This window comes from Microcaecilia unicolor, unplaced genomic scaffold (genome assembly GCF_901765095.1).
Source record: "Microcaecilia unicolor unplaced genomic scaffold, aMicUni1.1, whole genome shotgun sequence".
Lineage (NCBI taxonomy): Eukaryota > Metazoa > Chordata > Amphibia > Gymnophiona > Siphonopidae > Microcaecilia > Microcaecilia unicolor.
The window spans coordinates 1-279,865 of NW_021963049.1; the positions used below are offsets into that span (position 1 = coordinate 1).

The window sequence follows — 279,865 nt, forward strand, 5'->3', positions numbered from 1 at the left end:
TGTGGTGTGGGGGGGGGGGGGGGGGGGGGAAATGAAGGGGATTTGTCTTTCGGTATCTAAAACCTCTTGGATGACATGTAGGCTCTCCTCTTGGGGTATGTTGGTATAAAGTGTTCCAGTGTCTGCTGTAACCAATAGACATTGTTTTCCTTCAGTGTCACAAGCACTTAATTGAACCATAAAATCAGTGGAATCCTTCAAATAAGATGGAGCCTGACATACTAAAGGTCATAAAAAAGTGTCTACATAAAAGTTCTAGAAGGAGACCCTTTGGAAGAAATGATGGGATGACCTGGAGGGTTCTGAAGATCCTCATGTATTTTAGGTAAGACGTACATAACTGGCATTACTGGATGCGAAACTCGCAAATATTGACCACCTCTGAATAGGCACATTCACTAGCTTCTTGACATCGTCCGTGGGGTCACGATCCATTTGTTGGTAAAAAAAAATCTTTGGTGGTATAGTTTTCCTGCCTTTCCTATTAATTGACAAAATGTCATTACTTTCGAATGTGGGATTTAAAGGTCCTCACAGCTGCGGGTGGTTGGTGTCCTTTTGAAAGTAGAGCTGTCACTCTTTAGCAACTTTGAATGTAAGTACATTTTCATGTGTCATATATTTCTATGTTAGTGCAGCTCCAAGTGATATTCAAACCTTTTTTCCTCATTCTTTGTTTTATTTTAGTTTATGGCGACTGCTTGTTTATAACCCCAGATACAGGTCTTTTACTAACCGAAACGCCATCCTTCTGAGTGGGCGTCGGGTGCTTAAGTTTTCGGTTGCTAGCATATAGTGTAGACAGCACTTTTTTGATTTTGTTTACACTGTTGCTGATATTTTATAAACTTTGATGTTTGACAAGATTTTGATATTGAATAAATAATAAGTTAATCATAGGGACTTCTTGGCAAATGATTGATGTCACAATATAAGCTTTGACCTGAAATAGCTGGGCGCTGTAGGAGATCTTATAGCTTTTTCTCATATAGATCTGATGCTATTTTGTCCTTTTTGCTCTGTTGTTACAAAGAGTAATACGTAAAAAAATAAAGAAAAATACTGTATCTTATGAAAGTCTTCTAGGATCTGCCATGTTGTACACTTCTATTTCTATTTTTTTATTTTTGCCATTTTTTACCTGCCTGAGAAAGTACACTTTTTTCGTTCATGACTTTTTTTTTAATTTACTGTTAATCTTAACCAGTTTTTAATAACTGGTTATCAAAACTGGTTTTAGATGATTTAATACATTTATTCATGATCAGTTTTTTTTAGTAGTGCTGGTATAGCTAATCATTATGAGCTGTTTTTAGTGGTGGTTTGTTTCATGCTTTACATCAGTCATCAGTGTGAACTATATCCCCACATTTGTCTCACAGTATATCCAGTGCAGTCTTTTATCGTGGAATCTACATTAATCTATTGCACCAGGTTCAAATTGTGTTACATAGACATTAAGGTAGGAGTGCATTTTGATATCCCCTGTATAGTGCATGTTTGTTTTTATCCATATCCCTTGTATAAGGGCAAGTGTGTCATTAGCATATTTTTAACATATTTGTTCACAAACGTTTTGTTTAATATAATGTTTTTACTTTGCATTTCCATCTCTTAGTTGTTAGCCGTATCTACTGTTTTTATGATGCATGTTTTCATGTCACAAGTTTTTATGACAAGTTATTTGTTTTGATTTTGTATTTTTAACATACTGTATTTTTAACGTTTGGTACATTGTTTTATACAGTATACTTTAATTTATATTCATTATATTTGTTTTATATACTTTTTTATATGGTGTGACAATGTATTTTATTTTCTGTACACAGTGTCTCTTGCAACCCCTGAGGCAGGTGAGTGCATCTGCTGAAACATGGACCTGTGTCGGGTCATTTCTCTGGTGCTTTTAAACGAAGATCTTTGAACATTCCTCTCCGAGGCTGGAAGTCAGTTTGTCGCCCTCTGCTCCTGTGTGGCTTTCCTAAAAATAACCCAAATCATAGTTACCTGATGCTAGTCTCCAACTTGGGAGTCAGCATCCAAGAAAAAGATCTAGGCGTTGTGGTAGACAATACACTGAAATCTGCCCAGTGTGCAGTGGCAGCCAAAAAAGCAAACAGAATGCTAGAAATTATAGGAAAGAGATGGTAAATAAAACCATAAATTTATCTGTATCGCTGTATGGTGGTATCTCACTTTGAGAACTGCATTCAGCTCTGGTCATCGTATGTCAAAAAATATATATTAGTTGAATTAGAAAAGGTTCAAAGAGCGACCAAACTGTGATGGAACTCCTGAGGAAATGCTAAAGAGGTTATGGCTCTTCAGTTTGGAAAAGATATGGCTGAAGGGAGATATGATTGAGGTCTATAAAATCCTAAGTGATGTAGAAGTGAATTGATTTTTTTTTTACTCTTTCAAAAAGTACAAAGACTAGGGGACACTCAAGGAAGTTACAAGGAAATACTTTTAAAACTAATAGGAGGAAATATTTTTTGACCAATAAATAGTTAAACTGGAACTTGTTGCTGGAGAATGTGGTAACAGGTATCATATCTGGGTTTAAAAAAGGTTTGGGCACGTTCCTAGAGCAAAAGTCCATGGGGAAGCCACTGCTTGCCCTGGGACTGGGTAGCATGGAATGTTGCTACTATTTGGTTTTCTGCCAAGTACTTGTGACCTGAGTTGCCCACTGTAGGAAACAGGATACTGGGTTAGATGGACCAGTGGTCTGACCTTGGATGGCTATATGTTCTTGTGATAAAACATATCTATAATAAAATCAATGTCAACAAAGAGAAAATGAACTGCAATAACTCTTGGCAATTTTTATGCTGTACTCTCATGGAATCATGAACATTGTTGTGCTTAATCTGCTGCTTGAATGTTGATCCTAAAGCAGGTGCTTTTGCGCCGAAACACAGATCTGTGTTGTCTATTAATTTTATTTGAAGGATTTACTAAAAGTTTATCTGAAAGAAGCTGTATTTTAAGGACCTGTCAATAAATTCTCTTTTTTGCCTAACCCTTGTGCGGAATTAGATTGGTCCTCCTCCACTTTTTTTTCTTTGCTGTGGTTTTGCGTTGGGGGGATTACCACCTTCTTTTGTGTATTTGCATTTATTTTTTTCTGCATATAAAACATTTTTACTTTCAGGAAGCGACTTTTATAAAATTGCATGGCTGTATACTTGTATATAAATATGGTACGCTGACAACCATGTTGCATTGGTGTTTCCAGTATGTAGCTTGGGGATGGCAGGCGTAGAGTTGGATGAATACACTTATTTTATGAAATATGCACATACATAGCTAGGTTACACGTGCATTTACATCCTTGAAGAGGATGTGAATTAGGTGCGTGAGATTTGTCCACTGTTATGGATGGGTCTGGGTGGCTATTTAATAAGGAAACCGCCATTGGTTTTTGCCGGATAAGGGAAACTAATGGCGGCCATCTCAACCCGGCCAAATCCAATGCATTTGGTCATGGGAGGAGCCAGCATTATAGTGCAGTGGTCCCCCTCACATGCCAGGACACCAACCGGGCAACCTGGGGGGGCACTGCGTGGACTTCACAAATTGCTCACAGGTGCATAGCTCCCTTTCCTTGGGTGCTGAGCCCCCCCCCCCCCAAACCCCCAACACCCACTACTCACAACTGTACAACACTACCATAGCCCTTATGGGTGAAGGGGGGCACCTACATGTGGGTACAGTGGGTTTCGGTGGGTTTTGAGGGCTCCCATTTACCACCACAAGTGTAATAGGTAAGGGGGGATGGGCCTGGGTCCGCCTGCCTGAAGTGCACTGCAGCACTCACTAAAACTGCTCCAGGGACCTACATACTGCTGTCATGGAGCTGGGTATGACATTTGAGGCTGGCACAAAAATGTTTATAATTTTTTTTTTGGGTGGGAGGGGATTGGTGACCACTGGAGGAGTAAGGGGAGGTGATCCCCGATTCCCTCCGGTGGTCATCTGGTCAGTTGGGGCACTTTTTTGAGGCTTGGTCCTAAAAATAAATGGACCAAGTGAAGCCGGCCAAGTGGTCGTCAGGGCCAGCCTTCTTTTTTCCATTATCGCCAAAGCTGGCCAGCTCGTAACCACGCCCCCCGTGCCGCCTTTCGTACCCTGCCGAAACGCCCTCTTTAACTTTGGCCGGCCCATGCGACTGAAAGCAGTTGAAGCCGGCCAAAATCGGCTTTCGATTATACCGATTTGGCCTGGTTAGAAGATGGCCGGCCTTCTCCTTCGAAAATAAGCAGGCAAAAAGACCTGTGACAATTGATGAAACTGCTCATATTTATTTGGAATATTTGATTTAAAGGAGAAAAGTTAGATTCTAGCTGAATTTGATTGTTGTATTGAACTGTCTGCCCCTCCTAGATGGAGGACTTGGCCAACTCACGTGCACAGCAGGAGGGGGCTTGTCTCTGATACTGAACACAGACTGCTTTGAAGCATTCTATGTGGATCTGAACCATAATACTGCTAAGTGCTTTCCAATATTTTATTCTTAATTTCTCAACTTCCTGGCTACAGGTTTAGATACCTGATATATTTATTCTCTAGACTTTATTGCTTGTTGCTGCTTAGTTAATTTGTGCTGTGAATCTATATTGTGGTATAGTTTTCTGTCTTCTAACCTAGACCCCCAAAAAAGACAAAAGTTACAAAAAAAAAAATTCTCAAAGGACAAGCCAGCTTCTATATTCTCACATGGGTGAGGCCGTTCCACTTTGCCCGGTCCCGGCTTTTTCTTCAAAGCTAAAAAGAGATCTTTGTGGACCGCGAGCCATGCATGCGTGAGTACCTTCCCACCTGTTGCACGAATTCAGTCTCCTCTTTTTTTCCGAGTGAGAAAAAGGTGCTGTTTTTGTCTTCTCAAACGTCCAGTCCGAGAGCTTTCTTTTTTGTGCCTTCCTGCTGTTTTTTTGTTGATTTCTTTTTGACTCTTCTCATAGGAATAATTTTCTTCCCTTCCTTTATTTCTTAGTACGTTTTGCCTGGTTTTAAGTTTCTTAATTCCCGGATTTAAGTTTTCTTAATTTTTCATTGTCGCCAGGCTGGTTTTAGGTCTGTCTTCGGCTGGGTTCTTTCTTTGGGTTTTTCTCTGTGTCTTGTTCCTTTTTTCAGGCATCATTGAGTCATTTGATTTAGCCAGTGAAGTTTTCCCATCCATGTCCATGAAGATTCCCTGTGGCTTAAAGTGCTGTACCTGGTGCAGTCGGACTATCTTGGGGAAGGATGCAGTGTCCTTCGACCTGACCATAACCCTGCTCATTGTGTTCTCTGTTTTCGTATGAAGAAGAAGACCTTCTTTCCTGAGCGGCTCAACGAGAAAAGATTTTTGCAGCCAAGTCCGGTTCTTCAACGTCGGCATCGTTGTCGAGCACTGCACCTGTATTGGAAGCGTCGGTAAGCATGGTTGCTTCGAGACCCTTAGACACTGGGAGCAGTGAGGCATCGAGTGGGTCTCCACCTGTCTCGAGTCCTCCTTGTGCAGGACCCCCAGGACTGTCCATCCTTGGACCTAACCACAAGGCGATGTGAGGATTCGACATCGTCCTCGTCGGCACGCTTCGGGTGAAGGCCACGAAACATTGACACCAGTTACCCTCGATACATGGTGCCGGGAGCTCCGGGGCATCAAAGAGTTTGCTCTCCCTAAGTACAAGAGGTGCCGATGCGCCTGTCTCCAAGCAGCAGAGGTCTTGCTTCTGCGTCGACCCCAGCAGTTCTGCAACCTGCGCATCAACTGGCATCTCAGCTTTTCTTGGTGTCGCCCCTCGATGAACGCATCCAGGCCTTACTTCCAGAGCTGCTGGATGGCCTCATGCAGCGGTGTGCATCGGTAGCAGGGGTGCTTGCACCTGCCATACCTCCCGTTGTGGCCCTGTCTGGCCCTCAGCTTGAGGTGTAGCCTCCGACACCGCGCTGCTTGTGGCCCAGTGTTATCTACCATTCAAGCAGACATCCCTTCGATGTCGGTGGAGGAAACTTTGCCGGAGTCAAGACGGGAGTCAACTTCTTGACGCTGTTCTTGAGGGCACTGTTCCTCAGCATCGAGGCAGGTTCGGTCTCGGCAATCCCATAGGAAGATACTGTCCAACACCGAGGAAGAGCGCTCATGGGATTCAGAGGAGAATCTCGGATACTTCTCAGATGATTCTTAAGGAATCCCCTCTGAACCCTCCCCTCCACCTGAAAGGAGACAGTCTCCGCCGTACAGCCTTTCATTTTCCATCTTTTATTAAGGAAATGGCTGATGCCATTCATTTCCTTTGGAATTGGAGTATGAGCCCAGGACCAAGATGCTCAAGGTCCTGGACTACACATCTACTCCTAAGGAGCTTGTGACGGTTCCTCTCCTCTCCACAAGGTATTCAAGGAAGTCCTCGTCAGGAACTGGGAGTCCCGACCTCTGTTGGTCCCTGTTCGTACTCAAGAAGATTGACACCCAGTATTGGATCCACAGTGAAACCTGGTTTTGTTAGGCTTCAGTTACTTCACAATTCCATGGTGGTAGAGTCCGCTCTCAAAAGAGCCAGGAGTAGGGACTATACTTCGGTGCCCCCAGGCAGAGAAGCTAGAAATCTGAATTATTTTGGGAGAAAGATTTACCAGGCTTCAATGCTCATCTCCCTCATACAATTCTACCAGCTCTTCACAAGCATCTACTTGCGAAACTTGGTGAGACAGCTGTCAGACTTGGTTTATGCACTACCTCCAGAACATGCCGAGCCTTTTCAACCAGTTGGTCAAGCAGCAGAAGGCGTGTTGAAAGTTCTTGGCCAGGGGCACTTACGACACTTTTAATGTGGCATCCTGGATCGCTGCTCAAAGTATAGCAATGCGCAGACTCATGGCAGTGTGTTTCTGACTTGGAACATTCTGTTCAGCAGAGGTTGGCAGGTGCCCCTTGCCAGGGGGATAACATTTTTGGAGAGAAGGTTGATGAGGTTTCTGACCAAATCAAGAAACACACTGATACAATCTCTTCTTTCTCCTGCCGGGCACCTTCTGCATCCACCTCCTCAGCTAGGAGGACGTTTGGCAAGCTCAGGAGCAGTTCTTATTATAATCGTAGGTGTAGATACAATCGTGCGGCTCGCCAGCCTACTCAGGCTCAGCACCAGCGTGCTCGTTCACAGTCAACAAGCGTGCGCCTAAGACCCCTATTTTCCCCAGGCAAAGCAAGGGACGGGCTTTTGACTGGCTCCAGCAGAGCATAGCTACAGTAAAAGTATCCATCCTGGACAACTTGCTTGTCAGGAGGAGGTTTAACATTTTTTTTCACCAAAGGTGGCCTCGTAAAACCTCCGACCCGTGGGTTCTTCAAATAGTCCTGTCTCAGGTACAACCCTCAATTGGCATCTCAAACCTCCAAGTTGCCCACTGAGAGCTCATTCATTCAGCTCTCAGCACAGACAGGTACTTGCAGAGGACTCTCTGCCCTTCTGAAGGCCCATGTGGTCAATCCCGTTCCAACAGGGGAAGAAGGGCAGGGATTCCATTCCAGGTACTTCCTTGTGCAGAAGAAAATGGGGGGGGGGGGGAGGAAATGGGGGATGCGTCCCATTCTAGACCTAAGGGCCATGAACAAATTCCTAGTTCGAGAAAAGTTCAGGATGGTTTTCCTGTTCACACCTTTCCCAGTGATTCAGAAGGACAATTGGCTATGCTCTCTGGACTTAAGGATGCATATACTTACATCCCTATACTTCCAGTCCACTGGAAGTATCTTTGGCCTTGCGTCAGCTCCCAGGGTTTTCACCAAATGTTTAGTGGTAGTTGCAGCATCGCTATGCAGACTGGGAACCATGTGTTCCCATATCTAGACGATTGGCTGGTGAAGAGCACCTCTCCGGACAGAGCTCAGGAGTCCATGCAGGTGACTATTTGGGTGCTCGAGCTACTAGGGTTTGTTTTAAACTACCCCAAGTCCAATCTTTGCGCTGTTCAGAGATTGAGTTCATCGGAGCCCTGCTCGATACTCAGATGGTTCGAGCCTTCCTCCTGGACATGAGAGCGGACAATCTAGTTGCAGTTGCGTCCAAGGTTCGAGCCTCTTAGCAGGTCACAGCTTGGCAGATATTGAGATTGTTGGTTTACATGACTTCCACAGTGTATGTTATACCCATGACACTTCTTCACATGAGATCAGCTCAATGAACCTTAACTTCTCAGTGGTATCAAGCTATGGGAAGTCTGGAAGATGTCATCGAAGTGTCCCCGGAGCTTGTATGCTCCCTTCAGTGGTGGACCATCTGATCCAGTTTGACTCTGGGACTTCCATTTTGAATTCCTCCGCCACAAAAAGTGCTGATGACGGATGCATCTCTCCGAGGATGGGGAGCTCATGTAGATGGGCTTCACACTTGAGGAGCTTGGTCCTCTCATGAAACTAATCTACAGATCAATCTCCTGGAGCTCCGGGCGATCTGGAATGCACTAAATGCTTTCAGAGATCGGCTATCTCACAAAGTTGTTCTCATCCAAACAGACAACCAGGTTGCAATGTATTATACGAACAAGCAGGGGGGCACTGGATCTCGCCCCCTGTGTCAGGAGGCTGTCTGGATGTGGCATTGGGCTCTCTATCAAAGCATATTTCTTCGAGCCACCTATCTGGCGGGCTCAAATAAACACCCTGGCTGAGCAGATTAGTGCAAACCTCACAAGTGGTCTCTCAACATGGGCATAGCCCGCAAGATCTTCCTAGCATGGGGCACCCCCTCGGGGATCTTTTGCCACTCAGCTGAACCACAAGGTCCTTTAGTTCTGTTGCAGGCTTCAGGCCCATGACAGACTAGCATCAGATGCCTTCCTCCTCAATTAGGGGACAAGTCTTCTGTATGTGTAGCCTCTAATACCTCTAGTGGGAAAAACTTTGTTGAAACTCAAGACCGTGGAACTATGATTCTGATCGCACCATACTGGCAGTGGTAGATATGGTTTCCTCTTCTTCTGGAGTTATCTTCCGAAGAACTGTGGAGTGTTTTCCAAACCTCATCACGCAGAACGAAGGGTCACTTCTGCAGCCCAACCTCCAGTCTCTGGCTTTCACGGCTTGGATGTTGAGAGCCTAGAATTTGCTTCCTTAGGTCTTTTGGAGGGTGTCTCCCAAGTCTTGCTGGCTTCCAGGAAAGATTCCACTAAGAGGTGTTACTCTTTTAAATAGAAGAGGTTTGCTGTCTGGTGTGAGAGCAAGGCCCTAGGTCCCTTTACTTGCCCTACACATGCACTGCTTGAATACCTTCTACACCTATCAGAGTCTGGTCTCAAGACCAACTCCTGTAAGGGTTCACCTTAGTGCAATTAGTGCTTATCACTGTGTAGAAAGTAAGCCCATCTCTGGACAGCCTCTGATTTGCTTCATGAGTGGTTTGTTTTTGTCAAAGCCCCTTGTCAGACTTCCACCAGTGTCATGGAATCTCAACGTCTTTCTCACCTAGCTGATGAAAGCTCCTTTTGAGCCACTAAATTCCTGCCATTTGAAGTACTTGACCTGGATGGACATTTTCTTGGTGGCTGTTACCTCAGCTGGTAGGGTCAGTGAGCTTCAGGCCTTAGTGGTGGAAGCACCTTATACTATGCTTCATCACAACAGAGTAGTCCTCCGCATGCACCCAAAGTTCCTGTCGAAAATGGTGTTGGAGTTCCATCTGAACCAGTCGATTGTCTTGTCAGCATTCTTTCCTCGACCTCATGCCCATCCTGGTGAAAGCAGCTTGCACATCTTGGATTGCAAGAGACCATTGGCCTACTATATGGAGCAGACATGGCCCCACAGATGGTCCACCGAGCTTTTTATTGCTTTTGATCCCAACAGGATGGGGGGGTCAGCATCGGGAACACACTATTTCAATTTCGCTGGCAGATTGCATTTTCTTCACTCATGCCCAGGTTGGGCTGGCCCTAGAGGGTCATGTCATGCCTCACAATGTCAGAGCCAAGGTTGCATCAGTAGCCCACTTGAGGTCAGCCTCCATTGAAGAAATTTGCAAGGCTGTGATGTGGTCTTCAGTTCACACATTCAGATCACACTATTTATGCATGATACCAGATGCGACAGTTGGTTTGGGCAGACAGTGTTGCAGAATCTGTTTGGGGTGTAGAATCCAACTACACCCTCCTAGGCCCGTTTTATTCTGTTCCAGGTTGCACTCTCATTCAGATTATATATAGTTTCAGGTTAATCTACATGATGTTCTCACAATTGTGAAGCCCAATTGACCAATGTTTTTTTTTTTGGTGAGCCTGGATGCTAGGGATTCCCCACTTGTGAGACTATGGAATCCTGCTTATCCTTGGAGAAAACGAAGATACTTACCTGTAGCAGGTATTCTCTGAGAACAGCAGGCTTCATATTCTCACAATCCCTCCACTTCCCTTTGGGAGTTGTCTCCTTTGTTACTTTTACTTTATTTTTTGCTGTAGTGTTAAACTGAGGAGACCGCATTCGTGCGACAGTGGGAAAGCACTCGCGCATGCGTGGTGGAGCATGGGCTCATGCTCCACAAAGCTCTCTTTTTAACTTTGGCACAATGCCAGACTGGGCAGTGTGGATCGGTGTCCCCCACTTGTGAGAATATGAAGTCTGCTGATCTCAGAGAATCCCTGCTGCATGTAAGTATCTTCGCTTTCTCTCCCTTTCTAACTCAGATAGTAGAGAGAATAGGCTTTCAAAACTATTTTTGTCCTTCACCCTGCTAACTCTTGCTGTAGTATTCTAATTTTGACTACTATACTGTGGAAAAGCTCTTCAAAGTTTTATATTCTATTGCCAGCCTTAGGTAAGAAAGCAGCTTTTGTCTTAATAGCTGGTTTAATTTGCATTTACATTGAAGAAACTGCTATATGTATTGGGGATATTTGGGTTTAAAGGAGAAAAGTTATCTGGCTGAATTTAATTATTGTATCAAACTGTGTCATTGTTTGCCCCTCCTACAGAACTTTTTTGATAGAGGACTTGGCTGACTTGTAGAACAGAGAGCTTTTCAAGAACTGTGGGGGAAGGGTTAAAACCTTTGTTACAAACAGTAGCTTTTTCTGAAGTACTAGTTATTTTTGGAAAGGGAGAGAAAAGTTTACAAAATACCAAGAATTTCAATAGGTGGCTCAAAGCCTGGTGTCATCAAGAAGGTTTTAAGTACATAGGAGGATGGGGCAATACATGGAAAAACAAAAGACTAGATTGTAACGATGAGCTGCATCTCACTGTAGAAGGAAAAAGAATCTTTGGTGAGAAATTGACAATGTTTCTAGACATTTAAACTAGAAGGTGGTGGGGGTGGCATATGGAGGCAGGTCACTCTAGTGGTCACCCTCAGCTAAAGACAAGATGCGACAGTAGTAATGAAAGCAACAAAAACAAGTGTCTTAGCAAATCACTTCTTACCAAAACACAGAAAGTGAGACTAAACAAAAAAAACTAAACTGAAGATGAGACTGCCACTGAAATGTAGCTGGAAAGCAATGACCACGAATGCTTGCAGTCTAAGCAACAAAGTTCATGATCTGCAAGCCCTTATGTTAGAGGCAGACTTAGATTGTTGCTATCACGGAGGCATGGTTCAGTGATCCCATGAATGGGAGGCTTAATGTAGCTCACCTTGAGCTACTGCTGAAAAAGGTGTGAGCGATATCCAAAAATTATATTCACACATGCCATATTTTGACACCTAATTGGCACACCTCTCTATGTGCGAGCTTGTAGAATTGCCTTTTACATGCCTGAAGAAATAATTTTTTTTGTTAAGGAAACTGGAATCAGTTATTTGAATGTTTAGAAATAAGTTTAGCATGTAGGTGTAGTATTATTTCAACTATTTCAACTTTTCACATTCAGGATATGTGATTTAATCATGTGATTAAAACTTTTAATCAGGGGAGGGGGGAGTCGTGTGATGGTAGAAGCTTGAGCAGATGGTTTCCCTGGGCACCCGACTCCCTTAATTCAGGAAGAGGACTGGCTATGCTCTCTGGATGCTGATACCCACATGTAGATACATCTGACTCACAAAATGTATCATAGTTTTTGAGTAGGGAAACACCACAACCAGTACTGCAGCTTGTCATTTGGTGTCGCATCTGCCCCTAGGGTTTTCACCACATGTCTCGCAGTAGTTGCATCATAGGTATGCAGGCTAGGGGTTCACGTGTTTCCCTACTTGATTGATTGGCTGCTAAAGAGCACCTCAAACAAAGGGGTTCAACAATCAATGCAGAGAATTATTCAGGTGTTTGAGTTAGTAGGATTCCTTACAACCTACCTCAAGTCCCATCTCCTTCCTTCACAGCAATTGAAGGTCATTGCACAAAAACCTGATTCAGATTTTTGAGAAAAGCTGTTCTTGTATTTAGACTTTTTTCTGTGAAAACCATCATTCATAAGTTTACTGTTAACTTTGTTACATGTCATCAAAACAATGTCAGAATAACAAAAATAATGTGAAGACTACTGTATAAATCAGGGGTGGGCATCCCTGGTCCTCGAGAGCTGCAACACAGTCAAGTTTTTAGTATTTTCCCAATGAATATGCATGCGATCTGTTTGTATGCACTGCCTCTATTGTATGCAAATAGATCTTATGCATATTCATTGGGAAATCCTGAAAACCCAACTGGGTTGTGGCCCTCAAGGACCGAGATTGCCTTCCCTGGGCTACAGCTTAACATATTTTTGTCTAAATATTGTCTGATTAATAATGTAATAGTCACGCTAATAAAAGAAGCATGGTTTATATCCTTATCATTCACAATCCTCTTTCATTTCATCTGCTGAACTGTCTTTAGATATGATGGTTGCAGTCTATGTGAGCTTCAGGAATGTATTTCTCGACTAAACTCTGGATGACTTTCACCTTTCCGCCTTTAATGAAACAGGTCCAGAATACACAGGAATTGTTGGGTTTGATGGCTGCTGTATTCCTTTCATCAAAGCATGAAAACATAATGCCAAAAGCACCTGTCATTGATGTTCTCGCTTGTCATGCCTATTGCATTTCACAAAAGTAGTACTTGATACAACTCATTTGTGCAAGAACCTGTTAAATCCACTCATCTTAAACAAGCAGCTTCTTGGTTCCCATTTTCTTTCAGAGTTGAACGCCATTTGACATCTAGTTTGTCACCATTCCTCTCAGATACAGATTGCGGGCAGCATGATCTCTGATTTTGTTGAAAGTTAAGAGGATTTCTTACTTCGGTCATTGAAATCACAGCAGAGCTTGCATCCATAATCAGGGGCAATAGATTGCTGCAGTATTCTCTCTCTTTCCATTCAGAAATTCCTCTCTATTTTTGTTTGTTTTCAGCTGCTATCATCATACTTTGGCTCTTTTTTTAGTATTTTGGCAGTATAATTCAACATTTTCACTTATGACCCCTGTGCTCTAAAACATAAATGATTGCTTTGCAGTGCTGAATGATCAGCTAGGCTAGTATACGCATGGGCCCAAACACATACTGCAATACTATCACTTCAAATTAATTAAATTGACCTAAATTAGGACTTTAAAATTATAGCACTAGTTAGTAGATACAAAATATTGTTCATTTGAAGTGATTAATATATTTGGAAATTAGCCTTTATTTCATTTCCTGTTGGATTTCTTCTTGTGAACTTAACAGGATTTTACACAAAGCTGAAGACACAATAAAATTTTGCAATGGCTAATTCGAGGACTTGGTATGTTTTTTCAGCAAAAATAAGTAAATAGATAATGAACTGTTCTATGAAAGAATACATCAGTAAGAAAAGTTTTGTCCCCAAAGTGAACTTATCAGGTTTTGCTGACACCCTTCAATTGGAGTTCATAGGAGCCCTGCTAGACATAGCTCAGGCCTGAGCTTTTCTTCTGGCCCAGCAAGTGGACACATTAGTTTCTGTAGCACTGTAAGGTTAACAGAGCCAGCAAGTATCAGGTCGGCAAATGTTGAGATTGGTAGGCCATATGGCCTTGACTGTGGATGTCACACTCATGGCACACCCCCATATGAGGCCAGCCCAGTGGGTCCTACCTTCCCAATGGCTTCAAACCATGGGAACCTAGCAGATAATATTGCTTTTGTTCCTTTTTCTCAAAAGGTGGATAATTTGATCTAATTTGACCGTGGGACTCCAGATGCCCAGGTCTACACCCAAGGTTGGTGATCCTCCCTGGAGGCTCAATATCACATCAACCTCCTGGAATTTTGGGCCATTTGGGGTGCTCTAAAGGCTTTCAGAGATCAGCTTGAGAATCAAATTATTCTCATTCAAACAGACCATCAGGTCAACAAGCAGGGAGGCATGGGATCGTACCTTCTGTGTTAGGAAGCAGTTAGGATGTTGCAGTGAGCAGCTAGGAATGGCATGGTGATCAGAGCCACTTACCTAGCGGGGAAGAGCAATTGTCTGGCAGACAAGCTGAGCAGAATAATTCAACCGAATGAGTGGTTTCAACATGGGCATAGCTAAAAAGATTGTTCAAGAGTGGGGAACTCCTTTGATAGATCTTTGCCACTAATCTCAAAAATAAAGACCCTCAGTATTGTGCCATGTGATCTCAGTCTGGAAAATAGCCTTGGATACTTTTCTCCTCAATTGGGGGATGGGTCTTCTGTATGTGTTATCCTTCTATCCTGCTCATAGGGAAAGCACTCCTGAAACTCAGGCAGGACAAGGGAATCATAATCCTCACCCCCCCCCCCCCCTCATTTGCCAAGGCATATTTTGGTTCCCTTTACTCCTGGGATTGTCTGTCTGGAACCCTTGAAGGGTAGAGTGCTTTCCTAATCTCAGAATGAGAGATCCCTTCTTAGAACCCAAGCTTTAGTCCGTAACCCTCATGACTTGGATGTTGAGAGGTTAGAAGTAGACGAGGGTGTCTCCTACATCTTGTCTAATTTATCTATTCATTGCTTATGATATACCGCATTGGGCCTATATAGGCATCTAAGCGGTTAACAATTATAAAATAAAGGTGAAGGAAAGAGTGGATGGAGGGGATGGGGGAAGCAAGAGAGGTCAGATAGTGAGAGAGATTCCACTAAGAGTTGTAATAATTTCAAATGGAAGAAGTTTGATTTGAGGGCAGGCCTTTAGATCCATTTTTGTGGGAATTCAGTTGCTAACAACGTTTCTAAACTTTACCTGCTATACTACCCAACTCACCCATCAGAATGATCATATTTTGGATGGCGCTAAAACTGCCAATGGCCTATATTGCTCCTCATATACTCAATCCCGTTGTCTGGCTTCTGACCATCACTTACTACAGTTAACTTTAACAACGTGTCACACTACACTGCCTGTTGTCACTCCCATCACCCGAAATCTCATGATTTACAAAATCTGGTCACCGAAGTTCTTTAGACCTCAATCAGTATTGATGACGCTACCTTTTATCAGATGCATGTAGACATGCAGGCTGAGACCTTGACCGCTACCCTTCAACAGGCATTTGATGCTGTAGCACCTACTAGAGGGTCTCATTCAAGTACAATTAGGAGACATAAGTGATACTCGACTTACGCTTGATGTGTACGTAACGCCATCATTGTGAACATAGGAAGTAGAAATGTGTCACTACAAATTGCAATTTCTTATAAACAGAAAACAAATGAGTATAAGAAATGCATCTATATGACTAAGAAACGCTATTACTCCCAATGCTCTAGCCCCTAACTCTAGAGCCCTTTATAGTTAGATCCTACACTACTGAACATTCTCCTCTTTCGGATGCTATCTCTGCCTATACCTTGGCTATAGATTTTCATGAAAACATTAACTGATTTGTTCCACACTTCCATTTGCACCCACACTTTTATATTCTAGTGGGACTCTTTTTCTGACTCCTAAACAGGATCCTGACGATATATCAGCATCTACACAGGCTTCTCAGGTGCTCTCATCTTTTGATCCACTCTCTATTTTCAATTATGACTGCTATTACATCGGTCTGGCGTACTACTGCTCCCCAGGAAACTTGCCCTTCCAGTCAGTTAGCCTGACCCTTCCCCATCCTTTAGTCATTACTACAGATGATCTTGACTAACAGTTTTACATTGGGTCACTTTCCTTCCTCCTGGAAAGCGGCCGTTATTTGTCCTAAAAAAAAAAAAGACACTAAAGTGCCTTCTGGCGATATTGCTAATTATCACCCAATAACTAAGTTGCCCCTTTTCTCAAAAATAGCACAGTTTTTGGTCTTACTTCAACTGACAGCACATGTTGAAGACATTTCAGCCTTACATCCCAATCAGGTAGGATTCCGGACGTCCTATAGTACCGAATCAGCATTAGTAGCTCTCCTTACCCACTATACAGTTGGCATTATCTAACAAACAGGCTGTTCTCCCTATCTATTGATCTTTCTTCAGCATTTGAATCTAGTAGATCATGCTATACTCTACACAGACTGCTGCAAATACGCATCACCAGAGCTTATCATCAATCTTTTCCCATAACGTGTGGAGTGCCACAGGGTTCGTTGTTGGCCCCAATACGTTCAACATATTCTTAGCTGCCTTGTCGCTGCTTAATAGCTGACCTTTGCTTTACCCCTTTTCTATGCAGATGACATAGAGGTATTGGCTCCGTTTAGTCCTAATGATCCTTTTATCGCAGGCTTCTCTTACCGCCAAGTTAGAAATAATACTATTATGGATTGAGTCAAACAGGACAAAACTAAATTTATCGAAATTTAAAATTGTTGTTCTCTTGTAGCCCCTTCCCTCCAGAATTATCTCCACTTCGATACCCTTAGGATCCTAGGGGTAACTTTTGACACTGGTCTCTTTCTCAACTCATGTCTCAACTGTAATTTCCAATTGTTTTTACCAGCTATGTCAGATCAGATCCTTATGTCCATTTCTTGAGCCAGGCATGCTTAGAATTTTAACACATGCTCAAGTCCTTACTAGTATTGACTGTTATAATGCTCTATTTCAGGGGATTAACCAACGAGAACTCAGACATCTGCAATTGATACAAAATACTGCAGTGAAATTAGTATTAGGAGGGCAGAAATATGACCATGTTACCCTCTTACTACTGCCTCCCTGTGCAATATTGTGTCCAATTTAAAATTCTCATTTATTTCATAAGACTCTTCTATCTGGCCAACCTCTGATTTTGTTGCTATGACTTTATCTTCCCTGAATGTCCCTTTTGCCCCTTGGTCATTTAATGCAGCGTTTCTTAACCCAATCCTCCATTTAGTGCAGTGGTTCTCAACTCAGTCTTCAGGGCAAACCCAGCCAGTCAGGTTTTAGGATTGTCTACAATGAATATGCTTGAGAGAGATTTACATACCAAGGAGGCAGTGCATGCAGATCTCTCTCATGCATATTCATTATGGATATCCATAAAACCTGACTGGCTGGGTATGCCTTGAGGAGTGGGCTGAGAGCTACTGCTCTAGTGATCCAACACTCTTATTGGCTTCTTGTATCTAATGTACCTAAAAAACTATGGAGCCCTCTTACAAAGGCGCGCTGAAAAATGGCCTGTGGTAGTGTAGGCGCAGGTTTTGGTCATGCGCAGAATCATTTTTCAGCGCACCTGTAAAAAAAGGCCCCTTTTTTGCCAAAAATGGACGTGCGGCAAAATCAAAATTGCCATGTATCCATTTTGGGTCTGAGAACTTACCGCTAGCCATAGACCTAATGGTAAAGAATTTGGGCAGTGATGACCTATGCGCATCAAGTGCCACTTGGCGCGCGTCCGCTACGTGCACCAGAAAATAAAAAATATTTTTCAGATGTGCATAGCGGATGCTCACCAAAATTGAAATTACTGCAAGGGCCACACGGTAACCGGGCGGTAACTCAAATTGGCGCATGTAGGCGCCTATGCGGCTTAGTAAAAGGGACCCTATGTGTGTGTGCTTCCAAGGCAGTCTTCTTTTCAAAGTCTCTTTTTGCCTTCCTTATGAGCAATTTACATTTGACTTGCTATTCCTTATACCGGTTTCTATTATCCTCAGTTGGATCCTTCTGCCGTTTTTTTTGAAAGCTGTTTTTAGCTCTAATGCCCTTCTTTACTTTTTAACTATGCTGGCTGTTGTTTGACCTTCCTTCTGCCTTTTTTAATATGTGGAATATATCTGGTTTGGGCTTCCAGGATGTTACTTTTGAACATCCACACCTGATACAAATTTTTTTTTTTTTACCTTTGCAGCTGTTCCTGTAAGTTTGGTTGTGTTTTTTTTTAACCATTGTCATTATTTTATCAGTCTCCTTTTTGAAAGTTAAATACTGATGGTATTAGAATTCCTGTGTGTACTTACTCCAGTTATGAAATCAATATGATCATTGTTAAGTGGTCCCAGAACCATTACCTCTCGTACCAGATCATGAGCTCTAGTAAAGACTAGATCTAAAATTGCTTCCCCTTTTGTTGGACCCTGAACCAGCTGCTCCATAAAGCAGTCCTTGATTTCATTTAGGAACTTTACCTCCCTAGCCCACTCCAATGTTACATTTATATAGTCAATATCAGGGTAATTGAAATCACCTGCTATTATTGTATTATCCAGTTTGTTAGCCTCTCTAATTTATGCTAATATGTCTATAACAGTCTAATCATTCTGGCCAGGTGGATGGTTATGTACTCCTATCATTATCCTGTGCCCCTTTATACATGGAATTTCTATCCATAATTAATCTTAATACACTGTAGTAACTTTCTTCTTCGAGAGGTTTCTACCCATTGATGGAGTGTGTTAGATTGTAACTGGCCATCAGTGGTTTATTATTTAGTTCTTATTTGTACTACTCTGCTCTTACTTGATATTTTGTTTATGGTTTTGTAAACCTGCTCGTTTTATTTATTGTAAGCCACAAAAAATAGAATAAATAAATAGTACTTTATTTCCTTGTTTTAATTGTATACTTCTCCTTTTGTTTTTATTCACTTTAATAAAGATGTAAAAACATGTATGATAAACTCAGAGAATGCCTTTAGAGAATGATGAGGGAATTAAAGCAAACATTTAATGACCTTCACACTTAAGCAAGGCACAGAGTGGTTTAACTTGCACAGAGCGACATCTAGTCTGCCCAATAAGACTCTAACCGTTTTATTGGGCAGACTAGATGAACAATATAGGTTTTTGTCGAGATTTACTATGTTCCTCTGATTGCAGATAAAGACTATATGGTATATGCCGTTTACTTATCCATACTAACTACTAAGCTCTATAATCCCATCTTCTGTTTTAGAGATCCTCTCTGCTTTTATCACACTTTCTGGAATTCAAATAATCTTAATCTCCACCCCTTCTGCTGGGAGGCCAGTCTATTCTATTCTATCAAGATCTTTTATACCACAATAATCCAGTTGAATTCAAAGCAGTTAACATATTTAATAGAACTTCAAAATTAATGAAGGAATAATATATATAGATACATAATCAGAAATAATTAAGAGCTTCTTTTGAACAAATATGTTTTTACCATTTTCCTAAAAAGAAAATAAGAAGATGCTTGCCTTATGTTCGGAGGAAGCTTAGTCTATAATCTTAACTCCTGAAAAAATAAAAGAAGTTTTCAAAAAAAGATTTAAAATGGATATTTCGTAAAGAAGGAAAGCCAAGATTCAATGTCCTAAGAAAACCTAGTGTCCGATTCGTTGAGGAGAAAAAGCAGTAACTGTCAAAACTTCAGAATTCAAGCCAAATATTGATTTGAAAATAAGACAAAGCACATTAAAATTGCTACGATTACTCATTACTAACCAATGGAAAGTACAATCTATATAAGAAATGCTATCAAATCATGAAGTCCTACTAATTAATCTAATAGCTGTATTCTGCATTAGTGTCAACTGTCTCATTTAGTTAGCTGAAATACACATATATAGAGAGTTACAATATTTGTTTAATCCCACTAAGGCAAATTGGTAAAAAGAGATTCAAATCCCAGGAGTAGGTAGGTAGCATGAACTTGGAATCAAACATCTGATCTAAGTTCACTCTAAAGCAAATAGACCTGAGATCTTGGCAGAATTACAGCTCCTGGACTCTCAGCCAACTTGAAAGAGCATTAAACATTAGGTAAGAAAAAGTATTGATTTTTTACTATTTTGACATTATTTTACTATTTAGAAATTGTTTTCTGAGGGTATATTTTTCTTATCTTTTTATAACTATTTCTAGACATTTGTAAAAGAAATAAGTTGATTTACTTGCTGTATTTCCTTCTCAATTTTCTGTTAAATTAACTTCAGTTGATTGCATAATTTAAATATTGCGATTAACTAAACTTTGACCATTAATTAGTGCTGAATAAAACTCGTAATTTATTCCAAAGTAAAGTTTCAGTAGGATTGACTATCTCTTACACCCAGATATCTTAAATACTAGCTTAACACTGAAAGTTATTTAAGGGTATCACTCAGATGCAACACACAATTCTTTTAACATAGCAAATAGATTGTGGGTTCAGAAGACCAGCATGAATAGATGGAGGAGGAGCTGTAGCTGAAAGAGAAGAAGGTATAGGAATATGAGTCCAGAGCTTACTTTTGTGTGGAGAAGATGATAAATGGTGGGAGTAGGTCTGTGGCCTGACAATACAAGGATAGAAATGTGGTAATGGGGAGTAAGGGATGAAGGGAATAAGAGGTGTGGGAAGGAGTGTGACTGGAAATTGGAGATCTAGGAGGTTGAGAGGAAGAGATGGGAGAGTTGATATGTAGGTGATGGGTAAAAAGGAAATGGAGGGTGAAATTTGGGCAGAGGCATAAAAGAAAGAAAAAGGGAGGAGAGATCTAAAAGGGAAAGATCAGTATGTTAGAGACAGATGCAGTAAAGGATTGGAACAAGACAGGAGGAGAGAGGAGAACTGACAAATGGATGGCAGAAGATACAGGGAAACAGAAAATAGAAACTGGCATCAGCATAGTGGAGAAATAAAATGTCTAGACAATAAAGGTAGAAAAAGGTATTTTATTTTGAATTTATTAACTGGAATATGTTAGCTTTGGGAATCATGTATCATGGATGTCTTTCTATTATGTGTTCTACAAGAGGAAATTTTCTGTTTGTATTTCTCCAGTGTTGCAGCATATGCTGAGTTTGTCAACTTGGGGTTCCCGGTTCAGTTTTTATCTTCATATTTTTATTTCTGATGTGTGGTCCCTTGTTTTTTTATTTGTTGAGGGCCTGTGTGTGTTTTGCGTGTTGACTGAGTTAGGATCATCTGTGTGTATGTAGTTTCCATGTAGAGATCTATAGTAGTCCTACTTATTTGGTTTACCTGTAGTAGGTGTACTGGTGTTTGAGGGCCCAGTGTAATTTTGGCAGTACTGGCTATTAATTTGCAGTTTGAATCATGGAATTAATGCTGCTGTTGGATGGCATGTTTGCTGCAAGTATTTAGAGAGGATTATTTTTTTCAGGTTTTGTCTTTCAGAATGTGCTTGGTACTAGAGAGTTTTGTTTCTATTGCTCATTAAATATTTTTTGTTTTGTGATTTAGGGCCTCTTTTACCAAGCCACTCTAGCGGCAATGCCGACAAAGCCCATTCATTTTGAATGAGCTCCATCTGTATTGCCGCATGGGAACCGCTAGTGTGGCTTGATATGAAGCCCTTAGTTCTGATGTGTATCTGTTGGGTAGAGGTTGAGTTTTTTTTTTTTTTTAGATGCAGAGAATACTTACATTTAACTCATAAGAACCCCCTTACTCCCAGATTGTAGTTATGAGGAGCAGCCACCCTGCCATTCCTGGTGCATTGGGGAAGAGGTACAGGGATGGGGCAAATGGGAAAAATGTAGAGGCAGGGTGCTGGGGGCTCCATATCATTCTTCTTCTCAGGCAGCAGATTGTCTTGAGCTGCTCCTGGTTCTTAGGCTACAGATATCTTTTGAAATGTGTGTCCTTGTATTCTCTTCATCTGTCATATTCCCTTCTGATTACCTAGAAAGGGCATAATCGAACGGGGCACCCAAGTTTTCATGAGGGCATCCTCGCAGGATGGCCCCGCAAAGGGGCGGGGAAACCCATATTATCGAAACAAGATGGGCGTCCATCTTTCGTTTCGATAATACGGTTGGGGACGCCCAAATCTTAACATTTAGTTCTTGGATTTATATTAACTGAAACCTGGAGTAAATCCTCATGTATAAATTAGGCACAGATCCCCCAAATTGTACATCTTTAATGAATGACCATGCCCTTCCAATGACCATGACCATGCTCCCTGATGCAGTAAAAGATTTGTGCGTGCATCTTTATAAAATAGTGTATACCAAGATGTACGTGCAAATAAACTGGGCTTGCCGCCAAACTTGCACGCATCTATAGAATCCAGGGGACAGTGTATAAAGGTCCCTTCTGAAGAACCACATTTAAATGACAACTTCCTGATGGTTTTTGTCACACTTTATTACCCCATTTAGGATGCATATAGAGGCGTTGTAAAACTTTGCAAAGTACTTCATGTAACTGTACACTTTCCAACCGTGAATCCCCCTCCTCTAGTACCTTCTCAAAAGTCTATCTCTGTATAATCCTTCCTAGTCACTTCAGCCTATTTTTGTATTTGGAATGGAGAGAATCCGTACACAAAAATGTGATAATAGCCTATCAGTCTTTTATCAGTGCCATCCTGGGGTCATATCTTGTCAAATGCAGATGGTTCTAGGTCTCTTACACTGTGTTAACCCTTGAATACAATAGGATATTTGTTTATAATGAAAGAGATGCCATAGCAGGCTTATAAAATCTGAAAAGAATATAACCTTGTTGTGTCAGGTTCCAGTAACTGTTACACTTTGATAAGCCCTCTATCCTGCCTTTGACAGAACCCCATCCCCTCCATCCCCATGGCAAACCATTCCATTGTCAATTATTGAGGGGATTTTAATGTGTGCACAATACGAGAAATGTATTGCAAGGTCCGATGTAGCCTAGAAGGGGTATTTGAGAGGATTTTATGCCAGTTTAGGGGATTTCTTTTTCCTGTGATGAAAGCAAGTACCTTGAATTTTAAAAGGCAGAATGGAAGTAACAGTTGTGCACAGAGATAAAGAGTGGCTTCACTGTGTGCTTGTTTGAAGAAAACAAAAGTACCAGCACACATCTGTACATATTCTGCACATAAATATCGCCTTCATGAAACTTTTATTTGCAAGAATTTTTGCAAGGCTAATACTTAATGCGTAGGATAACATGCACAGATGTGCTGGCACTTATGCTTTCTTTGAACATGCACACAGTAAGGCGCCTTTACCAAAGAACCTTTGTGCTCATGTGCTCAGCAGGCTTCCCCTGATTAGCATGCAAGTTCTCTGCATCGCTGCGGAATATCTTATATTTGTGGTAAAAGCCAGATACTTGGCCATCTACGTGTGACTCTACAGTATGTTTTTCTGCATTGGCCCCCTAGTCTTTAGAGAAGCCCACATAGCCAATGCTAGAGAAGAGTTGGGAGAGAATAGGACAAGGACAGAGTCAGCGGGGACAGAGCTTGAGGGGGCGAGGATATGGACAGAGCCCATGGGGACGGGGACATACTTTGTCTCCTTGTCATTCTCTACTTTGAAACCTGTTAATAAACTGGACTGTTATTTATGTTTGAGTGATGCAGATAACGACATTTTGATTTTTTTTTTGGAAAAACAAAGCAAACATGCTGACCACAAATGGCAAAATTTGCATGGGGGATCCTGTACATTCCTGGTAACAGTACATCTTCTGAGTACACATCTTCTATTGCAGGAAGGACTGTGGAAGACAGGAGAGCTAGACTGAATCCGGAGACTGTTGATGACTTATTCATCCACAGATTAAAAAATCATAACAGTGCTTTATAGGGCATATTTCTCCCTCGCTAGGGCATACAGAGTGGGTTGTATTTTGTACCCCTGGACATTTTCACAGAGTGGATTAGGATTCCTTGGGTAGTAGAAGTCAGCTATTGTTGGGGTTGGAAGGGTAGAGGGTTGTGTTGGTGGGTGGGTTACTTTGCTTGTTGTTGTTGTTTTCTATTTGTGATTTATAAATAATAGTTGCACTGCATATTGTTTCTTTTTATACTTTAATAAAAATATTTAAATATAAAATCATAAGCAATTAGAGGCTTCTGCAGATGAGGACAGAGCCCGTGGGGACGGGACGGGGACAGAGATAGAGCCTGCAGGGATGGAGACAGAATGCATGGGGACGGAGCGGGAATGGGGACAAACTTTGTCCCCTTGTCATTCTTTAGGAGTAGGCTCATAAGCACAGATTGGCCAGCAGCTCTTGATCCAAAGCACTGCCTTTGCTGAGCTTTGGTCCTTTTCAAGCAGTAGGCATAGCCTATTTATAGACTAGACTATGGAGGGCCTTTTTGTGAGATTTGAATGGGGATTTGGACAGAAATTGGGGAACTATTGGGAGCATTATTCAGCTAGCAGTGGTCAGCATTTCTTTAAACATTGGCTCCTGCCTGCTAAGTTAGACCTGGATATTTGGTACTAGCATTTCAGAGATCTCCAATGGTGGTACCCAGATAGGTACTCAGTTAACCTAGGACAGCCTTTTTTCTATGTCCTAAGTTAACCATATAGTTATTCAGATACTGTTGCTGAACATCAGTAGTGCATGGTGCACAGCCCAGCACTAACCGAATAGTACTGCGGCTGTCACAGCTGATATTTAGCAGTTCGATCTGTTTTAAGTGCCACTCAGTATCAGCAGTTGGCCTGGTCTATGCTAGTGAACTGGGTATGAGTCTTTCCTAGCCCTCTACTATTTCTTCATTTAGGTGAAAAGATTTTGCCACTTTAGGCAAGAACTTGAGATGCATCCAGGAACTACCTTTTGATGATGGAATTACATGTAGGATTCATATGTTATTAATGCCTGAAGTTCACTTATTCTCCTGTGGAAGCATATTTTCCAGGGAAGAAACCTAAAAAAAGCAACTTTAAAGGAATACTTCATATGAAAGCAGCAAATTTAAGTCCTGCAGATCAATGTGCTTTTGTAATGAAAGTTTTATATGAAGCAGATCTTTCATGAAACAATCAACAATGTTTGATTATGGTGCACAGATTTGTACTCTAATAGAGAGGGTTTCAAGGCTAAGACATTATTAGGTACTGTAACATAGTAGAAATGTGACGTGGTCTTGACTGTTAATAAACATTAGATTGGAAATATCTCCCACTTGAGAACGTACATTCATCTAGTGGAAGGTTTCCGGGCAGCTAAAAGAATGCTCTGAATATGCTGCAGAATACTGAAAGTAGACATTAGAGACTGCTCAATTTCCAGGCTGTGATATCTAGGGACTTCAAGTCTAGATGAAGAAGACACCCCTGTTGTGCTGGGAATTGTGTACCTTATATCAGGTTTAAGACGATTACCCCTGCTCTGAAGTGAGCAAGCTTAGAGGGTCTTTTACTAAGGCGCGCTCATGTTTTTGGCGCACTTTAAAATTGTGGGCGCTAAACGTTAGAGACACCAATGCATTCCTATGGGCGTCTCTAACGTTTAACACAACTACAAGTTTAGCGTGCGCTAAAAACGTGAGCGCGTCTTAGTAAAAGATGCCCTGAGTCTTCATACCACAACGTCTTCACAGCATCACAGATCTTTATGCAAAATCATTATAAATATCCTAATACCTAATAGTATTGTGCTGCTTGAGAACAAAGTTGACAACTGTAGTTTCTCATAATAAATGTTCAGAAATATGCAGACAGGTACTGTTTGTTGATTTTTGTATAATTCCTATATACTACCTTCCCAGGTAACGTTGTATAACTGGTTTATGATTTAAAATTCATACAAGATTTCCTTTTGAGGCTCCAGGATTTTAGTTTTTCTGGAGATAGCAAGAGCTAAGTAGCTTGGAAGAAAGGCTTTTATTTTTTTTAAGCCCCGGGATTTTTTGCCCCTATAATTTCTGCATAAATATTTGCTTTCTCATCAGGAAACTGTCTTTTGGGATTCTTTGCAGTTTAAAAACTTTTTGAAAGCGCATGAGAGTTAATCGTATGCAGATGCAGAATTTGGGAGGGTTTAGTTAATGTGCTGCTGTATGGGTTGGGTTTTTCTTTTTACCCTGATTGTGGTTTCTGTTTTCTTTTTGAATTATATGCTAGGTTTTTTTTTTTGTTACATTTGTACCCCGCGCTTTCCCACTCATGGCAGGCTCAATGCGGCTTACATGGGGCAATGGAAGGTTAAGTGACTTGCCCTGAGTCACAAGGAGCTGCCTGTGCCTGAAGTGGGAATCGAACTCAGTTCCTCAGGACCAAAGTCCACCACCCTAACCACTAGGCCACTCCTCCACTTTTGGCACCCTTCTTAACAAAAATTTTACTCAGTTAAGAAACCCCTTCCTATATAGATTATGCCATTGCAGCAGAAATCTGCAATAAATGCCTCTCCCAAGATATGTGGACTTACTTGATATGTTAAAATTTCTTTGTTAGTTTCTTGCCAATTACTTTGCTTTCTTAGGGCTTCTTTTTTTCAAGCCGCGCTAGCGGTTCCTGCGCAGCAATGCCAATGGAGCTCATTCAGAGTGAATGGGCTTTGTCAGCATTACTTCACCGGGAGTCGCTTGCATGGCTTGATAAGAGGCCCTTAGAATTGTAAAATTCAAAATTTCTAATAAAAAGGGAAAGAAAAATTAGACAACTCCTAGAAAATTAGACCAACATCAGAATACATTATCATCCTATAGATGAAATATATCACAGCTAACTATCCCCCTCCCAACTTCCTTTCGACAGATTGATGAGCTTCATAAGGCAGCAGGAGTAACTTTTTGTGGTACAGTGCCCTGCTTTTGTGTATTGACACCATTTAAACAGATAACAGCAAGATTTATGATTGATTTATTTATTTACAACACTTTTATACCCCAGTATCTACTATTCTGTGCAGTGTACAAACTGACATACAAATTGACTTAACTTTAATGATACAAGAGCAGCACCAGAGGGTTCTCCAGTCTAATACCAGCAAATAATTTAAGTTATCAAGTCATCCTGTTTTGGAAAATGAGGAAAAAAGATTTCAGCCTGCCTTTAGACACAAGAGGATCAAAAAATGAGGGATGTTTTACTTTGTGTTTGAAGTGTAAGAGTTTATTTTCATCAGTTTTGAACTTGTTAAATTGGAAATTCTGTCCTTCCAGTTTTGTAGTGGTACAAATGACCCAGAAGCAGATTTAATTGTTTCGCAGACTTTATTAAATCTGACTGTTGTTCAAAATGCATAAAATGTACAGATGGAAAGCTTTGAAGCAATATTTAGAGGAGTGCATGCATACAACTGAAGGCATAATATATTCAGTCAGAGGGAGAACAAATTTTTATTCATGTCACACAAGACCTTTACCAATTTAATTTTTGTTTTATTTGCAGAATGCTCTTTTTAATTGCATTAACAGAAATGAAAGTAAGTATGCCATGTTAATATAAAAAGATTTTAAAGTAATTTAACAAACATTACATTCTTGTTAGCGTTAAGTTAGAATCCTTAAGGAGGTAATTTTATAAAGCATTTCCCCATATAAAATGGCTATTATAAAATTGCAGGGGCATACATACATACATACAGTATACATGCCAACAAGAGCATGTGTACTTTCATGCCATCTTTGTAAAGGCACTGTTGGGGATATAGTTTATATGAACTGGAATAGATTGTTCACAAGTTTACATCTTCTTTGGAGCAGGTATAAATTTGTACATGGGCATTTGAGCATTATTGGTACTGTTTCTGATATCCTATTTTATAAAGGCACATAGAAGGCGAGCACCTTTCACTTAGGTGTTCTGCTATAATAATACACCCCCAAAATTGCAAGATAGAACAAAATTTGTATTACACAGATTGATTCAGTAAAACGATCAGAAAATGTAAGACAAAAAATAGTTTTTCCCCCCAGTGTGCAGTTGCCACTTCCGCCTGATATTCAGACCATAGGAGATAGCTGGGCTGTCTCCTGCGGCCCCCTCTAAACCTGGATATTCAATGCTGGATTGCTTCCAGTCTCTGGCATTGAATATCCGGTTTAGCACTGGCCGGTTAAAGTCAGACCGGCCAAAGTTATTCTGCCTATTGTGTTGGCCGCCAAACTTGGCTGGTCCGCTTTTAAAAATCAGGGGATAGCCAGTTATATTGCGCCACATAACCGACTATCTTTAAGCTGCTAACCAGTGATATTCAGTGTTGGATAGCTGCCTAAGTTCCATTTAATGGCTATTTTGTTTTAAATATTGGGCGGTGTCTTGTTCCATGTCTGGCAATGCATATCAGGAATGGCTGACTTTTGTTATCCTAGAAGTTGTTTTGTAAATTTTTTTCAATGGATGCAGCTAATTCCTGTACTGAATGTTGAGAGACTTGAGGCATATTTTCAAAGCACTTAGCCTTCCAAAGTTCTATAGAAACCTATGGAACTTTGGAAGGCTAAGTGCTTTGAAAATATGCAAAATAAGACAAAACCTAATATTCCCAAAAGATATTTGTAGCTTATATTTAGATATAGGACAAATACTTTTATTTATTTATTTCTATTTATTTGTTACATATGTATCCCACATTTTCCCACATATTTGTAGGCTCAATGTGGCTTACATAGTACCGTAGAGGCAATCGCCAATAAGTCCTTTGCAGCTTAGGTGATGGAGATTTAGATATGATCATGTTGATCTTGATGTGTTTCTGGTTGGTAGGTCTATGAAATTTGTCATGTATCCCGGGGCTTCGCCGTGGATGATTTTATGAACCAGGGTGCAGATTTTGAGCACAATGCGTTTTGATTGGGAGCCAGTGCAATTTTTCTCGTAGGGGTTTGGCACTTTTGAATCCCGTTTTTCCAAATATAAGACTGGCTGCTGTGTTTTGAGCAGTTTGGAGTTTCTTTATGATTTGTTCTTTGCATCCTGCATAGATTCCATTGCAGTAGTCTAGGTGGCTTAGTACCATAGATTGTACCAAGTTGTGGAATATTTCCCTCGGGAAAAAAGGTTTCACTCGTTTGAGCTTCCACATTGAGTGGAACATTTTCTTTGTTGTAGCTTTCATCTGGCTCTCTAGTGTGAGGTTTCGGTCGATTGTAACTCCGAGAATTTTCAGGCTGTCTGAAATAGGGAGGGTGTAACCTGGGGTAGTTATGTTGGTGGGTTTGTTCTTGTTGTATTGGGATGAGAGGGGGTGTAACCTGGGGTAGTTATGTTGGTGGGTTTGTTCGTGTTGTATTGGGATGAGAGGGGGTGTAACCTGGGGTAGTTATGTTGGTGGGTTTGTTCATGTTGTATTGGGATGAGAGGATGAGACTGTGTTTTTTCTGTGTTAAGTTTTAGTTGGAATGCATTCGCCCATGAGTTCATGATGTTCAAGCTGAGTTTGATTTCTTTGGTGATTTCTGTAAGATCATGTTTGTAAGGGATGTATATTGTGACATTGCCTACGTATGTGAACGGGTTAAGGCCTTGATTGGATAATGACTTGGCTAGTGGGGTCAACATTAGGTTGAAAAGGAGCAGTGATAGTGGAGATCCTTGAGGTACTCCGCAGTCTGCTTTCCATGGTGATGATATGTTCGAATTTGATTTCACTTTATGTTCTAGTAGTTAGGAAACCCTTAATCCAGCTAAGTACATTTCCACCAATCCCGAAGTATTTTAGGATGCTTAGTAGTATATTATGGTTTACCATATCGAACGCACTAGACATATCGACTTGTAGGAGAAGTACGCTTTTGCGTGATGCAATTTCTTGTTTGAATTTGGACAAGAGAGTAATCAGTACTGATTCGGTGCTGTGCTTGGAGCGAAGTCCTGATTGTGATTCAAGTAGTATTGTGAATTTGTTTATGTAGTCATTAAGTTGTTTGGTTACCATGCTTTCCATCAGTTTGACCACCAGTGGGATTGATGCTACTGGGCGGTAGTTGGTGATGTCGTTTGTTTTTTTCTTCGAATCTTTTGGTATTGGGGTGAGTAGGATGTTGCCGTTTTCCTTAGGGAAGAGGCCATGTTGATGCATGTAGTTTAGGTGGGATGTGAGATGCGGTGGGGAGCGGATTTTAATAGGTAATTGGGGCAGGTATCCAATTTACAGTGAGTCTTGGGGAACCTATTAATTGCTTGGTTGACTGTTTCAGTGGTGAGGGGAGCGAAGCTTGTCCAGAATCTGTCGGCTGGGTATTCACAGAGGATTGGGTCCATACAGTCAATGAAGTCTCCGATGTCGGTGATGTTCTGAGGTAACGTGTTGCGTAGGTTTATAATTTTTTCATTGAAGTATTTGTCAAGTTTGTCTGCAGATGAGATATCTGTGTTGGTTGCGGCGACTGCGGTGGAGTCAAGTAGTTTGTTCACGAGTTGGTATAATTTATTTGTGTTTTTGTAGTCAGGCCCTATTTTGGTTTTGTAATATAACCTTTTGGCTTTTCTTATTGCGTATTTGTATTTTCTTTGAGTTTGTTTCCATGTGTCGAGTGTTTGTACATCTTTTATTTTTTTCCATGCTCGTTCGAGTTTCCTGGATTGCATTTTTAGTTTTTTCAGTTCTTCGTTGTACCATGGTATCGAGTTATGCCTACGCGAGGTTCTTGTTTGTATGGGTGCTATTTCGTCTAATATGTTTTTGCATCTTTTATCCCAATCTGAGAGGTAGTATGTAGAGTCCGTATGTGCTGTCCAGGCAAACAAGATTGTACTGGGTTTGCCAAGTTTAGCTTTATTCCCTAGCATAGGGAATGCAGCAAAGTAAAAACACATTTTAAAAAAAGGCATGCCAGCAGGACAGTATACTTGTTAGATTACTCACAGTTCAAACAACATGGATATCCTAACATATAAACATAAGGAAATACAATGAATCATGTGCTAAACAATACTACATATTGCACCCCACATCCATATGCAAATGACAAAATAATACATACGGTTCTATACAGGTTTAACAATGAAGTCTTTAATTTCATGATGCTTTAAAGCTAAACATTTATACAATAGCTTTGTTCCATAGAAGAACACTGTAATGTCATTTTATGTTGTTTTTTTCCTATCCTGTTAACATTTTCTGTTTTAAAGTGGGATCAGTTTGCTGCAGCTATGCCGGCCGACATACAAATTGCCGAGAATACTGTCAGGCAATTTTTCGAACAGATTCTTCGCCTGGCCCTTCGCAGATTAAAGCTGTTGAAAATTACTGTGCCTCTGTTAGCCCTCAACTAATACACTGTGTTCACAATTATACTCAATCCTATCCAATGAGAAACCCAATTGATAGTAAGTAAAAACCTCAAACTTAAAACATTTCTATATGCATGTGGAATCTTGCAGATTTTATTTATTCTAATTTATGCTTCTGTTGCTACTAATGGCCACAGTCTCTAGTTCTAAAATGTTAGCGATAAAATGACGTTTATTTCTGTGATGTTAATATAGCAATAAAGAAGCCAATGAAATGTCTTAAAGCTAGATTATAAGTATTTTAAGGCATATGCAGTATACCAAAATTATTTGATTTTGATTTTAAAACAATGGTGATTTATTGAATTGGAGTTTTAAACAGTAGTGGCTTTTGTAAATGTTCTCAGATGATGAAAATATAAAGCATTAACTAGATACATCATGAAGGCAAATTTCACATTGCCCTTATTTATGCAAAGTTCACTGGTATGTTTTACCCAAGGTCTTTGCATCACCTCTGAAACTGAAGGTATATGTGTGTGCTTTCATTTAGATAATTACTAAACAGTGAAGTACCCAGGAGACACTTACCTGCTTTTGCTGTGGGTACTTTCTTGGGAAAAAAATGTGCATTTTGTTTTTCAAAAGGTCATGGTAGCAAACAGTATTCCAATATTTAAAGAAAAACAATAAAAGAGACTTCAAATATGCACACTACAAGTGTCTACTGTGGTTTGGGGTTTGTAGTTCTGCTCCAAGGAGATCATTGGTGGAGACTTTATAATAGCACTCTGACAGAGGAATGTTGTTTGGAGATATTCTTATTCTTACCTTATTCTGCCAGGTTTGTTTTCCATTGTCAGTCCTAGGTAAAAAAGCAGATTTAGTCTTACAACTGGTTTGATTTGCATTGATGAAACTGCTATAATTCTTGGGAATACTTAGATTTAAAGGAGAAAAGCTAGTTTCTAGCTGAATTTGATTGTTGTATCAAACGGAATATAATTGTTTTTATCAAACTGTCATTGCTTGCCCCTCCCATAGAATTTTTTGATAGAGGATTTGGCTAACTCACTGAGCCTTATAGCCCTACCCCACCCTTCCCAGGGTTTTCTACTGGTGTATATATATAACCCTAAAATCATTAACATTACTCCCCAGTCATACACAGGCAATCTTGCAGACTTTTAACCCTTTCATAGTAACACCTGTTCATACTCATTCCAACCAATCAGGATGACTTTTATTCTGTTTTCAGCTTGCTACTCTAAAACAGGAGCTCTGCAAACTAAAGCAGGAATTGGATGCAATTAAAGCAGTTTCTATCACTGTATAAAATCATACCAATTTTTCACCACTGCCTCAAAGACTAAACCACCTAAACATAAATGGATCACAGTAGGCTCAGGGAGACTACGACGTGGCACGGAAGCATCCACCCTCACAATTGTTGCCCCTGCAGAATTCCTTTGCTCCATTATAGCACTGTGATGCTCCAGAAAATAGAACTGAGGTGGAACAAGAAGTAATGAAGGTGTCCCAAGAAAAGACACCTCCAAAGCACCAATAAAGAATCTCATACCAGAAAACAGTTGCTGCTAGGGGTTCCATTATCATAGGCATTAACTTTGGAACACAGTTCAAGGGGCCCAGGAAAGTGAATGCCTTCCATGATCCTCAGCTACCTGGAGCACTAAGCAAATACTGACTATAATCAGAGCAGAAACTAAGGAGTCTAACACTGATGTTATCTACCTGGGAACAAATGATCTGGCCACAAATACCCCACTTAAAGCGTAGAGAGCTTTTCAGGAGCTGAAGGAGAGGTTAAAACCTTTGGTACAATCAGTAGCTTTTTCTGAAGTACTACCTACTTTTGGAAAGGGAGAGAAGTTTTACAAGATACTGAGAATTTCAACAGGTGGCTCAAGGCCTGGTGTTATCAAGAAGGTTTTAGGTACACAGGAGGCTGGGGCAATACATGAAAAAACAAAAGGCTACATTGTAACGATGAGGTGTGGTAGGAAAAAATATCCTTGGTGAAAAAAATTCTGACAATATATTTCTAGGTATTTAAACTAGAAGGTGGGGTGGCATATGGAGGCAGGTAATTTCCAGTGGACACCCCAGCTCAAGACAAAATGTGACAGTAGTAAAGAAAGCAATGACCACAAATGCTCGCAGTCTAAGCAGCAATGTTCTTGATTTGCAAGCCCTGATGTTAGAGGCAGACTTAGACATTGTTGCTATCATAGAGATATGGTTCAATGATTCACGTGAATGGATTGCAAACATACCAGGCTACAATCTATTTAGGAAGGATAGAGCTGGTTGTAAAGGTGGAAGAGTAGCTCTGTATGTGAGAAACGATATCGCAGTGACTGAAATGCCAGGGGCCTGGGGAAAGGAAGAAGCGATCTGGATCACCTTGAAAAGAGGTGATGGAACCTCTGTCCACATGGGTGTTGTCTACAGACCTCTGACATAATTGGAGGAACTAGATAAAGATCTTGTTACAGATATCCAAAAGTTGGGAAAGAAAAGAGAGGTGCTGTTGCTGTGAGATTTCAACCTGCCAGATGTGGATTGGGAAGTTCCATTTGCAGAATTGAAAAGAAGTAGAGAGATCGTGGGTGCCTTTCATAATTCTGTGCTTAGACAAATGGTGATGGAACCCACCAGGGAGGGAGGGAGCGATGCTGGACATTGGAGCCTGCCTCAGGACTCTGAGAATGTAGTGTACAATATTGTATATTGTTCAACCATTGTTAACACACAGGAAAATATGAAATGATGCTGAGTAATTATCTACTCCAGCAAAACACAGCTCAAGGTCCAAATCTAAAAAGCATACAATTCCAGAAAAAAATCGCACAGAGGGACCATAATCTTAAACCATTTATTGAACATCTAGTTGTACTCCAATGAGACACCAAAGGTGCCGATTCTATGTTCCTGTTAAGACAACTACGATGTTCAATTATCCATGTCTTCATGAATTGGTTGTGCCAATGTACAAGAGAGGGCATTGTCATTGTATGATGTAGATGATGTGAGAGGAATTACAATCAGATGTGTGAAACAATTTGTATTCATGGCCAGTACTTGGAGTCTTAAATAAGAAATTTCTATAACGTGGGCACACGCTTCAAGATTGGCATCTACAGTGATCTAATGGAGTATCTGCTTGATGTTCAGGTGGATACTCAGGGAGGCAAGATGGGACAAGACTTTCTTTCAAGCTTTTCTCTCAAGAATATGCAATTAATATAATTTATTAATATAATTTATACAACAGTGGAATGATACATGTAAAGAAGTTCTAGATGAGTTGGCTTCATTAAAAGTAAAAACTAGACCCAAAAAGAAATTATCCTCCTGGTTTGATGACTCTTTTAGAAATGAAGAAGTGGCAATATTACCCCAACTCCCATCCCAAAAAAGTCCCAAGCAAGCCAAAGCATTGTTTCAACTACAGACCTGTAGCCTCCATCCCATTATTTGTCAAGGAAGGACTGATCTTGCAACAACTAATGGAATATCTCCAACTCCATTCTATTCTGCACAAATCGCAATCAGGATTTAGACTTTCCTTATTCACCGTAACTGTTCTTACCACTCTGTTAGCCAGCTTCAGATAGGAGCTCAGTGTTGGTAATAAAATTATAGTACTCCAATTGGATATGTCTAGCACATTTGATATTGTCGACCACAATATTCTCTTAAATATTCTTGACCATTATGTTATTTGTGGTGCTGTCCATGATTGGTTCTCAGGCTTTTTGAAATATAGATTATAAAAAATAAATTGGGCACTATTTCTTCATCCTGGTTTTCTAGTTGAGTACTGCAGGGTTCTCCCTTGTCTCCCATCTTATTTAACATCATGATGATTCATCTTGGTAATCTACTTGAGAGCAACGGTCTTTCTACTTTTGTTTATGCTGATGACATCACTATTTACATTCCATTTTCCAAAACAGTTTATGATATAATTAACAAAATCAGATTAGATATCACATTAACTGAATTTGGGGCTTCTAAATTGAAACTTAATACTGAAAAGACTAAATTTTTATTAATAACAAATCCTTATCATCCAACTATTCTCAAAGATTTTATAATTGGTAATATAACATACTCTCTTGTATCCTCAATGAAAATCTTAGGGGTTACAGTTGATCAGTTTTTATCCTTAGAAAGGCAAGTCTCGAATGTTATCTCTAGTTTCTTACATATGCTTTGGAAACTAAAGGGATTGTGATCATTTTTCACAAGACCAGTCTTCCGTACCTTAACCCAATCTCTTGTTCTAACAAAAATTCACGGTTGTAGTTTCTGTCTATGCTGTAATTAAATGCGGCTTTCTTAAAAAAAAATACAATCTGTTCAAAACACAGCTGACCGTCTAATTTGTAAATCATGCTTTGCTAAAGCTACCCCACTCCTTCATAATCTACGCTGGATACTTATAAAGAGAAGAATTTTGTTTGTTCCCAATCCACACTGTGCTCTGGGCAGGGATGGCAACGCTCACTCCATGATGTGGTAGAGGGGAAGGCTCTGGGGCCTGTTGGAGGCAGCTGGTTTTCATAGCTGCAGCTGCTTCTAGCTGACCCACAAACAAAAAGAAGGAGATGGACCATAGCAATCAGAGACTGGAGGGACATATTAATATTTATTAATGAACAGTATTTACTCAAATTTATGTCCCTCCAGTCACTGATTGCTGTGGTACATCTCCTACTAATTCTTTTGTTTTGGACTGCTCCATGGGAAGTTTGAGCTCCTCATGTTTGCGGATTCTCTAGCTGACCCACGGCAAGTTTGGAAGACATAAGTGGAGAGAGGGGCTGAGATGCTGGACCTGTGAGGAGGGAGAGAGAAATGGCAGACGTAAAATGGGAGGAGAGAGAGAGAGGTGCCAGACCACAGGAGCAGGGAACAGGACATTTTGTTTCAAAGACAGGCAGCCCATACCAGTGGGCAGGCCCAGGCGTTTTGCTGGGCTTATTCAGTGGGAGCTACACCCCAGTTACTGCAATCTGCTCCTCACAGGTCTCTTATTGAGTCATGTCCCTCCTCTTCATTCCATTCAAAATTCTGCTGCAAAACATTTCTGCCATTCCACTTCAGTGGTTCCCCTATCCCTTTCTACTTAACAGTTAAAACTTCTCTTAAAAGTACATCCATTATCTCTCCTCTTATCTTGCTCTATACTCCTGCCTGGGAATTCAGTTGATTGGGTAAGTCATCTTATCTGTGCCCTTCTCTTCCGCCAGCTGTAAATTCTGTTCTGTTTTGCTGTGCCTTGTATCTGGAATAGACTTCCTGAGGCATTATAGTGCATTATATTTGCATTCAAATCTAAGGTCAAAGCCCATCTTTTTGAGGCTGCTTTTAAATTTTAACTGCTTGTTTGTCTTCTTTTTAACCGTGTTTTAATTATTCCCTTAATTTAACATATTCTAATCTGTTATTTGTTCTATGTGTCTGAATAGATTGTTAAACTTTGTCAAGCAGGGATTCTCTGTGTAAAATGCTGCACACATCTAGTTGCACTATATAAGTTGTTGTATTAGTATAGGTATTATGATTTAAAAAAGAATAAAGGGAAACAAATATAAGGTACCCAAGAGAGAAATATAGTTTGAGACCATTTATATGGTTTGTTTGCTGAGACAGACTAATTTTGTGTGTTTGTATATCACATTAAACTGTAAAGAACAGGTTTTCATTTTCTCTTATATTGTTATTTTTAAAAAATCTATGATGGTCAGGCATATGCTTCCTCTGCAACTTTTGGCAGCATAGTGTTTTTATTATGCAACCTTATAAAATTTATATATTTTTTTTTTAATATTTAGGTTTGCATTGTTGTGAAAGAGCAGAAGATTATGCTTGCCAGAATACTTGTAAAAGGATTCTGATGTCGATGAAAACAGAGCATGAAATAGTTGATGGACTTATTGATGGTTGCAAAACATTACCCCTGCCTCAGGATCCTCTGTGGCAATGTTTTCTTGAAAGTTCAAGGACATTTCATCCTGGAATTACAGTGCATCCTCCACCTTCTACAGGGCTTGATGGTGCTAAACTTCATTGCTGTTCTAAAGCTAACTCATCTACATGTCGGTCAGTATCTTTTTTTTTTTTTTTTTTTTTTTCCCCATGTAGGACTCTCCAAAGGTGTTCTGTTTTTCTATTCCTTACAATTTAATCCAAGTTCTTTAGAGTAGGGATGGGACCTATGTGTTTTCACAGAATGAAGGACCAAAGGTGGCATGCAAAAAGTCTTTATTAGAAAAACAATTCATACAGTCAATGCTGAATAAAATCCAAGGTGAATGTCCTCCAGGAAAAAAACACAATGAAGCCCAAAAACCCAACACAGATTTGTGTTTGTGTCTGCTTCAGAGGTCACTACATCTATATGTAACAAACAATTATATATCGAGTATAATAATGTGACAAATTTAAAATGTTATGTACAGAAAGACTAAATAAATACAAGTGAATAAAAACAGATAATGAACAGGTGTAAAAGAAAAGATATTTAAAAAGGGGGTATACTAGAAATACATCAAAACTAAGCATGCATTACATATTGTCCAAGCCAATAAATAAGAATCTACTGATAAGCTTTCTCTGTAATCTGGTTATCCTATATAATAATTCTCACCTCCAACGTTCTGAGGCTGCCTGGGACCCTGGCTTCCACCAGGTGGTCTGCTTCATGGAGTAGATAAAACTGACGTCATGCCACCAAGACAGCTGAGGGGAGGAGCCGTGAGTGTCCAATGTGGAGGGGGAGGAGTTAGTCCTCCCCCTGCTCAGGAATCCGAGACGGCGATCGACATCGACCCTCCCGCGCACACTAACCGCCCTCACAAAAACAAAGCAGCCTACTACACTGCCACCCTCACGGAGCGCCGTCCCGAACCTGCCGTACTCCTCAAAAAAAAAAAAAAAAAAAAACGCTGACCTCCTGTTCCGCGAGCTGCGGGACACGGCGCTGGTCCGCCGCTGGATGACCAAGAAGATCAAGGTGTGGAGCTGGAGGAGCTGCTGCAGATGCGCACGGCCGGCCGCCTGCTGGAGGGCCTGAGCCTGTGCGACGTGACACTGGGCGAGGTGCTGCCCGTCTTCCGCTCCGTCCGCACGCTGCTGGCCCCCGCCCCCCGAGGAGCTGGCCTTCGAGCTGGAGGTGGAGTACAACGGTGGCTTTCACCTGGCCATCGACATGGAGCTGGTCTTCGGGAAGTCGGCCTACCTGTTCGTGCGCCTGTCGCGGGTGTTGGGCCGCCTAGATAAGTAGTAGTAGGAGGGAGCCTGAAGGATGGAGGGGGAGGGCTCAACAACATCTTCATGTGGCAGAACCTGAAGTTTTTCTTGCTGCATCTGGCATTTCTTCATTACATACAAATATTCAACAATAGACAGATCAACAGGTTGTTGCTGTTTTGCTAACACAATTGACTCTTTTGGCATTAACAAAATATTTTTCAGTTTCTGGCAACTTTCTCTTTTCAAATTAAGGGTATAGCCATGAGAGCTATAATGGCCCAAAATGTTGACAACCTATATGTTGACTTCTGAAAATTGTTGACTCTACAATTCATATCATCTGGCTTTTATATTGTTTTGGAAGCGGTGTATAGACAATGTGCTTTTATTGTGGTCTGGCAGTTATATGCAGCTGATTTGATTTATGACCATCTTACTATAATAAAAAGCACCTGGGGGGAGGGACCATGGAACTGGGAGGGAGGGGGGACCCTGGCACATACTCTCATTCTCACACACACACACACATTCACACCCAGTCTCACTCTCTCTCTGTCACACACTCGCACATTCACTCTCTCTCACACAGTCACTCTCACACACACTCTCTCAAACATACACACTCTGAGGAAAACCTTGCTAGCGCCCGTTTCCTTTAAAACAGAAACGGGCCTTTTTGACTAGTTCACTTATATTTTTCTATAGTTAATAGATCAAACATAACCAGATTTGTGACTAACAAAGTATTTGTGTAATCTGTAGAATACTCTGACATATTGCCTTGTTTAGAATCTTAATTGTCAATTTGTTTATTTTTCAGAAATCTTTGCACAAAACTTTATAGCACAAGCTGGGGCAATACACAGAGTTGGCAAGAATTTGATCACGTCTGTGAATACAACCCAGTAGAAGCTTCCATGATGACTTGCTTAGCAGATGTGCGTGAACCTTGCCAGCTGGGATGTAGAAATCTTAGTTACTGCACTAATTTTAATAATAGGTGGGTTATATGTTCAAAGATTTTTTTATTATTATGCTTCATTTAATAAGACGTACATTTATTTTACACTTCAGATTTTGTGTTCAGCCTACAAAAAGAATCCTATATAATAATTCTCACCTCCAACATTCTAAGGTGCCTGGTACCGTGGCTCCCTCGGAGGTGGTCTGCAAGGCAGTTTAGAATGTACTGACGTCAGTGATGTCATTGACAGCTGATTCCAAGGCAAGGGGAGGAGTAGGGAAACACATGGAGCGTGTTTCCCTACTCCTCCCCCTGCCTTGGAATCAGCTGTCAGTGACATCACTGACGTCAGTACATTCTAAACTGCCTAGCAGACCACCCGCGTGTTTCCCTACTCCTCCCCCTGCCTACCAATCAGCTCTCAGTGCCCCCCCCTCAGCGCAGCACCCAAGCCCCTACCCCCTCTCGACACATCAACCAAGACCCTCCCCCCCCCCCGGCGCATAACCAAAGCCCCTACCCCCCCACCCGGGCACATCAACTCCCTCGCCACCCGCAGCTGCCAATACTAACGCTGTCCGGCCGCCGCTGCTGCTTCTCCTGTGGACCAGCAGCGGCCGGTACAAAAAGAAAAAAGCCAAAAAGATATTTTTAACCTGAAATGCGGCTCCGTAGACAGCCATCTGGCATTGGCTGTCGTCACTGCAGCCGCTCCTCCTCTCCCCTCCACGTCACTGCCCCTGCAGGAAGACCCCGGAGGAGCGCAGCGACGTCAGAGGGGAGAGGAGGAGTGTCTGCAGAGATGACAGCCAATGCGAGATGGCTGTCTACGGAGCCGTGTTTCAGGTTTAAAATCTTTTTTTGGCTTTTTTTCTTTTTGTACCGGCCGCTGCTGCTCAACAGGAGACGCAGCAGCGGCCGGACAGCGTTAGTATTGGCGGCTGCAGGTGGCGAGGGGGTTGATGTGCCCGAGGGGGGGGGTTAGGTGCTTGGGTGATGCGCCGAGGGGGAGGGGAGGGTCACTGGACATGGGTGGCTGGAGGGGGGCAGGGGGAGGGGAGGGTCGCTGGACATGGGTGGCTGCAGGGGGAGAGGAGGGTCGCTGGACATGGATGGCTGTGGGGGGGGGCAGGGAAGAGGGAGATGGGGAGGGGGTCCTGAGATCAGATGGGTGGCTGCAGGGGAGGGCAGGGGAGACAGAAGGGACGCTGCAGGGGGGGCAGGGGGAGAGGAGGGTCACTGAACATGGGTGGCTGCAGGGGGGGCAGGGGAGAGAGGTGGGTCGCTGGACATGGGTGGCTACAGGGGGGGCAAGGGGAAAGGAGAGGAGGGTCGTTGGACATGGGTGGCTGCAGGGGGCAGGGGAGAGGAGGGTCGCTGGACATGGGTAGCTGCAGGGGGAGAGGAGGGTGGCTGCAGAGGGGGCAGGGGGAGAGGAGGGCCACTGCACATGCATGGCTGCAGGGGCAGAGGAGGGTTGGTGGGGAAGGGGGTCCTGAGACCAGATGGGTGGCTGCAGGGGGGGCAGGGGAGACAGGAAGGATGCTGCAGGGGGCGGATTACCTTGCTAGCGCCCGTTTCATTGCCTACCGAAACGGGCCTTTTATACTAGTGTTACAATAATCTAACTGACTCAAGATAAGAGTCTGAACAATTAATCTGAATTGCAAAGGTTCAAAGTAACATCTAATCCTTCTTATTAATCTCTTTAAAGTACAAAAGACGTTTTTTGCTAGTTGTCATATATTTCTCAAAAGATAACTTCGTATCTAATACTACTCCTAATATTTTAATGTCCGTTCCAATTGGGAAACTGGTCTTATCTATAATAATCATAGTAACATAGTAAATGACGACAAAGACCTGTACGGTCCATCCAGTCTGCCCAACAAGATAAACTCATTTTACATGGTATGCAGTATTTTATATGTATACCCGAGTTTGATTTGTCCTTGCCATTTTCAGGGCACAGACCATAGAAATCTGCCCAGCACTCTTCTTGTACTAAAAGTTCTGAAGCTAACATTGAAGCCCCTTAAAATTTACACTCAAGCCCAGCCATACAATGTAAAGTCTCCGGTTGAGGATTCACAGCAATAAAACATTTAGTTTTGTCTAAATTCAATTTTAATTTATGTATATTAGCCCAATCTTCAACTAGCTTAACACAAAAAGTAGCTTTAGCATCAATGTTTGAATCCAATGGGATAAGTAAAGTGATAAAGTAAAGGACTTAAATACAAAACAACTTACGCATCTAGCTTCTCCTACATAAGAGCACAACTATGGAATGAACTCCCAAAAGCTGTGAAAACAATCTATGACCACTTAACTTCAGGAAAGCACTAAAAACCCACCTCTTCAAGAAGGCCTATCCCACCTATCCAACTTAAATTCCCACACCCAGCAACACAGCATAACCAGTGATCGTACCGGACAATCTACAATCTTCATTCCCTTCGACCCTCATGACGCTTGATTCACACCTACCTCATTTGACCACAATACAACCTTGTATTTGTTATCAACCGAATTGGCAAATGCCTTTATGGTACCATGTATGCCACATTGAGCCTGCAAATAGGTGGGAAAATGTGGGGTACAAATGTAACAAATAAATAAAAATAAATAAATCATCATCAGATAAAATTTTTCACTGCATAATTATCATTTTCCCAAAAGATGACACTACTATATTAAAAACAATGGGCAATAAGAGTGAACCCTGAGGAACACCACATAATGGGGACAGTTAATTCCTCACTTTAACCTGATGTGTTCTTATTGTTAAAAAGCCCTTAAGCCAGTCAAAAACTGTACCTGCTATACCAATCTTATCTAATATCTATAAGCGAATCTCATGGTCAGTCATATCGAACACTGCTGTGAGATCGAATTGGATCCCTATTAAGCAAGACAAAACTCTGTTCTGCTCTAAATACTCTACAATTTGCTGAATAACTATTGCTTCTTATGTTTTTGCAAATAAAGGAATGATTGCTACTGGTCTATACTAATCTGTGAAACAGGCGCAGATCGGTTCTTTATAATCAGTTTTAAAATAATGTGCTCCAGATCTATTCCATTTACTCCTTGTTCATTTGTCCTATCACATACCTCCTTTTGTTGATTCTGATACTACAGATTGTATTCTCTTGTTACTCTTTAAGCCGCATTGAGCCTGCGATGAGCGGGAAAGCGCGGGGTACAAATGTAATACGTAAATAAATAAATAAGCAGGGTATTGCCCCTGTTCCAAGCACAAATTCAACCATGCTGTAAACCATTTTAGAAAAGCCATTGAAGGAAATCTAAAAAGCTAAGTAGGGCAAATATCTAGGCTACAAGGTGAAGAAGAATATTTTAACAACAATCTTTTAGTCTGTTCTAAATTAATAAGATTAAAAGAGGCCCATGTCTTATCCTCAGGGATACCTGGTTCCGCTTGTTGCAAGCAAGCAGAGTAATTTGTCTATTTTTCTAAGGAAACAGTTGGCAATGATGTACGTATTTTGTCAATCTTAGATTTAAAGAGCTCTGCTAATTCCTGAGCTATTTAAAGTAATACTTCTTATTAGTAGATTGCAATAATTCTTTATAAGTACTGTTTAATTTTCTCCATTTACGCCTGTCCTATGATACCTTACTCTTAAGCCAAATATGTTCTAATCTATGACAAGATCTTTTTAGAGAAAGCAGTTATTCATTAAACCAGGGGCATAGAGTTACTTTGCTGTAGTTCTTTAAATTGGATATTGGCAATTGAGCTGCATACAGAGCCTATTTTAAGCAGGAATAATACCTCTTTAAAGCTGTTCTCTGTCTCCATCTGCTGGCAGGGTGACATAAACCCCCTGTCTCTGGACTGGTCTAACAGGATTCAAAGAAAAGAAATTAACAGGTAGTGTCGTAGAATATAAGATTACATTTCTCCTGATCCTATGAATCTTCAGACCTCTAGGAATAATCCCATGATTCAGTCTATGATGCGACTTACCACCAGTTGTGGAGTAAGAATTCGTAGCAGTCTACAAGTTTTATATCTATGGAAAGGCTTTCAGATGACTGGGATAGCCTGCAATCCAATGTACTACAGAGTGACAGTGAAGCTTACTTTCTTAATGTGTCAAGTATGTAGTTATAATCTTTTATTGAAGACTTTCTGGTCAGATACTTCAACCGATCTGAATACTGCCTAGTACTCTGACGGTTTAGACTGCTGGTTGCTCGTCCATCAACCCTATGCTGAGGCATCAGAGCAAGTTATTTGGAGAGTAGTCATCTTACAAATTCTTTTACTTATTTTTTTCTTTAAGGCAGCTGATTTTGTGCAGATTGAGTTTTCAGCTAATTTTTCTTGTGGCCATCTTCAGTCATTACCCCTTTTGTTGTTGTTAAAGTTTTATATGGCCTTGTTTGACAAAATGTCTACTAATCCTATTAGAACTCCAAAATGTTCTGGTGCTTTCTTCATTTTTTATGACTACAAGCCTAAGTATTAATAATCTGAGGGCATTGTTGGCATTTGGTTGGATTTTATAATGTTTAAGAATTTCATTATGATTTTGCTTAAGTAAATTTGTTTTCTGATATAAAAAAGCATGCTGTTAGTTTCAGAAAATGGGCTTCCTTGTGGTCCATGCCATACCAGTCTAGATGAGTTAGTTATGTCACTCTACCAATAGATATAGTGAGAGAGAAAAAAGTTTAGAGCTGACTTAACACCCCTTATAGTGGGCTGTTTCTGCCTTCACAATCTCAGTATGTCTCTTGCTCCCTGAGATGGTGGTCCTATACAGCAACTACAAATAGGCTGCTTTCAGGAAGGATTTAGTCGTAGGTTTCCAGTGGTTCAGAAGATGCTGTAGGCAGCAGTCCTTTGGGGTTGACTTGTCCATTACCTGGTGGTGCCTGGTAATTTTTCATCCTGACAGCAAGAGCTGCTAATAGTACACCTTCTTACTAGATTGTCTCCCGCTCTGCTATAATGCTGTGTCGGATTTGGACTCATTTGGGGGTCTGAAGCGATCACCTCCCCCCTCTCTTCCTCCATATGCTTCCAGTATATTAGGGGGGGGCAGGGAATTGATGCACTGCAGGTTAGCCATGGCAATTTAGCATGCCATTTTGTTACATTTGGCCTGTCTCGGTAGTAAACAGGCAACAGGTTAGCAAGTGCAATCCATCCTCTTGCTTTCAGTATACCTATAAAAAAAAGAGGTAATGTGCTGCAAGTAAGTCTTGGCAATTTAGTGTGTCAGATTGTGCTTTTGGTTTGTTTTGGGACCAGGTTTAGCAAGTAGCTATAAGTTGAAGCTAGTGGAGTTCCCCAGATTGAGCTGTGGCCTGTGCTTGTTGAAGAAGACCTGGTTAGTGTTTTTTTATTGGTGAAATTTGCAGCCATTTTATTACCACTTTGTGCCCAAAAATACATAATTAAATCATGCTGATCCCTTTAATATCTTTCCTTCTGGTTGTCGACTGGAGATGTTCATGAAGGCTACATTTCTACCCTCAGGCGTGGCAGAGCTCCAGTTCTCTACTGAGTTTATTTCAAAAGGCAATCTTGCACATATTGGAACTTATTGGAGCTCTCCTCCCCACCCCTCCCAGATAGGGGAGTAATGATGGGAACAGATTGCAGAACTGGCTATCTGTCCCTCTACACAAGTGGAGCTGTCTCATATGCCTTTAACAGCTGATTAGGCTTATAAAGCATGAATTGTTTCAGTGAGAATAATTAAAAAAAAATAATTCTTGGGTGGCCCACCTTTGGCAGTACCTTCAAGTACCAAGTTGAGTGCTTTCCAGCTCTGGATTGTATCCCTGCTTGGAAGGAACTATAGGTTTATTTATTTATTTTATTTATTTAGTTGCATTTGTATCCCACATTTTCCCACCTATTTGCGGGCTCAGTGTGGCTTACAATACATTGTAAATAATGGAAATACAGTTTGTTGCATTACGATTAAGGTTACATTGTGAATAGTTAAGGAAGACAGAGTTATATTGGTCACCTTTGGGGCGTAGAAACTATAGGATATGTCGTTGGGGAATTACTACGGTGATCGAATAGTAACAAGAGAGTGATGGGTAGAGAGTTTTTATCTGTGGGTAGATTGTTGAGTGGGAGAGAGTACGGGGAAGTGGAGTACGTGAGGTGATGCTGGCAGTGTTATGGGCGCTAGAACATTCCAGTGAATGGGGAAAGAGGAAGAGGAGAGAAGCAAATTTGGCAGACAGAGATTGCCTCCTAGTGACACTTATTTTCAAAGGCTTGATATCCAAGTAGTTTTCAGATGTGTCTTGTGAGGCAGGGGGATGCTATAATCTATAGGGGGGATGCTATATTCCTGGGTGGTTGTAGACTTTCACTCAGTGGCATACCAAGGGGGGGCGGTGGGGGCGGTCCGTCCCGGGTGCACGCCGCTGGGGGGGGGGGGGGGGGGATGCCGCGCGCCAGTCAGTGTCGTCGGTTTCCATGCTCCCTCTGCCCCGGAACAGGAAGTAACCTGTTCTGGGGCAGAGGGAGCATGGAAACCAACAACGCTGACCGGCGCGCAGCATCCCCCCTCCAGCGGCGTGCACCCGGGGAGGTTCTTTCGCCGGGGTGGGGGGGTGTCTCTTCGCCGGGGGGTGGGTGGGCGCGCTGCACGGGGGGGGGGGGGGGGCGGGGCACATCGGCGATCCGCCCTGGGTGTCAGCACCCCTCGGAACGCCACTGCTTTCACTCCATCCCCCAAATACTTCCTCCTATATCTGATTACTGGAGATGAGATCTCAGGTTGAGATGCTTGAATCTTGCCTTAGTTTTTATTTTATTTTTTTATCTAAGCATTACTTAAGGTACTGCTGTTAACTGACATGCAGGGCACAGCAGTTTACAGGCTAATATATACAAATAGAAAGGAACTTCAATTGTAAAACAGGAGATATGCATTCCAAACAAAACCATAGTCAAAAGCAGTAAAGCAATAAAGAAAGAGCTGCCAAAATACAGACCCCCCCCCCCAAAACCAACTCAAGCTTCAAAAGCTTGAACAGCCATGTTTGAGAGAGCGTTTATCTAGAATCTGGAACAGCAACGAATTCCATAGGTGAGGAGTAGCAAAATAAAAAGCACATTTTCTAGTGCTCCCTAATTGAGCAGAGCAAGGACTAGGAAGAACTATCCCATGGTCATTTATTGAATAGCGAGCACAAGGAGGGAATGTGAAATAGAAAGGGAAGAGAGATAGGACATACAAAAAGCCAGAAGCAGGAGTTTGAACTTGACACAATACATTGGACTGTTCCTGCTGGTTATTTGTACGGCGAAACATGGCCATGTTGGGCGATTAAAGGAAATTGTTTGCTGTTTTGATGACTTGGAAATAAATATCATTTTACTTTTTACATGGTCTGCTCTTTTTTCTGATGATCTGATGTTCTGGAACTTGCAGATTGTTTGCCTGTTTGTTTTTTGGGACCTTCTTTGAAGGAGATATTACATTCTTTATTTGGAAGGGGAAGCCCCCCCCCCCCCCCCCAATCTGGCGCTCCATCTACTCTGTGAGCATCAATTGGAAGGAGGCTTAGCTGTTCCTGACTTGAAGGCCTATTTTCAGGGTGCACCAATTCGCCACATATGGGATTGGCAAGTGGGGATGGGACAGAAATGTTATGTATGCATGGAGCAAGCATTACTAAGCATTACCATTTACTCTGGGCCAGGAAAAAAAATTATTAGGTCGGGGGAGGGGGGAGTAGAGAACACTAACCTGTACACTAAGCATATCTTAATTATGTGGTGGAGGGTGTGGGATAGAGATGTGGGTATCCAGAGAGAAGCCAAGTTGCCATTTATTCCTTTTAACTGGGAGTTAAGTGTATTGGAGGGGGGCAGGGCCAGGTGTAGAGGTGGGATGGGATAAATATGGAGTAGATTTTTGCAATCAATTAATAGACCAAGGACATATAAAATATTTTATGTAACTATAAGCAGAATTTGGAATACCATGCAGGGTCTTCTGTATGGAGCAGGCCATTGAATAAGTGGGAGGAGTTATGGTTATTACACCTGGGAGCTCGGGGCCCCCTCCCTCTATTTATGCTGTATGAGTTTCCTCAGGTTTTATAAAGCTCCCCTGTATGTTAGCCTGGGAGCAGGATCTGGGGGGTGGACTACTCTGATTCCCAATGAAAAGATATTATAATGCTTGCTCAAAAGTTCTCAGTAGCTATTACCATTAAATAAACTAATGTTAAAATTCTCATGCAATGGCACATTTCTACAGCCGAACTATACAAGTTGAAGTTGGTCTCTGACAAATGCTGGAGAGGCTGTGAGGGTATAGGTTTTCTATTTCATCTCTGATGGACCTGCCTGGTTACTCAAGAGCTGTGGGAGATGGTGGCACATGAGATGTCCTTAATTTTCAAGCAACATTTTACTCTAGATCCTGCCTCTTGTTTACTGAAAAGATCTTCTGTGCTATTATGAGATTCACATGACCAGGTCTGTAAGGTTTGTTCCACTTTTCTCATCAGAGAACACCTGCTGTTTGTAAAGGGAAAAGGGGGGAGGATAGGGGATAGGATTTGATATACTGCATTTTTGTGATTACAATCAAAGTGGTTTACATATTTATACACACACACGTACTTATTTTTGATCTGGGGTAATGGAGAATTATTCTTCCTTTAGGTGATATGTTTTGTTTGCTATTAAGACCCACAGAACTTTTTAGAAGCTGCACTATCCAGTCAGACCAAGGAGCATTGAACGATATGAAGCTTTGGGAAAAAGGAAGCATTAAGATGCCATTCATGAATATCCCTGTATTAGATATTAAAAAATGTCAACCTGAAACTTGGAAGGCAATTGCTTGCTCACTGCAAATTAAACCCTGTCACAGTAAATCAAGAGGAAGTATAATTTGCAAGTAAGTGCTTATATGATTATTCTGATATGGGACTAGAAAAAATAAAACTATATATCATAAATATATCTAAGTATCTAAACTACCATACCTCTATTTTTTGTGTAAGAGGTATGATGTTATGGAACACGCTCCCAATAGAAATCAGAAAAATCGGTTCTGTTGTGCAGTCCAGAAAATAATGGAAAGCGTATTTTTTTCCAAAGCTTATGAATCCTGTTGAGATTTTTGTGAATTAAACAATCAGCGTGTTATTTTATTTTTGTCTAGTATGATATTGTTTTATGTGATATTGTTGTGTATGTTATTTCTGTAATCTGCCCAAAATTATTGGATAGAGCGGGATAAAACTTTTTGAATAAATATGTAAAATAAATATGTGTCAGGGCAAAAAAGCTCTATCAGGCTTAAGGAAGCAAAAATGAGAATGACATTTTGTACTTGCCAGAAGTACAGTGGCCTTATGTAGGACAACACTTAATACGAAATCCTAACCTATTTCTTCCTAGGATTCTAATTCTTTGTATAAGAAAGTCTGTATTTTTATAGGACAGCATGTAAACGTTATTGATGAATCCTGCAATGGTCATATCTGTTATCTATATTTGTGTATATCTATATCTCCATATCTGTCCCCATCTCCGTCTATTCAGTCTCCCCATATCCATATCAGGAGCATTTCGGTATTGTTGATGCCTAATTTATTAGCTTATCTTTGAGTAGGGAGGAAAGCAGGGAATATGGAGGACCAAAGGATAATGAAAATCAGGTGGGTAACAAGTTTTTGAGTAGGGGGAAGAAAATTAAGCTGTTGGGAATTGGAGGGGTCTTGTGATTATTTCTGTCATTTTATGATAGGGCAAATCGATCCACAAATATTCTGGCAACAAATATACGACAACGAATGGACAACACGCACTGATTCCATACTTTATCTTAACCACTGGGATGGCAGATGCAATAGCGTACTAAACAAAATAGCACCCTTAAAGACAAAACACTATACCTTGGTTCAATGACGAACTAAAAAAACTCAAAACACAATCTCGAAAACTTGAACGAGTATGGAGAAAGACAAAAGATTAACACACATTCAACGCATGGAAACAAATACATAGAAAATACAAATATGCAATAAAACAAACCAAAAGATCCTACTACAAAACAAAATTAGGACAGGACTACAAAGATATGAAGAAACTATTTCAACTTGTAAATAAGTTACTAGACACTATCACCACAACCAACACAGACATCCCACTCGCAGACAAACTTGCTAACTACTTTAACGAAAAAATAATAAAACTATGCAGCACACTTCCTCATCACAATACTGACATCGAAATCTTCTTCAACGATTTGGACCCATCCTCCGAAGGATACCCAGCTGACCGCATTTGGACAACATTTAATCTCCTCAGCACCGAATCAGTTACACAAGCGACTCACAGGTTCGCCAAGACCCACTGCAAACTGGATACATGTCCCAGTCATCTACTCAAGTCTGCCCCAGACCACTTCATAGCAGACCTTACATCCCATCTAAACTTCATGTTACAACAAGGTTTCTTCCCTGAGGAACATGGCAACATCTTACTCACCCCAATACCAAAAGACACCAAGAAAAGCATAAACGATATCACCAGGTACTGCCCAATTGCGTCTATCCCATTAGTATTAAAAATGATGGAGAGCTTCGTGACTAAACAGCTTACAGAATACCTGGACAAGTTCTTAATACTACATAATTCACAATCAGGATTCCGATCCCACCATAGCACCGAAACTGTCCTAGTCACCCTCCTGGCCAAATTCAAGCAGGAGATTGCCACAGGCAAAAGCATACTCCTCCAGTTCGACATATCGAGCGCATTCGACATGGTAAACCACAACATACTACTATGAATACTAGGCCACTTTGGGATTGAAGGAAACGTACTTAACTAGATCACCACCGTGGAAAGCAGTCTGCGGAGTACCTCAAGGATCACCATTATCACCAATACTCTTCAACATGATGATGATTCCACTGGCACAGTCCTTATCCAACCGAGGCCTTAACCCATTCATTTACGCAGATGATGTTACACTATACATCCCCTTCAGACATGATCTGACAGAAATAACCAACAAAATCAACGATAGTCTGAACATCATCGTCTCCTGGGCAAACTCATTCCAACTGAAACTGAACACCGAAAAAACACATTGCCTCATCCTTTCCTCTCCATATAACAAATACAAACCCACAGCCATAAATACTCCAGGTCATACCCTCCCTACCTCGGACAGTTTGAAAATACTCGGTGTCACACTCGATCACAGCCTTACCCTCGAGAGCCAAGTAAACTCTGTACCAAAGAAAATGTGTTATTCAATGTTGAAGCTCAAACGATTAAAACCTTTCTTCCCAAGAGCAACTTTTCGAAACCTAATACAATCAATGGTCCTAAGCCATGCAGATTATTGCAACGGAATCTACGCGGGCTGCAAAGAACAACTCAAAAAAAACTCCAGACCGCCCAAAATACAGCAGCCAGGCTGATATTCAGCAAAACACGCTTTGAAAGTGCCAAACCCCTCTGAGAAAAGTTGCATTGGCTCCCAATTAAAGAATGGATCATCTTCAAAATCTGCACCTTAGTCCACAAAATCATGTACGGCGTAGTCCCAGGATACATGGCAGACCTTATAGACTTACCAATAAGAAAAAAAAGTCAGATCGTCAAGATCCTACCTAAACCTACACTAAAAGGACTGAAATACAAAACAACTTACGCAGCCGGCTTCTCCTACATAAGCGCACAACTATGGAATGGGCTCCCAAAAGCTGTGAAAACAATCCACGACCAATTGAACTTCAGGAAATTACTAAAAACCTACCTCTTCAAAAAGGCCTACCCCAACGACCCCACGTAACCCTCTTCACCTACCAACACAGCATGACTATGATCGAGCAGGACATCACGCAATCTTCATCCATTCCGACCCTCCACTTATACCTCATACAATCACTATACAACTTTGTATTTGTTATCCACTGACTGGGCAAATGCCCTTGACGGTACTATGTAAGCCACATTGAGCCTGCAAATAGGTGGGAAAATGTGGGGTACAAATGCAACAAATAAAGTTTCGTACTATTGAATAGTTTTCAGTAAATATGATTCCTTAGCCTCTGCAGCAGATTAATCCAGAAACTGATGGGTTGTGTCCATTTACCAGCAGGTGGAGATAGAGTATTGAACTGAAGCAGTGTTACCGGATGGCCAGTCCCTCAGTCTGTCAGTATATCTCTAAAGCAGGTGGTGAACGGCTTCTCACCAGCTCCTGGATTCTTCATTTGTGAGGCCGCTCCTGTGCTAGCATTAGCCAGTTGAACTAGGGGATGTTTGGCGAAGCGGTGCCAAAGAATACAGTAGGATAGTGTCACTGCTGATAAACCAGGGGAAAAAAAAAGGAAACAAAACAAGGAGTTCAGTCAGTATGTGTCACATCACAAAGCAGAAACAGGCAGAAAGCAATCCGAAAGCCTTCCTCACCAACGGAGAACTACAGTAAACCAAGCAGTAGTAGAAAGAAGATCCCCGCGGCTGCCTTTTGCAAAATGGCTGCTGTAACCTCTCGCAGCAGCTCATGGTACTTGTACCACAAGCAACCGATTTTCTTGAACATTATAATATTTTACATGTATCTAGATCTGGTTTTAGATTTGCGCACAGTATGGAAACTGTAGTAGGTTCTCTTTTGGACAAAACACATCAAATAAAAATGTTACAAGAAATGATTTATCTTGGGGGAAAGAGCTCTAGAACACTCGCTACTGTTTATAATTTAAGGGCAGGCGCTGTATTTATAAGTTTTAGGATATTGATTTCTCCACCAATCACCAAAGGTGATAATTGTAATAAATTAAATAAATTAAGTATATATACTCAGAACACAAAGAGACCGTATTTTTAGCTTCAAAAAGGTTGATTTAATATACAATTGCACACGAGAGGTAGGTTTTATAAGAGATCTTTACAGATAATCTGTGCTTAAGTAAGGTAAAGTAGCAGGTCTAGATCAAAAGTTATGTTACTTACAAGTCCTTGTTACATAGTATGAACAGCATGAGGTAAGCACATGTTTGCAGAAGAGGTCCTCATAGCAGGCAGGTGGGCTACAGGTCCCAGGAAGAGAAGAATCTGTGTTGCAGTTGAAGGGAAGCATCTGCTTGTCTGGAACAGCTTCTATCTTTTATACTCTTGCAAGCTGCAGGAAGACATGTCATGTGTATCTCTGGGCGGAGGAGTGGCCTAGTGGTTAGGGTGGTGGACTTTGGTCCTGGGGAACTGAGGAAGTGAGTTCGATTCCCGGCACAGGCAGCTCCTTGTGACTCTGGGCAAGTCACTTAACCCTCCATTGCCTGCCGCATTGAGCCTGCCATGAGTGGGAAAGTGTGGGGTACAAATGTAACAAAAAAAATCCTTAGGGTAAAATCAGCTGTTGTCCTTCAATTTGATCTAAGGTAAACTTGAGCGATCTGACTTGGCAATTATTAAAGGAATGCCTATTGCAAAGAAGCTGGAAAACATGGAAAATCGTTCTTGAGACAGAAATCTCCGATTCTTAATTTCCCAAGAGTGGCTGCTAAGCAGCCTAAGGCTATTTTTGATAAATATACGAAAGAAGTGTTGAAATTAGCTGAAGAGGACTTTCCTCAAGTTTCAAAATGTTTTTACTTTCCAATGCACTGGTTTCTGTGGATAGTTTGTAATGTTGTCCTAAGAAATCATTTGAAAATCCAAGAACTTGATTGTTTCATTCCTTCTGGGAGTTAGAGATTGAATCTTGACTCTGTTCTTTAAGTTTAGAGCATCTAGGTTCTCAGATCTGGGTATTTCCCTGTTTAGCTAATTTTTATTACTGCAAGTTAGGGTGCCACAGATAGGAGTATTCTTCTTGCTAAAATATCCTATAGATGTACAATATATTATGAGAATGTGAAATTACCCTTTTTTTGTCAGATAAATCTTCTGTGGATAGAGCAGAGGGTGGCTCTTTTGATGAGGTGCTCTTAAATGCCTTGAAGCCTTATTGATAAAGAATTCATCTGTTTTTGTAGTGCTGCCTAAAGCCTTTTCCTTTAGTATCTTTTCTGTATAGAAAAGTGTTTCTTTTTATTTCTCTTGCATTATGTTTCCACCTCCAGTGCTTTGACTTTAGTTTCAGAGGAATATGTAATAAGCTTTCCATAGTCTTTTGAGATTAATTTTCCTGATATTGTTCTGAATTACATAATCAAGTTTTATGCTTTTAATTTTGTTTTAAATTGAAAAAAATAAAGTACCAAAAAAAAACGGGTTCCAAAAAGGGCAACAAAATGATTAAGGGATGAAACTACTAAAGCTCTTCTGCTGGGAAAAGATGGGGGGGGGGGGGGGGGGAAGGAGAAAATATTTTTTCACTCAATGAATAGGTAAACTGTGGAACTCATTGCCACAGGATTTGGTAACAGCATTTAGTGTATCTGGGTTTAAAATATGTTTGTACAGGTTTCTGGAAGATAAGTCCATAAGTTTGCTGTTAAAATAGACATAGGGAAAGCCACTACTTATCCCTTGGATAGGTAGCATGGAATCTTGCTACTCTTTGGGAGTCTTCCAGGTATATGTGACTTGGATTGGCCACTGTTGGAAACAGAATACAGGGCTAGATTGATCATTAGTCTGACCCAGTATGGATATTCTTATGTTCTTAAATAGGCTTTTAGCAAAATGTTAGGTAAATATGAAAATGTATACTATTTTGTGTGTGTGTGTATTTTTTTTACATTGTAATAGTTTTGTAACCTGTTGTTGAGATTGGGAATATCTCCAAATGTTGATTGGGAATCCCTACAATTTGCTCTTGAAGAGATTCTTTTAGGATATCCAGTGAATGAGGATTTCTTCCTTCTTGCATAAGAACTTCCATATTTGGTCAGACTTTAAGATCCATCAATCCAGGTCACAATTAGAAAGATCCCAAAGAGTGGAAAAATTTCATGCCCAGGGATAACCAGTTGCTTTTCCAAAGTCTGCCCATCTTACAAACATTGGGGGTAGAATTTTCTGCTTGGAACTTGTCAAAACCTTTTTTTTTTTTTTTTTTTTAACTTATAACATATTTTCAATAACAAAGAAACAACTTGAACCAAGTTAATAATTAAAGGAAAGCTTCCAATTTATTAAAAAAAATTATTAATCTTCCATTGGCAAAAGTCCTCCATATATGGGAAAGCCAAGATACTAAGGGAGAAAAAGATGAGAGGTTATAGATAGATATCTCAAGCAAAAGAAAGCTCACAAAATTTCAACTCGCAGCACAAGCATAGTTGAAAAAGAGAGCAAACCCTTAGCTAGTAAGTTTCAGAAGCATCTGCATTCAATCTCCCAGAAGCCAAGAAAGTGGCTAAATGACCTGACTCAAACAAAATGCATTTCAGAAATTGAAAATTAATTATACATGTCTATGGAAATTGTAGAGAAAAAAAAAGCTACACCCAAGTAGAGCACACAAGCTGCAGGAGACTAAACTGCCACTGTGTCTTTTGTCTTGCTCTAGATAAATCTGGAGGCATACCAATTTTGAAATTGAAGAATAGTTTACCCCAGTTTCGAAAAAACAAAATTATGCCGCCATTTATCAAATATTAGAACAGCTACTACCAAGGCGGCTGTTGCCTGATTGGTATTGCAAGTTTCTATTAAAGCACTCGCATTTAATGAATCCATTTCAATACTGTTCCTTCCTTGATCAAGCTGGTTTCTCCTCTTAAAAGTTAGGTAGTAGGCTCTTAAAAGGGGAGGAAGATTACTTTCATGAATGTTACAAACTTCCAGTAAATATCTCTTGAGCATTTCTTTAGCAGATACCATTGTTAAATGGGGAAAATTCAGTAGCTGAAGGTTAGAACTTCTGATTGATTTCTGTATTAATTCCATCTTTAATCTAAATGCTGAAATATATTTTGTCAATGCAATCCTTAAGTAGTACAAATGATTATTCTCCAGCATCTAGTCAAGAATTAACAAAAGTTATCTCTTCAGGGTAATGAGGAACTTTATCCTCCAAGACTTGTACTTCTGCACTAAGAACAGAGTTCTATAAATAGAGCTAAAAAAATCAGTGCACCTTTATAAAATAGCTTTATAAAATATAACTTTGTGCGCCAGACTGCTGAAACCTGGTGTAAATCCTGACATCCAAGTTAGCATGCAGCCAGATGCGCTTTCAAATTTCAATGAATACCAATTAACATCAATAATTAATGGGTGGTGGTGGTTAAGAGCTCATTAATTTGTGTGCACATCTCAGCAGCATGCCCACATTTGGCTGTCATATATAGAATCCAGGGGTGGTAGATTTACATAAGGTAATAAAAATTTTCCTCAAGTCACTAATAAGTTTGGAAGCTATCTGGGGGGAAGCTTTAACAGGATGCCTAGCTATGAGGTATCTAGGCAAGGAAAAGCCTGAAATTCCTGTTGCTGAATGGTATTCTAGGGAGTTGATGAAACAGTACCTGGATCCCTTACAACTCCAAAATCCTTCTGAAGCATTCTCCAGAGAGCAAGATATCCTGCTCTAGTCCAGGTCTCACTGGAACTCTAATGTTCTCATCTCCTCTTCCCTCAGCGTCTGTCTCCTCAATGTGCTGCAGCACTAAGGCTGCCAGTCCCGGGTGAGCTGTCTTCCAGTCTGGGCTCAACATGACATCAAGCCAGAAAGACAACTCTTGACACTCTTGACGCCATCAAAGTCTGAGCTAGACTAGTTTTAGATATTTCAGCTTGTTTCAAACCTTTTCTAAACCCAGTTAATCCACCTGTTTTTACAGTATCCTCAGGTATTATTATTATTATTATTTATTGCATTTGTATCCCACCTATTTGCAGGCTCAAAGTGGCTTACATAGTTTTGTTACACACAGTCAATCCTGGATGTCAGGTATAATTATTGTTGTGCAGAGATTAATTAGGAGGAGAAGTAGAGAGAAGAAGGAAGGAATTTAGTAGGTATATTAAACGATGGGTTTTCAGCGGTGGATTAGTACAGTTCTGGGTTTTCATTGTAGGCTTTGTTGAAGAAATATGTCTTGAGGGATTTGCGAAAGACAGTTGTTTCGTTGATTGTTTTCAGGTCTCTAGGTAGTGCGTTCCATAACGTCGTGCTTATGTAGGAGAAGGTGGTGGTATGCATCGTCTTGTATTTTAGTCCTTTGCAGTTGGGGAAGTGCAGGTCAAGAAATTTGCGGGATGATTTTGAGGCGTTTCTGGGAGGTAGGTTCCAGAGCTTAATTATACATTTATAAAAAACTTCATTCAATTTGTTTTAAATGAGCTGCATAGTAACTTCATGGAGTGTTCCTTGTCTTTATATGTTTTAAAAGAGTAAACATCCAATTTGCCTTTGGTTTACTCCAGTCATGATTTTATAGACTTTTGTCATCTCCACACCTCTTTTTCTTCAATCTAAGAAAGCGCTAATTTTTTTTTAGCCTTTTGTCAAAGGGGATCCATTCCATTTCTTTTATTATTTTGGCACCCGTTCACTATTTTTTCTAGTTCCACTATCAGGCTCATTTTCAAAGCACTTAGCCTCCCAAAGTTCCATAGAAACCTATGGAACTTAGCCTCCCAAAGTGCTTTGAAAATATGCCTCTATGTCTGTCTTTTTTTAAAGAATGTGGCAACCAGAATGGCAGACAGTAATCAAGTTGGTGTTACACCATAGAATGATGGAGGTGTTATGATATTCTCCATTTTATTCTCTTTTCTTAATAATTCTAATATTCTCTTTGCCTTTTTTAACTGCCGCTGCACACTGAGCTGAGGATTTCATTGTATTGTCCATAATGATGCTAAGATACTTAGGGGTATGTTTACTAAGGTGCATTAGCATTTCTAACACTCCTTTAAATTTAAGGCGTGTTAAACACTATCACACCTATACAGTTCTATGGGCGCATTAGTGTTTAATGCGCATAAACCATTTACACACGTTAAAAACACTAATATGCCCACAGCGCACCTTAGTAAACATAGGCGTTAATATGAAATGTAGCCTTATCAATCTATAGTATGGACTATTTTTCTTCATATGCATCACTGTGCACTTTTCCATATTAAAATTGCATATACCATTTTCGATGACCTGTCATGCCAGGTCATGCAAAGTCATGTAGAAGATGAATATATTGTAAACAGTAATCCTATATCATATCACACACTCCAATCATTGATGCTACATTTGGCCTCTAATTGATTAATGAAAAAGACCAATGGGGAGAGGATTTTGATTTTGTGCTCCCTTGCTTTCCAAGTTAAGAGGTTGATGAAAGAAAGAAGTGGCATTACATTCTTCTTAGGATAGAATTAGGCTGTCAACTTCACACATTATTGAACTTCTATGCCCCTGATATAGACCAAGAGAAATTTTGTGTATTGATGCAGTTTTTGGAGATCATACAGAAGGCCATATTACTTGGTGGGTGGAGGATTTTAATTTAACACTTGACCCTTACCAGGGCAATATGGGCCAAGCAGGGGGTTATGGTCAAACTGGTACAACGAAGTTGAAATCGCTCTTGCATTTCTGGGATCTATGAGTCAGGACTTCACATATTACTCTTCTATGCATGCTTCACATTCTAGAATAGACTTGTGGTTAGTGGAGTATAGGTTATTTCAAACGGTCAGGGCGATGGCTATAGAAATGTGCATTTGGTCTGATCATGTCTCTTTGGCCATCCTCAAGGGAGGAGAGACAACATCATGCATATTCATTGGGGAAAACCTGTCCACCCTAGTATTAGGAGACATCTCCAGTATCTAGACTGTTTCCATAAATTAGGAAGTGGACCAAAAAATACACATGCACACATCTACGTACTGTGCAGAGCTGAGCTGAAGGAATTAGAAATAGATTATATTAATGCTAAGCTTTAACAGCTAAAAAGTCCATTTTGAGTCAGGTAACTGTGGCTCCTAGCCCATAAACTTTTTTTCCTTTCTATTTATCAACATTTTCAAAATAGATTCCAAGAATATTCTTGATATAGAAAAAAAGTGAAGACAATCACCATAATGCTTATAAACTAACAGTAGCCAGAGTACAATAAGGGTTAGTAACAAGCCCATAGAAGCAGCAATGTCATAGAATTTCAACTATTAAAGACTACCATGTGGACAAAGGGGAGCCGGTTGATATTGTGTATCTGGATTTTCAAAAGACGTTTGACAAGGCTACAGAGGAAATTGGAGGGTCATGGGATAGGAGGAAAAGTCCTATTGTGGATTAAAAACTGGTTGAAGGATAGGAAACAGAGAGTGGGGTTAAATGGGCAGTATTCACAATGGAGAAGGGTAGTTAGTGGGGTTCCTCAGGGGTCTGTGCTAGGACCGCTGCTTTTTAATATATTTATAAATGATTTAGAGATGGGAGTAGCTAGCGAGGTAATTAAATTTGCTGATGACACAAAGTTATTCAAAGTCGTTAACTCGCGACAGGATTGTGAAAAATTACAGAAGGACCTTACGAGACTGGGAGACTGGGCGGCTAAATGGCAGATGACGTTTAATGTGAGCAAGTGCAAGGTGATGCATGTGGGAAAAAAGAACCCAAATTATAGCTACGTCATGCAAGGTTCCATGTTAGGAGTTACGGACCAAGAAAGGGATCTGGGTGTCGTCATCGATAATACACTGAAACCTTCTGCTCAGTGTGCTGCTGCGGCTCGGAAAAAGAATAGAATGTTGGGTATTATTAGGAAAGGTATGGAAAACAGGTGTGAGGATGTTATAATGCCGTTATATCGCTCCATGGTGCGACTGCACCTTCAGTATTGTGTTCAATTCTGGTCGCCGCATCTCAAGAAAGCTATAGTGGAATTGGAAAAGGTGCAGCGAAGGGCGACTAAAATGATAGCGGGGATGGGGACGACTTCCCTATGAAGAAAGACTAAGGAGGCTAGGGCTTTTCAGCTTGGAGAAGAGACGGCTGAGGGGAGACATGATAGAGGTATATAAAATAATGAGTGGAGTGGAACAAGTGGATGTGAAGCGTCTGTTCACGCTTTCCAAAAATACTAGGACTAGGGGGCATGCGATGAAACTACAGTGTAGTAAATTTAAAACAAATCATAGAAAATGTTTCTTCACCCAACGCGTAATTAAACTCTGGAATTCGTTGCCGGAGAACGTGGTGAAGGCGGTTAGCTTGGCAGAGTTTAAAAAGGGGTTAGACAGTTTCCTAAAGGACAAGTCCATAAACCGCTACTAAATGGACTTGGGAAAAATGCACAATTCCGGGAATAACGTATAGAATGTCTGTACGTTTGGGAAGCTAGCCAGGTGCCCTTGGCCTGGATTGGCCGCTGTCGTGGACAGGATGCTGGGCTCGATGGACCCTTGGTCTTTTCCCAGTGTGGCATTACTTATGTACTTATGTACCAAGAGGTAGAACAGCGCGATTGTGAATCCATAAGGCAGGAATTTCTTCAGTTGCATATTAGAGTATCAACATTATTCCACAATGTATTTAAAATCTGTTTTTCAGAGTACTCTATCTTTTCCACAATTTCTTCTCCCCTAGAAAGCTGAGGAATTACATAAAGTTATAAACTTTTCAGATGTCTGTCCAGCCTCAGGGTCTATGACCTCAAATCTGCTGTCCAGGAGTTTCTAGCAGATGTCCTTTGTTATGGAGAAATCTTGTTTGGTGACAAAGTTGAGGAAATGTGTGATCTAATTAAAAAGCATAGATACTATTAAGACACTATCCAGGCCACATACCTCTGCTACTTTTTCTTTTTGAAGAATTGCAGGAGGATATTGATTCTCTAATTACTACATGCCTAAGCATCGTTACACTCCTACTCCCCCTCTAGCTCAAAGGACTGTGCCTCAACGTTCAAGGCAGGAGCAGGGTCAGAAAACCCAGTAACCCTCTGTCTAAACAACAACTACTACTTAATTTTTGACTCCTTCCTAGAGAGCATTTCCACCGTACTGTTGTCCGTGCCAAATGGCCTACCTGTCAGAGGGAGGCTCACTCTCTTCCAACAGAGGTGGCTTCTCATAATCTCCAGTCGTTGGGTGCCACACACTGTTTAGCACGGCTACACTCTGCTTTGGCAAAGAAGACCTCCCAACCATCCACTAAAAGAGTCTCATTTCAACTCTCTCCAAATGAAATTCTTCAAGAGGAACTCTCGGCCCTCGTCCAGCAGAATGCAGTAGAATCAGTTCTTACACAAGACAGGGGTTGAAGGTTCTGTTCCAGATATTTTCTCATACCAAAAAAGATGGGAAGAGTATGTCCAATTTTTAGTTGGTGGGACTTAAGCAGGTTTCTACTCAAAAGAAAACTTTGCACGGTATCCCTGGGATCACTGCTTCCCATGATTCAACTTGACAATTGACTTTACTGTTTAGATCTCAAGGAGGAGAGGAACCGAGGAATACACGCCTAAGCTAAGTTAAATGTTTTCAATTCATTTTAGCATAAGCATTTTTTGCAAGTGACGTTTATGTTGTTTGGATGCTGGACACTGTTAAACTGTACTATAGGAGGTTTTTTTCTTGCCATTGATGAAGCAGCCCTGCTCCCAGTGTTTTTAATGCGAGTGAGCTTCTTGAGGCTGTTTCCTCCTGCACAGACAGTGATCCCGGGCTGCCAGACAGTAGATGAGCTCCCACCATTTTGTATATACCCTTTACTGCTAACACAGGGCTGAATATGTTGCCACCTCAAGAATTTTAACTTGACCCACTATGCCCTATCTTGCTTCATCTCAGACTTGCCCCACTTTAGTCTCCTCAAACACCTGAGTCATCGACCACCTATGCTGCCTGCCATACAGCCCCAAAGCATAATAGATTCACCCCTATGCATAATAGTAGGCAAGGCGGGGGGGTTTTCTCCTTCAAATGTTTCTAATGTGGTTGTGGTTGAACAGTTCAACTGCTTCATTTTTCCAAAACAATTTGTTCTAAGATGTTTCAGGGGTATTAAGGTTTTCTTTTGCATACTTCCGATGAGGTTGTAGAAAAGGTTTCTTTCTGACAACTCTCTCATGCATATTGATTTGTAAGCAATGCTGTAACATTCCAGCATCAGCAGGTCATTACACTGATTTTTGGGTGCTATTTCAAAGAACTGACCAATTTTCAGGCAGTTATTTGAGATTTTCTTGGTCTTCCAGATTTTGTTTTCCTTTAGTAGTTCCATGTGATTTACTTTTCTTAATGTTTCTGACAGGTGAAATTGCTAGCTGGAAGCACTTGGAGATTTAATAGCTTCCCCTTGCATCTTAAATGTGAATGTCTTCATTTTCAAATGTTCAGATAGATGCTTAGAGGAACTGGTTGTTGAAAGTAGATAGTATTACAGTCACAATCTGAGAGGTTAGAAGGGCCAGTATTAGTTCATTTAATAACTATTAACAAATAATGAATCAACTGGAAGAATATCCAAACTTTTTAACACCTACCGTATTTACTGTTTTCTTTTGTTGAATCTGTAAAAACCTGCAAATAGTAATTATGCATTTTAAAAAATGTGCAGAAAGATGTGTTAAACTTTGTACACGTGGAGATTGTTAGCTTCTGTTCGCTTAGGAAGTCATTAAAGCATAAAACTTCTGCCTAAACTTATTCTGGAGGAGAGGTGGAGAATGGAGATATGATAGAACTATTTAACTAAGCCCTGGAATTGGGGAAGGGAGGTGTTTTACAGTGAGACTGAAAGGAGGTAGGCTCAGGACTAATCTAAGGTTTCTTTACAGGACATGAAGAGTAGAGGAGTGTGGTAGCCGTGTTAGTCCACTCTTAAGGTTATCAATAGAAATCAAACAAAATAAAACATGGAAAAGAAAATAATATGATACCTTTTTTATTGGACATAACTTAATACATTTCTTGATTAGCTTTCGAAGGTTGCCCTTCTTCGTCAGATCGGAAATAAGCAAATGTGCTAGCTGACAGTGTATATAAGTGAAATCATTCAAGCATTACTATGACAGTCTGACAGGGTGGGAGGATGGGGGTGGGTAGGAGGTATGCATGGGGACATCAAAGCATATCATTGATATTCTAACAGGATGGGTGTGGATAGGTGAGGGGTGGGGTGATCAACAGAGACATCACATGACATCACATGGTGCCAGTAGGGCTCCCACGCCTGTTGGTCAGCATTTTACAGGACCAGGACACTGTACCAGTGACTTCACAGTGAGAATCCTGAAAGGTAACTTTAAAACCATACAAGAACGTAAGACCTTTGAAGTCAGAATGATTGAATATTTTAACACCCAACAGAAAGGACTTAACAAGGACCTGGGGTTCCTAGCCCATTATAAACCATAAAGCTGTATGTCTCTGTTGATCACCCCACCCCTCATCTATCCACACCCATCCTGTTAGAATATCAATGATATGCTATGATGTCCCCATGCATGCCTCCTACCCACCCCCATCCTCCCACCCTGTCAGACTGTCATAGTAATGCTTGAATGTTTTCACATATATACACTGTCAGCTAGCACATTTGCTTATTTCCGATCTGACGAAGAAGGGCAACCTTCGAAAGCTAATCAAGAAATGTATTAAGTTATGTCCAATAAAAAAGGTATCATATTATTTTCTTTTCCATGTTTTACAGGACATGTAAGTGGAACATACTTGCAGTGAAGGAGGTGGAGGTGAGGAAAGTATCATAGTTCAAGAAAGGAGAAACGCTGAGCATCTTTGAGGGAAAAGAAGGGAGGGTAGAGACTAGACTGTTGGATAGATGAGCAGACCAGATAGGCCATTTTTTTTGTTTCCTTCATGCTGTCTTATTTCTGTGTTTCTATACACTATAGTACTAAAACTACTTTTCTTTGTAAAGATCAGATTGTATAGAAATCCTGAAGAAATGCGGCGATCAGAATAAATTTCCTGAGGGCTATACAGCTGAAAATATCTGTGAACTTTTATCACCAACAGATGACTTGGAGAATTGTATTCCTTTGGACACATATCTCAGTAAGTAACTCTAGAGTTCAATATTCAAAGCAATTTAAGTGGGCAGGAGAGGCTCCTGCTTACTGTAATCGCACACTCAGTTGACCAGCTGCCAATATTGAATGACACTTAACCAGACAGTGTAGCTGAATATTGGCTGTAACTTTGGTTCAGGGATGGAGTCAAGGAGGAGCCAGCAATTATATGGGTACCCAGGGCCGTGCCTAGGGTCTCTGGTGCCCCCCTGCAAACTATCAGTTGGGCTCCCCCCCCCCCCCCCCCCCCCCCCCCCGTGTGGCACAAGATGCAAAGGAAATAGAAGCTGAAAGATGGAGTGCATCTTTGTGGGATTGCTCAACAAATAGAGGGTTTACAACCACTTAGCTTTTCGTGCTTTCATGTTCATGACATTAGTAATTAAATCTTTGATGTCTAACTGGGCACATATATCATTCTCAGTAGCAATCATGGCAAGGCTTACAAGCCTTTCTTGCGAAATACTTGATCGCAAATAATTTTTTATGATTTTTAACCGTGAAAATGATCGCTCACCACTTGCCACACTGACAGGAATTGTCAGCAATATTCTTAGAAACAAATTGCTATACATTGCAAAATAAGATAGCAGATGTAAATTCTCAAAGTGGACATATTCCAAACACTAAAATGAAAATAAAATGATTTTTTTCTACCTTTGTTGTCTGGTGACTTTCTTTTTCTAATCATGCTGGCCCAGTATCTGATTCTGCTGCTATCTGTCCTCTTAACTCCGTTTCCAGGGCTTCCTTTCCATTTATTTCTTTACTTTCTCCCTTCTTCATTTCTTGCTCTATATCCATAAGTAAAAGCTGGGTCCTCCGCAGACTTGACTGTCCAGTGGATCAAGATTCTGCCTATTTTCTCCATCCATGTGCAGTTTTTCTCCTCTCTTCCTTTTCCCTCATCTCATCTCCTTCCTCTCTCTTCCCTCCCCTCCATCCATGCCCAGCATTTCTTCTCTCTCCCTTCCCCTCCATCCATGTGCATCTCCTTCCTCTGTCTTCCCATCCCTCCCTCCCCTCCCCTCCATTTCCAGCAATTTCTCCTCTCTCCCTGGGCCCTGCCTTCCCATCCATGTCCATCCTTGTCCCTCTCTGCCCTTCCCTCTTCCATCCATATCCAGCAATTCTCCTCTCTCCCCTCCCCTCTATTTCCAGCAATTTCTCCTCTCCCTGGGCCTGGCGTGCCCTCCCATCCTTGTCCCTCTCTGCCCTGCCCTCCTCCATCCATATCCATATCCAGCAATTCTCCTCTCTCCCCTTCCCTCCATTTCCAGCAATTTCTCCTCTCCCTGGGCCCTGCCCTCCCATCCATGTCCCTCTCTGCCCTTCCCTCCTCCATCCATATCCAGCAATTCTCCTCTCCTCCTTCCCCTCCATTTCCATTAATTTCTCCTCTATCCCTGGTCCCTGCCCTCCCATCCATGTCCAGGCAGTGTCGAGGAACAAAACGGAATCCGGTATCCTCCCAAAGACCTGCCTGTCTTCTGCATCTGCCACACACACACCCGGTACTGATAGAGGAACCCACTGCATATATTTCCAGCTCTGACTAATGTGCGGATGAATTCTGGGCTAGCAGCACCACTTTCTATTGCTTAACCCTTTCACGAAAGATTGCCTTCTTACCTATTCTCTTCACTTCTACTCCGTTTATCTTTCCTGTAATTATTGTTTAGGAGAAAGATGGTGATACGCTCAAATATTCAGAAAAGAAAGTGTGTGCAATTTATAACCAACCAATGGCCAGAAAGTACATCCATGTCCATCTTTCATTTAAATTTACCTCCAGCCTTCCCTTCGCGCTCATTCGTTCCCTCAGTGTCCCGCCTTCTTCTGACGTCATTTCCTTGCAAGGGTGGGACACTGAGGGAACGAACGAGCGCGAAGGGAAGGCTGAAGACGTCAGCAGCGCTTTCACTGACGCTGCTCAGCTGGTGCGACGTCGGAGGTAAATTTAGGTAACAGATTTAAAGCCCCCAGGGCGGCGCAGGGCTGGGGTAAGTGGCGAGGGTAAGCACTGTGGCGGCGCCCTCCAGAGGTTGGCGCCCCCCTGCGGTGCTTACCCCGCTTACTGTGTTGGCACAGCCCTGTGGGTACCAATGATATTCAATGCTAGTGTCCACAGAGCTTAGTAGAAAGAAGGGACTGCATAAAAGGCAGCCCTGACTAACACTGCTTAGCTGTTTGGGTGCCAGCACCCACTGTCCTATAGCGTTGCATGATCCCCCTCCCACACCTGATCACATCAACAGAAGCCCCCCTCCCACACACACACACACACAGTAGGTCCCCTGGGCATATCTCCTCATCCCTAGTAGTCCAGTAGGTAAGGTGGGCAGGAAAGAATCCCTCTTGCGCCTGCTTAAAATGGCTACCATGACATCCTAGTGGTAGTTTCGTAGTATTGTGATACTACTGCTAGAGGTTATGGCCACCATTTTTCTGCAAGAGTGAGTGGTGCTTGCTCCTGCACACCTCACTTGCTGGACCAGATGGTCAAGTAGGCCCAGGAAGGGCTTCTTGTTAATCCATTAGTTCCCAGTGTTCCCATAAGAAGCCATATGGGAACAAATTGATTTGTTCCCATATGGGAACAGTGGGCACTAATGGGTTAATGGGGTCGGGTCTGGGGGGATCAGAATCAGGGGAGGTTGCATCATGTAGGGGCTTCTATTGTTGGGATTGGGTCGAGGAGGGGGTATCAAAATCAGGGGGAGAGGAAGCTGGGGAGACCTGAGATGCTCTTGGCCAATATTTAAGTCCTGACTAGAGCCCCAGTAAGAGCCGGCGGCCAGCACATGACCGCTTAGGGATATTCATTGCTTGGTTCCTGGACATGACCCAGCTTTTTAAATATCTGGGACTAATTTAGCCAGTGACAGATCAGTGCTTAAAAAAACCTGATCCTTCTGGCTGAATATTGATTGGCTAATTCCTATGGGGTGTACAATAAAGATGAAATACAAAAGACAGATAATTCAATTAGTCTCATAACTGTCAAATCTTTATTGTTTTTCACATCTGTGCAAAAGAAAAAAATAAATTGTGTAGTAGATGAATAAGCACCAACCAAATTATCACCACAAAAACTCTCTTGAATAAACAGAAAGTAGATTCGCTCTGATTTTAGCAGCTGTGTGGTGCTGACAGCCAGAGCAGCTGGACTGAAGAAAGGAGCTTCCCACTGTATAGCTGATTTAGTAGTGCCAGGCCAAGCAGGTAGTAGAAAGGAGCAACTGACACAAGTTTTGGTGGAACCAAAAGAGGCTGGTGCACCACAACGGTATGAAAAGAGCAGCCAATCCCAAACGGTGACCTTCACCACCGCAATGACTATTGAAGGCAGTGAGTGAGATTTTTCTACCGATACATCCGGGGTATAAATTTGAAAAGATCTGCACATTTTGCTTTCTAAGTGCTACAGAGACTCTATGGCCATGATTCTCAACCTTTTTTTTTTTTTTTTTTTTTTTTTTAGTTAGGACCCACTAGGTGGACACTGTTCATATATGTAACACACTGCATATATGACCCTCAGTAGAGTTACCATGTGTCCAGATTCCCCAGGATAGGGGACTGTCGGGGGTCTGTGCGGTTTTTACCAGCCTGCCCATTTGTTTAGGTTTCTGGCCACGCAAGTGGGCTGGCTGGCTTCCCTCCCTCCCTCCCAGCCCCCCCCTCACCGAACCTACTGATTCGCAACCTGGTGGTCTAGTGGGCCTCTTAAGGGCAGGAAATAACCCCACTCTTTCCTGCCCTACTGCTGCTTCTTGAAAACGGCTGCAGATACTTTAAACGGTGGCCTTGCGAGACTTACGTGGAAGTCTTTCAAGGTCACAGCTTGAGGCGGGCAGGAAAGAGTAGGGTTCTTTCCTGCCCCGAAGAGGCCCCTAGACCACTAGGGCTGTAAGGTAGGCCCAGGGAGGGGAGGGAGGTTGATTTTCTGTACATGGATGGAAGGGAGAGGAGAGGAAGATATGCTGCTCAATGGATGGGAGGAAGAGAAAGAGCAAGCTGCATGTGGATAGGAGGGAAAGAAGGAGACAAGCTGCTCATAGATGGGAGGGAGAGAAGGGGACAAATTGCACAGTGATGGGAGGGCAAGAAGGAGACAAGCTCTGCGCATGGGGGGAGAGAAAGGGGACAAAATGCTCATAGATGGGAGGAAGAGAAGGGGGCAAGCTGCATGTGGATAGAGGGAAGAGGAGAGGGGGACATGCTGTGAAGGGAGAGGGGAAGGAAAAGTGGGAAATGCAGTAGATGAAGAGGAGAGGAGGACATGCTGCTCATGGATGGGAGGGAAAGGAAAGGGGGGGGGAACATGCTGCTCATAGATGTTTGATTTTTTTGGAAATGTACATATTTTCTAATTTTGTATTTAGAGTATGGAAAAAATGTATTTCTGTTTTTTTACCAGTATTTTCACTGCTTATAGAATCTGTGTAGCAGGGGGCTTTTTATTTTTTGTTTTCTCTTTTTTTTGTCTCCACAAATATGATAATTCTTGTGGTCCTTTGGTCCGACACTGTATAGCAGTTTCTTATGGGTTAAATGTGACCATGCTCTGAATCCACAAAAGTCCAACCCCCCCTCCCCCCCTTCACAAATGTAGATCATAACTAGGATATTTCTCCATGAAAGTCATCATACAATTATTCAGATTCCCATGTGATTGGAGCAGTAGCAACATAAATCTCTGTACTAGCCTCATTGTGAAATGTAAAACCTAAAGACTCAACATACATTTAGCAAACGTGTTATACAACCATAGTGTCACGCTTCTTACGAAACACTGGATCTATGAGCCTCTGGGCCACCGCTGAGGAGCAGCAGTGGCAGGAGAATCACCCAAACAGGAGACAAGGCAGAACACAGACAGACAAGTACACCCCAGACTGGAGCGGCTGGGCTGGAACAGAAGCAAAAGCAGCAAGTAGGAGAATAGTCCATGAAACCAGCAGAGTCTACTGGCAGGCAGCAAAGCAGCAGGGAAACCAGGAACCACACAGAGTCAGGCTGGCGGCAATCAACAGGAACCCAGGAATCAAGCAGGGTCTTGGGCAGGCAGCAATCAGAAGAATAAACCGGGAAACAAGCCGAGTCTCGGGCAGGCAGCAGAATAATCCAGGAAACAAGCAGAGTCTTGGGCAGGCAGCAGTCAAAAGGGCAAACCAGGAAACAAGCAGAGTCTAGCAGGAACAGAAAGTAGCAAGGAAAGCACAGCAACAAACACTCACAGAAGAACACTCCTCTGAGGACCTCTGTTGCAAGGCAAACTAGAAAGCTTCCAGGTGGTTAATAAAGGCAACATACAAGGGAGTTCACCAGGTACGGGTACTGCTTAGTTCCAAAAAAGTCCCAAAATTAGATTGTAAGCTCTTTGAGCAGGGACTATCTTTCTTCTATGTTTGTACAGCGCTGCGTACGCCTTGTAGCGCTATAGAAATGCTAAATAGTAGTAGTAGTAGTAACAGTCTGGGAGGCTGGAAGATCCAGACCGGACCAGAATACCTTCTGGAACACGGGAAACAGCAAGCAGTCAGTCCACAGCAGCCACCAGGTCTAACCACCAGGGGGCGAGGTGAATGAGAGCATGAAACATGGGCACAATCGTAACACGTAGCACTAATGCTATGATTCAAACAGCAAGTACCCTATCTATTACTCCTTGGGAAGTTTGGAGCAGAATGAAAAATTCTGCACAAAAATGTTGGAAATTCTGTGCACAATATTTTAAAATTCTGCACATCTTTATTTGCAAATTTTTTTTATGCAGAATTTCCCAAATCATAAATCAAATCAAACCAATTAGAGACCATTGGTGTAATGCATGAGACCAAAAACATTATAGGAGAGGTTAATGGATAATACTAGAAGGTAGACGTCATTGGATTGTTATGAAGCAGTCTTTGGTAAGAGAGAGAGAGGTTTTTAGCCTCTTCTTGAAGCTAAGAGAGCTGTTTTCTGTTCTGATGGCAGTAGGTAGAGAGTTCCATATTTTAACACCAAGTACAGGGAATAGAGAGCTGAAATCTTCTGATTTTGAATTGTCTTTTGAAAAGGTGACGCTTCCATCAATTGTTGTTTCAGTCTGTTAGACTGGACCAAATGTAGCGAAGTGGTTTTAAGTCAGTAGTTCAGAGGTAAAACCCTGTAAGATTTGAAAAACTAAACAAGCAGCTTTGAACCCGAGTCTTTCTGCTGTGAGAAGCCAGTGCAGTTTAAGATGAGTTGAAAACTAGTATATCTATTCAATCTGTATATTAGTCTAGCAGCTGTATTCTGTATGATTGACAATACCAAGGAATAGAATGTTACAGTAATCCAAGTGAGGTAGGACTAACATTTGGTCTAGTACTGCAAAGGCTTTTTGGTTGAAGAATTATCTGGCTAGACATGGAGGGGCATAATCGAAAGGGACACCCAAGTTTTGCTGAGGACGTCCTCGCAGGACGTCCCCGTGAAGGAGCGGGGAAACCCATATTATCGAAACAAGATGGACGTCCACCTTTCGTTACGATAATACGGTCGGGGACGCCCAAATCTGGAAATTTAGGTCAACCTTAGAGATGGTCGTCCTTAGACTTGGTCGTTTCTGATTTTCAGCGATATTGGAAACTGAGGATGCCCATCTCAGAAATGACCAAATGCAAGCCCTTTGGTCATGGGAGGAGCCAGCATTCCTAGTGCACTGGTCCCCCTGACATGCCAGGACACCAACCAGGCATCCTAGGGGGCACTGCAGTGGACTTCACAAATTGCTCCCAGGTGCTTAGCTCCCTTACCTTGGGTGCTGAGCCCCCCAAAACCCACTACCCACAACTGTGCTACACTATCATAGCCCTTAAAGGGTAACGGAGGGCACCTATATGTGGGTACAGTGGGTTTGTGATAGGTTTTGGAGGGCTCCCATTTACCACCACAAGTGTAACAGGTGAGGGGGGATGGGCCTGGGTCCGCCTGCCTGAAGTGCACTGCAGTACCCACTAAAAACTGCTCCAGGGACCTTCATACTGCTCTGATGGAGCTGGGTATGACATTTGAGGCTGGCATAGAGGCTGGAAATAAAATGTATTTTAATTTTTTTTTGGGTGGGAGGGGGTTGGTGACCACTGGGGGGGAGTAAAGGGAAGTGATCCCCGATTCCCTCTGGTGGTCATCTGGTCAGTTTGGGCACCTTTTCGAGGCTTGGTCGTGAACAAAAAGGGACCAAGTAAAGTCGGCCAAATGCTCGTCAGGGACGCCCTTCTTTTTTTCCATTATCGGCCGAGGACGGCCATCTCTTAACCATGCCCCCGTCCTGCCTTCGGTACACTGCCGACACACCCCTTGAACTTTGGCCGTCCCCGCGACGGAAAACAGTTGGGGACGGCCAAAATCGGCTTTCGATTATGCTGATTTAGTCGGCCCTGAGAGAAGGATGCCCCTCTCCCGATTTGAGTCGGAAGATGGGCGCCCTTCTCTTTCGAAAATGAGCTTGATAGTAACATAGTAGATGATGGCAGAGAAAGACCTGAACGGTCCATCCAGTCTGCCCAACAAGATAAATTCATATGTGCTTCCTTATGTGTATACCTGACCTTGATTTCCATCTGCCATTTTCAGGGCACAGACCGTAGAAGTCTGCCCAGCACTAGCCTCGTCTCCCAAACCGGCTCTGCCACCCAATCTCCGCTAAGCTTCTGAGGATCCATTCCTTCTGAACAGGATTCTTTTATGTTTATCCCACGCAATTTTGAATTCCGTTACCGTTTTCATCACCACCACCTCCCGTGGGAGGGCATTCCAAGTATCCACCACTCTCTTCGTGAAAAAATACTTCCTGACATTTTTCTTGAGTCTGCCCCCCTTCAATCTCATTTTATGTCCTCTAGTTCTACCGTCTTCCCATCTCCGGAAAAGGTTTGTTTGCGGATTGATACCTTTCAAATATTTGACCGTCTGTATCATATCACCCCTGTTTCTCCTTTCCTCCAGGGTATACATGTTCAGGTCAGCAAGTCTCTCCTCATTCGTCTTGTAACGCAAATCCCATACCATTCTCATAGCTTTTCTTTGCATTGCTTCAATTCTTTTTACATCCTTAGCAAGATATGGCCTCCAAAACTGAACACAATACTCCAGGTGGGGCCTCACCAACGACTTATACAGGGGCATCAACACCTCTTTTCTTCTGCTGGTCACACCTCTCTCTATACAGCCTAGCAACCTTCTAGCTACGGCCACTGCCGTGTCACACTGTTTCGTCGCCTTCAGATCCTCAGATACTATTACCCCAAGATCCCTCTCCCCGTCCGTACATATCAGACTCTCACCGCCTAGCACATACGTCTCCCGTGGATTTCTACTCCCTAAGTGCATCACTTTGCATTTCTTCACATTGAATTTTAATTGCTAAACCTTAGACCATTCTTCTAGCTTCCGCAGATCCTTTTTCATGTTTTCCACTCCCAGGTGTCCACTCTGTTACAAATCTTAGTATCATCTGCAAAAAGGCAAACTTTACCTTCTAACCCTTCGGCAATGTCACTCACAAATATATTGAACAGAATCCCTGAGGCACTCACCTTTCCCTCATCCAAGCGAATTCCATTAACCGCCACCCTCTGGTGTCTGTCCGTCAACCAGTTCCTAATCCAGTTCACCACGTTGGGTCCTGTCTTCAGCCTGTCAAGTTTATTTAAGAGCCTCCTGTGGGGAACCGTGTCAAAAGCTTTGCTGAAATCTAAGTAGATTACGTCCATAGCATGTCTATGATTCAGTTCTCCGGTCACCCAGTCAAAGAATTCAATGAGATTCGTTTGGCATGATTTACCTTTGGTAAAACCATGTTGTCTTGGATCTTGCAACTTATTGTCTTCCAGTGAATTCACTATCCTTTCCTTCAGTATTGCTTCCATTACTTTTCCAACAACTGAAGTGAGGCTTACCGGCCTGTAATTTCCAGCTTCTTCCATATCACCACTTTTGTGAAGAGGGACCGCATCCGCCGTTCTCCAATCCCACGGAACCTCTCCCGTCTCCAAGGCTTTATTAAACAAATCTTTAAGAGGACCCGCCAGAACCTCTCTGAGCTCCTTCAATATCCTGAAGCAGATCAGAAGAGCTTGCAGTCTTATATACTGCCTTGAAAAAATATCTCACTCTTGTACATTTTTCACATTTTGCTGTGTAATGAAAAAATATATAATTCATAAGGACGTTAGTGCCATACTGGCTGGAACAAGGACACAGTCAAGCTTGTTATCCTGTTTCTAACCATGGTAAATTCAGGTCACAAGTAACTGGTAAGTTACCAAAAGATAGACTCTGTACTGGTTACCTCTAGGTATAAGTAATTAATTTTTCCAACTCTGTTACTAATGGTCTATGGATTTTTACAGTAAAACAACCACACTAGGTGCAGGAACACGAATCCCTACAATTGTAGCACAGCAAACCAAGGAATAGGGTGAAGAGTTGGCACGTCCAAAAACCACAAGGGAAACGTGTCAGTCCCATTCAAGGGTGTTTATTGAAAGCACATCAAAAGACGCGACACAGCAGCTGTGTTTCATCGCTCTAGGAGCCTGCCTCAGGAGTCTATAACGTACATGTAAATAAATATGAATTGCATAAAAGAAAAACACTAAAAATAACACATAAACAAGTTAAATCTAAAACTTATGCACCGGAACATAAAAAAACAAACATAATAAATAAACCGCTAAAACTTTATATAAGAAATAGCTGAAATGGACCACACTATGTTAACACAAAACACCAATAATTAAGCAGTGCCTCCTATACATAAACCAAAGGAAATGTAAGCGTGAGGACAGCATGGCATGAAATGCTATATAGCATAGATACTATTACAATCGACCAGCTGTTTTAGTGATTAAACGCCTTTTTCACAAAAAATTATAATTCTATGAGCAGAAATAGAAGCACACATTCATGGAAAAGACTTACCTGGAAGTGAATGTGGGGAAAATATAATTCTAAATAAAAACACATTCTTGAAATATCCAAGGAATACTACTTGGAAAAAAATGTAAAAAGTTATAAATATGAATAAACATAAAAACCTGACTAAGCGTGTGTCAGTGCACAAACGTAGCTTGAATGTGCTATAGTGAGGAAATATCTGCTAGAACTTAAGCAACATCCATGGTGCAGTTATCACCAATGGGTTACTTAAGAAAATCACTATAGTAAAGTGCAAGTAAATCCATATCATATCATATCCATCTCTAATGTTATCCCTCCTTACCCTTTCTCCCAATTACACTATCCTATCCTGTCTACCCTCTTTTATCCTAGTCATATATTATCTAGCTCAACTTATACAGTGGGGGAAATAAGTATTTGATCCCTTGCTGATTTTGTAAGTTTGCCCACTGACAAAGACATGAGCAGCCCATAATTGAAGGGTAGGTTATTGGTAACAGTGAGAGATAGCACATCACAAATTAAATCCGGAAAATCACATTGTGGAAAGTATATGAATTTATTTGCATTCTGCAGAGGGAAATAAGTATTTAATCCCTCTGGCAAACAAGACCTAATACTTGGTGGCAAAACCCTTGTTGGCAAGCACAGCGGTCAGACGTCTTCTGTAGTTGATGATGAGGTTTGCACACATGTCAGGAGGAATTTTGGTCCACTCCTCTTTGCAGATCATCTCTAAATCATTAAGAGTTCTGGGCTGTTGCTTGGCAACTCGCAGCTTCAGCTCCCTCCATAAGTTTTCAATGGGATTAAGGTCTGGTGACTGGCTAGGCCACTCCATGACCCTAATGTGCTTCTTCCTGAGCCACTCCTTTGTTGCCTTGGCTGTATGTTTTGGGTCATTGTCGTGCTGGAAGACCCAGCCACGACCCATTTTTAAGGCCCTGGCGGAGGGAAGGAGGTTGTCACTCAGAATTGTACGGTACATGGCCCCATCCATTCTCCCATTGATGCGGTGAAGTAGTCCTGTGCCCTTAGCAGAGAAACACCCCCAAAACATAACATTTCCACCTCCATGCTTGACAGTGGGGACGGTGTTCTTTGGGTCATAGGCAGCATTTCTCTTCCTCCAAACACGGCGAGTTGAGTTCATGCCAAAGAGCTCAATTTTTGTCTCATCTGACCACAGCACCTTCTCCCAATCACTCTCGGCATCATCCAGGTGTTCACTGGCAAACTTCAGACGGGCCGTCACATATGCCTTCCGGAGCAGGGGGACCTTGCGGGCACTGCAGGATTGCAATCCGTTATGTCGTAATGTGTTACCAATGGTTTTCGTGGTGACAGTGGTCCCAGCTGCCTTGAGATCATTGACAAGTTCCCCCCTTGTAGTTGTAGGCTGATTTCTAACCTTCCTCATGATCAAGGATACCCCACGAGGTGAGATTTTGCGTGGAGCCCCAGATCTTTGTCGATTGACAGTCATTTTGTACTACTTCCATTTTCTTACTATGGCACCAACAGTTGTCTCCTTCTCGCCCAGCGTCTTACTGATGGTTTTGTAGCCCATTCCAGCCTTGTGCAGGTGTATGATCTTGTCCCTGACATCCTTAGACAGCTCCTTGCTCTTGGCCATTTTGTAGAGGTTAGAGTCTGACTGATTCACTGAGTCTGTGGACAGGTGTCTTTCATACAGGTGACCATTGCCGACAGCTGTCTGTCATGCAGGTAACGAGTTGATTTGGAGCATCTACCTGGTCTGTAGGGGCCAGATCTCTTACTGGTTGGTGGGGGATCAAATACTTATTTCCCTCTGCAGAATGCAAATAAATTCATATACTTTCCACAATGTGATTTTCCGGATTTAATTTGTGATGTGCTATCTCTCACTGTTACCAATAACCTACCCTTCAATTATGGGCTGCTCATGTCTTTGTCAGTGGGCAAACTTACAAAATCAGCAAGGGATCAAATACTTATTTCCCCCACTGTACACTACTAAGCCCAACTTTACATTGTTTTACTACTGTTTTATTAAAATTCTATTAACTTCGTATTTCAAATTATTATGTAAGCCGCATTGAGCCTGCATTATGTGGGAAAGCGCGGGGTACAAATGTAATAATAATAATAATATCATATAAAGATACTCGCTGATGCCTCACAGTAGAGGAACGCTATGCGTCAAAATCATGAGGCTGAAAACTTCCTTAGTGATGTGAAATGAAAACTTCTGTAATGATGTGAAATTAAAAAAACAGTGAAAGTCCATCGAATACATGATACAAAGAACAACAAAGAAAAAACGGAGACACCAAAGCCTCCCGTAGTATGTTGAAAAAAGTATCAGAACAAAAATGAATCAGAACAACAAAGTGCCTTAATGTAAATACAGTTATTAAAGTAGTAGAAAGTCTTCAGATCATGTGCATGCTGTCTCGAAAAAGCATCCAGCAAAGCCAAGAAGTAAGTGTGTTACATTTCAAAGACAAACATGTATCTGATTACATTACTGACTAATTGGCACCAAAAACAAGCTGCACCCTGCGCATGCGTGAAATCATGGTGGATGCTGTGAGACTTAACTGATAAACAGTGATCAATGTGTAAGAGCAATAAAAAAGTGTAGTAAATGGTTGTATAGAAATACATATACATATGGAATCATTGCACCAATGAGAAGAAAAGAAAAAAAGTCTTATATATGTGACTCAACACTTAATATATGGTACAAATATAATATGTAAAAACCGTCTTAAAAAAATAGTTTAAAAAATGCTGTGTTGTATTTAATTCACCATATCAGAAATATTCAACTTGTAATATGTAGCAAAGTAGAATATAAATAAAGATGTAAATAATTTGAAACATTATATACAGGTATGGACTTGAAAAAAACACCTAAAATTCCATAAGCAAATAAATACAATAAAAACACCTCTGTGGAGAAGGGACTGAGCAGAAAATAAATGAACAATTTGCTACGAGTTGTCAAGCTGTATGGAAGTGTATGTTATGGACCTAAAGAAAAGGTGTATAATCTATATCCATGGGGAGGCCTTTTGGTGTTACTGTTTGCATCTGAAAAATGAGTCTTTGTTCTTAACGCAATAACACCTGATCTGTAATTTTTCTTCAATTTCCTTTCAACGTCTTAAAAACAAAAAATTTTAAATCATTAACAGAATGGCCCGCCATATCCCAATGAGCCACAAGAGGAACAGATTCGACTTTCTATTAAGACAACTTCGGTGTTCTATTATTTGTGTCTTGATTTATCTTTTTGTTTTTCCAATATATAACAGAGGACACAAGCACTGTATAATGTAAATAACATTGGCAAAATTACAACCAGAGCAATGAGGAAGCTTGTATTCATGTCCAGTCTCCAAATGTCTGAATGAGGTCATTTCCAATGGTGTGGGCACAAGCTACAAGAACCACAGTTGGTAATGTCCCGGTTGCGCTTCCTTTTCATGTTCTTTTTGAGGGTCAGGGAGTTTTTTTGGAACTAGTATCTCTTTTAGATTCTTCTCCTGGGTATATACCACAACCAAATGTTTATCTCGAAAACAGGTGTGTCCTAAGATGTTCTAATGGTGTCTGATGGAATGTGGTATGTGGTTCGCATTATAATTGGAATGCATGGTGTTGTCATTGAGATGCATTGGCATTAGGTTTTATTGTTAAGAACATTTTAATTTTTTAGGTTGATTCAGTAAATGGTTTAAATTTATTAATTGTGTGTTCTGTTATAGTTTTATTGTATTTTTTGGTATAATTTCAACTGTGATCTTGATATATGCACACCATTTGTTATGGCATGTAACCCTGTTTGTATAGATTCTGCTGGTTTCATGAGGTGACACTGCCATCTTTTGGATATTTTTGGTAAGTTTCTTTTTTATGGAAAATTGGCTTTGATGGCTTTTTATATCTTACTGCCTCAGATTTTTTTTTTAATGATGTCTTTTCAAATTACATTTTCAAAAAGTAACACTTGATCAAGAACAGTATCTAAAGAAAAAAGAAAATACTTGAACTATTTAAATTATCCAAATAATGATAATATTAGGTTCCGAGATAATCAAATTGAGGAAATAGTAGGAAATCAAATTCAAAGTATATGCACCTAAGACTAAGGACAATTTTATATTTAAGCTATTTCAACCCTTTTCGAGGCAACAAATGATGTCAGATGTGAAGGCTCCATAAAAACATATTTAAGTGAATTGTATTGGATGATACATTTACAGGGAAGTCTTAGGTAGAATACACCTCCCATCTGGAGAACAACCAGTTTCAGTAACAAGAATTGTTTCCGCCTTTTCTGGGTCTCTCGTGAAACATCAGGAAACAGATTAATTTTCAGTCCCAAGAATAATTTATCCTTGGTTTTGAAAAACATCTTAAAAAGCCACTGCGTATCAGGCAGTAAAGCCACAGTGGCTACCAACGTTGCCGACTTGGCTTGTTCTGTTTCAGAGGTTTCCAGTAAAGCAGTCACATTTAAATCATTTTGTTCTTCTTTTTGAGGAATATAATATGCCTGAGTAAATGGTGGCATAGCAGATTCAGGAACGCCCATAATTTCAATAAGATACCTCTTTAACATATCGATTGGTTGTACCATTTTTACTTTTGGGAAATTCAAGAATCTTAAATTGTGATTTCTCATATGATTTTCATATAGTTCTGATTTCTTCCTCAATGTCACTAAATCTTTTAGCATGTCCGTTTGTAAATTTACCAAATTAACAGCATTCTTTTCAACAGTATCTATATGAGTTGCCAAAGATTTCACATCCTTTTCTGTTTTTTTCAAATCTTTTTTCAGTTTCTGTTATCTTTTTAGTTAACACATTCTATTGACTTGTAGAAGTTTGTATTGTTAGAGATCAGATCCCAAAGGGATTCTGAAGTTACCTCTGCCGGTTTCTGCATGAGGGGTATAATCTCTCCACCTTCTGGCTCCTTACACTGCTCTGTTCCTCTTTGCTCCGCAGCTCCTAAAGCAGGAATATGTACCTCCACGGTCTCTATCTGGTTCCCAAAAAGGGAATCTAGATGGTTCCCCCTCTCCTCCAAGTTGTTCCTGAGCCTCTCTTGACGGCATTCCTTCACTACGTGGCGGGAACCCCATCAAACTCACGGAGGGGGAGCTGGTCCGGCTGAAGAGGGGGCGCCCGTGGGTCGGGGCTCAGCGTAACATCAAGCCCATTAGACGCCGAAACCTCCTCAACAACGCCGGCAGCTCCAACGGGACCGCTCCCAACCCCCATGGCTTGTCCTCGGGGCCTCGCAAAAAGGTCCATCAAGCCCGAAGGTAATTGGGAGGGCGTCAGGGAAGCTCGAATTGGCGCTCTCCCATGTATTTTCGGAATTGTATTACAGGTAATAGCGAGGTCCACACATGTCTAGGTGCTAGTTGCCCGAAACCAGAAGTCCTGCCCTGCCTCAGATTTTTAAAGTGACAGTACACTATGGCAGTGTCTGCACCGGGTTCCGTGGATGACGTCTTGCACATGTGAGAATATATGCCTACTGTCCTTGGAGAACATCTCATCTGCTACAGGTAAGTAACTTTGCTTTTGTTAGGTTCCCTTGAATCTCTTAATCTGGCTATACTCAGAAAAGGGTAAAAAATGACTTAAAGCGGAATGTGAATGTTTCAAATACTCTGTGAGGTTATTCATAACTCTGTAATCACTCTAAGCCAGTCCAATCTGAAGAGCCCATTTGTTAAACTTCTTGGTAACATGGTTGCTCGCAGAAATTTGGATTTATCTCTCACCTTTTTCAGTAACAGCTTAAGGTGAGTTACATTCAGGTACACTAGGTATTTCTCTCTCCTCAGAAGGCTGAGGCAATGGAGAGTTAAGTGACTTGAAGACTGGCACCACGAAACAGTCCATATGAATCTGTTCATAAGTTTATTGATCTAAATACTCTTTTTCAGTTCATATTTTATTTTGATCAACGTGCCTGATGTGGTCACATTTTGCCAATTAAAGCTGTTTCAGGGGTCTTATCAGTTGATTTCAGTAAAACACTGAATGTTAAATATCTTCTGCTGAAGAGCATAAATAAATTGCCATATGTGCAAAACAATCAGGGGTATCAGCGGAAGACTGGCACAGATTGTCAGCACCAGGTAGTTTGTCAGTTTGGGCACTTTGATCAATAAACTTATGAACTGAAAAAGGGTGCTTTGATAAATAAATTTATCAATTAATTCATCTGGATTTCTTTTTTGTGGTGCCAATCTGTTTGTGGTGTGAACTTTTAGCACCAGGCTTTCTGTTTTGTTTGGGATTAAGTGACTTGCCCAAGATCACAAGGAGCAGCAGTGAAATTTAAACTGGGCTTTTGCAGTACAGGATCAAGATTGCGTCCGTGTGAGGGAGCGTTGCTTGCAGTCTCCCGAACACCAGACTCTACTCCAGTAGCGTTAGCTTTCCTTCACCTAAAATATGGTGAAAAGAAAGGGGAAAGTCGGGGCAAAAGCCGCTGCTGGCCCTGGCGGTTCTTTAACGCTCCGGCAGCCGACCCTGAAAAGTTTTGGCCTCCAAGCTTCAGGAGCCCAGGTCCCTGCCCTGGTTGGATCCCCGGACCAGCTAGGGGATCTTAGCACGGAGGCGGCGTCTTTAAGTCCGCCACACCAGACTGCCCCGCCGAGACCAAGCGGAGAATCGGGAGCGATGGGAGAACCTCAAGCGGAGGCTTTGGAGGTTAGCAGCGGCCCTGTCGAGCACTCGAGCCCGGAAGGAATGACATCAGGTCGTAGGGCGGGACGTACTGATCCTTCGCCCTCCCCTATCCAGGAGGCTCCGCAGATCGGACTCGACGGGAGGCCTAGACGACAGTCGTTACTCTTGAGACCCTCTGGGATGAAATCCAGACCCTTAATTTGTCGCTACTTCAGACAACCAATTCCTTTAAATCTGAACTAAAGGATTTAAAAACATCTTATCAAACCCTGGAAGCGAAAGTAAAGCAGCAGGAGGAAAAATGTGAGTTGAACTTGCTTGAAATTAAAAAGCTACAGACAGTTGTAAGTAATATAGTAACAGAAAAAGAACTGACTCAAAGGAAACTTGAATTTATGGACAATCAACTCAGGCGTAATAACCTGAGATTTTTGAATTTTCCGAAGTCTCCTTTGATATCACCTTTGGAGATGTTGAGAAAATATTTCCTCGAAATACTTCAAATTCCTAAAGAAGCTTTACCTCCAATTATAAAGGCTTACTATATTACAGGAATTAACACTACTCAAGCCGCAGCTTCAGACTTCAACTTGACACAATTTTTGGAATCTTCCTTAGAAACAATTACGGAACGCACAACTCTTCTTGCTTCCTTTGCTTTTGAATCCGATAGGAACCATGTTTTCAGACTATACTTCAAATTTATCTTAGCCCAATTTCTGGGTTCGAAGATACAAATTTTTCCAGATCTTAGTAAATCTACTCAAAGAAGGAGAAGAGAATTTCTGGGACTTCGGTCCCGGGTTCTCTCTCTGGGTGGTACATACAAGTTGAAATTTGCCTGTAGATGTATTATTTCCTTGGAAAATGTATATTTTGTATTCTTTGAACCAGAAAAATTGAGACAATTTATAATTGCCAGAGAAAGTGGTGGTGAATTGGTTATGGATGCCCCGGTAGGAAGCTGAAACCGCTGGCAGGGAATGGACTCTACCCTCACAATTGTTTGTTTAAAGACTTTCCGCAAAAAATTGCCTTGTGTCTTGATCAATATAATGTGGACTAAGTAACAATATCATTACATATTTGTTTTTTCTTTTAATGGACAAGGATTTGTCATATATAATTTCCTGTATTTCCCACATTTATTATATGTAAATGTATATTTTGAAAATTGATAAATAAAATAATTTAAAAAACCCCAAAAACTGGGCTTTTGGTACTTATCAGCTCAGGGCTCTAACCACTACTAGGCTATTTCTCCATTTGAGGTTCAGAGGAATTGTTACAGTTGCATAATAATTATAAAGAAAGCCATAAGTCAAAGGTTTGTGATTGGCATAGGATGAGTATTACTGTTATTTATGTATTCTCTAGAAACAATTGCAAATTTGCACTGTATAGTCTTCAGATCATGTGCATAAGTTCTATATATAAAGATTTATACTTATTTATAGCTGTTCATCCTTAAATTTGTAAACTTTTTTTTTCAGACTCAAGTCCTTTAGATACCATTGTGGAAGACGTTAGTCACCCATGCAATCCAAATCCTTGTCCAGCTAATCATCTATGTGAAGTTAATCGAAAAGGATGCCAGCCTGTGGAATCTTGCCTTCCATATTTTTGTATTCAAGGTAAGAATTGTTCCTGCTTTTACTCCCTGAATCTGCCCAGGCTAGGAGTGCTGGAGAGGCACAGTTTCAAGCAGGGCTGTGGAGTCGGAGTCGGCAGCAATTTTGGGTACATTGAGTCGGAGTTGGAGTCGGCAAAAATGTACCGACTCTGACTCCGACTCCTCATACATTTGAATAAAGTACTTCTCTGCTGTGAATAAAGCTTAGTACCTAGTTGTTTCACTAGTGTGAAGTCCAGCTGAACTATTTTGCTGGAGAGCTTCCCTCTGCTCAGTCTCCCTTTGCATTTACTGACCTGCTGTAGAGCACCTCCTCTCTGACCCCACAGTGAACTTAAGCTCCAAGAGAAGATCATTCAGCACACACAGATAAGGCAGCAGAGAGACTCCACCCAACTTCCTCTCTCTCTGCAAGAAGAGTTTTATATTTTAGTGGAAGTGGCACACCATTCACAATGGCAAAAAGAATGTCAGGAAACATGACAGTCTGCTGTTTATGAACACTTTACAATATCAACAGATGGGAAACATTATGTATGTCAATGTATTATAGAAGATGATGATGGTGAAAAAGCATGTGATGCAAAAATTAGCAGTTTCAGTGGTTATGAAAAAAATGTACCTACAAGAGCATCAAATTTAAAAAGACACTTGCAGCGTTTCCATCCTAAAGTGTTAGAAGCTGTGAATGAGAAAGATAGCAATGAAAACATTCCATCTACTTCAGAAATCTACTGGAGGCCAGACACAACTATCAAGATTTTTTACAGCTGACAAAGTTACTATAACAATGACACCAGAAAAATTCAAAAACCACATCATTGTTTTTTTATGTGTGTTTTTTTGTTTAAACTTTAGGATTAATGAATATTTATAGTTTCTTTAATAAATAATATAACAAGTCACAATGACATAGATTTTAAACCCAAACATTAACATGCAGCCTTGCATGCTGCACTCTTTCAGTCAACATGCAAAAAAAATACATATTAAAAACTGAGGAGTCGGAGGTACCATAAACTGAGGAGTCGAAGGATTTTTGTACAGACTCCACAGCCCTGGTTTCAAGCCCTTAAGGCAGTGATGGGCAACCTTTTGAGCTTGGTGTGTCAAAATTCGCCAAAAAACCGAGCATAACTCGGGTGGTGTGTCACTTCGAGAAAAAAACCATAATTTCGCAATATTTATAGTTTAAATAACAAAAATGTATAATTGTAATATATAACTGTATTTAATAAACCAAAACCTAATTATTTAACTTACCTGTTTAGTGACTTCTTTGTTCATCTGTCAGTCGGTTTCTTTTGTTGGTCTTGATATTATTTAACTTGTGTGGGGTGCCGTGAACTAAGATAAGTGAGGGGGAGGGGGAATTCTTTAACTAATCTGCCTATTAGTGACTTTTTTGTTGCTGAATTTCATTGGCTAAATCTTCAATTGAAGGTTGGTATTTTGTACACTTCAAGCCCAAGCAAGCGCTACTAACTTCATCTTTCAATCTGTTTCTTTTGTTGGTTTTGATATTATTTAACACTGAGAATAAGGTTTCACAAAAGTACGTAGAGGGAAAAATTGTGAGTAAAGCCATTGCTATATTTTTCAGGGTGCTAAAAGTGTCTGGTAATCGGATCCAGGCACTCCAAATTTCCTGGTAACTCAGATATTCTCTTAATAATTGCATCTTTATTCTGCATATCGTGAAATAGAACTGGTGCACATCTTTAATAAATCCTCCCTCACTGAGTGCTTTTCCATGCTGAGCTATGGAGTGAGCAATGCTCAAACTTGCAGATGTTAAATTTGTAGAACCTTTTACAAATGTAAGGATGGAATTAGATTGGCTCTTATAAAAGTGTAGCTGCCTGGAAATGTATTCCTTCCTTTCATCCTCACTTTTTTTCAAGAGCTGGGAATGATTAGTTTCAAAATGTCTATTTATATTCCACGTTCTGCTTACTACCGTTTCAGTACATAGAACGCAAAATGATCTGCCATTATTTTCTATAATGCCATACATCTTGGTCCATGTCTCTTGAAAGGGTCGGCTACTGCTACTACCACTTCCTTTACTTAACCTTGGTTTTTTATTTTTTGGGTTCTCCATCAGGGGGGCAGTGACAGAAGATAGAATTATAGATAGCCTGTTAGCCCTGCAGGCAATTAGGGGTTAACTAGCCTAACTGACCACCTTATGTGAATTAAGATGGCTGCCGCTATTTCTAATGGCGGGAAACGGCACCCATAGCACATGCCCTCGCCTCTCCCAGCCTCCCCCTCACCTATCTCAGTAATGATGGTCAATTAGAAATCCACGACACCCCAGAACAGTAGATTGGATGATGGTTGCTGTGGTTATGTGGTTGCTGGTAATGGCGATCACAGGGCCCTCAGAGATGCGTCCCCTATGGCATTCCGCTGCTCTCTGCTCCGCCGGCCGGAAGTGAGGTCAAACGGCCGTGCAGGAGCCGGGGCAGAGGGAGCAGCAGGGAGGGACGAGCGGATGACTCGGAGGGAGCCAATAGGAGCGCACACGGGTAAACATGCACCGGGGGGGGGGTGATTTCGCCGGGGGGGGAGGTCGCGCTGCATCTTGGGGGGGGGGGCGCATCGGCGATCCGCCCGGGTGTCAGCAAGGAACGCCGCTGCTTCTCTGTATGCGGCCACGTGTCATCGAAAAATGGCTACGCGTGTCAGTACTGACATGCGTGTCATAGGTTCGCCATCAGGGCCTTAGGGTGTCATGGGAAAATTCAAGCCACCACTCATTTGTAACATCTACTGGCTGGATCTAGAATGCAAGCATACCAATTCTGAAATAAGCTAAAGGTAGGTGGGTTAGAATGCTGTGTTGAATCCTTGATCCTGTACCTCCAAATGACTTAGATAGATAGGATGGGTCTACCCTAGAGAACAGCTACTAAATGCTTAAGGTCTTCACACTGAGTCCTCTGAGATGAAACTAAAAGGGGTCGACTAGCTGGACCTTTAGGTCATTAGCTATCATCATATTCAATGCTTCTGTATTTCTTTCTTCTCCAGCAGCATAGTGGCATTTACATTCTTTTTCTCCTACCCCTCTCTTTCCCTCTCCCTACAATTTATTTATTATTTATTTATTGCATTTGTATCCCACATTTTCCCACCTATTTGCAGGCTCAACGTGGCTTACAGGGTTTGGTTATGATATAATCATTCCATGATATCAGTTACAATTAGTAATGTTTAAAGATTAGGTAAAGGGAAGAGAGAAGAAAGGTGTTAGGCAGGGTAGGAGGTGGACTGTAATAACTGTGTGGATTGGTGATGTAGTTTTGTAAGGCTATGTGTTCTCTTTGTAGGCCTTATGGAAGAGATGTGTCTTCAGGGGTTTGCGGAAGTTAGTTATTTCGTCAATAGCTTTCAGGGCTGTAGGTAACGCATTCCACAGCTGCGTGCTCATGTAAGAGAAGGTGGTGGCGTGTATCAGCTTGTATTTTAGTCCTTTACAGCTGGGGAAGTGCAGATTGAGAAATTGGTGGGATGATCTTATGGCATTTCTGGGAGGCAAATCCACAAGGTTTAGCATGTAGATTGGGGCGTCTGCGTGAATGATTTTGTGTACTATCGTGCAGATCTTAAACGCAACGCGTTCCTTGAGAGGGAGCCAGTGAAGTTTCTCTCTTAGGGGTTTTGCACTTTCATATTTAGTTTTTCCAAATATGAGTCTGGCGGCGGTATTCTGGGCTGTTTGGAGTTTTTTGATAGTCTGTTCTTTGCAGCCAGCATACAGTGCATTGCAGTAGTCCAGATGACTTATTACCATTGACTGTACCAGGGTACGGAAGATATATCTCGGGAAGAAAGGTTTTACTCTTTTGAGTTTCCACTTGAAGTGGAACGTTTTTTTTTTTTTTTTCGTTGTGTTCTTCACGTGAGCATCGAGTGTGAGGTTTCAGTCGATGGTAACTCCAAGAATTTTTAGATTTCGTGCGACGGGGAGAGAACAGTATGGTGTGGTAATTGTGGAGTAGTTGTTTTTATTGTGTTGTGAGGTGAGGACCAGACATTGAGTTTTCTCTGCGTTGAGTTTCAGCTGGAATGCATCCGCCCAGGAGTGCATGATTTGGAGGCTTTGGTTGACCTCGTTGGTGATTTCGTTTAGATCATGTTTGAATGGGATGTAAATCGTGATGTCGTCTGCATATATGTAGGGATTAAGGTCTTGATTGGCTAGAAGTTTGGCTAAAGGTATCATCATTAGGTTGAAGAGAGTTGGTGATAGGGGGGGATCCTTGGGGAACTCCATATTCAGGTGTCCATGGGAGTGATATGTCCTCATTCGTTGTTACTTGGTAAGATCTTGTGGTCAGGAATCCTTTGAACCATTTGAGAATTGTACCTCCTACTCCAAAGTATTCTAGTATATGTAATAGTATTCCATGATTAACCATGTCAAAGGCGCTGGACATGTCGAATTGTAGGAGGAGTATGTTGTTACCAGTTGCAATTGCTTGTTTGAATGAGTTCATTGCAGATACTAGTACCGTTTCGGTGCTATGATTTGACCGAAATCCTGATTGAGACTCGTGCAGAATTGAGTGTTTATTTAGGTAATCTAAACTGTCCTTCAGCAGATCTTTTAGCAGAAGAGTAGGCAAAAGCTCAGCGAACTCTAGGCTCTCCACTTCTGTAGACAGAAGTTCCATTTCAGGCTTCTCCTTTGCTCAGCATCTCTTGTGATTACAGTGCTCTAACACATGCCAACTTTTGGCAGCCTTTGTTGAATCTGCCCCTTGCCATTTTCTTTGTTTTGAGAAGAGGAAACCATTGTAATAATTTTCAAATTTCGAGGCTTACACTTTGTCTCCGCGCTGCACCAATGCAGATGAGTAGCTAGGAAGTGCCAGCCTGCAAATTAAAAAAAAATTGCTCATGGTACTGGCACAAAGACTGAATAAAAGGAGATATTGCTCCATTCAGGTCAGATTGAAATCTTTGTTGTGCCAGAATGTTGGATGACCTTGTTTTAGATATTGTGGCCTGTTCACTGACGTGTTAAGTTTGAAAGTTTATCTCCTACTTCTCTAGTCTACTACTACTATTTAACATTTGTAGAGCGCTACTAGGGTTACGCAGCGCTGTACAAAAAACAAAGAAGGACAGTCCCTGCTCAAAGGAGCTTACAATCTAAAGGACAAGAAGGACAAGGAGTGGAGACAATCAAAAATTGGAACAGTCTAGATTACCTGGGTAGAGGTACAATGGTTAGGTTCCAAAAGCGACATTGAAGAGATGGGCTTTGAGTAAGGATTTGAAAATGGATAGGGGGGAGTGCTTGGCGTATGGTCCCGGGGAGTTTATTCCAGGCATAGGGTGAGGCGAGGCAGAAAGGGCAGAGCCTGGAGTTGGCGGTGGCGGAGAAGGGTACTGAGAGGAGGGATTTGCCCTGTGATCGGAGGCTACGGGTAGGGGCATAAGGGGAGATGAGGGTAGAGAGGTAGTGAGGGGCTGCAGATTGAGAGCATTTGTAGGTTAGTAGGAGAAGCTTGAATAGTATGCGGTACCTGATCGGAAGCCAGTGAAATGACTTGAGGAGGGGGGTGATATGAGCATATCGGTTTTGGTGGAAGATAAGACGCGCAGCCGAGTTCTGAACGGATTGAAGGGGGGATAGATGGTTAAGTGGGAGGCCAGTGAGGAGTAGGTTGCAGTAGTCAAGGCGAGAGGTAATGAGAGCGTGGATGAGAGTTCGGGTGGTGTGTTCAGAGAGGAAGGGGCGAATTTTGCTGATGTTGTAGAGAAAAAGCGACAGGTCTTGGCTGTCTGCTGGATATGGGCAGAGAAGGAGAGGGAGGAGTCGAAGATGACTCCAAGGTTGCAGGCAGATGAGACGGGGAGGATGAGGGTGAATACCAAGATCTTTCCCTGTCCACTCAAGTGCCTAAAACCTAACACACATAGCAAATGAGGAGTCAGAGGAATCAAAGTACCATAAACTCAGGAAAGAAGGTTATTAAAGTTTTCACTGTACATGGATGATGTCGGTATCTTCTTCTGTGCAGACCAAGCTTTGGTGTAGATAATGGTGATATGAGAAATCAGAAACCATGGTTTTCAAAGCTTGAGATTTAGCTGCTTCTTTTCTCTTCAGAAAAATGGCGCATTCATGGGTGGGCCCAGCTGGACACAGGCCCACCCTCTTTGGACTCAGGCCCACCCAGCAGCAGCACAATAGCGATGTGGCTGGTGGGGATCCCCCAAGCCTCACTAGCTGAAGACTCCTGGCATTTCTCTCTCAGGAGATATTTTTTTTTTGGGGGGGGGGGGTGTCACTTAACTCCATTCCCCCCGACCCCCACCCTGGTATCTTTAAATCATTTAGTTCTTCTTCGACAGCGAGCAGCAAGATGCTCCTCTTTGCTAATGCTGACCCGAGCCTTCTCTCTGACGTAATTTCCTGTTCACAGGACCGGGCAGTTGCATCAGAGGGAAGGTTCGGAGTTGGCGTGAGCAAGGGGAATGAATTGCTGCTCACTGCTGGCAAAGATTTAAAGGATTTAAAAGTGCGATGTGGTTGGGGAAGTGGAGTTAAGTAACCCCCCCCCCCCCCCCCCCCCCCCGATCACCTAGGAGGGGAGGAGAGATTCCAGGTTGGAGAGTTGTTGTGCCCACCTACTTTGTGCTCAGGCCCACCCAAAATTGGGTGTCTGGTTATTCCCCTGCTTCAGAATAAGACTGGGTAAGATACTGGCAGTTTAGTTCATAGAAAACTGAGTAGTCCAGAAGGGAAGAGTCTTGAGAAAATGTATGTGAAGCTGGGACTGTGAGGACTGAGAAACTGTTCTTCGAGGGAAAGGTTTTGGTACTCAAGAACAATGCTTTAGGTGAGGACCCCTCTTCATCTCCAAGATGAGTCATATGAAATTTGCAGTTCTGTTGAAAGAACACAGAAAAGCCTTGTGGGGCCTGCAGGAGCCAGTGTATTTGCAATGCAACTAGCTACTTCTGTTCCATGTGCACCATAAAAATATCATAGATTTTAGCTTCTTATGGCCCCAGGGAGTTGAGTTTGTTGGCTCCTGTGCATCAGCAGGAGCTGGAGAGGTATCAGTCCTGTGAGTTTTGCTATGCAGGCATCTTTGGTGGAACGGAGAGCCGTCATGGCTTGGAAGAGTAGCCTAATAGTTAGTGCAGTGGACTGAGAACCAGGGGAACTGGGTTTGATTCCCACTGCAGCTCCTTGTGACTCTGGGCAAGTTACTTAACTCTCCATTGCCCCAGGTACAAAATTAGTACTTGTATATAATATCTAAACCACTTTGATTGTAACCACAGAAATACGGTATATCAAATCCAATCTCCTTTCCCTTTCCCTTAGGGCCCAATCTCCTGGCTTCCACCTAGCAGGGGCAGCCACACCATTTAGCATTCCTGTGGGGGGGGGGGGGAGGAAGCTTTGTGCCTTTTCCCAGGGGCACAGGGACTGTCAAGTGGCTTTTGACTTTCAGTTCATGCAGAGTCCTGGAGGATAACTGAAGGCTGGCCTAGCTGCAGTCTAGTGTAGAACAGTGCTTCTCAACCCAGTCTTCAAGGCACACCCAGCTAGTTAGGTTAGCAGGATATCTACAGTGTATATGAGAGATTTGCATGCACTACCTTCTTAGTGTTCAAGTCTATCTATGCATTGTACATATCCTGAAATCCTAACTTGCCAGGTTTGCCCTGAGGACTCGGTAGAGTATGGGGAAAGGGCCTCAGGGAGCAACAGTACCTTCCCCCTCTTCCCCAGAGAGCTGCTGTCCTTTGAAGAGGCTCAAACACTCAGAAGGTGACCAGGTTCCAATCCTTCTCTCTTCCCTGGTTCAAGAGTTGCATTCCAGGCAGATAACCAGTAGGATTTTTACTTTATCTGCACTGTGATTCGATCAATTTGTGCTCACTGGTGTTTGCAACACTGTTCCCAGAATCTGGTCATGGTCTAGAAACAGTGCCCCTGTATCGGGGATGTCATCAGTAGTCGGCGTCTACACCAGGGTTTCTCAACCCGATCCTCAGGGAACCCAAGCCAGTGTGGTTTTTAAGATATCAACAATGAATATGCATGAGAGATATTTACATACAATGGAGGCAGTGCATGCATATATCTCATGCATATTCAATGTGGATATCTTGAAAACCAGACTGGCTTGGGGTTTCCTGAGGACTGGGTTGAGAAACCCTTGTCTGCACTACATGAATGCTGAATTTAAGTTCTGTTTGGCAGGATTCTTACCTTTACTAAAATGTGATTTTATTTTGTTTTATTTTTTGCTCACTGGTGTTTGCTGGGGATGTTCTCCTTGGATTAAGGGGAGAAATCCTCCATTATCCTGTTCTGTTGGCTGTGTTGCCCCCTCATCTCTCGGGTTACTGCTGCCCTGCAGATGACTAAGTCTGTCAAGAGGAGCTGGATGAGGAATACCTCATCTTAGAGGGGCCTCCATTGACTTGCCAGGGCATTTCAGTTCCCTGTGAGATTCACAACGTGCTCTCTAAGATGGTCTTGGTAGACTGGAGGCACCAGAATTGGTGTTAAAGGTTTGAAGTGTATGTAAATCATCCTTAGGAATAAATAACTTCAGTTTATTGAGTAGATGTAACCTATAAAAGGAGGATTATATAATTACAAAAATGTTATCCATGTGCTAGTGAACTGGATGATTTTTTTTTTTTCAGAGGGAAGCCTGAGACAATTAAAAATCAAATGGATAACTCCCAAACTTTGAAGTTGTTGTACTTATTAATACATCTCAAATATCAGTAGATAGACTTTGGGTGACTCCCTTTATTACAGAGGATATAATTTAGAAATTTGATTCATCTCACTGCAGTCTAGATATTTGTCCAGCTTATATGCTCCCTCATCTTAATTTGCAAGTTGGTTTCTAGGATGGCTGAATTGTACTGTGTCACAGAGGGTCTCTCTCCTGATTCTTTAGGTCAGGCCTTGACAAATTTTTTATTAAATCTAGGAGCCAGGCCAAAAACGTAGGAGCTAGCAGTCTAGACCTCTCTCGCTTCTCTTTCCCCACCCCTCCAATACTGTCCGCAGCAATTTTTTTTGGGAGGGGGGGCAAAGAGGGGAGTAGGGGCAGGAATCCCCTTCTAGATCAGCAGTAGCTCTTTTAGAAACTGGTTTACTAAGGCTCTTTTCCTATTCTGTGTCTGTGGGCAAAGAAACTTCAGTAAATCAGTCCCAGAATCCAGCAGTCTCCCTTCCCAAAGAATGCTGTCAGCTGTGTGACAGCACCACCTTCACAGTTGAAGCAAAGGGGCAATTGCCTCTTTGTTTCACATATCACCATGGCCTGGGTCCCCACTAGTCCCCCTCTTTCTCTTACTCTCACCCAGTCTTCACCTAGTTTCTGTCTCTCTCTCATATCCCCTCCCGCAAGCCTTCACCCAGTCTCTCAAGCCTTCACCCAGTTTCTCTCTTGTCCCCCACTCCCATCATGCACACACTGCCATCTATTTCTGCGCGCCCCTCATATCTACAGGCAAAATGCCCCTCTGTGTCTCCCACCACATACACATACACACACATAGCCAGCCTGTCCCTGTCTTTCCCTCTCCCCAATGCAAATGACCAACCTGTCCCCACCTCTCTCTATTTCCCAAATTTATGTATTACATTTGTACCCTGCGCTTTCCCGCTCATCGCAGACTCAATGCGGCTTACAGAATAACAAGAAAATACAATCTGTAGTATCAGAATCAACAAAAGGAGGTATGTGATAGGACAAATGAACAAGGAGTAAATGGAATAGATCTGGAGCACATTATTTTAAAACTGATTATAAAGAACCGATCTGCGCCTGTTTCACAGATTAGTATAGACCAGTAGCAATCATTCCTTTATTTGCAAAAACATAAGAAGCAATAGTTATTCAGCAAATTGTAGACTATTTAGAGCAGAACAGAGTTTTGTCTTGCTTAATAGGGATCCAATTCGATCTCACAGCAGTGTTCGATATGACTGACCATGAGATTCGCTTATAGATATTAGATAAGATTGGTATAGCAGGTACAGTTTTTGACTGGCTTAAGGGCTTTTTAACAATAAGAACACATCAGGTTAAAGTGAGGAATTAACTGTCCCCATTATGTGGTGTTCCTCAGGGTTCACTCTTATTGCCCATTGTTTTTAATATAGTAGTGTCATCTTTTGGGAAAATGATAATTATGCAGTGAAAAATTTTATCTGATGATGATTTATTTATTTTTATTTATTTGTTACATTTGTACCCCACATTTTCCCACCTATTTGCAGGCTCAATGTGGCATACATGGTACCATAAAGGCATTTGCCAATTCGGTTGATAACAAATACAAGGTTGTATTGTGGTCAAATGAGGTAGGTGTGAATCAAGCGTCATGAGGGTCGAAGGGAATGAAGATTGTAGATTGTCCGGTACGATCACTGGTTATGCTGGATGGACCGTACAGGTCTTTATCTGTCGTCGTTTACTATGTTACCTCTTTCTGCCCCAAACACACACAGCCAGAATTACTATTATTGCTTTTTGGCTTATCACCTAGCCCTTGAGAGGATCAAGATACAACTGAACAATTTTCAATAAACTATGTTCAAGAGGAGCTAGCTAAACTAAAGTTGGGCAAAGCAATAAGACCAGATGGCATGTATCCAAAAGTACCAAAGGAACTCAGTAAAGTTCTGAAGCTGTGCTGTATGACCTTTTCATTGCTGCTCTAGAATCAAGGAGGGCAAGTATGGTCCTGCTTCACAAAAGTGGAAGTAAGGAGAAGAGAACTACAGGGTAGTCTAATCTCTGTGCTGAGTAAATTAATGGAAACACTTCTAAAACAAAGAATAGTGAGATTCTGGAATCCAATGGAGATGCTGGAATCCAGTGGATTGCAGGACGCAAGGCAGCATGGTTTCACTAGAAGCAGGTCTTGTCAGACAAATCTGATTAATTTCTTTGGGTTACCAGAGAGTTGGATCGAGGGAGAGTGCTAGATGTGGTATACTTAGATTTTAGCAAAACTTTGCATGTAGTTTGGCATAGACTGATAAATAAACTGAGTGGCCTTGATATGGGCCCTAAAGTAATTTACTGGGTTAGGAACTGGTTGAATGGAAGTCAACAGAGGGTAGTAGTAAATAGAGCTTACTCTGTGAAAATGAATGTTACCAGTGGTATGCTGCAAGGTTTAGTTCTTGGTCCTATTCTTTTTCATATTTTTGAAAACAATATTGTGGAAGGGCTGTCTGGAAGGGTTTGCCTCATTGTGGATGATAGCAAAATCCACAGTAGGGTAGACAACTTGATGGTGTGGATGACATGAAGAGACCTAGTGAAGCTTGAACAGTGGTCCAGGATTTGGCAGCTAAGATAGAGACATTACACCTATAATATATCCTGAGAAGATTACACTCAGCAGCAAAATAAGGCTGAAATCCACAGGTCCTGTTATAACCAATCAGTGACAGGCAGTCACCATAGACTAGCTACCTCCGAACTATAGGAAGGAAACTCAAGTGTTATGAAGAATAGGATTCCTCCTTTGAGAATCCAGCAGGGTATCTTCAAGTCTATTCCTGTTCAGGAATAAAGTTCCAAGGTCCTTGTTCTGTGCACCAGTTACAGAGGAATCCACAGATCCTCAACTGAACTGCCCTTGTCAGCTGTTATTACAAGGAATTCAGTTCACTGGTGTTCAGGCCAAAAGTCAGTCTCTCTAGCTCCTCTGAGAGACATCCGTATCCAGGGCCGCCGAGAGACAGCCAGGCCCGGTGACCCCCCCCTGAGGCTGCCGCCCCCGCCCCCCAATCACTACTCAGGCCGCCGGCGCCACAGTCCCTGGTCTTACCCGCCCTCGGCTCTGACAGCCCCTCTCCGGCCGCCACCAGGCCCCCAATCAATTTGGCAGCGCCTCACCTCTGTGTGAAGGTGCAGCGGCAGATCACCTCCCTTCGGGCCTTCCCTCTCTGTGTCCCGTCCTCGTGGAAACAGGAAGTTACATCAGACGAGGGCGGGGCACAGGGAGGGAAGGTCCGAAGGAAGGCGATCTGTCACTGCGCTTTCACACGGAGATGAGGTGCTGCCGAATCGATTTGAATGCAGGGGGCCCAGTGGCTGTCGACGGAGCCGAGGGCGGGCAGGTGAGACCGAGGACTGCAGCACCGGGCCCCCCCTTGGAGGCCCGGGCCCGAGGAATTTTATCCCCCCTGCCCCCCCCTCTCGGCAGCCCTGTCTGTATCAGGCAAATCTTCTTCTCTTCTCCCCTTTCCCATCCCATCCTTGGCCCTCCTCTCAGTCAGGTGACACATGGACCAATCACCAAATGGGTGTCTCTGTAACCCACGGTCATGACAGAGGGCTTGTGAGCATCCAACTAGAATACCTTATCAGTCACATGCCTGATTGTAGCAACCTTCTCTCCATTGTTCACAGTTCCTGAGAAGTTCACTCCTCCGCATGCTCCCAGGAGACAAGGTGGTCAGCCAGTGCAAGTAGACATATGCTCTTGATGAAGTCAGCAGCACAGCTATGTCAAGAAGTAATTTTTCTTTGTAGAAAGCTGGTTTCAGATGTAGTCAGGCTACAGACTGTAGAATCCATATTAGTTCAGGCCTCTGACCAGCAAAGGTGGGATAGCAGTTAAATACTTCTACAGAGTCCTTGATATAATCATGGTACTACTTCACACTTATTGTCCAACCTGCACATTGTGTCCATCAAACAAGTTACTATTGGGCGTGTCTTCTTCTCAGAATATTAGATTGGATAACTACCAGTCAAGCTACGATATGTGGGGAATTTCTCCAGTTCAGGAAAGCTTTTCTATTTTCTAAAGCTTTTTAATGGTAGACAAATAGTCAATTAACCATCTATACATTGGATTTGAATGGTAAGAATTAAATTAAATGAAGTCTATCTTTGCTTGTCCGTATGAGTAGGCCTTTGTGTATCTGGAACATCTTTTGAAAAGTATATGATACCTTTAATTCCTTGTTGTTGGCAATATTCCAGTGTCAAAGGAGTTCTTTAGGGTCTGCAGTATAAACATAGAACTCTCCCTTGGTTGTGTCTTTCTATGTGGCCATCAGATCAAAGAATGACATGACCTTCCAAGTCTCCCACATTCAGCAGGAGACTCCCGCTTTGGCGGGTCATCTCCTGCACTCCCGCCAAAATGGGAAAGTCTCCCGCTGAAACACGTGGTGTCAGCTTCCATTTCCGGCCACTGCTGCTGCTCCTGTTGAGCAGCAGCGGCTGCTACAAAAAGAAAAAGAGCTAATTAAACAAACCAAAAATGTTTTTGAAAAGCAAGCACAGCACCGCAGGGAGCCTTCAGGCATTGGCTGTCGGCTCTGCAGCCACTCCTCTCTCCTCTCACGTCACTGCCCCTGGAGCAGGAAGTCGAGATTGACTTCCTGCTACGCTGCGCTCCTCCGGGGACAGAGAGGAGCGGCTTCAGAGCCGACAGCCAATGCCTGCGGTGCCGCGCTTGCTTTTTAATAACATTTTTGGTTTAATTAGCTCTTTTTCTTTTTGTAGCGGCTGCTGCTGCTCAACAGGAGAAGCAACAGTGGCCACGAAACGAAGATCTGGTGGAAGGAGGAGCGGGAGGCAGCAGGTAAGATAGAGAGAGTGAGGGGAGATGGAGCGGGAGGCAGGAGGTAAAATAGAGTGGGGAGAGAAGGAGGGGAGATGGAGAAGGGCTGGGGAAAGAGAGAAGCTGCCGGGGAGAAAGGGGGGATCTTGGCTGAGATCAGAAAGAGGGAAGATGCTGGAAGGAAGGGTAGGGAGAGAAACAGAAGAGACATTGAAAGATGGGGAGAAAGAGGGGGAAATGATGAATGTAAAAGAGTAGAGAGAGAGAGACTGGATGGAAGGAAGGGGATAGAGAGAGAGAGACACTGGATGGAAAGATTGGGAGAGGGGGGGGGGTAGATGGATGGAAGGATGGGGAGAGAAAGAGGCAAAAGAGTTAAGCGAAAACGAAGGAAAGCAGAATCAAGAGACTGGGAGCAACACAATTAGAAAAAGTAAATGGCCATACAACAAAGGTAAAGAAAATAATTTTATTTTTAATTTAGGTTAAAGTAATATTGTACCTGCGCTAATAAAGTTTCAGCGACCAATACTCCCTCAGGTCATTAGAGGATACCATAACAGCATTATACTGACCTGAGGCAGGAGGTTTTGGCCTCTGAAAGCTAATTGAAAAGGGTGTTAGGCTATTAAATAAATTATTTTCTGAAATGGCTGTGGGTTTGAGGTGTGCCATGTAGAGTGGGTGGAGCAATGCAAAGTGGAGTGGGGCTGTGGGCATGTTTTAAAATCTCCCTCTCAAAAATTGGGACCCCTTGGCAGCTCTGCACAGGTATGGCATCAAGTTCTTTAGCTGTTTATGACCAAGTTACAACTTCAGAGAGTTGGCTTATCTCTCATCCAATTAGGACCAAGTTTCAACCTTAGCGAGTTTGCTTATCTCCAAGCTTCGCTCATCCTTAAATTTAACTTTTCTGCACCTAGCCTTATCTTTGCCCAATTATTTCTTATAGTTTCTCCACATGCCTATGTCCAACTGTACACAATCCTTGCCAACTTTGTAACTCTGGATAGCAACCTTAGAGTATCTTTCAATTCTTGTATTGCTGCATCTTAGTCTGGGCACTATTCTCAGGTTCGTCCTTCTTGAAGTTTGACTGTGGCTGCATAATCTTCGCATGCTGATCCACAAATTGTTGGGAGTAGTTGCAGATTCCCAGAAATGAACGCAGTTCAGTGAAATTAGTGGGTTGCCTTAGCTGTTGCAATGCGGGGATCTTCTGTGCATGGAGTCCTTCAGCATAAACTTCATACTCCCAAGTATTTAAGCAATTTGCAACATCACTGTCTATAGGCTAATGTCAGTTTTGTGCCAGTGGTTTTCAGTTGTTGGAACATATGCTCTATTTCAGTGAGATACTCTGGAAAATGGAGTTTTTTTATTAAGATGTCATCCATATATACTAGAGTACCTTCGGCTTCCGTGTCAGTGAGTGCCTTGTGTAGAAAGATGTTGAATCTGCTGGTGAATTAAGATATCCAAAAGGTGACCTATTCAGGTATATTGCTACTGAAGGTGAAAGCTCCTTTATGCTGATCCTGAGGATGAACTGGCATGGTTCAAAAGCCTGATGCCAAATCAAGGCTGGTGAAATATTTTGCACTTTTAATCATGGCCAGATTCTGGTCCAAGGGTGCCATAGGCTATCTGGACAGAGATAGTTTCTTGTTCAGCTGGTGATAGTTCAGTGCGGTTCTCCGAGTATTGTTCTTTTTCAGAATGAGCTATGGCAGCGAGTTGTAGGTACCGTTACATTGTCAGATGATACTTCTGTCCTCCTGATTTTGCGAGAGTAGGATTAGAATCTGTTAATGTCTGTGCTGAATGTGGAAGACTGTGAGATTTGGTGGATTTTTCTTTTTAGTTTCCTAGTAAATTTTGGAATTCTTGTCCTGCTGTTTTATTTTTTTTTTGTTAACCAAGTGACCTGTTGTAGATTTATGCATGAAAATAAAAACCATAAGCATTACTACTGGGCTAGACTGAAAGTATGACAAGCCCAGTATCTTGTTTCCAACAGTGGCCATTCCATGTCACAAGTACCTGGCAAGATTAAAAAAAAAAACCACACATTTTATATGACTTATCCCTGGAATAAGCAGATGACTTTTCCAAGTCCATCTTAGTAATGGCTTATAGACTTTTAGGAATGTGACTAAACCTTTTTTAAACCCTGTTAAGCTAACTGCTTTTACTGTATTTCTGGCAACAAATTTCAGATTTAAATATTTTCTCAGATTTGTTTAATTTTATTATTTAATAGTTTCGTTCTGTGCGCCCCCCCTAGTTCTTGTATTTTTGGAAAGAGTAAACATGCAGTTCCCCATTCCACTCGGTATTTTATAGACCACTATCCTGTGTGCCCTTAGCCTTCTCTTCTCCAAGCTGTAAAGCCCAACCTTTCCTCATAGGGAAGTCATCCCATTCTCTTTATCATTTTGTTACCTTTCTCCATACCATTTCTAATTCTACTATATCTTTTTTGAAATGCGGTGACCAAAACTGAGCACATTATTCGAGGTGCAGTTGTATCATGGAGTTTACATGTTTGCAGAAGTAAAATTTTCCACTTATGCAGCTTTTATGCGAAACGGAGACCCACTGTCCAAGAACTTATGAAGTCTCAAACCTTCAACTTAAGTGGCAAGATTCAAGATTCCAATAAGTGGTTTATGTATGCTGCAAATTTAGAAAGAGAGATGATTTAGGAGACTGTACTTTACCTTTTACTTCTGAGTTTAATACCTTTGTGGTCTCTGCAGTTTCTTAATGTGAGTTTTATAATTGTTTAGTTTGATTTTCAGCATTATTAGAAATTTTGATTCTTTTGTATGGTGGAGGTTTTTTTTCTGACCAATGATTATATGAGCATATAATTGATGCAGTTGTTGCATAGCTGGAAGCTCTCATTCTGAGGTCTTTTTACTCTACCTTTACTTTTTGGATCCTGGAGACACTTTAATAGTTTATTGCGGGGACCATTAGGTGGTTTTTGTTCTTGGGCAGACAATACACTTAGATTTTTGAATTTTGAAAATTACCCCATGAAAACTATGCATATAATTTTGTACCTGTGATATGGTTTTCTTAATGTCTATGAAAATTGTGCAGTACAGTTGCATTTTCAAACCTATGCTCATAAATCGAAGTCTCTTTGTCAGCTTCACCCCCCTGGAACTTCTATTCTTACTGTGGGTAAAAATATATCTTTTCTGCAAATAACGAAATGCTTTATTCACAGCTTTGAAAGCTGTTCTTTGAGAGAACAAATGCAGGAGGCAAGACCTAATGATCAATATCAAGTGCTTACTTAACCTAAGGATTTATTTGGTGTAGTTGTAGTCATACTTAAGATGGAAGTTTGGCAAGAAATTCATATTAATAAGCATCATCTGATGTCTTGGTTGTGAATGCCATCCTTAAGACATATAAAGAAGTGTAGCTGATTTCCACAGGACAAAAATAAATGTACTGAAAAATAATCATTTTTGAAACATATGTTTTTATAATAAACTATATTTGTTTTATCCAGGGTGTAAGTTGGGAGAAGCTTCAGATTTTCTTGTTCGGCATGGTACACTCATCCAGGTTCCTTCATCTACAGGCGAAGTTAGTTGCTACAAAATTTGTACTTGTGGACAAAGTGGGCTGCTAGAAAATTGTGTGGAAATGCACTGTGTTGACCTTCAAAAGACATGTTTTGTTGGTGGTCAAAGAAAAAGTAAGTATATACATTACATTATATGTTTCCCATTTCTTATATTCCGCCTATACTATTACGTTCAAGGTGGATTCCGTATACAGAAGCGAGAGACACAATTCAGGGAACATACAAAAAACACATCAAACTTAAGATTTAAACAATACTGAAATGATCCTGGGTAAACAAAATTTATCCTTTTCTTTCACTAAGGAGAAATTACATACTTCCTAAATAGCATTTATAGATGGCCTATAAACATCATAATTTGCTAATTGTCTAATAGATACAGGTAATGTGTTCCACATTTTTGTTGCCTGATAAGAAAATGACAAAAAGAAAATTCTCTTACATTTCATACCCTTACATGTTGGAAATTCTAATTTCAGTTTACCTAATACTGAGATTGCTCCTATTGTACTATACCAGTAGAAAGAATTGATGTTTTTAAGCTTAATGGATTTCTGTAATATGTATGTTTTCTTTCAGCAGAAAATGTTGATTTTTTTTCTTTACTGTTTTATCTCTAAGTTCCCATTTTACTATTGCCTAGGCATTGCACAACCATGATTATTTCAGGAACATGTTCTTTCTTAATTGGTGTAGCTGGTGTTTTGGAAAGATTGTGATCTTAACTTCCACATTCTTCTGAACTCTTCCAACCAATGAAACAGGATCTCAGACTGAAATGAACCTGGTTCTCTTTCAAGGCTTCCACCAGGTCTTCGTTCTATGCCACTCAATGCATATGTCCTTGAAATAGTGCTGCTGCACTGATATCAATTGTTAAATGTCTGCTTTGACCAAGTATTATCCCCGCCATGGTTCAAACTATGTAGAACCATTTATTTCCTTTAAATGTATCCATTGTGTGTTTTGCCCATCCAAGCTAGGGTGGTAGGCAGACTGCAGAAACGAGAAAAGTCCATGCAGCTTCTACAAAAGCTTTCAAAGACTCCATAGATTTGTAAGTGGTGGTTCGATTTTCATAGGTGTCCTAAACCTTGGCAGAGTGAGAAACAGCGAAGTGTATGCCACGATTGTGCAACTCGGAGCATTATGTCACTGTGGCCCTGCGACTCACCAGTACCCCTGCCAACAAATCATTAAACAGAAGTCTGAGGCTGATACTTGCAAACGAGAATCATAAGCTTCTTTTTTTCAGCATAATTCATAATTCTATAACGGGTCTTGGCCTGCTGCAGCTCTATTTTTCAGGCCCACTCTTTATACATGCTCTACTTTATTTCCTTCCAAGTACTGACCTTCCTTTTCTGGCAGCCATATTTACACTGAATTCTTTAAGTCGCAATCTTTTACTGTCTTAGGCAGTCTCAATATCTGAATATTGTTCTGATGGCCTCAGTTCTCTTAGTCATCTAATTTGACTACCAGCTATTTGTACTTATCTTGTAATGGATGAACCTGTCCCTTCGGAGTATCTTTGTGGTCCTGCTATTGTCCCAATCGCTGCTCTACCTGTTGCAGTTGTCGCACTTCTTCTCAAGACTCTCTTTAATTTTGTCAAGTCGCTTGAATTTTTGTTAACATGTCCAGAATGGCAGAGAGATTGCGGGTTAACATATTACTTCTTCCTATATAGTGACTGTCTTTGCTGAATTCCTGTCCACCATCTTTGCAGATTCACCTTTGGCAGGCCACGGGGTCTTGAGTGGCACACGGTGTAACTGGCTCCCCAAATGTATCAGATACCCCAAAGCTGCACCACAAATGATTCTCCGAGCAGCTTACTGATTTGTGAAGTATTTGAAGGAGGAATATCTCATAAGAACATGAGAATAGCCATACTTGGTCAGATCAATGGTCCATCTATCCCAATATCTTGTTTACAACAGTGGCCAAGCAAGGTCACAAGTACCTGGCAGAAACCCAAATAGTGGCAACATTCCATGCTACCAATCCCAGGGCAAGCAGTAGCTTCTTTACAAACACCTTACAAACACTGGTGCATAATAAGCTTTACCAGACTCATATACTGCTTAAAAAGGAGAAAATCCCTCAGAAACCTAGGATTAAAGAATCCTAGGTTACAACGGCAAAAAGCATATGTCGTTGATAAGTTTCTATTATTGGGAAAAAACCTCCTTATTTTTTCTTATTTTTTTTTAATGTTATGTGCAATCTATTCAAAGATTCAAGTGTTTATATACAAATCAGACTCTTTCGTGGAAGCGCCAAATATGTAAACAACAGCACTTAGCTTATGTCCGACGGGGCCATCGTTTCACCCGTGTTTGGCTTCTTCAGGAGCGTGCGCTGTTTGTTTTGGCTTGTAAATGTCTGAAAAAGTGAAACTTTGTCAATTCTATAAACATATGGTTTCCAAAGCTGTCTTTCTCTAACTCTGGTTCATTTAGTTTAAATCCTTTAACTTCAAACAAAATGGTGCCTTCGCGTCACATAGTGGCTTCTCCCTTTAAATAGGCTATACAAAACAGCTGATCTTAAAGCGACATGCCCATTTAAAAGTTCTGAAACTCTTATTACCCACTTTGTTCTCAATTGTATAATCTTAACCGAGTTAATAAAATACATGCCGATCAATCTTACTGTTCAAACCTTCAGGTTCTAACGTTTTCAATTTAAAAGTCCATTTTGCCTCCCTACATTGCAACAGCAATTTCTTGTTGCCTCCTCTCTAATTTGTTTCTATTTTGTCCAAAATGCAGCATTTAAGGTCCTCAAAAGAGTGTTTCATAGCAGTGCAGTGTGCTCTACTAATGGCTCCTTCATATTTCTCCTCACAGTATTCGATCTATGTTCTAACATTCTAAATTTGAAAGGTCTAGTTATCATTCCTACATATAATTTATAACATGGGCACGGAATGACATACACGTGATCAGTTCTGCAATTAGTATGATGAATTAATAAGTATTCTTGATTATTTCGAACATCTTTGAAAATTTTTGTTTGCATGGTGATTTTACAGATTTGACACGTTCCACATTTGAAATGCCCTGGATCTTTCTGTTTCCCCCCTCAGATAATGGTAAAGCTGCAGGGCACTTCCTCTTTGAGATTTTTACCTCTCGCATATGCAATCCTTAAATTGTTTTTTTGAAACAAAGGGTTAGTTTGAATAATGTCCCAACGTTTCTTCATTGTCTTGGTAATCTCTGAACTCGATGACGTGTATTTCATTACCGGGGTACATATATTGCTGAGCATTTCTTTCTGACATGCTCCTGATAATAGGAGCTCCCTATTATTGTATTTTGCTCTCTTTTATGCCTTTTTCAATGTGTGCTTGGAATAGCCCCTGTCTGATAGTCTGGTTATTAAATCCCTTGCTTGTTTTTTTTTGTATATGTCCTTTTCAGAACAAATTCTACGTATTCTTAACATCTGTGACAACGGCAGACTATTTTTTAATTGTGTGGGATAACAACTCTCATAGTGTAAAAATGTATTTGTCTGTTGGTTTTTCATACACCTTAGTTGAAACTTGTCTGTTTTGTATCATGGTGAATAGAGGTCGAAGAGTATGGTAATGTGAACTGGATATGTTCATTACAGCTATTGAGCCATTTAATAGAGCGTAGGAGTAGCCTAGTGGTTAGTGCAGTGGACTTTGATCCTGGGGAACTGAGTTTGATTCCCACTGCAGCTCCTTGTGACTCTGGGAAAGTCATTTAACCCTCCATTGCCCCTGGTACAAAATAAGTACCTGAATGTATGTAAACCGCTTTGAATGTAGTTGCAAAAACCTCAGAAAGGCAGTATATCAAGTCCCATTTCCCTTTCCCTTAATAAATTATAACAACTCATTGACCGTCTCCTTCCATAACATAAATACGTCATCTATGAATCTCCACCATTTGTGTATTTTGCAACTAAATGGGGAGACTTCGATCCATTCTCTTTCAAAAGACGTAATGTATAAATTAGCAACGGAGGGTGCGAGTGTTGCTCCCATTGCAATACCGCCGGTCTGTAGATAAAACGCTCCATTGAACATAAGTAATTCTCTTTAATGGCTAGTTTTGTCAATGACATGAAGAAGTCGGTGGGTATCATTTGAGGTCCATCTCTGAATTCTAGCACCTTCTTTACTACTCTCAACGCTTCATCTTGAGGGATGGATGTAAAAAGCGAATTCACATCTAGGGTTACCATAAGGAAATCTTCCTGTTCCCAATCCACATCTGCTATTTTTTGTAAAAAAAATGGGTTGTGCCTTTGATATACAAAGGGCTTTTTTGAACTTCTTGCTTTAAGAAAACGTCCACAAACATTGACAGAGGTTCTAAAATTGACTGTCTTGCAGAAAGAATTGGTCTGCCGGGCGGTTTGCGTGCATTCTTGTGTACTTTTGGAAGGAAGTACATACCTGGAACTACTGGATCAAAGCGATCCATAAATGTTTTATCTCTTGCAGTAATGTAGCCTTCTTGTAGACCCCTAGTGGTAATTTTGTGGATCTGTGTTTGAAGACGTTTAGTGGGATTTAAAGTCAATCTTCTATAGGAATCCTTGTTTTCAAGCTGTCGAAGGGCTTCAATGATATGATCCTCTTTATTTTGCACGATGGCACCCCCTTTGTCTGCCTTTTTTATAATAATGCTTTGGTCCTTTTTCAAATTTTGTAATGAAGTAAATTCACTTTTTGTTAAATTTCGTGGATCCTTTCTTTTGTATCTGGCCCTATCTTTCATTTGTTCCACATCCTTTATTAACGTATTCTTAAATGTCCTGAGAACTGGGTCTAATTGGCCTGCCAGTTTCCAAATTGATTTAGGTTTAATAATAGTTCTATCTTGGTAAGTCGAATCAGGACCAAAAAACATACGCAACGGTAACTTCCTGATGAATTTTAGGGACAAGAAGAGGGAGAGGTAACAAATGAGGAAGAGGTATTCAAAGGAGCAGACCTTGGATGAGGTCCCAAAGAGCATATCATCAGTGGTAATCAATCTATCCAGTAGAATTGTATCAATTGAAGAAGAGCAGGTATTGTCTAAAGGTCTCAACTTTGTTCCCACCTTACCATTTGATGAATTCCTTTGAAGGAGTGAATAACCTTGTTGATAAAGGTGAGCTGGTTGATATTGTGTATCTGGATTTTCAAAAGGCATTTGACAAAGTAACTCATGAAAGACTCCAAAGGAAATTAGAAAGTCATGGGATAGGCGACAATGTCTTATTGCAGATTAAAAACTGGTTAAAAGATAAAAAAAAACAGAGTAGGGTTAAAAGGTCAGTATTCTTAATGGAGAAGGGTACATAGTGGGGTTCCCCAGGGTTCTGTTCTTGGACCACTGCTTTTTAACATATCCATAAATGATCTAGAGATGGGAATAACTAATGAGGTAATTAAATTTGCTGATGACACAAAGTTATTCAAAGTTGTTAAATCGCAAGAGGATTGTGAAAAATTGCAAGAGGATCTTATGAGACTGGGAGACTAAACTTCATCTTCCAGTTGGATGCTCAGTGTGAACAAGTGGAAAGTGATGCATGTGGGAAAAAGGAACCCAAACTACAGCTACATGATGCAGGGTTCCACATTATTTATTTGTAGCATTTGTATCCCACATTTTCCCACCAATTTGCAGGCTCAATGTGGCTTACATTTGCCGTAATGGCGGTTGCCATGTCCAGGTAACAGAATTACAAATGGTATTGCGTTAAGGTGCATACATACATGGTAACATACATGGAACGTAACATAGATGGACAGATCATGGTGTGTATATATATATACCATGTGCATTCATACATGGTAAAGAAGAATACATTATGGTATTGCATGAAGGTTCCTCAATATTAAATTAGAATTGTAACATACATTAGGTTATCGGTTGTGGAGATCATATTCGACATAAGGATTAAAGTATTAATGGTTGTTCATTAATAGCAAAGAGTTTAATCAGTCAAGTGATAAGATTTCGGTTTTGTCTAGATCGTGTAAAGTCTTATTATTTAGTATTTAAGATGGATGTTTATGGTATGCCTTCTTGAACAGATCAGTTTTCAGTAGCCTTCGGAAGATAGTTAGGTCTTGTGTTGTTTTTATGGCCTTCGGTAGTACGTTCCATAGCTGCGTGCAAATGTATGAGAAACTGGTCGCGTATGTGGATTTATATTTTAGCCCTTTACAATTAGAATATTTACATTAGACGTCACCACCCAGGAAATATTTACTTTAGAAGTCACCACCCAGGAAAAGGATCTAGGTGTCATTGTTGATGATACATTGAAACCCTCTGCTCAGTGTGCAGTGGTGGCTAAGAAGTTTGGGAATTATTAGGAAAGGAATGTAAAACAAAAATGAGAATATAATGCTTTTATATCATTCCGTGGTGCGACTGCACCTCGAATACTATGTGCAATTCTAGTCACTGCATCTCAAAAAAGATATAGTGGAATTAGAAAAGATACAGAGAAGAGTGACGAAAATGATAAAGGAGCTGAGATGACTTCCCTATTTAGAATTGCGAAAACAGCTTTGACTCTTCAGTTTGAAGAAGAGACAGCTGAGGAGAGATATGATAGAGGTCTATAAAATATTGAGTGGATACCCCTGAGCGTCTTAGGAAGATGTATCCGACTGCTTCTGATCGGTGCTGGAGATGTGAACAGGAGAGAGGCTCCTTTCTACATATATGGTGGTCCTGTGCCCGGATATTGCCATTTTGGATAGAGGTTATCAAAACAATGGTTAAAATGACAGGGATTTCAATGGTGTGCAGCCCGCAGGTGTGCTTATTGGGAATACATAATGATAGTGATTCCTGGGAGCGAAGTAAGCTGCTACGCTGGGGTATGGCGGCAGCTAAATGTCTTATTGCCCGAAGGTGGAAAGATAAGAATCCTCCCTCCATGGGCGAGTGGAGGGAGAAAGTGGAGCAATTTGTACTCATGGAAAGACTCACGGCATACCGTAGAGATGGGGAATTGAGAAGGAAGAGGGGGTGGTCACGGTTAAGAGGGTGGTTGGCACACATATAGTTGGGGGGAGGGGGGAATTCATAAAGATCAACAGCATGGGGTTTAAGAGGTAAAAAGGATGGAGGGAGGGGGGGGCTAGGGGGGTAATAAGAGTTGAAAATTTATAGATGGAGGAAAAATTGGATGGTCTTTTATATCTGTATTTAAGGAAGTTGAAGTACTATGTTTGTTATACAGAATTTATATCAATAAAAAGATTTAAATTGAAAAATATATATATATATTGAGTGGAGTGGAATAGGTAGATGTGAATCGCTTGTTTACTGTTTCCAAAAATTCTAGGATTAGGGGTCACACAGTGAAGCCATGTTTCGCCTATGTAATCATAAAAACTGAATTCAAATCATATAAAACCAAGATGATAGTAAAGAAACATAAAAAGTGTGAGCACATATGAAACATTAAAATAAACCAAAAAGGATTTCTGCTTCACAGAGATTTTATATTTTAGTTTGCTTATGAGGTCAATCAGGTAAAATATTAGTGTTAGTAATGACTTTTATGGTTGTTGATGGTTTTAATGAATTTTATGAGACCTGACCTCTGACCTTTTTGAAATGCATGTTAGAGAATGACATGGGGACAAAGTTTGTCTCTGTCCCCGCCCTGTCCGCATCTGCACAAGCCTCGAACACTTTACATCTTTTTATTAAAGTATGAAAAGGAACAATATTCTGTACAACTATTTACAAATCACAAATTGAAAACAATAACAACGAGCAACTGAAATACTCCCCCCCCCCCCCCCCCGGCCAACCTCTACCCTTTCAGCTCCAACAATATCTGAATTCTATAACCTCAAGGAATCCTAATCCACCCTGTTAAAATATCCTGGTGAACAAAATACAACTCACTCTGTATTTGTTAGTGGGCGATAAATATGGCATATGAAGCACTATTATGATTTTAAATCTGCGGATGAAAATAAGTGATCATCAGTCTCAGGAGTCAGGGAATGTGAATTGTGAAGTTGATGATGTTGATGGACTTGAACCTTCCATTTTGATCTGGTTGTGGTACAACACTTCAATTTGTATTTACATTGTGCTTTGTGATTTAGACATTGCTGCCATTTTCTGTGAAAGCGTCAGATTCCTTTTGGACTCCTAATTTATTTATTTATTTGTTACATTTGTACCCCACATTTTCCACCTATTTGCAGGCTCAATGTGGCTACATGGTACCGTCAAGACGTTCGCCAAGTCGGTTGATAACAAATACAAGTTTATATTGTGGTCGAAAGAGGTAGATTTGTAGCGGGCACTATGAGGGTCAAGGGAGTGAAGATTGTATGTTGTCTAGTACAGTCATTGGTTATGCTGTGTTGCTGGGTGTGGAGAGTTACGGTGGATCGGTGGGGTAAGCCTTTTTGAAAAGGTTGTTTTTTAGTGATTTCCTGAAGTTTAGATGGTCATGGATTTGTTTTCACGGCTTTTGGGAGTCCATTCCATAGTTGTGCGCTTTTGTAGGAGAAGCAGGATGCGTAAGTTGCTTTGTATTTAAGTCCTTTCCAATTTGGGTAATCCGATTCTGTTTCTGGTAGGTAGATCTATGAGATCTGTCATGTATCCTGGGATGACTACATAGATTATTTTGTGGACCAAAGTGCAGATTTTAAAGATGATCCGTTCTTTGATTGGGAGCCAATGCAGCTTTGCACAGAGGGGTTTAGCATTTTCGAATCGTGTTTTACCAAATATCAGTCTGGCTGCTGTGTTTTGGGCGGTCTGGAGGTTTTTCTTTCGTGAGTTCTTTGCATCCCACATAGATTCCGTTGCAGTAATGCAGGCAAGAGTGCTGAAACGTGGCCCATCGAGTTCCATCAAGCAATTGTGGCAAGCACTGTTTTTAACAAGACTAAGAACTTGACTTTGCACACTATTAGTGATAGATAAATTGGTTATCTCCACTGTTTGGTCTTTATCGGCTTTTGTGGAGTTTTTCTTCTCTTCTTTTCTTTTTTTATTTTGTTCCATTATATCAGCATCAAGATTTACAGCTCCCCACTTTGCACTTGTAGTTTTATAAAAAGTTCTCGTTTGGGCCAGCCGTTTACAGGAGGGTTAAGGGAGTACGCCCCCTTAATCTACCATTTAATTTTTGTCCCACAGATCAATCCAGAGATCTGTAGATTGTCTGTGTACCAGCAGATGGAGACAGAATAACGGAACTCTACCATAAAGGATACTGTACAGCAGCATTCCCTTCACTATTCTCGTTTACAGGAGGGTTAAGGGAATACGCCCCCTTAATCCACCATTTAATTTTTGTCCCACAGATCAATCCAGAGATCTGTAGATTGTCTGTGTACCAGCAGATGGAGACAGAATAACGGAACTCTACCATAAAGGATACTGTACAGCAGCTTTCCCTTCAGTATTCTCTCTATCTCATCAAGTGGAAAGATATATTGTATGTAGCTCTCTGTGTAGTCTTTGCTCCTGGCCTGTCCCTTGTGTTCAGTTGAGCTTGGGGTCTTGGCAGGTTCTGTCTGTCAGGGGTACATCAGACCCCTCCCCTCATCTTGTCTACCCTTTCTAGCTTGCTGGCATATTTTGATGTAAAAAAAAAAAATTAAAAAGGGAATCTTCTGCTTCTTTAAAAAAATAAAAAAAATAGAGAAATGCAGGAATATTTTCCAGAGAAAGGGACAAGCAGTGCATGCGGCAAACAGGAAGCTGATTTAGTATAATTTCATCAGTTGCTGTGCCTCTGCCAGCAGCAGTCTTTGGGGAGCTTCATATGCTGCAAGTGCTTGTTTCATTTTATTCTTTGCTCAGTGGTAGCCCCGGCAGAAATGGCAAAATGATGCTCATGGTGTGGGAGCCAGTGTATTGCCTGCAGTCAAGCTTCTTCCAGCCTCCCCCCCCCCCCCCCCCGACTGCCATCTTGGCTGTGAATGCTTCAGCTGTGACAGAGGGACTGCAGGCAAATATTTTGGTAGGCTCCATGGTGCCACATCCAAAGTGCACATCCATGGTGGCCATCTTTGAAGTGCCGATGCACTGTTCCCCAGCAGAGCTATTGCCAGGACCATCCCAGTTGGTGGGAAAATTTCCCCCACCACCTTGCAGGGGTTGGATGTTAATATTTTTGAGTACTCTTTCCACTCCCCACCCCCAGAGTTGGTGCTTCTAATGCACCAGGATTTTTGTTAGAGGTATTTTTCCTCTCAGCTGTCTTCAGCCCCCCTCCCCCGTGGCATTTTCTAATCAGCAGTGTAAGCATCTCTGTTAAGAAGTTTAGAGGGAGGTGGATGAAGTCTCTTTACCCTCAGAACACCGTTCTGATGTTCCTCTCTGGAGCTTCATACCATTCACTGTCTGACCTGTTGCGAGAAGCTGAACTTCCTCCTGAGTCTACTTTGGCTAGTTCATTCTTATGGTAGAGTCTACTTTGGCTAGACTCTACCATAAGAATGAACTACCTTCCATAATTACTAAGGCTCTGGAAGTACTTAATATTTCTTCTCCTGAACACTTCAGTTCAGCGGCTACCTCACATCTTATGATGTCAGGCACCAAGAAGCTACTTGAAAGTGTTTCATGTTCACACGGCTATGCAGGTTTTAATCTCAGTGTAGTGGGAGACCCCTGATGCTGGTTTGAGGGTGGTGAGAATTATGTCATGGTTTTATTCTCCCCTTTTTCAGGAGCTGAAATTTTTATAGTTACCTAAGGTGGTGGACTTTCAGTTCACTGCAGTGACCAAGAAAACCATTCTTCCAGTGGAGGGTGAACGGCTCTAAAGGAAGTACAGGATCGCAAGTTGGAATTCTCCCTTAAGCTGTCCTTTGAAGTGGTAGCTTTGTGTTTGCAGGCCACATTTGTGGCTCCTGGGCATGCCTGAATTGGGTTCAAAAAGCTCCTGTGGTTGAGGACTTGGTACAGTCTTTGCTTTCCTTGGAAACTGTTTTGACTAATTTAGCAGATTTGTTATGTTATCTTAGGGCCTCTGCTAAGGAAATGTCCTTAGCCATTACAGCTAAAAATGACTTTGGCTTAGACATCGGGCAGCGGATGCTGCCTCAAAATCCAGGCTGGCCCTACTGTCTTTTTGCAGAATGCTTCTCAGTAATGAGGACTTGAAAAAAATTGTTAAAAATCTGGGTGAACCAAAGGGGCAACGTTTACTGGAGGATAAATCTAAGGCTCCTTTCCGTTCATCCAAGTTCATTCCATATTTCGTGATGCAAGGGGTTACAGGCCAGGGAAATCTGGCTCATTTCAACGGTTGTGCTTTCAGCAGAAATAGCAGCCCTTTTGGGGTGATGGAGCTTCGACTTCCAATGCCAGGATGGCACTTGACGCTCATGCAGTCCAAAGATGGGGTACATGTCCATTGCATGGGGATCTGTATTGGAGGACCTCTCTCCAGCTTCCTGGAGAAATGGACCAGGATCACCTCGGACCAGTGGGCATTGAATGTAATCAGAGAAATCTACAAACTAGAATTTGCTTGTCCACGCACAGATTTTTTTTCTTGGACTCCCTATGCAAAGCCCCTGACAAATTTCTAGCAATCTGAGAGATATTTCAAGATCTCATTCATTAGGAGCGATGCAAGTGGTGCTCTGCTCAGAAGAGGGTTAGCAGCGCTATTCTCTCAACTTCATAGTTCCCAAAAGGGTGGTTCCTTTCATCCTAGTCTCTACCTCAAGCACATTGTCAGAGCCCTCAAAGTCACATTTCCAAATGGAAACCTTGAGGTCAGTGATTGTGTCAGTGCAGCTGGGAGAGGTTCTTATCTCTCTGTATCTCCGAGGCATATTTCCATATGCCAATTTGACCCCCTCATCAACTTTCCTTTGTTTCTCCATTCTCGGGGAGCATTTTCAGTTTGGGGCAATACCGTTTGGTCTGGCCACAGCCCCAGGAACCTTTTCCAAGGTGATGGATTTAACTCCTCAATCTCTTGAATGTCTTGGGGTTGTATTTAATAGCCAGTCAGGGAAGATGTTCCTCCCAGGTTCACAGCAGCAGCAGATTGTTTCCCAGGTTTCTAGCCTGCTCTGCTTTCCTGCCTCTCAGGTGTGAGATTATATGCAAGTTCTGAGCACCGTGGCATCAGCGCTGAATGTTTTTCCTTGGACAGGATTTCACATGCAACCGCTTATTTGTCCTTCTCAGTCATTAGTCCCCTGCTTTCACTGACTGGTTTCTCAGACTTTCTTGGATAACCCAAGCAAACTTCAGTCTGCTTTGGTGGCTTCAGCTGAAGAACATTTAGAGAGGTTGTTGGTGATTGCAGATGACAGTCTCTCTGGATGGGAGAACACATCATCTGGGCCAAGTGGCCCAAGTTCTTTGGTGGAAGTGTTGTGGTCGATCTACTGCCTGGAGTTGAGGGTAATCAGGAATACCTTACAGGCCTCATGTAGGTCAAGGACATTTTAATCCTGTCCAGCAATGCAAGAGCAGTGGCCTATGTCAACAGACAAGGAGGCACAAAGATTGTTCTTCTGGTTCAGGAGGCGCACCCTCTCTGCAGTGGGCAGAGAATCGTCTATCCTTGCTCTCAGCAGTGCACATTGCGGGTGCCCTGAAGTTCAGGTGGATTACTTCAGTAGAAATCTTGGATCCAGGGGAATGAGAGCTCTACAAGGATGTGTGTCTTCTGATTTTGTCCAAATAGAGTCCTCCCGTCCTGTTGGGGCAGTTGTTTTACTTTGGCTAATACATCGATGTTCTTTGCTTCTCAGTGTGGCCAGATCTTATGTTTTGCTTCCAGGCACAGTTTTTTTGGTTTCACTGATTAAAAAAAACAACACACTCCTTTTTTGCTGCATTGGGCCATTGGCCTTTGTGTTTTGCAAGTGTTATCTTCCTATGCTCTGCTGAGGCAGCAGCATTTCTTTTTTTTTTTTTTTTGTATGGCTCTAACTTTAGTCCTGGAGGACACCTCCGTACTTCCATAGCAACTACTTATATGGCTAATGCCATTATCCACTTGTCCTGCATAGTCTCATATTCCTTGCAGCTTCCTTGTGGCCATGTTCTTGCTATCTAGTGGTGGCATTCTCCTTGGTAGTAGCCTCCCTGTTCTATGTAGCCACGGCAGCCTTCTGTACTGCATACTGGCAACATCGTTTGGTGTGGAGGGGGGGGGGCTGCTGCCAGCTTCCTATATTGCCTAGTGGTGACAGTCCCCTATGGTGCATTGTGCTTCTGGATCCTGTATGGCCTGGTGGTGATGCATGGTGGTGGCAGCTTCCCCATGGTACTGTGTTCTAGCAACATTCTTATGTGCTATGTAGTGGTAGCCACAGCTGTCTGGGCTCAGTGATGGTAGCCTTCAGTACAGCATGGCGGCGACAACTTCCACTGAGGAGTAGTGTCAACAGCTTCCTAAGTTGCACAGGGGCAGCAGCGACTTGGAAAGTCCTTTCCCTGTAGGCTTGTTGTTTAGTGACAACTTGGTTAGAGGCTGCATATTAGCTGCATCAACCTGTGGTGTGCAGTAGTATTATATTATTATTATTATATTGATCTTATATTCCGCAACATCCTGTTCAGTTCCATGTAGGTCACAAAACAATAAAAAAAACCAGCGTATTCAACTGGGAATATACAATAAATCACATAATAATCTAAAGTTTACATCAATCCACAGACTACTCAAATAACACTGCTTTAAGTTGCTTATGAAATAACAGATAATTAGTTAATGAACGAACTGCTGCCGGAAGTGAATTCCACAAGAAATATGATATGGTGAAAGCTGTCTAAAATACCTAACCAACTTCAATTACTGAAATTGTAAAGAAACTGTCTACCTAATAAGGGGAAAAAACTATCAGATAAGAGGGTACGTTTCCCTGTAAAGACCAGAAAATTAATATACATAATTTAAACTGTGATTGAGCAATTATTGGTAGCCAATGTAGCTTATAATAATAAGGTATCACAGATTCTTCTCTTCTTAAAGAGAAGATAACTGTAATTGCACTATGCCATTTTCTATGATTTGAAATGGTGCTAGTTACGTCTCTGTTCCCTGGTAATACTTGTTAAATAGGGTTTGCAATCTCTTCATCATCCAGTTGGCTGCTGTGGTCCTCATCTCTACAGGCAGTCTATTCGGATTGCATACAGCTTATCCTTGGTAGCGTTCTCTCCCAGATTTAGGGATGACATCATCTGCTGGGGTTCACCCTTTCTGCTGCTTATCTAGGGTACTACTGTTACCTCATGGCTACCGTGTTGCAGGTATTTTATGGCTGCCACCATGCACTGTATGCTTCAGCTGAGATGCTTAGTTTCTAGCACCTTTGGTGTTTAAAATCAAGTCAAGCCTCCATGAGACAGTGGTATATCTTCCTACCAATATTTATGGCCTTTGGTCAGCCTATTTGGTATGGGTTTCTCTATACTCTAGGATGCCTTTTGCCTATGGGTCTCAAGTTTTGAGACTGTAGTATGACTCTAATAAAACATCTACCTCATGGATATGTAGATAGTGCACTGTTGTGGTGTTAGACATGGCAACCTCAGATGTGGCTTCAAATGCCCGGTTCTCACCTTTTTGTAAAAGCATACTCGGGGTTCTTCCTTACACAGCCATGATTATGGTCAGGCATTGCTTTAGCTGCAGCATCCACAGGTGTGGCTACAAATGTGTCATCCCCTGGTGTGGCTGGTTATACCTCATCCAAAGGTGTGGCTTCAGTTCCAGCAATCACAGGCCTACCCTCTTGAGCAACAGCTACAGGTGACCTTTCAAGTGTGCACCAGATGCAGACATTCCTTTGGATGGGGTGCTTCCTCCCTGACATCAGTTGCACTCTGGGAAGTATTCCTTCAGATGGCATAGCTGCCTGTATAGTATGTTGTGCCACAGCAACCACTTACATTTCATCTATGCCTGCATGTCTAACTCTAGTGCCATTCTCACCCCGTTAGCTTCAAGTGATGAGGTGGTATGTGGGTGGCAGCCTTGGCATACCTCTTTTATCTCTTCATGTATGAGCAGCGGCCTATGAACCAGGTGCAGGAGGTAAAATTGTAGGTTCGAGTCCCTCCTTTTCCACTGTCTACAGCTGTTCCTCTCAGTACTAGCTACAGCACCAACTGATATAGTTCTGGCAATTGCAGGTTTTGGTATTGAGTCATTATGTATTCTCTTTCTTTTTACCTCTATCTAACCAGTTGCATCTCTATCTTCTATAGCTTTAGGGCTTGCTCTTGCTTGTAGGCCTTTGTTCTTATTTTCGCTGGTCACACTTTATTGGCTCTGGAAAACAGTTTGCTTGTTCTCCTGCTGAGAATCTTTGTAAGTCTCCTTCAATGGAGTGTAAGTTAATATTCTATGTGGGCTAGACCACCATTTGTCCTATACAATCCCATTTTGGCTCACAGTAGTCTTGGCCATCAAGGTTTCTCTTATTTTTTATATTTTTCAGCACTTCTATAGGAACAGCTTACTTCTCTTCAGTGGGCTTGCCTGCCTTTCACTTGCCTTTCATGGATCGTCTCTGTTTTCTGTTTGTTCCTGACTTAGGTTGACAAGTGATGGAGAGACCTTTCTCTGATGGTCCCGCCCTATTTGGGAGACTGCTTTTCTACATCCCATTAGTCTGGACTGGTCTGGTGGAGGTGACAAGAATGGAGAAATTCTGTCCTACCTGATAATTTTCTTTCCTTTAGTCCTAACAGACCAGTCTAGAGGCCCTCCCTCTCTGACTTTTTTTTTTCTTATGTGTATCTTGTGCATGGTGGTCATTTCTTGGATTTCCCATGCCAATTTTTCTTCAGTCACATGTCTCCTGTCTCAGTGCCATATCTATATGTCAGTGGGATATGAACCACACTAACTATTACAGTTAAGGACAGGCCTCCTGACTTGGTAACTTTTCTGTATGTCAGTTGAGTACAAGCCATACTACTGGTTATAGTTCAGGCCCCATCCTGACTCAGTGAATGTGTCTGGATGTCATTTGAGAATGAGCCATGCTACAGGTTGTAGCTTAGGCCACATTTCCTGACTTGGTGGAATATCTAGATGTCAGTTGTCTATGAGCCACATTGCAGGTTATGGTTCCAGGCGCATCTCCTGACTCAGTGAAATATCTGTATGTCAGTTAAGAATGAGCCACACTACTGGTTATAGCTCAGACCACATCTCCTGTCCCAGTGAAAATATCTGGATGTCAGTTGAGAATGAGCCATTCTACTGGCTGCCCCTCAGGCCACATCTCCTGACTCAGTGAAAATATCTAGATGTCAATTAAGAAAGAGCCATAATACTGGTTATCGCTCAGGCTACATCTTCTGACTCAGTGAAAATATCTGGATGTTAGTTGAGAATGAGCCACACTACTGGTTGTAGCTCTGGCCACATCTTCTGACTCAGTGAAGCTATCTGGATGTTAGTTGAGAATGAGACACATTACTGGTTATAACTCAGGCCACATCTCCTGACTCGGTGAAAATACCTGAATGTCAGTTGAGAACGAGCAACACTACTGGTTATAGCTCAGGCCACATCTAACTTGGTGAAAATATTTGGATGTCAGTTGAGAACGAGCAACACTACTGGTTATAGCTCAGGTCACATCTCCTGACTGTGAAAATATCTAGACTTCAGTTGAGAAGGAGCAACACTACTGGTTATAGCTCAGGCCACATCTCTTGCCATTGAGTCACGGCCATGCTTATTGCAGTTCAGAGTGGATATCCTGACTCAACCAGATGCCTGTCAGTTGAGTAAGAGCCATGCTACATGTTGCAGCTAATGCCAAGTGACTTCACTAACTATGGCATTTGTAATGTTCCTCACTTTTGCTTGGCTATTCAAAATTCTGATCATTCCAGACTGCACAATACCTTTAAGGAGCAAATTACTTGGAACTATATTTTTCTCTGTCTCCTTTTGCTGGTGGATGGACATAATCATTAGTCTGGACTGGCCTGGTAGGACTAAAGGAAAGAAAATTATCAGGTAAGACATAATTTCTCCATCTCTCAACATGGCTGTATCAGTTCAGATTTCTATATTCTATCTAAAATGAGGCTTCACATGACTCATACCCTACAGTATTAACTTTATGCTGTAATTACACACATTGAAGTGAGGGTAAACTACTGTAGTGATGAGCAAATAGTATAAAGAAAAGTTGAAAAGAGATTTGTATAAAAAGTGTCCCTGCCTATCCTTTACTATTTTTAATCGACATTATATGGTGTATGTCAATATGCCTAGACAATCTACAGAAATTATTTGCAAAAATAAGATTCCTCCCTTTTCTCCTAAATAACAAAAGCTGTCAGTGAGCTGTAGATCCTAGGCAGACACAGCTAGGTACATAGGTGTATATCAGTCACTGTCAAGGTTCCCCAGAACCACTGTTGAGGCTTCATTGTATTAAGTTAAACAAATCAGTACTTGAACCATCCTGAAATCTATCTGGTTAGTATTAAACAGATTTTTTTACATGTCTTTATTCCAAAGAATATTATATTTATTCTTGAAATCACTGTGTTCCAGTAATGTGTTCTGTTTTCTTAACACACTTTTTTTTTTTGTTAAAGGTCATGGAGCATCATTTGATATAGGTTGCAATGTGTGTTCTTGTGTTGCTGGCAATTTGATATGTTCTGTTCATCAGTGTCTAAATGAGCACAGCTCGGAAGATGAGCGTCGTATGTTTACAGGTATTTTCAGATTTTTGAAACTTAATTGTTACTTTGAAGTTCTGGTATCTTTATAAGTTGCAGTACTTTCAAAAGGCTGCAGGTCACCAAACAGGATGCGCTATTAATAAATTGGACCAGAGAAAGTATTCAATTTGGTGAGATGGTCTTAACTGTTTAAATCTTCGTTATTATTATTATTATTACATTTGTATCCCACATTATCCCACCTTTTTGCAGGCTCAATGTGGCTTGGATTCATCATGGATACTGGAACTAGAAAAGAATGTACATTTGGTTTTACAGCAAGTTTTGGGTACATGATGGTGAAATACATAATATTGGGAATAGAAAAGAGTATACATTTCTATTTTGGATTCACAGGATATTTTTAAAGAGCCACCCAAACCCTTTATAGTAATCAGATGGCAACACAAAAAGCAGAACAGATGAAAAAATAAGGAGATAAATTTATTCAACCAGCAATGGCTTCCGGTCAGTTAAATTACCTGTTTGAGGCTAACTGCTGATTTTCAGTGGCACTTAACCAGTTTGTGCCACATAAAATAACGAGTTAGCACCAAACTGAAAACCAGCTATTTGGGGAGCATTCTGTCGGCACTTAGCTGCTTAAATGCTGTTTATCTTTCTGCCCTCTCCCAGGTATAAAGGTACTATTTACCTGCAAGCTGGAATGTCCAGCATTCCAGAGAATATGGTCCTAACACCACCAGGTGGAGAGACAGAAAGACACAGAAGGCTAATTGGTGGGGAAATGTGGGGTACAAATGCTACAAATAAATAAATAATAGAATAATCAATAATTGTTTATTACACTTACCAATCAGGAATACAATTAGACTACATAATATAATTAATTCTCATATGAGACAGCAGCCAGGACACAAACGCGACTTCTAACATTATCTCTCTGGTTACCTCTCTCCATAATTCTCCTTTTATACTCTTTTCTCTCATAGACTAGTATTGGAAGTACAAAGTCAGCATTTCTCTCATATTCCAGCCCATTCTAGCAAATTCTATCTTTACAGAAGCAGAGTTCTTCATAACATATTTGTTTATAATAAGGTCAGTAAAATTATCCTACTTTGCAAAAACCATCTTCCCAGCAACTAAAGTTATGTCTCCTTCATTATCTGCTTCCATGGTCAACAGCAAATTTTCCCTCTTACATTATAGTATTCTCTTGCCACACATATCTTTGTTATAACTCCATATCTGCCTGTGTCTCCAACAGAAGGAGCAAGCTGACATGAGACTCACATTCTGTATAATTTCTTATGATTTAGCTTCTCTGTGATTCTTAACCTGTTCACAGAGGCATAGTGTGCTCATAATTCTGTTACTGTTGCAAAGTTATTTTATGGTTCATAACCTGCATATCCCATATAAACAATGCCGATATTCAGCGCTTAACTGACCAGGTTAACCGCATAAGTAGGACCACATAAATATCAGTCCTATCTTTATGTGGTAACCCATAGCTGGTTAAGTGCTGAATATCACACTTAACCAGCTATGTATTAGCCAACTCTGGAAACCCAGAAATTCAATGCCAGTGCCTGGATATGGCTCAGCATTGACTTTCTGGGTTTAATGCCACTGGCTGAATATCAGGCCCCTTAACAATTTTTAATTTTGTTTATTGATTGATTGACATTTATATCCCACATTATCCCAAGTAAGCTTGGGTTCAGTGTGGCTTACATACAACTTGTACTTCATAATTATGATCAGGTTTAACAGTTACATAAACTGGTATAGAAGAGACAATAGCTGTGTAAGTATCATTAAACAACGTGTTGAATAAGAGAAGATTTAAACTATGGAATATATGAACCGTAGTTTGACCGATAACACTATAACTAGCAAAAATTACATTATTGATTAATTTCGATTAATAGAAACCTTTTGAAAAGGAAAGTCTTTAACATTTTACAGAAACTCACATAGTTATCCATGGTTCTAATTTGTTTCAAAAGGGAATTTCAACACTTGGTGGAATTAAACATTTGAACAGAAAACTTTGAAAGATATTAGACAATATCTAAAGGAAATATAACAGGAATACAACCAATAAACTTTTGCCCAGTATGTTTTAGGAAGCAAGGAGGTAAAATAACATTAAGGAAAATAAATAATAAACACAAGAAACAGCCGCATTTATAAATGATCTGGAAAAAAGATCTAGGTGTCACTGTGGACAAAACACTCAAATTTTCTGCACCCCGATCTGATTTCTCTCTCTCCCACCTTCCTCCCCCCCCCCCCCCCCAATTCCCTTCTGTGGATTTGACATTTCTCCCTCCCTCCCTTACCCCCTCTTCCTGGTCCTACAAGCTTGCTGTGTTCACTGGCAGTGATTAAATCAGGCTGAGTCTGGCTGGCTTGAGGTATTCCCTCTGTTGCATCTCGCCCATGGAGCAATAGGAAGTAGTGACAGAGAGAAGGCCCTGTGGTTGATTGGTTAAGTAGAGCAGGTTAAAATAAAATAAATGGAGTGGCACTTGCCACCCCATAGTGATCCTGTATCTCGTTTCCAGGATCACCCCTAGAATCTTGTGTTCTATTCTCATCAAAATATTATCTACAGCCCATCCTCGTCATGAAGGTTTTGCCACAAAGATGACAAAATTTGAAATCTGTAAAAGCATTTCTCTGTACAATGCAGTGTTCTACTATTGGCTTATCTTTCTTATGACTTTTAATGTAAATTTTGTGTTCTAATTAACTAACTTTAAATTCTATTTTCATCAACCCTACACGTGACAAATTAAAGGGATATATTGCAGTGTAAACCATATTTTGTGCATTACAGTTGAAGAAATAGTTTGTCATACTTAGGTTGTTAAATTGGATGCACAAATATTTATATCAAAAAGATTTCACAAGTAGTACAGTTTCAGCATCTATAATGACCAACAATGGTAGCATACTTGCTTTTTACCTCTGGTAGTGCAGATGGTGCATGGCTGTCTCTTAAATATTATCCTCTCTTGTAGGCAATCATCTCTGTAGTTGAAAAGCAATCAAGTCCTTGTATGATGTGCCAGTTCTCATCAGGACAGACAACCAAGTCTCCATGTTCTACTTCAACATTATCTCTGCCATGAAACCTTTGGATCTATAAGTTTCCCTCAAAAATGTAATGTTAGATACTGGCCGGTAACTTTTGAGTTTGTCCTGGTTAAGTTTGTTCTTCTTTAGCAAAGGATGCACTACTGCCCTTTTTGTGGCAGGGCAATAATCTCAGCCATACAGTTGGTGGGAAGGCATTCCACCCACTTGATAAACATACAGGTGACTGTGAGCATATACTGGTTAACACAGGAATATTGGGTGACAGTTCAAATCGGCCAATGAAGATGATTGTGGAAAGACCAATGAAAACACACTGAAGAAATGAAACCTAGAAACATAGAAAACTATAGGCAGATAAAAACCATATGGCCTATCCAGTATGCCCATCCATGCCATCTACTCTCCCTGTCACTCTCTTAGAGATCCTATGTATTTGTCCCAAGTTGTCTTGAATTCAGATACTGTTTGTGTATTTATTTAAAAATTTTGGATACCACACAATCCAAATGTTCTCAGCAGTTCACAAAATATACATACATAAAATCAAAATATATTTCATCACACCACCATAACATTAAAACTAAAATTAATCACAATTAATCAACATAAAATCTGTTTTTGTCTCCACCAGGAGGCCTTTCCACAAATTCACCACCCTTTCCTTGAAGTATTTCCTCAGGTTACTTCTGAGTCTATTCCCTTTCACCTTCATCCTATGCCTCCCTTGTTCCAGAGCTTCCTTTCAATTGATAGAGACTCACCTCCTTTGCATTGATGCTGCATAGGTATTTAAATGTCTCTATCATATCTCCACTCTCCCCCCTTTCTTCCAAAGTATACATATTGAGATCTTTGTCTGTCCCCATGTGCTTTATAATGAAGACCATTGACCATTTTAGTAGCCACCCTCTGGACTGACTCCATCCTGTTTATATCTTTTTGAAGGTGCGGTCTTCAGAATTGTACATAATATTCTAAATATCATTTCACCAAAGTCTTATACAAAGACATCATCACCTCCTTTTTCCTACTAGCTATTCCTCTGCCTTTGCACCCAAACATTTTCCTAGCTTTTGCTGTTGCCTTTTCTACCTGTTTAGCTACCTTAAGATCACCACATATGATCACACCCAAGTCCCGCTCCTCTTTCGTGCACAAAAGTTCTTCACCCCCTAAACTGTACCGTTCCCTTGGGATTTTGCAGCCGAAATGCATGATGTTGCACTTTTTTGCATTAAATCTAAGCTGCCAAATTCCAGGCCATTCCTCTAGCTTTAAGTCCTTCTTCATGTTATCCACACCATCAGGGATATCTACCTTATAGCAGATTTTTGTATCATCCACAAACGTTACCAGACAGCCCTTCAGCAATATCACTTACAAAAAAATGTTAAAAAGTGCTGAACCTCGTGGCACACTACTGATAACATTCTTTCTCTTAGAATGATCTCCATTTACCACTACCCTCTGTCGCCTTCTACTCAACCAGTTCCTAACCCAGTCACTTTAGGACACATACCAAGGGCACTCAGTTTATTTATTAATGGTTTTTGTGGAACCGTGTCAAAGGATTTGCTAAAATCTAAATATACCACTTCTAGCACTCTCCCGTGACCCAACTCTCTGGTCACCCAGGCAAAGAAATTAATCGGAGTTATCTGACAAGAACTGCCTCTAGTGAAACTATACTTTACTGTTCTCTGTTTTAAAAGCGTTTCCATTAATTTACTTAACACAGAAGGCAGACCTACAGGCCGTAGTTCCCAACCTCTTCTTTACTTCCGCTTTTTGTGGAGAAGGACCAGATCTCTTCTCCAGTCCTCCAGAACCACTACAGACTCTAGAGAAACATTGAAAAGGTCAGCCAGCTGAGCTGCTAGAACTTCCCTAAGTTCCTTTGTTACCCTCAGATGTATGCTATCCTACCCTCTCACTTTGTCTACCTTTAATTTAGCCTGCTCCTTACAAACAGTCCTCTTAAAATTGTTCAGAGACTACCACGCCTCCATTCTTATTTGTGTTTGTCTTCTGTGATCCTGCTCCCGGCCCTTCAGCTGTGAACACAGAACAGAAATATTTTTAAGCAATTCCACTTTATCATCTACTATACATTCCTACCCTTGGCCTTTGAGTTTCACAATGCCACTTTTGCACTTCCTCCTATCACTAACATATCTAAAAATGATCTTGTCCCCACATTTTACTGTATTGGATATTTTTTTCCCATTTGTATCTTTGCTTTCCTGACTTCCAGCTTCTTTTAGCTTTTCCTAATATTGCAGCCTGTCTTCCTCTTTCTGCGATCTCTTGGAGTTTATAAAGGCTAACCTCTTTTTCCTTACCTTTTTAGGTACTACTTTTGAGAACCAAAGAGGCCTCCTTTTATTTATTTTCCTTACAAAAAGGTTTGTTGCCCTCCTTACAAAAAGGTTTGTTGCCCATATAATAGCTCCTCAAATTCCATAAGTGTCAATATCACAAGTCTGTCAACCACCACAGGGAACATGTCCTCTAATAGGCAGTGCTATAAAATTATAATCTTCTTTGCACGGAAGTTGTAAAGGGTATTACTCTATCAAATTCTTCCCCTTTCTATAAGCAATATGCAAATCAAATATCTGGAGGGCCAGATTGACTGTTACAACATTCCAGTACTTCCAAAGAACCTTAGTCAAAAAATTAAGACACACATTAGACTGGTACCAGCTGATCCTTGTATGGCTACTGGTAGAAATAACTCTCAATTGTTATACCTCACACGCTTCAATACCATTGTCACCACCAGCTCAAGGTGTCCTCTATCAATCAATCAAGGCTTCTGTTCCTTAGCTTGCAGTTTATTGGTACCAAAAACAATGGGAAATACTTTTAACATCTGATTAATGGTGGTGTTTAACTCTTACCACTAGGTCCAGTTTCCTCACATCTAGCTTTTTATCAGTCGGAATGGACTTAATTCTCCATAATTCTTTTAGGATCATAATTCCAGTGGTTTTCTGGCACAGTGTGTTGTTATGTTTCCCTGTTTTGCGTTTTTGTGTTATAAATTTTCTGCCATCAGAACTTTGCAGCCAGCTACAAGATGAGTGACCACTTCAATTCTTTCTCACTCAATTTACAGATGTCTGTTGTACCAGTTTTTTTCCAAGCTTGCTGTAAACCATCTCATCTGTAATCCATGCTACAACTATCAATAGCTCATTCTTAGGTTTCAGTTCATCTCTCTTTCACTATTAATGTGTCCAGTTTGATCAGTGAATGGTTCTTGGAGTAACTCTTGTATTTTCTGAGGACAAGCAGGTCATAGTCTCACATGTGGGTGAAGTCATCCATGTCGCCTGGTACGGATCATTAAAAAGCTAGTATCGCTTTAAGAACATTTGCAGCATCCCCACCGCACATGCGTTTGTGCCTTCCCGCCCATCCACCCACCAGGAGAGTGCAGGACCATAAGTCTCTTCTTATCCTTTTGAGGAGAGGACACGTTTTCCGTGGTTCCTTATACCGTCTGGTGCACGAATGCTATTTCAGAGCATATAGTGCCTTCCTAAGGAGATTTTTCTCCTGTTTTTTTAAATTTTTGTCTTATTTTTTGTCATTTTATTTATTTATTTATTTATTTATTTGCTGCATTTGTATCCCACATTTTCCCACCTATTTGCAGGCTCAATGTGGCTTACAATATGTTACACCAACACTCACATTAATGGAATAAGAATTTCCTTTATTGGTTTTTCCCCACTTTTAAGTTTCTGTGGGTTTTTTTGCTCTCTTTAAGGCCCTCTTGGGCCTGAGCTCCAGGTAGGACTCATTTCTCTAATTTTTTTTCGGTTGCTTTGCCCCTTTATCTGGCACCATTGAGCTGTTTGATTTGGCCACGACTGTTTTCCCTTCCATGTTATCGAAGGTTCCAAGTGGCTTTACGTTCTGTACCCAGTGCAATAGAACCATCTCTGACTAAGACACTCATTCCTGGCGTCTTCAGTGTTTGGGGCCTGAAAATGCCCCTTCCAGCTGTGCTCCATTTTTTCAAATGAAGAAAAGAACCCACCTGGCAGAGGGATTCTCAGAGAGAGAAACTTTTTGGAGCCCGGTCCAAATCTTCGATGTTGGCATAGACTTCGAGTTGCATTGATCCATCTGACATGCGGTGGACATGCATCAAGTGGGTCTCCACCTTCCTCAGTGCCGACTGTTGTGCAGGGCCCCTGTGACTGGTCAGCATCGGACCCGACCCAGAGGCAGTGTGAGGATTCGATGTCGTCCTTGTTGGCACTGAGGAGCATGGACAGCTGGCATCGGGCAAAGGCCAAGAAGCATTGGCATCAATCAGCCTTGATGCATGGTACCAGGAGCTCCAGGGCACTGAGGGACATGGATCCTCAGTATTGAGGCAGGCTTGTTCTAGGCCCTCCCATAAGGAGTTCTTCACCAACACCGATGAGGAGTGTTCATGGGAGTCTGATTAGGATCCACAGTACTTCTCAGAGGAAGAGTCCTATGGTATCCCATCTGACCTCAACCCTCCTGAGGAAAGAAGAAAATCTCCACCTGAGAATTTTTCCTTTCTGTCTTTTGTCAGGGAAGTGGCAGCCACCATTCTGATTCATTTAGAGATGAAGGACAAGCCCAGGGCTGAGATGTTTGAGGTCCTGGACTATGATTCCCCTCCTAGAGAGGATGTGACAGTCCTGCTTCACAAAATCCTATGGGATATTTAGGTGAAGAACTGTGAGTCCCCTCTGTCAGTCCCTGTTCTGTCCAGGATGGTGCTTAAGAGTCCATGCAGAGAACTATTCATGTGTTAGAGCTAATAGACTTAATTTTAAACTACCCCAAGTCCCATCACTCCTTGGTGATGGAATCCGCACTCAAAAGAGCCAGGAATTCTAGGGACTGTGCTTTAGCACCTACTGGCAGAGAAGCTAGAACCCTGGATTCTTTTGGGAAGAAGATGTATCAGCCCTCAGTTCTCATCTCCCGTATTCATCTTACCAGCTCTACACGAACCTATCTTGAGGAACTTGGTGCGCAGTATGTATGATTTGACAGATTCTCTCCCAGAGGAACAGGTCAAATCTTTTTGCCAGTTGGTCAAGCAGCAGAAGGCATGTAGATAGTTCTTGGCCAGGGACACCTATGACACCTTTGATGTAACATCCAGGATCTTTGCCTGGAGTATAGCAATGTGCAGACTCTCATAGCCGCATGTCTCCGACTTGGATCTGGTAGTCCAGCAGAGGTTGACGGATGCCACATTCCTTGGAGATAACCATTTTGGAGACAAGGTGGAAGAGATTGCTTACCTCATCAAGAAACACTTGGATACCGTTGGCACTCTTTCGCTATGGACGTCTTCTGCACCCTCCTCCTCCTCATCTAGGAGGTTTTTCGGCAAGTTGAACAGGAGTCCCTACTACCCACAGAGATGAAGGTACAATCCTTCTCAGCAGGCTCAATCCCAGCACGCTTGTTCTCGTCAATAGCATGCGCCCATCCAGCTCCATAGTCAAAGCCTGGGATGAGCTTTTGAATGGTTCCAGCAGAGCATAGCTGCAGTAACAGTAATCATCCTGGACAACCTACCGGGGGGAGGGGCTGATTTTTTTCCAAGAAAGGTGACCCCTTGTAATCGCTGACTGGTGGGTTCTTCAAATAGTTCATCTCAGTTACGCTCTGCATTGGCATCAAAGACCACTAAATTGTCTACCAAGAGCATCTCACTTCAGCTCTCAGCAAGCAGGTACTTACAGAGGAACACTCTGCCCTTCTAAAGGCAAGGAAGAGATTGTATTCCAGGTACTTCCTTGTGCTGAAGAACAAATTCCTGGTCAAAGTTCAGGATGGTTTCCCTGGGCAGCCTTCTCCCCATGATTCTGGAAAACGATTGGTTATGCTTACACTCGCATCCCAAAATTCTAGGTCATAGGAAGTATCTTCGATTTTGGCTGGGGACACATCACTTCCATTACTGCATGTTGCCTTTTGGCCTCGCTTCGGCTCCCAGGGTTTGCAGTAGTCTCAGAGTCTCTACGTAGTCTGGGAGTCCTTGTGTTCCCCTATCTGGTTGATTGGCTGATGAAGAGCACTTTGAAGGACTGTGCTCAGGAGTCCATGCAGAGAACTATTCATGTGTTAGAACTAATAGACTTAATTTTAAACTAACCCAAGTCCCATCTCCATCACATTCAGCAGTTGGAATTCATTGGAGCCCTGCTAGACATGCAACATGCACGGGCTTTACTCCCTGTGCCAAGGGTAGACACTCTTGTCACCACTCAGGTTCGAGCCACCCAGCAGGCAGATGCTGAGGTGGTTGGGCCACATGACCTCCATCGTCCATGTCCATGCCCTTGGCATGTCTTCACATGAGAAGAGCCCGGTGGACCCTACATCCCAGTGGTGTCAAGCCTCAGGGAACCTAGCAGATTTCATCCAAGTAACACCAAAATTGGTTCAGTCTCTACTTTGGTGGATAATTCAATCCAATTTGATTGTGGGACTTCCATTCCAAATTTCTCAGCCCCAGAAGGTGCTGATGACAGATGCATCCCACCTGGGCTTGGAAGCACTCTTAGATGGGCTTCACACCCAAGGTGCATGGTCAGCGCAGAGACAGATCTCCACATAAACCTTCTGGAGCTCCGGGCAATCTGGAACACTCTAAAAACTTTCAGAGATTGGTTGTTAACCAAATTGTGCTCATTCAAACAGACAATCAGGTTGTGATGTACTACACCAACAAGCAGGGGGGGCATCAGATCACACGTACTGTGTCAGGAGGCCATCCAGATGTGACACTGGGCAGCCCAGCATGGGATGCTCAATGCCACTTACCTGGCAGGCAAATCCAACATCCTGTCTGACAAATTGAGCAGTGTCATGCAAATGCATGAGTGGTCACTCAACATAGGCGATTTTCCAAGTGTGGGGCACCCCCTCGGTAGATCTCTTTTCCACTTATGTTTCAACTATTTTTTATTATGAAAATAAATTGATGACAAGAAAACAAAATTGCAGATACAAATATCAGGCATCACAACCCAGGGAAAGATCAAAGTGTTATATATCACAAGAACAATCATCCATAATATTCAACACCCCACTTGGTGTAACTAAGGTACCCTCTCCCAAGTTGAGCCCTACTTGAGATATAACCACCCAAAACACAGCCCCCAACCTGAGTACTCACAAAAAAACAAATACCTTCCCTTGCCTTCATCCCCCCCCCCCCAATTATAGAAACCCACCTCATACAGAGCCTACGACTACCCCCACCTCGATAGATACATCAGAGTTCTTAGTGCTCTCCTACACAAATGGGAACAAGACTAAAGTGTCAGCCAAGAAACACCATCCAATCCAGTCCCCCCCCCCCCTCGCACCCTCCTAATCCCAACCCTAATCAAGGGGATGTGCCCCATCTAAGGGGGACAGTCACTCAAATCTCTCACAGTACATTAAGAATAAGGCTCCTGCCTCGTTGAGACTTTCTTTTCCACTTAAATAAATCACAAAGTCCCTCCATTCTGTTCCAGGCCCACGACAGGCTAGTATTGGACGTCTTCCTCCTTTATTGGGGGATCGGCCTTCTGTATGCGTATTCTCTCATCCCTCTTGTGGGGAAGACTTTGCTGAAACTCAAGCAAAGCCGAAGGACCATGATCCTGATCACTCCATACTGGCCCAGGCAGATCTGGTTCCCCCATCTTCTGGAGTTATCCTCCAGAGATCCTTGGAGGTTGAAGTTTTTTTCCAACCCTCATAATGCAAAACGAGGGCTCTCTTCTACATCCCAACCTCTAGTCTTTAGTCCTCACTGCCTGGATGTTGAGAGCTCAGAATTTGCTTCCTTGCAAATTCCTGAGGGTGTTTCCAAGGTCTTACTGGCTTCCAGGAAATATTCCACTAAGAGGTGTTATTCTTTCAGATGGAGGAGGTTTGCTGTCTGGTGTAAGGGCAAGGACCTAGATCCCTTTTCTTCCCTATACAGACCCTTCTTGCATACCTTCTACACTTATCTGAGTTTGGCCACCTCTGTAAGGGTTCCTCTTAGTGCAATTAGTGCTTATCATCACCATCTCTGGACAGCCTCTAGGTCAGTGATGGCAAACCTTTCAGAGACCGAGTGCCCAAACAGCAACCCAAAATCTAATTTTTTATCGCAAAGTGCCAACAGGGCAATTTAACCTGAATAACAGCAACATTGGTTTTAAACTGGTTCTAGCCAGTTTAGAACGCAAGTAGTAAACTGGAGACATGCACAAAAGGGCATTTTCCTGTCACAGTAGCAGCCAACGAAAATGGTATGCAAATGAGCAAATTAGTATTACAATACTAATCCGATGCGATGCACTACCGTTTTCCGAGGAAGTCACCGTGGAAAACCTAACGGGAGGACTGCACCTCCCATTAGGGTTTTCTCGTTGGGGATGCTGCCCTCCTGCTCTCCCTCCCTCCCAGCACCAGGCCTCCCTCCCTTCCTCCATGCACCAGGCATCCCTCCCTCCCTCCCAGCACCAGGCAGGCCCTCCGAACACCAGGCAGGCCGGCTGGCCGTCCTCCATCCGAGCACAAGGCTGCCTGCCTTCCCGCCCTCCCTCCCGAGCACAAGGCCGCCTGCCTGCCCTCCCTCCCTCCGAGCACCAGGACCCCCTCCGAAATTTAAAAGTCATACCTGGTCGGGGTTATGGCAACGTCTGCAGTGAAAAGCGTGCTGGCTCGGCACACTTTCAGCCTTCCCTTCTGTCTCTCAAGCTTTGGTCCCGCCCTTGCGGAAACAGGAAATGAGGGCGGGACCAGAACTTGAGAGACAGAAAGGAAGGCTGAAGGCACGCCGAGCCAGCGCTTTTCACTGCCGCCTGCCGCCTTAACCCCAAGCAGGTATGACTTTTATTCGGAGGGGGGCTGGAACTGGCTGAGGCAACGGCGCGCGTGCCAACAGAGAGGGCTCTGCGTGCCCTCTCTGGCACGCGTGCCATAGGTTCGCCATCACTGCTGTAGGTGTTCACTTCATTAGAGGTTTGCCTCTGCCTGTGTCATGGGACCTCAGTGTCGTCCTCTCCAAGCTAATAAAGCTCGTTTTGAGTCACTTGATTCCTGTCATCTGAAGTATTTGACCTGGAAGGTCTTGTTTTGGTGGCTGTTACTTCAGCTTGCAGAGGCAGTAAGATTAAGGCCTTTGGGGCGGATCCACCTTAAACTAAGTTTCATCATAATAGAGTAGTAGTTCTCTGCATGCACCGTGAGTTCCTGCCTAAGGTGGTGTCAGAGTTCCATCTGAACCAGTCAATTGTCCTTCAAACATTTTTCCCAGACCTCATGCCCATCCTGACCAAAAAGCACACTGCACACCTTTTACTTGTCGGAACATTGTCCATGTTTAATGATAGAGATGGATTCTGGATGTTTACAAACCTTTTGTACATTTAGATTGGATGACGCTGTTAAGCAAGCCTAGAGGTCTGTAATAGCAGTTTGATAGGTATAAGTTATTTAAATGAGACCAATTTCTGCTCTGAGATGTGTGTGTTGATGTTCCCTATTTTCAGTAATATGGAGCTGGCATTGATATGGAGGGAACGTAGGTGAGAGAAGGGAGTAACAGGAGGACAGATAAGAGAGATGGGAAGGGGGAGAGGAGAGTATATGGGCTGTATGAGAATGTGACAATAATATACCTCTACCCTACTCTTGCCATCCTCCTGCTCCCCAGGAGGCAGATATTGAAGAAAAGGTTATAAAAGGGGATATGATTATATGCCCTATCCTGTTAACCCACATGGCCTCCACCGTCCATGAAGTGGAGGAGTGGCCTAGTGATTAGAGCACTGGTCTTGACATCCAGAGGTGGCTGGTTCAAATCCCACTGCTGCTCCTTGTGATCCTGGGCAAATCACTTAACCCTCTATTGCCTCAGGTACAGATTGTGAGCCCTTCATGGACAGAGAAATACTCACTGTTCCTGAATGTAATTTACCTTGAGCTACTACTGAAAAAGGTGTGAGTAAAATCCAATTAAATAACTAAATAATAAATAACCAACCCCTGAGCTTTGCTTCTTGTTTCTCTTTTTTTCCCAGCATTTGAAATCAAGGAAAGGACCTAACTTGGTTTCCTTTATCCCCAAGTAGCGAACTCTTCTCAGATGAGGACCCTTCACCTATCTAGCTCTGTTATTAGAACTGTCTTATATGGTCCTTTGTGTAAAAAGCTTTGGAAAACATCTGTTTGCCAAGCACAGTATGGTTCTACTAGCTTCGGTGTCATGCAATTGCTTTTAATAGCTAAAATGTTAAGTTCTCTAGAAAAGTGGTAATAAAGAAATCACTTGGCATAGCATACAAGGGATTTTTAAAAACTTTTTTCTCCATTATTTGCAACTAGCTGTCCGCACTGGCATTGCTCAGCGATAGGTTAGTACTTTGTAATTGAGAAAAGCTACGTTTATTTGTGTGTAATAACACTATATAAGTATGCTGAGAGGTGAGTGTGCATGGAGGTGTGCTACTTTGGGGTGTGTGAGAATGGTTGAGTGTCAGTGGAGGTATGGTACTGAGAAGTGAGTGTGGGTGTGCTATTCTAGGGTGTGTGAGAACAGGTGAGTGTGAATGGGTGTATTGCTAAGTGCTGTATTAGAATGGGTGAGTGTGAGTTGGGGTGTTTTGCTGAGGGGTGTGTGAGAAAGGGTGACATTGACTTTGTTTCATATTCCCTTAAATCAGAAAATGTGGAGACTGGATCCCTACCTAGCACTACTTCTTTTCCAATCAATTTGTTTAGGTTGATTTTCTTGATTAGTTGTTTCTTTCAATCTAGCAAGTGCCTACTGTTTGGCTTTCACTGTTTCCCTGTCAAAACACAGCCTTCTTTTCAAGGGCATATTGAAATTCAGTTTCCCGCCCTGTTTGAGGAGTGTTCCCCTGTCGGGTTAGTGAATTCACACACATACACTTCCCAGCCTGACCCCAATACTTTCTCTCTACCCTATTCCCAGCAGTCCCTGAACCCCTCCCCCCCGTATTGAAATTGTTAGGGAAGAGGGTATTAGAGAAGAGGGACAACTGCACAGCTGCTGTCCATATTTCTCCCCACCAGTTTCTGAGCCCTTACCCTGTTCTAAGCAGTTTTTCACTTAGCAACAGCAAGAAAGAACTTTCTGACCTGTAGCCTATTTATTTAATGGATGGAGATATTGCTCCCACTCCCCTCAATGCCCTCGTGGACTGAATCGCTTCATACAAGAACCTTGGCAACAGCGGGTAGAGTCTACATGCTGGGTTTGGTGGCTGTAGCTCTTCGGGGGCCAGAGGACACAGACCAACAAACACACACATCTGCTTTATATAGATATAGATATGATAGATAGATATTACATCCAAATTATAGGCCATATGCTGACCCTCTTGAATTCTCTTATTCATAAACTTTCCATAGTGAATGTCACAATGCTTAAGATATTTTTAATGCCACATAAGTGTTAGTTTGGATAAGTTTATTATTAGCATAAAGGATTTATGGTCTGTATAATGTCAACTGTGCCTATATACCTTTATCTTAAATAAGAGGTTTTAAAACAACATTTGCTATAAACAGTCAAACGCTAATTTTTTATTAACATTTTTAGGGTTGCCATGTAACTGTGCAGACCAATTTGTTCCTGTCTGTGGACACAATGGACGCACATATCCAAGTGCATGCATAGCACGATGTGTGGGACTTCTGGACAATCAGTTTGAATTTGGATTATGTATTTCTAAGGATCCATGCTCTCCAAATCCATGTTCTAAAACTCAGAGGTAAAGGTTTAGTACATTTGAGCAGTTTGGGTTTATATTTACTATTTGTTTTGTAGTGTTGCATGATTATGAAGTGACATAGGATATTTAAATCCCTGATAATCTATTCTTAATAAAAGTAGTAATCTTTTCAAAGCTTAACTTGTGGTTTGAGTGATCAAACTTCATGTTTTCCCTGTTAGTAGAAAAATAAGATATCCCAATATGAAATAAGTATCAAGTACATCTTTGTCAATGCAGTTACAAAATTAATGTTTAACTTTAACTTTTTAATGAAGCAATTACAACTTGTTCACAAGTAACTTCTAAAAGAATACAAAAAATAAGAGAATTATCTTAAAATAACAAACTTGCTGCACCATCCTCAATAATGAGGAATCCAAGAGGAGTAACGTAATGGTTAGAGCCAAATTTCACTACAACTCCTTTTAATGTTGGGCAATCTCTATTGCCTCAGGTAGAAGTTTTGAATGTAAGCCTTAAGGGTTCAAAAAAACATGGGAGAATGTTGGGATTGGGAGGAAACAGATTGCTGCGAGCAAGTTAATAACGTCAGCTCCTGTGGAGATGGAATGGATCGTAGCTGGCACAGTTGGGTATGTGTTAAATTCCATTGGGGATGGGTGAAGATGGGTGAAATTTCTGTCCCTGTACAACTATCTATGCCACAGCCCTAAGAACTAGTGCATTCCTGTTGGAGCAAATAGCCATCGCTCTAAGATAGCAGCTCTTAACACAGTCTTTGGGACACACCATACCAGTCTGGTTTTCAAGATTTCCACAGTGAATATTGTCACTACCTCCTGGTGGGTAGTCCAGCGAGGTCGCTGTCTGAATTGAACACAGGATTTTTCTTTATATAACTTTTGGTCTATGAAGACACTGTTAGAAACACTGTCCAAGGAAGACAGGCTTTTATAACTTCTCAGATTTATGCGATATAAACTTTTAACAGTAGACCACAGTTTCTAAAGTTAGAGTGAGGATGGAGTGGCCATCCTCTAGAATTCAGTTCAGCAAACAAAACTGTAGAAAGGCACAGTTCCCTGCTGGTTTACCCTAAAGACCAGAATCAGAAGTAAAAAGCAAAACTGTCCCTGCTTCCTAGGGCTGAGTGAAACATTTCATATTTGTCTTCATTTACATCCACTCTTGAAGGGGTGAATAAATAATGTGAAGAAAGGTGAGCCAGTCAATATGGTGTATCTAGATTTTCAAAAAACATTTGACAGAGTACCTCATGAATTACTCTTAAGAAATTAGAGAGTCGTGGGATAGGAGGCAATCAGGCGTATTTTCAAAGCACTTAGCCTTCCAAAGTTCCATAGAAACCTATGGAACTTTGGAAGGCTAAGTGCTTTGAAAATATGCCTCAATGTCCTACTGTGGATTAAGAATTGCTTAAAGGATAGAAAACAGAGAGTAGGGTTAAATGGTCAGTATTCTCAACGGAGAAGAGTAGATAGTGGAGTTCCCAAGGGGTCTATTCTAGGACAGCTGCTTTTTAAAATATTTATAAATGATCTAGAGATGGGAATAACTAGTGAAGTAATTAAATTTGCTGTTGACACAAAGTTGTTCAAAGTTGTTAAATCAAGAGGATTGTGAAAAATTGCAAGAAGACCTTATGAGACTGGGAAACTGGGCATCAAAATGACAGATGATGTTTAATGTGAGCAAGTACAAAGTGATGCATGTGGGAAAGAGGAACCCAAACTAGGAGTTGCCACCCAGGAAAGGGACCTAGGTGTCATCATAGATGATACATTGAAACTAGAGCTGTACTGAATAGCATATTTTACCATTCGACCAAATAATGAAAAATATTATTCGGCCAAATACTGAATATGAATAATGGGCTTGTGAGTGTGTGAGCTCAGTTGGTACAGGAGGCCTTCAATAAGTACAGCTAGAGAAATGTGTAACCTGTAATCTCCATCAGAGGCGTAGCCATGTTTTGATCTCAGGGGGAGCAGACTTTTATAAAATAGGCGCCGGTTGGTGTCAGCTAGACAGCAGTGTCTGTGTTGTTGCTCAGGGGCTGTGGCGGGCAACGATTAATACAGGCTGTCTCTGTTACGTCGTGCCTACAAGGAAACAGTAAGTTACATCAGGAGGCAGGACACAGAAGAAGAGGTCCCTGGACTGGCCAGAGCAGGCAACATGTCTTCTTAACTTCAAATAAAAAAATTCAAATCATGACAGAAGATTGTCAGCCACTCTCCTCCGCGGAAAAAGAAAAACTGAGGCGGGAACAGACGTCCGCGGGTGGGAAGATGGCCGCGCCTATGCGGTGTGAGTCCCTCTTGCTCCGAAAGCTGTCTTAAAACTTTTTTGATTTTTGCTGGAAAAATCCTCCGTTCCTGGGCCACCGTGGACGCCGACCCATCCGTGAGAACAAGCAGCCTGCTTGTCCTCGGAGAACTGTCTTTTCATGCTCACTGTATAATCCTGATTCAGTTATTTCTTTTTGCCAAATAGTTGAAATTATGAAAATGTAAAGAAAAGGGAAAAGATATTAAGTTTCTTATAAAATGTTGCAGTACAAGTGTTAGCTCTTTAATTGGCAGGCAAAACAATTCCACATTTTGATCGAGTGACAGAAAATACATGGGCCTTGATTTCATCAGATGAACTCAATGAAAGGAGGGAGCATCTAGCAAGTTCATTTTTGCAAATCCAAGCATCCAAGGAGGTCTATAAATTCTAAGTAGAGTACAATACTAAGAGAAACTTCATGATAGAAAGCCTTAAATAAGAACATGCTTTTAAATTGAGTCCTTCAAACTACTGGGAGCTAAAGTAAATGATAAAGAATATAGCAGAGTTTTTTTTTTCAGGGGGTACTTGGTGGTACTGAGTACAGGGTACCTATTTTATTGCATTCTAAAATTGACCCATTGTATTAATAAAAGAGTCAGTCTCTGCATGCCACTGCTGCCTTTTCATAGGTTTTTTTGGCTGGTTGCAAGGGACCTGGCTATTGTGGGGTAGATCCTTCAGTGATTACCCATACCTAAAGGATGGCCTGGCAATTGAGCACTGGCACCTTTTTTACTATAAAAATGCACTGAAATAGGGATAGTGTGATCTATTCTTCAGGCGCCCACTAAAAACTTAGCAGCAGCATTCAGAACTATTTGAAGAGATTTCAGAGAAGCAGGAGGGGAGCCCAAGATATAATACATTACAGTAATTAAATGCCATGACCCACTAAAGCTTGCATAACCATCTGAAAATGATCAGGCATATGAAAACACAGTGGATCAATTTTAAAAATGCTTTTTTTAACACCAGTTTTAATTTGATGTTTTATATCAAACATAGCATCAGTAAGGATGTCTAAGCTTTTGTTATTTGAAACCTAAGGTATAGACCAGGCTTGTGCAGCCTACAGCCTGTGGGCCAGAATTTGGTCTACAAAGTGCTTTTTTTGTGGCCCTCGGAAGCTTGGCAAATTCCCCACCACGACTCAGCAATCTGTAAGCATGAGCTGCGCAGAGCTGGAAGTTTGGGTTGATCTAGTGGTTTCCAGTCTCATGAGACTTGAAATCACAAGATCAATCGAGACTTCTGACACTACGTAGCTCAAGCTTGCAGAGAGCGAAGTTATGATGGGAATACAGGAATACCACTGTTTCTTCCGCTGCTGAAGCCAGGTGAGGGAAAATTGGGTGAAGGCTGGTTGGGGGGGGGGGGGGTTACATGAGCGAGAGTGAGACTGGGTGAAGGCTGGTGGGGGGGAAGGATAGAAGAGCGAGAGTGAGACTGGTTGAAGGCTGGGGAGGGGACGAAGCACTGTCATATTTTGCCACTATTTGATGAAACCTGTGGCAAACAGTATGTGTTTTGGCCCTCCAAGTGTTACAAAATATAAAATGTGGCCCCCCAATAGACAAAGGTTGGACAAGCCTGGTATAGACCATCCTTCAGTCTCAAGGGATGCAGGCACAGATACACCAGAAGATTGAGTTAAGAACAGTTTTTCCCAGGTGTAGCGATAGCTTATTGTGACTCAGCCGGTAATCTCAGAATCAGTTAAACATTGCAGTATAATTTCATGATTTATCATGGCTAATGCTGCTGATAAATCAAGTAGAGCTAAAATGTAAGAAATTCCTGTGTCAAAGCCCTGCCTAATGACATCAAACCTTGTCAAAAACAGAGTCTCTGCCTTGTGGTGTGGACAGAAACCAAACTGAAAAGTCTAAAATGTTGAGAGAATCAATATGATCCTGCAATTGCTTTAGTACCACTTTTTCTGTCACTTCAGATAGAAATCAAAAAGAAGAGAGAGGACAATAAATTTTAGGGTCTTCCTGATCCCAACTAGGATTTTTTAATAGCAGGTAAATAGTGGCCTCTTTTAATCTCATGAGAAACATATGAATCTTCCTGTGTTGGCAGTTAGCTTAGATGTGGGGAAAGCTTTTGACACTGTTTCCTGGTCACACTTGTTGACTGTACTCGCCAAAATGGGCTTCAAAGGTTGTTGTTATGATGCCATAGCTACTTTATACACTGACCCCTGTGCACACCTCTTAGTCAATGGGGAGCACACAAGCTCCTTCCCTATTCAAAGAGACACCAGATGGGGTGCCCTTTATCCCCATTCTTATTTACTACTACTACTTATCATTTCTATAGCGCTACTAGACGTGCGCAGCGCTGTACACTTGGAACATGAAGAGACAGTGCCTGCTCGACAGAGCTTACAATCTAATTGCTAAGCATAGAGCCTTTGATCCGCCAGATCACTTCTGAATCTGCTATTTTGGGAGTCAGCATACATGTTACAACAAGGTCTCTTCCCTGAGGAACATGGCAACATCCTACTCACCCCAATACCAAAAGACGCCAAAAAAAGCACAAACGATATCACCAATTACCGCCCAGTTGCGTCTATCCCATTAGTAGTAAAAATGATGGAGAGCTTCGTGACTAAACAGCTTACAGAATACCTGGACAAGTTCTCAATACTACATAATTCACGATCAAGATTCCGATCCCACCATAGCACCGAAACTGTCCTAGTTACCCTCCTGGCCAAATTCAAGCAAGAGATTGCCACAGGCAAAAGCATACTCCTCCTCCAGTTCGACATGTTGAGCGCATTCGACATGGTAAACCACAACATACTACTAAGAATACTAGGCCACTTTGGGATTGAAGGAAACGTACTTAACTGGATCAAAGGCTTTCTAACCACCAGAACTTAGCAAGTAAAATCAAAGTCAAACATATCACCACCGTGGAAAGCAGTCTGCGGAGTACCTCAAGGATCACCATTATCACCAATACTCTTCAACATGATGATGATTCCACTGGCACAGTCCTTATCCAACCGAGGCCTTAACCCATTCATTTACACAGATGATGTTACAATATACATCCCCTTCAGACATGATCTGACAGAAATAACCAACAAAATCAACGATAGTCTGAACATCATGGACTCCTGGGCAAACTCATTCCAACTGAACACCGAAAAAACACATTGCCTGATCCTCTCCTCTCCATATAACAAATACAAACCCACAACCATAAATACTCCAGGACATACCCTCCCTACCTCGGACAGTTTGAAAATACTCGGTGTCACACTCGATCGCAACCTTACCCTCGAGAGCCAAGTAAACTCTGTAACAAAGAAAATGTTCTATTCAATGTGGAAGCTCAAACGATTAAAATCTTTCTTCCCAAGAGCAACTTTTCGATACCTAATACAATCAATGGCCCTAAGCCATGCAGATTATTGCAACGGAATTTATGTGGGCTGCAAAGAACAACTCATAAAAAACTCCAGACCACCCAAAATACAGCAGCTAGGCTGATATTCAGCAAAACACGCTTCAAAAGTGCCAAACCCCTCCGTGAAAAGTTGCATTGGCTCCCAATCAAAGAACGGATCATCTTCAAAATCTGCACCTTAGTCCACAAAATCATATACGGCGTAGTCCCAGAATACATGACAGACCTCATAGACTTACCAATAAGAAACAAAGTCAGATCATCAAGATCCTACCTAAACCTATACTACCCAAATTGCAAAGGACTGAAATACAAAACAACTTACGCAGCTGGCTTCTCCTACATAAGTGCACAACTATGTAATGGGCTCCCAAAAGCTGTAAAAACAATCCACGACTACTTGATCTTCAGGAAATCACTAAAAACCAACCTCTTCCAAAAGGCCTACCCCAACGACCCCACGTAACCCTCTTCACCTACCAACACAGCATGACTATGATCAAACAGGACAACACGCAATCTTCATCCATTCCGACTCTCCACTTATACCTCATAAAATCACTATACAACTTTGTATTTGTTATCCACCAACTGGGCAAACGCCTCTGACGGTACTATGTAACCCACATTGAGCCTGCAAATAGGTGGGAAAATGTGAGGTACAAATGCAGCAAGCAAATAAAATAAATGAACAGGTGGTGAAATCCCTACCTGAAAGGTCGCTTACTAAACTATTGCAACTTATTCAGACCTATGGGCAGTTCTCTGGGCTAAAACTGAATCTTCAGAAATCTAAAGCAATGCCACTTGGCCCATTAGTCAAAGAACACTAGCAGGGATCATTTCTTTTAACTTGGGAACTGCAGCAGTTAAAATATTTGGGCATCTATCTTGCTATAGATCTCTCTGCTGTATATCTCACTTATTTGTCCCTACTATTGGAAGATACATCGAGCAAATTGCAAATATGGACCACATGGCCTCTCTCATTGTGGGGTCGCATTCATTTATTCAATATGATATTGACCCCTCATTGGCTCTATGTATTTCAGCTCCCCTCTCTATTTTTAGGGGTGCAGGAAGAACGATTGCCTTCTCCAAAGATATCTGTTGGGGGCGAGGGGGGAGACCTAGGTTGTCCATGAAAGTCCTGCCCCCTAAATTGCATGGGGGAATGGGACTCCTTAATGTAAGACACTTGACAATCACTAGTGGCATGCGTCACTTTTTTGATTGGCTTTGAGGAACAACTTCTCTGTTCCTGCATTAGAAGCAGGGATGTTTCCTAGTGTTCATATTAGTCATATACTGCATGGCACTCGCCTCCTCCCGGTGGGAATTTACAAGCATTGTCCTATTTATGGAGCGGGTAGAAGGACATGGCGTTGGCTGTGACACTATTTCCACTTCTTAGCCTCAGTGACTGTGTACATGATGATCTGTGATAACCTGACCTTCCCCCCAGATCAGGGCCCAGGTATCTTTTCTCACTGGGCTACACAGGCTACATATATTTCTCATGTGCATAAGAAAGAGGACAAGCTATCCTTTTTTGAACTGTACCAGGAATATGGCTTACCCGACACACATTTCTATGCCTACCATCAATTACATCATTACATCTCCAAGCTAGAATGGACCGATTTAACTGAAGACATCCAATACACCTTGGCAGAAGCGCTCGCTCTGGGTGCACAACAGAAGGTGCCTTTAACTTTCCATCATCGCTTTCTCCAGGACTCAACAGCAGACATTGATTATGCATCTTTGGCTCACCGTTGATCTACAGACCTGGGGAACGTCGTGTCTACCCAGATGCTGTAAACTTTTGTTGTGAACTTATATAAACAGGTAGATAACATACAACACAGGGAAACTATGTATAAGTTTGTGTTGCGGTTGCATGTATCCCTGTTAGAGCAAGATGGACAGGAATCACCTCAAGCGGGGCCTGTTTGAAATGCAAGGCAGACAGTGCCTCTCTGTGGCACATGTACTGGAATTCAGGGCCGTGCCAACACGGTAAGCGAGGTAAGCATGGCAGGAGGGCTTTTGGAAGGCCCTCTTCAGAGAACTCCAACATTGGTGGTCCTATGCTATCGTTCTGCAGCCATTGATCTTTTTTGGCCACTATGTGCTGGGTGACCCAACCCTACAGGAATTGAAACATTTTCTGCGCAAATCTTTATTGTTCTCAGAACCATCTTACTAGCTTGGCTGCAACCTGATCCTCCTGTTCTTCAACATTGGAAGGGCCTAAATGTTATTTGGATTTATTTGAATTTACTCACACCTTTTTCAATAGTAGCTCAAGGTGAGTTACATTCAGGTACACTGGGTATTTCCCTGTCCCAGAAGGGCTCACAATCTAAGTTTGTACCTGAGACAATGGAGGGTTAAGCGTCTTGCCCAAGATCACAAGGAGTAGCAGTGGGATTTGAACCAGCCAACTCTGGATATCAAGACCAGTGCTCTAACCACTAGGCCACTCCACCATTCCACTTGTTAGACCAACTGCGAATGGAGCATCAGGGGCTGACGGACTTAAATAGTGCTGCTGGTCACATTTTTGTGGACATATGGGAACCCTTTTGGCTCACAATACCACACCAAGCACACCGTAAACTTTTACATTTTTAAACACTCCTTTAGTGAGAACTGTGACTTCTCATTTCTCCCAGGAAATTTCATTTGTGTGGGTTGGGGTTTTGGGGGAGGGGAGGACTTGGGTTCTGGTTGCTGAAATTTGTTATGCTTATGTTTACTGTTTGATTTTTTTTGTAAGTGTTTTAAACAATAAAAATGATTGAAACATAAGCTCATGAGAAACAGCCCTTCCATTAGTGACTTACTTTAGTAGCCACTGCCTCACTGATTACACCTGATAAGAGTCTTAAAGATTGACACAGAGTTATCAATCAAGTGGGCTAGAGGCCTTGTTTAAACATAAATAATAGTATCTCCTCCTTTAACATTTGAAGAAGTATCCCATACAACATCTGGCCATTTGGGTAGGGAAGTATTTCAGTACTGTATTAGGAAAAATTCATTAATTCAGCTCAAAACATTTGAGCTAGAGCATACGTATAATGTCATTTTCAACTCTTTCATAGTTTAATCAAATTTGCTATGCCACCCAATCTAAATGAGTTTTGTGGTTTGCAGCTCAGATGTTACTGGTTTTAAAAAATCTCTCTTAGCTGCTACAATTAATGAATTATAATGACCTAATCATTCAGAATAAGTGACCAAAGTAAAAGCATCAAGACAGGATGTCCACTGTCGTTTTCTCCTGTAATTGTTTGGCTGTTCTCAATTGAGAAGTAAACCAAGGCACCTAGTGTGACTATCCTGAACATGCCAGCAGTTGCCAGCTCAATCAGTGTTTCTTCTAATCAACCATACCATAAATCAACAGCATTTCTAGTGCTCAAGGATGGTAGCCAAAGTTTTATTAGCTTTTCCACGGCATAACTGCTATACCGTCTGCTTTGAATGTTTTCTATCAGTTTAGTTCAGTAAACCAGGAATAGAAAATTCTGTGGAAGTCGGAAATGATCTGACCATGGTACAGGCTAGACATTTTGTCTTCAATTAATATTGAAGACAATGTCTAGCTTGTCATATAAAAATGTAAGATCTAACATATGTATTTATTTATAAATAGGCTCTGAGACAGATGAGTCAGTCCCTAACGTTGATAACACATATAAAATATCACCACAACCCGGGGAGGCTGAGGCATTGTTTATGTACAAATTAAACTAATCTAGGAAATCTACATTGTAAGTCCAATATAATGAGAGTGTCTAAATTATGTACAATTGTCTCCAGAAACTGGTAAACATGCACCCTAAAACTAGTCAATGGTTCTTGGGCAAGTGATGACTTACACCCTTGTTCCAGGGGCCATGAAAACTACTTCATACCATCCTTTACCCAGCTCTTATAAAGTGTAAATGCTAGTGTGAACGCATATATATATATATTTAGTTAGTTAGTTAGTTAGTTAGTTTTTAGCCCATTTAAGGTGCATTGCATTAGAATTTAGTCCATTCCCTAAGAAGTTGCAATTTATGTGGGTACCTGATCCAACAGGAGATAGTGAGTTGGCCAAGATCACTTAATGTGGGATATGAATCCTAGGTTCCCTGATTTCTCTGCCTATTGCTCTGACCACTAGGTCACACCTCTCTGTTACTGGTATGTCTCCGCCAGATCTTATCATACTATTTTTCTGTGTAATATACTAATATCTAAACATTTGCTGTGTTATGCAGGTGTGTTCCAAAACGACAGGTGTGCCTGACCAGTTATGAAAAGTTTGGCTGCAGCCAGCATGAATGTGTGCCAAGACAGCTGAATTGTGAGCAGGTCTATGAGCCCGTTTGTGATACTGAAAATATTGAGCATATCAATATGTGCACACTATACCAGAGAGGAAAAATATTAGCGTACAGGGGCTCTTGCCAGGTATGACATGATTAGTTCATTGTTATCTTTTCTATAAAACAATTGATAGAAACTTGATATAAAAGCAGTGTGGTTTGTTTTGCAAGTGTTTAATCTGGGTGCAATTTTGTTTTTGTACTGTATCTTTAGGAATTAAAAATTTTTTCCCAATCAATACTCAGCCAGTGGTGGTAACATTATCATAATTATACTTATAAAATGTACATTTTGCAGGTTGCTGTTTCATTTATTAACCCTGTATTGTGTTTATTTTGTCTGATATTTGGCAGTCCAAAGGGTAAAAACATAAAGTTTCCACTATCCTTTCACATATTTTTTGTCTTTCACTGGTTACATTAGGCTCACATTTGGTTATGCCTTCATTGTTACTTATTCTGTAGCATTTTGCATGACCATGAGTTTCATCAATCAAGGGTTGCTTCACACTGTACACAAGATTTTTAACCATTTGCATGTTTCTCACACAGACTTATATTTTTCAGTTTTACCTCTACCATTGTAGGTTTCTTTTTTTTTTTTACACACACATGTATCATTAGTTTTTCTAGTCATAAATGTTGATCTTAAAAGTTTTTTCACAAGATTTTTGGTGGTTCATTTTTCTTTGTGGTGATTAATTGTAAAGTCACACTGTATATGTACCTATTAGTGATTTCTGTGTTTGTTTCTGTTTTAGTGAAAACATCTGTTTAAAGAATCTTTTGGTTTCTCTACATAGTTGTCCTCCCCCACCCCCTAATAGATCTGCAGTCTAATTACTTTTATGTTGTAAACCGCATAGTCACCATATAGACAATTTGCGGTATATCAAGCACTGGAAATAAATTTTAAACAAATTTTAATGCAGACCCCTGACACAGGTTAAAACACAGTCCATGTCAGGAAAATAAATTAAAGATTTGTCCTTACTTTTTGAAGGCTTTTGATGCTCTTTGTTCGCAATTAAGCAGTGTCAAGGCAGTTTTCATAATGTTCAGATTCATAGGTGTGTGCTGACAACCTTGAGATTTCAGGTGAACTGAACTAGATTGGCCACGGTTAGAAACAGGATGCTGAGCTTGATGGACCTTTGGTCTGTCCAAGTATGGCATTACTTATGCACTTATGGCCTGTTTCCCTATAGGAAAGAAAAAGAAATGGGGATTCTAAATGGTGGTGGTGGTGGTACATGAAAAGCATGTGCTTGGGGGATCATTGGGTGCTCTGTTAACTGGCAAAAATCTAAATGAGATTGGAGACGTGAGTGAGAAGTCATGGTGGGAGGAGCAAAGCTATTACACTCCTACTCCTCCATCTCAAAGGACTACGCCCCAACACTCATGGCCAAGGCAGCAGCGGGGTCAAAAATCCTAGACCCCTTCTCAGCCTAAGCAACTGCCTAAGAGAGCGTTGCCACCATACAGTTGTCTGTGACAAATGGTCTATCTGTCAGAGGGAGGCTCATTCTGTTCCAACAGAAGTGGCCTTTCATAACCTCCGACTGTTGGGTGTTACAAACCATTCAGCACAATTACACTTTGCATTGGCAAAGACCTCTCATCCATCAACCAAGAGAATCTCGTTTCATCTCCCTCCAAATGAAATTACTTCAAGAGGAGCTCTTGGCCCACCCCTGGCAGAATGCAATGGAGCCAGTTCCTCTGCCAGACAGGAGTCGAGGGTTCTGTTCCAGATATTTTCTCATACCAAAAAAAGACAGGGTGAGTACGTCTAATTTTCAATTTGCAAGACTTAAACAAGTTTCTACTCAAAGAAAGATTTTGCATGGCATCCCTGGGGTCACTACTTCCCATAATATAACTCAATGATTGGCTTTGCTCTCTAGATCTCAAGGAGGCATACATGCACATACGTAGTCTCCCTACACACAAGAAGTTCCTCCGCTTTCGTTGTGGAACTCTGCACTGTCAATACAAGGTATTACTGTTTAGTTTGGCCTTGGCTCCTTGAGTCTTCACGAAATGTCTGATAGTAGTACCTGCATGTGGGTCATACTTGTCTTCCCCCTACCTGGATGACTGATTCATCAAGGCAGCCTCCCAAGAATTGGTGAACACCTCCATTCAGTCTGCCATAAGGCTCCTAGAACTCCTCAGCTTTGTAATCAATTACCCCAAATCATATCTTCAACCAGTTCAGATGTTAGAGTTTATAGGGGCTTTCCTTGATACTACTCATGGATGAGCCTTCCTTCTTCAACCGAGGTCAAACAACATACTACATCTCGCTACTTAGATGTTCAAGTCCACCCAAGTATCTGCTCCATCATATGCTCCATCTGCGTCTGTAGTTCATCAAATATGCCAACAGCGGGGGACCCTAGTGATAGCTGTCTTCGCTTCTCCTCAGAACAAGCTTCCTCACTTTTGTTCCCAAATATATTCTCCCAGCTGTACAGCCCCAGATGACACTTTACTCCACTGGGGAACGAATCTTCTATATGCTTTCCCCCACTACCACTCATAGGGAAAACTCTTCTCAAACTGCGTTGAGACCAGGGGACCACGATTCTAATAACTCCCTACTGGCCATGTCAATTCTAGCTTCTCCTTCTCCTGCAGTTATTGTCTGGGGAACCATTAAAGATAGAGCCTTTTCCAACCCTAATAACAGAACAAGAGGCCACTCCTTCAGACCCTTGCTCTCTGGTTCTGACAGCTTGGTTCTTGACAACATAGATTTACGTTCCTTAAACCTTCCTGGCTCAGTCTCTAGGATACTCCTAGCCTTAAGGAAACCTTCTGCACAAAAATATTGCCATTTAAAATTGAAAAGATTTTCACTCTGGTGTGCTGCCAGAGCACTCCATCCTAGTTTGAGCTCTCTGCCTACCTTGATGGAGTACCTCCTCCACTTTTCGGATTCTGGCCTCAAAACTAACTTAGTCAGAGTACATTTGAGTGCTATTAGTGCTTTTCATTCTAAAGTTGACAATAACAGGCTTATTTTTGAAAGAGAAGGGCGCCCATCCTCCGACTCAAATCGGGAGATGGGCATCCTTCTTTCAGGGTCGCCCAAATCGGCATAATCGAAAGCCGATTTTGGGTGCCCTCAACTGCTTTCCGTCCCGGAGATGGGCGGCCCCTTTCGATTATGCCCCTCCATTTATACTTGTTTATGGCACAACGCCAATTATCTTTATCCGCTTCTGAGAGGATTCTGTGCTATAATCTTTCTAAACACCTACATTTTCTTTTAAGACTGAGTAATTCTTCTGTATACCAGCAGGTTGTCAAATTCAATGGCTATTTCTTTCTTTAAAGTCGGCAATTTCTTCTAAAATCTGGAAACTAATCTGATTCCAGTCCAATAAAGTTAGCTCTCCAGCTACCTTCTGATCTATTAAAATAGCGTCAGCTTTAGCCCAAAAATCGTTTTCGTTAATTATTTTTTATTTTATTTTTATTTATTTATTGCATTTGTATCCCACATTATCCCACCTCTTTGCAGGTTCAATGTGGCTTACAATATATCATGGATAGTGGAAATGAGAAGAGGGTAAACATTTAGTATTACAGAGAGATTTTGGATTAAATGGTAAAGGAATAAATGATAATGCTAAAACAAGGCATTATTAACATTTCTAGATATATGTGGGAGATTTACATGTTTTGGTCTTTGTGGTATATCTTGTCGAAGAGATGGGTCTTTAGTAGTTTACGGAAGCTAGTCAGTTCATAGGTCGCTTTTAGGTTACGTGGCAGTGCGTTCCAAAATTGCGTGCTCATGTAGGAAAACGTTGATGCGTGCATTAATTTGTATTTTAGACCTTTACAGTTGGGGAAATGAAGATTAAGGAATGTGCGAGAGGATATTTTAGCATTCCTGGATGGTAGGTCTATCAGGTCTGACATGTAGGTTGGGGCGTCGCCATGGATGATTTTGTGTACTAGGGTACATACTTTAAACGTGATTATAATTATACCACGTGACCAGTACTTTTGTTCCCTATGTTGGGATTCAAACCCTCTGTTTTCTTGCCAAGGTAATGTGATCTGACCATAATATTGGGTCTCACACAGGGTCTAACAAACACGCTTTCACAGTCTACAAATCTGTAAGTAAAAAGGTCTAAACAATAAGCCTTATTATGGGTTGATCCAGGTTCATGCCAACTGAAGTCGAGCAATCGGAAAAAATCAAATAACTGTCCGACTTTAGAAACAGCTTGATTTTCCAGATACAGGTTATTATCTCCCAATAAAAATATATTATTTCTATCTACACTCATATGAGTAATGAAATCAATAAAATCTCTCTCTGCCTGATTCCACAAACTTGGAGGACAATAAAATAATAGCTGAAATTTCCAATGCTGAAGATCTAAAATGAGAACTAACATATATCTTATAAAAAGACTTATACAATAAAACAATCCCACCCCTTCTTCTTTTCTGTAGTTAAATGTTGGATCATCTTGAGAATTTAGCTATGTCTCAACAATCACAGCTAGACCGGGTTGACCTTGTTCTATCTAGTCTCTAATAATATCTAACTTATTTAATACTGATCATATATTAATGTAATATAGAGGAACTGGAACATGTGATATTTCACTTATTTGAGTACATTTTACATTATTATATTACCAGTATGCCGTGAAGTACCTCTATGAGCATTGTTTGTATAAGATTGCCTGTTTCTCTGTCTTGAGAAGACTTCAGTCTTATTAGGCAAAAAAAGCACAGTCCACTATATTTCTATCTAAACAATGAACGTTAAAAGATTCATGAAAACGCCTTGATGTCAATAACAGATTTTTAAACCTTGCAGACACTGCGCTTCCATTTAATAGTATTTACAATTAAAAAATAGTACATCAATCTCCTCATCTCTATATATAAAAGGCTCCACCAACGTTCTAATGAAGCCTCCAGCCGGAAGTATGAAGCGCCAGAGATATCTGGTTTCCCCATGAGTGAAGGAAAACAGCACAGCACGAAATCCCTCTCTCAGTTACAGTGAAGGACTCAGAGGGGGGAGGGGAGAGAGACGCCCTCACTCTCTCTGTAACACAAACACAGCACAGCAGGAAACTTAACACTGAAGGACTGGACTCGGAGGGGGGAGGGGACAGACAGCACAGGGGAAGGGAGAGAGGGCAGAGGGCAGGGACACACACACTCCCACATGCACACTCTGAAGAAAAGCTTGCTAGCCCCCGTTTCATTTGCATCAGAAACGGGGCTTTTTTACTAGTTTTCTAATAAATCTACTATTATCAAAACTGAAATACAAATCACAAAGGGCCTTAATATATAAAGGTTGTGCTCCTAAATTTATGCACCTAATTTGAGCATAATCAATTTTGGAGCATAGAGTATGGTCCTAATTTAGGAGCTTAAATTGTTCTCACAAATTTAGGAGTATAAATTTAGGAGCACAATCTTTATAGAAAAAGGCCCAAAGTCTCCAGTGAAAGAGCTCACTTATTTTAAGGTGCACTATGCAAAGGAGCGTGCCTTTGGCTTGCGCCTTAGGTGGCACGCCAAGTGGCCGCGTGGCGCTAGACACCACTGTTAAAATAGCGACGGTGTCTGACGTCAGGAGAAGGGCAGAGCAAGCTCACATGCCCAAGCTAGATTGTAAGCAAGTAAAACAGCAGAGGGTGCAAAAGCAGCAATGCTGTTCTCTCCTGAAAAGCATCTTCAACCACAAAACATGCTACTGATGGTAAGCAAGGGGTTAAATTCAGTGATAGTTCAGACACTTTAAATAGGGATGGCCTCTGATGAAAGGAGGGCGGTGGACCAAGCTCCCATGCCCAAGCTATATGGTAAGCAAGAACAACAGCAGAGAAAGGAGAAGGCCAAACCAACTAGGGAGGCCGGTCACAACTGGGCTGTAGGCCAGCGGGTAAGAAAGGGTTAAGGAACACAGGGGAAGGAGTGGGGGGGGAAGGGGGAGGGTAGGCATTAAAAGAGGGTCGGCAGGTGAGAAAAGGTCTTTTCCGGCAGGCAGCAGCGAGACAGAGGAGCTGAACAGTTTCCCTTACCTCAACCAGGCCCGACTCACACTCTCCTTACAAGAAATCCAGTAATTTATTGCAGATATGCCGCCTAGTCGTAAGACTCAAAGTGGGACCACAACCAAGGTGAATCGCACCAAGAAGCCGCGGATACCCGGAGGCAGAAAGAAACCATCGGCGATCCAGAAGGCAGCCTCAACAGAGACGGACACACTGATGGGCGAACTACAGAACCTTATCGATCAGCATGGGATGGTGTCAGTTACCCAAAAACTGCAGTCCATGAGAGGAGTATCATCCATGGCAGCGACTCCCCAGCAGCTGCTGCTACACGAACCTGGACCGTCACCGATCTCAGCTCCAAGTACAGCCGTCCCTCAGGCGCTGTCCGCAGCGGGTGAGTCTGCCAATGACTGTATATCACAACACACGAGGGACCCATCCGTGATAGAGGTGCTTAGGAAAGTACTGAACGAGTTTGACGCTCAGCATATCATGCCCCCGTCCCGAACGGGTAGCGAGACACCGCATCTAGCGACCTCTACACCTCTAAGCAGGACGGACTCGCCTCAGGGGCCGCCTGTTCCTGCCCTGGACAATTCTGAGGCATTAGCCTCTGCCTCTCAGCAAGGGGTCATCAACCCACGTGCTGACATGGTTTGTGGGGTTTTTACATTGTCTAGGTGTGTTTCTAAGTCAATGAAAGAAAAGATATGGAAGCGGGAGTTCATTGATATTTTCTCACTCCTTTTACGGGAGTCAGAGGAGGAGGGTGGGAGTGTACAGGAAAAAATATTGACTACCATTGGTATGGAAAAAAAACCGCGCATAATTAAGTCCATTAACAACTGGACGTCCGCATTCCATATCTTCATGTCAGTGGTAGTCGAAAAAGACCCGGGGATGAGCCAGTACTTGATCTGATATATGGACTCAATCATCAAAGCCCACAGGCGCTATGGGGGGTGGGCGTGGCTCAATTATGATGTTACCACTCACTCGTTTTCAATTCACGCAGGTGTTGGCGCTATGTGTCCAGCAGGCAGGGTTGCCCTCGACCGGTTTTAGTTCCCACTCCTTTCGCATAGGAGCTGCGACGGCGGCAGCAGCCCAGGGACTGCCAGCGCATCAAATTATGAACCTGGGTCGCTGGAAGTCGCAGGTATACAAGACATATATTAGACCTTAGTCTCCCAGCAAACAGGACACCCACAACTCGCAGGCTGGGTATCGTGCCTTACGCTGTATATGTTCACTTCATGTATTATTCACCCCGATGTTAATCCCCCTTGTCTCATAATTTGTATTTACCTTTGTCAATAATGCCTTGCCTCACATATTACAGGTGGCCGGGAGACAGAGCGCGGAATCTGGATCTGCGCTCATTCCTTCGTCCACTGGGCTCGGAGGAGGGCAGTGGTACGGCCCAACGGGGAGAACTTGGGTTTCCCCAGAGGGCAAGTAGCAGTCACCTGGCTGGGACTCCGAGGGATGCGCTGGGCGCAGTTGCTACCAACCTTGGTATGAAGACTGCAATCCTATCCTCCCCCTCAAGTCCTGATTGTGCATTTGGGGGGCAATGATTTAGCCCAGGTAAACAGTATACGCCTTTTGAGAAACATGCAACAGGACTGGTTAAAATTGGCATCCTCATACCCACAATTGCAGTTGGTCTGGTCTGAGATAATACCACGCAGGGTCTGGCGAGGGGAGCGGTCCCACGCGGCCGTTGAACAAACGAGGAGGAAGCTTAACAGGTGGATGGCCAAGTTTATAACCACCCTGAAGGGTCAGGCCATTGCACATCCTCTCCTCACAGAGACCTCGGAAGGGTTATACAGACCAGACGGGGTCCATCTGTCGGACATAGGGCTAGATATTTTTAATTCCGACCTACAGGACTACATTGATGCCACAAATTGGGGTCAAGGGTGCTAGGGCTTACAGGCCTGGGTAGGCCGCAGCCAAGGCGTACATACAGGGGGGAGCCCCCGGCAAACGAGGCTTCGTTGCCGCGGGCTGTGGCGGTTAGGGTTAGGTAAAACCACGGCGGGTACACAGCATGTCAGCACAGAATGGTTCCTCGGGGGCGGGGAATAATGACCGAAGTTCAAGGTCAAGTTCAAGGGTAAGACCGGCAAGCGGCCGGGTTGAAGTTCACTTACCTTGATCACATTGTCTCCTGGCTAAAGCGGCCAGGAGGCCCAGAGATTATGCAGGGGGCGTCCTTAAACGGTCGGCACCAGGATCAGCGGGGGTGTGCTTTGACGGCACAACCGACAGCGGGGGTGTGCTTTGACGGCACAACCGGCAGCGGGGGTGTGCTTTGACGGCACAACCAGCAGCGCGATGAAACACGAAACAAATGATAAGCTGTGTACCCAGGGGGGTTTCCTATGAGTGTGATACTATAGGAAGTTATGAAGTTTGCAATGTATGTAAATGCGATTTATGAGATGTAATTTAAGGTGCTTAGCTGCGGCCATAATAAATTCCAAATCTGTCAAAGAAGTGGCTGGTCCTGTTTCTTCTTGGTGGTAAAAGAGTATGCACGAAGGAGCAGTGCCGAATGCCCCAGTTGAGGAGAAGGCCAAACCAACTAGGGAGGCCGGCCACAACTGGGCTGTAGGCCAGCGGGTAAGAAAGGGTTAAGGAAGACAGGAGAAGGAGGGGGGGGGAAGGGGGGAGGGTAGGCATTAAAAGAGGGTCGGCAGGTGAGAAAAGGTCTTTTCCGGCGGGCAGCAGCGAGACAGAGGAGCTGACCCGGCCCACCCACCCAGAGTTCAGGCACAACTGTCGCAGCTAGGCGGTTAGGGACAGCAATTAGGTAAAACCACGGCGGGTACACAGCATGTCAGCACAGAATGGTTCCTCGGGGGCGGGGAATAATGACCGAAGTTCAAGGTCAAGTTCAAGGGTAAGACCGGCAGGCGGCCGGGTTGAAGTTCACTTACCTTGATCACATTGTCTCCTGGCTAAAGCGGCCAGGAGGCCCAGAGATTATGCAGGGGGCGTCCTTAAACAGGCGGCACCAGGATCAGCGGGGGTGTGCTTTGACGGCACAACCGACGGCGGGGGTGTGCTTTGACGGCACAACCGGCAGCGGGGGTGTGCTTTGACGGCACAACCGGCAGCGCGATGAAACACGAAACAAATGATAAGCTGTGTACCCAGGGGGGTTTCCTATGAGTGTGATACTATAGGAAGTTATGAAGTTTGCAATGTATGTAAATGCGATTTATGAGATATAATTTAAGGTGCTTGGCTGCGGCCATAATAAATTCCAAATCTGTCAAAGAAGTGGCTGGTCCTGTTTCTTCTTGGTGGTAAAAGAGTGTGCACGAAGGAGCAGTGCCGAATGCCCCAGTTGTGGAAAAGTAGCAATGCTGTTCTCTCCTGAAAAGCATCTTCAACTACAAACATGCTTCCAATGGTAAGCAGGGGTTAAATGTAAATGACAGTTCAGACTCTTTAAATAGTGACAGCATCTGACTTCAGGAGGGGGCGTTATTTTTGTGTAATCCTGTTAAATTTATTTATTCTTATTCGTGTTTTATTCATGATTGGTTGATTATAGGTGAAAGAGAGGGCCTGTTATCTATTAGTGCTTTCATTAAGTATATTACCTTCTCAGAATTAGTGAGCATGTCTTTTTTTTTCTCTTTTTATATGTGATGATATGGGTTGTCATGTGTAATTATTTTTTATATGTGGTGTGTTATTAATAATATTGATTTCTATTATGTTTTAGTTATGTAACAAGTTTTATTCACATATTTTTGTTTATATCAATACATTTATGGTGTGTTCTGATTTTTTTCATGTAATGGATTGTGATATATACCTCTGTGTGTGTCATATTTGATTTGTATGTTTTTATATATTATGGTTATACCCGTGAAAGATATTTTGAAACATTGCCATATTGGGTGTTAATTCTCTCCCCCCCCCCCCCCCCCTTATTGTTTTAAACAAATTTATGAACATGGGCTGTCGTTAAGAAGTGTTATTTTACTGTTAACCCCAGTTGTTAGTAACTGGATAACATAGTACAAGATAGTGGTAAAATAATATGTCTTAACAGTAGCCCATGTTTACAACTCCTACAGCTTTTGCCCTTTTCAGTATCCTTTGGTGGTCTACTGTTGAATATGTGCATATTGTATGTAGCATGTACTTGACAGCTAAGCAGGATCTAGATAGAGCATGGTGAGACTCACTTGTGTAACTTAAATAATAGTTTCAAGTTTATTAGATGTGATGTACCACCTATAAAAGTGACATCTAATCAGTGTACAATATTCTTAAAATATAATAAAATAAGTATAAGAACAGGGGGGAAAGAGGAAATTTAAAAAAAAGTAGTTGAAAAAGAATTGTAAAATATAGGAAAGGTAAGGGACAGATTTAAAATATAAAACATGTTGAGTCAGGTTGTGCACATCTGCTCTAAATATTAGATTAGAGGTCTGCTATTTACAAAAATCACTGAAGGCATTTTTATTTCATAAGTGTTAATTGTTGGTAGAATTATATATTTTGTCAGTCACTAGATATGGCTAGCACTCTTTTATTGTTATCCACACAGAGCCTCGTGGTTTGTAGTGGAATACAAGTATTTTATTGTATCATAAATTTTGCGGGAGATGATTTTACAGTAGAATTTAAAAGATATAGTGTAAGGCTTGGAGGTGATCCGACGGTGACGGATCAACTCACCATTTGTGGGAATAGTGAGTTTTTGCTTGGGATGTCGAGCAGACATTTTGCTGATTGGGTGAGTCGTGGGGTAACATGTTTGGCACATCTGGTGGGCGAAGATGGGCAGTCCCTCTCAACTGCAGACTTGTTAAATAAGGTGGGGGATTCCTGGGGCAATAGATTTGCCATAAGACAAATACAACATTATATGGCTTCACTACCGGGGGCTTCCTTGTCAGGTCAATTGGGGGGCAAAATTCAAGATTTTTTCAATTCAGGGGGCGAGGGAGAGGTCACTGTCTCTCTGCTTTGTAAAACATTAACTAGATGGCAACCCCCCAGAGAATATGGATCAATGAGGTGTGCATGGGAGAGGGAGCTGGGAATGACACTGGAATCTTGGAATATACCAAGGACAGTGGCGCGCATACCCTTGTTGGTATCGGATGCCCGATTGAGAGAATGTGCATACCGATGTATCCATAGGGGATATGTGACAGCGACCCAACTAGCGCATATGGGAGAGGACCGTAGCCCAAACTGTCTTAAGTGTGGAGTGAGCCCGGGTACGCTGCTGCATATGTTCTGGAGTTGTCCCGCATTGCAAAGATTTTGGACTCAGGTTCGGGGCTTCTGGGAAGGACGACTGGGGATTAAGATCCTGGGGAATGTTGAGCAATTAATTTTAGATCTTCCGGGGTCCTTTAGAGGTCAAAACCGCTTTACAACTCTGATGCTTCGTAAGATGTGTTTAATAGCTAGGAAATGTATTCTACAGTATTGGACGGTTAAAGACCCTCCCGCATACTGGCACTGGAGTAATCAGTTGCATCAGCTGGTTTCTTGGGAGGCTAGTGAGATTAGACTCTCGCAGAGAAAGAGAGTGACGTTTCTGGCTCTCTGGGGTCCCTACTTACGCATCTTAAGCCCTAGAGGTCGGAGTCTACTTCTTAATGCAGGTTGAGTTGTTCCATGAGGAATAGGTTAAGATCCTTCAGGTCTCGGGAGAAGGGGGGAGGGGGGAGGGATTAGGTTGGGGGGAGGGAGAGGTCGGGAGGCTGGGTAGGGGGGATTTAGGAAGGTGGAAAAGGTTTTGTAATTGGAAAGGTTCATTTTTGTATGCACTAGACATCTGAATTTTTATTTATTTTGGTATAAGAGATATTTGATGGAATTCTGTTACATTCTGTATAAAATGCTGGGCATAATAATTTAATGACATCAAGTACTTATAAGATACGCTAGATGTACTCGGTGGTTGTACTTTGACTATTACCAGAAGGGTGTGTAGGGGGACAGTCAGGTCCGGTCATCACTATATCACAGTTGAATATATAGTACAATATTAACTCACGAGAGGATGTTAACAAAGATGTCAATTTACCAGCTGTATGTTTCCTAGTTCTCCTTTGTTGTCAATAATAGCGAAACACTAATAGTAAGGGGGGGGGGAATAAAATGTGAAAAGTTTGATGACGGATAGTATTACTTTGTATTTACTGAGTACTTTTTCATAACTGACTATCTGTAAATCATATTGTTGAATGTGTTTCTTTTGAATTGTCATCAATAAAAATGTTGAAATATAAAAGATATAGTGTAAGCACTTAGGATTTCCAATGGTGAAGACAGGTAGGAAAATTCAAAAATAGTTGTATATGTGGTGGTGATCTGGGTAGTAAATTGTACTTGCTACATAGATCTTAGGATCCTTATCATATTTGTTGATGAAACAATGGCATGTTTTACTAAGAATTTTGCCCTGTTCTGTTTACATTTTAGTCCTTCTGTAAAACGGTACAGCCAGTATGTGGGCGCAATGGTGAAACCTACTGTAACGTCTGTTCTGCATATTCTGACCGTGTAGCAGTGGATTATTATGGACAGTGTCAAGCCGTTGGAGTTCTTTCAGACTATAGTTTTCATACAGAATGTACATCTGTTAAATGCCCTCCTCTTGTAGCAAAAGGTTGCAAACCAGTTATATCTCCAGGTAAGTTAATAAATTCTTCAGTAATATTTTATCCAGATTTGAATAAGTCTTGAGAATCTGAGGCTTCCTGCATTCCTGTTGATATTACTAAATAGTCAAAAGAAGGTTCATGGAGCACTAATAATGTAGAAATACACAATCAAAATAAATTCTCGATGCTTATACTTGTAGAAGTTTTTCATATAAATTTTACTGTGAAAATGTACATTCCATTAAAATGGGAAGAAAAAAGCCTCAAACAGCTCCATTCAAAGCAGAAATCAGAGCGCTTAAAATTCTATCATCGCCAGAAAAAAAAAACTTTCCATCAAAATTCTTATTGTCCTATTATACTATAGCATTTAAATGCAAAGAGAACGTTTTCTTCACTAGTTCATGGTTCCCTAAAGCAGCTAAGTGAAATACTGGCCGTTGTTGGACATTGTAGTTTTCAGCTAAACCCTTGACTTTTCAAGAAAAAAGTTATATCTAAAGGACAATAAGATTATCCAGATTCCACTTTATCTAGAGCCCTATTTACTAAGGTGCACTAATATTTTTTAGCATGCGCTAGAGACACCCATATATTTCTATGGGTGTCTCTAGCGTTAGCGTGCACTAAAAACGCTAGCATGCCTATAGCATGGCTTAGTAAACAGGGCCTCTAATCTTTGCATACATCTTTCTTCTTTTTAATACTGCAGTGGTAATACATTGAAACCCTCTGCTCGGTATGCAGCGGTGGTTAAGAAAGCAAATAGAATGTTATGAATTATTAAAGTGGTGTGGTAGCCATATTAGTCCACTTTTAAAGGTAATAAATAGAAATAAATGAAAACAGAGAAAATAAAATAAGATACCTTTTTTATTGGACTAACAATACATTTTTCAGTTAGCTTTTGAAGGTAATCCTTCAGACCAGACATGAGAAAATGTTGACAAATATCGAAATATATAAGAGAAACACAAAAGCATTCCAGTGACAGTCTCACAGGAAGAAGGTGGGGTGGGTTGGGTGAGCTGGGTGAGTGAGAAACAGGTAGAGATGGATGGCTGATAAGAGAGTGACAAAGCAGTATAATTGTATAGTTTATAGTGGGATAGAAAGCCCAGATCTTTAAGTCCTGTCTGGTGGGTGTCAAAATATTTCATCATTTTGACTTCAAAGGTCTTATATGCTTTTTATTGTTCTCACCATAAGATCATTGATACAGTGTACTGGTTTTATAAAATGCTGGCCCACAGAGGTGACATCGTGGTTGGCATGGGAATGTTAATATTTTGTCTATGTAAATTGAGTCTCGTCTTTAGCATCTGGCTTGTTTCTGCAGTATAGCACCCTTCTTCACACTTTTTGCACTGAATGATATATACCACATTTGAAGATGAGCATGTGACGGATCCCCTTATGCTGAATGTTTTTCTCATGTGATTGACTGTGGGATCCTTTGAGATGTGTTGGCGTAGTTTACAGCTAGGTATATTGCAGGGACATATGCCATTTTTGTTTTTTGAGTTTGATAAAGATGGGACGACTTTCTTATGAGGAAAAGCCAAAGAGGCTAGAGCTCTTCAGCTTGGAGAAGAGACAGCTGAGGGGGAGATATGATAGAGGTCTATAAAATACTGAGGGCAGTGGAACAGGTAGACGTAAATCACTTTTTACTCTTTTCAAAAATACAAGGACTAGGAGGCATGCAGTGTAGCTACTAAGTAGTAAATTTAAAACAAACTGGAGAAAATATTTCTTCATTCAATGTGTAATTAAACTCTGGAATTCATTGCCAGGGAATGTTGTAAAAGCAGTTAGCCTAGCATGGTTTAAAAAAAAAGGTTCGAACAAGTTCCTAAAAGAAAAGTCCATAAACCATTGTTAAGATAGACTTGGGAAATTTTACTGTTTATTTCTGCATAATGTCATTTACTATTATGCTTTTAACAGAATTATACGTTTTATGTTAAACTGTACCTGCTGTACACCGTCTTGGGTGAATCTCTTCATAAAGGCGGTTAATAAATACCAATAAATAAAATAATGTCTGTAGCTCTAGTAGATATGAGCTGTATAGATACACGTAAGAGAAAGTCTGTACTCTTAAGCTTATAGTCTATTTAAGATAAATATACAGGAGAAATAAGCGACCTTGGTATTCCATTTATTACAAAAAATGGTTAAAACCAACAGCCAGGAGAACCAGGGGTTAAAATTTAAAACCAGCTTTGAAAAGGTTAATTTTTTGTTAGATTTCAGTAAAGCCAGAAAAAGGAGCATGACTCAGGAAGACTATTCTAGGTATATGGTGCAGTGTAAAATCCATGTAATGGGGAGTTATTTTCATCTTCAAAGGGTTATAATGTCATCCAGTCTACTCAGGTTTACTATTTTTTTTTTCATTCCTTATTTCTGAATCTCTTATTAACACCACATTGAATGAATCTATTCATAAAGGAGAATAAAATAAGGGGCCCTTGTACTAAGCAGCGCTAAAAAGTAGCTTGCACCACTTTTAGCATGTGGGTTTCCCATGTGTTGAGGCCACTTTTAGCACAGCAGTAAAATGGCCGCAATTTCTTTTTTCTCCTTAACGGCCATGCACTAATTTCCTAATTAGCGTGTGAGCCATTACCACCACCTATTTACTAAGTGGTAAGGGCTGCCATGCTAACACTGCACTAATAGGGCAGCGAGCGTTGATTTACCTGCGCAGGGCATGCCTACTTTCCGCCTCCAAACACACCCCTGCGCTAAAAATATTTCATATTTTTTTGCACGGGATTGGCGCATGCCGATCTCAGACCTACTGTGGGACGCCTGAGCACGTCCCACGGTAGTGGCTTTTTAGCATGTGGTAAGCACACAATGTTTACTGTCACTTTGTAAAATGGTCCTTACATTTTTGTAATCAATTTTATATTTTTACTGTGCTGTCTTGTGATACGTATGTGTTATCTAGCTGATTTTTATCTTAACCATATTTTGGTTCTAAAAAGCTGGTATGTGCAGCAAAATTCTATTACCCTTTCTCTGCTGGTTTTTGTTTACTTACAGTGGTGGAAATAAGTATTTGATCCCTTGCTGATTTTGTAAGTTTGCCCACTGACAAAGACATGAGCAGCCCATAATTGAAGGGTAGGTTATTGGTAACAGTGAGAGATAGCACATCACAAATTAAATCCGGAAAATCACATTGTGGAAAGTATATGAATTTATTTGCATTCTGCAGAGGGAAATAAGTATTTAATCCCTCTGGCAAACAAGACCTAATACTTGGTGGCAAAACCCTTGTTGGCAAGCACAGCGGTCAGACGTCTTCTGTAGTTGATGATGAGGTTTGCACACATGTCAGGAGGAATTTTGGTCCACTCCTCTTTGCAGATCATCTCTAAATCATTAAGAGTTCTGGGCTGTCGCTTGGCAACTCGCAGCTTCAGCTCCCTCCATAAGTTTTCAATGGGATTAAGGTCTGGTGACTGGCTAGGCCACTCCATGACCCTAATGTGCTTCTTCCTGAGCCACTCCTTTGTTGCCTTGGCTGTATGTTTTGGGTCATTGTCGTGCTGGAAGACCCAGCCACGACCCATTTTTAAGGCCCTGGCGGAGGGAAGGAGGTTGTCACTCAGAATTGTACGGTACATGGCCCCATCCATTCTCCCATTGATGCGGTGAAGTAGTCCTGTGCCCTTAGCAGAGAAACCCCCCCAAAACATAACATTTCCACCTCCATGCTTGACAGTGGGGACGGTGTTCTTTGGGTCATAGGCAGCATTTCTCTTCCTCCAAACACGGCGAGTTGAGTTCATGCCAAAGAGCTCAATTTTTGTCTCATCTGACCACAGCACCTTCTCCCAATCACTCTCGGCATCATCCAGGTGTTCACTGGCAAACTTCAGACGGGCCGTCACATGTGCCTTCCAGAGCAGGGGGACCTTGCGGGCACTGCAGGATTGCAATCCGTTATGTCGTAATGTGTTACCAATGGTTTTCGTGGTGACAGTGGTCCCAGCTGCCTTGAGATCATTGACAAGTTCCCCCCTTGTAGTTGTAGGCTGATTTCTAACCTTCCTCATGATCAAGGATACCCCACGAGGTGAGATTTTGCGTGGAGCCCCAGATCTTTGTCGATTGACAGTCATTTTGTACTTCTTCCATTTTCTTACTATGGCACCAACAGTTGTCTCCTTCTCGCCCAGCGTCTTACTGGTGGTTTTGTAGCCCATTCCAGCCTTGTGCAGGTGTATGATCTTGTCCCTGACATCCTTAGACAGCTCCTTGCTCTTGGCCATTTTGTAGAGGTTAGAGTCTGACTGATTCACTGAGTCTGTGGACAGGTGTCTTTCATACAGGTGACCATTGCCGACAGCTGTCTGTCATGCAGGTAACGAGTTGATTTGGAGCATCTACCTGGTCTGTAGGGGCCAGATCTCTTACTGGTTGGTGGGGGATCAAATACTTATTTCCCTCTGCAGAATGCAAATAAATTCATATACTTTCCACAATGTGATTTTCCGGATTTAATTTGTGATGTGCTATCTCTCACTGTTACCAATAACCTACCCTTCAATTATGGGCTGCTCATGTCTTTGTCAGTGGGCAAACTTACAAAATCAGCAAGGGATCAAATACTTATTTCCACCACTGTAATTCAAGTGGTGATCTTTCTTCATCTTCCACAATGGTCCCTCTGTGTGTCTTCCATGTATATTTGAAGTCTGCCATTGTTTTGGCTTATATAAATTCCACTGGAAGTCTATTCCAGGCATCCACGTAACTTCTCATCCTTCAGCATCATATTATGACCCCTTGTTCTTTGATCTTTTTCATTTCATGGAAAGTAATTTGTTCTGATTCTGTATTTGAAATGTGCTAGGTATGTGAACATTTGTATCATATCTCACTGACTCTCTATTTTAGAAAATACGTATTTAACTTTCTCATTTTCTGTGCATGGTTTATAGTGCCTTTCATATAACATTTTTATGGTCTTTCTTTAAATGTACCTTGTCATTAGCCTGACAGAGGAAAGGTAATCAGTATGATCCAAGTACATAAAGAAAACCACTTCTGTGAAACACTTGGAGGAAAATGCAACTGTTTGTATCTACAGTAGAATGTTTTACTACAAGGAAGTGTACTATCACCACACCTTTTTAATATGTATATAAACATCAAACAACTTATCTGAGCACATACAACTAAATTTATGTTAATTACCTAACAGTAATGGCACAAAAAGGAAACTCCATCCAGATCATACACTTTGACAGCTGCAGTAGCCAGACTGACTACTATGTTATCAGTCCAGCACAGCTTAATCCAACTGTGCAGTTGTGCTAGGAATTAAACATTGACTGGAACAGTATATACCTGAATAGCTGCAAAATGTTTCTATACCTTGGCATGAGCATAGACCACAGACACTCCTTAAAGATCCATATACAAAGAGAAACAAGGTCACCACCCAAAACAACATCCTTAAGCTTGCAGACTTCTGGTTTGGACCCTGACCAGCATAGCTGCCTTGAATCTCTGCTTCCTCAGCTGCCTTCAGAGTCTTCACTTTAGTGCTGATAAATGCCTTCTTTTTCCTGTTTTATTCAAGATTGAATAATTAGTGTTATGTCGGGACCAAAATCTAACAATATTGACATGTTTTTGCCATCAGGGAGGTACTAAAACTCACGGACTGTCTTGAGAGCAACAGATTAATTTTAAACCATTTGAAATCTACAGCACTCCTTTTTACAAATCATCCCACCAAAACCTTATGTCAGCTAATAATGTTATGTAACAGTCAAGTACCTTTAGTTGATACTACCCTTATACTTGGGGTTGTGCTAGATACTGCTCTTTCCTTCCATCAGTAAGTAAATTGGTCAGGTTGTTCATCGTATTCACCATCCCTTTCCTAATAATTCCTGGCAGCTGGGGGAATACCCGAGGAAGGAGCTGATGGGCTGGGAAGACATACGAGAAGTGGAAGGACAGTGGTCCAGGCTGAAAGAAGCTATAAATATGGCCACAAACCTTTATGTAAGGAGAGTAAATAAAAGCAAGAGAAAAAGGGAACCAATATGGTTCTCCAAGCAAGTGGCTGAGAAAATAAAGGCTAAAGAGTTGGCGTTCCTGAAATACAGAAAAACTCAAAAAGAGGAACACGGAGAGGAATACCGGATGAAACTGAAAGAAGCCAAGAGAGAGAGAGTCTGGCGAAAGCGCAAGCGGAAGAACAAATGGCTAGAAATGTAAGGAGGGGTGACAAAAATTTCATCAGGTATATTAGTGAAAGGAGGAAGTCTAAAAAGGGAATTGTGAGACTGAAAGATGCTGTGAACCGCTACGTAGATAATGATGAAGAAAAAGCAAATTTGCTAAATAGATACTTTTGTTCTGTTTTCACAGAAGAAAATCCTGGAGAAGGACCACGATTGACTGGCAAAAGTACATATGGAGTGGATATAGCACCGTTCACGGAAGAGAGTGTGTATGAACAACTTGAAAATCTAAAGGTGGACAAAGCCATGGGACCGGACGGGATCCACCCCAGGATATTGAAGGAGCTCAGAGAGCTTCTGGCGGGTCCTCTTAAAGATTTGTTTAATAAATCCTGGGAGACGGGAGAGGTTCTGTGGGATTGGAGAACAGCGGATGTGGTCCCTCTTCACAAAAGTGGTGATAGGGAAGAGGCTAGAAACTACAGGCCGGTAAGCCTCACTTCGGATATTGGAAAAGTAATGGAAGCGATGCTGAAGGAAAGGATAGTGAATTTCCTGGAAGCCAATAAGTTGCAAGATCCCAGACAACATGGTTTTACCAAAGGTAAATCGTGCCAAACAAATCTCATTGAATTCTTTGACTGGGTGACGGGAGAATTGAATCATGGACATGCTATAGACGTAATCTACTTAGATTTCAGCAAAGCTTTTGACACGGTTCTCCACAGGAGGCTCTTGAATAAACTTGACAGGCTGAAGATAGGACCCGACATGGTGCACTGGATTAAAAACTTGTTGACGGGCAGACGCCAGAGGGTGGTGGTTAATGGAATTCGCTCGGATAAGGGAAAGGTGAGTAGTGGAGTGCCTCAGGGATCGGTGCTGGGGCCGATTCTGTTCAATATACTTGTGAGTGACATTGCCGAAGGGTTAGAAGGTAGTTTGCCTTTTTGCGGATGATACTAAGATTTTTTAACAGTGGACACCCAGGAGGGAGTGGAAAACGAGACAGAGGATCTGCAGAAGCTAGAAGAATGGTCTAAGGTTTGGCAATTAAAATTCAATGCGAAGAAATGCAAAGTGATGCACTTAGTGAGTAGAAATCCATGAGAGATGTATGTGTTAGGCGGTGAGAGTCTGATATATACAGACGGGGAGAGGGATCTTGGGGTGATAGTATCTGAGGATCTGAAGGCAACGAAACAGTGTGACAAGGCGGTGACTGTAGCTAGAAGGTTGTTAGGCTGTAAAGGTGTGACCAGCAGAAGAAAGGAGGTGTTGATGTCCCTGTATAAGTCGTTGGTGAGGCCCCACCTGGAGTATTGTGTTTAGTTTTGCAGGCCGTATCTTGCTAAGGGTGTAAAAAGAATTGAAGCGGTGCAAAGAAAAGCTACAAAAATGGTATGGGATTTGCGTTACAAGACGTATGAGGAGAGACTTGCTGACCTGAACATGTATACCCTGGAGGAAAGGAGAAACAGGGGTGATATGATACAGACGTTCAAATATTTGAAAGGTATTAATCCGCAAACGAACCTTTTCCGTAGATGGGAAGGCGGTAGAACTAGAGGACATGAAATGAGATTGAAGGGGGGCAGACTCAAGAAAAATGTCAGGAAGTATTTTTTCACGGAGAGAGTGGTGGATGCTTGGAATGCCCTCCCGCGGGAAGTGGTGAAGATGAAAACGGTAACAGAATTCAAAAATACGTGGGATAAACATAAAGGAATCCTGTTCAGAAGGAATGGATTCTCAGAAGCTTAGCGGAGATTGGGAGCGGGGCTAGTGGTGGGAGGCGGGGCTAGTGCTGGGCAGACTTCTACGGTCTGCACCCTGAAAATGGCAGATACAAATCAAGGTCAGGTATACACATAAAGTAGCACATATGAGTTTATCTTGTTGGGCAGACTGGATGGACCGTAAAGGTCTTTCTCTGCCGTCATCTACTATGTTACTATGTAAGTAATGACTAATTAGATCAATACAGTTTACTCCAACCGTCAGCTTTGAATATTCTCATTCATTCTCCTGTGATCTCATAGCTAGACTACTGCAGTTCATTATATAAAGGTATCAGGACCAAAGATCTTAGACCTCTCCAACTAATTCTGAATACTGCTCTTAGACTTGTATGCAACTTAGGCAAATCTGACCACATCACACCTCATATGAAAACTGTTCATTGACTACCCATCCAGCAGCGAATTCTGATTTGGACATCAGCACAGCATCAAATCTTTGCTGATAACCTTGACCGCCAAAGTCAGAGATTATTTGTATAGGAGTAAGCAGATACTCTTACTCCAGTATGACATCTCAGCTGCATTTGACTCTTTTTGGATCATTTCAGCTGCATTTGACTCCTTGGAGACTGATTTGGGGTTTATGTAATGGTGTAGTCCAGTTAAGAAACCTCTCAGGCTTCTGGGAGTATTGTGGATTAGAGGCACCCAGGCAGAAAAAGAGTTAAGCCTTGAGTTGCATTTGTGCATTGATATGTTTTTCTGTGATGCTGTGTCATAATGCAGATTTATGCTGTTTTGCAATGCAGACGGTGCTCTTTGTTGCTTCGGTACAGCACTGCTCGGGGTGCTCCTGTAGTGTGCTGCTCTTTGACACTGCTTTATGATGTGCTGCTTTAGGTTATGGCTATGGCGTACTGCCCTAGATTACTCTTCTGGTGCACGACTCTATAGTGCTGTGTCTGAAAGCTCCTTTGTTGTGGCTTCTTGCCTCTGATTTATTATTCCTTATGGCGTTGTCATAATGCTTATTTCTCACTTTGGGAGATTACAGGGCAGTTCACCTTGGCGTTGCCCATCCTGTGACATCACCATCTATATTTCTATATTTATTTTTTATGGGGTGGTATTTGAGGGAAATTGGTCTTTTTTGCGCTTCAAAATTGTGCTAACTTAATGGTTAGTTTGCGTGTTCTGCCCTTTAGGGCTGTCTTATACAGCTATAGTTAACTCTTCTATCCCAGTTATAATACCAAGTTATCGATGCTCTAGATCAGTGATGGGCAACCTTTTGAGCTTGGTGTGTCAAAATTCGCCAAAAAACCGAGCATAACTCGGGTAGTGTGTCACTTCGAGAAAAAAAACATAATTTTGCGATATTTATAGTTTAAATAACAAAAATGTATAATTGTAATATATAACTGTATTTAATAAACCAAAAGCTAATTATTTAACTTACCTGCTTAGTGACTTCTTGTTCATCTGTCAGTTGGTTTCTTTTATTGGTCTTGATATTATTTAACTTGTGTGGGGTGCCGTGAACTAAGATAAGTGAGGGGGAGGGGGAATTCTTTAACTAATCTGCCTATTAGTGACTTTTTTGTTGCTGAATTTCACTGGCTAAATCTTCAATTGAAGGTTGGTATTTTGTACACTTCAAGCTACTAACTTCATCTTTCAATCTGTTTCTTTTGTTGGTTTTGATATTATTTAACGCTGAGAATAAGGTTTCACAAAAGTACGTAGAGGGAAAAATTGTGAGTAAAGCCATTGCTATATTTTTCAGGGTGCTAAAAGTGTCTGGTAATCGGATCCAGGCACTCCAAATTTCCTGGTAACTCAGATATTCTCTTAATAATTGCATCTTTATTCTGCATATCGTGAAATAGAACTGGTGCACATCTTAGGAGAGTTTCTTTAATAAATCCTCCCTCACTGAGTGCTTTTCCATGCTGAGCTATGGAGTGAGCAATGCTCAAACTTGCAGATGTTAAATTTGTAGAACCTTTTACAAATGTAAGGATGGAATTAGATTGGCTCTTATAAAAGTGTAGCTGCCTGGAAATGTATTCCTTCCTTTCATCCTCACTTTTTTTCAAGAGCTGGGAATGATTAGTTTCAAAATGTCTATTTATATTCCACGTTCTGCTTACTACCGTTTCAGTACATAGAACGCAAAATGATCTGCCATTTTTTTCTATAATGCCATACATCTCGGTCCATGTCTCTTGAAAGGGTCGGCTACTGCTACTACCACTTCCTTTACTTAACCTTGGTTTTTTATTTTTTGGGTTCTCCATCAGGGGGGCAGTAACAGAAGATAGAATTATAGATAGCCTGTTAGCCCTGCAGGCAGTTAGGGGTTAACTAGCCTAACTGACCACCTTATGTAAATTAAGATGGCTGCCGCTATTTCTAATGGCGGGAAACGGCACCCATAGCACATGCCCTTGCCTCTCCCAGCCTCCCCCTCACCTATCTCAGTAATGATGGTCAATTAGAAATCCACGACACCCCAGAACAGTAGATTGGATGATGGTTGCTGTGGTTATGTGGTTGCTGGTAATGGCGATCACAGGGCCCCCAGAGATGCGTCCCCCACGGCATTCCGCTGCTCTCTGCTCTTCCGGCCGGAAGTGAGGTCAAAGATCCCCTAACGGCCATGCAGGAGCCGGGGCAGAGGGAGCAGCAGGGAGGGAACAAGCGGAGGACTCGGAGGGAGCCAATAGGAGCGCACACGGCACTCCCCCAGCAGGTAAACATGCACCGGGGGGGGGGTGATTTCGCCGGGGGGGGGGGAGGTCGCGCTGCACCTGGGGGGGGCGCATCGGCAATCCGCCCCGGGTGTCAGCAAGGAACGCCGCTGCTTCTCTGTATGCGGCCACATGCGGCCGCATGTGTCACCGAAAATAGCTACGCGTGTCAGTACTGACACGCATGTCATAGGTTCGCCATCAGGGCTCTAGATGCTAGATTTTATACTCTTTCAAAAAGTATGAAAACTAGAGAACACTCAATGAAGTTACGTGGAAATATTTTTAAACAAATAGGAGGAAATATTTTTTTCACTCAATGAATAATTAAGCTCTGGACTCTTTGCCGGAGGATGTGGTAATAGCAGTTAATGTATCTGGGTTTTTTTTTTTTTTTAATCTTTTATTTATGAATTTTTACATCAATTACAAGCATTTCAACTTGTTCAAGAAAAACAGAAGAAAATTAAATACAAATTTGGAAATTGAAAATTCCATTTCAATAAAGAAAAATATCATTCTTTCTTAGACTACAAATAATTTAAGGGGGGGGGAAGAAAAACATAGGAGAGAATCATCTAAGTAACTTAAATATAAGAATATGGCCTAGATTACATCACGTATATATTACTGTGAATTACATGATCTATATTTCACACTGGATCTATTTGTGCAATTTTTTAAAATCTATAAAAGATTTCAAATGTTCAGGTTCAAGAAAAATATACTTATTATCAAGATATCTTATTTGGCATTTACAAGGGTATGCCAATAGAAAAGTACCACCTAGCCCTTTAACTTTGTCTCTCAGTGCCAAGAAAGCACGTCGTCTTTCCTGAGTAACCTTCACAACGTCTGGAAATATCCAGAGTTTCTCACCATAGAATGGTTTAGCAAGATTTTTAAAGAACAATTTCTTTATCATATTTAGGTCCTGTTCAAAGACCAGTGAAACAAGAAGAGTTCGCCTTTCAAAAATCCCATCATTAGAATGTATCTGGGTTTTTAAAAAAATGTTTGGACAAGTTCCTGGAGCAAAAGTCCATAGTTTGCTATTGAGAAAGGCATGGGGAAGCCACTGCTTGCCCTGAGGTTGGTAACATGGAATGTTGCTACTATTTGGGTTTATGCTAGGTACTTATGACCTGGATTGGCCACTGTTCAAAAACAGGATACTAGTCTAGATGGACCATCGGTCTGACCCAATATGGCTACTCTTATGTTCTAGTTAGTCTTCTGGTGTTGTCACATCATTTTTTTTAGTGGATTGTGGTTTTTACTTATCCAGGTCTATTGAAACAATTTTTGGACAGGCTTGTGCATATGGTAGGACAGGGGAAATATCATAAACCTTTAGATAGAAATATTGGGGCCCCGGTTCCATGTACAACTGTCCCTATCCCATGCTTCAGCACAATTCACTGGTCAGTTTATAACAAAGCATTACTTATTAAGGAATGGATAAAGGAGTCAATGCCAGGTATTGAGGATCTGCCTTCTCCCCACACACTCCACATGCAGCCCTTTTCATGGTGTTCAGTGACATATCCCCACCCCCAAACTCCACCCCTTTGATGACATCACCAGAAGTGATGCCACAGCCCCACCTCCCAAATCCAACCACTTTTGATGATGCCACAGGAAGAGTTGTCATAACTAAGCTCAGGCCACATCCGTTTTTCAAGTTGGCAGCAACTTTAGGGGCAGTTCCTGTTTTACCATCTTGGATGAGTCATATGATAGGATGTGATGTCACTCACTAGACTACATCCCCTACAGCCTCGAGGGAACGTGTGCAGTTTGTGCAGGCAAGACAGGCAGTGCGCATGCGTACTGGAGTTCCTTTTAATTTTCACAGAATGTAAGCTTTTTTTCTCTCGGGAACGAAAAATTGCATTTTTTTTTTTTAGCCTTCAGACTACCGGTTTTGGTTTTTTGTTTGTTTTCTTTGAGCATGCACACTGGAGTTCCTTTTATTTTTTCACAGCCCTTAAACATTTTTCTCTCAGGAATGAAAAAAGGTTTGGTTTTTTTTTGTTTGTTTGGTTTTTTTAGCCTTTAGACTACCTCTTTTGTTTTATTTTTTTCTTTTAAAACATCTCCCTGTGCAAAAGTCTGAATTTATTGCTTCTTACCAGCACACAGAGATACTTTGTGGTTTAAACCACAGCTCTAAGAGAAAACCACACCCCTCTCACCCAGCTCTCAGCTTTAAGTCTTAAAGTATGTTTATTTACAGTGGACCGAGACCAATCTGTCTGCTTTTAAGAACGGCATGCACTGACCTCTACACCTCTTTATTAAACGGGGATAACCCAGCCCCCCTGCTGTTTGAGAACTCTTTTGCTGAATAATTTCAGAGATGAACAGTTTTTGTGTGTTATATTTTATTTATTTATTTAGTAGGATTTATTAATCATCTTTATGAAGAGATTCACCTACTGTAAGGTGGTGTACAGCAGGTACAATCTAAAATAAAATTTACAGTTTTAACAGAACAATAGTAAATTATTAAACATGAATACAATAAATAAAGTAAACTTGGAAACAGCTAATTTAAACCTAATAACATGAAACAGTATCAAAAATATACACATTTAACAGCATTGCAGAACAACCATTTAACAGAAATATGATAAATATCAGTACAATATAAACAATACTGAAATAGCATGCAAGAACATTCAAATAACATAGGTATAATACGATGTCAGCATAATACCAATGAAACACCTAATAAGCACATACTAGAACATTCAAATAACATAGATATGATGCTAATGTTTTTTTTTTCTACAATACAGCTTACTATGTAGCCGAGTGGCCAAGTGCAGATATGTAGATGGGATCAAGATGGATAGAGCAGAGTTAGTTGGAATAAATAGATGGGTGGCTAAACATATGTATTAAAGGCTTGAGAGAAGATCCAGGCTTTCACCTGCTTCCTGAAGTAGAGGTAGTCTCGCGTTAGATGTAGCCCCTCTGGAAGTAAGTTCCAGAACGTGAGGGCTATTCCTGAGATGCCTCACTGGTGGGTATCATATCACATGTTATCAAAATGCAGGTTTTCCTCTCGGCTCCAGACAGAAGTCTCATCAGTGTAGGGTCTGTTGCAGCCACTGTTGCCCTGCTAAAGTCTGCATTGCTTGTTACCATCTGCAAATCAGCAACATGGTCCTTGATCCATACATTTATTGCCTGGACCAAGCTTCAAGAACAGACAATGCCTTCAGTCAAGCTGTTCTAGCTAATCTGTCCCTTTTGAAATAGCGACTCTCGCATTCTAATAGTGCAGACTATTGAAATTGCAAAAATTACGAGGAATTTGGATAAACCTAAGCTTGGGAGTCGTCCTCTTATGTGCCTGACTCAGTCCTGCTTGTCGACAGATGTTTTCTGGATTGATCAGGCACACAATCCCTCACCTCCCCAAGAGTTGCCTAATTATTTTAGCTTTGCTGCATGTAGGAAGGGCCACACATGGTCGGAACTCTGAACTGAAGTTCTGAGCTATGGAAGAGCACATCTGTCACTGTTGCATTTTATTTTATTTATTTGTTACGTTTGTATCCCACATTTTCCCACCTAAATTCAGGCTCAATGTGGCTTACATAGTACCGGAGAGGCGTTTGCAGACTCCGGTGGGAACAAATACAAAGTTATGTTATGGTAAGATAAAGTTCATGTGGCACAGCCACATTTGGGAGTCGTTCAACAGTAGTGTTATGTCCGTCACTTTGAATGTCATCTCCCACTTGTGTGCCTGATCAATCCTGCTTTCTTAGAAAATGCCTATTACAAGGGAGCAACATTGCTTTTCATTGTAATTTTACCTTTTTTTTTTAATACAGGTTCCTGTTGCCCACTTTGTGCTGGAATGCTGAAAATTTTATTTGATAAGGACAAACTAGACACCTTTGCAAAGGTAAAATGTGAAAATGAAAAAAATTATTAAAGGTTTTTATGCAATGAAATTAATACAGCAGAATTAACATATATTCTTTTAGGAAATTCAAACTTGGCCTTTGTTTACTAGATTAAGTTTATGGTGTGTTTGTGCATCAGTTGAAAAGAAGTAGTCTGCAGTCACAGGCGTCGCTACGGGGGTGCAAGGGATGGGCAAATGCCCCCCCAGTGGTCCATTCCCTTCTCTCAAACTTGCTCTCCTCCCACAGTTCGTTCCTGCTCCAGGACTGCCAGCATTGTGGAAAAAAAATTGCAAGCAAAGGGCAGATGACACAGAGCCTCGAGCTGAAGCTCCCATTCAGGCTCTGGCAGACCTGCCCCTTCTGACACACAGTTCCTGTTGCTGAGGGGGCGGGACCAGCAGGGCCTGCCTGAGAGTTGTAGCATGAGGCTCTGTGCCAGCTACCCTTTCCTTAATTTTTTTTCACAGTGTGAACTTGGATATTCTAATTATCATTACACAACCTATACTATAAGGTCAGCAGTAATTTATTGATTGATATTATTTGTAATCTTTATTTCATCATTCTGCATTATTTGTATGTTTGCTTCATGTTCTCTACAATTGATGTACTGTCTATTATTTAAACACCATTTGTACCATTATTCATTTTTATTCCTTATTTATTATTTTTATTTTATTTTAGATTATAAAATTGATATGATTTATATGTTTATACTATCATTATATGTTTTATAGACTCCTGAGGCAGGCGCTTTTGACACCAAAACACGGCAGCTGTGTTGGGTTGTTTGAGTCATTTGATGATTTTTAATAAAGAACATTCTATAGAGAGCTTCTACATAAACTCTAGTAATTAGGAACATGAGGACAGTGTCAGGCAGACTTTTACAGTGTGTGTCCTGCAAATGACGAGATGGATTTGGATAGGCTAGACTGGGTTTTGACAGCAACTCCAGTAGTTGGAATATAAGGACAGAGCCAGGCGAATTTCTATGGCCTATGTCCCAGAAACACCAAAGAAAGACCATGATCAAGTATATAATATCGCATTTATTGTTGATTTAATATTGAATTGATAATGAATGTGACTGTTGGGCAGACTGGATGGACCATTCATGTCTTTATCTGCTTTCACTTACTATGTTACTATGCTGGGACTAAGGGTTGAGGAGAGAGAAGGGTCTTTTGTTGGGTCTGGGAGAAGGGGGCTGAACTGTGGAGAAGAGTTTGATGCTGGGGCCGGGTGAAGGAAGCTGAGGGCTGACACATGGGCTGGGGATTGAATTGAGAGAAGGGGGAAGATGGCAGTGAGAAGAGGGGGTTGGTGCTGGGGGAGTGAGAAAGAAGAGGAGGGCAGACAGTGTGGCAGTGATGAAACAAGGTTATATGCAGCAGAAGGTGGAGATTGATAGAGGGATGTAGAAGGATAAGGGATAGATGCTGGGGTAATAGATAATGCAGGGTAATTCTTTGCTTTGGTCTTCACCGAGGATAATTTGGGAAAAATACCAGTACCAAAAATGGTATTCAAAGCTGACGAGTCAGAGAAGCTGAATGAAATCTCTATAAACCTGGGAGATTTAATGGCACAATTTGACAAATTGAAGATTTGCAAATCACCTGGACTGGATGGTATTCAACCCAGAGTACTGATAGAAATGAAAAATGAACTTGCAGAACTGTTGTTAGTAATATATAATTTTTCTTTAAAATCAAAAATGGGACTGGAAGATTGTAGGGTGGCCAATGTAATGCCAATTTAAAAAAAAAAAGTTTCCAGGTTTGATGCGGGCAGTCATAGACCAGTGAGCCTGATGTTGGTGCAGGACAAAATGGTAGAGATTATTATATATTTAAACTGTTTTATTAACGATTATCACAATACAAAGTAGTGTAGAATATGCATATAGCATTGCTTGATATACAAAACAGCATTCTTGCAACATATTCAACTTCGCCAAACACTTTTCGTCCCCAGTTTTCTCCCCCCTCCCCTCTTAACGATTCCTTGGCCCATGTTAACATTAGGTTTTAAATGACTCATGTTCCTAATATCATACACTTGAATACTTCATTAGGTAAGATAGTGCTTATCACAAAATATCAGAAAATTAAACATTAAAGCTCTAGAGCACTGCCAGGCTTTAGCCATATACATCACACTCAACCCCTCCAGCCCCCCACCCAATACCTCCTCCCCCTTGCAAGCAGATCCACTCTAGACTAATTTACTACTACATGGTGCCCTTACTCTCCAGTATACCGCTATTTATCAGGCATTGACAAGCAGACTACGTCCCCTTGGGCTGAGTATTTGCAGATATGGTGTCCAAATCTGTAGAAAGCGCACTCTACGTTTAGGCGATTGTTTTGAATCCCTAGCCTCCCAAGAGGCCAGGAGATGCACCTGATTGCGCCAATGCCAGTAAGCTGGTCCTTCCGATGAGACCCAGTATTGCATAATGCATTTCCGCGCTACCAAGCTCAGCTTCCTGCATAACATTATAGCAGGGGTGCCTAATGGAGCAAACGCTCTTGGTTGATCCAACAGAAACTGCCGCTCCGTTCCTTGAACTCTATTCCCCAATCGAATCAAAAACCCTCTTACCCTCTGCCAAAACATGCGCACCTTGGGGCATTGCCATAATGCATGATATAACGAGCTGGGACCCCCTCCGCATTTAGAACACCCCGAGTTGTCCGGCCCCAACATATGAGCCAGTTGTGTTCTAGACATATACCCCCGTAGGACCACTCTATAACCACACTCCCTCAGCCTCTCATCTGTTACCAACGCCCGGATGCCCTTCAAGGTAGCTGACACATCCCATGTTGCCAGGGAGGTCCCCAGATCTTGTTCCCATTTTCGCTTAAGATCAACATATTGCCTCTGGGACCTACGCCTAGCCAGTGCCCCATACAATGCTGATACAGATTGTTTCTCTATCTGCAACTCCTCAAAAAAAAACCCTTAGCAGCTCCCCCATCCGCCCTCTCAGGGGTACTTGGCTCAGGGATTTCACATAGTGTCGAATCTGTGCATAGGCAAATCTATTGCCCCAAGCTGATCCCACTTTATCTTGAAGAGCGTCAAATGTTATCATTTCCCCATTGTCCAATAATAGGTGTTCCAATCTTGTGATGCCCAGCCCTTGCCATCTGCCAAATGTCGGGTTATCTATCCCTGCTTCAAAAACAGGGTTGCCTACGATTGGGATTTGATCTGTAACGTGTGGTTGGCCCCCCATGTGCCACATCCACCACTGCCACGCCTCCCGAAGGGGCTGCAGTATTATACTTTTTTTAAATTTAGAAGGGAGCTGACTACGAGGTAAATGGAGCAATGCTAATATGTCATAGGGAGCAAAAAAAGCTTCCTCCAAGCCCATAGGTGTGTAATACTGCGTGGCATTCACCACATCTCCTAAGTGGCGCAGCAAACACGCCTGATTATATAGGAACACATCCGGGATACCCATTCCCCCCTGTCTCCAGCTCCCTATTAACAGGTTTTGGCTAACTTTGGGCTTTTTGCCTGCCCAACAAAATCTACTAAAAAGGCGCATCATCCGCCTCAAATCAGACCGCGATAGGCGTATGGGTAAAGTTTGAAGAACGTACAACCAGCGCGGAAACAACACCATTTGTACTACATGTATCCGTCCCATTAATGACAGTGGCAAACTCATCCAAGAGTCCAATTTAGCTTTAGTATATTCCAGTAAGATTTTAACATTCAACTGATATAAATCTAATGTATTCATTGTGAGTCGGATTCCTAAATATTTAAAAGACTCTCTAGCCCATCTCAATGGAAATTCAGGAACCCAGTCCCTCTGGTTCACCTCTGGCGAAGCCAGCGCTTCTGATTTGTCTAGATTAATACGGAAACCTGAGTAATCGCCATATTCACGAAAGGTTTCCAATAACGTGTCTAAGGATTCCCTTGGGTTTGTGAGATGTACCAAAATGTCATCCGCAAATGCTGCGATCTTAAACATGTGGGTCCCTAAACCAACTCCCCGGATCAAAGGGTTTGCCATGATATCTCTGATAAGGGGATCTAAAACCAAAACAAAGAGAAGAGGGGACAATGGGCACCCCTGCCTTGTGCCCCTCCTAATACAGAAACTTTCCGATTCTATCCCGTTTACTCTCAGGGTGGCACATGGGTTGGCATATAAAGCATGAATTGCCTCAACAAATCTCCCTGAAAATCCATAATGTTCCAGCGCATCAAAAAGGAACTTCGTGAACCTTATCAAAGGCCTTTTCCGCATCAAAGCTGATCAGCAGTGATGCTACCTTCGTCTGTGAGCTATGTTCTAGTGATGTCAATATTGCTCTCAAGTTTTTACTCACTGCTCTACCTCCCACAAATCCCACCTGACTTTCATGAATCAACCTTGGGAGCAGCCTCGCCAGCCTATTAGCCAAGATTTTTGCCAACAACTTGGTATCATAATTTAACAGGGAGATAGGCCGGTACGATGTCGGCTCTAGAGGGTCCCTCCCCGGCTTCAACAAGACTATTATTTGAGCCCTATTCAAGTCTGGGGGTAACCTCTGTCTCTCTATCAGTTGGTTCAAAAATCTAGTAATTGCAGGTATAACTCCTCCTTCCATTAATTTATAGAATTCTCCCCTTAAACCATCAGGTCCCGGGGCTTTTAGTCGCGGGCTGCGGGCAATAACTAGACTGACTTCATCCTCAGTGATTAATTGATTGAGACTGTCCAACTCTTGTATTGTAAGCTTTGGTAAAGCCAGATTTTCTAAATACATCTGATTTGACAGACCGTCTTCCTCTGGGGAAGTGAATAGCCCTTGATAAAAGGCCTGAAAAGTTTCACATATTGCTTTATCTGATGTGTGGAGCCCTCCCCCCCTTTGCCTCAGTGCCAAAATGTTCTTAGCCCCTCCCCGGGGGTTAATTATTTTTGACATCAACTTGCCTGCTTTATTACCATGTTTATAAAGCATATATCTATAGTAGAGCTGTGACTTATGTGCCCTTTCTTGCAAAAGTACATTTAAGGCGGTTTGAAGCTCTAACACTTGTTGTTTATCACCTATCGCGTGTGTCTCCCCATATCTCTTCCGTGTCTTACAAAGTTGGTTACTTAAACGCAAGATCTTTCTATCTTGTGTCTTCCTCACAAAGTGCGTGTGACTTATAACTTCGCCTCTAAGAACCGCCTTAGCCGCTTCCCAAAACAAAACTGGGTCTTCTATATGTTCTTGATTATGAGTGCTATACTCCGCCCAGCGAGCTTGTAATCTACCTTTAAGCACTGGATCTGAGCTGAACTCCAGGGGAAATTGCCATTTATATTCCTGTGGGGTTGTACCGCTTGGTATCCATTCTATCTTAACCCAGGCATGGTCCGACACCATGTACGGTCCTATCTCCGCTGTTGTCACTTCCCCAAACATCTGACGTGATGTCAGAATATAGTCAATTCTCGACTGAGTGGAGTGGGCCCGCGACAGGTGTGTATAATCTTTCTCACCTGGGTGCAACACCCGCCACACATCAACCAGGCCCAGCATCTGGCTCAATTGTAAGAGGCCTCTATTATTATAACATGAAGAGGCCGTCTCCGGGGCTGATCTGTCCAGAGAGGGGTCCCAAGCTGCATTTAAATCACCCCCCAGCACTGTAGCTGCGTGCGGTTGCCTGATCAAAAAATTAATCAAAGTTTGATAGAACTTCCTATCGTATCTATTTGGAGCATAAACATTACAGATTAGCAGTTTCTGTCTCCCAACTACCACTTCCAATATAACATAGCGGCCTTCAGTATCAATCAGAAGTGGATTAATTACAGAGGCTATGCCTTTTCTAATTAGTATCGCTACTCCTCCCTTTTTACCTTGTGCATTTGCTGCTATACAATCCCCAACCCACCAGGTGCTGAGCTTGGCATGTTCAATCTGGTTCAGATGCGTCTCCTGCAAGAGTGCTATGTCTGCTTTCTGCCTATTTAGTTGTTGTAAAATCTTAGAACGTTTGATTGGCGAATTAACTCCGCCTACATTCCACGTTAGTATTCTTACTATTCTTGGATTTGAAGGTGTGTGCCTTTATCCATGGATGTCCACTGTTGTAATCGAGGGGGACATCCCAGCCTCTGCCCCCCCCCCCCCCACTTGCACCTCCACTGTGCCAGCTTCACTGTTATATTCTACATCCTTTCTAGTTAAGACTTGTGCCCTGCTTGCATCCCTCTTCCCTCTACCACCCCCTCCCCCCCCCAAATCCTGTATCCCTTATTCTCAGGTCCACCAATTAGGACCTCGACTTCCTTACGTCTCTCCCTCCCCCCTCCGCATTATACAATGTTACATTAAACATAACTTTCATTGTCAGGCTGATCAGACACTTACGGGGTCTCACCCCTCTTACCAGGGGTTCAAACCGGTTCACCCACTGGCCATGTCTGCCATATAGTGTCTTAATCAACAGCACAAGATGAAAGGAAAAAAAAAAAAAAAAAACCAACAGTCAAGTCTAACTCACAAACCATAGAACCTTAACTTTCCAACTGCAGCCATCTTGCCAAGCCTTCTGCTACTATAAGTGGTCCATCTTTGTTCTTGGCTGGGAGATTGCTGTATTGTCATATATTGACCAGTCAGGTCTCTGCTGACTTCTCCTTATAACATTACCCAGTGTTCTCAGAGTGTTCTCTTTTCTATGCTGTTCAACTTGCATCTGAAGATATTGTTCCCAGCTGTTGTAGAAATTCTTTAGCCGCCCCTGCCGTCTCATATGTCTTAGTAATACCGTTATGCGTGACCCGCAATTTGGCAGGGTATTGTAGTGCAAATCTTATTTTCTTTTGGAATAGCGTTGAGCAAACCTCCGAAAACTGTCTCCTCCGTGTTGCTACCCCTGCTGAATAATCTTGGAAACATCTTACTGGGATTCCATCATACTCCAATGCTTTTCCAGTTCTCAGCAGCTTCATCACTTCTTGTTTTTGCACATAATTCAAAAATCTTAGAATTACCACTCTTGGTTTATTGGTGCCAGTCATTTTCATCCCGATGCGGTGAGCCCGTTCTATCTGTATTGGCCCCGAGGCTTCTGGGAACTGTAGTTCACTGGCAAACCAGCGTGCCAAAAAAACCTCCAAGCCCCGTTCGGGTAACGCTTCTGGCAGGCCCACCGCTCGGATATTATTTCTCCTGGACCTATTTTCTAAGTCCTCAATCTTTTCCTCCATCGCCTGCAGCTTTTTTTGAGTTATATCTTGTATTGTCTCCACCTCCGTTACCCTATCCTCAATTTCACTCACACGTGCTTGAAAGCCTGCACAGTCCCGAGAAAGATCCGTGAGCTGTTCTTTTACCTTTTCCAGGTTAGTATTTATGGGGGAGAGCCGGTGATCCAACATATCTTCTAACACTGAGGACATTTCTGAAGTTATTTCGGCGATCCAGGCTCTACCACGGAGCTTATCTTTATGTATATTTTTCGCTGCCATCACGCCGCCAATTAATTTAAAATGTTCGTTGCCGGCCTCTCTAGCGATTCAGGCTGCGGCGAATTTCGATTTTAGATCGCGGTTTGTGAGCTGGTCTTGCGGAGGGGGGATTGAAGCCGGAGAGATCTTTTTTCTTCAACCCCTCGCGGTCATGACGTCACCGGAAGCCTCGGTAGAGATTATTATAAAGAACAAAATTACATAGCATATTCAAAAGCATGGATTAATGAGACAAAGCCAACATTGATTTAGTGAAGGGAAGTCTTGCCTTACCAATCTACTGCATTTCTTTGAAGAGGTGAACAAACATGTGGCTAAAGGTGAGCCGGTTGATATTGTGTATCTGGATTTTCAAAAGGCATTTGACAGAGTACTTCAAGTTAAAAGATAGAAAACAGAGTAGGGTTAAATGGTCAGTATTCTCAGTGGAGAAGGGTAGATAGTGGGGTTCCCCAGGGGTCTGTGCTGGGACTGCTGCATTTTAACATATTTATAAATGATGTAGAGATGGGAATAACTAGTGAGGTAATTAAATTTGCTGACAACACAGTTATTCAAAGTTGTTAAATCACAAGAGAATTATGAAAAATTACAAGAGGACCTTATGAGACTGGGCAAACAAATGGCAGATGACATTTGATGTGAGCAAGTGCAAAGTGGTGCATGTGGGAAAGAGGAACTTGAACTATAGTTACGTGATGCAAGGTTCCACATTAGGAGTCACCAACCAGGAGAGGGGTCTAGGCGTCATCGTTGATGATTCGTTGAAACCCTTCGCTCATTGTGTGGAGCAAATAGAATGCTAGGTAAGGAATGGAAAACAAAAATAAGAATGTTATAATGCTTTTGTATTGCTCCTTGGTGCGATCACACCTTGAATAGTGTTCAATTCTGGTCACCGCATCTCAAAAAAGATTAAAAAATGTACAGAGAAGGGTGATGAAAATGATAAAGGGGATGGGACGACTTCCCTATGAGGAAAGGCTAAAGTGGCTAGGATTCTTCAGCTTGGAAAAAAGATGACTGAGAGGAGATATGATAGAGGTATATAAAATTATAAGTCGAGTAGAATGGGTAGATTTGAATCGCTTGTTTACTCTTTCCAAAAATGCTAGGACTAGGGGGCATGCAGTGAAGCTACAAAGTAGTAAATTTAAAACAAATCTGAGAAAATATTTCTTTACTCAACATGTAATTAAATTCTGGAATTTGTTGCCAGAGAATGTGGTAAAAGCAGTTAGCTTAGTGGAATTTGGCATGGATAGCTTCCTAAAAGAAAAGTCCATAAGCCATTATTAAGATGAACTTGAGGAAAATTCACTGCTTATTTCTAGGATAAGCAGCATAAATTTTGGGATATTGCCAGGTACTTGTAACCTGAATTGGCCACTGTTGGAAACAGGATGCTGGGCTTGATGGCAACACTTATGTACTTAATATAATTAATATTGGAGGAGGAGGCAGGTGAGCAGATGTTGGGGAAAAAGGTAGGGGAAAGAGGTGGGAGAATGAATGCTAGAGATGGGAGAGAGGTGGGGCAATGGATGTTGAAGAAAGAATAAAGAGGCAGAGAGCTATGAAGAGGGTGAGATACAAAGGAAAGGGGCAAGTGTTGGATGGAAGTGAGAGAAGATGGAAATGGGGAAGTAAAATGGGGAATGAAAGCCTGTTTTAGGAGATGAGTGACAGGGAAGGAATGGGGTTGGTGAGGTGATGAGAGGTGGAGGTAGATGAGACTGAGTAGGCTGTGAGTACAGAATGGAAATGAGGAACTAGGTGGTTGAAAGTCAGGAATCAGAGACAAGTGGAAATACTAGAGAAGTAATATAGAGGGAAAAGGAGAAATAAAGTCTAGCTAAAAGAAGATAAAAAGACAAGAGTAATGGCAGGAAAAAGTTGAAAGAAGGGGGTAAGTAGAGGAGGAGTGGAAAACAACAATAGGAGAGAAGAAATGAAAAGGAGACCCCAGTGGCATTCCGAGGGGCGCTGACACCCGGGGCGGATCGCCGATGTGCCCCACCCCCCCCCGGGTGCAGCGCCTCCGCCCCCGTCCAGTGCGACCCCCCCACAGTGAAGGGACACCCCCCCCACCCCAGCGAAAGAACCCCCCCCCCCCCGGGTGCACGCCGCGTGCCGGTCAGCGTAATTGGTTTCCATGCTCCCTCTGCCCCGCAACAGGTTACTTCCTGTTCCAGGGCAGAGGAAGCATGGAAACCAACAACGCTGACCGGCGCGCGGCACCCCCCCCCCCCCCTCCCCCAGCGGTGTGCACCCGGGGCGGACCGCCCCCACCACCCCCCCCTTGGTACGCCACTGGGAGACCATGAAAAAGAACCTAGAAGGTGGAGAAGAAAAATGGAAAACAGAGAAATAAGATGACAAGACAACAAAGGTAGAAAATAAAAACATTTTTACATTTTTAGGGACTGTCAGCTTGGGATTTGTGCACATCTGTTTTTTATGTGTTTGCAAAATACAAGATGAAATGCACTTCAGTTTTTCTTTTTCCAGTACTACAATTCAGTCTAGCTTTTTGAGGCATTTCTATTTAAGTTTTTGTTTGCATTTTCTGTTTCTAATTTGTGATCTCTTATTCTCTATTAGATGAGGGTGGAATCATATTCTACATGTGTGCCTGAGATGGAAGGTTCAGCTCATGTGTAGTTCCTGTGTAGGGATATCTAGTGGTGTGATTTGTTGAGTTTCCCCAGTAGGAGGTGTGTTGATTTTTCTGAGGACTGGTGCAATATTTGTAGTGTTGCCTTTTCACAGGTAGGGATATTGCAGTTTGAGTCGTGAGAGTTAGTACTATTTTCGCATTGTGTTTGCTTGGTTCTGTTAATATGGACTATACAGTTCTGAGAGCGTCATTATTGGGGAATGTGGAGTGGTTTACAGAATTGGGAGTGACAGGTTTATACTGAGTACTTCTCAACCCAGTCCTCGAGGCACGTCCAGCTAGTCAGAATTTCAATATATCCTCAATGAATATGCATTACAATAAAACATAATCATGATAACTTTATTAAATATATCTTTTAACATTATGCCAAATAGATATTACCCAATACTAAGCCCACCCTTTCTCTTCACAAGCAAAATACATCAGCGCAGAGAATAAATGACCTCTGTTATTCTGATATTCAACTAAAGAATTACTTTGATAATCCAAAAGAGTTCAATGATTAATAAAACTCAGAGGAAAGGGAAAGGAGCATTCTCAAACTGGTTTTACCACTGAAAGCTTTATCACTAAATTTCCATGATATCACTATTATTCAGTACAACTGTATTCAATGTCATTATCCAATTGCTTGTCTTTTTATTGATACATACTCGTGTATAGTTCATACTTGGCTTTTACTTTAATCCATGCTTCATATGCAAATCAATTAATTCCAGGATTGGCAAGGCATTCAAAAACATTACGATTCCACATGCATCGGAATTCAAATGTTCACAGATTATAATTAAAATCCAACAAACATCAGGACTCCGCATAGCACGATGGTTCACCTAAATCTGTGTCATCAGGAGTCAAGACTGAAATTAAAATTACAAACATTGAAAAATCCATGATACATTTCCAGACCATTCAAACATTTATACAAAATAACCTGTTATTCCTACGTGATACACATATTGTTAAAGACTCGGATCACCTCAAGATGAAATGTATCCAGTTGGACGCTTTCCCAACCAGAGTGTTACCGACCAGGTTTCTGGACTACTGACAGATATGACACACTTTTAAACTCCTTAATTGAAATTCATAAATGTGACCACTCTACTTCCTTATTTAATCTTACTGGTTCTATTATGTTCCAGGTGTAAATCATGTTTGCTCCTTCCACAATAAGCTAATAAAAATATCTCCCCCTCTCCACAAGACTACCTGTAACAGCACAATAAATCGTAAATCTGAGAGTTGATGATGAAATTGATTCCAATGTTTTACCAAGGGTGCTTCCAAGTGATTAAATCGCAGATTACTTAAATGCTGTGCTATTCTGTGTTTAATTGGTCTGATGGTTTGACCAATATACCATTTCTGGCACAGGCATTTAATTCAATAAATCCTTGTTTAGAATTACAATCTGTGCATGAACGCAATTTAAATTCTTTCTGAGTATTAGGAATCTGAGCCCTATTTTCTTCAGTGCTATACTGACAATACACACAATGTTCACATTCAAAGTGACCTACTATATTCGATTCTTGTATTTGTGTGTACCTACTCTGACTCGACAATTCACTTAGGGCCTCTTTTACAAAGCCGTGCTACTGATTCTCGGTGCGGCAAATTAGTGGAAGCCCATTCAGTTCTTATAGGCTTCCTCTCATTTGCTGTGTGGGAAACACTAGCGCGGCTTTGTAAAAGAAGCCATAGGGCCCTGTTTAATAAAGTTTTCTAGCGTTTTTAGCACAAGCTAAAAGTTAGCATGCTAACGCTAGAGTCACCCATAATTGTTAGCATGCGCTAGAACAGCTTAGTAAACAGGGCCCTTAAGTTACTACTTTTATATGCAAATCTGGGCCGTTCAATAAACTGTTCATGTAATTTTTATCTTTATTTAAAACTTTATATACCACACACCTTTTCAGATCTGAGCTGTTTACACACAAATTCAAATATTCAATTAAAATTAAAAATAACATTCTCTTGGACTTTTTGTTGTTGAGATGACTTTATTATCTGTATTTTCAGATTCCTTAACAATTCCTTTTTTTGTTGTAAAAAAAAAAAAAAGGAACTCTGTTGTTACAGGAAAGACCTGACACATGTACACTGAAGAATCATTCATTTTATCACACACGATCGTTATACTACTACTAACATAATATTGTACAGTCGGTGCAAGCTAGATCTCCTATCTCCTGGGACTTCAAACTGAAAGCCAGCTTTAAAAAGTGTGTTTTTAATAAAACTTTAAATTTTTTATAGACAGGTTGTGCCCGAATCTCCTTGGGCAGACTATTCCAAAGAACTGGCGCCTGCCAGAAAAAAAGCATTTTCCTGCGTAACCACCTAGCATATCCTTACCAGAGCAGGTACCTATAATTTATTTAATCCAATGTACTTGGTCAAAGTAAGGAAGAACACACATTATTCTACAGTCTCGAGACATATCAGGTTTATTGAACAAACATTGTCTATATATTAAACGCCTGCTTTAAGGCTTTGTGTACTGTTCGCTTAGGGTACCCTCTTTGAAGAAACCTTTGCTTCATGAGTAGTGTCTATTAACAAAAGTGTGTTGTTTTATGCTTAGTTGTTTAAGTCGCAAAAATTGCCCTGTAAGAATACGTTCTTTCAACTGCCTTGGATGAAAACTATGAAAATGTAATAATGTATTTCTATCGGTCACTTTACGATAATGTTTTAAAGTTTCCCAAATGGTGTTGAATATTAATGTCCAAAAAATGAATGGTTTCTCCCCTATCACTGAGGTAAAGACAATATTAGGATCACATTGATTAAGAGATCTTATTTATTTATTAGGATTTAATTACCGCCTTTTTGAAGGAATTCACTCAAGCCATTGTACTGATTTAACTCCTCACCCCCTTCTGACCATTTCAATAGCACAACCAAGCAAAATTTAGTTTGAATTTCAACAAAAAAAGTTTTCTACAAATTAAAGGAGTAGCTATGGGGGCCACTGTGGCCCCCAATATAGCTTGCCTTTAAATGGCATTATTTGAAAGAAAATATGTTGATAATTCATTGTTTAAAAAGCATATGATGCTCTGGAGATTTTTTATAGATGATGTGCTATTGGTATGGTCAGGAAAGGATGAGGATTTAGGCGAAACATGATATCATGTAGGGTCCTGACGTATGTTGGATTTAAATTATAATCTGTGGACGTTTGAATCCAGATGCATGTGGGATTTTAAATGTTTTTGAATGCCTTGCCAACCCTGGTATTTTAAACAATTTGCATATGAAATATGGATTAAGTAAAAGCCAAGTATGAATTATACATGAGTATGAATCAAGCAAAAAGACAAGTAGTTGGATAATGATATTGATTGAAGTTGGATAGAACAGTAGTGATTTAGTGGTAAAGCCTTCAGTGGTAAAACCAGTTTGAATGGTTCGAGAATGCTCTGAGTTTTATTAGTCATTCAACTCTTTTGGACTATCAAAGTAATTCTTTAGTTGAATATTCATTCATTCGTTTCAGTATTTGTATAACGCTTTTGACCTAAGTGGTTTACAGCTTCATTTTACAGGTACTGAGTCTGTCCCTAGTGGGCTCACAGTCTAAGTAGTACATTGTATTACTATTGTACCTGGGGCAATAGAGGGTTAAGTGACTTGCCCAGGGTCACAGAGACTTGCAGAGGGAATTGAATCTGATTCCCTAGGATCTCAACCCACTGCCGACCATCAGGCAGCAGCAGGAATCAAACCCAGTTCCCCAGGTCCACAACCTGCTGCACTAACAATTAGTCCACTCCTCCACAGTAGTTACTTATTCTATGTGCTGATGTTTTTTGCTCATGAGGGCAAAGGATGGGCTTAGTGTTGGGTAATATTTATTTGGCATAATGTTATAAGATTTATTTAATAAAGTTATTGTGATGTAGGTGGTCTTTTTTGATATATTGCGTAAGTAATACCGCTTTACCACTGAACCTGGTTTAGTTGATTCAATTAATATGCATGAGATAGATTTGCATACATTGCCCCCTTGTTATGAAAATCAGTCTCATGCATATTCATTGTGAATATCATGAAAACCAGACTGGGTTGAGAACAACTGTTCTGTATCTCCAGACTTCATTCCCATATGAAAGAATTAATTGAATGGTGCTATGAAATAATACTTGTTCTCTGTGGGACTGAAACTGGATAAAGCACTTTTTCAAATGTGTTTGTTATAGTTATTGGTATTTATCCTTTTTTTGTGTGTAGTTTTGATTGTGATTCATGATGCAGGTGGTTGCATCTGCCACACGGCTCTTGTCAGGTCCACATTCTGGTGCTTTTATATAGGACTAGCCGTTGAGCCCGTTAAAACGGGCTATTGGGTCGTCGCTGCCGGTACACCCCCCTCCCCGAGTCGCCGCCGACACCGGCCCGTCTCTTCGCTATTCAACTTACATCTCCGGAGCAGGCTGATCAGCTGAGCTCCCGTCGGCCTTCCTTCTCTGCCTATGTCCCGCCCTCGTGTGACGTAATGTCGGCGAGGGCGGGACACAGGCAGGAAAGGAAGGCCAACGGCAGCTCAGCTGATCTGCCTGCTCCGGAGATGTAAGTTGAATAGCGAAGACATGGGCCGGGTGGAGGGGTGGCGGCGGCGGCAACTCCAGGGGGGGGGGTGTACCAGTGGCGGCGACCTTGGGGGGGGGAGGGGGAGCGGTGGCGACATCGGCGGTTCCCTCCCCTTCGCGCAGTTTCCCACTCTGTCCCGCCCCCCCGTCATCACGTATTGACGCGGGGGCGGGACAAAGAGGGAAGTCTACTGCGCATTTGCGAGTGAGTACAGTCACTCGCCATTTATATGTTTGATTTACTTAGAGGTTCCTGTTTGTGTTTTAAAGAATAATAACCACATAATATTTAATTGATGAATATAGACAAAATGTAGTGTTATGTATCTGCTTTCTTTTAAAGATTTTTAAAATTCATAATTCCCCTTGAACTAGCACATTTATGTAATTTAGACCCAATATAACCTGGCTTGATATAAAGGGGGATTGCTCATACTGTGGTTAAGATTTGGACCCTGTTTTTGTTTGTTACCTTTTACTCTGTAGCCTTGACATTATGTGGATTCACTTGGAATGTGGTAAAATATAAATATCTTGGACTCCGATATCTGTGCTATATAGGGTCCACAGTGTGCTATAGTTGCAGATACGTGTCATTTTGAGAGGGATTAGGGGTAACCATGGCATACATACATAAGACTGAAACTGATGATACATGATTTTTCTTAGTATGCCCAATGAAAACTATATTATTTTTGCTTTCTATTGTATTGTATTGTAGAAAATCACAAATTTCTTTGGCATGGAGTTTACAGCCAAGGGTGTTAAATAATTTCAAAAATGATCTTTTACTAACAAAAAATAAAACTCAGATACCCATGGCAGTGCATGGATTGTACACAATTTTATTTGTATATTTTTTAAGAACATAGATTTGTTGAAATACTCTTGTCTCTTGTGTGGTAGGAGTTTGCAGTGTTTTTTTTTTAATTGGATTGCTATTTAGGAGTAGAGGAGTAGCCTAATGGATAGTGCAGTAGACTGAGAATGTATGTATGTATGTGTGTGTATGTATGTATTGCAAAGGACGTTTTTATTTATTATTTTCTTGTCCCTTATTGTACCCATTTACCTCTACCTTACTTGACCCTTTTTCTAATTGTATTTGTTTAATACCTACCGTACTTGGCGTTCACCATTACGGTATTTTGTAAGCCACATTGAGCCTGCTAATATGTGGGGAAATGTGGGATACAAATGTTATGAATAAATAAATAAATATACACACTTGCGTCATAGAACTGTTTCTCAAGGGCTATGGTTTTATTGGACGTATGTATAGAAGGCAATCTAATATCAATTAAGTGTCATGCTACATATCATGTACCTTAGTAAATTGTATCTATAATAAAGTTCTCAATCTTCTTCTAGGTAACAAATAAAAAGCCAATCACCATCCTTGACATACTTGAAAAAATCCGTCTACATATTTCAGTTCCACAGTGTGATGTATTTGGTTATTTAAGCATAGAAAATGAAATTGTGGTTCTAATTATACCTGTTGATAAGCATCCAAAAGCACTACAGGTAAGAGGAGTTTGTTTTTGCTTATCATTGTGATTAAAATGTAATGTTTGGGAGGCTGAAAACTGACTAAGGAAAAGTTACTGAGGGGTTCTATTACTAAGGTTTGCCAAAAAATGGCTTGCGCTGTTGTAGACGTATGTATTGGACACGCGCAGGTCCATTTTTCAGCGCACCTTCAAAAATGGCCTTTTTTTTTTTTAACCGAAAATGGATGCAGCAAAATGAAAATTGTCGTGCGTCTATTTTGGGCCTAAGACCTTACCGCCACCCATTGACCTAGCGGTAAGGTCTTGTGCGTTAATTGGGCAGTAATCGTCAGCGCACGTACAATTCCGGTTACTACCCGGTTAGCTCTGTGCGCCGGAAATTTTCCAGGGTGCTTAGTGGGTGCGCGTAAAAAATGAAATTACCGCCCGGGCCACAAGGTAAGCCTGGTGGTAGTTCCGAATTATTGCGCATTGGGCCCCTGAATACAGAACATGATGGCTAACATATTTGTGCCAAGTTTTGCTGTTTGATTTTATTTTATGAATTTTATGGAAACTGTATTATTACCATTGTAATACACTACTGTAACTATGTAAATTATAGACATTAATCATAATATAAGTTTAAATGTATATTTTTTTCATTTTGACCAAATGTACAAGTGGGTTACATTGGTAGTAATACAGTTTCCATAAAATTCCACTGGTCTAGTGGCTTAGCCATCTCTAGTTATTAATACAACCGATTTTGCTGAGTGATATTTTATATTACCCTATCTATTAATAGTCACATGATAATGGAATTAACCACTTTCCTCTTTAAAAGTCTCTTGATTAGTTTGTTGTAAAACCCCTTCCACTGGCTTACCATCTAAGATGCCAATATAATAAAACAAGGGGGTCTTAGCGCACAGTTGGATGTGGATTTTTCACTATGCACTCAAGAGTTTAGCAAACAAGAAAACTGTATGCAAACAATTGTGAAAACAGCTCATTCTTCTAGAAAGTGGAGGAGCTAAACGGAAGCAGGTGAGTTCAAGAAGTCACCCCCACTGAAACCAAAAGCAAAAGAGTGAGAGTCTAAAAATCTAAATCCAAAGGAAAGCGGGAAAAATCCCTATGGCATTCCAAGGAGCACCAAAGCAGAAGAGGAGGACACATGACTCTCAAGCCGGGAGTTGCAGACAGAAAATCTTTATTGAGGCACCAAAGGAAGACCCGACACGGGTCCGTGTTTTGACAGGCAAGCCTGTTTCAGGGGTCACAAACAAACTCACAAGAAGACACTTCTCTGTAATGGCACCTGATATTATGCATATAAATGGCAACAAAAGCTCTGCCAGCAGAAGACAGAGAGAACAATTGGAGCTCAGATCAAAACGCCATCGTAATCAGGTGCTGATTACGATGGTGTTTTGATCCAAGCTTTTCAATCAGTTGATGTCTACAGTTTCTTCGTTCTGTTATTTGGGAGTAATCATTGACTGAACTTTCCTTTAAAAAATCAAGTTTCTCAGATAATTAAGAGAGGTTTGGTTTTTTTTTTTTGCTCCGCCGTCTCCATTCCATTAGTAAATATCTTGATTTTACATCATTGCATACTTTGTTTCATGTTTTCATTATCTCATGGTTGGACTATTGTAATACTGTTTATGCTGGCATGTCACAGTCACAACAATGTTGCTTACAAATTCTTCAGAATTCAGCAGTTTGTTTTTCTTTTTTTTTTAAAGCAAATAGATAATGATCATGTTATTCTTCTATTTATGCAATGACACTGGCTTCCAATAAAGTTTCCAATCTTGTTCAAAATACTTGTCCTTACTCATAAGATTTTACATTCAGGCTGTCCTGCCTATCTTTCTTCATACTAGATGTCAAAAATAAGGAAATAGGTAGCACCGCAAACAGTATTCCCTAACAAATCTGCAACACCAATTCTATATCGCAAAGTAGGAGAACATCAGTTATACATTTGTAAGGTACTGGACCTCTCACAGTGCCCAGCTGTCCCAAGTCCTAGCCTTGTGTGAATCAGTGGCATAGCCACAGGTGGGCCGGGGCCCATCCACTTAGGGCTCAGGCCCACCCAACAGCAGCACATATTTAGTGCTAGCTAGTGGGGATCCCAAGCTTCGCCAGCTGAAGACCTCCCCCTGATGTTGCTGAAAACACTGTTCTCTACGTCAGCAGTCTAAGCTTCCTAAGCTGCTGATACTGGCCTTATCGCATTGGGGGGGGGTGGGGGGGTGGGGAAGAACACTTGGTGCCCACCCACTTCTTGACTAGGCCCACCCAAAATCTGCTGTCTGGCTACGCCCCTGGTGCGAATCACCACATCATCTGTCACTCCAACCTCCACCCTGTATAAATATTTCTGATTAAAGAATTCTAAAAATCTTTTATTGAAAAGCACATTCACAAAGAGCATAAACAAAATAAATAAACAAAAGAGTGGTCAGCTTCAATTCTGAAAGTGCAGCACTGACTCCAAATCACACACCCGATGCCCACAAACTAACAATGGTGTTTCGGCGGTTCAGCCTGCTTCCGGGGCTGATGAAGGAATTCAAGCTGCTCATCTAAAATATCCATGAAAGCCTGTTGCCTATGAAATACTCAATTATATAAATAACATATAAACATACCTATAAAGGGCAAGACTCCATCTTGGTAACAACTCACGTCATCAAACTGGCACAAAGGAAGTGGCATTTAAAGATTCACATCAAAAGACAAAGCCAGTAGGGTCAAAGAAATACAGCTGACATCATAAATGACAACTCCAAATTCCAAACAACAAATACTAAAGGAGCCCACTATCATCAATACACACAGAAGGTGTCACTTGCTATACATAAAACACTGCCGAAAACACCACCAAGTGTCAAAAGTACAGCTATAAACAAGTAAGACCATTCTAACTGTACACTGCTCACCAGTCGATAGACTTATTTAAACCAAGAGGTTCTATACTAGATAATCTAAAAACCCACCGGCATTTGCATTGCAGCAAGCCAGTGTTAATACCACATCCCTGAACAGAAGTAAGTATGACTTCTATGGCAACAAAATATAGCTCATTAAAAGAATGGGGGGGCGTTCCAAGATGGCAGCACGCAGTTGAGCGAGCTCTGACCTCTCTGAAATCGACGAGCTGTAAAAAAATAATTTTTCCTACCTTTGCCGCATACCAAAAGGAAAGGTACGGTCCGGGGTGAAGCTTCGACACCCTGGACCTCATCCCCGCATCAGCTGTCGATTGAGCGGTTTACCTCGCGAATTTATCTCCAAAATGCCGAGAGTGTTCCCATTGTCCTCCAGCGTGGGGAAACTCTGGGGGACTTGGGCCTGGATGTTACGCTTTCTCCTCTGACGATAGACCCACCGCCCCACCCTGAAGGACGCCAAATCCAGAGAGGTTCCCTCGAGACCGAAGAGGTTGTCGTTGTTGAGCCCCTAATTGAAGGTGCTGGAATGGCGGGGCCAGACGGGTTGCAAAGGCCAATAGGCCCAAGCATTGATTGGAAGCATTTAAAATCAGCTCCTGGGTCGGTGTCGTTGGAGAACATATGGACTGTTCTCCAACAATTGGCTGGGAACGTGGAAAAATCCACGAAAGAACTTTCTTCATTAGTAAGTACAATCAATGCTTTTTCTGAATCTCTGACTGGTATTAAGAAGGAATTTACTACTCAAACTACAAAGCTCAAACAAGATGTGAAAAAGTTACAGGACTTATCTTCAGAAATGATAAAAGACAAAATCATAATAACAAGAAAGATTGATCAAATTGAAAATTATAATCGAAGATTAAATTTAAGGATATTGAACTTTCCAAGAGAGATAGGAGTCTCACCATTAGATGCCTTTAAAAAATATTTAATTGAAATTTTGCAATATACCTCAGAAACTTTGCCTCCAGTAAATAAAATTTACTATATAAGAAATAAAATCTCCTTGTAAGGTGTATCTTCAACTGGTAAACCTATAAGTGAAGTAGAGAAAACAACATTAAACATATCTGAACTGTTGGAAGCTACTATATCAGATCAATCAGAAAGAATGACACTAATGGTTCAATTAGTTTTTCAGCAGGATGTTGAAGCTATAAAAAGATTGTATTTTTGTCGAATGAATGATTTGTTCTATGGTAAAACAATATATATATTTCAGGATGTTACGAAGCAAACACAAGACATTAGGAAGACTTTTTTTGAGCATGAGAAAAGAGACCCAGGAATTGGGTGCCTCTTTCTTCTTGAACTATCCAAGTAAATGTGTTGTGAAGCATGAAGGTTTAAAATATATATTTTTTCAGCCAGAACAGTTGAGTATTTATTGATTCAAGGACGTTATAAATTTCCATGCTCTAGCCAATGGTGTAAGTTATAAGAATTTAAGGAAGAAAATGCGTGCGAAGGCTGTACCTTAATATTTAGTTCAATTTATATTTTCCCCATTATTCTTAATAATGCCCCCCTTTCATTTTGTGATATAAAAAAGGCATTAATGTGTCCTCTTAAGAATGTATTTATGGGATGATGTAATTCCATTACTGTTTTCTGTCTGATTTTCTGAAGCAAGATTGTCTTGTATTGTAAAGTTTTTGAAATTATAATTAAAAAAAAAAAAAAAAAAAAAAAGAATGAGGATGAGCTATACAATGCTGAACCAGGGGAGCATTCAGATCCTGACATTGCAACCTGCTCCGGTATTGTCATGTTTTCAGAGCTGGAACTGGGTTTGTGAACCAAGGAGCGGCAGTGGCAGGCAAAACCACCCTACATCAGAGACTAGGCAGAACAGGACTGGAACTCCGGACTGGAGTTGCTGCAGAGACAAACAGGCAGGACTTAAGCAGAGCAGGTACCCTTAAACTTCACCTGCACTTGACCACTTTTCACCAGGAGTTGAGCTCCTGGCTGCAGGTGGCTGGCAGGACTTATTGGGCAAGGCAGGACTGGATACCCATTAGGCTGAACCAGGACAGAGGGTCAGAGAGGAAAGGAATAAACATGGGCAGCAAGGCAGGAAACTGGGCTAGGACTCACAGAAAGACAACACAAGGCAGGGAATGGACAAGCTAGGGGACATAAACTGGAAGCTGCAAGCAGCCACAAAAGCAGAAAACAAACACTGACAATCAAGGGAAAGAACTAAAAGCTGCAAGCAGCCACTGAAGACAGACAACACAGAAGCCTAAGCACTACACAAAGAACTACAAACAAGGAGCAAGACTAAGAAACAAGCAAACCCTAAACTAAACATAGACTAACTAGAAACAGGCAAGAACGTCAGGCAAGAAACTAGAACAAGGAAACAAACTCAGGCTGAAGTGCAACAAGCACCAACATACCAGGTGTCTGTCTTGTTTGACCCTGCACAGCTTCCGTAGTGGCCTGGTGATTGCTGCAGCTGAGCCTCAGTTGCCGCTGGGCTTATTAGCCATTTGGAATCTTAGATGATGCAAAGGCAGAGAGATTCCAATTGGCTAAAGCCCAGCAGCAACTGAGGCTCAGCTGCAGCAATCACCAGGCCACTACAGGAGCTGTGCAGGGTCAAACAAGACAGACAAATCCGGCAGCCTGGAAGATCTGGACTGGACTGGGCCAAAGTCTGGAACGGGTGATAGTCCATATCAGCCACCGGTTCTGGCCACCAGAGGGCGAGGTGAGCACAGACGTAACAGGTATTCAATAGTGCGATTCTTAAGGGGATGCATTGTTTTCCCTACATACAAGAGGTCACAGGGACACCAAATCACATATACTACTTGGGAGGTCTGACAAGATGATACAAAACGTAGGGAATATGAAAAATCCCCTAATATCAGATGTGACCTAGAAAACAATAAACTGCAAACACTGCATTGACCATATGGATAGTGACTTAAATGTTGCTCAACATGAACACTATCCAGAGGCAGCAAATACGAGGGCACCAAAAAGTCACTCAAATTTCTGCCCTGTTTAAAGGCAAAAAGGGGGCGAGCTTGAAAGCAATGATGTAACCGAAGTGCATGCTAGTGCTGTAAAATGGCAGACTGAACTTTATGTGCCAAAGGAGAATAGGGTAAAACACACTTTACTCTGCCGGTACATTCTCCTTTCACAGGTAATAATAAATAAGACCTCTCAGCCTAACAGGCCTGCTTATAAGCCTTCTTTAAGATGGAAAAAGGGTACCCCCATCCAAAAAATGCTGAGAAAGGTCAGCTGCTTGATGTTTAAATTCTGAAACAGTATAACAAATATATCTTAATCTCAAAAATAGGCCATAAGGGGTCCCCCCTCCTGTAATTTATGGGAATGACAGAAAAATGTAACAGTGTGTTTGTCAGTGGGCTTGTGGAAAATAGCATATGCAAAGGCTTTAGGAATGCGACGAACCATCAAATCCCAAAAATGCATGTGAGAAGTGTCAAAAGAAGTATTCATCCATTCAAAAAATGAATAAAGCTGAGATACAGTTCCTAACCATAACAGAAAGACATAGTCAATAAAACATCTCCAAAATACAATGCCTGATGTGTGATTTGGAGTCGACACTGCACTTTCAGAATTAAAGATACGTGACTGCACATTTGTTTGTTTTTTATTTTGCTTATGCTGTTTGTGAATGTGCTTTTCAATAAAGGTTTTTTTAGAATTTTTAATCAGAAATATTTAAGCAGGGTGGAGGTTGGAGTGACATATGATATGATTCATACAAGGCTAGGACTTGGGACAGCTGGGCGCTGTGAGAGGTCCAGTACCTTACATTTGAATAACTAATGTCTTCCTACTCTGCATTATAGAATTGGTGTTGTGGATTTGTTAGGGAGTACTGTTTGCTGTGCTACCTATTTCCTTATTTTTGACATTTTGATGTGTTATTGAAGAATAGGTCTTTTTCCCTTCGTATGTGTTATGTCTTTCTTCATACGTCATCCCCTACTTATCTATTCATACCTTCTGCGCTTTAGGTTTTCATCATAGTTATACCTTCTCCTAAATTTGCCCACTATGAGTCGACCAGATCAGCATTTTTTTTCCTGGCTCTGAGTCTCTGGAATAATTTACCATCTAACATCAGAGCAGAATTGTCCCTTACTAAATTTCAGTTTTCTGAAGACTCATTTTTTTCAACTTGCTTGTAATGTGTCTGTGTCCTGAGTGCAGAATATTGGGCCTGTTAAAGCATCCTTAAGACACCGTTGTCTTCCTGTGTTTTAGATTTCTGTAGACTTATGTTTTATATTATATATTTTTAATTGATTGGTATATGAGTGATTGCTTTCCTATTACACAGTGGATTTCCTTTCTTGATTTTAATATTTGCTAATTAATTTTACTTGTTAACCTCCTTGACCTTTTATTAGAAAAGGTGGTATATCAAATTTTAAATAAACATAAAATATTAAAATAAACCATCTTGGCAACTCGCATATGAGCAACAAGGTAGATGGGGAGACTAGACAGAAAGATAGAAGATGAGAAAGACAATATATAACTGGAAAGCAATGAGCACAAATGCTGGTGGTCTATGCAGTAAAGTTTGTGATCTGCAAGCCCTGATGTTACAGGCAGTCTTAGATACTGTTTCTATCACGGAGACATGGTTCAAGGACTCCCATAAATAGAATGCAAAAATACCAGGCTATAATCTATTTAGGAAAGACAGAGATGGTTGAAACGGTGGAGAAGTAACTGTATGTGAAAAACAGTATTAAAGCAGCTGAAATGCAGAGGATCTGGGGAGAGGAAGAAGCAGTAAGAATCATCCAGTGAGTGAATCCATGGAAGTCCAGGAGTATCCCAGAACAGAGGAGGTTCAAGACTGTGAGGAAGATGTACCTGATGCCCAAAGCCCAGAGGAGAAGATGGAAGTTCAATATATTTAACTTCGGGTCTATTTTGTGTGGCAAGGTCTCCAGAAGAAGCCGTCTGTGAAACAGGTCCCCGTTGGGATCTCAGCCGACCTTCAAGAAGGAATTGTAACGCTGCACAATTTTTTTTGTTACATTTGTACCCCGCGCTTTCCCACTCATGACAGGCTCAATGCGGCTTACATGGGGCAATGGAGGGTTAAGTGACTTGCCCAGAGTCACAAGGAGCTGCCTGTGCCTGAAGTGGGAATCAAACTCAGTTCCCCAGGACCAAAGTCCACCACCCTAACCACTAGGCCACTCCTCCACTCTCATGATGACTACAATGGACATGATTGTTTGAAGACTCGGCAGTGCTAACAACTCTAAACAGAGCACAAATCAGTGCCCAAAGTTAAGTGCGATTTTGCTATTTTTGCTATTTTGGATTTTTGCTACATTATATGTTTGATAGTTTATATAGTTGCAGATTAAAGTTTGGATGTTTTTGAAGCTATCAAACATTTTTGGAGGTTTTTAGACCTATGATGACATTTTGACTGAGCACAATGTTAGCTGGCTACATTTGAACTAGAGCCTCAGTATCGTTGACAACGGTCTTTATGAGGTCTTTTCCTCCTTATTTTTGAAAGAAAAGATTTTAAAAAAAAGATAAAAAAGTGTACTTAATGTTTCATGTATTTAATATTTCCTGTATTTTTTTCACCAATACACCAGTGTTCACTTAAGATATTCTTTATTCTTATTTGTGTAATAGATCTTTTTTTTTTTTTTGGTTGTTGTAACTGTATGTTTATTCAGCCTAAAGTAGGCTTCTAGTTCAGCCCATTATCCTAACCCCCGAGCAGCAACTATACAACCTGGGCAGAGATGTGACACAGCGTCTAGCTGGTGTCAAGGTGTTCCTCAGGCACGTGAGTCAAACAGGCAGAGCTGGGACAGCACTTCAGATCAGATTGAAGCAAAAACAGCAATCAACCTTTTCCTCCAACATGAGCTGCTTTTAGGCAGAAATTGCAGGCTGGGTTGGTGATGTGTATTCTTGGCCTTGCTGTCGATGCACAACAACTTTGTCTCAGAAGTTGTGGCTTGAGGGTCCACAATATTGTCTCACTGGCACCACGTTGAAGGGCACTTTAACCCTAAAGTAATCATTCAAGTAAACCAGTAAATTTCTTGGGTGAGGACGAGCCTCAAAGTCTGCAACACGAGCTTGTAAATTCCCCTTGTGATGATGTAATGTGGTTATTCTCCTCATCCACCAGCAGCCTTAGTAATGTTTTGCAATGTTCTTGCAGATTACACACCAGTCTGAGGTTTAACAAGCAACAGGCCTTGGCAGTGAAAGATGAAGTTAGCCAAAGTCTGTATTTTAGTATCAGGTTGGTAATGCGGGAAGGTGCCATGTATTAATTCTATATAACATTGTTATATAGTAGTATGTAGTGCTGCATATAGTGCCTTTTACTCCTACATGCATGGAACGGGAGCATTTCTGAAAACGCTACCCTGGAGGTTCTTGATTTGAGCTTTCTACCTCTGAGCCTAAATTTGGTTTCCAGAACCTCCCACATTTTCCTATGCTATTGATACCCAGATGTACCAGGCTCCTGCCCAGTACTGTCTAAAATCTTATCTAAGTGATGTGTGAGATCCACCACCTTTGCACCAGGCAGGCAAGTGATCAAGTGATCCTCATGTCCACTAGTTACACAACTATCTGTATGCCTAATGATCAAATCTCCAACTAAAATGACCGTAGAAGCCACTAGAGATACATCCTCAGTGTGAGAAGATATTGCATCCCCTGGAGGGAAGGTCCTGGCAACAGGATCACTTCCTCTCTCACTTCAGTTGACCTTTCTCTTTAATGGCAGCACATAGGTTTCCAGACTGGAGGTGGGACTTCTCTACTATGTCCCTATAGGCCTCCTCTATAAACCTCTTTGCCTCAGCTCCGCTACTCTAGCCTCCAGAGATCAGACCCATTCTTTGAGTGCTAGGAGCTCTTTGCAACTAAGAAGTAATGAAATATGTGACACTCGGTGCAAACAACTAGATAGGCCCCATCTCACTGCTGGACTGCATCTTATTATTGGTGATTTCTTAAGTTTCTAATGGAGTAGGAATATGTAAACTAAGTCCCCTATAAACTAAAGGCCTCTAAGATTGCTAGTTATATACTAGGCTATGCTAAAGTCTAAACTGAGGTTTCCTGTGATTAACTGTGCTTTATACTGATATTATGTTAATTTTAAAATAGCCCCTTTAAATACTAGCCTATGGAACTGTAACAGAGACTTTAAGCCTGTGAAACGCCTAATATAGTGAGTTTGTAAACTATTGTATTTGAGTCCAGGATCAACAGCAGGGTTAGAGAGAAATTAATAAAGTGATCAGACCATATCAGAACTACTGAGAGACGAAGTAGTGAACTAGAATGTGTCATGGCCAAGTCTAGTGTGTGCCCAACTTGCAATATTAATAAACAGAGTTGTGGTAAGTACAGTACGTTTTGTTTAGTATTTTAAACAGTAGCAAAGCAGGATTTCCAAATCTCATGGTTCACTTTACCTGTGGGTAGTTAACTGTTTGGCTCCCAATCTCTGTGTGTTAAAAGATCTTGTATTACAGTTCATGCTAAAGTAGTATGTTTTCATTGTAGTACTGGGCAGGATACCTGAGCCTTGCTGGGTAGTTGTTGATGAAGCCAACATACTGGAAAATGTATTGCTGAGGTCCTGTCACTAAACAAATATTTAAAAGATATTTTTGAATGTGGGTGCCTGATCAAAATTTCCATATACCAATGTTTATTCATATAGGTTAATATCCTTTGAATTTGAGTATGATGCTCTTATAATCACAATATAGTGGATATATTTTATAAATGAGAGGTGGTATATAGGGCTGCCCAAAAACTTGAACTCCAGACTTTTGATTGGGATAGTCATGAAGAATCGAAGGCAAGGGGGAAATAAAAATATGGAACTTCTTCTTTGTTCTTTAGCTGGAGAATTAATGTTTTCTTTGGCAGGGGAAATGTAATCCTATATATATCAAATTATTGGTGAAAAGGAATGTGTTCTTTAGGGGTGACTGATAGAAAGTTAAGGAACAATATTCAGCTATATTATACCATCAGAAAATTCAAATCGCCGTACTGGATCCAACCAATGGTCCATTTAGTTCAGTATCCTGTTAATAACAGTGACCAATCCAGGTCATAAGTGGAATCCCAAAAAGTAGCAAGAATCAATGCTAATAACCCCCAAGGATAAGCTGTGACTTATTAAAACTAGCCAGATATTTGGTTATTTCTAACCAGATATTTGAAAAGTTATTAGAATAAGTGAATACCCCTGAATATAGTTGCAAAAAGATACTCAAGTGTCTTTATCCAGCTATCTTAAGCCTGCTATACCTAGCTGGGTAGCGACTGAATATTGAAGTTACTGTCCAGCTGAATTTTAAACCTTCCCTACAACACCTCCAATTCATCCTAATTTTAAATAGGTAACTTTTGACTGGATACCAAAATATCTTGCTATACATTATCCATTTAGCAGCCCAGCAAGTTTAAAAACGAAACAGTTGTTGTTTAGTTCCTGAAGCTAACCAGATACATATTTTTCAGTATTAACCCCATAAAATAATCAAGGATCAGTATTCAAAAGGATATAACTGAGCAAGAGAGGCTCTTACCCATTTAAACCCACTGAACTGGCTAGCTGGCAATATTCAGCAGCACTTAAACAGGTACTGCAGGCAAATATTGCTTGTGATCACTCAGGTACTGCCCTGTTAGTGCCAGGGCAGTCCATGGACAGAGCTGGATAACATCAATTTTCCGTCTGCTTACTGGTTAAGTAAGCAAATAAAGTTAGGACAACAAAAAGTCTGTCCTAACTTTATCCACCAAGCTAACCATGCATTGATCTGAATAGTAACCAGTATGTGCTTAGCTTCTATGACCCAATACTGAATATCCAGGTTCAGTTCAGCACACAGCTATACGCAGCTTAAAAAACACCGACTACTGTGGGCTGAATATTAATCCCTCATTATTTGTCAGTCAATAGTTTATAGCACTGTAATGCATTTGAGGGTAGTTTGTTGAGGTGCATTAGAATAATAATGCATTATATTACCATAACCCAAACTGCTGATGAACCCCTCCCCTCCTCCCCCCACAATCACAACTTCTTTCCAATGCAACTTCAATCAAAACCCCCTCCCAATAACTCCCCAGTCACAGCCCCCTCCCCAATCAATTATCCCCTTGCCCCACCCACCTCCCTTTCCCCAAAACCCCCACTGTCCCATAGACACCCCCCAAAGGCTTACTTACCTTGCAAAATACCTGGTGTCAAGTTGAGGGCACAATAGGAGAATCCTAGGTTGCTCCTGTCTCTGCTGGTGCTGGGTTCAAAATGGTGCCAGCAACCCCTATCAGCAGTCGCACAGTACTACCACTAGGGGGCAATCTTCCATAAAAGGTACTTTGAGCAAAATGCTCTTATATGACATTTTGACCCCCTAGCAGTAGTACCATGAGACTACCCCTAGAAGCAATAGGGGATTGCTCCTGCCCAAGGATTTTGCAAGGTAAGTGGGCGTGGGTGGGGGCTATGGGAGGGAGGAAGGGATAATTGTTTGGGGGCTACTCAGTTGTAATTGGGTGTCATCAGGAGAAGGGAAATTGTTTAGAGGCATCAGGAGTGGGGGTCAGCACAGCTTAGTAGCTTGATTTTCCCAAGTAATGTGAATAACACTGCTTACAAGGTTGATTACAAGCGGTGTTATCCATATACAGCACAGTGATTAACCTGCTGTACTGAGCTACCACAGGTCAGTCACTCCCATGGTAAATTAAGGTACAGTAAAAAGCCCAGCTTTCTCCACGTCTTAATAACGATCCCTCATGATTTTGTCCAACTGTATTATTTTTAATTTATGCCTTTAAATGTCCTGATAATGTATATATATATATTTTTTTTTTAGATTGAAGCCTGCAATAAGGAAGCAGAAAGGATTGATTCACTCATAAACTCTGACAGCCCAACTTTAGCCTCTCATGTTCCTTTGTCAGCACTTGTTATATCCCAGGTTCAAGTCTCACTAAAATTATCTTCAAGTATTAAGATTGTTTCTTTTCCCCATTGTTTTATCTTTTGTCTTGCAATTACTTTGTCAGAAACACTATCCAGTGTATGATTTGTAATGTTATGAAGGAAACATTTTTCTATGCATTTTTGCATTATGAAAGACAGGTCAGTTACTGATCTTGAGGTTTGTACTTTATATTTTAAATTATTATGTGTATTATTTACAGCTGTGCCTGATTGGGGTTCATGGAAGTACTTCATGACTAATTGTGTTCTGCTATAATAGTGTAATCCTAAAGTGAAAGGCATTCCAAATGAACTTAAAGGATGTTCTCCCATGCAGATCTTTCCACAGCTAAACTTACAGCATTGTGATGATGATTTATCACTTCAGTCCTTGTAAAATTAATTTAAGGACATGTATTGCCTTTCAATCAATGGCTTGATGTCAAACAGATTTTAATCCTTCAGTGAGGTTTGATTTGATATCTATATCACTGTTAAAATTTGGAACTTAAGTGAAATATTCAAATATCACTGATATGCAATTTTTAATTAGGAAAATATGTGAAAATCATTGGAATCAGCAAACTGCATGCTGTTACTTCAGGGCATCCCAACACACTTTCTGAAGGCCTCCATATTGGAGGTTCTTCTACCGGAGAAACTAGCATATCTTATAGCCAGAATCTGATAACTGGTTGCCAGAAAGAAATTTATTGTGTTTAAAATTTTGCATTCTTCAGGATTCTGATTTCTTTTAAAGGTGCAAATTTTACTAGAGAGCAGGAAGGTGCTTGCAATGTGTTCCATTTTGATAAATTGCCTTCATTTGATGAAATTTGAGGACTGTCATAAGGAGAAATTTGTTCTTACCTGCTAATTTCCTTTCCAAGAGTCTCCCATGACCAGTCCAGATGAGTTGATTGTGTCCCCTGTACCAACAGATGGAAGACAGAGAAAAGCAGACAATTCAGTGATAACACCAGTATAAGTGGTGGTACAGCCCTGGAACCTAAGGTTCATTATTGTAATGGTAAGCACGGTAATAACCCATTTGGAAACATTTCTCCCGAGAGAAACAATGCTATAGAATAGAACCATAACTATAATGAAACAGAAGAAGTCAACACAATGAATAAACATAATGCATCGGTTTTAACATCCGCAGAATAACAGAATTACTTTGATACAATTATAATATTCTATAATACAATAAGAGTCATAGGGCCCGATATTCAGCAGCGAGAGTTAGGCAGGCTGACTTCCTTGGCCAGCACTGAGCCTCGATAGTCAGTGCCAGGCCATTTCCGGTGACCGGCATTAATATCCACTTTATTTTTGGCCAGTTTAAACATAACCAGCCAAGCCGATATTCACACTGGCCCATCAAGTTTAAACCGGCCAAAGATGTACCTGCTAAAAATTAGCTGGCAATGTGCTGAATATTAGTGGATACCCAGTTATATCAGTGCTTAGCAGATAACTGGTTATATTGATTAACAGGCAATATTAAACTTGAGATAACCAGCAATTTCTCACTGAATATTTATTTATTTATTTGTTAGGCTTTATTTACCGCCTTTTTGAAGGAATTCACTCAAGGCGATGTACAGTAAGAATAGATCAAACATGAGCAATAGGCAATTACAGCAGTAAAAATATTCAAGTAACAATACAAAGTATGGCATAGTATACTACTTACAATGTCAACACAATACTTAAGAGAACATTTTAATTGATAGTGAAGGGTAAAGCAAAATTGTAACATATAGATAGGTAAGAGAGTAAGAAGAGTTAGAAAGTAAGTGACTAATTTAAAGAAAGTTGCACGTGAGGTCAGAGAGATGGTTAAATATGTCAGCTAGTGTAGGAGTGGATAAACGTGTCATGCTGTGTGTGAGTGAGACTAACAAGTTATTTACTTCTTCCATTAAAGGCCTGGTTGAAGAGCCAAGCTTTCACCTGCTTCCTGAAGTAGAGATAGTCTTGTGTTAAGCAGAGCCTTTGAGGCAGTGCATTTCAGAGTGTGGGGGCTACTCCGGAGAAGGATCGCTTGCGCATATCACATCGTGTAATGTCTTTTGGAGAGAGTGTGGTTAGTGATAATACTTGAGAGGACCTAAGTGTCCTTGGCAGTGTGTAGAGGATCATCCTATTCTTCAGGTACTCGGGGCCATTTCCTTTAAGGGCCTTGAAGATCAAACATAGAGTTTTAAATTTAGCCCTGTTTTGTACTGGTAGACTGAAGGAAAGAAATCAGCAGGTAAGAACAAATTTTGCCTTCCTTATCCTGCTAGACTAGTCCAGATGAGTAGGACTTACCAAAGCTGGAAAGAGGTTGAGAAGCACTGCCCCAACATCCGTCCCCCCAATAGTGCCTGATTGGCAAGAGATCTACCACCAGCCCAGCGCTCCTATAGAAGGGACTGAAACAGAGAAAAATATAGGCAATAAAGACCATATGGCCTATTCAGTCTGCCCATCCATGCCATCTACTCTCCCTATCACTTCCTTAGAGATCCTATGTACTTGTCCCAAGTTTTCTTGAATTCAGATACTGTTTTCATCTCCACCACTTCCACCGGGAGGCAGTTCCACGAATTCACCACCCTTTCCCTGAAGAAGTATTTCCTCAGGTTACAAAACCACATGCTGGTTTCATTCCCTAGAGGACCAAGAAATTCCTTCCCAAAACTATCCTCAGGGAATCCTGAGATATGTATTGACACCCTAGACCATAATAGAGTCCAAAATAAATAAGTCCAATTGCATTCTTCCCAAGTGGGTCCTGGACTGGCCTAGCCAGACTGAAGGAAAGGAAATCAGCAGGTAAGAACACATTTTGCCTTCCTTATCCTGCTAGACTAGTCCAGATGAGTAGGACATACCAAAGCTGGAAAGAGGTAGAGAAGCACTGCCCCAACATCCCTCCCTCCAATAGTGCCTGACTGGCAAGAGATCTACCACCAGCCCAGTGCTCCTATAGAAGGGACTGAAACAGAGAAAAATATAGGCAGATAAAGACCATATGGCCTATTCAGTCTGCCCATCCATGCCATCTACTTTCCTTATCACTTCCTTAGAGATCTTATGTACTTGTCCCAAGCTTTCTTGAATTCAGATACTGTTTTCATCTCCACCACTTCCACCGGGAGGTAGTTCCACGAATTCACCACCCTTTCCATGAAGAAGTATTTCCTCAGGTTACTTCTGAATCTATCCCCTTTCACCATCTTTTGCCCCCTCATTCCAGAGCTTCCTTTCAATTGCATTTATGCCGCATAGGTGTTTACATATCTCTATCATATCTCCCCCCTCCGCCTTTCTTCCAAAATATACATATCGAGATCTTTAAGTCTGTCCCATATACTTTGTGATATAGATCAATGACCATTTTAGTAGCCGCCTTCTGGACTGACTCCATCTCTTTTTATATGTTTTTGAAGGTGCGGTCTCCAGAATTGTGCACAATATTCTAAATGTGATCTCACCAGTCTTTTACAGGGGCATCATCACTTCCGTTTTCCTACTGGCCATTCCTCTCCCTATGCACCCAAGCATCCTTGTAGTTTTCGCTGTCACCTTTTCTACCTGTTTGGCCCCTTAAGATCATCACATATGATTACACCCAAGTCCTGCTTATTGTACATATTCAACTGTACTGACTGGTTTAGTGCTGCTGAATATCAGATGTCGGCTTGCATACCAGGGTTCAACTGGGCAGGAACCTGGTCAAACTCTTATTAATATCAGACACACACTGTTCATATATCTCTCTTATCCTAAAGTTATGTCACTTGATATATCTCTCGCAATCTTTTTCTACCGGCCCTCATCGAAAGCTTTAACATAAAATCTATGGGGTCAATACTCAAAGCAATTTAAGTGGGCAAGAGAGGCTCCTGCCCTCTTAACTTGCTCTCAGCAGACTGGCCACTAATATTCAGTGACACTTAACTGGGCAGTGGCGCTGAACATCGGCACTAACCAGGCAAACGGATACCAGGAAGGCGAAGAGCATTATGGGGGCAGAGTTGGGGGGAGGAGCCATTAATAATACAGGTGACGGTAATATTATGTAAAGGTGCCTTCATAGTTAACCAAGCAGATAGAGTCACATAAAAAGCAGTCCTATCTTTGCCCAGTTAGCTATCCGAGCACTTGCACAAAATATCAGCAAGTGCCAGGATAATTTCTGGGTAGCAGCCTGAGATGTTTCTGGTGCCCATTCCCTCTGCTCAGTTCTGATCACCCTTCCATCCCAAAGTCAAGAAGAGTCCCCTGACCAGACTCTCCATCCCTGTAGGCCCCTTGCAGGGCCTATGTTTGATAACTCTGGTGGTCTGTGGGGTCCTAAGGGCAATGCCCACTTGCTTATGACTCTTGAAGCTCAAGCCCTAAAATGGCCACTTCGACTTCTGTCGGCAGTCTTGCGGTATTGACTAGTACCACGAGGCTGCCGCTAGATGTCATGGCAGCCAATTTGAGGCCAGAGCCACAACAGGCAGGAGTGGGTGGGCATTGCTCCTGCCCTTAACACCTGCTAGACCACAAGGGCTATCAAAAGTAGGCCCAAGGGGTGGGGGAAGGTCTGTTCAGGGGCTCTTCAAAGTGGAAAGGAGGGGGATTGGGATCAGAGAGAAAGGGGTGGTGACACTGCTTCCTCTTTTGCTGATCCTGGTAGATAATCAGCTAGGGCCTGCATTAGTATCTTATGTGCATACCAGCTGAATATCATCCGGGACCTGCATAAGATTTGGTGGCCAGCATATGCTGCATGGTCTCAGATATTGGCTTGGCATTGAATATCTGGGCCTAATTTTGGCCACTGCCATGGACAGCGTTAGGGGTAGGCAAATATGGCAATTACCCTGGGCCCCCATGTCACTGGGGGCCCCAAATTTGCCTGAAATTGAAAGGGGGGCAATCTGCAAGCAAGCTTTGGGGCCCCCTCCATAGTGTCTGCTCTGGGCTTCATCATGTCTAGCACTGGCCCTGCCTGCTGTGGTCAGCGTTTAAAAAAAAAAATGCTGAGTGCCGTTGGCTGAATATTGACCAGGATATAGTCAAAACCATTTAGACTGTTTCTCTCAAAAGCGTGAAATACCATATTAAAATTCTCAACTAACTCTTCATTACCCATGTAATAAATTTGAAGCTACGTACCGCCACCATAAATCCAAACAGCATCTCACTCTCACTTTCACAAAATGTAGAGCCACAGCATTCAGAACAACATTTTGATAGCAGTTTTCCCACCATGCTCATGACTGATATGGAAAGGTGACCCCTAGTGGTAGTACTGGAAGGCTACTACTAGGAGTCAGAACACTGACCTACAATGATGACCTTATGTAAAACCTGGGAGAGGAAGCTTTGCCTGGAGGGATGGGGCAAACTTAAATAAGAGTATCAGGGGAGGGGAATCGACCCAGTGACAGTGTCACCTATTGTGAAAGCAGCCACACTAACAGACTTCAGATTTTGTAGCTGCAGTGGCCGCCTCCTCTTTCAGTAGTCATGACTGCTAGCATGCAGTAATGACCCACCTGCTAGCTATGACAGCAGGCCACTCCTCCACTTGCCCATGTCATACCCAGATCCCACCCACTCCTACATTAAGAGGCCCTTTAAGCTGCGGTAAAAGGGGCCCTACACTAGTGGCAGTGGCCTTTTTTGCCATGTGCTGAGGCCCTTTTTACCATAGCAGGTAAAAAGCCTGAAAAAAGAAATGACCATGTGGTAAGTTTGCACTTACCGCACAGCCATTTTAGGAGGAGCATATACCACAGAGATCCCACGCTAACCCAGTGGTAACTGGACAGCGTGCAGTGCTGCCCGATTACCGCCTGGTAACCCCCTGTGGTAATATTTTTCTGCAATTTTCGGTAGTGCCGGAAATGCCATGTGCTAGGCCACATTAGACCTGTGGTAGTTCTGATTTGCCACACAGCAACCCTTTAGTAAAAGGGCTTCTAAGCATCTAAGACATGATAGCTTGAAATACTGTCTACTATGCTGAAAACTCAACATAGCTTAGTAAAAGGGCCCCATACCCACAGTCTTCTTGTGCTACTACAGATCCTCAAATCTTATAGGAAAGAGAAGCATTCACTTCTGGTGACACAGATAGTTCTAGCCTAGTGTTTTATAGTTGTCAGAATATAAACGGCCCATTTGTATACCCTTGTCTGGGAGGCTGGAACAAATAGTATTTGTGTTAATAAACAAAATGATAGCACTGTAAAAGTATCAGCAATTGCATTTATATTATATGAATTCATGACAGTGGCAGCTATGTGACACTTCATAAATATATCTGTAACTACAAAACTTGCTGCTACTTTGGGGCATTATATAACAAAATATTTCACTTCTTTTGTAGCTGTCACAATGATAGTGCCTTTATTGTAATTTACCAAAATATGCATAATATATTATCTTAAATTTTACTTTGAAGAAAGCTAAACGGCGACAAAGTGACAATCATAGATTAGTGTGGATTTCTGTTTTAATGATTATTCAATACATATATCTGCTATATTTTAAAAAAGAAAAAGAAAGTTAAATGTATTTCAAGCAGCAAGTGTACAGTTACTGCAAATTCCTGTTACTCAAGATCAAAATACTATTATGAAACAGAAATATGAATCAAAAACTAAAGATGATTAAACCTAACCCAAATGACAGTATGGTTAAGGGTTATTTTCAAAAACATTTCTGCAGCCAAAAGAGTACTTTACCCATGGGGATAGGCTTTTGTAAAAATGCCTGCTAAATAGGTGGGTAAATTTAAACACAGACAACTTGTATGTGCATAAGTTTTACAGTGACTTAAGTGAAGGCATTCCTGGAGCCAGAATGGGGGTAGGATTTGCATTTTTGAATTTATGCACATACTTTTGAAAGTGTGAACATGAGTACAAAATTTAATGCTGAAAAACCTGTATATGCCAAAGAGGAGGTGCAAATGTGTGCACATATTTCACTTTAGTAATTTTCAAAGCAGAAATACATATGTCCTTCAAATAATAGTTAAGTCCACACAGTTATATAATTATCTACTAAACAAAAAAGGTGTTTAGCAAAGAGATCAGTGATAAATAGGTGGGACCCATTTATATGGCTGATTATGTAAGCTCCAAATTAAAAATATGGAATTTTTCATAGCTTTAATGCTGTAAGTGTGAATACGTATATTTATTCTTTCCCAAACTGATAGACCATTTGCAGTGAGATGTCTTAGGACCTAAAAGGCTTCAGGTTCCCTTTAATGCATTAAGGGGTCCTTTTACTAAGGTGCACCGAAAATGGGCTGCGCTAGTGTAGGCGTGTGTTTTGGGTGTGCGCACCCCTGTTTTTATTTTTGCCAAAAATGGATGTGCAGCAAAATAAAAATTGACACGCATCCATTTTGGGTCTGAGACCTTACCGCCAGCCATTGACTTACTGGTAAGGTCTCACGTGGTAACCGTGCGGTAATCGTCTACACAAGTATAATGTTGATTACCACCCGGTTTCCTCCGTGCTCAGGAAAATAAAAATTATTTTCCAGGTCGCGTGGTGGACGCGAGTAAAAAATGAAATTACCGCCCGGGCCTCGCTGTAGCCGGGCAATAACTTCAAGTTGACGCATGTTGGACGTGCGTAGGCACGTACGCGTCTTGGTAAAAGGGCCCCTTAGAGCCACAAACAATGAACCTTGAGTATAAACTGTGATGACTGAGTCAGAATTCTACTATTTATGTCTTTTGCTCATGAAGAAATGTAGATGTGCAGTAATATGTTTATGATTCTGTACTGAAAATTGCATTGCTGGATGAAAATTGTTAGTAATTGCATAATATATTTATTAAAAATAGTGTGTTTATTTTTATATATACACACACACATATATAATATGCCATTTTAAATGTTGCAATACTACATTTGTATGTTACCTGACAATCTTTATACTGTTCATCTATGTTCATTATAAACTATACATTTATATTTATGCACTTGAAGTAAAATGCCTATATGAAGTATTTTTCAGTGTCAAGAAAGAATGGTGAAAACCCAGGAATGGGAGACCAAGAACACAGGAGTTCCAAGAAAGGAGCTTTATTGTAGAATCTACAAGGTATAATCTATGTCAATGATCCAACAACTGTGACAACCTTAAAAACTCAATGCAGCCACATTTTGGCAAAGCACGCCTGCTTCAAGTCCAGAACTCTGAGTACATAACAGCCAAAGGTCACATTGAGCTAATGCATATGCTTGAGCCTTTGAAGTGTTTTTTTCCAGCAGCTAACTGATGCACTGTACCTTTGGCTTGTACATACTTGAGTTCTGAAACACAGCCACATTAGATCTTTGAAATTGTCATACTTATTGGTTCATCAAGATTTATTATGGAGCTGATTTTCAAAGCATGTAGACTTACAAAGTTATAGGTTACTGTATAACTGCAAGTCTGTGTGCTTTGAAAATAAGCAACTTGTACCTTCTGGATTCTACAATAAAGCTCCTTTCTCAGAAGTCAAGCAGGTCGGCATATCCTCACATATGTTTGTCATCATCCGACAGAACATGGCACAGAAATGTCCCGTCCCGTCCCCCCCCCCCCCCCCCAGTTCACTTTTTCCAGAAGCTTTTGACAGCATCTACCATACATGTATTTGTGCCTTCCTGCCTGCTATTGTCACAGAGCTGAGAAGAGATGTTCTCCTCTTCTCCCCTCAGCTTGCGCTGTTTTGTCTCATTGGGGCTTTTTCTTCAGCAGCATTGTTAGGCTGTTTTTTTTAAATTAAGTTTTATTGTTTTTTTTCATGGCTCCTTTAGGCCTTGAAAACCCCAGCCAGGTGAACTTCCCCTTTTTTCTTTAAAATAGTCATTTGATTTTGCTTTGTCTATTTTTCCCATTATGTCCCAGAAATCTCCCAGCGATTTAAAAAGTGTTCCAGATCAAAAGGACCATGATTACAGATGCTCACTCCTGGTGCCTGTATTTTCTGGGACGAGACTATAATCCTTCTTGCAAAATGTGTTCACAGCTTTCATCAATAAGTATTAAGCATCGTGAGAAGCAGTACAAAAATATTTTTGGCATCAAAAAGTCCAGTCCACTGACTATGGCATCGATGGCATTGACACCCGTGTCTTCAGAAGCTGCATCAGCATCGATAAGACCCATTGGCATCAGGCATCCTCCAATCCTGCCCTGAAGACATGTAAGGACCAATGTAATGTGTTGGGCAAAGGCCAAGAAACACTGGCATTAGTCCCCATTGAAGCACGGCATTGGGAGCACTGGCATCATCATATTCGATACCTGAGAAACCTCCACACTGAGTGGGCAATTCCCCCTCCACGGTGCCAGAGCATACACACTAATCTATATCAAGCTGGGACCAGGTCATCAATTCAACCCCAATGCCTGCTAGGGACTTGACCCTATCAGCTGGGTCCCAGCCTCGAGGGGCTGATCTGGGCCCTACCCAGAAGTAGGAGACCACCTCGCCCAATGTGATCCCAAGGCATCGAGAGTGTTGACTTCGATCTTGGGAGAGACCCAACTATCCTGGAGGCCCTATGCTGCCTGTTCAATGTACGCCAACACTGATGCATTGAAGGATATTGGTCAGCACTGATCAAGATTTATTTATTTATTTATTTGTTGCATTTGTATCCCACATTTTCCCACCTATTTGCAGGTTCAGTGTGGCTTACATAATGCCGTAATGGTGATTGCCATTTCCGGAGTAAGAAATACAAAATGGTTCATAAGTGATAGAGTAGATTAAGCAATCAAGATGGTGTTATTATTCAATCCTTCAGAGGAGGAAGTTTCCTTAAATCTCAGGAGCACTCCCATTGCTCAATGCTCCCACCCAGAGCCTGGCCAGCAGCCTAGTAGACCACACCAGGCACAGATGCAAGTTTTTCCACAGTAGGACATCTTTGAGTCTAATTTGTACCACTCCTTGGGAGTCTGATCAGGAACCAGAGGTCCTCTCAGAGAAGGGGGGGATCTCTTGGTATCCTTTCAATATCTTCCCCTCCCCATGAAAGAAGAAGGTCTCCCCCTGAGGAGCTCTCCTTTACTGAGTTTGTGCAGGAGATGGCCCATTTCATCCCAATTCATTTGGATGTTGAGGATGAACCCAGGGCCAAGATGTGGGACATCCTTGACTCTGACAGTTCTCCTAAGGAAGCTTTTACAGTGCCCATGCACAGAATCCTTAAGTCTGTACAGATGAAACAATGGAAGATTCCCCTCTCTGTACAGCCTATTCATAAGAAGGCTCCCAGATTTGAGAAGCTCTAGCTCCTGCACCTTTCTATGGTGGTCAAATCCGCTTTCAAAAGAGCCCAAAAGAGCTCCAAGACTCACTTCTCAGTGCCCCTGGGGAGGGATGCTCAAAATCTAGAGTCTTCTGGGAGGAAGATTTTTCAGAATGCTATACTACCCTCTTACATATATTTTTATGAGCTGTTCATGAGCATGCACTTACGGAACTTAGGATACATTGTGGCAGAGTTTGTAAACACACCACTACCTGAAAAGACTGCAGATATTCCCCAGTTAGTAGCCAAGCAGTAGGAGTGCAGAAAGCACATGGATTTGGCAACCTATGATTCTTTAGTTGTGGCATCCAGGACCTTTGCAATTGGTATTGGAATGAGCAGATCACCTGACTACGTGCCTCAGACCTAGAACTGGCAGTTCAGGCAAAGCTGGTGGACATCCCATGCTGGAGTGATAATCTCTTTGGTGACAAGATAGAGGAGGTTGCTGACCTCAAGAAACACACTGATACTATCAAGTCATCATCCCAGCCCACTCCTTCTACAACCTCTTCTTCTAGGAAGTATCCTAGTGGAGGGCAATGAAGGTCCTACTAATTTCAAAAGCAGAGGTTTTCTCCACACTCTTGCTCATCTCATGTGACCCCAAGCTCTTGCTCCTGCCCACAGCAGCAGAGGTCTCAGAAATCTCAGCTGGCTCCCGTCAAAGCAAGGGGCAAACTTTTAACTGGCTCCAGGAGAGCATAGCCACAGTAAACATAGCTGTCCCAGATGACCTACTTGTAAAAGAGAGGTTGAATTTGTTCTAGGAAAGGTGGCACTTGGTTGTTGGTCACAAATCAATCCCACAGTCATTGGTAATAAGTAATCATACTCCAAATAGAACCAAGACTATACGCTCACTGCTGAAACACATTGATCAATGATATAAATCCACACATATCTACACCAATGTGTATAAATTTTCAAAATATTTTACTTTAACAAGTTCTTTTTTGATATTTTTAGAGAAACATTTTTTAAGAATGCCCTCAGCAACAACCACTATTTTTAGGCAATATTGTAATTGCCAAGTGGCATAGCACCTCTTTCATCAGGATACTCTCATATGTTTTTTTAAAGTGCTATAATACGTGTGCCAAAGTGCTAACTGCTACTCAGCTGAATTAAAGAATACAAAAATGAAAAACAAAAGCTTATCTGAACAGTATTGATTGACGACTATCACTTCGCCCTCATTTGCTCATGTGTAAGACCAGTTGGTCAACTTTCCCTGGAAATGCCCGACACCACAGATTTCAAGAAATCTATCATCAGGGACTTGGGTTAAGGCCACACAAACACTCAGGATAAAGCCGTCTTATCGTCACATCACTTCTTGTGAGCTATGCTCATGTTGCACTGATGCAGGTTTTTAAAGGCTCCTCATCTCAAGCATAAACTGGAAATACTTCTGACGTCACTGCAAAGTTCAAATGGGGGTGATTAGTACCTCAGTGAGATTTTAACCAGCCTTAATTAACACGGTACACACAAAAAACAGCTCTTTTGCATGCAGAGCTACTACATAAGAGCAAAGACGCTTTATAAGGTAAAAAATTCACTATAGAAGAAGAAGAAAGAGTATGATTGTTAAATTATAAGGGGAGCTATTAAATCATCGTGTTCCACTCAATGTTTTCATTCAAATTTGATGGGTTAATAGTCTTCAATTTATATATCCAATTTTGCTCACAACGGGTTAACACCGCCAAGCGATTGTTAACTGTAGGCAGTACGTGGTCAATAATAAACCACTGAAGCTCAGTGAACTTATGATCGTGTTGGACACAATGCGACACTAACGGTGCTGTCAGATTTTTCATAGTCAAATCGACTTTTGTGTTCTGTAAGATGGCTCTTTATCTTCCTAATGGTTCGTCCAACATATTAAAGGGTGCATGGGCACTGAATAATATATACCACAAAAGAGGATTGGCATGTTGTTTGATGGCTCAAAACAAATGTTTGTTGTGATCTGAGGTCTGTCCATTGTTGCATTAGCCTAGTTTGGGGGCAAAATTGGCATTCTCCACAGGGTTTATGCATTCCCTGCTGGTTCACAACAGGCTGAGTGAGAACGGTATGGACCAAATTGTCTTTTAAATTATGTCCGTGTTAGAACGTGGCTTATCATTTGTACCTACAGTGAGGCATAATGCCTTTAATACACGTATTGACTTGGCCCGGATCATTCGTAATCTGCAAGTGAGATTATATTTTTCTCAACAAGGAAACTCAGGATGGGATAATTCTGTATTTCATCCGAAATCAAGATGGATACCGCCAGGCCCCATGGATCCTCACATAGCCATGTTTAAAACCCTAGTATGACAAAAAGTGTGTGTAATACAGCGTACTTGGACACTTGGATTTATAAAGTTCAAGGGCAATTACAGACCACGGTTTATCATAAACCAACGGATTGAAACACACTATTATCCTTTGAGAGTCATCATCCGCATAGACTAAAATGGTCCCTGCCCGTGGGGTAATTCCTACGTCTTCGTAGGATTTGCACTACTGATGAAGCGTTTAAATTACAAGCAAGGGGAACTGTCTGTTAAACTTAAGGATAGAGGATATTCAGATAAATGTATTCGCCAGGCCTACAAACGCGCCTGGTACACTCAACGTGCGTTATTACTATTAGAGAAATCCAAGGAAAAGATGGATAAAATGGTGTGTGTATTGAGCTACTCTACTTTGGCTCCAAAAATAGCACAATTAATTTACAAACACTGGCAAGTGCTTTCTCTTCACTCTGAATTCTCACAACGACCTTGTATAGCGTATACCCGCGGACCAGGGGCGTAGCCAGACACCCAATTTTGGGTGGGCCTGGGCCCAAGATGGGTGGGCAGACGAACCTCGCCCCGTCCCACAGGTGATTTGGTCTCTCCTTCTCTCGCCTGCATGCCATGTGGTCTCTCAAACATCCCCCCCTCTCCCGTATACCTTTTAAATATCAGATTTTCACCAGCAGCGAGCAGCAACTAATACACACTGCTCATGTTGGCCCCACACCCTTCCCTCTGATGCAACTTCCTGTTTCCGCCTACACAGAAATACATCAGAGGGAAGGCTGTGAGGCCGGTGCAAGCATTATGTATGTCACTGCTCACTGCAGGCGAAGATCTGCTACTTACAAGGTATGCAGGAGAGACACTTGTTGGGAGATTTTGGCTGGTGGGGCTTGGGAATCCCTGCCAGCCACATTATAGATGTGTTGCTACTGGGTGGGCCTGAACCCAAAGTGGGTGGACCTGGGCCCACCCAAGCCCACCCTTGGCTACGCCACTGCCGCGGACGTAATTTAAAAGACAATTTGGTCCATACCGTTCTCACTCAGCCTGTTGTGAACCAGCAGGGAATGCATAAACCCTGTGGAGAATGCCAATTTTGTCCCCAAACTAGGCTTGCTTCCAGGAAAGATTCCACTAAGACGTCATATAATTTTAATTGGGGAGCTTTGCAATCTGGTGTGAGGGCAAGGCCCTAGACCCTTTCTCCTGTTCTACACAAAACTGCTTGAATATATTCTACACCTTTCTGAGTCTAATCTCAAGGCCAAATCTGTAAGGGTCCACCTCGGAGCTTATCATCGTTTAGAGGGTAAGTCCATCTCTGTACAGCCTTACTTGTTTGCTTTATGAGGGGCTTGTTGTTACTTAACCCCCGCATGAACCCCCCTACAGTGTCATGGGATCTCCATGTCATCCTCACCCAGCTGATTAAAGCTCCTTTTGAGCCGCTGGACACCTACCATCTGAAGTAACTGACCTGAAGGTCTTATTTTTGATGATGGTCACTTCAGTCTTTATGATCAGTGAGCTCCAGGCTCTAGTAGCTGATCCACTTTACATAAGATTTCATCACAGTAGTATAGTTCTGCATACACATCCTAAGTTCCATCTTTTATCAGTCAGTTGTTCTGCAAATATTTTTCCCAATCCTTATGTCCATCCCAGTGAAAGCGCATTGCACACTCTGGACTGCAAGAGAGCCTTGGCCTATCTCGAATGAGCTAAAGCCCATAGACAGTCCACCCAGCTTTTTGTTTCTTTTGACCCTAACAGTAAGGCAGCAGCCATCGGTAAACACACCTTTTCCAGTTGGCTAGAGCAGTATTTCCCAAGTCCAGCCCTTGAGTACCCTTTGCCAGTCAGTTTTCAAGATATCCACCATGAATATCCAAAATTCCAGGAATAACATGTATAGAATGTTTGTACGTTTGGGAAGCTTGCCAGGTGCCCTTGGCCTGGATTGGCCGCTGTCGTGGACAGGATGCTGGGCTCGATGGACCCTTGGTCTTTTCCCAGTATGGCATTACTTATGTACTTATGCATACAGTGTCTCTATTATATTCTGATCTCTTTCATTCATATTCATGGTGGATATCCTGAAAACCTGACTGGCATGGGGTACTCCAGGACCAGACTTGGAACACACTGGGCTAGAAGACTGCGTTTCTTTCACTTATGACCAAATTGGGCTGACTTTGGAGGGTCATGTCACGGCTTGCAGAATCAGAACCATGGCTGCGTGAATAACTCACCTGAGCTCATCCTTCATAGAAGAAACCTGGAAAGCTTTGAAGTGGTCTTCCATCTATAAATTCACACCTCACTAGTACCTAGAACAAGATTCCCAATGCAACAGTTGGTTTGATCCGTCAGACCTTCAGCATTATTTTTTAAGTCTAGAATCCAAGCTTCTCTCTAGGCCCATTTGTTTCTGTTCAGGTTTTTCCAAAAATAAGAAATACCACCTGTTGTAAACTATGTTGTGCCCGCCCCCCCCCCCCCCCCCCCTTTCAGCCTGGTAGCTAGGGAATCCCATATGTGTGGATATGCTGTTCTGGTTGTTCTCAGAAAAAGCAAACTTACTCAACCTGTAGCAGGTATTCTCTGAGGACAGCAAGACATATATCCTCACATATCCACCCACCTTCCCTAGGAGTTGTATTCTGTCAGCTATTTTATAAGAATTCATGGTCCTACATGACGATGGTGGGCAGGAAAGGCACATGCACAGTGGACACTGCCAAAAGCTTCTGGAAAAAGTGAAAGCTGGGGAGCATCTCTGTGTTAAGCTCTGTTGGATGATGTGTCCTGCTATCCTCGGGAGAACACCTACAGATGAGTAACTTTGCTTTCATGGAATTTGTGTGTTCTTGGTCTCCATTCCTGGGTTGTTAATGCTCTTTGTTTTATTGTTTATTTGTGGATACTGGTCCTCCTTTTATTGTCTGTATTTTCCCAGTGTTATATTATTCAACTTTTGAAGTAAGCAAGTAGATTTCACATGTTGTTAAACTTCAAAAATTGGTTCTTAAAAATGTAAGAAAAATTTTAGCATATTTGCATAATTTCTTTAAAAATGTATTTTTAAGTATATATGTAATATGCTATGAAGAAAAAATATTTTCAAGGGCTTTTTCTAAATAACATTTTAAAAGGAAAAGTAAACCATAAGATATTATATGTTAGGGTAAAATGCACAAATAAAGTATATTTAAAAAAAATGTGTTATAATTTGCCTAGTTAATGAGTGGAAGCTTATTTTTCTCTTAAACTTCACAGCCTGATTCAAACATCTAGCACCAGCACAACTCACAGACAGAAAGCCTGAGACAAGTGCATAGAGGGTAGATATTCAAAGCGATTTAAACAGCCTGAAATGGCTTCTGGCCATTTAAATCACTTGTCCAGGACTAACAGGCATATTCAGCAGCGCTTAACTGGACAATGTCATTGAAAATGCCCAGTTAGTGCCTAAGCTGGAACCGGCTATTTTGTGGATGGATTCGGCACTTAGCTGGTTAAGAGCTGATATTCATTTCTTAAGCAGCTAGAATAACTGCATAAATAGAACAATATAAAACACAGCCCTATCTTTATACAGTTCACCATATTGAGTTCTGAATATCGCACTTAACTATGATTTTATTGCTTGCCTGCATATACCCAGAAATTCATTGCCGGAGCCGGGATAAGGTCTGGATAACTTCCTATAAGAACTGTCCATAAGCCATTATTAAGATGGACTTGGAGAAAATCCACTGCTTATTTCTAGGATAAGCAGCATAAAATGTATTGTACTATTTTGAGATTTTGCCAGATACTTGTGACCTGGATTGGCCACTGTTGGAAACAGGATACTGGGCTTGATGGACCTTCAGTCTGTCCCAGTATGGCAATGCTTATGTTCTTATGTAACAAAATGTAAGCCATATTAAGTTCTGAATATCGCATTTAACCAGCTATGAGTTTGCTGCCTGCATATACCCAGAAATTCAATTCCGGAGCCTGGATATGGCCTGGCATTGAATTTCCAGGGATAACGCCGGCAGCGGTCAGCAAAACACTGAGCGCCACTGGCGAATATCTACTCTAGGGTGTCTAAGGAAGAACGAGGGATAGTAGGTGGTACAGATGGGCAGGCTGAATAGGCCATAAGGTGTTTCTCAGCTGACATTTTCTCAGTTTAACTGAAATGTTCTTGTGAAGTGGTTCATTCGACAAGCAGCCCATGAATCATTTGAATTCTGCTTCTGCCGCTGATGATTCTTTGTGATCACGGGCAAGTCACTCACTCTCCATTGCTTCAGGTACAAACATATCCTCATTTATTAACCTGTATTAATATATTAACACATGTTAATATGAGTTAATGCACGTTAAATAATGCAAGCCTCATAGGACCTGTTTGCTCATTGTGTTCTTAACTCTAATTAATACAGCAAAAAATAGTTATCAATAGATTAACCAGTTCAGCATTTTTTGCCATGTAAATTTGTTTTTTTGGAAAGTTAAATCTGTTCATTAGTGACCTTGTTTTAACTGGCAATTTTCCTTTTAACTCAAAAAAATTGCTGTCTTTATGGATTTTAAATTATATGCTGAATTACCAAAGTCCACCACGCTAACCACTAGGCCACTCCTCCACTAAACTGGTAGTTTAGATAAAAATACCAGTAAAGCAACATAAAAAAGCAGTATAATAAAACGCACCTTCTGAAGCTGACTCCGTGGCTTCAGTGAAGGGTTCGTAACATCGTAAGTCTGTCACATCTCTCTCTGCCCCGCCCGCGCATCAAAACGTGATGACGTCGAGGGCGGCGGACCTATCAGAGGGAACTGCGTCAAAACGTCATGACACAAGGGTGGAGCACAGACAGATGTGACAGACTTACGAATGATATGAATCCTTCAATGAAGCCACGGTGTCAGCTTCACAACGTTGCAGGTGCGTTTTATTACACTACATAGCTCATGAGTCACAGTGTCTAAATAGCCTGGCTATGTTTCTCCCTAATTTTGCAGTTAAACATCGCAGGGTGGCTGCGGGCGGGGGGGGGGGGGTATGGAACAGAGGACAATCGCTGGGTGGCTGGAGGGGGGGCAGGGGAGACACGAGAATTGCTGCATGGCTCGGGGGGGCATGGGACAGAGGACAATCGCTGAGTGGCTGGAGGGGGGCAGGGGACAGAGGACAATCACACACACTCTCTCACAGACACACTTGCACCCAGTCTCACTCTCTGTCACACACATACACTCGCACGGTGCTGCCAGAGAGGCAAGGGGTCCTGACACCAGAGGGGAGGGAAAGGGGGAGAGGGTCCCGAGACCTGGGAGGGGATCCTGAGACCAGAGGGGAGGGGTCCTCATATCAGAGGGGGAGGAGGGGGTCCTGAGACCACAGAGGGAGGGCGGGAGGTATCTCTGGCACACACACACTCTCTCACAGTCAGTGTTTTTCTCTCACTCACACACTGTCACATTCATTCTCTGTGTCACACACTCAGTCTCATACACTCTCGGTCTCACAGAGAGTCTGTGTATCGCACACATACTCTCTCACACTCTCACACAGTGTATCTGTGTGAAACACACTCTCACACTTGCTCTGTATCACATATGCACTCGCACACACTCTCATTCTCACACAGACACACTGTCTCTCTGACACACACACACTCGCACATTCACTCTCTCACACAGTCACTGTCACACACACTCCAAGGAAAACCTTGCTAGCGCCCATTTCATTTGTGTCAGAAACGGGCCTTTTTTCCTAGTATCCATATATTACTTAAACATGTCTCTGTGTGATATAACTTTAAAACACATCACATTTTATTTAGCATTTAGCTTTCAGATAACATCTTTCATTTTACATACTTTTTAACATTTAACCATCCCTTTGCCCTCTCCCACCAATCCCCTTCTGGCCCCTCTGCATAATTTTTGATCCCTGAGTATGAGCGTGATTTGCCTCAATAGGTAGTGCCTATGTTTCCTGCATAATAATTTGTTCCCCATCTTATATAGGGCCGCCAGCATTTAGTAAACTATGAATATTATGATTTTTTTATGCAGTGATTCACAAATCTGGAAGATCGCATTTAAGCAAGAAATTACAGACTGCAAATTGGGTAACTTCTGAGTCTTCAATAGCTTTATGACTACTAACTTCATCACAGCCATGCTTATCAAAACCAAACATCCCACTTCTCCCAGCCCTTCGTTCTATTAAGAAAGATAAGTTGTGGACTCACATCTTCATTCCTGTCTATAATAATCTCCAGAAGACTAGCGATCTACCATGAATCCTGCTTCTGAGAAAAGCCTCAGCACATGTGGTTATAATCCCCAATCTGACCCTACCCTCTTCAACAGTTTGCGGTACTTTTATCCTTCATGTTATATAGCATGGCATAGCCTATCTTTATCCGAGACATGGAGAATGAGACTCTACCAATAGTCCTAAATGTATCTGACTACTTAGTCTGCATTTCATAATTGGTTAAGTGGTGTAAAACTCTCCTCTCCATAGTTTAAGCTTCCGGCAAAAATTAAGTTTAAAAATATTAAGTTTAACAGATAGCTAATGGATAGCACAGCAGGGCTCAAAGGTTCTGGCTTAAAAAGAAAAAAGTATTTTTTTGTTCTTTGCCAGAAGGGAGGAAGCAATGCTTCTGACCTGAATTAGGTGTTAATTAAGGTTCTGTGTGTGTGAGAGAGAGAGAGAAAAGGTCCCAAGTAACCTTCTCATAAGAGGAAGTTCAGATAGAAGAGGACATCTCTCCGGGTAGGCTGCCTAATGTGACTGTAGTTGCGTATTGTGAAAAGTTCTGGTTATTCCCATCCCCAAAAGGAGACAGTGGAATTATGAAATTATAGTTTTCATATACAAATTGCCTCGCTGTTATCTCAATATACATTTAGAAACAACAATTGTGTTTAAAGTAGACTCATGCTTCCCTAGAGGACTATTAACCATTTGTGGCACACCGTAAGCTAGACGCCAGCCCTGCCTGCTTTTGCGTGCCGTGCACTGAGTTAACGGGGCGGAGTTTTGTACGCGAAGTTCCCTGAATCCATCCGCCGCCAATCAGACGGTGGCGGTTGCGTTCGAGGACACAGATGGTGCAAATTGTAATAGTGCCTTTGCTGGTAGCCGTTGCTTCCTCGTTACTGGGGGTGACGGGTAAGTGGCAAGTGGGGGTTGGTATTTATTGGAGTAGGAAGGTAGCGGTGCGTCCCTGGAGGAGGATGGCTTTGAGAGCCATTGCAATTTGTTAGCGGCATATATGCGGTGAGCATGTGGTAAAGCACTTTGAAAACAAAATTGTCTCCCAGTAAAATGTGTTTTTTTTCCCACCTTAAAGCAGAGAGCTGTGGGTGCAGTGTTGGTTCGTTCACTTGGAGTAATTTAATATATCTATGATAAGCATTCCATTGTTACTGTCCTCTTCAGGTCACTGAAGAAGCACTACAGCAGTCAGGTCGATGTTTAAACTCTGTGTCCAAACTTTTCAGAGCTGCCAAGTTACCTGTTCCAGGAGAGAGAGACTTTGGTCAGGCCTGGCTTGCTCCCAGCCACATCATGGTGCAGGGCTGATCACAATGGTTAGAGCCGTGGCCTACAAAACTACACTACTTTGGGATGTAAGTTTAAAACCAGAACTTGCCAAAATAGCCTCCCTCCTGGAATGGATAATTTGGCAGCTCTGAAACCAGTGGCGTTCCTAGGGGGGCTGACACCCGGGGCAGATCGCCGATGCGCCCCGCCCCCTGGGTGCAGCGACCCCCCCCCCCCCCGGTGCAGTGCGACCCCCTCCCGGCGAAAGGACACCCCCCACCCCTGCAAAAGAACCCCCCCTCAGGTGCACGCCGCTGGGGGGGGGTTCCGCGCCGGTCAGCTTTGTTCGTTTCCATGCTCCCTTTGCCCCGGAACAGGTTACTTCCTGTTCCGGGGCAGAGGGAGCATGGAAACGAACGAAGCTGACCGGCGCGCGGCACCCCCCCTCCCCCCCAGCGGCGTGCACCCGGGGCGGACTGCCCCCACTGCCCCCCCTTGGAACGCCATTGTCTGAAACGCTGGCTCTGGTGTATTTTACATACATTCATTGCCAGATCAAGGGTATCTGATACCCTGCTGAATCTTCAGTCGTAGGTCTCCCCCCTTCCACTTGGGCAGATCTAGGGTTACCATATTTGATCCCCCAAAAAAGAGGACATATGCCCCGCCACCACCACACCCTCGCACCGCCCCCTGTCACATATTCCCCTCCCCCCTGTCACACACCACATCACTCCCCTCTCCGTCACCCCCCTTCCCTTACCTTACTCTACTGCCCTGGTGGTCTAGTGACCTCTTCGGGGCAGGAAAGAGCCCCCTCTTTGCTGCCCGGAGCGCTGCCCTGCATCCTGTTGCTGATCTCAGTGTTGATTCAAAATGGGCGCCAAGAGTTGAAGTCTCGCGATGTCGCTTCAACTCTCGGTGGCCATTTTGAATCAGTGCCGAGATCAGCAACAGGATGCAGGGCAGCACAGGAAAGAGGGGGCTCTTTCCTGCCCCGAAGGTGGAAGAGGTCACTAGACCACCAGGGCAGTAGAGTAGTAAGTAAGGGGAGGGGAGGGCATGGAGGCTAGCATAGGACGGCCCGCTAGCCTTCCCGTTTGTCCAGAAATCCGGACAAATGGGCAGATTGGCAAAACCCGCCTAGTTTCCCAGACATGTCCTCAAAAAGAGGACATGTCCGGGTAAATCCGGACATACTGTAACCCTAGGCAGATCAACTCCCCCTCCCCCCCCCCAACCAGTCCAGCATCCACTGTCCCCTCCCTCCATAGTCTAGCATCCCTATTCCTGTCCTTCACTGTTGCGGTGACCAGCATTGCCTCTTTTCCTCCCCTGGAGAGCAGCATCACTGCTCCCTCCCTCCATAGTCTAGCATCCCTATTCCTGTCCTTCACTGTTGCGGTGACCAGCATTGCCTCTTTTCCTCCTCTGGAGAGCAGCATCACTGCTTTCACTCTGCCCCACCCCCAGTATCTCCTATCTCTACTCCTATCCAGTGGCTCCCCTCCATTCCCTGCCATATATGCCTTACTTTTTCCCAGACTTAGTGCTTGTGTGGGGCCTTTAAATACAGACCCATGCTCAATCATAACCCACCCCCATGATACAGGATCTCTTGTCAGAGGGAGAGTGGCACACTGCAGTGCTTGGATGTAGGCCTGTCTGTAAAGGCCCCATGCCAGCACTGTGGGTTTTTAATTTTTGCCCAGTATCTTGAAAGGATAGGGTAACAGTGGCAAGAACATGGGGAGAGATGCTGAAGATAGGGAAAGAGAGAGGAGGTGCTCTTCTGTTATCTCCTAAATGCTGCTGGCCTATGCAGACACCTAGTCAACCCAGTGGCAGGGCTGGCCCTGGCACCTGTATCTGGAGAACTGCAAAGCTACACACATAGCAGTGAAATTGAACTTTTATTTATACCTGTATAGTTAGGTGGCTTAAATTAGGCAACTGATCTGTTGACTCTTATTTCTTGTTATATTGTGGAAGTTAAAACAACTAGTTAAAACCCTGGGGGCTCAGGTCTAGCACCCATGGGGTTTTTTTCCCATCCTGAAAAAAGTGCTTGCCAGATATAGCACAGTTTTCACATTGTTAGAAATAGCTCCCAGATAACCTGAGAACCTATTCAAAGAAAGAACTTCCAAAAACAAATTGGTGAAGCAAGTCTTATTTAATTTATTATTTAAAAATACACTCTTGCAAGAATGGGTGTCTCTGATAACAAGCAGGCACACATACCCCTTGATTCTTACAGCTTATATTCCTTTCACTTGTAACATAGGTTTCTGCCCCTAAATTCTTAATTGGATATTGATTTCTCATCTTTAACCTATTACATCAGTTCTAGGCATCATATGGCCAACTCCCCCCCCCCCCCCCCCCCCCCCCCCCACTCCCGACTGTTCCCCTTGTCTTTTCTTCCATGGCTACAGAGTTTATCTTGCAGGTGTCCAGTGATGGGTAGCTGTCATGCGTGGCTTACATTCTTTTCTCTCAGCCTTCAGGCCTTCCTGTCCTTGAGACTTTCATACATTTCTGCATCAGCAGTTTGGGCTCCCCCCCCCCCCCCCCCCCCGGTCTCCTCCTACTGGTTATCTTGCTTCTCACATTGCTTATTAACTAGCACATCCTATCCTTTGAACTGCCACAGTTCCTTTTGTTAGTAATTGTAAAAACCATCTGAAAGTGTTTTATTAATTAAAGTGGTGGTCCTTATTAAAAGGGGCTTGCAATATTAGTACACACACTCGCACTAGAGAGCTGCACGGCTTCCGTCCCCGCGGGAATCCCGCAGGGACGGAGGCAGTTCCTGCGGGGTTCCCGCGGGGATGGAAGCTGTTCTGCGGGGTTCCCGCGGGGACGGAGTCAGTTCCTGCGGGGTTCCCGCGGGGATGAAACCAGTTCTGTGGGCTTCCCGTGGAATTGTAAGCTCCACCTGCACCAGCCTCTCATCTACCGAATACCAATTTCTTTGAGTGCTGTCTCCTCCTCCTCCTCCTCTTCCTCCTTGCTTTAACAGCATAAATGTGGAAAGTCTTCCATTAAGGAGGTGGTAGAGTCACAAATGATGACGGAATTCAAAAAGGCATGGGATGAACACAGAGGATCTCTAATTAGAAAATGGAAGTTATAAAAAACCTAACCTTAAATGGCTGCATGTGTGTGGATGTGTCAAGTGACGCTTAGATGGCGACTCTGGCTGTGATGAACTAGGGCTGATACCTGGCAGACTTGTATGGTCTGTGTCTCATACATGGCAATCTGGTGTAGGATGGGCTGGAAAGGGCTTAGACAGTAACTTCAGTGGCTGTAACATGAGGACAGTGCTGGACAGACTTTTATGGTCTGTGTCCCACAAATGAGAACATGAATAGGCTGGAGTGGGCTTCGATGGCAACTCCAGCAGTTGTAACATAAGGATGGGGCCAGATAGACTTCTGTGGTCTTTGTTCCAGAAACACGAAAGAAAGACCATAATCAAGTATATAATATCACACTTGTTGATTTAATGATGAATTGATCATGAGTGTGACTATTGGGCAGAGTGGATGGACCGTTCAGGTCTATTTGCTGTCACTTACTATGTTACTATTAATCCTCTTTGCTCTCAGGCTGGTGCACAGACCTCAGCTCTGACACAGGCACGAGAATCAGATGTCACCTGACCTACTGGCACGTGCAAGTGGCGACCTCTCAGCACACACTGCCAGTGAATCAGAGACAAATCTTACATGTGCGCACCAGAGTGTTCCAACTTCCGTTCCTTCCTTGCCTACAGTGCTGTGGCTCAAATCCAGAGAGAGACTGAGGGAGCTGACTGGAATTTTCTTTTATGTACCATTAAATTCTTATGGGGATGGGTGGGGATGGGTTAAATTCTTGCGGGGACGGGTGGGGATGGGTTGGGATGGTTTAAATTTTTGCGGGGATGGGTGGGGACGGGTAAGATTCCAATGGGGATGGGTGGGGACGGGTAAGATTCCAGTGGGGACGGGCGGGGATGGGTAAGATTTCTGTCCCCGTGCAACTCTCTAACTCGCACAAGTATAGTTCCCTAAAGATTTCTTTTTTACAAGGGCATAAGCTATGTATTTTACCTTTGCAACTTTGTTAAGTGAAAAAGCAATATCTTTACACATTTCTCACAAGAGGAACAGAGATAGGCTGCTTCGACTGCCAGCGTCTTTCAAGCCCTGAAACTTAAATACTTGCCAGATATTCACAGCACAGTTTTTAGAAGGCAAGAGACAGACCGCTATTTCACTTGTTCTTTTCATGAGGCTCTACAGCAGAATGTTTCTTCAGTATGAAACCCTGGGGCTCAGTTTCAGCACCTTCAGGTCTTCATGCTCTGAAACACAGGTGCTTGCCAGATATCTGAGCACAGTTTTCAGAGGAATTTTCTAAAGTCTGCAGTCATCATAATATTTCACTTTAACAACTGACAACTCTGCACTCCCCCCACACTGCCTGGTCTACCAAGGATTTCACAATATTAAAAAAATATATGTACAGAGCAGAATTTCCTACAATTTGTTTGCCCCAGGACAGCGGAGGGAAACTCTTGCCACATTTTAATCCCTTCATTCAGATAGAAGCTCTCCATGCCTGCATTTTTCAGATAGCTAATTCACTGGCTTTTCCTAAGTTGCTTTTCCACCATGAAAAAGAAATGTACCGTCATTGCTCACTCACAGTGTCTCTAGAGAGCCCAACCATACTGGGGGCTCACTGGTGAACTAATTTTGTATTGGTTATAATTTAACTACTTCTCGCAGTGCTTCTGCCACGCTCACTTACATTTTTGATGACAGCCTCTTTTCCTTAATTTTTAATGTCTCAATGCCCCCTTCTTTCTGTGGGTTCTAGTGGTTACTGTTTCTTGGTCAACTTTGTCTGTGAAGACTGCTGATCTCTTTTCTAATTTTCTTTATATGAGAAATGATGCTTCCTTAGCATCCATACCAGACAAGTAGAGAACCTGTGGTTATGTCCATCGCCAAGTAGTTCTTTGTGATTCACTCCTAAGGGTATTGTGCACCCATACAATGGTCAGTATTCTCTCTGTCTCCAGTGGATAGTGGATGGCCCGTGGAAGCTAATAGTTGTCCTTTTCAGCCAGCCTCTGACCCAGTGTATCAGTAGTGCAGGTGGTTGCTACCTGATGGATGATGCTCCTTCTAAATATGCTGAAAATTTGGCTGGAGCTGGGGTAACATTTGGTGCTACTGAGCCCCCCCCCCCCCCCCCAACTCCTTTGCTATGCTGCAATTTGATAAGGAATTGGAAGAAGCTAAATGCTTTTATGCTGCCTTTTGTTATCGCACGTCCAGTTTCACTCAAGTTCACTCTTTATTATGTCTTCTGTATTCATTTAATCATTTTTATATCGCCATTTAGGTGCTCTGTTTTCACCATGAGGTAAGTCATACCTACTCTTTCCAGCGGGTCTCTTGACGCTGCCTTCCGTTCAGCTTACTATTTTTACCTCTTTCTACCTGCAGTTTTCTCCAGCATTTTGAGAGACAGCAGTTGTGAAAATTGTGTTGCTGTTTCAGTTCTAATGGTCAGTCTAAGGGCAGGAACTTCTCGCACTGAGCCACCTTCCATTCTTAGTTGCATCTTCATCGCTCCTTCACAGTTTGTGTCATGGTAGTTTCTGGTCCTTATTTTCTTTGTCAGGGAACTCAAGTTTTTTCTTTTGTGGTGTGGGAACAGCAACTTCTTGAGTTCTGGATGTTTCTTATTTTTTTTTTAAATATTTTTATTAAAGAATGGTACACACTTCAAGCATGTTGAAGCATATAACATCAAATCTCCAAGCAAAGCTTCAATAAAACAGGTACAAAAAATTAACTACACTCGTGTTCCATTCACATTTTATATGCTAAATCCCCCCAACAACTAACCCCTCCATTCCTTTCCCCCTCCCCTCTCTTCCCTTACTCTGTGTTCACTGGGGTAGGCAATGGCTGCCTTGCCAGGTAATCTTGCGGTGCTTTCCAAGTGTCCATGTACATTCTGAGGAACTTCCTCGTGGGGTGAGGTGCCTGTAATAATTCCCAAGAAGCCACCTGCACCATGCTAGCCTTCCACTCGGCCAAGGATGGGGGGGTCCTTCCCCACGAAATGGTGGAGCACTGTCTTCCGGGCCAACATCAACGCCAGAAGCGCAAATCAACACTGGTAATCCACAAAGTCCTGATCATGAAGAGCAGGATCCAGGCCCAGGTGAAGAGACGCGTATGTCCATTCATATGTTATTCCCAAAACTGTTTCTATAACAGACAGGACCCCAGACTAGAAAGGCTATAGCTTAATACATTCCAAAAAGTGATGTATCGTGGTACCCTTTTCTGTTTTCCACTTGTTACATATATCGGTATCCCATAAACCCATAATTTCCCCTTACATTTAGAAAAATAAACTTCATTAGCTTCAGCAGCAGATGAATCCAGGAACTGATGGGTTGTATCCATCTACCAGCAGGTGGAGATAGAGAACACTAAAAGCAGGCATAGACCCTCTGTGTACCGGTCCTTCTACCTTTAGTATATCTCTATCTCCAGCAGGTGGTGGACGGAGCTTGCCAGCTCCTGGATTCTCATTTGAGGGGGCTCCTGGGTGTCCCAGTTGAGCTGGAGTGTGTGGCTGTCTGTGCCCAATTTAGAGGCATACTTGTGTGACAGGTCCCTGCCTTACCTGTTTTTCCCCTTCTACTACTACAAATCATTTCTATAGCGCTACCAGTCGTACACAGCGCTTCACAATTTAACATGAAGAAAAGACAGTCCCTGCTCAAAAGAGCTTACAATCTAAATCAGTACAGACAGACAGGACAAATAAGGGATTAGGGTAGGACAGACTCGGTGGGTTGTCAGTGCTGTTTCTTCTGTGGCTTTCTGTGCTCTTAGCTCACGGTAAAAAATAAAAAAAAAGAGACCTCCTGAGACACAGACAGCACGTTTCCAGACCTGAGCTCCTTTGACCAGGTGCTGGGGCACCATCTGCAGCTCCTCCGGGGCCGGGTTTCACTTCCCTCGTTGCTGGGTGAGTGTTACAGCTTTCTGAATTCACGTCTTTTCTCCCCGTGTCAGCGCTAGCGCTTTATGGCAGCAGAGACAGCTAAACGCTGCCCTCATTGTGGTAAGAGGCGCAGCATAGCGGGACTCTGTAGTGCAGGCTGCATGGAGGAATCGGGGCCTGAGAGTCGGATGGCGGTCTCCGATGGGGTTTCCTGCGCTCCGCAGCTCGGGACAGGCGCCATCTTGGATTCGCCGGGGGATGCTGTTAGCGTGGTTCCTGCAGCGGAGGAGTGCACAGGGATGGCGAAAACGCTTGTAGAAGCCAGCCAGAGGTCTCAGGAGACTCGGGGGTTAGGAGCTACAGAGGCTTTGGCCTCTCAGGGACAGGGTGACCCGTTTTCCCCTGAATTTATTTTATTGATGCTTCCATATCATCAAGCTGATCAATCCATAGACTGGTGGGTTGTGTCCATCTACCAGCAGGTGGAGATAGAGAGCAAACTTTTGCCTCCCTATATGTGGTCATGTGCTGCCGGAAACTCCTTAGTATGTTCTCTATCTCAGCAGGTGGTGGTCACACACAGCAGCAGCTCTGGCTAGGCCTCCAAGCCTAATCCTTAGGTTTTGTTGAGGCCTGGGGTTGAGGGCTCTTTTGAGCAAGTGCAAACCTGGTGGTGCCAGGTCCCTCCTTTTCTCCCCCCTCCCGCTGGCTCCGTTTAAAAAAAAAAAAAAATTTTAAACGTCTTTAAAGGCGTTTATTTTGGCGTTTATTTAAACGTTCATTGCAGCTACTCACTGGGACACCAGTTCGTTACAGCTCGGAGCGGCAAGCAGGTAATTTTACCTTTTTCTAGCGGGCAGGGGGTTCCCCGATTCTTCTCCTCGTGGCATATGGCGTCGGAGGGCGAGGGCGCAAAGGGTCGCTCCCCGGATCGCTGGAGCGCTTCTAGAGGGGATGCGGGGGTTTTACAGCCTGATTCGCCCTTGATGGGTGACAGTTTAGTGACCGATGAATGTCCCGGTCCTTCCTCCGGCGTGGCGGTTTTTCCCGCCATAAACGCCCATCCCCCGCTCCTCGCCTCCGCCATCTTGGCCGGCCACGCGGCTCGGACGGCTTCTTCGGGGGCCGCCCTTGAGGTTGGAGACATTAATGCCATGAACGCCCTTAATTTGGGCGACGGCACAAAACCGGCTAATGTTAAGAGCCGTTCTTCCCGCGCGGCTCCTTCGCGGAGTTTCGCGCCGGACGCCATTTTGGATGCGCAGCATGTCTCTCCCCCGCTATTTCGAGCGCCGGTTGAGAGTGCGTCTAGGGCTGTTGCCCAGGCTGCGGAAGTGCACAGTCTGGGGGGTTTCTCCCCCGAGTTTGTTTTGCTGCTGCATCAGGCCTTCCTCATGCACAACGCTGCCCCTGCTCCCTCGTCTGGTAAAGAGGTTGAGGTTCCCAGAGGCAAACGCCCTCGGGTTGATTCCCAGGCCTTGGAGGAATTTGTCTCCTCCGATGTAGATGAGGGCAGCGTGTCTGAGGTCTCCCAACGGTCCTTTGCGGATTCCTTGGAGGAGACGGATCCCCGCTCGGTTGGAGCGGATGACCCCTCTGCAGCGCGGCTTTTTAGCCCAGAGGATTTGCCCAACCTGTTGTTACAGGCCATGGACACTTTGAAGATTTCCTCTCCGGAGGACGTCTCTCCCTCAGCCCCTGTTGGCTCTGCCATTATGCTGGGGACGAAGCGCCCGCCTAGAACCTTCCACGTGCATGATGCCATGCACACCTTAATTTCGGCTCAATGGGATGCCCCAGAAGCGAGCCTTAAAGTGGCTAGGGCTATGTCCCGCCTCTATCCTTTGGCTGTGAGTGAGCGTGAGGCCGATCTGTGGCCTACCGTGGATTCTTTAATCACTGCGGTGACTAAGAAAACGGCGTTGCCGGTGGAAGGTGGCACGGCCCTAAAGGACGCCCAAGACAGAAGATTGGAGGCGGCCTTAAGGTCGTCCTTTGAGGCGGCTGCTTTAAGTTTGCAGGCCTCAGTTTGCGGCTCCTATGTGGCCAGGGCGTGCCTGACTATGGTGCAGCGGGCTTCCCCCTCGGATCATTCCTTGAGGGCTGATTGGCCGGCCCTGGAATCGGGCTTAGCCTATTTGGCAGACTTGCTGTATGATGTCTTGAGAGCCTCAGCTAAAGGCATGGCTCAGACAGTCTCTGCGCGGCGGTGGCTTTGGCTGAAACATTGGTCTGCTGACCACGCCTCTAAATCCCGCCTGGCTAGATTGCCTTTTAAAGGCAAGCTGCTCTTTGGGGTCGAGCTGGACAAAATCGTGACCGATCTCGGCACGTCTAAGGGCAAGAAGTTACCAGAGGTCAGGGCTCGGGCTAGTGCTCGTCCCGGTACCTCCAGAGGACGGTTTCAGGAAGCCCGTCGGTACCGCCCGGGCAGGTCGGGTTCTTCTGCCCCCTCTTCCTTTAAGAGGAATTTCTCCCCCAAGCAGCATTCCTTTCGCAGAGACCGCCGTCCCGGAGGTGCTCCCTCCAGTCCTCCCCCAGGGTCTCGTACCCAATGACGGGGTCTTGGTCCACGCCCCAGTGCAGATTGGAGGACGGCTGTCCTCGTTTCTGGGCGAGTGGACCACAATAACTTCAGACGCTTGGGTGCTGGAAGTCATCAGAGACGGCTACAAGCTAGAGTTCTGCCGACCCTTAAGAGACGGGTTTGTACTCTCTCCCTGCAAGTCTCCGGTCAAAGCTGTGGCAGTGCAGCAGACTTTGGACAATCTGATCCGCCTGGGTGCGGTCGTTCCGGTGCCAGAAAGTCAGCTTGGCAAGGGGCGTTACTCCATTTACTTTGTGGTACCAAAGAAAGGAGGTTCTGTCCGGCCTATCCTCGACCTCAAAGGGGTCAATCGGGCCTTGAAAGTGCGGCACTTTCGCATGGAGACTCTCCGCTCTGTTATAGCGGCAGTGAAGGCAGGGGAGTACCTGGCATCCTTGGACATCAAGGAAGCATACTTGCATATTCCCATCTGGCCTCCTCATCAACGCTTTCTGCGTTTTGCAGTCCTGGGCCGACACTTCCAGTTCAGAGCCCTCCCTTTCGGGTTGGCTACTGCTCGGCGGACCTTTTCCAAAGTAATGGTGGTCATAGCGGCCTTCCTGCGAAAGGAAGGAGTACAAGTCCATCCTTATCTGGACGACTGGTTGATCCGAGCCCGGAGAGTGGCAGCTATCTGCTCAGGCGTTCTTGGACATCACGAAGCGCTGGGGCCAGCCGAGCCTAGATCTGATGGCGTCATCGGCCAATTGCCAAGTGCCGCGCTTTTTCAGCAGAGGACGGGACCCTCGATCCCTGGGAGTAGATGCTCTTCTCCAACAGTGGCCGACACAAGAGCTTCTCTATGTGTTCCCGCCCTGGCCCATGTTGGGCAGGGTGCTAGACCGGGTGGCAAAGCATCCCGGCAGGGTAATCCTGGTGGGTCCGGATTGGCCCAGACGTCCCTGGTATGCGGACTTGATCAGGCTCTCAGTCGACGATCCTCTGCGGCTGCCAGTGGAGCAGGGCCTGTTACATCAGGGTCCCGTGGTGATGGAGGATCCCTCCCCCTTTGGTCTTACGGCCTGGCTATTGAGCGGCAGCGTCTGAGGAAGAAGGGCTTCTCAGACAAGGTCATCGCCACTATGCTGAGAGCGAGGAAGCGCTCTACTTCTACTGCTTACGCCAGGGTTTGGCGTATCTTTGCAGCGTGGTGTGAAGCAGGCTCACTTTCTCCTTTCACTGCTCCAATTTCTTCAGTGTTGGCGTTCCTGCAAGAAGGTCTGGACAAAGGCCTGTCGCTCAGTTCCCTTAAAGTCCAGGTAGCGGCTCTGGCTTGCTTCAGGGGCCGCCTGAAGGGTGCTTCCCTGGCTTCGCAGCCAGATGTGGTGCGCTTTCTCAAGGGAGTTAATCACCTGCGCCCTCCTCTGCACTCAGTGGTGCCTGCGTGGAATCTCAACCTGGTGCTAAGAGCATTGCAGAAGCCGCCGTTTGAACCCTTGTCAAGGGCATCTCTGAAAGACCTGACGTTGAAAGCAGTCTTTTTGGTGGCTATCACTTCAGCCAGAAGAGTTTCCGAGCTCCAGGTGCTCTCATGTCGAGAGCCTTTTCTGCAGTTCACTGAGGCAGGAGTGACTATTCGCACAGTGCCTTCCTTTCTGCCCAAGATTGTTTCTCGCTTCCATGTGAATCAGCAGCTCTGTCTCCCTTCCTTTCGTAGGGAGGACTACCCAGAGGAGTACTCTGCTCTTAAATATCTGGATGTGAGACGAGTCATCATCAGATACTTGGAAGTGACCAATGATTTCCGGAAATCGGATCATCTGTTTGTCCTGTATGCAGGTCCTCGTAGGGGTCTGCAGGCTGCTAAGCCTACAGTGGCAAGATGGGTCAAGGAAGCCATTGCAGCGGCTTATGTGGCCGCGGGGAAGGTGCCGCCTATCCAGCTGAAGGCTCACTCCACAAGAGCTCAGGCGGCCTCGATGGCAGAGGCCGGTTCCGTCTCCTTGGAAGAGATATGCAAGGCGGCAACTTGGGCTTCGGCCCATACATTCTCCAAGCATTACCGCTTGACTGTGGCTGCTCGGGCGGAGGCCCGGTTTGGAGCTTCAGTGTTGCGGTCAGGGATTTCTATGTCCCGCCCTGGGTGAGTACTGCTTCGGTACATCCCACCAGTCTATGGATTGATCAGCTTGATGATATGGAAGGTAAAATTATGTATAATCATACCTGATAATTTTCTTTCCATTAATCATAGCTGATCAATCCATAGCCCCTCCCAGATATCTGTACTGTTTTTATTCTGGTTGCATTTCAGGTTCAAGTTCAGTCTTCAGTTACTTCAGAAAGACTTCGTGTTCAAGTTTTTTCACTTGGATTCTTCAAGAGTTAAGACGAGTTTGTGTTACAGTGAGCTGCTGCATTCCTCTCCCCTCCGTTTTACGGGGCTGGATTGAGACTTAAAATTCTGCCGGCACTCCCTCCCGCTTCGTGCGGCTGTAGGGCAGTTTTGTACCCCTCCCGCTTCGGCGGTGTTAGGGTCAGTCAGCTCCTCCCGCGGTTGCAGGATAAGCCAGATCCCCCCGCATCGGCGGGTGTGGTGTCCCTCCCCCACTCCGCGGGGATGAGCTGGACGGATTCCCCTCCCCCACTTGTGTGGGGATGAGCTGGGTTAATTCCCCTCCCCCGTTTCGGCGGTGGTGAGCTGGGCAGAGTGTCCCTTCGTGGGTGTAATTCTCTAAGTGCTGAGTCCTGCGGATGGAGCTTTGATATCGACATACTGAGGAGTTTCCGGCAGCACATGACCACATATAGGGAGGCAAAAGTTTGCTCTCTATCTCCACCTGCTGGTAGATGGACACAACCCACCAGTCTATGGATTGATCAGCTATGATTAATGGAAAGAAAATTATCAGGTATGATTATACATAATTTTACCATCAGGCATTTTTATTGAGGAAATCCTCTCCAGGTCCCCTGTCGCTCTCTCTGCCACAGCCTTTCCCTTCTGGGCAGCTGAGTCAGCTTGGTGATGAAGTAGTGGCAGGCACATCTGTCTGAGACAGGCTCTGTCACCTCCTTTTTTCCCCAGCCATCCCTTTTAGAGGGGGCAGGAGAGTCCTCTAGAGCCACGCAGAATTCGGGCCTGGGGAATCTGGAGGAGGGGGAACTTGCTCAGGAGGAGCAGGGCGATACAAAGGCAATTCGGATTTTTCACAGAGAAAAGCTGCCTTCTCTCATTTCAGAGTCCTTGCAGGCGTTAAATATTGAAGATGCGGAGGAAGCAGCTGCTGCGGCGGTGAACGTCAAAATGGCTAACACCAAAAGGCCAGCTTGAGCCTTCCCGGTACATGAGGCAATTAAAGAACTTATTTCGGATCAGTGGTTGGAGGCGGAGGGATCTCTGAAAGTTGCTCGCACTATGGCTCGCCTCTACCCGGTGGGTGAATCTCATCTGAGTCTGTTCGCCTTTCCTAAGGTGGACTTTCTGGTGGCAGCGGTCACCAAGAAAACCACTCTTCCTGTTGGTGGGGTGGCATTGGATATAAAAGATCGCTGTTTGGAGGCATCTTTGAAACTTTCCTTTGAGGTTGCTGCCTTGGCCTGGCAGGCATCTATTTGTAGTTCCTATGCAGTGAGGGCTTGCCTTTCTTGGTTCCAGCAGGTAGTGCAGCAGAGGGCGGAAGTTCCCAGTTCCTTGTCTGACGTGCGCCCCCCCCCCCCCCCCCCGGGATGGAGTCAGGGCTTGCTTACTTGGCTGATGCCCTCTACGATTTGTTTCGGGCCTCAGCCAAACAGATGTCCCTAGGTGTTTCTGCTAGGCGTCTTTTATGGCTGCGGCATTGGGCAGCTGATATGGCTTCGAAACAGCATCTCACAAAATTACCGTTTCGTGGTAAATTGCTGTTCAGTGAGGACTTGGAAAAGATTGTGAAAGATTTGGGTGATTCAAAGTCTCAGCGCCTGCCGGAAGACAAGCCCAAATCCGGGCCCAGAATGCCCTCGGCCAGGCCAAGATTTTGTGTTGCTCGACGGTATCATCCGGGCCGGACGTCAGTTCCATTTCAGCGTTCCAAGTTTCAACAGCGTTCCTTTCGTTCAGACAAAAAGCCCTCTAATCCGGCACAGAGACAGGGTGGCCCCAGCCGGGGTGCCCATTGATGGGGTGCCGGTCCGTTCCTTGCATAGGGACTCTTTCTGGCTCTCTTTCTGGAGGTGTGGGCCAAAATTATGACAGACGTTTGGGTCCTCGACCTAATCAAGCAGGGCTACAAATTGGAGTTGGCGGCACCCATTGGAGACGCCTTTTTGGAGTCCTGCTGCGCTACTGCGACCAAGCGGGCGGCAGTGTCCGACACATTGCGCTCTCTGTTGCAGCTGGGAGTGGTGGTTCCCGTGCCCCTGTCCGAACTTCGAAGGGGTCGCTATGCCATCTACTTCGTAGTTCTTCGCAAAGAGGGATCTTTCCGACTGGTTCTAGACTTACGGAAAGTAAACGAGTCCCTGAGGGTGCGGCGCTCCCCAAAGAGGATGTGAGATAATGTCGAAGTTGGAGGTAAGAGAAAAAGAAATGAGTGGGTAGATGCTACTTTAGCTGGCAATCCTGGAAGGAGGGTATGCCCCCCCTCACCTAATTCCAGGAGTTGACCCACATATCTGCAACTCCCTCGTTGCCACATTTCCCAAGTAGAGAAACCTTGACCTGCAGGGAAATCTGGGGTTTGCACGAGTTCCAAGAACGGTGAGGCTCCCGTGGCCTCCCCCAGTCTCGAGCACCTCCATTCCCACACCCTAGGTAGTGGCCTCCACAAAGGTGATAGAGTACCTCCTGCGACCCTTGTTTGGAGGGTGTTATAGACGGTATATGGGGAAGCCTCCTGAGACCAGAGGTATGCAGGAGCGTATCAAGATGCCCCTATGTGCAGTTCGTGTAGCCAGCAGAGCAAGGCTGCCACATTATAGAGACGTAGGGCTGGTAAGTTTATGCCCCCCTGTTCCCTGAAGCGTTTGAGCTTCAAATACCCTATACAGGCTCTGCGATTTGAGCAGATAAATGAGGTCACCACTCTCCTATATGTCACCTCCTCTTTCCTAGTAACCCAAAGGGGCACCATCTGGAGTGGATAGAGTATCTTGGGCAACAGAACCATCTTCACCAGAGCTACCCAACCCAAAAACGAAATAGGTAGATCCCTCAATCTATGGCACAGTGATCAGATATATCTACCCGATCGCGCACATTTTTTTTGTATATTACCCCATTACACCCCCAGATACTTCAATGGCTTCATATTCCATGCTAAGGGAAAATTAGGGATCTGCAGGGGCAAGCAGTGGACAACTCCATCGCCTCCGATTTCTCAAAGTTGATCCGCAACCCAGAGAAAGAACTGAAGTGTTGTATGAGCGCCACCAAGGCAGATACATTCTGGGAGGCATTCTCTAAAAATATCAGCACATTGTCTGCGAATAGGTTAATTTTATATTCTTGGGACCCCACCTGTATCCCTCACAAAGCTGTGGACTGGTGGATTTTACACACCAAAGGTTCCAGAGAAAGGAAAAACAACATTGGCAACTACGGGCATCCATGCCTCATCCCCCATTTCAGTGTAAAGGAGGGAGTAAGTTTTCCATTAACCAAGATTTGCGCAGTCGGGTTAATATAAAGTGCGCAAACTCCCATGAGAAATTCCCCCATAATACCAAACTGCAGGGTCCCACAGGGATCTCTCCTCTCACTTATCCTGTTCAATCTCTTTATATCATCCCTTGCCTCAATATACCTAGGTCTTAATGAAGTATTATCATCCTAGGCAGATGACATCCTGCTTCTGTTACCAGTGACAGCATCAAACAAAGATACAACTCAGTTTGTAGCGAATGGCATGACTGCTGTTAGTACCTGGGCTCTGACCAATAAACTGAAATTGAATGCACAAAAAGCCAAGGTCCTGTGGTTCCAAAATCAGGGCGTTGAGGTCCCATCATCAGTATCTTTGCCCAATGTCAAAGCTTTACAGTCGAGTCCGAAACCAGAGTACTAAGGGTAAGATAAGGTAAGATGGAGAGCAGATAAGGTTCAGGAAGCATCCGAGCCAGCCACTGCCTCCAGGAGGTACCACATGTAGAATTATGAGCACAGATATGCATTATGGAATGGGTTAAAAGGCCAGAGATTGATAAGTCTGTGTGACACAGGAATCTAGCAGAGATTGATGAGCCTGCATGATCTCTGGTATTTATGATACCCTTACGAGCAAGGGAGGCCTTGGAAAAGAGGATAGTGTAAACAGCAGAAGAATGTTGCCCAAGCAGCCTAAGAGAACCAGACGCTGGGAATCGGATAATAATCTGTGAGAAGGACAGTTTGCAGAAAAAGAGTCATGTAAATCATTGTCTGAAACAAACGATATAAGCTGCTGTTTCAGAAGAGTATTTCAGAGAAGCAGCTTCAGTGAACAGCTTTTTATGTTACTGAATTAATCTCTCATGAGAAACTATTGTATTTGTATTGGTAAATTAATAAATTATACTTTCTCATAGGCACTTAGCATTGGTTTCTTTTACCCCTCCCAGTTGAGAATGGCTGGTTCATGCTAATTTGGGAAGGGATACAAGCAGCCTAAAAACACACAGTGGAGGACAGAGGTCCTCAAGGTATAAGTGACATCCACTTTCCTGCATCTACCAGTCCCAACAGGGCTCTCGCTCTCTTCCAAGACGTCCCAACCTGTGTCTTAGACAAAATCAGTGATAGCGAGAACATAAAGGAATTTCAGCTATCTATTTTGGATGGCCTTCCTGTAGAGATAAGCTGAACATTTGCAAGCAAATGATATCTTACTCGGACTATTTTGAGAACACTTCTTCAATCGGCAGATGAGCCTTTAAATTGCCCTTTGAGTGTATCGGGGTTAAATACTTACAAATAACTGCCTTCCCTCTTGAAGGCCAATGTGGTTGAGCCCATTTCACCACAGGAAAGAGGGCAGGGATTTTTTTCCAAGTATTTCCTAATCTCACAAGAAGACCACCTGCTCCTAGACCTGAATAAATTCCTCACAAACCAAAAGTTCAGGATGGCTTCCTTAGGTGCTTTTCTTCCTTCTTTTCAGAGGAGACTGTGTTGTCTGGATCTAGAGGATTCCTACACTCACATTCAGAAACATCTTAGGCCACAGGAAGTATCTGTGATTCATCATAGGGAAACACCACTACCAATACTGTGTACTGACATTTGGCCTCATATCAGCACTGTGGCTGTTCAACAGGTGTTAAACAGCATTGCAACATGTCTACACAGACTGGGAGTGCAGATGTTTCTCTGTTTGAATGATTACAACTCAGCAATGTGCAGAAAGATCTGTTTAGTCAATCATTCGGGTGTTGGAGTTAAAAAGGTTTGTCATAAGTTATCCCAAGTCACATCTAGAGCCATCAGAAATTGGAATTCATAGGAGCTTTGCTAGATAGGATTCAAGCAACTGCCTTTCTTCCTCAGCAGAAGATAACCAACTTAATTTCCTCTGTGGAGGAAATACAGAAAAGTCAGCAAGTATCAGTTGATCAAATGTTATGGATGCTAGGCCACATGGTATCAATGGTTCACATCACTCCCATAGCATGCCTCCCTTTGAGGCACACTCAGTGGACCATATTTACCCAGTGGACTCAGTCTACAGGGAATCTCCAGGATGTCACAAGTACTCTTCTGAGACATCTGTCCTTAATCCAGTTTGCAAAAGCAATACCCTTCTAAATGCCTCTGGCTCAAGAAACTGTAATGACAGATGCATCCAAACTGGGCTGGAGAACTCACTAGATCGGCTTTACACCCAGGGTGTATGGTCTACTAACGAAAGACTTCATCCTAAAAAACTGCATAAAGGTAAGAGCTATTTGGAATGCTCTAAAAGTTGTCCAATTAGGTATTCCTGATACAAACAGACAATCAGGTGACCATGAATGACATAAACAGGGAGGGGTAAAGGTCCTACCTCCTGGGTTGGGAAAACATCAGAGTGTAAAAATGGACCATTTCTCATGGCATATGCATCAGTGCTACATATTTGGCAGTCAATGACTATGTCCTTGCAGACAAATTTAGGTGAATCCTATGACCTCACGAGTGGATGCTGTACAATGCCGCTGTCCATGGGATCTTTCGGAACTGTGGCTCCATCTTGATATCTTTTTGCCACTCCATTCAACAAGAATGCTTTTTGCCACTCCATTCAACTTTGCTCCTGGATAGAGTTGCAAGGCAAGCTAGTCTCGGATGCCTTCCTCCTACACTGGGGAGAGGGTCTTCTGTAAATGTGTCCTCCAGTACCTCTCATAGTGAAAACCATTCTGAAGCTCAAGCAGAACAGAGGAACCATGATACTCATAGCCCTTTATCAGCCAAGACAAATGTGATTCCAACTTCTGTTGGACCTTTCCATCAGAAGTCATATATCACTGGAATTTTTCCAACACTGATCACACAAGAGCTGTGCACTTGGTTGCATCCCACCATAAAGCTCATCCTCACAACTTGGTTGTTGAAAGGTTAACATGGTCTTCCCTGAACTTGTCTGACAGTGTATCATAGGCATTGCTAGCTACCAGAAAGGGTCCCACTGAGAAGACATACAGTTTTAAATAGGTTTGTCATCTAATGTCAGGGACAGGGTAAGGCCATAGATGTCTTCAGTTGCCCTATACAAAAACACCTTGAATACCTTCTACATTTCTTAGAGGTGGGTCTCAAGACCAACACTGTAAAGATTAACCTTGGTGCAGTTAGAGTATATTTTTATTGGGTAGAGTATTAACCCATCTCTGTATAGCCTTTAGTTGTTTGCTTTATGCAGGACCTGCATTTTATGAAACTTTCCATCAAGCCACACAATGTCATTTTCTTACCCAGCTGATGAGAGCTTCTTTTGAGAAAAAAGCTGCCATTTGAAGTACCTGACTTGGAAAGTCTTATTTTGGTGGTGAGCTCCAGGACCTAGTAACTTATCCACCATATACTAAGTTTTTAAATAATAGAGTGATATGTACTCCCATCTGATGTTTTGTGTTGGAATTCCAACGTAACCAGCCAATAGTCCTTCCAACCTTTTTCCTAAACCACATGCCCATAAAGGTGATAGTTCACGTCACACTTTTGACATCAGGGAGAGCTTTGGCCTTCTATCTGGAGCGGACTAAATAAACCCCATAGAAAATCCACCAAACTTTATTTCTTTTGACCCAAACAGGATTGGGGCTGCCATCAGCAAATACATACTTTTCCAGTAGGCTAGCGGACTGCACGTCTTTCATTTATGCACAGGCTAGACTGACTCTCGAAGATTATGTCATAGCTCATAATGCCAAAGCTATGGCTGCATCAATAACCCATATGAGGGCAACCTCCAGATTTGCAGAGCTACCACATGGACTTCTGTCTATATATTCACATACCTCAATTGCTTATATCAGGACTGTTGATGCAATGGGAAGTTAGACCCAGAGAATGACACGGGGACGGATCCCATGGGGACGGGGACAAACTTTGTCCACATGTCATTTTCTACTTTGAAGCCTGTTAACGAACTGGATTGTTTATTTATGTTTGAGTGATGCAGATGGCCATATTTTGACTTTTTGGAAAAACAAGGAAACATGCTGGCAACAACTAGCAAAATTTGCATGGGGGATCCTGTATATTCCTTCTACCAGCATATCTTCTAAGAAGACAACTCTATTGCAGGAAGGACTATGAAAGACAAGAAAGCTAGACTGAATCTTGAGATTGTTGGCGACATTGTTTCATAGGGCATATTTCTCCTCTACTAGGGCCTACAGAACAGGTTGTATGTTGTACCCCTGGACATTTTAACAGGGTAGATTAGGATTCCTTGGGGTAGAAGTCAGCTGTTGGGGTTTGAAGGGTGGGGAGAGGTTATTATAATTGCTTGTTGTTATTATTGTTTTCTATTTGTGATTTATAAACAACAGTTGCACAGCATATTGTTCCTTTTTATACTTTAATAAAAAGATTTAAGTATAAAATCATAAGTGTTCAAGGCTTCTGCAGATGAGGACAGAGCCCATGGGGATGGGACAGGGACAGAACCTGCAGGGGATGGAGACAGGGCCTCAGGAACAGGATGGGGACGGAGACAGAACCCACAGGGATGGGGACAAACTGTCCCTGTGTTATTCTGTAGTTGTGCCAGACAGACCTCCAGGATCCATTTGGGGTTTAGAATCAAACTCCATCCTCCCTTGGCCCTTCTCTTTCACTTTGCCTCCCCCCCCCCCCCCCCCCCACCCCAAATAAAAAATTCCATGTATGAGGATTCACAGTCCTGCTTGTCCTCGGAAGAAACAGATATTTACCTTTAGCACTTGTTCTTCAAGGAAAGCAGGACTTGAATCCATCCTCCCTTGGCCCTTCTCTTTCACTTTGCCTTCCCCCCACCCCACCCCAAATAAAAAATTCCATGTATGAGGATTCACAGTCCTGCTTGTCCTCGGAAGAAACAGATATTTACCTTTAGCACTTGTTCTTCATGGAAACAGGGCTTGAATCCTCACAACCATCCCGCTTCCCCAAACAGCTGTATTCTAGTATCAGATTGAGGATTCAGCTCCCGTTGTCCTCAGAGAACATCTGCTGCAGGTTAGTACTATAACTTTGTTTTCTGTTCCTCTTGGTTTGGTTTTCTTTATTTTCACAAAAGTAATTAATTTGTATTTCCTGAAAACCCATGGGAGTCCAGAGCCCATCACTGTTCATTAAAATATGCACAGTTCTAGCTTAAAAATAAAGTGTTGGTGGAGGGGACTGGGAATCAAAAAGTGTGAGAGAGGATGGAAGAGAATGGTGGCACATGGTGAGGGGGTTTGAGAGACTTGGAGGTACTAGGTGGAGGGAGGTTGACATAGAGCAAGGGAGGTTGAAAGAGAGGATATTGTGGACCTGGTGTCATTTGCAGACTGCAGCATCACAGCCCTGCATGGCAAGATATTTGCTCTCATTCAACCACTTTGGAGCCAGAGTGGCCCTTGCTTAAAAATTAGTGAAGACCACTGGTTTACACTTTTAAAGTACCGTATTTTTCGGACTATAAGACGCACTTTTTTCCCCCAAAATTTGGGAGGAAAATGGGGGGTGCGTCTTATAGTCCGAAGGTAGCGTTTTTTGACCTCCGTTCCATACTTACAGGATTCCCTGTTCCCTGGTGGTCTAGTGACGTCGGGGCAGGAAAGAGCCCCCTCTTTCCTGCCCATCGCACTGCTCTCCGTGCTTCTCAATGCTTTCCGACGGTCTCGGCGAGATTCAAAATGGCCGCCGAGATTGAATCTCGCCGAGACCGTCGGAAAGCATTGAGAAGCACGGAGAGCAGCGCGATGGGCAGGAAAGAGGGGGCTCTTTCCTGCCCCGACGTCACTAGACCACCAGGGAACACGGAATCCTGTAAGTACGGGACGGAGGTCCAAAACCCGGACAAGACGCACCAGAGCACCTAGGTTTTAGAGGAGGGAAAGAGGAAAATTTTTTTTTTCCTATTTCCCTCCTCTAAAACCTAGGTGCGTCTTATGGTCCGGTGCGTCTTATAGTCCGAAAAATACGGTATATGTGGATCTCATAGTGTAAATCTTCTGTTTTGGTCTGTGTAGCTGGAAATCCTTGCTTGGAAGATTTTCCTCACTGCATAAGAAAAGACACAATGCATTTGAAGAGGAAGGACATAGACAAACCTGAATTGACAGCCATATCATTTTCTATGCAAAACAGCACAGAAATATTGGGAATAGAAGGACACGCCAGTAAGTTGGTTATACCTTAAATAAATTGTTTCTTTTCTGAGTTGTTTTTTTTTTTAGTAATTTATGAATAGTACTTTCCGTTGCTTCTTAAAGTTATTTACTCATATAAGTAAGATCCATCAGAAAGCAGCTGATATATAGAGTATGATTTTTTGTTGTTGTTTTCCAAAATGGTTAGTGTTGGAGAATCTTCTTGAAAAAAAAACTAACACTTGCATAAATCCAAGTTCATAAACCACACAAAACAATCCATGCACCCCTCCCACCTTTTTGTCTTTCATTCACATCAGTCTTCAAAGTTTTCAGTCCCCCACCCCTTGTACAATTCATTTTATGCTGCTTATCCTAGAAATAAGCAATGGATTTTCCAAATTTCTTGTTAATAATGGCTTATGGACTTTTCTTTTTCTTTTGTCTGGTGGCATTTTTTTTTTTTTTCAAATACTGACCACCACCATCTAGATTAGACCCAAATATTCAGTGGCGGGCCGTATCAGGGCATCAGCACTGAATGTCTAGATATTATGCAGGTATGGTCAATATGCAATGCCATACCCACCTAGTTAACTGGGCAAACTTAAGGCTGCTGTTTAAGGGGCCCTTTAGCTTAGCACGCGTTAATGGACATAGATGTAAAATAGGATGTGCATCATTTAATATGAGTTAAGGTCTGTTAATGTGTGCTAAGCTTTAGTGAAAGGGCCCCTAAGTGATTCTACTTGCTCAGTTAGCTGTGAAGATATCTGCACTGAATAGCACTGGTGTCCGCATTACTTCAGCGTCCACCACAACTCCACCCATTGACAGCTCTGGTATTGAAGGATTGTGCCAGGGTGGTCAAAGCTGATATTCAGTGGCACTGCCTGGTTAATTGTTGCAGAATATGAGAGAATGACCAGCTGACCACACTTTAACTGGGCACAACTATTTCTTGTCCAGTTAAATCATTTTGAAATTGGGCCCTCAGTTTTTTATTTTTATTTTTTTAATATTGGGCCATTGTTTTTATTGTTTCATGGGGATGTATTTTTAATTTTATTGTGATGAAGTTAAACCTGCTTTGTCCAGGAAATATTTTCTGAAAACCGTGGAATATAAATGTTATATTAAGTCGCCTTTGATCAAGCAATTTAGGTAGTACTTCACATGGCCATATATTGTTCTGTATTAACATTTTCTTTTATTATGATTTCTCTTTCTGTTTCAGTTCCAGCGTTTGTTCTTGTTAATTCCAAAAGCGTAACCCTTAGGTGTATGACTCGAAAGATGGCAGTGCAGGGGATCATTGGTCAAAGATATAAATGGAATGGTCCCATAGGAATAATAAATAAAGGTACAATATTTGCTTTTCAAATCATTTACATTCTAAATTATATGTTTGAATATAAAAAGTGATCAAAATCAAGAACTAGATTTAATAAAAGGTGTTTCCTTAACATCCTCACCAGACCAGTGCAAAACCTGTGTATGCCCTGTCAGCCAGCAGATGGAGATAGAAAACAGTCCTGCGACATGTCCCCTATGAGGGCACCATGCAGCCTTAGCTTCTCAGTCTAGTCGATATTCAGCCCTTGGTGGTCAGCATTAGCCCCAGATATTCAATTCCAAGCCATGTCTGGGCACCAGCATTAAATGTCTGTGACTAATTATGTAGGTGCTGGCTGTTGGGTCTTATGCAGGTTGCCGGCCAATATTCAGCCAAGACCCGCATAAAACACTTATATGGGTCTTGGCTGAATATCAGCTAGGACCTGCATAAATATTCTGACCAGGTAATGACCCCCCACCTCCCCACCCACCCCCTGAAGAAATTCTAAGCCTCTCCATACTACAGGACCAACATAAATATTCTAACCAGGTAACAACCCTTCCTTTCTGATCCCCCCCAACCTCCCCCCTTCATTAAGATCCCCCTCCCACCCACCCCTGAAGAAATTCTATGCCTCTAGCAACAGCCTTGTGGTACTTGGTCAACTTCTAGAGGTTGTGGCAGTTATTTTGAAGTACAGGCCATGCTGGACACGAGCAAGTGGGCATTGCTCCTGTCCATTTCCCCTGTAGACCACAAGGGTGGGGGGTGGGGCTGGAACTGGCTTAGAATTTCTTCAGGGGGTAGGTGGGGGAGAGGATCTTAAGGGGATATCTCAGGTTCTCTGAGGACAAGCAGGCTGCTTGTTCTCATATATGGGTGACGTCCGACGGCAGCCCCAGGATCAGAATCTTCCTAGCAACAAAGCTTGCTAGAGCCCCTCGCGCACACGCGTGCGCACCGCGCATGCATGACCGTCTTCCCGCCCGTAGCGTGAATGTGCCTCAGTCTCTTTTTTTCTGCGGCTCAGTGCGGCTGTTCTGCACTCCAGGGAGAGAGCCCTCACACAGTTTTTCGCCGTTTTCCGTTGTTTTTGAGCGAGTCGCTCGTGTTTCTTCGTTTTTAAAAAAAAAAGTGTTAACTTTTTCCCTTTATTTCTTAGTTTATCCCCGTAAGTTTCCTTTCGTTGTCGGGAGCGGCCATTTTGGCCGCCCATATGGGTTTTTCCCTTTTTTGTGCCCTTCTTTTGGCACCATCGCGGATTTTGACTTCGCCGCCGCGATTTTTCCGTCCATGACCTCGAAGATCGCCAGCGGCTTCAAGAAGTGCACGCTTCGTGTCTTCAGTGTCTTGGGGCTGGTCGCTTGTACTCTGTGTCTTTGCCTAAAACAGTGGACACAAGCGTCGAGATTGGCCCAGTGGGAGCGCCTGTTCCGAGCCGTGCCCGGTCCTTCGACGTCGGTAGCGGTACTAAGATCGTCAGAGACGGTATCGATGTCGGCACCGGAGACTGCATCGTCGTCAGGAGTGCAGGTAATTGCTGTCCAGAGACCTTCTCACGCTGGCAGCAGTGAGCCATCGAGTGGGTCTCCACCTGCCTCGAGGGCTCCTGCAGTACAGGCCCCCTGGGACCGACCTCTTTCGGACCCGGCCCCGAGGAGGCGTTTGGATTCCACGTCCTCCTCGTCGGTACCGGGAGGTACCAGTGACGGGCTTCGTGCGAAGGCAAAGAAGCACCGTCATCGGTCACCTTCCCGTCACGGTACCGAGAGCTCCGGGACGCCGAAGGATTCAGCACCCGTGAAGCGTCGACGCCGGGAGGACCGGTCACCCTCCATCCAAGAGGTGTCGATGCGCTCTTCTCCAGACAGCCTGGTACCGCCTCCGCGCCCCAGGCAGATTCTGACCGTCGCCTGTACCAACCCCACAGCCTTGCTCGACAGACTCTTTAGATGAGCGCCTCTGAGCCATCCTTCCAGGGATTCTAGAAGGGCTGCTGCGACCATCTGTTCCGGTACCGGTGGTGCTTGCGCCGTCGGTACCGTTGAGAGATGTGGCGGTTGGTTCCCCGCCTGTGGTGCAGACTGCGACGCCGGTACCGCTTGCGGCATTGGCCTCGGCTGCCACCCAAGTTGACTCCCCGTTGACGTTGCTGGAGGGAGCTTCGTCGCCGGCGGCGCAGGAGTCTTCGCGGCATTGCCATCGAGGACATGGTTCCTCAGCGTCGAGACGGGCCCGGCTTCGGACTGAAATTAGAGAACTCGTGCCCGATACCGAAGGGGAGGCCTCGTGGGAAGCAGAGGAAGAGCCAAGATATTTCTCTGATGAGGAGTCTTGTGGTCTTCCTTCTGATCCTACTCCTTCGCCAGAGAGAAAGCTTTCTCCCCCTGAGAGTCTGTCTTTCTCTTCCTTTGTCCGGGAAATGTCTACGGCCATTCCCTTCCCTGTGGTTACTGAGGATGAGCCCAGGGCTGAGATGTTCGAGGTCCTGGACTATCCTTCGCCACCTAAGGAATCGTCCACTGTTCCTCTGCATAATGTCCTGAAACAGACATTGCTGACGAACTGGGCGAAGCCATTATCTAATCCCTCCATTCCCAAGAAGATTGAGTCCCAGTATAGGATCCACGGGGACCCAGAGTTGATGAAGACCCAGTTGCCTCATGACTCTGGAGTTGTGGATTCTGCTCTCAAGAGAACCAAGAGTTCTCGGAATTACGCCACGGCGCCCCCGGGGCGGGAGTCTAGAACTCTGGACTCTTTTGGGAGGAAGGCCTATCATTCTGCTATGCTCGTGTCCAAGATTCAATTGTACCATCTCTACACGAGCATCCACTTGCGGAACAATGTGCGGCAGCTGGCGGACTTGGTTGATAAGCTCCCATCGGAGCAGGCCAAGCCTTTTCAGGAGGTGGTCAGGCAGCTGAAGGCGTGTCGAAAATTCCTGTCCAGGGGTGCTTACGACTCTTTTGATGTTGCGTCCAGGGCCTCTGCTCAAGGGATAGTGATGTGCAGACTCTCATGGCTGCGTGCCTCTGACCTGGAAAATCAAGTCCAGCAGCGGATTGCGGATGCTCCTTGCCGGAGGGATAATATTTTTGGTGAGAAGGTCGAACAGGTGGTCGAGCAGCTCCACCAGCGGGACACCGCCTTCGACAAACTCTCCCACCGGGCGCCTTCAGCATCTACCTCATCAGGTAGACGTTTTTATGGGGGAAGGAGGAATGCTCCTTATGCTTCTAATAGGTGTAGGTACAATCCACCTTCCTGACAGCCTGCCCAGGCTAAGCCCCAGCGCGCTCGTTCACGTCAACAGTGTGCGCATCAACAGGTCCCTGCAGCTCCCCAGCAAAAGCAAGGGACGGGCTTTTGACTGGCTCCAGGCGAGCATAGCCGCTATAAAAGTGTCCATGCCGGACAATCTACTGGTCGGGGGGAGGTTAAAATTTTTTCACCAAAGGTGGCCTCTTGTAACCTCCGATAGGTGGGTTCTTCAAATAGTCCGGCTAGGATACTCCCTCAATTTGATATCAGCACCTCCAAATTGCCCACCGGGAGCTCAGTCCTTCAGCTTCCAGCACAGGCAGGTACTTGCAGAGGAACTCTCTGCCCTTCTCAGTGCCAGTGCGGTCGAGCCCGTGCCACCGGAGCAGGAAGGGCTGGGATTCTATTCCAGGTACTTTCTTGTACAAAAGAAAACAGGGGGGATGCGTCCCCTCCTAGACCTAAGGGCCCTGAACAAATATCTGGTCCGAGAAAAGTTCAGGATGCTTTCCCTGGGCACCCTTCTTCCCATGATTCAGGAAAACGATTGGCTATGCTCTCTGGACTTGAAGGATGCTTATACTCACATCCTGATACTACCAGCTCACAGACAGTATCTTCGATTCCGTCTGGGGACACGGCATTTTCAGTATTGTGTACTACCCTTTGGTCTCGCCTCTGCGCCCAGGGTGTTTACAAAATGCGTGGCAGTTGTAGCGGTGTCGTTGTGCAGATTGGGAGTGCATGTGTTCCCTTATCTCGACGATGGGCTGGTGAAGAACACCTCGCAGGCAGGAGTTCTACAGTCAATGCAGATGACTATTCAACTCCTGGAACTGCTGGGGTTTGTGATAAATTATCCAAAGTCCCACCTTCTCCCAGTTCAGAGACTAGAATTCATAGGAGCTCTGCTGGACTCCCAGACTGCTCATGCCTACCTCCCCGAGGCGAGGGCAGACAACCTTCTGTCTCTTGTTTCCTGGGTCTGAGCGTCTCAGCAGATCAAAGCTCGGCAGATGTTGACATTGCTCGGCCACATGGCCTCCACAGTCCATGTGACTCCCATGGCCCATCTTCACATGAGATCAGCTCAATGGACCCTAGCTTCCCAGTGGTTTCAAGCTGCCGGGGATCTAGAGGATGCGATCCAGCTGTCCACGGGGTTTCTTCAATCCCTACATTGGTGGACAATTCGATCCAGTTTGACCTTGGGACGTCCCTTTCAAATTCCACAGCCACAAAAAGTGCTGACAACGGATGCGTCCCTCTTCGGGTGGGGAGCCCATGTCGATGGGCTTCACACTCAAGGACGTTGGTCCCTCCAGGAAACCAGTTTTCAGATCAATCTCCTGGAGTTGCGAGCGGTCTGGAACGCTCTAAAGGCTTTCAGAGATCGGCTGTTCAATCAAATTATTCAAATTCAGACAGACAATCAGGTTGCCATGTATTACATCAACAAGCAGGGGGGCACCGGATCTTGCCCCCTGTGTCAGGAAGCCGTCCAGATGTGGCTTTGGGCTCTCCGTTACGGCATGTTTCTCCAAGCCACTTATCTGGCAGGCGTAAACAACAGTCTGGCCGACAGGTTGAGCAGGATAATGCAACCTCACGAGTGGTTTCTCAACTCGAGAGTGGTACGTCAGATCTTCCAAGCGTGGGGCACCCCCTTGGTCGATCTCTTTGCTACCAGACCAATCACAAGGTCCCTCAGTTTTGTTCTAGACTTCAGGTCCACGACAGACTAGCGTCAGATGCCTTTCTCCTTTATTGGGGGAAGGGCTTCTATGCGTATCCTCCCATACCCTTGGTGGGGAAGACTTTGCTGAAACTCAAGCAGGATCGCGGGACCATGATTCTGATAGCGCCCATTCTGGCCGCGTCAGATCTGGTTCCCTCTTCTTCTGAAGTTGTCCTCCGAAGAACCGTGGAGATTGGAGTGTTTTCCAACCCTCATTATTCAGAACGAGGGGGCGCTTCTGCATCCCAGCCTCCAGTCCCTGGCTCTCACGGCCTGGATGTTGAGAGCGTAGACTTTGCCTCCTTGGGTCTGTCGGAGGGTGTCTCCCGAGTCCTGCTTGCTTCCAGGAAAGAGTCCACTAAAAGGAGTTACTCTTTTAAATAGAGGAGGTTCCTAGACCCTTGCTCTTGTCCTACACAGACCCTGCTTGAATACCTTCTTCACTTGTCTGAGTCTGGTCTTAAGACCAACTCCGTAAGAGTTCATCTTAGTGCAATTAGTGCTTATCATTACCATGTAGAAGGTAAGCCTATCTCTGGACAGCCTTTAGTTGTTCACTTCATGAGAGGTTTGCTTTTGTCAAAGCCTCCTGTCAAACCTCCACCAGTGTCATGGGATCTCAATGTCGTTCTCACCCAGCTGATGAAACCTCCTTTTGAGCCACTGAATTCCTGCTATCTGAAGTACTTGACCTGGAAGGTCATTTTCTTGGTGGCTGTTACTTCAGCTCGTAGAGTCAGTGAGCTTCAAGCCTCGGTGGCCCATGCTCCCTATACTAAATTTCATCATAACAGAGTAGTCCTCCGCATTCACCCTAAGTTCTTGCCCAAGGTGGTGTCGGAGTTCCATCTGAACCAGTCAGTTGTCTTGCCAACATTTTTTCCCCGTCCTCATACCCGCCCTGCTGAACGTCAGTTGCACACATTGGACTGCAAGCGAGTATTGGCCTTCTATCTGGAGCGGACAAGCCCATTCAGACAGTCCGCCCAACTGTTTGTTTCTTTCGATCCCAACAGAAGGGGAGTAGCTGTCGGGAAATGCACCATTTCAAATTGGCTAGCGGATTGCATATCCTTCACTTACGCCCAAGCTGGGCTGACTCTTGAGGGTCATGTCACGGCTCATAGTGTTAGAGCCATGGCGACGACAGTGGCCCACTTGAAGTCAGCCACTATTGAAGAGATTTGCAAGGCTGCGACGTGGTCATCTGTCCACACATTCACATCTCATTACTGCCTTCAGCAAGATACCCGACACAATAGTCGGTTTGGGCAGTCGGTGCTGCAGAATCTGTTTGGGGTTTAGAATCCAACTCCACCCCCCTAGGCCCATTTTTGTTCTGTTCCAGGCTGCACTCTCAGATGTTATTTTTCAGGTCAGTCTATGTTATGTCCTCGCCGTTGCAAGGCCCAATTTACCCTGTTTGTTGTTTTGAGTGAGCCTGGGGGCAGCAGCCTGCTTGTCCTTGGAGAAAGCGAAGTTACTTACCTGTAGCAGGTATTCTCCGAGGACAGCAGGCTGATTGTTCTCACCAACCCGCCCACCTCCCCTTGGAGTTGTGTCTTCCCTTGTCTTTGCTTGTAAATTGACTGAGGCACGTTCGCGCTACAGGCAGGAAGACGGTCGCGCATGTGCAGTGCATGCAAGGGCTCTAGCAAGCTTTGTTGCTAGGAAGATTCTGATCCTGGGGCTGCCATCAGACGTCACCCATATGTGAGAACAATCAGCCTGCTGTCCTCGGAGAATACCTACTACAGGTAAGTAACTTCGCTTTCTGTGGGAGGGGGGATGGGAAAGGAGCTGCTAGACCTCATTGGCTGCTACCAGAGGTTAACCAAGCACTGGCCAGTATTCAGACAGGTGCCTGGTTAACCTCACTGCATAGGACAGCCTTTTTTTATGTCCTGACTTTATACAGCTACCTAGCTGGTTAGAGTGGATTGAATATTGCCGCTAACTGGCTAGGTTGCTGCTATGCCCAAACTCTGTCCTCGGTCCGCCACTAACCTTGCTGGTTAGAGAATGGCCATTTAGTGGGAATATTCAGTTGCACTGTCCGGTTAAATGCAGCTGATTATCCCTGCTTAACTGCGACCAAGCAATTTAAACACCAGGAGCCTCTCTTGGCCATTTAAATCATTTTGAATATAGTAACTTAGTAAATGACAGCAGATAAAGACCTGCATGGTCCGTCCAGTCTTCCCAGCAAGATAAACTCATTTTACAATATTTACTCCAGTATTTTCTCTGTCTTCAGCAGAGAGTGACAGATGGACCATGTAGCTCCTAGAGTGATCAGTGAGACCAGCTCCTTGGCCAGTTGGAGAACTGGGTCTCAGTTAAGCAAGGTGGAGGCATATTTTCAGAGCACTTAGACTTATAAAGTTACGTGGAGGGCATAATCGAAAGGGATGCCCAAGGTTTGCTGAGGATGTCCTAATGGAGGGGCGAGGAAACCCATATTATCGAAACAAGATGGACGTCCATCTTTCGTTTCGATAATATGGTCGGGGACGGCCAGATCTTGAAATTTAGGTCATCCTTAGAGATGGTAGTCCCTGATTTTCGGCAATAATGGATACCAAGGACGCCCATCTCAGAAACGACCAAATGCAAGCCCTTTGGTAGTGGGAGGAGCCAGCATTCGTAGTGCACTGGTCCCCCTCACATGCCAGGACACCAACTGGGCATCCTAGGGGGCACTGCAGTGGACTTCATAAATTACTCCCAGGTACATAGCTCCCTTACCTTGTGTGCTGAGCCCCCCAACCCCCCCCCCAAAAAAAAAAACCCCACTACTCACAACTGTACACCACTACCATAGCCCTTACGAGTGAAGGGAGCACCTAGATGTGGGTACAGTGGGTTTCTGGTGGGTTTTGGAGGTCTCACATTTACCACCACAAGTGTAACACATAGGGAGGGGGATGGGGCTGAGTCCGCCTGCCTGAAGTGCACTGCATCCACTATAACTGCTCCAGGGACCTGCATACTGCTGTGCTGGACCTGAGTATGACATTTGAGGTTGGCACAAAATATTTTAAAGATTTTTTTTGAGGGTGGGAGGAGGCTAGTGACCACTGAGGGGAGTAAGGGGAGGTGATCCCTGATTCTCTCCGGTGGTCATCTGGTCAGTTCGGGCACCTTTTTGTGCCTTGGTCGTAAGAAAAACAGGACCAGGTAAAGTCATCCAAGTGCTCGTCAGGTACGCCCTTTTTTTTCCATTATGGGTCGAGGACGTCCATGTGTTAGGCACGCCTTCGCTACGCCTCCGACACGCCCCCGTGAACTTTGGTTGTCCCTGCAACGTTGGGGACATCCAAAATCGGCTTTCGATTATACCGATTTGGATGACCCTGTGAGAAGAGCGCCTACCTTCCGATTTGTGTCGAAAGACGGGGTTCCTTCTCTTTCGAAAATGAGCCTGATAGTAATCTATGGAACTTTGTAAGCGTAAGTGCTTTGAAAATGAGCCCCAAAGTGTCCTAGGTTGTAGCTAGAGACTATAAATTAAGGATTTCCATTTTAAGTGGAATCTCAGTCGTAAGAGCATAAGAGGCATCTAAGAAAGCAAATAGAATGTTATTTTATTAGGATTTATTTACCGCCTTTTTGAAAGAATTTACTCAAGGCAGCATAAAGTAAGAATAGATCAAACATCAGCGATAGGCAATTACAGCAGTAAAAATATTAAAATAATACAAAATATGGCATGGTATAGTACTTAATGTCAACACAATACGTAATAGAACATTTTAATTTATAGTGAAGGGTAAAGCAAAGGTATAACATATAGATAGGTAAGAGAGTAAGAATAGTTAGAAGGTAAGGTGACTGATTTAAAGAAAGTTGCACATGAGGTCAGAGAGATAGTTAAATATTATCTCAGCTAGGGTAAGAGTGGCTAAACATGTCCTGCTGCAGTATGTGCAGCCTGAGTCACTCCTTGTGTGTGGAGGCGAGACTAACAATTTAGTTACTTCTTCCATTAAAGGCCTGGTTGAAGAGCCAAGCTTTCACCTGCTTCCTGAAGTAGAGATTGTCTTGTGTTAAGCAGAGCCTTTCAGAGTGTGCATTCCAGAGTGTGGGGGCTACTCCGGAGAAGGCTTGCTTGTGGGTATCACATTGGAGAGGGTGTGGTTAGTGAAAGTCCTTGGGAGGACCTTAGTGTCCTTCCCTATGAGGAAAGGCTAAAGCAGGTAGGGTTCTTCAGCTTAGAGAAGAGACGACTGTGGGGAGATGTAAAATACTGAGTGGAGTGGAACAGGTAGATGTGAATTGCTTGTTTGCTCTTTCCAAAAATACTAGAACTAGGGGCAGGCAAAGAAGCTACTAAGTAAATTTAAAACAAATCTGAGAAAATATTTCTGCACTCAACGAGTAATTAAACTTTGGAATTCGTTGCAAGAGAATGTAGTAAAAGCAGTTATCTTAGCAGTTTTTTTTAAAAGATTTGGATAATTTCCTAAAAGAAAAGTCCATAAACCATTATTAAGATGGACTTTGGAAAATCCGCTGCATATTCTAGGATAAGCAGCATAAAATCTGTTTTGCTGTTCTGGGATCTTGCCAGGTACTTGTGACCTGGATTGGCCTCTGTTGGAAACAGGATACTGAGCTTGATGGACCTTTGGTCTGCCCCAGTATGGCAATGCTTATGTTCTTATGTTCATACTGGGTCATATCTATGGTCCATCTAGCCCAGTATTCTGTTTCCAGCAGTGACAAGTCCAGGTCACAAGTACCTGGCAGAAACCCAAACAACTGCAACATTCCATGCTACCAATCCCAGGGCATATACTTTCTTTCTTGTGGTGGGAGGGGGGGGGGGGAATTAGTGACTGGGGGAAAAGCTATTGAGACAGTGGCTTTCCCATGTCTATCTCAATAGCTTTTCCCCCAGTCACTAATCCCCCCACACACACACACACAAGAAAGAAAATAAATCTTAGCTTGCTGTGGGAAGCAGCAAGGGTAGCAGTTGTTCAAAAGACAAGTAGGAAAGCATGGTCTTATAGCCTCTATTAAAGCTTTTGAGTATTGCCGTTTTTTCATAAAACCAAATTGTAGCACTTGAGTGCTTCCTCTAAACTTGCATCTATTTGTTTCCGAAGTGAATTTCTTCTCAAATTAAGCTTTTTTTTTTTTTTAAGCAACTCTTCTTCTTTTGGAACTTTCTTCTAGATATCCATGATGACTGGGATGTTTTCTAACACTAACAACTCAAGATCAGAGATCACTGAAACAGTGTCCCTGGCGGTCATTGCTTGAATGTTGACAGGATATTGGTGGATTCTTTTAACTTACCTGATAGTGTGTCTCAAGTTTTGTTGGTTTCCAGAAGAGTTTCCATTAGAAGGTCTTACAGTTTTAAATGGAAGAGTTTTGCCATTTCGTGTGGGGGTGAGGCCTTAGATCTTTTATCCTGTTTTACACAAAAACTGCCTGAGTTACCTTCTACATCTGTCAGCTCTCAAGGTCAACTCTATTAAGGTTCACCTTAGTGCAGTTAGGGGGTCTTTTACTAAGGCACGCTAGCATTTTTAGCGCGTGCTAATATTTTGGGCGCACTAAACGTTAGTGATGTCCATATATTCCTATGGACATCGTTAACATTTAGTGCACCCTAAAAATTAGCACACATTAAAAACTAGCGTGCCTTAATAAAAGAGGCCCTCAGTGCTATCACCAAGTGGAAGGTAACCACATCTCTGCGCAGCCTTTAGTTCTCTTAATGTATAGCCTCTTTTGCATCCTCCCACATTTCTAGCACAATTGATGAATGCTCCTTTTCAGCCATTGGATACCTGCTACCTGAAGTACCTACTTTCGGTGGCGGTCATTTCAGCCTGTAGGGTCAGTGAGCTCCATAGCCTAGTAGCTGATCCACCTTACACAAAGCTTTTCAGTAACAGATTAGTCTTGCGCACACATCCTGTGTTCCTCCCCAAGGCAGTGTCAGAATGCCATCTTCACTAGTCAATTGTTTTACCAAAATTTTTTTCTTTAACCTTATGCTCACAAAGTGAAAGTGCGCTGCACACTTTGGGCTGAAAGAGAGTCTTAGCCTTTTATCTGGACTGGACTAAAGCCCAGATAGTCCACCCAGTTTTTCATTTTTTTTTCTGAGCCAAACAGGATGGGGGCAGCCATCAGCAAACACACTCTTTCAAATTGGCTAGCAGACTACATTTCCTTCATATATGCCCAGGCTGGGCTAACTCCTAGTGGTTCACAATATCAGAGATATGGCTGTGTTGGTAGACCACTTGAAGTCATCCTCCATAGAAGAACTTTTCAGGGCTTTGACATGGTTTTCAGTCCACACATTCACATCACATTACTACAGTCTTTGGAACATGACTTCTGATGCAACAGTCAGTGACAGTCCGTAAGAGTTTATTTGAGGTCTAGAATCTGACTATATGCCCGTAGGCCCAGATTGCATTCCAAAAATATAATAATAATTTTTAAAAGTTAATAAGATAATTGTTATCTGCTGTTGCCCTTGCCTTCAGTTTGTTCCTTATTTTGTTGAATGCAGCCAGTACCTATGGAGTCACGTGTGAGACTATGCTCCTCTGAGTCCCCTTGGAGAAAACAAAGTTACTTATCTGTAGCAGGTGTTCTATAAGGACAGCAGGATACATATGGGTTATTTTACCAAGCTGTGATAACAAGTGGCCTTAGCGTGCTCTTAGGCATATTTTTCCTGCTTGCTAAGGCTGTTATTACTGCAGCTGAAAAAATGACCGATTTTCCAAAGTAATGGCCATATGCTAATCTTGCCATTAGAACATAACATAAGTACATAAGAGTAGCCATAGTGGGTCAGACCAATGGTCCATCTAGCCCAATATCCTGTTTTCCAAGCAGTGGCCAAGCCAGGTCACAAGTACCTGGCAGAAACACAAATCGTGGCAACACTCCATACTACAAATCCCAGGGCATGCAGTTGCTTCCCATGTCTGCCTCAATAGCAGACTATGGACTTTTCCTCCAGGACTTTGTCCAAACCTTTTTTAAACCCAGATACGCTAACTGCTGTTACCACCTCCTCCGGCAAAGAGTTCCAGAGATTAACTATTCGTTGAGTGAAAAAATATTTCCTCCTATTTGTTTTAAAAGTATTTCCATGTAACTTCCTCGAGTTTCCCTTAGTCTTTGTACTTTTGGAACAAGTAAAAAATCGATTTACTACTATTCATTCTACATCACTCAGGATATCTATAATAAATGTGCAGAAAAGAGATTTGTATGCACTGCCTTTACTGCAAGTCTTCTGGAAACCTTGCAAACCTGACTGATGAGAATTCTCCAGGACAGGTTTTTGGACCCATTGTACTAGATACATCTTGGCCCATGGACTACAGTTTATATTACTGTGAATAGAATAAACAACATTATGGCTGTATTAGAACATGATGCAGAAGGAGCAGACTTTAGCTGGTCTGCATTTAAATGCTGGGCCTAATGGCATGCTTCCATAGGAAGCAGGTCTAATGGACTATGAAAGCTCAGTTGAATCAAACCATGAGGAGTCTTTAGGCCTGCATCTATGGTCATTGAGGGGCTCAGATTCCTGAGTTGGTGGCCTCCATACCAGTTTGACAAAGGTGTTTCTTTTCCAAATTCCCCTTTGTGATCTTAGGCAAGTTGAGTCATTCTCCATTGCCCCAGGTAAAAAAACGTAGATTATAAGCCTTCTTTGGCGAACGTTAATGAGATCATACTCTACATATCCTGATTTAAGAGTAAGGTTCCTTTCTGTCATGGTATGTGCAAGACTAACCCTTTTAAAAGAAATTGCCCCAGGGAAATACCTATAGCACCTGCATATAACTCATGTTGAACTAGGATTGGGAATAATGAATAATCAAATCTACAATCCAAGTCAAAATAATCCAGTTTTCTCATGTAGAGGCATGCAGTTTAGGTTGTAGAGCACTTTAGAGAGGCTTCACATGGGGTGCTAGTGAGCTTATTTAAAATGCTGCATAGCATTTTCTCTTTTAGATTTACTCTGGTTCATTTAAAGTACACCAACAAAGTAAGCTAACTAAATTGGAATATTGTGTAAATGCAACTCAAAGAATCAAGCAAATGAAATATGACCCACCATCTTCCTGCAAGATGGTGGCAGCCACAGGAGGAGGAGTGTTGCATGGAGTGGCAAGTACAGCCTTATCCACAAAGGGAGGAGGATAAGGCACATGGCATCATGTTCAGCCTTGGCCACACACAAAGAAAGAGAGCATAGAAGAAGGTAATTTACATGGAACGTAAGAATAGCCATACAGGGTCAGACCAATGGTCCATCTATCCCTGTATCCTGCTTCCAACAGTGGCCAATCCAGGTCACAAGTATCTGGCAGCAGTGGCGTACCAAGGGGGGGGGTGGGGGCGGTCCGCCCCGGGTGCATGCCGCTGGGGGGGTGCCGCGGCGCACGCCTGTCAGCTGACTTCGCTAACTTCGCTGCAGCTCCCTCTGCCCCGGAACAGGTTACTTCCTGTTCCGGGGCAGAGGGAGCTGCAGCGAAGTCAGCGAATTCAGCTGACAGGCGCGCGCCATGGCACCCCCCTCCAGCGGCGTGCACCGGGGGGGTGTCATTTCGCCAGGGGGGGCCGCGCTGCACCCAGGGGGGGTGCATCGGCGCTCCGCCCTGGGTGTCATGCCGGCTAGGATCGCCACTGTCTGGCAGAAACCCAATTAGTAGCAAGATTCCATGCTACCAATCCCAGGGCAGGCAGTAGATTCCCCCATGTCCATCTCAATAACTATGGACTTTTCCTCCAGGAACTTGTACAAACCTTTTTAAACCCAGATACTCTAACCACTGTTACCACATCCTCCGGCAGTGAGTTCTAGAGCTTAACTATTCTTTGAGTGGAAAAATGTATCCTATTTGTTTTAAAAGTATTTCCATGTAATTTCTGAGTGTCCCCTGGTCTTTGTACTTTTTGAAAGAGAGAAAAATAGATTCACTTCTACCCATTCTACAACACTCAGGATTTTATAGAGATGAAGCAGTCAGTTAGTCACTAATAGGTATACTGACATCAACTTCCATTGGACATTTCCATGCCAGTTCTCAGTTGGTCTGTATAAGATGACACTCAAAGGTGGAAAAACAAGCAGTTATAGAAGATACCTCAGATACCACAGAACTCCCAGACACCATCCAATGTCCACCGACGTCTCTATCCTTCTTCCTGTGCCTGCCCTCCTCTGACGTAAGTTACCTACGTAGGAAACTTACGTCAGAGGAGGGCGGGCACAGGAAGAAGGAGCGAGACGTCGGTGGAGGCAGAAGCGATGGACGATCAGCTGTTTCATCCCGTGCAGCGCCTTCACACACAGGTGAGAGGCGCTGCATGGCCATTAAGGCGGGGGGGGTCCGGTGGAGGGGGGAGCGGTGGCAATGAACTCAGGGGGCGGGGCATGGGGGCGGAGGATGGCGGGAGGCGGAGCAGTGATGGGAGAAGAGCGAGACAGGAAGGGAGGGGGGCCCGGCGCTGCAAAAGTTTTGATTTTTATTTTCAGTTTTTATTTTAATACGGGGTGAAAGCGGGGAACAGCGGCGATCTTGGGGGGGGGCAAGGCCCTCCATACAGGACGCTTCTGATGAGCGCCTTTGCCCCCTCCTGATTCTTTTTTGAGGTATGTTTAGTTTTGTAGTGATGCAGGGGGAAGCAGAGAGCCACGTGTTTTTGTTTGTATCTCACTTTTCTTTTTAAACATGGATTTTTATGGTGCAGGGGGCAGCGGGGAGTTGACAGCTCAGGCCTTAACGACAGGTCTGAGCTCACGTAAAATTTCTGACGGTAAATGATTCATTGCAGTCGTCGGTATGGTTAGTGCATTCCGAATTGTCCACATTTCAATGGTAGTTTCTCGTTTGCAATCTGTTTTTGTTAGCTGCTAGCATCGTCGGAAAATGGACTTTGATGCATGCTACGGTTGAAAATTTCTTCATTAAGGGTCAGTAAAGGGTCATTAAGGTTTAGTGCATCTGGGCCCTACAGAGCACATCCAAGGACATGGATTACTGAGACCGAGTCAGCACTGCTTTTGTGTGGGGAAATCTTGCCTGACCAATTTACTTCAATTCTTTGAAGGAGTAAACAAACATGTGGACAAGGGGAGCCGGTTGATATTGTATATCTGGATTTTCAAAATGTGTTTGACAAGGTACCTCATGAAAGGCTACAGAGGAAATTGGAGGGTCATGGGTTAGGAGGAAAAGTCCTATTGTGGATTAAAAACTGGTTGAAGGATAGGAAACAGAGAGTGTGGTTAAATGGGCAGTATTCACAATGGAGAAGAGTAGTTAGTGGGGTTCCTCAGGGACCGCTGCTTTTTTAATATATTTATAAATGATTTAGAGATGGGAATATCTAGCGAGTTAATTAAATTTGCTGATGACACAAAGTTATTCAAAGTCGTTATCTTGCAACAAGGTTGTGAAAAATTACAGAAGGACCTTACGAGACTGGGAGACTGGGTGGCTAGATGGCAGATGACATTTAATGTGAGCAAGTGCAAGGTGATGGATGTGGGAAAAAAGAACCCGAATTATAGCTACGTCATGCAAGGTTCCACGTTAGGAGTTACGGACCAAGAAAGGGATCTGGGTGTCGTCGTCGATAATACACTGAAACCTTCTGCTCAGTGTGCTGCTGCGGCTCGGAAAGCGAATAGAATGTTGGGTATTATTAGGAAAGGTATGGAAAACAGGTGTGAGGATGTTATAATGCCGTTATATCGCTCCATGATGCAACTGCACCTTGAGTATTGTGTTCAATTCTGGTCGCCGCATCTCAAGAAAGATATAGTGGAATTGGAAAAGGTGCAGCGAAGGGCGACTAAAATGATAGCGGGGATGGGACGACTTCCCTATGAAGAAAGACTAAGGAGGCTAGGGCTTTTCAGCTTGGAGAAGAGACGGCTGAGGGGAGACATGATAGAGGTATTTAAAATAATGAGTGGAGTGGAACAGGTGGATGTGAAGCATCTGTTCACGCTTTCCAAAAATACCCGACGTGTAATTAAACTCTGGAATTCGTTGCCAGAGAATGTGGTGAAGGCGGTTAGCTTGGCAGAGTTTTAAATGGGGTTAAACGGTTTCCTAAAGGACAACTCCATAAACCACTACTAAATGGACTTGGAAAAAATCCACAATTCCAGGAATAACATGTATAGAATGTCTGTACGTCTGGGAAGCTTGCCAGGTGCCCTTGGCCTGGATTGGCCGCTGTCGTGGACAGGATGCTGGGCTCGATGGACCCTTGGTCTTTTCCCAGTGTGGCATTACTTATGTACTTATGTACTTAACTAGAAGCGTTCTTCAGCTACATTAATGGATGTGAACAATACATTACATTTGAATCAATGATAGGGGGGCTCATTAATTAATTATTTATATATCACGATTACACACACCTATGATAAATTTAATACTACAGTATTCCGAAAACCTACTGACACCAATACTTTATTACATTTCAAGAGTTTTCATCCATATGCAGTAAAAACGGGAATTCCAACAGGTCAATTTCTGAGAATTAAAAAATTATGTGGCACGGAGGATGATTTCAAAATAAAGGCAAAGGAAATGTACCACCGGTTAAAAGCTAGAAGAACCCCCACAAGCTGATTAAGAAAGCACAAAAAAGAGCTTTGAGCACACACCAAAAGTGGTTATTACAACCAAAAGCGAAACAAAAAGAGCAACGGGATGTATTCACGTGCATATTACCATACTCCAAGCTGACGGGCCAAGTAAAAAATATAATTAAAAAACACTAGTCGATACTATCTTTACTTAATTTCAAGGAGCATCCACTGTTTGCCTATACTAGGGCCAAAAACACAGGGAAGTTATTACAACATCAAAGAGGTAATGGCAGGTTGCAGGATGTGAATGGGGGAGGGCATAAACCGTGCTCAAGATGCGTTTATTGCAGGTATATATGGCAAACACAACAAGTGCCGCATTCTAGAACAGGAAGGCCATACTGGATTTTGTCCAACACGGACAGTGATTCATCCCAGGTAGTTTATGGCATAGTATGCCCATGCATGAAATGGTATACGACTAGAAAAATAAAAGAAAGAATAGCTAAGCACATCAGCAATTTACGAATAAAAAAGAGAGAAGCCCCTCTGGTGGAACGTTGGAACAACATGAATCATAGCTTGCAGGAATTAAAGTATACCGTATTAACCCAAATAAAGCTGCCATATGGAGGGGACATAGCAAAAGCATTGAAAAATAAGGAGCAAAGAATGAGTTTTCAGTGGGATACGGTGATACCAAGGGGCCTGAATTGAGAGATTGATTGGCTACAAGAGTAAAAGAGGGGGAGGAGTAATGTAGAAACTAAGATTAAAAACCACAGAGCATGCGCTGGCGTCTTTTCATTTGGAGAGTCAGGAGTAGAGAGAACATTCCACACCAGGTATGCCGCAATTGAGATGATAAGTTGTATATATAAAATGAATGTTGAAGAAGAAATAGAGTAAGTAGGTGGGTTGAGGAAGAACACAGAGTAAAAATACAGAGAATGGATTAATTGGACTCTGAAATATATAATTTTAAAGGATCACGAGCACGTGCACAATTTCACGAAGATTATCCGCTCCGACAATGCGTGAGTAAGACCAGCTTGAAGGAACACTGACCCGAAGTCCCACCTCAAGATAAATGCATTTGTTAACAATATACGCTATAGGAATGAAGGATATCACACGTGCAAGCACTAATTATGAATAATGGAATAAGGAGGTAGGGAGGGGTACAGTGCAGTGATGTGAATTGGAACGTACCACTAAGCTAAGCATCCGGAGTGATATGTAACATGCAAAACAGCACTGTAAAAATTTATAATTTAAGAATTTGGAAATTTAAAGAATAATACTTAAGAGCATACAAAAAATAATAAAAAAATAGAATATACAAGGGTTTCTAATAGACAAAAGCAAAAGTGGACACGTGAAACCTGAAAAACATAGATACCCCAGCAATAACTGAAGTGATCACATTTAACTGCCAGACTCTCGACCATTCTTCTAACTTTTGGAGATCTCTTCTCATCGTTTCTACTCCATCTAGTGTATCCACTCTATTGGCTATCTTTGTGTCATCCTCAAAAAGGCAAACCTTTCCTTCCAGCCCTTCAGCAATCTCTCTCACAAATATATTAAACAAAATGGGCCCCAGCACCGACTCCTGAGGAACACCACTTCTCACCATCCTTTCCTCTGGGCGGATTCCATTTACCACCACCCTCTGCTACCTGTCGGTCAACCAGTTTTCTATCCAGTTCACCACTTTCGGTCCTAAGTTCAGCCCTTTCAGCTTATTCACGAGTCTTCTGTGGGGGACCGTATCAAATGCTTTGCTGAAATCCAAGTAGATTACATCTAGCGCATGGCCTTCATCCATTTCTTTTGTCACCCAGTCAAAGAAGTCAATGAGATTTGTTTGGCAGGATTTTCCTTTGGTAAAGCCATGTTGCCTCAGGTCCTGTAACCCATTGTCTTCTAGAAAGTTAACTATCCTTTCTTTCAGCAGCGACTCCATTATTTTTCCTTTCTGAAGATTGGAGGGTGGCCAATGTAATGCCACTTTTCAAAAAGGTTTCCAGTGGTGATCCTGGACATTACAGACCAGTAAGCCTGACATCAGTGCCGGGTAAACTAATAGAAACTATTATAAAGATTAAAATTATGGAACACATAAATAAACATAGTTTAATGGGACAGAGGCAGCATGGGTTCAGGCAAGGGAAGTCTTGCTTCACCAATTTGCTTCATTTCTTTGAAGGCATGAATAGCCAAGTGGATAAAGGTGAGCTGGTTGATTAGTGTATCTAGATTTTCAGAAAGCTTTTGACAAAGTTCCTCATGAGAGACTCCTGAGAAAATTACAAAGTCATGGGATAGGAAGCAATGCTCTGCTGTGGAGTAGGAATTGGTTTTTGAACATAAAACAGAGGATAGGGTTAAATGGCCATTTCTCTTAATGGAGGAGCGTGACTAGTGGAGTGCCGCAGGGATCAGTACTGGGACCAGTGCTATTTAACATATTGGTAAATGATCTGGAAAGTGGAACGATGAGTGAGGTGATTAAATTTGTAGATGACACAAAACTATTCAAGGTTATTAAAACACATGCAAACTGAAAAAAAAAGACTGGGCATTCAAATGGCAGATTAAATTTAATATAGAGAAATTCAAAGTGATGCACATTGGGAAGACTAATCCGAATCATAGTTACCTGATGCTAGGGTCCACCTTGAGGGTCAGCACCCAAGAAAAAGTTCTAGGTGTCTTTGTAGATAATATGTTGAAATCGTCTGCCCAGTATGCAGTGGCAGCCAAAAAAGCAAACAGGATACTAGGAATTATTAGGAAAGGGATGGTAAATAAGACTGAAAATACTGTAATGCCTCTGTATCGCTCCATGCTATGACCTCACCTTGAATATTGCGTTCAGTTCTGGTCACCGTATCTCAAAAAAGATATAGCAGAATTAGAAAAGGTTGAAAAAAGAGCGCCAAAAATGATAAAAGGGATGGAACTCCTATATGAGGAAAGGCTAAAGAGGTTAGGGCTCTTCAGCTTGGAAAAGAGACAGATGAGGGGAGATACGATTAATGTCTACAAAATCCTGAGTGGTGTAAAAGTTAATCAATTTATTACTCATTCCAAAAGTACAAAGACTTGGGGACACTCAAGGAAGTTATATGGAAATACTTTTAAAACAAATAGGAGGAAATATTTTTTACTCAACAAATAGTTAAGATGTGGAACTGTTTGCCAGAGGATATAGTAACAGCAGTTAGCGTGTCTTGGTTTAAAAACGGTTTGGACAATTTCCTGGAGGAAAAGTCCATAGTCTGCTGTTGAGATAGACATGAGGAGGCTACTGCTTGCCCCAGGATTGGTAGCATGAAATATAGTAACATAGTAACATAGTAGATGACGGCAGAAAAAGACCTGCATGGTCCATCCAGTCTGCCCAACAAGATAACTCATATTTGCTGCTTTTTGTGTATACCCTACTTTGATTTGTACCTGTGCTCTTCAGGGCACAGACCGTATAAGTCTGCCCAGCACTATCCCCGCCTCCCAACCACCCGCCCCTCCTCCCAACCACCGGCTCCGGCACAGACTGTACAAGTCTGTCCAGCACTATCCCCGCCTCCCAACCACCAGTCCCGCTGCCCACCACCGGCCCTGGCACAGACCGTACAAGTCTGTCCAGCACTATCCCTGCCTCCCAACCACCAGCACCGCCTCCCAATCCTGACTAAGCTCCTGAGGATCCATTCCTTCGGCACAGGATTCCTTTATGCTTATCCCACGCATGTTTGAATTCCGTTACCGTTTTCATTTCCACCACCTCCCGCGGGAGGGCATTCCAAGCATCCACTACTCTCTCCGTGAAAAAATACTTCCTGACATTTTTCTTGAGTCTGCCCCCCTTCAATCTCATTTCATGTCCTCTCGTTCTACCACCTTCCCATCTCCGGAAAAGGTTCGTTTGCGGATTAATACCTTTCAAATATTTGAACGTCTGTATCATATCACCCCTATTTCTCCTTTCCTCCAGAGTATACATGTTTAGTTCAGCAAGTCTCTCCTCATACGTCTTGTAACGCAAATCCCATACCATTCTCGTAGCTTGCCACTATTTGGGTTTCTGCCAGGTACTTGTGACCTGGCTTGGCCACTGTTGGAAACAGAATACTGGGCTAGATGGACCATTGGTCTGACCCAGTATGGCTATTCGTATGTTCTTATGAGAGTTACTTTATTGGTAAATTTTCAGACCAGAAACCCGGGTTATAAGTATATTTGTCCATGCATGAGAATATGCTACTGTGAGCACTTTTATGAGGAATGTGTGGCTAGATTTTGTCTGATGGGGCTGGAGGCAAGAGAAAGCTTAGGAGCTTAGGAAATACCTTGTGCCCCTGCTCACTGCATCACGTGAGCCTCTGGTTCTATTTAATTTAGTATTATTGAGCATTGTTTGGAGATTTGTAACTATTGAAGATGTTTGTTTCCTTCAGTGGTATAGCCAGGAATTTTGAACAGGGTGCGTCTCTAGCCTGGCTCACAAATCTCTAATTTCCCTCCCTCCCTCCCTCCCCTCCTCCTTCCCTCCCCTCCCCCTTTTACAGTCCAGTATCTCAGCTCTCCCTTCCTGGCCCACAAAGCTCTCAGAGCTCCCCCTCCCGTACCTTAATTCACCTCCAGTCTACTCCCCAGCAGCGCCAGTGGCAACGGCACTCATAGGCTGCATGCATCCTGAACTGGAGATTTCTATCTGAACCATCCCACCCTTCATAAAACAGGAAGTTTTATCAGAAGGGGTGGGAAGGTTCTTTGCTAATCATTGTAGATCTGTTCATTTGTTTTTAATTAAATTATAAAATGTGAATTGAAAAGGTGTTCTTTTCACCTTCAAATTTGCATGATGTCTAACAATTATCGGCCAAGGCCAAGAAACAACCCCCGTTCTCCACTACCACAAGAATATTTTGCCTCCCCCTCCCCCTCCCACTGTAGCCTCCACACCAGTTAACTATGGAAATGCAAAGTATAACATTTTTTCTTTTGTACCTACAGTATATCATATGCCTGGAAAAAGTCTTCATTTGTCATCTGAATTTAAAACATACACTTGTAAAATGAAATCTTTACTTGAAAGATGGCTTTTAGAATCTTTGGAGAATTTAGTCCATAATCTGCAATGTCAGATACAAGAATGGAATATGAAATGCAAAATAACCAGAGGCACTAAGGATGAGTTAAGACATATGCTAACATTTCAGTTTGTAGGTAAGTTTAACCAATCAGGTTTTTCCTTTTATTTTATATAATATGAAATACAGGGTGGATAAGCTGTTTGTGAGTTGCATCCAGTACTACTGGTCACATTTTTGTTTAAATCATGATTCAGTTAAAAGGTCATAGCTAAATGTTTTATAATAAAAGGCAGCAGAATATTGATAAACACAGTTAGAATTTTAAAATAAAAGCAAGCAAATTTTTTAGCTAGTCTCCATAGGCTTTTCCCCATTAGGTTTAAAACTTGAAGTTTCTGCCACAGCTTAAAGATTAGGGTTTAAAAGAGGAACTGTAGGATATTGATGAACAGAATTTTAAAATAAAAAAAAAAAAAGCAAGCAAACTATTAGCTAGTCTCCATAGCCTTTTCCCCATAGTTTTTAAAACTTGAAGTTAATGTCACAGCAATAACAAATTGTCTCTAGAAGGCACAGATGGGCCCAGTTCAGTCCTCATTCCCACCCACCTTCCCCAACTCCCATCCACCCCTAGCTCAACTCTTCATTTATAGTAAATTATTCTAATTAAGACAAGAGGGGAATTTTCATTAGAGTCTGAATTACATTTCATTAGTTTCTAAGAAGCAAACCCTAAATAAATTACAAATTACAAGTCAAAAGATCATTATATTCATCTGATATCCCTAGTGCCTTAAGACGTTTTAATTAAACAACTCTATAATATTAAGATGTAGACAGTAGTCCAGCAGCGAGAGGGGTCCTATCCAGTTTCACATAAATGATTATCTCCCATTTGGTGAGATGTCATGTGTGTGCTCGATGCAAAGAGCTCTTAGCTCTCGGAGAACACCATTCTCTTGAAGCTAGAGTGGCAGACTTGCAGGAGCTGAGGGAGACAGAGAGGTACATAGAGGAGGCCTACAGGGACGTTGTAGAGAAGTCCCACTTCAAATCTGGCAGCCCCTGTGCTGTCTTGGAGGAGGGAGGTCTCCTAAAAGGAGAGGATCACCCTGGTGAGCCTGGAAGAACTCCTCTAGACAGGACCAGCACACAAGGGAATGCAATAATCTCTTGCATTGAGGATGTGCCTCCAGGAGCTACTGCCCAGGAGGAATGGTTAGGACAGCTGTTGTAGTGGGTGATTCGATTATTAGCATGTAGATAGCTGTGTAGCTGGTGGACGTGAGGATCGCCCGGTGTCTTGCCTGCCTGGTGTGAAGGTGGCGAACCTCACATGTCACCTAGATAGGATTTTAGATAGTGCTGGGGAGGAGCCGACTGTCTTGGTACATATGGATACCAATGACATAGGAAAATGTGAGAGAGAGGTCCTGGAAGCCAAATTTAGGCCCTTAGGTAGAAAGCTCAAATCCAGAACCTCTAGGGTAGCATTTACTGAAGTGCTACCCATTCCACGCGCAGGGCCCAAGAGACAGACAGAGCGCCAGAGTCTCAATGCATGGATGAGACGATGGTGCAGGGAGAAGAGTTTTAGATTTGTTAGGAACTGGGCAACATTCTGGGAAAGGGGGAGTCTATTCCGAAAGGATGGGCTCCACCTTAACCAGGGTGGGACCAGGCTGTTGGCATCGGCATTTAAAAAGGAGATAGAGCAGCTTTTAAACTAGAGACTTGGGGAAGGCTGACAGTCGCTCAAAAGCGCATGATTCGGAATAAGGTATCTTTTAAAGATAGAACCAAAACAGGGAAGATAGGGTATCCCGATAGTGAGGTTGCAAAAAAGACCATAGTAGATCAGGTGTCATTAAATAAAAATCAGACAAAAGATTGCAAATTAATACTGTCAAGTACTGAGCATGATGTAAATCCGAACAACAGACATAGTTTGAAATGTCTATTGGTGAATGTCAGAAGCCTAAGAAATAAGATGGGAGAGTTAGAATATATTTCACTAAATGAAAAACTAGATATAATAGGCATCTTGGCGACCTGGTGGAAGGAGGATGACCAGTAGGACACTGTCATACCAGGGTACAAATTATATCTTAGTGATAGGGTGGATCGAATTGGTGGAGGGGTAGCATTGTATGTTAATGAGGGCCTTGAATCAAATAGATTGAAAATTCTGCAGGAAACAAAAAAACATCTTGGAATCCATGTGGATTGAAATTCCATGTGTAAAGAGGAAAGGATAGTGATAAGAATGTACTACCGTCCGCCTGACCAGGATGAACAGACAGATGTAGAAATGTTGTCGGAAATTAGGGAGGCTAACAAACTGGGCAACACGATAATAATGGGTGATTTCAATTACCCCGATATTGACTGGGTAAATGTAACATCGGGGCATGCTAGGGAGGTAAAATTCCTTGACAAAATCAAGGATTGCTTTATAGAGCAGTGGTACAGGAGCTGACAAGAAAAGGAAAAATTCTAGACGTAGTCCTTAGTGGAGCGCATGTTCTGGTGCGGGAGGTAATGGTGCTGGGGGCCGCTTGATTACAGTGATCATAATATGATCAGATTTGATTAATATCAAATCTGATCATATTATGAAAACATCCAATTGTAAACATCCAAAATCAAGCCATTTGGACGTAGGAGGAGCCAGCATTTTTAGTAGACTGGTCCCCCTGACATCTCAGGACAGCAGTAGGGCACCCTAGGGGGCACTGCAGTGGACTTCATAAAATGGTCCCAGGTACACATTTGACCATTGCTCCCTTACCTTGTGTGCTGAGCCCCCCAAAACCCACTACCCCTAACTGTATACCACTACCATAGCTCTTACGGGTGAAGGGGGCACCTATATGTGGGTACAGTGGGTTTCTGGTGAGTTTTGGAGGGCTCGCAGTTTCCTCCACAAGTGTAACAGGTAGGGGGGTATGGGCCTGGGTCCACCTGTCTGAAGTGCACTGCACCTGCTACTAAACTACTCCAGGGACCTGCGTTTCTGCTGTCATGGACCTGAGTATGACATCTGAGGCTGGCATAGGTGCTAGTAAATAATATTTTTAATCACATTTTTTGAGGGTGGGAGGGGGTTAGTGACCACTGGTGGAGTAAGGGGAGGTCATCCCTGATTCCCTCCAGTGGTTATCTGGTCATTTGGGGCACCTTTCTGTGACTTATTCGTAATAAAAGCAGGTGTAGCTCAAAACGTCGATGTTTTAGTGCTGGACATTTTTGCTTTGTTCCGTTATGGCTGAAAGACGTCCAAGTCTTAGGAACGCCCAAGTCCCACCTCAAGCACGCCCCTGATACGCCCCCTTCAGATTTGGGCGTCCTTCTCACGGACTTGGAGAAAGACGTCCAAAATGAGGCTTCTGTTATACTGATTTGGATGTTTCTGTGAGATGGACATCCAAATGCCGATTTATGTCACTTTTTGGACGTCCATCTCTTTTGAAAATGAGCCTGATAGTAAAAAATTTTTTACATATATAAAAATCAAGATGCCGGCAAAAGGATTGGTTGGACTGCTAGATGACCGAGTGGTAAAAGAGGCAATCAGAGAAGATAAAGCCATAGTGGAGAGAGTAAATGAATTCTTTGCTTCGGTCTTCACCGAGGAAGATATGGGAGAGATACCGGTGCCAGCAGGGCCGTGCCTAGGGTCTCTGGTGCCCCCCTGCAGACTATCGGTTGGCGCCCCCCCCCCCCCCCCCCCCCCGTCCAGCAGAGCAGGAACAGAAGGGAGCAGGCAAGTAAGCCGGACCTCAGGAAAAAATAGCACTGTATGTATCCCTCATTGATAAGTCTCTGACTCTAAAGTTTAGCAATTTCATTAAAGCAAAATGTATTTTCACATATCACATCCTATCCAAGGAGAATGTTTTATATATGTCACCCGTCTGTGGTAAAACTTCACACAGTATCAAAATACCTCTAATATGTAGTCATGCCAGCCAAGGAAACTAACTGTGCTCAGCTCACAAGAGACAGAGTGAACATAAAATAAAACTTCATCCTTAAAAGATAATATCGGATGAATGCATGAAGGTGAATATGAATTCCTGTGAATGGAATCAATTTGATTTACAATAAATCCAGATACTACTCCCTCATATATATAACAAAAAATTATTTAAGTGGAATGGAATTATTTGACTGTACTGGTAAACAGAAAGAAATACTCTATTGCATTCTAATCTCCTTTGCACCAAAGGATATAATTCAGATCAAACATTTATCTCTGATCAACTATCTCAGATCAAATATTTATTTCAGATCAAATATTAAGGTTTCCTTGCTTACAGTCACTTAAATCTACCTAGCCTTTATATAGCTTATAGGATTTAAACACTCTTAAACTGAAATTCACCCTTTTCTATTCTTCATAAACTTCAAGTAATCCTGAAATATTCAGATCCTTTTCTCACTAGAGAAACTTCAATTGCCACAAATCTCTTTTCACTTATATTTTCTCATTTACCACAATCAGGCACTCTTTTATAACTTCAGTCAACAAACACAGGAAGTCACAGCTGGATGTCTCTCTTGGCAAGGACAGCTCTCACTCTGTTCACTTCCCGGGCAGATTTCTTAACAGAAGCTGATCATCCAATCAGAGAGCTCTATTTGAATGCAGATTAACATACAGACACTCATGGGAATGTTTAGTGAAAAACACCGGACTAATTTGCATATGATTTAAACAAATCTGAGCATATGACAACCAAGTACAGACTCCCAGCACCTGAATTCTGCAATTAGAATTAAGGCAAATACTTTTAAAACTTATTTTTAGCACTTTTAAAATTTCAGGTTCTCTTTAATTTGAATGCTGTTTCAAGCTCTGAAACTCACCCTGACTGAGGAGCTAGCCCCAAACTGAAGCATAAATAGCAATCTGGTTGTATTCTCACGTAACTTAAGAGCCGTAACTTGAAGAGCGTGCCTGCCTCAATTAATACTGCTCCTTTGCATGAAAAGGGGAGGGCAGTGGAGATAGGAGAATCACAAGTTCAGGTGAAAGATTTTACAAGTGAGCAGACGGAGCAGGGCAGTGGCGCCCCTCGAAGGCAAGCGCCCCCCTGCGGCGCTTACCTCGCTTACTGCGGAGAAACTGAATGAAATTTCTATAAACCTAGAGCAGTAATGGCGAACCTTTCAGAGACCCAGTGCCCAAACAGCAACCCAAAATCTAATTATTTATCGCAAAGTGCCAACAGGGCAATTTAACCTGAATAACAGGTGCCGGTACTCATTATGGGCGGGGTCACCACATATGACTCCATGGCGCATATAAACAGACATCATTGAAAATATTATACTAGTATAGGAGAAAAAAATAACATGATTTTTTTTCATTATAAATCATTTCTGTAAGCTGTTACAGCTCCAGTATACCCAGTGCAAAATAAGACAGCAGATGTAAATTCTCAAATTAGACATATTCCAAACACTAAAATGAAAATAAAATGATTTTTTCTACCTTTCTTGTCTGGTGATTTTGTTTTTCTATCCATATTGGTCCTAGTCTCTGATTCTGCTGCTCTCTATCTGTTCTCTTAACTCCATTTCCAGGGCTTCCCTCCCTCCCAGTGGCGGGCTTCCCTCCCAGCCACCCAGCACCAGGCCTCCCACCCACCCACCCAGCACCAGGCATGCCTCCCTCCCACCAGGCACCAAGCACCCCTCCCTCCCAGCCAGCACCAGGCATCCCTTCCTCCCACCCTCACAGCACCAGGCATCCCTTCCTCCCACCCTCACAGCACCAGGCATCAGGCCTCCCACCCGGCAACAGGCCTGCCTCCCTCCCATCCACCCAGCACCAGGCCGCCCGAGCACCAGGTCACCTGCCCGATCCCCCCCCCTACGAAATTTAAAAGTCATACCTGGTCGGGGTTAAGGCGGCGTCGGCAGCGGCAGTGAAAAGCACTGGCTCGGCGCACCTTCAGTCTTCCCTTCTGTCTCTCAAGCGCTGGTCCCGCCCTCATTTCCTGTTTCCGCAAGGGCGGGACCAGCGCTTGAGAGATAGAAGGGAAGACTGAAGGCGCACTGAGCCAGCGCTTTTCACTGCCGCTGCCGACGCTGCCTTACCCCGACCAGGTATGACTTTTAAATTTCGAAGGGGGGGGTGGGCGGGCGGCCTGGTGCTGGGTGGGAAGGAGGGAGGCCTGATGCAGGCCTGATGCAGGTATGACTTTTATTCGGAGGGGGGCTGGAACTGGCTGAGGCGACGGCGCGCGTGCCAACAGAGAGGGCTCTGTGTGCCCTCTCTGGCACGTGTACCATAGGTTCGCCATCACAGACCTATAGGATGTAATGAGGCAATTTGACAAATTGAAGAGTTGCAAATCTCCTGGACCTGATGGCATTCATTCCAGAGTACTGATAGAATTGAAAAATGAACTGGCGGAACTATTGTTAGTAATATGTAATTTATGTTTAAAATCAAGCATGCTATCGGAAGATTGGAGGGTAGCCCATGTAACCCCGATATTTTAAAAAGGTTCCAGAGGGGATTCAGGAAATTATAGACCGGTGAGCCTGACGTCGGTGCTGGGCAAAATAGTAGAGACTATTATAAGACCAAAATTACAGAGCATATTCAAAAGCATGGATTAATGAGAAAAAGCCAACATGGATTTAGTGAAGGGAAATCTTGCTGCACCAATCTATTACATTTCTTTGAAGGGGTGAACAAACATGTGGCTAAAGGCGAGCCGGTTGGTATTGTGTATCTGGATTTTCAAAAGGCACCAATGGGAAAGAATTCCTAGAATGGGGGTGGGTTGAAACAGCAACAATGGCATAAAATGGCCCCTCCCCCCACATTAAGAGGCAGGTATTGCCATTTTACCCCCTACAGTAGGGTTAAATGGTCAGTATTCTCAATGGAGAAGAGTAGATAGTGGGGTTCCTCAGGGGTCTGTGCTAGGACCGCTGCTTTTTAACATATTTATAAATGATTTACAGATGGGAGTAACTAGTGAGGTAATTAAATTTGCCGACGACACAAAGTTGTTCAAAGTTGTTAAATTGCGAGAGGATTGTGAAAAATTACAAGAGGACCTTACTAGACTGGATACATGGAGGGGCATAATCAAACGCGAACGCTCATCTCCATGGGCGTCTATCTCCGAGAACGGGTACATATAGGGGCGGGACAAACCGTATTTTCGAAAAAAAATGGGCCTCCATCTTTTTCCGATAATACAGTTTGTGCCCGGCAAATGCATCGGATTTGTGCGGATTCGTTTTTCAGCAATAATGGAAACCGAAGGCGCCCAGATCAAAAATGAACAAATCCAAGGAATTGGGACTTGGGAGGGGGCCAGGATTCATAGTGCACTTGTTCCCCTCACATGCCAGGACACCAACCAAGCACCCTAGGGGGCACTTGTAACAAAAAAAAAAAAAACGTTAAGTACCTTTGAAGTCCATAGCTCCCTTCCCTTGGGTGCTGAGCCCCCAAAACCCACTCCCCACAACTCTACACCATTACCATAGCCCTTATGGCTGAAGGGGGGCACCTAGATGTGGGTACAGTGGGTTTTGGGTCTCCTCTATGTACCTCTTTGTTTCCTTCAGCTCCACCAAGTCTGATATTCTAGACTCAAGAGAACGGACATGTTCTCTAAGAGCTAGGAGCTCTTTGCATTGGGCACACACATACCTGTGACACTCAATGCAAAAGACTGGATAGCACCCCTCTCGCTGCTGGACTGCTGACTCCATCTTAGTGTTTTTGAGTTTTTCAATAATTTAAACTTGCTACAGTATTAAGGATATTAGCCCACATATTGGGCCAGATAGGCTCATGCCATCTCTTATTCTTTCTTCAACCTTCTTGCCAGGAATGCAGACACGATTCCCTCTGAGCAATGAGGCTGGAATCCAGAACACCAACAGCATCTGTGTTGCGTTCCCATCACTTTGATTCTTCTGGCTGTAGGATTTGGGGGAGAGAAGTGTTTGTCGAATGCATGAGTTCAAAAATGTTTCTAGGGCCAAAGGAGTTATCTTTAACAGCACCTCAGAGACTCCCAGTGGCCATACTGTATGCATTTCCACCAAACCTAGGTGTTGCAAATGTTGATCCATCCAACCAAAGGTAGGCATGGCTAGTGGTTCATCCTTGCCTCTACAGCTGCTACCTGTCCTTTTCTTCCCTATAAAAATGGGTGTTAATCATTAAGAGGAAAAGCTTGCAATGTTCAGACTGTGCTGGTGTCATGATTGTGGTCGTGACCCCTCTCAGACTCACCTTATTTCCTGCGGTCAGCTTCTGAGCTGGCTTTTGTCTGTTCTTCCTGAGTTAGTTCTGACTCTGTGTGCTGGCTGCTTCCAGCATGGCTCTGATTACTCCACTATACTGCACCTGTGTGTGTTAAGCTCTCTGTGCTTCAGTATGCTTTCTGCCTATGTCTTGGTTTGTGTTCCTCTCGCCCTCTGGTGGCCAGAACTGGTGGCTACCATAGACTTTCCAGACTTTCTTTCCGGTCCAGTCCAGATATTCCAGCCCTCCAGACTTGGTTTGAAGTTTGGCAGCTAGCCTCACCCGTAGCTGCCTCATGATTCCTGCAGCTGAGTTCAGCTGCTGAGGGGTTTATTACCACCTGGAAAACCTTCTGAGTTTGCCTTGCATCGTCTAAGGTCCCTGGTTTGTTGGTGCTTTGTTGCACTTCTGCTTAGTCTGGTTTCTTGTATAGTTCCTTGTCTGATTCTAGTTAGTCTGTGTGTAGTTTAGCTTAGGTTTATTTGCTTATTTCCCTAGTCTTGTTTCTGGTCTGTATTCCTTGTCTAGTTTCTGTTTGTCTATGTCCCTGTTTTAGTGGCTGCTCTGCAGCTTTCAGTCCTGTCTCTTGTCTGTCAGTATTTGTACCCTGTTTCAGTGGCTGCATGGCAGCTTTCAGTTCCTGTCCTTTAGCTTGTCCATTTCCTGCTTTGTGTAGTATTGTCTGTTTGTGAGTCCTAGCCCAGTTTCCTGCCTTGCTGCCTATGTATATTCCTTTCCCCTCTGACCCTCAGTCCCTGTTCAGCCTAGTTGGTATCCATGCCTGCCCTGTCCGGTAAGTCCTGCCGACCGCCTACACCCAGGGGCTTAACTCCTGGGGAAGGGCGGTCAAGCGCAGGTGAAGTCTAGCTGTTTCTCTCAGAGTTCTGCCTTGTCTCTGGTGTGGGGTGGTTTTGCCTGCCACTGCTGCTCCATGGCAGTGGCCCAAGGGCTCCACGAACCTAGTTTCTGCTTTGAAAACCTGACAGCTGGCAGCCATCTTGTTCCCCCCCCCCCCCCCCCCCCCGTTATGGTCCCATCCCTGCATCTCGGGCTTATTCTCACATGTAGAGGTGACTATTGAAGTAGTGGGCAATGATCTTATTATCTGAAACAATATCCTAGGACTAATTTAGCATTCTACTTTCAGTGCTGTATAGTAACTAAGTAAATGTAATTAATTACTGTTCTTAAGTGAACGTTTTGTCACTTTACTTGTAAAGAAGTACAGGAAGCATTTGTTACTTTAATTTTTCCAAAGTAATAATTTCAAAAAATTATCTGATACTTTAACTGCATCTGATACTTGCAGTTAAAAGTAAAAATTAAAAGTGGAAGCCAGACATTAAAGCTAATTCCTTGGTAAACCAAATGAAACAGCAAAACCTGGAATAGGATTTTGCTGTTGCAAAGCTCATCACTCAAACAGTGGATCGTAAGTTTTGCTGTTCAGTGAATATAGCCTATGAGTACAGTGGAGTTGCCCGTGCCTGGTTACTGATCTCTAGCCAAACTGAACAGTGATGAGTTAGGTCACTTTGAAGTGGAGATGAAGCTGACACTGGTTGCAATTCTTGGTGAACAGACATATGTCTCGACTCTCTACCACAACAGACTGCTGGCCATCCCTTGGAAAATTTTACATTGGGGTGACTGTCCACCGGATTGATAGAGTATTTGGAGAGGGTCTGCTTGTCTGGGCTTAAGACTGAAAGTTTCACACACATTTAATTTTCTTGCATCAGTTCTCAAAGATATTCAAACAGAGTCGTCTGCCATCAGACAAGAAATTGTTAGAACAGCAACAGACATTGATTACAACTTTGTGAAAGCCTTCAGTGTAACTGAACAGCATGATAATGAAGGTGAAGGTGCAAGTGGTGAGTTATACAGCAGTACTTCTAATGCAGATAATGACAATGATGATGATAAAGCATTCTTTGCTGCACAGAAGTCAAGTGTTTCAGACAGAGATTCCCTTGCATATAAAAATGTAAACTGCATTGATTGTATCACAGAAAGGCAGTATATCAAATCCCATGACCTTTACCCTTAACCTTAAGCAACACCTGCAGACCCAGTCAGAAGACGTTAGTAGTTTTTCAGCCTGGTCTGATTTAAAGGAACCTTTTATCAGACTGAACACTCTACTTCCTGCCAGTGCACACCTGTTTAGCTGTGCTAGTTTATTAATGACTCATAAGCACACTCGCATGAGACAGTCATTTTCAAAATTTAATTTTAATAAAAGCAAAGTGGATTGAACTGTAGAGCAGTAAAGTTATTTGGGATAAAAATGTTAACAACAGTTGCATTCAGTGTAGTTGTGGTACTTTTACTTTTTTCTCAAAAAGTATTATATTAGGCAATAACCTTTTTACTTAAGTGTGTTCTTCACTGTACTTTTTGCTTAAGTATTAAAATATATATTTACTTTTACTTAAGTACTTTGACCTAGTACTTTAAACAACACAGTCCAGTATACACGTGCAGCCAGATTTTATGTGGAGAGAATTTGCATGTTCAGTTAAGAATGTGGGACATTCCCATACCATTTTACAAAAGGTTGTACCAAACATAGAGCCTCTTGTAAAAATGGGTGCAGGACTGCAAAGCAAAGTTCTTCCATGTACAAAGGCAGTGGTGATTCTAGAAAGCAGTGTTGATAGAGAAAACAAGCATAGAAATCACCTCCACTTAAACATGAGAGTAACTTTCTAAAATTATTTCTCTCTCTCTCAAAAGGGCCCTTATAACGGCATCCATTCCCCCCCTCCCACCACCACCAAAACACATACACACACACACACATACATGTGGGCACTCCCAACATGTGGTACCTTTTAGTCCCATGGGGGCTGGGCTTCCCCCATCCGTCAACCCATTCCCAGCTTTACCAGGAGTCCCTTCCAAAATGGCCATCGAGACTTCTGGTGATATCATCTCAGATATGAAAGCGTGATTCTTAGCATTAGTACTGCAATATTACATTTTACATTTTCTTGCTGTATACAGGAATTCCGTCTTACTTATTCTCCACTGTTCTTTTTCATACTCTGGCTCATGCATTGCATGATATAAATGATTTTTATCTGGAATTCACTAGACACGCAACATTTTTCTTTGTGGCTCCTTTTCTCTAGAACTGTCTGCTTTATCATTTGTGCTGAGTCCTTGTATGCAAAATTAAGTTGCTGTGAAAACTTATTTATTTACTGTAACTTTGCCGGACTGTGATTCTGGGGGAAGATAGAGAGGTTGCCTGCGGGATTGTTAAAGTTTCAACTTGGTTTGCTTTCCTCTTTTCTGTCGTGATTATTGGTGTTGTTTTCTCAAGTTGTTTACTATAATTTAGTTGTAAACTGCTTAGATGTAATTGCTGTTGGTGGTATATCAGTCTAATAAGCATAAACATAAATATATATTTTTACATTGAAGAAACAAAATTGAACTGTCTAATTAAAAGGTTAAACTCTGTTATCTTGCAGTATTTCCATATACTTTGACTTATGCAGATATGTGTGATAATTCAGATTGCAACAGCTCCAACATCAAAAAGGTAAATTTTTATGATGGAGTTTATTAAATAATAAAGATAAAATGTTTGGGAATGTGGTGGTGTTCTTCATTCCTGTTACTTTTTTCAGTTTTCCTCATGCAGTGTTACATAGTTCCACAATATTTTGGTTTCTGGAAAGTGAATATTTGGACTTGTGTTAAATACCAAGGGGCTCATTTTCAAAATAGAAAACATCTAAAAAGTGGTATAAAGCAGCATTTGGACGTTTTTCTCACAAAAACATCCAATCGGTATTTTCAAAACCTATTTTTAGACATTTTTCTATGAAGTCCATCAGAAGTGCATTCAAATCACAAGGGGGCATGTTGGGTGTGTTTTCAAAGGCGGGATTAGGGCGTACCTTAAACTTGGACATTTACAGCCATAATGGAACAAAACAAAAATGTCCATGACTAAAACCAAGTCGTTTGGTCTAGACCTGTTTTCAGAATGAATAAGGCACAAAAAGTGCCCTAAATGACAAGATGACCACTGGAGGGAATCAGGGGTGACCTCCCAATACTCCCCAGTAGTCACTGACCCCCTCCCACCCCCAAAAATGTGAATAAAAATATGACTTACTAACTTCTATGACAGCTGCAGATGTTAAAGTCAGGTCTATTAGAGCAGCATGCAGGTCCCTGAAGAAGTATAGTGGTCAGTGCAGTACACAGTGGGGGACCCAGGTCCCTATCTCCCTCTACCTGTCACACTTGTGGTAGAAACTGTGACCCCTCCCAAGGTCACCAAAACCCTACTGTACCCACATATAGGTGCCCCCTTCACCCATAAGGGCTATTGTAGTGGTGTGCAGTGGGAGACAGTGGATTTTGGGTGGGTTTTGGAGGCCTCAGGGAACAAGATAAGGGAGCAAAGGTGAGATGTGTACCTGGGAGCATTTTTATGAAGTGCACAGAAGTGCCCTCTTGGGTGCCCCATTGCTCTCCTGGGATGTCTGGGGGACCAGTCTACTAAAAATGCTGGCTCCTCCTACATCCCAATGGCATGAATCTCTAGGTTTGGCACTATTCGTGGTTTCTTGTTTCAAAAAAATGGACCAAAAAATAAAATGTCCAAATCACAAAACTTTGTTCAAAACAGTATTTTCAAAAGAAAAAAAAGGTAAACATTTTTCTGTTTTGAAAATGACCTTCTATCCTATTCGAATTTTGGACGTTTTGTGCAAAATGTCCAAAATCAGACTTACACATCGTATCGAAAATTCCCCTCCACGTGTCATAAAATACTCAGCATACAATACATGTTAATCTAAAACAATAATCTGCCTATGTTAATACAAACAAGGGCTAATTCACTCAAATCTAGGCTGAGGGCTTAATACATCCAAGACATTTTTGACCTCTGGAGAGTGAAGAGTGGGAAACATTTCTATTTTGACAATATCTCATCAAAAGGAGTTTTTATGAGATATTCAGAAAAATATAAACTGTATTATGACTGCACAGGAGAAGCAGCCATCTTAATTAACATCCTTCACTCTGCCACCCCAAAATGCCTGCAAAACACTGCAAAGCACCTTTTATTCAGTTCAAGCCCTCAGACCTGAAAATGTTTATACTTGAGGGAAGTAGTCAGGCAAGGGCAATACTGCAGTTGCAGCTATACAATTTCTATTTCAGTTTAATATGTTGTGTAACACTTTTTGAAAATCAAATAATAAAAATAGCATTCTTCACCTGTTTTTAAATACCTTTGTAATGATCTTTTAAGGACTCTCATTAGCCCAGATGAGTGGAGAGGAGGTGTATCTTGCTTAGATGGCTGCCATGGTTCTGCCTGCCCATATATAAGTCAGATATTACAAGAGTATGTGTGGATTTTCAATGGTGGATTTGTAAGAATTACTAAGAGAGGCAGCATGTATCTAATGCTTAGTCTGAGCATAAGCGTCAGATGGACATGTTTCTCACATGAAAACGTTTAAACCATATAATCAACCCCTCCCCCATACACCGAAAGAAAAACATTATGAGAGTGAGCATTTTGGGGCTGTGTTGTGGACGTGAGATGGGTACATTATGCAAGTTTTTTGCAATAACAGCAAAACAATTTCCTTGTGCTGGAAAGAAAAACTTTGTGATTTAGACCTGCTTTAAAAGCAGTTATCTCAAGACTCGTCTTTGGACCCATTTGTGATTATGCTGAGTTGGAGAGTGGAGAGGTAGAATTGTTGGCTTGTGAAAAAGAATGGAGAGTTGCTAAGTGGTCTGTTACCTTTGCTCCAGTCAAAACACTTTGATGCTCACATACCTGCCTTGCCTCCTCTGTGTCTTACCTCCTCTGTGTCTCTCCTCCTCTGTGTCTCACTTCCTCAAGTCCTTGCCACAACTGCTAGCCCCCACAGCCACACCCATCTCTTGCTCTGTATCTGACCCCCTTCCCCCACCAAACCCTCACTATCCCCAAACCTCCATACCTGCCATTCAAATTCCCTACCTGCTTGTCTTCTCTCATTGTTGCTCTGTTTGTCTACTCCCAGTTTGACACTGTGCTTTGTGTTGCTGCTCTTTGTGTGAGGACTTTGTGCTGCTGGCATTTGTGTGAGGACTCTTTGCTGGTGCTGAGAGAGTGACTGCTGGGTGCTGGTGTAACAGGACCCTCGGCTAAGTAAATCAGGAGACAAGAGGCAACTGGTTCCAAAGGCAAGACAGCTTTATTGCTAGCAATGTACAGTACTGAGTTCCGTCTCAGGATACTGTGTGTCAGAAACCAGCTGACACTTACATTTATACCTCCCCTATGGGCCTGCGCATTAGGCCCCTTATACATCACAGTTGTCATGCGCAGTAACCGTTTGTAGTTCTTACAGTACATACACACGTCATAACACTGAAATGATACTGGCAAGGAAAACGAAACTTATCGCCCCGTTTTAGCACACACACACATAATCACACAATGCTTCTTTCACAGAGTTGATAAGGCTCAATGGAGCTTAAGGCTCAGAGATGCAGGGTGGGGGTGGCGACACTCCCAGACTATCTTTTATTCATGTAGCGACTACGTGCAGGCTGATTTTGTGTACAAGCCTTGGCTACTAAATGTTACAAGCGATTATCTACTGCCCTGCATCCTGTCTCAAACAGTTATTCCAGCATCTTTGGTATATTGCAAGCAGGAGCTGACAGTTTGTAGTTAAGGCACAGTGCAAGAGAATATAAAAGTTCTGTAAAAGCTCTGGTTTGAAATGTGGTATAAAGAAGCCAAAGTCCATGATTAAATATGCACAGGTCTTGAGGTAGTCCCATCAGTCCTGATCCGGCACCGATACAGGCCAGATCCAGCCGTCACTCCTACACTGGTGCTAGGTTCCTCACAGGGTGCAGTAGGTGGAGGAGTACACAGTGGGTGTTACTGGGCTTAATGGATTATACCTGTGGTGGTGGGACACATGCACATCCATCATGGATGTGGTGAATGCTATTGTGGCTGATGCTTTGGTGGATGTGGATGAGAGTTTAGAGGGGAGTCCCATGAGGAGAAGCCCCTATCCCAGGGCATTTAGGCCTGGTAGAGGCTATATTAAAAACAAAATTACAGAGCACATCTGAGGACATGGATTAGTGAGACCGAGTCAGCACGGCTTTTGTGTGGGGAAATCTTGCCTGACCAATTACTTCAATTCTTTGAAGGAGTAACAAACATGTGGACAAAGGGGAAACCGGTTTGATATTGTGTATCTGGATTTCCCAAAAGGCGTTTGACAGGTACCTCATGAAAGGCTACCGAGGAATTGGAGGGTCATGGGATAGGAGGAAATGTCCTATTGTGGATTAAAAACTGGTTGAAGGATAGGAAACAGAGTGGGGTTAAATGGGCAGTATTCACAATGGAGAAGGGTAGTTAGTGGGGGTTCCTCAGGGGTCTGTGCTAGGACTGCTGCTTTTTAATATATTTATAAATGATTTAGAGATGGGAGTAACTAGCGAGGTAATTAAATTTGCTGATGACACAAAGTTATTCAAAGTTGTTAAATTCGCGATAGGATTGTGAAAAAAATTACAAGAGGACCTTACGAGACTGGGAGACTGGGCGGCTAAATGGCAGATGACGTTTAATGTGAGCAAGTGCAAGGTGATGCATGTGGGAAAAAGAACCCGATTATAAGCTACATCATGGCAAGGTTCCCGTTAGGAGTTACGGACCAAGAAAGGGATCTGGGTGTCGTCGTCAATAATACACTGAAACCTCTGCTCAGTGTGCTGCTGCGGCTCGGAAAGCGAATAGAATGTTGGGTATTATTAGGAAAGGTATGGAAAACAGGTGTGAGGATGTTATAATGCCGTTATATCGCTCCATGATGCAAACTGCACCTGAGTATTGTGTCAATTCTGGTCGCCGCATCTCAAGAAGATATAGTAGAATTGGAAAAGGTGCAGCGAAGGGCGACTAAAATGATAGCGGGGATGGGACGACTTCCCTATGAAGAAAGATTAAGGAGGCTAGGGCTATTCAGCTTGGAGAAGAGACGGCTGAGGGGAGGACATGATAGAGGCATATAAAATAGTGAGTGGAGTGGAACAGGTGGATGTGAAGCGTCTGTTCACGCTTTCCAAAATACTAGGACTAGGGGGCGTGCGATGAAACTACAGTGTAGTAAATTTAAAACAAAGTCGAGAAAATGTTTCTTCACCCAACGTATAAACTCTGGAATTTGTTGCCCGGGAGAAAGTGGTGAAGGTGGTAGCTTAGCAGAGTTTAAAAAGGGGTTGGACGGTTTCCTAAAGGACAAGTCCATAAACCGCTACTAAATGGACTTGGGAAAAAATCCACAATTCCAGGAATAAACATGTATAGAATGTTTGTTACTTTTGGGAAGCTTGCCAGGTGCCCTTGGCCTGGATTGGCCGCTGTCATGGACAGGATGCTGGGCTCGATGTACCCTTGGTCTTTTCCCAGTATGGCATTACTTATGTACTTATGACCTGCTTCATGGACCTCACTGACCAGCAATGAGGAAAGGCTGAAGTGCTAGGACTCTTCAGCTTGGAGGAAAGACGGCTGAGGGGAGAAATGATAGAGGTCTATAAAATAATGAGTGGAGTGGAACGGGTAGATGTGAATCATTTGTTTACTCTTTCCAAATATACTAGGACTAGGGGGTATGCGATGAAGCTACAATGTGGTAAAT

The 279,865-nt window shown here is 42.6% G+C and overlaps 1 protein-coding gene across 1 annotated transcript; it reads left to right on the forward strand.

Moving 5' to 3' along the window:
* Positions 1 to 27,368: 27,368 nt before the first annotated feature.
* LOC115458839 (reversion-inducing cysteine-rich protein with Kazal motifs-like) lies at positions 27,369 to 231,360 on the forward strand (the record flags this gene model as incomplete). The annotated part of the gene is made up of 16 exons (XM_030188665.1): positions 27,369 to 27,402; positions 31,053 to 31,250; positions 37,022 to 37,289; positions 39,262 to 39,441; positions 48,117 to 48,329; positions 63,246 to 63,382; positions 81,539 to 81,679; positions 98,813 to 99,001; positions 116,485 to 116,607; positions 131,315 to 131,486; positions 141,518 to 141,710; positions 154,162 to 154,372; positions 168,911 to 168,984; positions 185,139 to 185,294; positions 198,156 to 198,299; positions 231,115 to 231,360. Coding segments are annotated over 16 exons (2,679 nt in total), but the record flags the coding sequence as incomplete, so codon positions are not given.
* Between the last annotated feature and the right edge of the window lie 48,505 nt (positions 231,361 to 279,865).